Source organism: Hyperoodon ampullatus (genome assembly GCF_949752795.1).
Source record: "Hyperoodon ampullatus genome assembly, chromosome: 12".
NCBI lineage: Eukaryota > Metazoa > Chordata > Mammalia > Artiodactyla > Ziphiidae > Hyperoodon > Hyperoodon ampullatus.
The window spans coordinates 62,192,390-62,480,747 of NC_136925.1; the positions used below are offsets into that span (position 1 = coordinate 62,192,390).

The 288,358-nt window shown below is 40.0% G+C and overlaps 2 protein-coding genes across 3 annotated transcripts in view; one reads left to right on the forward strand and one right to left on the reverse strand.

Annotated features, from left to right (window-relative positions):
• Positions 1 to 14,907: 14,907 nt before the first annotated feature.
• PDE7B (phosphodiesterase 7B) lies at positions 14,908 to 229,633 on the forward strand (the record flags this gene model as incomplete). 2 transcript variants are annotated; one of them, XM_079716794.1, is made up of 12 exons in its annotated part: positions 14,908 to 14,989; positions 148,459 to 148,542; positions 188,806 to 188,957; positions 191,181 to 191,244; positions 193,177 to 193,272; positions 195,544 to 195,644; positions 197,065 to 197,196; positions 211,029 to 211,120; positions 216,327 to 216,471; positions 218,656 to 218,752; positions 223,834 to 223,914; positions 229,398 to 229,633. In XM_079716794.1, 12 exons carry the CDS (start codon positions 14,908 to 14,910, stop codon positions 229,631 to 229,633), a joined length of 1,362 nt encoding a protein of 453 aa, XP_079572920.1. The 2 variants fall into 2 exon arrangements, with proteins under 2 accessions (XP_079572920.1, XP_079572919.1); XM_079716793.1 differs by lacking the exon at positions 14,908 to 14,989 and adding an exon at positions 85,734 to 85,971.
• Positions 229,634 to 281,524: 51,891 nt separating this feature from the next.
• The window catches only part of MTFR2 (mitochondrial fission regulator 2), a gene marked incomplete at both ends in the record, with an annotated part of 12,869 nt that continues 6,035 nt past the window's right edge, over positions 281,525 to 288,358 (reverse strand). Inside the window, 3 exons of the mRNA XM_079716795.1 lie at positions 281,525 to 281,711; positions 286,193 to 286,550; positions 288,224 to 288,358. The exon at positions 288,224 to 288,358 is cut by the window's right edge and continues 101 nt beyond it. Coding sequence (XP_079572921.1) covers positions 281,525 to 281,711; positions 286,193 to 286,550; positions 288,224 to 288,358 — 680 coding nt within the window. The remainder of the gene's footprint in view (positions 281,712 to 286,192; positions 286,551 to 288,223) is intronic.

Below are 288,358 nucleotides of genomic sequence, written 5' to 3' on the forward strand. Positions count from 1 at the left end.
CAGTTTCACTCTGAAGGTGACAGTCAAATAAAGGAACGATTTTCTTGAAGTACGGCATGCTTTCGCACTCGTTTCTGAGGAGATTTCTTTTCAAGTGTTAGGGAGGGACTTTCGCTCCAGGCGCCTAGTTCCTCTCGCTCCTGGCATCCAGGGTCTTGACGGCTCACCAGCCCTTTCCATGCCTTCCCAGCCCTCACCATACTCATGAGTTGAAAGGCCCTGGTCTCCATAATATATTCTTGCCAGACTCGGAACTGTAGCCCGTCACAGTCTCATTTCCATCATTTGCCCTTTGTAAGGGTCATATGGAAGGCAGTAAATCTAGAGAAATCTATCTGATTGCAAACACCCTGTGTGAGGTAAGACTGCAGCGTGAGACTGGGTGAGCAGTTCTGTGGAATTCCCTGCCTTCGCTGAGTGCCAGCAGCATTAGGGGTAATGGGGATAATGTCATTAAACACTCAATTATAAGATGGTGCTTCGCTCACGTAGCAGAACGGTCTCGCCACCGAAGGGTACTGCCAAGAGCTGTGAAGAGCAACACTGGTCAGCAAACGTGTATCCGTGTTACAAAAGCTTTCTAAACACTGTTGGGATTTCTCTACTGCCTTGAACAGATGGCTCATGACCTGCAGTGACTTCTTTCAGATCCAGGGTCTACAGAATCCAGGCTGCTGTCCAATCACTAAATGGAGTCCCACAGGGCCGTGCATGATGTAGTCCCTGCCAACTTCCCGAGCCTCCTGTCTCTCCAGTCCCCAGTTCTTCTGATTCTCTGAACCTCATCTGCTTCTAGCCATTCTTAACTTCCTTCAATTCTTCAATCGCCTTTAGGCTTTTGCACCTACAGTTTATGGTACCTGGGAGAGACACCCTTCCAGCTTATCTCATGATCTTCAACACCTCCCCCCGCCCACCGAGGACTTGATTAATAACAAGTTCCTCTCTCCCCTGTCCAATTGGGATACGCTATTCAGAAGCTCTTCCACACCCATCAGGACGTAGCCAGTGTACCCGATCACCTATGAGAAATCTCCACTTCCCCAAACTTATTTGGGTTCTTCCTTCTTCTTGATGCCAAGGATGAGGGTGCATCGGGCAGGGCTAGATAGTCCCTGGGCATTAGTCCAGTAACCAAATGGTCTGTAGGAACCTCCTACAGTCAACAGCTCCACTACACAAAAAATCTGCTTACTCCTCCTTAATTAGGCCTTCAGACACACACAAGAATTATTTGAAAATAATGTAATCAAAATAGAGATAGTTTCTACTGAACTTAATAAGTTCAGCATAAGCAGCTAATTACAGATAGGTCAGCATCTTTACTGAATTGGAAAGCCCCCAGTGAAGTTTTGCTGAATGGATATTCTGAATGAAATATTCAGTAAAAAAAAAATGAGACCTGACTTTAGACCTACAAACACTTCCCTTGCAGGAACTGGAGATAGTTGTCTAGTAAGGATTGGTCCAGTTCCCCATCTGCTCTTTGCCCTCTGATTTCCCATTCATTCATTAAATAAATATTTGTTGGGCACTCCCGTCTAACAGGTACCGCTGGCCTCTGTCCCTTTATGCATGCTTCAGAGGGCCTGAGCCCAGGACAATGGCTCAGTGTCCAAAATAAGGAGGTAACGTGGAACATCACTGAATGGCGGTTGAAAACACTATGGTTTTCATGGCTTCTTTGCTTCTAAATAATTGTATACTCTTAAAACTAATAATTTATTGGGTACTTATTTCTACCAGACACTCTTCTAGGTGTTTATATTAATCCTCGTTTGATCCTCGTGAGGAACCCAGGATGTAGGCAGTAGCGTTATCTCCATCTTACATATGAGGAAATGGAGGCAAAGAATTACTGAGTAACTTGCCCAAGGTGATGCATCTAGTAAATACTGAAGTCTTGATTTGAACTCAAGAGCCCATACTCTGATCATCATAAGACCTTGGAATGGAAAGTCACCTGACCCCACAGGGACTTGTTTGTTTGCTGCATCTATAAGGTGACTTGGTTGGCCACAGTGGTCTCCCAGATCCCTCCCAGATTAACAGTGTTTGTTTATGGTACTGGAGCTGCCCTGTCCAATGTGCAAATCCTCACACAGGCCCTCTTCCTTTTCCTGCATTCTTTCAGATCTGCACCTCACACTAGACTTTGCTTCCTCTCTTTTTCTCAAATACTTTCTCAAAGGCTGCTACTCTTGCCCAACCCAAGCTTACTGCTTCTATCCTGCCCCGTGGACCTCTGTGCTCTAGACCTCTGGTTTTGCAGGTTACCCTCTGAAGGACCAGTGCTCTCCATTATGGGAGGAGCAAACATTTTCCCCTCATAAAATCCCATGTTCTCTCTCTTGTACACAGTACCACCAAATGGCCCTCTCCTACCTCCACCTGTTTTGTGGAAGAAATTCCACAAAACACCGAACACACCAGGCCCCATGATGGGTTTCAGAGTACACAAGGTGCTTTCGCACATATTACATTATTTCAGTAGAAGGGTGAGCATTGTTACTCTCTCTTTTTCTACCAGGAGGTTCAAAAAGATAAGACATGCCTAAGATCACACAGCTAGTGAGGGATAGGGTTGGGATTTGAATCCAGATATTCTAAGTCCTTTCCACTTTATGTACCAATCTGTCCTCTCTCTGTACTGCTTTCTGTTTGCTCTAACACAAAGTGTCTATGGACTTCACCTTTCAAAAGTCCCTATGTAGAGTGAAGTGGTTATGGCTTTAGTTGTTTGCTTTCACAGAAGTGTCTGTCTTTCTCACTGAAAACTAGCTGTAGCTTGTTACCAACACTTGGGGCTCTGAGAGGATGAAAGATGAAATTATACTGCAAAATTCTGACACAATTTTTGCTCTGTTTATCAAGATTTGTGGCATAGTTATTTGTGTCTGATGGAGGAGGATTCTTAGAGTTCATACCAGAAACCCAGAGTGCCTTGGACCAAGATCCCCACTCAGTTCCTATAACTGGGTGCGTTAGAGAGATACCCCAGTTATATTCCACATGCCATCATCCCTCACAGGTACAGGTTCTGCTAAAATTGGGCTTACCCAGAGGCTATTGCCACCGTTTTGCACAATGAAAAATGTGGTTATCAATGTACATTTTGATGTGTGCGGTGGAATTCAAGACTAAAAGTGGTACGAGGAGAAGGTCTGCAGGAACCGAAGGGAGTAAAATAACCTGACACAGTGATGCTGAACCTGTGGGCCATCTAATCCCGGGATCTCCCTTGAGGGGGTCCAACTGCATGTTAGAGATACAGCCTTCCTGGTGCCCTCTACTGTCCAGGGCCGAAATGACAGGAAACACAGTTCTGTATTCTGGATGTTAGTTGAATAACTTTAAAAAAAAAAAAATTTACTCTTGGGCTGAAATCGGGTTTTCCAAGTTTTGGTTCATAATAAGTAGTTTTTAAACATTTAAAAATAGGGGTGTGTAATAAAATGCTGAGAGACTCTCTGGAGATTGCTGCTGCTGGCACTTCTCTAATAGAAAGCATACGCATTGAGCTAACATTTGACTGAAGAAAAAAACAAAGCTGTTAAAAGCTGGTAGGCTCCTTTTCCAATAGCAATAGCATTAATATCTTTCAAGTCACTCCTAACCATAGCTAATTAGAGGTTTATGAGGGATGGCCCTTCCTGATGGGTCACCTCAGGTTAGGCAGCCCACAGATTTGCTATTGGCTGTTGGCAACAATGGCTTTGTGAAGAATTTCTGCTCAGCTCGAGGTGATTATCTTTTTTTTCTTCTGCTGCTGTGTCTCTTATTTTGACTGGCTGAGGTTGGGTTGGACGACGAGGCCCCGATTCAAAGACAGTGCCAGGTCGTTGCTGGAGATCTGCACTGACAGATTGTTGAAAACTTGTTAGTCTGACGTTTTAACAGCCTGCAATGGGGTGGAAATTTGCTCTTTCACTGGAAAAACTTAGAAAGGAAAACATGAGCTTGAGCTGAAATCATCCCCAGGTCCAAATCCGCCGTCCTCTGGCACCAGAGTGCCAAGGGCTGCACAGTCGTTAGAGATCAAGGCCTGGCTATGCCACCCACAGGGTAGAAGGGACTCGGCCACTGTGAAGTCGGAGCCTCTGAAGATGCACCTCTGGGAGCTGGGGATCAACACTAGGTGCTAACGGCTCCATCAGTAGCAGAAGTCGGCCTCTCGTGAGGTTTCAGCTGGGTAGTTAGGGGTTGTTCTTTTGGCCGTAGGCATATGATCCAAGAAAAAGGAATTAAAAAACACCTCAGGGGCTTCCCTGGTGGCGCAGTGGTGCAGAGTCCGCCTGCCGATTCAGGAGACGCGGGTTCGTGCCCCGATCCGGGAAGATCCCACATGCCGCGGAGCGGCTGGGCCCGTGGGCTATGGCTGCTGAGCCTGTGCGTCCGGAGCCTGTGCTCCACAACGGGAGAGGCCACAACAGTGAGAGGCCCGCATACCGCAAAAAAAAAAAAAAAAAAACACCTCAGGCTTTGTACCTTTTTGAGGTAGAAATGGGCAAAAAGATTGCAGCCAATACTGTTGGTGAGTGATATCTGGTACCACAGTATTGTAATTATTTGTCACCTTGCTAAAATAATTCATTGAGCATCTTGGCTCTTCAAAAGCAAACCCAGCCTCACTATCCCAGCCAAGAAATATATATGTATTTATATATATATATATATTTTAGAATCACTGTTATCCTCTACTTTCCTCCCATCTACCAGTGACGGCCACTTTGATTAAGCCCTTCGCCCTGACCCATCACAGTTTTGCTCCCATCCTGGGAGGCTACTGAAGGATTCTAACAGGGTTTCTGGGCTCTGCACAGCCAGCTGTCTCTGCCAGGAGGAGCCCTCTCTTTTGCCAGCCAACTTCTTCCTGTTGTCATCTCTTTTTAGAAGCCTTCTGGTAGCCCCAGGCAGTGTTGGGTGCCCACCATCGAGGGTGCCCATAGCCTTTCATGTTCTGACTTCAGACCAGGCTGTACACTTCCTGAGGACAGGATCTAGCCTAAATCTCATTTGATTTTTTTTTTTTTTTTTTTTTGGCCATCCTCACAATATAATGCCTACATAGAGTAGGCACTTGATAATGGTGTCTTTTTGAATATTCATTCATTCATTCATTCATTTGATGGATAGTAATGTAGTCCCAAGCTTCCAGGCCCCGTTAGACTTTAAGGAGTGCCGTCCCTTAATAGAACCTATCTTTTTATGATCTGCAGACCTAAGCCATGTTCTCTCCAGGCTGATCTTCCAGGAGTCTGTCTTTAATTAGTACCATTCGGTTCTTTGTTGGGGAAAATGTGAGATGGGAAGTGACCCAGATGTTTTGAGATGTCTTCTCAATGTCAAGTTTCCCCTTCATCACCCCTTTGCAGCTCCACATCACATGGCTGCATCTAATGGCAGCATTTACTGGTGTGTATACATAAATAACCAGAAAAAAATCTCCTCTCATGCTACCCCAGATAATCCCAAATCTCAAGTATATCCCACAGAATTGCAGTAAAAATTTATTTATTCATTTATTTAGTTAGCATTGGGAGTGCCGTTATGCATTAGTCATTGTGCTAGACACGTAAGGGATGATCAAAGACAACAGATGCATCAGCATACAGGCATTTGCCTTATTTACTAAAAACCTCACTAGAGAAATCCTTATATTGAATGGCAAACTTGCAGAATCCAAGTACTTAAAGATGGGGTGAGGGTAGAATGAAGGTAACTTGTGCTGAGCATGTGCCTCTTCCAGGTTGTCTCGGTTGCTCCTGGGGGCAGTTGAGGTAGGCTTCCCTTTCCACCAGTGACCGTGATTAGCACTTCTTCAGATCAGGAAACTCAGTTTTCTTTTTATTTTTTTTCTTAAAAAAGGTCTAATCATATGTCAGAGGCTCTTTTTGCTCTGTTTGGTTGAATGCTCCATCAAGTAGTCATGGAGATGTTGGGTTTTTCCGAAATCTTCAGTAGCATCCAACATTCAGTCACTAGCTCCATGGGTGTCAAGAGGCAATTGTGCCCAGAGCTGTCTAATCCCTGGATCACTGCCATGGTGATGTGACCTTGGACCAACGATTCCAGCGATGCCTTCTGTTTGTCCACTTTCCCAGTTGTGGCCCACCATCAGCTCCCCTCACGAATCAATTCTGCATTTTTGTCTGAGTCATTCCTGGAGGCCCAGCCTATAGCCTGCTCGTCCAATGATTTTATAAACACCTAATTCCCTTTACTAATTTCCTTTCTGCTTAAAAAAAAAAAAAAAAAAAGCTATAAGGGTGGGAAGGAAATAATCAAAGAATCACAGCCTATTAATTATTTGCTGATAACATTTAACATTACCTGCTTGTGGAAAACAGTTATTGCTTCAGCTGATACTGGAGAAAACCTCCAAGCCAAAAAGATTTCTGTCTTGGGTTTTATTTGTTTGCTAATGTTTCCTCCCATCTAAAAATATCAAGATACCTGACCTGAAAAGACTAGTTGCTGCTGGAACAACATGGGCATACCTCAGAGATATCAGGGGTTCAGTTCCAGACCACTGCAATAAAGTGAATATCGCCATAGAGCGAGTCATGAATATTTTGGTTTCCCAGTGCATATAAAAGTTAGGTTTACACTATACTATCATTTATTAAGTGTGCAACAGCATTATGTCTTTAAAAACAATGTACATACTTTAATTTTTAAATACTTTATTGTAAAAAATGCTAACCATCATCTGAGCCTTCAGTGAGTTGTAATCTTTTTGCTAGTGGAGGGTTTGAAATATTGTGAGAATTACCAAAATGTGACACAGAGACACAAAGTGAGCACATGCTGTTGGGAAATGGCATCAATAAATTTGCCTGACACAGGGTTGCCACAAACCTTCAATTTGTAAAACACACAATAAAGTGATGCACAGTAAAATGAGGTATGCCTGTACATTCAAGTGCTAACAAATATTCAGAAAAAAAAGAGTATGAAATCTTAATGTGAAGCAAAAAAAAAAAAAAAACTGATTTAAGAAAGTTAGGAGTGCTGCCAATTGAACAATGTGTAAACTTTTCACTGTCTTTAATTTTTTTCTTTAGAGTATAATCTGGTACTATTATTAATATTTGACTATTATTTTCACTTCAGATATAACTTTCCCTTAAGAAAACAGGTTTGCCAAGTACTTAAATGTGATTTTTTTGAATTACACTTAATTTTTCACAACTAATTTTATGATGAACGTAATGGAAAATATACAGTCTACTTAAGAGAAATATACTTTATTGTACATTTTGCTGGAACACATAATTAAACTAATGAAAATTAAGTATTTTTGATATAAATTTTTAATGTACTAGAATAGATGCAGTATTTTATAACATCCATCTTGTTCTTCCTGACTAAAAGGTAAATTTTAGATTTACTATAGAAAATTCTTAGTAAATAAAATTAGCAACTAACTTGTAAGATATTCTGACTTAAAATTAGAAGTATTTCTTCATTTTTAATCTTAAATAATAATATGGGTATTAAAATTATAATGAATGAATTCAATTTATTAATTCATATTTTTGTATAATTATCTCATCTACAGTAATTTAAATTGGTACATTCTTGCTTATAATTAAAAACTAAACTTGCAATGATACTATGATGAGATAATATTACCCTACTTTACATATGAGAGAGCAAGTTTAGCAAAACTAAGTAAATTGCCCATGACGGTATAGTAAGTACGTGCATGAAGCAACAGGATTTGAACTTGGGTCAGTCTAATCCAAAGCCTATGTTCTAATAGGTGGCAACTCGTGCAAACAGCAGTGACTAATGAGTGAGAGAAAGGGGTGTAAATAGACCTGGTGTACTTGGCCAAGGCAATATCGAAGCCTGCAGTAGCCAGTATTTGGGAATCTGGTCAAGCGTTAAGTAAGCTTTCAGCTTTCATTCTCTCACTCATTGTGGGGGAGGCGGGGGCGGGGTGTATTCTATAGTGAGTAGTACTCTCTGTGCCTCAATTTTCTACTCTCTTAAAAGGGTATGATCAGAGAACAAGATGGTAGATGCATAGCTTAGCCCATAGAACAATGCTTAGCCCACAGTATGGGCTAAAGAAATTTTAGCTAGTTCACAAATATTTATTAAGGATCTGGTATATATAAGGCACAAGGGTTATAATAATGAGACATGTTAAAAATGCTAACAATGAAAGTGGTTTGATTCTTCATGGTCTATGAGGAAAATAGGCATATGAACGCCCGAGTTCATATGTAGCATAGCCTTTGTGCTGTGGGAGGAGAGCGTGTGCCAGGAGACTCTCTGTTGCTAGCAGGGCTCCAGCCCCTTGGATGGGAATTTCAGTAACCATGTCGTTATTTAGGGGCGTTGCTAGCTGGGAATGATGGAAACAAGCAAGGCAAGGTGGTCTCATTATTTTAGGTACAGAAGACAAACCAAAGATGGAGATTCTTTGGAGGGATGGGATTCTGAGAATCAGGCAGAAGCCTGGTAATCAGAACCGGATCAAAGTCAGGGTCATCCAGCAGCAAGGTGCTGGGCTGGGGAGTCCCAGCATGCATGACCAGGAAGAGCAGCAAGCGAGGAGGGCTGCAGCCCTGAGAACCCAAGAAGGCATGGGACCTTCCCCCACGGCAGATCCTGTGGTTTTCTGAGACTTGAAGCCTGTGGCTTAGCCCAATTAATCTCCTAAACTGGGTCATCACCCTGGGTTGCACAGCAAGCAGGAACCTGGCAGCAAAGGCCCTGTAAACACTGGTATCAATGAGAAAAAGCACTGGAAAAAATCTGGTTTCTTTTAAGTCCTGAGAACTGAGAACAATCAGATTCCCTTCTGGGCATTGCTTTAAAATCTGGTACCATCATCAGGTAACTTCACAAAGCAGGGCAATTACAGAATTAGTTAGAGGTGCCTCAGCCATTCTCCAGATAGCCAGGGAGATGAAGACAAGGAAAAGGACTGTCTTGTGATCATTGGAAGGGCCAATGCACCCACTGTTGCTGCTTGGTCATTAGCTTGTGTGGTCACTGAACCCAGGTAGGCCATGGCTTTTAAGGAATGCAAGTTTCACGGGAATTTCACAAACTTCTCCTGGATTTGTTAGCGTCCAGGAAAGGGAGCAAGACCCCCATGGAACACCCACACCCACACCCCCTGCATCTAGAGGGGGTATATGTAAGGCTGCCCTTGGACTTGGTTAGCTGTGGGAAGTTAGCCATCATCCACTGCAAGCCCCTGCAATTAAAGAAGGAAAGCTCTTCCATCGTAGCACATGCGTGGGCTTTCATCCTTAACAAAGGGCAAGCAATCACTCCAGAGTTATTTCCCTGTAGGACCCAGAATATGGACTGATAGAGCTTCCTAGCACTTTGTTTCACCAAGAGGCTGCAAACACTTTAGAAACATCTGATCTTTCAATTAAAAATAATTATTAACTCAGGTCATAAAAAAAATACCACTTTAAAAAGCTGGTAATACAGGAAATGGATCTTAGCAATTCGAAAGGGTTTAAACTCTGCCAAAACACAAACAAAACAGCAACAGTCAGATCAGACTCCACAGATCATTAATCCTCACATTTGCTCTCTGATCTGACTTTGTGGCATATATTAGCATCCCCATGTTATTTACAGAGAAATGAAGTCTGAAGAGATTAAATAGCATGATAAATATCACATGATATTTAGTTCAGCAGAGTAGCCAGGGGAAAAGTTCATGATATGTACTTTCTGCTTAGCATTCAATGCACTTTTGCAACCTTCGGGTGCACCCAGCCTTCCTCCTCCACAGTCCATTCTCTTGACCTGCCAAAGGGGGTCTAACAAGCCAGCAGCTTCCTTCCTTTTCATGGTCCTGAACCAACTGTCCATCTCTGTGCACAGTGTAGGTCATCCCAGAAAATGCGTTGATTTGAATGTAGCTGGGTCATCCTTTCTCCTCTCAACCTGTGCCCCTGTGTATCAGGAGGTTGCATCATTAGGTGTGAAGAATATGAATTCTTTCATCTGGGAATCGTTTTCCCCAGAAATTACTTTGTCTTATAATATTTTAAGTGTAGGTACAATGAAGATTGACGGGAGTGGAATTAACCAAGTTGTGAACAGTGAAAGAGGAAAATGGACCAAAATAGATGCCCTCAGTCTTTCTAAGGACAAGGAAATAAATGGTAAAAACAAGTCCAGCCTGGTACAAAATGACATCCATAAGCCCATGGGAGATGGGTGTAGAGAGGCAGAATATGAAAGGCCATTTTTATATTCACAGTGTTGCAAATGAGGACAATTCTTTCCTATTATGAAATCTTTCAAGCATAGAAAACAGAGAATAATTTAAGGAACAAATCATTATAGAAAAAGTTGATAACCCCTGTATGCCCTCCAACATTTCATTACTCTGTATATCTTCCCCCTACCCTGAATTTGATGTTCCTTATTCATTGCCTGTTTTTATGCTTTTTCTGTAAATTAAGGTATCCATTAAAAACATGTGCTATTTGTAGATATTTTCAACTTCATTAAAAAATGGAGACAGTTTTTTTTGCCTAGCATGATACTTTTACATGATATAAACATTATATATGTTTGGGTTTTTTAATTAATTTATTTTATTTTTGGCTGCGTTGGGTCTTCGTTGCTGTGCGCGGGCTTCTCCTTGCAGTGGCTTTTCTTGTTGCGGAGCACAGGCTCTAGGCACATGGGCTTTAGTAGTTGTGGTACATGGACACAGTAGTTGTGGCTCCCGGGCTCTAGAGCACAGGCTCTGTAGTTGTGGTGCGTGGGCTTAGTTGCTTCGTGGCATGTGGGGTCTTCCCAGACCAGGGATCGAACCCGTGTTCCCTGCATTGGCAGGCGGCTTCTTAAACACTGCGCCACCGGGGAAGTCCCTAAACATTATATATGTTTTATATGATTTGAAAATTATATACTTTACATTATTTGAACATTATATATTTTATAAGATTTAAATATTATACAATTTGAATATTATATATTTATATGTGTATATTATACATATAAGATGTTTTTACACTATATGTAGCCCAAATTCATTTTCACTTTTATTTTTATTTTTTTAACGTTTTTATTGGAGTATAATTGCTTTACAATGGTGTGTTAGTTTCTGTTTTATAACGAAGTGAATCAGTTATAAATATACATATATCCCTATATCTCTTCCCTCTTGCATCTCCCTCCCTATCCCACCCTTCTAGCTGGTCACAAAGCACCGAGCTGATCTCCCTGTGCTATGCAACTGCTTCCCACTAGCTATCTATTTTACATTTGGTAGTGTATATATGTCCATATATACACTACCACTCTCTTACTTTATCCCAGCTTACCCTCCCCCCTCCCCGTGTCCTCAAGTCCATTTTCTAGTAGGTCTGTGTCTTTATTCCTGCCTTGCCCCTAGGTTCTTCATGACATTTTTTTTTTTTAGATTCCATATATATGTGTTAGCACATGGCATTTGTTTTTCTCTTTCTGACTTACTTCACTCTGTATGACAGACTCTAGGTCCATCCACCTCACTACCAATAACTCAATTTCATTCCTTTTTATGGCTGAGTAATATTCCGTTGTATATATGTGCCACATCTTCTTTATCCATTCATCTATTGATGGACACTTAGTTTGCTTCCATGTCCATCCATGTCCTCCTCCTGTCCAGCTCTATTGTAAATAGAGCTGCAATGAACATTGTGGTACATGACTCTTTTTGAATTATGGTTTTCTCAGGGTATATGCCCAGTAGTGGGATTGATGGGTCATATGGTAGTTCTATTTTTAGTTTTTTAAGGAACCTCCATACTTTTCTCCATAGTGGCTGTATCAATTTACATTCCCACCAACAGTGCAAGAAGGTTCCCTTTTCTCCACACCCTCTCCAGCATTTATTGTTTGTAGATTTTTTTTCATGATGGCCATTCTGACCAGTATGAAATGATATTGCATTGTAGTTTTGATTTGCATTTCTCTAATGATTAATGATGTTGAACATTCTTTCATGTGTTTGTTGGCAGTCTGTATATCTTCTGTGGAGAAATGTCTATTTAGGTCTTCTGCCCATTTTTGGATTGGGTTGTTTGGTTTTTTGTTATTGAGCTGCATGAGCTGCTTGTAAATTTTTGAGATTAATCTTTTGTCAGTTGCTTCATTTGCAAATATTTTCTCCCATTCTGAGGGTTGTCTTTTCATCTTGTTTATGGTTTCCTTTGCTGTGCAAAAGCTTTTAGGTTTCATTAGGTCCCATTTGTTTATTTTTATTTCCATTTCCCTAGGAAGTGGGTCAAAAAGGATCTTGCTGTGATTTGTCATAGAGTGTTCTGCCTATGTTTTCCTCTAAGAGTTTTATAGTGTTTGACCTTACATTTAGGTCTTTAATGCATTTTGAGTTTATTTTTGTGTATGGTGTTAAGGAGTGTTCTAATTCCATTCTTCTACATGTACCTGTCCAGTTTTCCCAGCACCACTTATTGAAGGGGCTGTCTTTTCTCCACTGTATATTCTTGCCTCCTTTATCAAAGATAAGGTGACCATATGTGCATGGGTTTATCTCTGTGCTTTCTATCCTGTTCCATTGATCTATCTTTCTGTGTTTGTGCCAGTACCATACTGTCTTGATTACTGTAGCTTTGTAGTATAGTCTGAAGTCTTGGAGTCTGATTCCTCTAGCTCCATTTTTTTCCCTCAAGATTGCTTTGGCTATGCGGGGTCTTTTGTGTTTCCATACAAATTGTGAAATATTTTGTTCTAGTTCTGTGAAAAATGCCACTAGTAGTTTGGTAGGGATTGCATTGAATCTGTAGATTGCTTTGGGTAGTATAGTCATTTCACAATGTTGAGCCTTCCAATCCAAGAACATGGTGTATCTCTCCATCTGTTTGTATCATCTTTAATTTCTTTCAGCAGTGTCTTATAGTTTTCTGCATACAGATCTTTTGTCTCCTTAGGTAGGTTTATTCCTAGGTATTTTATTCTTTTTGTTGCAATGGTAAATGGGAGTGTCTCCTTAATTTCTCTTTCAGAGTTTTCATCATTAGTGTATAGGAATGCAAGAGATTTCTGTGCATTAATTTTGTATCCTGCTACTTTACCAAATTCATTGATTAAGTCTAGTAGTTTTCTGGTAGCATCTTTAGGATTCTCTATGTATAGTATCATGTCATCTGCAAACAGTGACAGCTTTACTTCTTCTTTTCTGATTTGGATTCCTTTTATTTCTTTTTCTTCTCTGATTGCTGTGGCTAAAACTTCCAAAACTATGTTGAATAATAGCAGTGAGAGTGGGCAACCTTGTCTTGTTCCTGATCTTAGTGGAAATTGTTTCAGTTTTTCACCATTGAGGATGACATTGGCTGTGAGTTTGTCATATATGGCCTTTATTATGTTGAGGTAAGTTCCCTCTATGCCTACTTTCTGCAGGGTTTTTATCATAAATGGGTCTTGAATTTTGTCGAAAGCTTTCTCTGCATCTATTGAGATGATCATATGGTTTTTCTCCTTCAGTTTGTTAATATGGGGTATCACATTGATTGATTTGTGTATATTGAAGAATCCTTGCATTCCTGGGATAAACCCCACTTGATCATGGTGTATGATCCTTTTAATGTGCTGTTGGATTCTGTTTGCTAGTATTTTGTTGAGGATTTTTGCATCTATGTTCATCAGTGATATTGGTCTGTAGTTTCCTTTTTTTCTGACGTCTTTGTCTGGTTTTGGTATCAGCATGATGGTGGCCTCATAGAATGAGTTTGGGAGTGTTCCTCCCATTTTCACTTTTAACTGCCATGTAGCACTCCAATGTATAAATAACTTTTATCTGTTTTTTAGCTGAACGTTAAAGTTTCTCTAGTTATCAGTCTAGAGGATGACTTGCTATGTCATAGTGTATGCACATTTCAACTTAGTAAGAATGAAATCTAGTAAGTAATAAGTAGAAATCTAGTACGATATTGCCAGTTTTTCTCCAAAGTGGTTCCATCATTTTATACTGCAACCCACAGTGTGTGAGAAGATCCATTTCTTTACATTTTTGATAAACTTGTTTTTGCCAGATTTCTAAGTTTTGCCAAATCAGTGGGCTCAAAATAGGCTTCATTTTATCTTTTATTTGCTGGTTCCTGATTATTAGTATGGTTGAATATATCCTCTCTGTTAGTGACCATTCAGATTTCCTCTTCCATGAATTGCTTATGTCCTTTATCCACTTTTCCATTGGATTATTTGTTATTTTCTTATTGATTTGGAGGATTTATTTATACATTCAGGTACTAACCATTTGTCAATCATATACATAAATGTGGTCTATTCTTAAATAACTGATTGTATCTCTGGAGTTTGCCCTGTACAGAAATGTTAACAAGCAAGTTAAAACTGAGATGTAGATAAGAAAGTTGATATTTCCATGAGTCGATGCTTCTGGAAAAGGATTATGAATGCTACTTTTTCATCATTTCCTTATTTGTGCAGAGAGTTCAGAGTTCCCAGGTTCAGAGAGTTAAGTGTAGGCCACCTAGGTTTGTACTTGAAAATGTCTGCTTGATTGCAGAGTAAGTAGCTTAGGATAATTTCAGTACTGAATAAGAGCCAATTCTGAGAGTGATTAACCTCAGATTACTAGATCTAATAGACTGTGTATCTTCTATCGAAATAGAAACTGTTGGACACTGGGTGCGTCTCTGGCCATGACCTCTCATAGGAGCACACAGAGTCAGCTTGAGGCCAGGGCATGAGGCATGCAGCAACAGTCTGTCCCCAATTTACCTCTCAGATATTTTACTACAAGGAAAGTCGCTGCTCATGACATAAGTCCCTAGACTCAGGCAATTAAAGAAAACATGAAGAGCAGAATAATGTCATGGTGATGTCAGGTTGCATGGACATGTTGCCTTGGGAACCCTGATAGGAAATCTTAAAATAATGATGGCTTTCTTTCTATTTCAGAGGTGTGGCGAAATCTTGTTTGAAAACCCTGATCAGAATGTCAAATGTGTTTGCATGCTAGGTAAGAAGTCTTCTCATTTAAAATCTATTAAGTATGCTGATGTCATGTGAGCTTACTGTTGTTCTGTTGCCTTACTGATTGTCTCTTGTTCCATATTGCAGAGGCTAATAGGCTATTTTATAGGTTTATAGACAGCTATAACACATTTATATGTGGAACACTTGATGATAAAGAAAGGGTTTGATTTTAATAACTGTCAGTAAGTCAGGAACCATGCTTCTGAGTCTTTCAAATTTTTTCTTGGATCATCAACATCACATAGTATTGGGTGCTTTGTATTCAGGCAACTGTGATGAAAAAGTAAGAAGAATCACATTGTAATTCCTAAACTAGAGATCATATGCTAGGCAAGTAAACTGTTAAGTATTTACACCACAGCACAAAGCCCTTACTTACAATGCCTGGGAGGAATATACATGTGAACTAAACTGAAGTCAGCACAACAGTTACCCACACTGCACTTGTAATAAAAATTGCAGCATTATAATGAATAATCATTTGTTCTTGTGGGATGATATATCATCAGTGCCTTTCACAAACTTTTTAATATATAATATTCCATTAAAAGATGAAGTTGTTATTATTTTCCTCATTTTGTAGAGTAGAAAACTAGTACAGAGAATATAAGTGATGCACTTAACCTCAAAATGAGAAATGAGCCAAATCATGATATGAAAGTTTCTAATCTGTAAAAATTTAGGTCTAGTGTTTAGATCTTATTTGAGCCACTAAACTATGTCCAATGAACTTTTAATTAAGTAATTATAGTAATAGAACAAAACAGTAGCATGAATAAATAAAAATAATCCTTAAATTTGACTTTCACCAAAATTTCACCCTAATCCATTCCAACTTTTGAACCATACTTATAGCAAAGAAAAAAATTATTCATTTTAGCTCCTTCCATTTTCTCTGGCTGCCTCATATGTTGGCAGCCTAGGTTATTGGTAAGATGGCTCAAAAGCAGACAGCAAGATAGAGGCAGGGGAACGTCTTGGTAATTTATAATTCAAGATAATCAAGATAATGGAGGCCAACCTAAGACATTCAGAGCTTTGAAGTGTCAAGTTCTTGGTTCACCCCCTCCGGCATTCCCTGTCTACCCACTCACACACCAGGTTTGGGGCCCCTGCCTTGGCCCCAGCTGTGCTTCAGCACAATTGAGATGGAATAGGGAAGAGGGTCACTAGCCAGGCACACCATTTGCAGTTGTCTTCTGTCCCCCCGGTGTCTCCCCAGATCTTTCTGAAAAAATACCGTTTTTATGCTTTGAGTTGTTTACCTCATGACATCCACGAACAAGTCATCCTCATTAAACTCATACTTCTGGCTCATTATATTCAATGAGACATAAGTGTAAAATTCACCTGAAGTTACTCTGAAGTACTGAATTCAAAGCAATTTTAAGTGAGAGCAAACTATTGTCATATGTGGGCCTTACAGGCAATCATTTCTATGTTCAGGGGAATAGCTCGTGTTGGATATGAAGGTAAGTAAAGATGTACTGCAGAGCTGGCTACACTGAGTATTTACTATGTATTCCTTAAAATTCTGTCAGAGGGGTACAATGTAGACGATGTTAAAAGTACCAAAGTGTAATAAGTGCTGCTTTGTTTTTTCCTTCACCCTTAAGGAGTTCAGCACTGGTCACTCCCATCCCCCTCCTTTTTCTCAATTTAGCCATAAGATTTCTCTCAAATTAAGATAGACCTCAAAGTTTACAGAACTATATCGAAGGGTACACACCTGTATAGTAAGATGTGTACCTTAAGTAGGTGTAATGAATTGATAACCAAGGGAAGAAGGAAGTGGAAGAGAAATTATCTCTCATTCCACAATGAACGTATGAGGTGTGGCCAGTTCCTAAAAGGATTTTATTTTTCAAAGTATAATGAAACTGCTAGGTACAAAGAGCCAAGAGTATTTAAAGAAACTGCCTAAAATGATCGATGTTAATTCACTTAGTTCATTTGCTACCTTCTGTCTGGGAAATTCTAAATCCTGGGAAAAGAAACTTTATAAAAAGAGTTTCCGGGCTTCCCTGGCGGCGCAGTGGTTGAGAGTCCGCCTGCCGATGCAGGGGACACGGGTTCGTGCCCCGGTCTGGGAGGGTCCCACATGCCGCGGAGCGGCTGGCCCCATGAGCCATGGCCGCTGAGCCTGCGCGTCCGGAGCCTGTGCTCCGCAAAGGGAGAGGCCACAACAGGGAGAGGCCCGCGAACCGCAAAAAAAAAAAGAGTTCCCGATCAGACTTGGTGCCCTTCTTTCCCTTGTAATTTGACAATTTGACATTTTCAGTGGCCCTGCTTTTGTTTCGTGTGTGATTCCGTTCGTGCTGATTGGCGTCATATCATTAGAATGTAAGGTCGTACTGTTTTATCTGCCATGGCTTAGAAAGGGGTGTTCCTATTGTCAGGTTTGGGGTTGAAATTTTTTATAAATCATTTCAAGAGATCGTCAGTTTTCAAAGAAATAGAATACCATAAGATCAATATTTTATTAACATCTAACATGAGCACAGAGAGACTTGCTTTGTAGTCCAACCTCTGAAAAATTAACTGTGTACTTTGAGAAGTTACTTCATCTTTCAAACTTCAACTTATAGTTTTTCTGCAAAGCGGTAATAAAAGTGTCTGTCCCTTCCAGCCCAGGGGTTGTCCTGGTAATACAGAATGTGATGTTCTGTGAGGAGACGTTGCCTGCTATGATGCCCTAGATATGGTTTATGCATCAATAAAGTAATAAATAAGTAATAAACAACTGAAAATAAGCAGATTGATGATAAACAATAATAAACAAATAGTAAATTATTTATGACATTAACAGTGTTTAGAAAAGCAACTGAAAAGACAGAACTATGCAAATGCGAGAGCAATTTTAAAAAATATTAAATATGTTCTTCAAAATTTTGTCATACCTCAAAGGCATCACCTAATATTCATTCAAAGGATATTCATTGAGCATCTACTATATGCAAGGTACTATGCTAGGCACTGGGAATGCAAAGACCAGTGGAGCACAGGCCCTGCGCTCAGAGGGTTTACATTCCAGGCAGAGATTCAAGCCCCAAACCCCAAAATCTGCAATGCTAGCTTGAGAGTGACAAATGATAGAAAAGAAATCACGTGTGTTGGAACTTCAGAAGATGAAAAGAGTGCGTACAATTGGGATATGGAGACATGTGGATTGATATGCAAAGACCAAGAAAGAGGCAGCATTCTAGGTAGATACATGACCATTTTTAAAAGCCCAAATACAGGAAAACTGAGGAGTGGAGAAGGAAGTAAGTGTTTCAGGCCACAAGGAGTATAAAAGGATAAATTGGAAAGGAATTTGAGGCCTTATTATAGACAGTTTGACTGTTACCACTGGCTATAAAAAGGACATAAGTACCAAACGAAAGAGCGTTCTGGTCTCTTTTATTTAGTCAGTTAGAGAGCATTTTTTAATTTAGATAGACAGTATTATAGAATATTCTATAAACTAGTTTCTGCGGGGCAGTATTGAGTACAGCTGTTCACCAAATACTTGTGAAATTAAATAATTTTAACCCAATGTATATTTGAAACTGATGGCCTGAATTCTAGGCTTGATTATTTTAGTGAATATTACTTTTTTCTTTTCTCTTTGATATCAGATATCATAGTATTTTATTTAAGAAGTACAATATTGTCATCTTTTATACTGGAAAGAAATTGATATTTTTTCACTTTTTAATCTAATAAAATTGGGAGTTTTTTTATTTTAAAATTTTGCTCTTATCACTGGCATCTGCCTCTGATTTTTGTATGTGGACAATTTTGAGGTCTATACATTTTTTCTTAGAAATTAATACACAGTCTGTTTTAAGGCAAAATAATATCTGTTATCAAAGTAGGTCACTACTTTGGTGGCATAGTGGAAAGAACAGGGCATTTAAATATCTGGACCAGCTAAAAACTGTGTGGTAATAGGAAAGTCACTTAAGAGTTATAGATCTCAGTTTATTCCTCCCTAAAATGGAATAAGAAGTAATAATAACAATATTATTATCTACCTTATTAGGTTTGTTGAGGATCAGATAACGCAACAAATATTAAAGTATTCAGTAAACTGTTAGAAGTCCTAGAAATATAAATAATATTTTATTGATACTAATAATGAAAATGTTCTAAGTTCTTGCATTTAATTTAATACCAGTAGTATTTTTATGCAAACTGACAGCTTTGATATACTTTCAATATTAAACTGTTTCAGTTTGCTTCAAGTGAATAGATATTTTCAAGTACATGTTTGCAGTCTAGAAATAAGCATATTATCATCATAGGTTATTAAAGAAAGATTATTGTAAGGACTATTTTCTGTGCACTTAACTTTATAAAAGTGAATGTCTATGTTCAAAGACAAAAGCTTTCAAGTTGCTTAACTTTGATTTACTGAGATTAAAATGCCTTGGGAATTTGAACTAATTTTTAAAAATTTTTATTGGAGTATAGTTGCTTTACGATGTTGTGTTAGTTTCTGCTGTACAGCAAAGTGAATCAGCTATATGTATACATATATCCCCTCCTTTTCGGATTTCCTTCCCATTTAGATCACCACAGAGCACTGAGTAGAGTTCCCTGTGCTGTACAGCAGGTTCTCATTAGTTATCTATTTTATACACATTAGTGTATATATGTCAATCCCAATCTCCCAATTCATCCCACCGCCCCCTTCCCCCCTTGATGTCCATACGTTTGCTCCCTATGTCCGTGTCTTTATTTCTGCTTTGCAGATAGGTTCATCTGTATCATTTTTCTAGATTCCAGATATATGCGTTAATATACAATATTTGTTTTCCTTTTTCTGACTGCTTCATTCTGTATGACAGTCTCTAGTCCACCCACATCTCTTCAAATGGCACAATTTCATTCCTTCTTATAGCTGAGTAATACTCCATTGTATATATGTACCACATCTTCTTTGTCCATTCCTCTGTTGATGGACATTTAGTTTGCTTCCATGTCCTGGCTATTGTAAATAGTGCTGCAATGAACATTGGGGTGCATGTATCTTTTGGAATTATGGTTTTCTCCAGGTATATGCCCAGGAATGGGATTGCTAGGTCACATGGTAGTTCTATTTTTAGTTTTTTAAGGAACCTCCATCTGTTCTCCATAGTGGCTGTATCAATTTACATTCCCACTAATTAATTTTGTCTTACACTTACGAAGCACTTCATTCTTATCATGTGAGTACATCATTTCACTCCTATATGCATGTCCAAGGATGATATTTTCTAACTCTAAAAGAGAACAAATTGAAACTTGGACATTCCCAAGGGAGGGCAGAGACGGCGTTATCCTCATCTCTCACCCAGGTCCCGGCCTTGTTTTACTTTTCAATGCACTCATCACCAAATGATGTATTTTATATTTGTTTGTTCATCGCTCTCTCCCAGTCTCACTGCACCACACACCCATATATACAGAATGTAAATGTAAATATCATGAAAACAAGGAATTAGTGTATTTACTGCTAAGAGTCCAGCATCTGGAAGAGGGTCCAGCCACCTAGCCCCTCACTGGAGCTTAATATTTGCTGAAGAGATACATGGTGATGCATTTGTCAGAACAGCACAATTGTCTGTAAAGCATGGCCCAGATGTGCCAAAGACTGATAGGTCTAGCATTTAAAACCCTCTGCTAACTCAGCCAAGGAATGGGTCAGCTCCTAATTGAACTAAGTGGGAGTTTCCCAAGCATACTACTCTGGGTTACAGGATGAGAAATACATAGTTCTCTACAAATAGACAATTAGAACGTATCCTAAAAATATAGGTGATTATCCATTATTTCTTGAGCACTACTCTATGCCTACCCCTCTACTAGTGTTACTCTGAAAGTTGATGTAATAGTGAGCTAGGTAGAATCCCTGTCACCACCCTTTATTCTGCAGCTGGAACACTGGGTTAAGAAAACAGGAGGAGGATTATTATTTCGTCTTCTCTATATTTACAAGAACATACAAAGTATTATTTCACCCTGAGGTTTATTGTTTAAAAGGCTTTTACATTCTCTTGCTACCTTTCAAAAATTTTTATTTGGAAATCAATACTGTCTTGCATAAGGAAAATAAGTTTGCTAGTTTCACAGTTGTTTTCCGAGGAACGTGGCAGCATTTCCACAGCAACCAAACACCACACTTTTGTTTGCAGCTGAAAACCAGAACTCAGATAAGAGCTAGCTGCAGAACAACAACACAAGCAAAGGTCAAACTATCAGAACTGAAGTTATCAGACCCCAAAACTATAAATGTGCCAGTCTTGTAGTAGCTTCATTTTCGGTCTGAAGGAAGAGAAAATGAGACCTATCATCCTTCGCACAAAGCTACACTTCAAAAATATTATTCAATCAACCAACATTTATAGGTACATACTGTGTGCCAGGGTAGCGATGCGAAGACATTGAAGCTCTGGTTCCTACCCTCAAGAAGCTCCCAATCCAGTGGGGCATGGACAACGACACAGGCAATGACAATATAGCATGAGAAACCATAATAAGGATGGGCCAGGGTGTTATGGGAGGGAGAAAGGTGTCAGGACAGGTCTGTGCAAGTGGTGATAAGGAGCTGAGTGTCAAAGAGAAGCAGCTCACAGCCCTGTGAGGCTGGAAGAGGGCAGCCTGCTGTGAAAGGCATTGGCAGTTCTAGGTAACAGGAGCAGCAGGTACAGGATGCTTAATGTGACCAGTTAGAGAAACTGGAAGTCATTATACCTGGAGAACAGAATAAGAGGAAAGAAATGATAAGATAATCAGTGTGGAGAGGAAGGTGGGGCAGATTATAAGGGGTCTTATAACAGGGTAAAGACCATTTAGGGGATGTTTAAGCAGGGGAGCTACAATGTGAAATACAGGTTTTAGAGGGCTCACCTGGTCAGAATAGAGAATGCACTGGAGGAGGACAAGACTGAAGAAAGAAACCAGCTTAAGGAACTGCAGCAATAATTAGGAAAGAAATGATGAGTCTGTGCCTGAACTAAGACCATGTCAGGGAGGACAGAAGGTATGAGATTCAGCGGACTTTGAGAGAGGATGATAGGACTTTACAATGGAGTGAATGTAGGGAATACAGCTAAGTAGATAGAGAACAGATAGAGATGTGTTTCCCCCCACATACTCCCAGTGGAGAGTATTCAAGAATCAGATTTGCAATTGGGGGAAATGATGAGTTAAATTTGGGCACAATACACTGAGATGCCCAAGGACTTCTCAGGTGCAGAAGGGAGTCTGGAGCTCAGGAGAGTGATCTGCTGGTAGGCAGTGGTGACTACATATCAACGATGATGACACCCTGGGGAAGGCGAGGAGTGAGATGGAGATGCACCTTAGAACACCTGGAAGCATCACTAGAGAGTTGGGCAGGTTCAAGAGGAGTCTGAAGAAGCCTAAATAGGTAGGAGATTAAGATTAAGAGAAACAGAAGGAAAAACAGAATGCTATCATCTTGGTCAAGAGGAAAGACTTTCAAAGGAAGGTCATGCTAAAAATGTGAAATATCATAGAGGTCAAATGAGATCAAGCCTAAAAGGTGTTCTTGGACTGAGCAACCTGAAGGTAATATAATATCAACAAGAGCATAACTAGTGGAAGGGCAAAGGGTCAGGAGGGTGGCATGGAGCTAAATAAAGAGAACCGAGGAGGGGTGCTACTCTCTCAAGAAATTTGTCTCAGAAAGGAAGGTGGGTAATCTGACAGTGCCTGGAAGGAGTTCTCAAGATGGGAAAGGTTTGAGGATATTTTGATGCAGAGAGGAAAGAGCAAGTAGAGGAAGTGGTTGGATATTTCTGAAGAGAAAGAGAGTAATTGTGAGCCTTAAACCCCCCTCACACTGTGACCGGGAGAAGGTGGTGATGGTGGACAAGGAAGTGTAAGGATAGAGACACATCTCTCAGGGTGACACATGTCTGAGGGCAGAAACTGAGACTAATCCATCTAACTGTTTCCCTTCTTTCTAAGAAGAAAGCATGATATTCTGAGGAGAGTAAGGAGAGTAGCGGAGGCAAGCAGAAAGTGGTAGGTGAAGGTCTGAAATTAATGAAGGAAATGAGAAAGAACCGACTCAAGAGGGGTAAATGGGTAATTATTTGAAGCAGTTCTAAGGTTAGAATTTATGAACTAATGTCCACTCACTAAAAATAAAATGTAAAACACAAGCTATGTGTTCCAACACGCATTTCAGAAAGTAATTGCTCCCTGTTCACGGACACCCTACCCTTTTCTCCTTTAGATGCCTGCTTCTCCTGCAATGGTCAGGGGGCTGCCTTCCTTGACCCTAATTCACAAGCCCCTCTCTCTCATACTGCAAATATTGAATTATTTCTCCACTCCTCCATCTAGCCTGCATATTTCAAGGGAGCAGGTGTCCATTTTGTTTAAATATCTTTGTGTCCCTAGCACCCAGAATTGGCCTAAAACTCCAAAGAAGCACCCAAAAAGTTCAGAAGGAAGATAGAAGAAAAGTGTAAGGTTATGTATTCTCCTCTTAAGTCCTCCTCTGACCTCATGGTGCGTCAAGAACTCTCTTTTCTGACTTGTCTTTCGTAAAGGGGAGGCCTCCACCTGTACTTCCCAGTTGTCAAGGAGACCAAAGGTGCTAAGCCATTTGAGCTCTGACAGTACCAGTGTCTCCTGAGCTGGGCCCACCCCTGGCCAATCACATCCAAGCTCCCTCTTCCTCCTCAGCTGCTCCTTCTCCGGTTCACTTTCCCCTCTCACAAATTTCATTCAAAGGCTTTTTGCTCTCAGGATGAGTCCCCCTAGGAATGCTTGTATACATCAAACTGCATTTTTTATAATGTTCCAGAGACAATGTTACCTCTGTTTTGACCCAGAAAGAATGTTGGGCTTTTTGCTGGAAGGAATACAGATTATAATTGTATTTCACTGTAATATTTAAATCTTTTTAACAGACAAATTATTCATGATAGCTAGCTATTCAGCATGGCTTAAGAGGTCCCAACTTGTCAATCTCAAACCACCTGCCTTGCCAGCTGTAGTATATAATATTTCCTAATGTATATAGATTATAAACATTCACAAATATAGAAATTTTCAAAGAATGAGACAATGTAATATATATTATAAAAGATATACCAAAAGATAATTTTAGATGAAATAAATGTTTGCTCCCATTATATCAATTGCTGTCTTTGAGCTATAAGATTTTTTTATATCTAAATGTCAAAAGATATTTTATTAACTTGCCAGGATATCAGTTCCAACGAGACAGCTAACTGGTGGTAAAGAAAGCTCAGTTTCCATAAGCCCAAAGCTTTTACACTGACAGATTAATGCAAGTTTTCAACTTTTGTGAAGCTAGCTTGGATACTATCAAAATTAATTACTGATTTTTTACTGCAAAAATCTTAAAGGCAAATGTAAAGGTATGTTATATATAACAATAAGAAAATGCAAAGAATTTGCTTTTGCCTACGTTTGGGTAGTCAACCACATATGCATTTACTACATTTGTTGTATAGTCAACATTTAAAATGTTTTATGGCATGTAACCTAATGAGGTAGTTAACATTATGAAATCTTGTATATTGTCATTTTACCTTTAACTAAATTCTGGACTCTGAGGGTTCTAATTCTATTTGGCACAGCAGAAAACTTCATTCCGAAAGAGACCCTCACATTCATAAGTATAAGAAAATAATGCCAGAAATGTTAATAGGATATAGAATTCCATAAGGTTGGAGAACATGAGTATCTTCATTGTTCAGTGATCATCATAAACTACAAATCTGAGAGTTTCTGCAATATGTATAGTAAGTTTATAAAAATATTTCCCATACCAAGCTTCTTTCTAAAATCATATTGCACAGATTCAGGAAGTACTTGAATTGTGTTCTACTAGACTACAAAATGCGGGGGAGATTATAAAGGTAAAACCCACAAAATTGTATAAGTCATTTGTCAAGAATTAGGATTGGAGCTGGCAAGAAGTAAGAGTGCTTATTAAGCAAGGATTGGGGTTGGAAATGACTGCATAGTTACAAGGGTAGACCTTGAGACTATGAGGTTGCAGCTGGCATCTGCTAGCAGATATTGTTTTGAGAACAGCTGGTGATGTCCTTGAGTCTGATGCAGTTCAAAATATTCAAGTTCTCAGTAATACAGGAACATGTCTGAAACCACATCCACCATGGCCACCTACTTCCATTTTGGGTGCCTGAACCACAGTTACTCCATTTTGATTTTTAAATGCATTCTTTTCTTTAATGGTTCAAACAGATGCACAATGCATGTTTAATAGGCCACAAACAGGCTGTTTTGGTTAGCCAAAAGTTCAAGTTAAATCATGTATAAGCCAGAATGACTTCCCCATACCTCAATATGTGAAAATTTCTTCCATCAATACAAACTTCCAGTTATGAGATGAATAAGTTACAGTGTTCTAATGTACAGCATAGTGAGTATAGTTAATAAGACTACTGTGTACTTGAAATTTCCTAAGACAGCAAATCTTGTATTCTTACCACAAAAGAAAAATGGTAACTATGTGAAGTGATGAATGTGCTAATTAACTTCACTGTAGTAATCATTTCGCTATATATGTATATGTTAAACCATCAGGTCATAAATCTTTAACAGATTACATTGTGCAACCTAAATATATACATTCTTTAAATTGTACCTCAGTAGAGCTGGAAAAAAATTTTAAAACCATAAAATTATATTGCAATGTCAAGAGAACGCATTTCAATATTTTGTCTTCTTTTAGAAAATCAAATACTTGGGAAAATGTAGTTGAACATTTTGGAAGTAGATATTGAATTCAAAAATACATTTTCTCAGGAAAAGTACAACACCTTATTCCTGAATTACTACTTTCTTTATAAAACAGGTTTGTTAATAATTGATTCTACCAAGCAGTCAGTGGGAAAAGGTACTGTCCTCTGCCTGCTGTTTCACTTTTTGTGTCAAGGAGTCTTCTTTCATGGATCATGCGTACAACATGGTCGATAATGAAATGCCAAGATGATTCTGGGAAGCAGTATATGAATGACTATGGTCACATTGTGGGTAATTTAGCAAAGACATTTGGAACTTGGTCATCACAGAGGCTAAAGCAAATCTCTCAATATTTGAAGGAGCTTAGTTTTTTCAGATGTTGCTTTCATAGGCGATTAAGATTGAAAGCAGCTTTGAGTGTCAAGTAGGAGAAGGAGCCAGTCATTTCTCAAAACCTAATCCGCCTGCCTAGACTCCAGAAGTTCAGGGTCAGGGCTCAGACTTGTAACCACACAGAGTTGTGTAAATTTTAGGCCATTACAATAAATAAAGAATTTTTTCCCTGTAGCAATTGTACTGTTGGAAATGGAGAAGTGTCTGATTTTTTTTAAAAAAAGAAAGTTTGACTATGCGTGTCAATTTTCTTTACTTTCTTTTAGGGAAAACTTCTTGGAAGATGCATTAGCATCTTTAAAAGAGCAAGTTTTCAATTAATGTATTTAACATTGGTATATATGAACTAATATGTGTACATGTGTCCAAGCTTATATTTATCAATAGCCTGATATCCCTCAACAATTGAAATTGTAGTTTGCATATTTATTGACACTTCTAACTCCCCTGCTATTAGTTTGTTTAGCTACTGATATATTTAGATAGAAAATTTTTTCTTATTTTATTGCAATATAGCTTAAATTATGATAAATATCCAATTTTTAGGTGTACACCTCATTAATTCTTGCAGAGTTAACACATGCATGTAAAACCACACAGATCAGTTTAGACAGCTTCACACATACCTCCTCCCAGACATCACCTCCCAAAGATCCATACTAATTCACTGGCTTCTATCACTATTCCCTAACTTTGAAATTTTTATACATGGAATCAAAAAGTATATATATTTTTCTGTCTACCTTCTTTAACTCAACATTGTCTATGAGATTCATCCATGCTGTTGCACACAGTTATAGTTCATTCTTTCTCTGTTTTTTTTTTTTTGTTACAGAATAGAGATCAGCAAATAATGACCTATGGGCTAAAATTGGCCTGTTGCTTGTTTCTGTAAATAACGTTTTATTAGAATATAACCATTGCCATTCATTTATATATTGTCTAAGGCTGTTTTTGCACTGCATTGGTAGAGTTGAGTAGCTGTGTTAGAGAGCATATGATTTCCATAGTCTAACATATTACAGAAAATGATTTCTGACCACAGCTGTAGACTGTTCCAGTTTATGTGTGTGTATGTGCATGTGACTATTTATTAATGCTAGTGGTAATGAACATTTGGCTCTCCCTAGTTTTGGACTGTTACAAATAATATTGCTGTGAACATTCTTGTACAAGTCTTTTTGTGCACAAAATTACACATCGTCTCTTGAGTACTTACCTAGAATTGCAACTGTTGGGTCATAGGGCATGTCCATATTCAACTTAGACTGATTCTGCCAAACAGTTTTCCAAAGTGGCTGTACCCACTTACCCTCCCACCAGCTGTGTATGAAAGTCCCATAAACAATTTAACACTCGATAATTATCATTGAGCAAAAGTTAGAATGCATAAATCATTGTTCAACTCAATACAAACAATATTTCATGTAATAGCCTTTAATGAAGATCATGATTAGCATTTATGTAAACAAATCATCACGTTGATAATAGTAGTAATAAAACAGGTATATTTAATTTTTTGATTATCAATGAACATTAATGAGATGATGGAGTTTGTTGCTTAAATCAAACAAGCAGTTATTCTTTGTTGACCACTTGGAATTAAATATCCCACAAATGATCCTTCCCCACCCACAGCAAAACCCCAGTTCATAAATAAAAACTCTTTTTTGTTGAGATAAATAATTTCCTTTTTTTTCTTTTACTAAAAAATACACAACTATCATTTTTACAGATCTAAAGTTATAAAATAGAAGTTATACTAGAAAATTATAATTAAGGCATCTAATTCTGAAAATTCATGAGGCTAGTCCCTCACTATGAAATCACATAGCCATAGTGATTCTAAGTTTAACCCTCATATGTTGTTTTTGTGGGTTTTATTCACACTTGCTTTAGGAATGAAGCAACAAATCGTTTTCATTTTGCTCTTTTTATGAGTTTCTCTCAGTATTGGGTATGTCCAGGTGGAAATAGGAAGATCACCATTGGTCAATATCAGAATTGAGTCACATGAGAGAATTATAATTTCCCAATACTCAAGAGAGAATTATAATTTCCCAATACTCAAGAAGTGTTTTTGGCTACCTGGATGTTGAGATAATGGATGATTTTTATTCCCTTCTTTTTGTCTCTGTATATTTTTCAAGTGTTCAACAAAAATTAAGCATTCATTTTGTAATAAGAGAGATTTTAGGCAGTTTTTCTGATTTCTAAGGATACAAAGATAGTTTTTTATTGTTGTTTGCTTTACTAAAACCTACACCTGACAAGTGCCAAACTTATTCTGGTGGTGAACTAGACATAGATGAAGAGGTGTTTGTAACATGAACTGTACCTTGGGGTAACCACTGCTCCGTTTGCTGCATCTTGGAGATGAGTTGGGCTTTTACTGAATTCTCTCTCACAGAGTCACCTTCTCCCAAACAAATGGACTTTCTGAGATCAGCCATTCCCTTTGCAAAATGCATGTCATCCCAGCAATCCTGTGCCTTGTGTCACAGATTAAAGTGCCATCCAACCTACTGTATAGCACAGGGAACTCTGCTCAATACTCTGTAATGGCGTATATGGGAAAAGAATCTAAAAAAGAGTGGATATAGGTATATGTATAACTGAATCACTTTGCTGTACACCTGAAACTAACACAACATTGTAAATCAAGTATACTCCAATAAAAATTTTTTTAAATAATAAAAAAAAATAAAGTGCCATCCCTTGAAACACAGCCCATGAAATAGCACAGAAGTCACAAAACAATATGAAAGTCAAATAACTGAGGTTTGTGGTTCTGTGGCAAATGGAAGCCTTCCAGAACAAACACACTAAAGAGCCCATTGCATCAGGGATGGGAGAGAGCTCATTGCACAGATGCTATAGAACAATGAAGAACAAAACATTGTGGAACTTCCTTAGGTTCTCAGGATTATAAGATGTAACATACACACAGATACACATGCATGCAGGAACACATGCACACACGCACACACGTAGTCTGCCTTCACCCCAGAGATCCCCTTGAGGTGGTACCAAGAAGTGTTTCAGTTATTTCAAGAGAGTGCAGCGTTCATTAGGCTAAAAACGAACAAAGGCAATTGCCCATTTCCAAGTTCAAGATCTCTATTTTGTTCCTTTCTTCTCAGCTGGGACCCAAAAACCACAAGGTTTTTGTCTAAGGGAATAAAGGTATGTAGGTAGTTATTTTGCACCACCAGTTAGTTTACTTGCAGTATTTGGAGAAATGTTTAATGGCTCTGAGTGTCCTAAAGTCTGTCTCAAATAAAGGAAGATTCTGCTGATGTAAAGCTATTTAAAGAACTACATATATACTGTGGTTTTCCAAATGTGAAAGGTTGCATACGTGCATGTATAATTTTTAGTGGTAGGAAAAAAGTTAACTTTACTTGGTTCATCATATTTTTCTGCATTTCACAGCTTTCCTACCATCAGCATGTATTACTTTTATTTATTTGTATTTTTTGGAAGTGTGTGTGTGTGTGTGTGTGTGTGTGTGTGTATGTCAAGTGTGTATTACTCTTATAATAGAAAAACATAAACATAAAAGAAGGACCTTAGGGCAGTGAAGATACTCTGTATAATGGTGGATACATGTCATTATAAATTTGTCCAAAGTCAGAATGTGCCACACTAAGAATGAATCTCATGTAAACTTGGAACTTTGGGTGATGATGGTGTGTCAGTGTTGGTTCATTGATTGTAACAAATGTACCCCTCTATGAGGGATATTGATTGTGGCGGAAGTTACGTACATCTGGGGCGGGGGTGTGGAGGGGGGCTTCTGGTAACTTTAAAAACATTAAAGAGGGCTTCCCTGGTGGCGCAGTGGTTGAGAGTCCGCCTGCCAATGCAGGGGACACGGGTTCGTGCCCCGGTCTGGGAAGATCCCACATGCCGCGGAGCAGCTAGGCCCGTGAGCCATGGCCGCTGACCGTGCGCGTCTGGAGCCTGTGCTCCGCAACGGGAGAGGCCACAACAGTGAGAGGCCCGCATACCACAAAAAAAAAAAAAAAAAAAAAAAAAAAAAAAAAAAACATTAAAGAGGGGTAAAAATACATGGGGGGAGGCTGAAAGCAGTGTGTAGTGGTGCATCGGCGAGCTCCGCAGAGGCTCTCAGAGACTGTCCAGGGACAGGACCTTGGTGTCAAGCTTTTCTGAGAACTAAGAGACAGGCGAGCGTTTGCTCAGGCTCTATCATTTACTGTCTTCTCACAGGCAACTTAAAATGTGTTGTGACCCCTTTAGCAATCCATCTGTTTTTCAAATAAAAAGGGTTTTCTGCGTTCATTTTTAAAGTAAACCATCCACTGGAAGGAAATTCAGTGACTTCCCTAAAAATACACAGCTTCTAAATAGCACCCATAACCATTGTCATGACAAAGGGCAGAGTTAAACAGTAGCACTCTACTAAGATTTCTAATCTACATTTATAAGTTAATGATTAGGGAATAAAAAATTGTGTGACATTTTGCTTATAATATGAACCTGGTCAATCCAGAGTTTATAAAACATAATATTGTATAACTATATGATCTGATCATGCTGATTTGTCCAACAAAAATAGGTATTGAGTACCTAGCAAGTGTGTACACTCTGCTGTGCACTAGAAAAACAGCAGTCAGTAAAACAGACAAAACTCCTTACCTAACAGAACTTAGATTCTAGGGGGATATGAGGGTGAGAGATGGGCTGTAAATAATATAAATCTTATATTTAATTTTAAAGATGACAGTGGAAGAAATTCTACTAAGGAAGAAATAAGGCAGGGTGCCTATGAAGGGTAGGGTAAAGATGGTAAGGGGTGGAAGCGGTGGTGCAGATTTTAACTAGAGCTGCCAAAGCTTTCCCCGAGGTGAGCATAGCCAGGCTCTGCAGAAGAGTGTCCTGAAGCAGCAGGCAGCCTGGACAACCCAAGGAGCAGAGGGAGAGGCGTGTGCAGAGGCCCAGGGATGAGGAAGAGGAGCTGAGAGGCCCTGGGAGCCAGGTCCTTGTGAGTCACTGTGAGGCCTCTGGATTTATTCAGCCGGAGAGGAGGAACCATCAGAAATTTTTGAGCACTGGTGTCAGATGAGCTGACTTCCGTTTTAAAATACTGGATATATTATGTTCGTTTTAAAAAATAACAAAGTAAGGAAAGGGTGCTTGCATTATGGTTTTGGAGAAGTATATTCCCATTGTCCTAAAATGGGTACTTGAAAGGACGTATTTAGGAAAATAACGGTGAACAGATTTAACACCGTATATTACATACATGCTCCAAATATGTGAAATGGTTAATGTTCATCTAACTTAGAAAATTCAACTAGAGGAAGTATCACTTTAAAGTGATTAGGATTTAGAAAAGAAAGGTGATGGGCAATCTCATCTCTAGAAAATTTTCCCTCCTTAAGGGAGTTCTTTCTTTATTTAACTTGTCTTTAGAGTGGCTTTTTTTTTTTTTTTTTTTTAATGGAAGGACCTATCTCTGTTTCGTTTCCCTCTTAGACTCTTTACTTTCCTAAATAGTAGCTTGGAATCATAGTTAATGGTCTACTCAGGAAACCAGTTTCATTAAAAACCAAAGGAAAGGGAAAACTCTCCTTTTTCTATTATCTTTAAAAGTAAGTGTTTTCATAATTCAAAAAGAGTCATGTACCACAATGTTCATTGCAGCTCTATTTACAATAGCCAGGACATGGAAGCAACCTAAGTGTCCATCGACAGATGAATGGATAAAGAAGATGTGGTACATATATACGATGGAATATTACTCAGCCATAAAAAGAAACGAAATTGAATTATTTGTAGTGAAGTGGATGGACCTAGAGTCTGTCACACAGAGTGAAGTAAGTCAGAGAGAGAAAAACAAATACCGTTCGCTAACACATATATATGGAATCTGAAAAAAAAAAAGGTTCTGAAGAACCTAGGGGCAGGACAGGAATAAAGACTCAGACATAGAGAATGGACTTGAGGACACGGGGAGGGGGAAGGGTAAGCTGGGACTAAGTGAGAGAGTGGCATGGACATATATACACTACCAAACGTAAGGTAGATAGCTAGTGGGAAGCAGCCGCATAGCACAGGGAGATAAGCTCGGTGCTTTGTGACCACCTAGAGGGGTGGGATAGGTAGGGTGGGAGGGAGACGCAAGAGGGAGGAGATATGGGGGTATATGTATACATATAGCTGATTCACTTTGTTGTACAGCAGAAACTAACACACCATTGTAAAGCAATTATACTCCAGTCAAGATGTTAAAAAAATAAATTAAAAAAATAAAAGCTAAAAAAAATAAAATAAGTATCTACAAATACTAACAGAGTTAAGCAAGGCCCGAGAGTCTTATGGCAAAGAGTGGAGACACCGGGTTCTTGGAAGGCGGCACACCCACAAGCCCCACCGTGCCCTTTACCTAGACTGGAATGTGAATGGCGCCCCCTGGAGTTGCAACGTGGGCCCTGAGAAGGAGGATGAAGTACGTCGTTACGGACTTGGCTTCTCTGAAGCCCACTTTGTCTGAGAGCCATGGACAGATGCCAATGTGTTCTTTGACTTATTCAGTTAGAAAATGAGAATACCATCATTCTTCCGCTCCCATTCACTTGAATTTTACCTCAAAAGAAAGATGTGTGAGAATTTCTTAAGACAAAACAGTATAACGTAACTCAGAGAAAGAGTCCCAAAACACAATATACAGTTGTCCGTTCAGTTTAGCCAACAATAATTGAGCATCTACTGTAATCCTAGAACTAATGCTTCGTAGCAGAGATAGGAAGAAAGAGTGATGTCCCCCTTCCCCAACCTTCTTATTTTCTAGCATTATACCACCCGCCCCTTCAGCTCTAAAGCTAAAGGCTGTAGTAGCAGAGAATGGGGCATGATTGGTCCCTTCCCTGCAGTGGCATTTTTCTTAAAAATGTGTGGATATTCATGGACACACATCAGCCCAGGACCTGGCCATCCCCTCTGAGTTGTTTCATGCTAATCCTGGTGAAGCACTCATGGGCCCAGAAAACTCTAATGGATGTGTTAAATTGAGAATCCAGAGACCTGATTTCATGTCCTGCCTCTTCCCCTAAGAACTATGTCACAATGTCTCTCTGTCTCAAATGCCTTGTCCTTCAAATGTTCCGAACAACCCCCTAACCAACTCCTACTTTGACTACATTGCTTATGAGTTTGAAGATAAAGTGGTACGAGTAAAGCACATGGGAAAAAACGATTGTCTAGACCCAGGTAAGGTAGTTGAGTGAACTAGCTTTCACTGTAGTTTACCTTCAGTGAAGGAGAACTAACTGAACAGACTTGCCATCACCAATATTTCACCTTTCAAAAAGCTGAGACAATGATCTGAAGGAGACAGTCTTGAAACCTGTGATCTGGGATCAGAAGTGACAACATTTCTGCCATCGGGCACTGCCACTAGCAGACTTGGCCAGCAAATATCCCTGGAATAAATTTCCTAATTAACTTTTTAGGGTCTATGTCCATATTTGTCCTTTTTAAAAATCACTGATGCTTAATTTGTATTAAATTGAATGGTTTGGCTTATCTCTGTTTTCAAAAATATACATTGATGCTATAGGAAAGCTTTTGGCAGAATGAACACTGGGATAAAGAGGCAACAGCAAGACATCACGTGAGAAAAGACATAAGTGAGAACAAAAGAGAGCCAAGGCCACTTGGGCTGGACCTGAAGGCCTCTGAGACTGCAAATCCCCAAGCCAAGGTAGTTGAGAAAAGAGAAAGTCAGTGACTTCTGAAGAAATATTCTGTTCAGAAGACTTGGCAAGAATACTGTGGCTTTTGAAGAAAGGCCTGCTTTTGACCACACCGAAGCAGATTTAAATTCATATTGAAACAAATGACTCAAGAATCTCAATTTAAAATGGCCTCTTCCTACGCATCATATACATGTATTAAAATATATATTTTTCTAGGGATAGCTTTAAAAAGAATCTTCTCTGTAAGGAAGAAGTAATCAGAACTCACTGGTACTTAATTGTATTTGGGAATCTTCCTTGGCTCATTAATGAGCAAAGGGGTCTCACAGATCAAAAGATAAGGTCACTCGTTTGTAAGCAAAGCTTGAAACGTTGCTACCATCTGTGCTGAGTTTACTGTCAAGATCTTATAGTAAGATGGGAGTTTTAAAATTTTCTTAGATTTCAAAAACTTCAAGTTCAGAAGTTCTAGCCAGTAACTACCGTACAATAAAATCATTATTAAGCCTATATTATTTCATGTTGTTTTGGAAAGTTTAGTAGAAGCTGCCTGTTTTATCATTCCCAGCCATTCTTAATGTACTGTATAATGGAAAATAACCCCATGGCTCTTCCAGTGAGGAAGGAGGGGAGATGGGATGAGAAGAGAAGAAAAATAACCCAAGTGGGATAATTATGAAGAGTGATAAATTGGTAAAATGCCATGCTATAGTCAACAGTAGGCTGAGTGTTTACTAAAGAAAATAATTAATTGAATCAGCACCAAAACAACGACCTATCTCGTACCAAAAGTCCAGATATTTATTGTTTCACCAAATGTTTATTGAGTACCAACCATTCTTCTCTGCCTAGGAGAAAATAGCCATGAGTAAAGTAAGCCAGATCTCTGATCTCGTGAAGTTTACATTTGATTGATGGAACTAAATAAAAATTAGGTAAACACATACTTACTCAATTTCACTGCATAGTGATAGACACTATGCAGGAAGAACAAAGCAGGATAAGGAGGAGACAGAGTGACATGGAGGAGGTAGCCTTGGAGATAGGAGAGATGGAGATAGGGTCGTCTCTAAGAATGCATTCCAGGCAGAGAGAGGGAGCCAGGAAGGGATGGGAACAGCGAGGCTGGAGTCTGGAATGGGAAGAACAGGAGTAAGAGTGGTGGGAAGGAGTTGAGTTGGAAGACACACATGGGAGATCCTACAGGCTTCTCTAGGCCAGTGCTTCTCAAACTTTAAAATGTACACCTATCGGGCTTCCCTGGTGGCGCAGTGGTTGGGAGTCCGCCTGCGATGCAGGGGACATGGGTTCGTGCCCCGGTCCGGGAAGATCCCACATGCCGTGGAGCGGCTGGGCCTGTGAGCCATGGCCGCTGAGCCTGCGCGTCCGGAGCCTGTGCTCTGCGACGGGAGAGGCCACAGCAGTGAGAGGCCCACGTACCGAAAAAAAAAAAAAAAGTACACCTATCGCCTGGGAGTTTTACTAAAACGCTGGTTTTGTGTCTGTAAGTCTTCAACGGGGCCCAAGATTCCATGTATCTGACAAGCCCCCAAGTTATACTGATAGTGCTGATCTCAGGAACACATTTTAAGTAGCAGGTCTTTCATCCATGACAAAAAGTTCAGATCTTATTCTAAATGCAGTGTTTTGAACAGGGAGTGGCATGACATAACCTGTGTTTTAAAGAGGTCACACTTGCTTCTGTGCAGAAAATAGATTATATGTGACCGCTGGGAACAAATGATGACGTTAGTTGAAGCAGATTAGTAGTTTGGGCTAGGAAAGCTGTAGTGGGGTAGTGAGAAGTTTGGAATCAGGCAGTATTTTGAAGGTTGAGCTGATAAAACTTAACTGGTGAATGGGATGTAGGAAACAGAAGAAAAGAGAGAATTGTGAAGCGTTGGCCGAAGCAACTGGATAAATGGTGATGCCATTGACTGAGATGGGAGCAGGAGGTTGAAGGGTCGAGAGAGACATGCGTTGAGGAGGCAGGTGTTCAGGACTGAATTGTGTCCCCCACCCCAAATTCATATGTTGAAGTCCTAACCCCAGTGCCTCAGAATGTGACTGTATTTGGAAACAGGGTTTTTAAAGGGATAATTAAGGTAAAATGAGATTATTAGGGTAGGCCCTAATCCAGTATCACTGGTGTCCTTATACAAGAAAGAAATTTGGGGCTTCCCTGGTGGCTCAGTGGTTGAGAGTCCGCCTGCCGATGCAGGGGACGCGGGTTCGTGCCCCGGTCCGGGAAGATCCCACATGCCACGGAGCAGCTGGGCCCGTGAGCCATGGCCGCTGAGCCTGCGCATCCGGAGCCTGTGCTCTGCGACGGGAGAGGCCACAACAGTGAGAGGCCCGTGTACCGCAAAAAAAAAAAAAAAAATGAAATTTGGACGCACAGATATGGCTCTGTAGGGGTAATGCCATATGAATATGATGATGGCCATCCACAAATCAAGGAGAGAGGCCTAAAACAGACCCTTCCCTATAGCCCACAAAGGAATCAACCCTTTGATTTTGGACTTTAGCCTCCAGAACTGTAAGACAGTAAATGTCTGTTGGTTAAGCCACCCAGTTTGTGTTATGTTGTCATAGCAGCAAACTAAAACAGTAGAGGAGGCACTGTTTGAGGCAGACCCTATCTGGGCAGGAGTCGACTTTAATGACTGGGGAAAGAGCATTCCAGGAAGAGAGAACAGTATGTGAACATGTGTGAAAGCCCTGACATGGGAATGGGCAGTGTCCAGAGGTAAATTTTATTTTATTTATTTATTTTTTTAACATCTTTATTGGAGTATAATTGCTTTACAATGGTGTGTTAGTTTCTGCTGTATAACAAAGTGAATCCGTTATACATATACATATATCTCCATATCCCCTCCCTCTGCGTCTCCCTCCCTCCCACCCTCCCTATCCCACCCCTCTAGATGGTCACAAAGCACCGAGCTGATCTCCCTGTGGTATGCGGCTGCTTCCCACTAGCTATCTGTTTTACATTTGGTAGTGTAGATATGTCCATACCACTCTCTCACTTTGTCACAGCTTACCCTTCCCCCTCCCCACATCCTCAAGTCCATTCTCTAGTAGGTCTGCGTCTTTATTCACGTCTTGCTTCTAGGTTCTTCATGACCTTTTTTTTTTGTTTTTTCGATGCCATATATATGTGTTAGCATATGGTATTTGTTTTCCTCTTTCTGACTTACTTCACTCTGTATGACAGGAAAATTTTATTTTAAACCCCAGAAAGTAGTGACATGATTGAGTCTCAGGGTTAGAGTAAAAAGATCCTTGGATCAGAATTCAAAAGACATAGTACGTTCTAACTCTGCCACTTATTTTTTGCACGATGCTGAGGGAGTCCCTTCGACTCTCTGAGCCTTAGTTTCCTCATCAGAAATGGAAACCAGAGTACCCATGGCACGTACCCCACCAGGCTTCTGAGAGGTCCAAAGCAAATAAAAATACAAGTGAAAGTAGTTCACAAACTACAAAGCCTTATGTAAGTGTGAGTTTTGGTGATTGTTTGGTTGTTGCCGCTGCTGTGGTTATTGTTTCCACTCTAATGGAGACTGTGCTCTAATGCCTTAGTGAATGGACAATACGCACACCCCAGACATGCAACTCAAGAGCCGCGTGCCTTGATGTTATGAGGATACTCCAGAGCCTCTCTTGGTGATCATCAAGTCATCCATCTTGTTTTTTAGAAGCTAAAAAATCAAGTTCATGTGATTTTAATTATAACCATATTTTTATTTAAAGTGGGGAGCAACAGAAGATTGTGGTAGCATAAATCACTAGTCATCTAATCTCATTTAGGTTATATGAAAACAAGATGGAAATCTTTGAAGTTAGTGTGTTTATTTGCTAAATCACTCCCCCTCAAAAAAAATACAAAACAAAAACAATAGCAAAAAATCACATTGTGTGTCTTAGAACTGTTTGGATGGGAAGTATTTTTTTTGTAGGAACTCTTATTTAAAAAATAATAAGTTCAATGTCAGTTCTATAAATCAGTACTCTGTTGGTTGAAAGTGAACCATTTTAGCTACCACTGTTGCATCAAATTATGCAGCTCATTGAAATAAGCCATGAGGTTTTCCTGAGCTTTGGTGATGGACTAAATAGAAAGGAAACCCAAGGCAGATAGATGACAGCTATGATGTTCTTGGCACAGTTAAGGTGGGAAGGGGGGAGGGTATGGGGAGAGGAAGGCACAGAAATTGCAATTAAAACAATTGTCCACTCCACCCAAGGTCTTGGGGCTTATTTTAATCCCTTTAATATTGTCTTTCATTTTCTGTAATAAATTATGTTTTGTTAGAAGATGACCGTTAGAATTGTGACAGTTTAGTCACCTCATGGAGAACAATTACCAGACTGAGGCACCACCAGCTACTTCTGCTGCCTGGCTCTTTGAGCCCCACTTATAGGAGCAGGAAGACGATTCAGTCTCCATGTCCGAGGGGTCCTCAGCCCCCGTGCAGAGACTTGGAAATTCCAAACTGGAGAGTGACACTAATCAATGACCAAGACTAAATCACCCCTAACATCTTAACAATATAGTGTTCAAGACAGGTTCTTTTCAGATACTTAGAGCAAGGCTAATCTATAAACTAACTAACAATAGCTAACAATTACTGGACTCTTCTAGTTGCCAGACTGTGCAATGTGCTTTCCACGCATTATTTCATCAATCCTCAAAATAAACCTGGAATATTTTAAATGCTATCAATTTCCTCTCATTCAAATTGAACGAAATGCATATATATATTTTATCTCATCCTCTTTATCTTCCAAATACTAGATTTTCTTATTTTCATTCTATGGATGTTCATTTTGTCCCCTAAGACACTGACCCTGAGATACCAGGCAATTACCGCTGAAAATTTTAGTGATTTATATTCAAAGATGTTGCTGGGTAAGGTGAAAGAAACGAAAATAGACTATTTCTCCCCAGTGGCTCAGATTGAACAAACTGGGAAATAGTCAGCATTGTATATGCACCGGTCTGGCTCTCTTTTATAGGCTGGGTGATTGGGAAACATCTGTCACTTCTTAGTAGGACGCTTGATAAAATAACAAGGCACTTAAATCCCAGAAAGTGTATTCTCAATATGTCAGGAATATGTGACAGACATTTCTTGTACGTGAACAAAATCCAGATTTATAGCGCTTTAACTACAGCTATATAATCACTGTTATCATTCAAGTCTAGAGTCTTCCTCGTGTAACCTTTTCTCGTCCAAAGATTCAAAATCACATCAATTCAGTAAGCACGTGTCAAGTTCTTACTGTTTCCAAATATGGTGCTGCTGATTCTATGCGTGGATTTGCAAACCTCCAAACGTCCCTCTTCAGGGATGCTCCTGGAGATCACGCATTCACATGCCTCCAGGCCAGGGGCGTGATGTGTAAGAGTGAAACTGAGTGACTTCAATACAAGGCACAGTGGCAGTGCTGAGGCCACCTGGAGAGTAAGCTGTCCCGCCTGCAGCACGCAGCTCAGCTCCTGCACACGATGCCAGGAGGGAATGCCAACTTCACGTAGCCAAGTCTACGAGTTTTCCAAGAAAATCTGGAAATTCAGGTATCTGTGCAAATACCCTGCTTTGTAAATGTTGGCAGGTCATGTCATTTTCCTTTCTTTTAAATACAATGCAGCCAAGTTCACGAGGCCACCATTTTGCAACTTCTGCTTTAGGGATTCTCAGGGGGGAAGAGAGATGTTCCAAAATGTTTCTACCCCACTCCCCTCAAGGACTTTTCCTCTCTGCTCTCTCACACCCAGAGGGACATCACAAGAAGCACCTCCCTTCCACTGGGAAGGGTATGAGCTTTGGAGAAAGTGAAAAGTAGGTCCTCTAAAGACCCAAATCCAGCCCCTTCCCTCCTGCCTTTGGATAGAGCCATATGTAATTTAACACCATCACAGACAAGAATGAGTGCAGGTTTGAATTTCTCCAAGGAGGGAGAGCCTTACAGTGTTCACATGCCCTTAACAGATCACTGTGGGGCCTCTGACAGAGACAAGAAAGTCAGGAGAATGAAGACAAGATCTCTATTTTCAATGTATCGGGCTCAAGGGAAAACCAAGCCTTCCAAATTAAGTTTAAGAAATTTAGGGTAGATTTTAAATGAGATACAGGTCTCAAAATTACAGATTTGGGAGCTGTGAGAGTAGAGAAAACAATTAAATCAAGAGAACCGATATAATTCCCATAACAAATATGGCACCATCGCCAGGACGGGGATAGTAAAGAAATGGACCTGAACTAGACTCACTCACAGTGGTGAGATATTACAGTAACCTACAGAGGATGTCTCCAACCAGGCAAAGGAGTGAATGGCAACAGAAAGCAGGGTTTGGTAACGTTGGGAAACCCTATATGAAGATTTTTTACTGAAAAGCAAGGCTCAGAGAAGTCAGAAATGGTAGTGTTCTAGTATCCAAACCACGGCAGACATCAGAGAAATCTATTTATAGGGGGCCCTAAAAACAACCCATTTATTAAATCACAGATAATCAAATTACAGATCTTTCTCAACTTACAATGAGGTTATGTCCCAATGAACCCATCCTAAGTAGGACATATTCTAAATCAAAGTGCATTTAATCTACTGAACATTATAGCTTTAGCTCAGCCTACCGGAAACGTGCTCAGAACACTTACATTAGCCTACAGTTGGGCAAAAATTATTTAACACAAAGCCTGTTTTATAATAAAGTGTTAAATATCTCATGTAATTTATTGAACACTGTACTGAAAGTGAAAACAGAATGGCTGTCTGGGTACAGAATTGTTATAAGTGTATCAGTGGTTTCCCCTCCTGATCGCGTGGCTGACTGGGAGCTGCCACTCGCTGCCACTGCCCAGCATCGTAAGAGAGGATCTTCAAGCATATTGCTAGCCCAAGACAAGGTCAAACTTCAATATTTGAAGTATGGTTTCTACTAAATGCATAATGCTTTTACACCACTGTAAAGTCGAAAAATCGTTAGCCAAACCATCACCAGTCAGGGACCGTGAGTATTTTAAAATGAGTTCGCCATACTCATAGAAGGCAGGGAACTATGTAATCCCTTAGGACGATTTTTATCAAGAAGGATTGAACTTAAAATTAATTCTTTCTGAACTTTTACTCTTTATTCCTTAGCTAGTGTTCTCCACAGTTCAACTTTTGCTTTCCTGGACCATCTGGGGGAGAAGAGGGAAAAGGGGGAGCTTTGAGGGTCCTCTGGTCATCACCATAGTCTCTCAGCTCTCATAATGGTCCTTAGGGGCCAATTTCACTATTTCTCTGATGACTGCTTCTGGGAGCTCTGTTCCACACCTCTCACAGGGGAGACCCTACAGTGATAAGACACCTGTTAGCAGGGCAGAGAGGAAGCATGTGCAACAGAGCTCCAGGAAGATGCAGGATTCTTTTTTTCTTTTGTTTTTTTTTTTGGTCTCTGGAATTCATTTGTTATACTTTTCCCTGGATCATTTTAGATCTCTAGACTTCATTTGTTATACCTTTCTCTGGATCTCTGAAAAGGCATCTAGACAGCATAAACAGTGAAATGGGAAGGTTTCTTCAGTCATCTTTTAAACAGCAGCAAATGTCAGGAAATGTTTCAGAGGTCGTGTGTGATTTCTTTACCTAGAGTTCAGTTCTTGGGCTATTTTCCCTAATTTGTTTTTTTGTTTGGGGTTTTTTGTTTGTTTGTTTGTTTGTTTGCTTTGGCAGTCAAAGTCCTCATGATTCTCAAATAGTCTGTGATATCCAAGGAATACAGTAATGATTTTGGTGATATCAGCATTAACATTCCCTTGGTTTAGGCTTCTTGCTGGTTCACCCAGGCTATATTAGGTCCTGAAATCATGTACTCTCTACCCATTCATTATCTAGAAGTCCTTACATATAAGCACTACATAATGGGCATTGGTGACTTTACCTAGCATTAGACCTCTATGGGCATGTTCAGATACGGAGGAAGAGAAATCTATCCTCTGAAATCTGTGTATTCTAATAGAGCTTAAGGTCAGCTTGTCACAACTATCAGTATTATGGTTAACATGGGGGAGAAAAGGAGCTGAGATCAGCTAGGGCACAAGGACAGGCCCCTGCAAGAAGCCAACAGTCTACATCATGTGGTCCAAAGAGACAGAGTCACCCTGCTTCTGGTTAATCCAATGGCAATAGCCAACCTGTTGGAGCAGATGAATAGTCTGGAGTATGGGAGAGGGACTTCTGGGAGGTTCATAGTATCAGTGATGACTATGGGATCATAGGTCTGGGGATCCAGCCCTGGTCATGTGAAGATGGGTGGACGCATCACCCAGCTCCAAAGAGATAGGCTTGAAGGAATTTGATGAGGGGCCAGAATCCTTTTGCCCTCTGCTGGGATTCAGATTTGGTTACATATAGCTCCACCAAGAAAACTTGAATAGACTCAAATATCCAAAGACCCAAGCAGAAAACTAGTCAAACAGGCTTGCTTCTCTTGACATTAAAGGATGCCACCTCTCACTCACCCAGACCCTAAAGGTTATGCTCACCAAAGAGAAAGTAGCAACAGAGTAGCTTCCAGACCCTAGTCAAAGGTGAAATGGGTCTTCTAACGTGATTGACAGAGTTCTCATTGGGCCATACTGGGGACAGAGACCAATTTATTATCACTAAGAGCTGCTGAGGCCAAGAACAGGAGCAGTGGATAGGATGAGGTAAGACAGGAGAGAAACGGAGAGGAAAGTGGTGGGTAGTTTAAAAAACACTGGCCAACTCAGATGACCATCTCTCAAGCACTCCCAATTTGAAGTGGGATTGCTTGAGATTAGCATAAAAATGCACTTCAAAAGATTGAGAACAATACCTCAATTCATTAGTTCAGAAGGTCTGTGGAGCATTCACACATAATGAGTATATTATCGCTTGTGCCTACCTGGGCTAAATCAGACAAACCTGTAGTTATATTTTGGCCGCTACCTGCCTCCCCTTTCTAGACCCAACTCAGACTCATGCCAGCTTTATTTATTAGGACTCTTGGCCCCAAGTATCAAACATAATGCCAAGCTGGCTTAAGCACAAAGTAAGGAGGGGTTATTATAAGGACCCAGGGGGGCTTTGCGGAACTCACGGTTAGTAAATCTTTTGGCCAGACTTGGAAGGAACTGGAAATAGGAATTAGAGAGCCTGTGTCTGCTTCTCTGAACCTCTGCTTCGTTTTTTTTTTTCTCTTTCTGCAGACCAGCTTTCTCTGACTCTGAGGTCCACATGTTAGCTTCTCCCTCTCTCCCTGTCTCTTACTTGCTTTTGTCTTAATATATAAATACAGAGTGAGAACTTGATTGGCCCAGCTTGGATCCGGTGTACATCTCTTGCCCAATCAGGACCCATTAGGGGGTGGTTCACGTATGACACCATAACTCAGAGGAATCCAGTCTTAGAGACCCGTGCTTCTCAAACTTCAACGTGCATACAGATCACATGGTCATCTTGTTTAAATGTAAATTCTGATTAAGTCTGGAATAAGGCCAGAGATTCTGCATTTTTAACAAGCCCCCAGGTAATACTGCTGCTGCTGGTCTGTGATTCCCATATAGCAGTTATGGAATATGGGCTGGAGCGTTTCCCAATACAGTGACTCCATTTTTTTTCCCTGCAAAGTGTAGCACATAACTTCATGGCCTTCTTCTGGCCCCTGGGTGCTCATCTCCCCTTGTCGTGGAGTGGAGTTTATCCAGGGGTGCCTGTCCTCTCGAGAACACCCTTATGTTCTCTAAATATTAGTTTCTCACCATCCTCTAACAACTCACCTCATCAGAACTCCTAATCCCTAAGTGTTGGTTCTCACCTAGTTTTCATGGAGAAAAGAGATGTGATGAACCAATCCACATCATTAATGGTATTTTAATCAGCAAACATTGATTAAATCAAAATATTTAAGAAATATTTGGATATTTGCTTTTTTCTTTAAGGGAATATGCTATATCCCCAAAGGAATGAATATCTAATGGAGCCATTTCAGTCACTGTGGCAAGTAGATAAAAACAAATCTTAAGACAAGATAGGCACAGTGCTACCCATTGTCTCAAAATATTACAGGTAAAAGTGCACAAATTTCAGTTGGAGTCTACAGAAGCCATGGGTTCTGGCTGGCTCAGCAATACCTATGGGGTTCTGAACCAGCATCAGAACCGCGGATGGTAGCCAAAGAGACCTGGCTATGTCCCAGCTGAAATTATCCAGGTAATTTATGCAGAATCTATCTCCTACATTCAGAACTACATTTTGATGTGCATAATAGCAGCTGAGCATTTTCATGAGGAAAACTACCCACATTATATAAACACTCAGCCAGCAGAAGGATAAGGAGGGGCAAGGCTGTGCACCTGAATTCTTAGTCAGTGCAGGGTTTAATATGTGTCTTAACTAACTACTGAGTTTGTCTTAAAGCCTGTTAAAAAAATGTGTAAGCCAATTTAAATACTTTGGTCATAGCATTAAACTTTTCTAAATAAGAACTGCTTTCTTTTTCCTGTCTCATATCTGAGCATTTTAATGAAAATACTTCCCAACTATCCTATAGGCATTTCTCTTAAGCCTTCCCAAATTCTCTGCAAACTCTGTAAGATTTCATTGATTCCTAAAGATAAAAATGTATTGATCTTCAGTATAAACACCTGGAATCCATTGCAAAATGCTCCAGGCATTTGTTGCCTCTTGCACCCAGGGGCCTGAAAATCTTGGAAGATATCAGTTGCTGCCATCAAGACTGAGTGTTTACTCAAGTTTCTTCATTTCCCATACGTGTGTGCTTGCATGCCAAGCCAAGAGCATTTACTCCCATCGTTAGTAACCTCTTGCAAAATAGACTTCCTTAATATACTACAAATTCTGAAGGAACAGGAACGAAGCAGATAAGCTTGGCGTGTTTTTCTTCAGAAGCAGATGCTCCTGCAGTGTGTTTTTAGCAATTCTTTTATCCACCTATTAGACCAGCTGGAATGGGGGAAAGTGACATGCTTTGAATAAGAATAAAACAATTGCAGGAAGATTTTTCATCAGCCAGCGTTGTTGATAAAACAGTCTGCTTGAGGTAAGGAGTGACGCATATTGGAGTCCCTGCCTAAGACATCAAGGTTATTCATCAGAAGACCTGGAAGCAGATTGTAATCTCCCAATATTTTTAAAAAGGTTCATGTCATGCAGATGCTAGCACACATTCAGAAATGATAGCTCCTGGTTACTGCTAACTTAGGACCTAACTTAGACATTTTCAGTTTGAACAGTTAATTCTCCTGATTACAGAAATTGGTTGACAAATCCTTATATTAATTTGTCAATTAAAGGGGCCCATGGGATGAATGACCAGTGGTGTCTCACATGGCATGTTGTGGCTTTTGTACAGACCCAATCCAGAGCCATTCCAGGCCAAAAAAAGAGTATTGAATTTTCATATAGAAAGTAAGATGTAGACTGGGGTTTAATGTAAGAAAAATGAGAAGAGCAAAGATGATTCCTTATTGCAGTTGTTACAAACCTGGGCTCTGGAATCAAACATGAGCTTCAATTCTGATAACAAAGTTCTTTGCTTGTAACATGCTGGGTTCGTCACCTGCAATTATGGAAACAGTCACTGTGAGGGTACGCTGAGATCACGTGGGGGAAGTACAGAGTGGACACTTGGGGAGAGCTCAGAGCACTAAGGCTGGTGCTACACAGCTCTGATCCCACCTGCCTAGCTCCACCCAACCTTCACCAATCCTAAGGAAAACAGAACAGAAACTAACAAATAAAAATTCAAAGGTTACATGGAAGGGAAGATGGCAGGAGCTTTGGAGAAATTTCTAGAACCACTGTCATCCCCTTAGAAGCCATGGAATGAAATTATAGTCTTCCATAAGCAAACTGGACACCACCACCCGTTTCACCTGCCCTTTTGCTACCAGGCTAACCCTGCTTAAGCACCAAACTTTACACTTTGATCATTTGCATTCCTCTCTCTCTGACTGTTCTTGAAAGGAAAGAGTGTCGTGTTACTGTATTTGCCACGAATTCAGAGGGGAAACCCCACTGGGAAATGAACAAAACCCTCCAAATAGTTTGGTTTCCCCTATTCAGCCACAACTGTCCTATGGTGCCATCTGCCCTCCTGGCTGAGCTGAACCAAGCTGTTGGGGTCCCCAAAGACCCCCAGGCTGCAGCTTTCTGCAGTTGGGTAGGAGAGAAAACTAGAAGTCTTCAGACAGTCCCAAAAATGTCACTACTCTGGGGGATCCAAAGTATTCTACCATTTTTCTAGACTGGTGGAGAAATGAAAATGGATGGGGAAGCGGGGGCTGGGAAGGAGCAGAAAGATTAGTCCAAGGATTCTCTTTCACATCTCGAAAGGGAACGATTTCTTCGGACATAGACTCCACTTTGGCAAAGTTGCTGCATCAAAATAAAAAGTAAAGTTGCTCTGGACAATTTTAGTTCATCTAACCACATTTCTTGCATCCATACAAAAGATAAGACAGATAAACACAGTTTGGAGTGCCCAAAAGTATTTCTATCCCCTGGATGGATTTGGAATGTAGGAAAAATAGAACCAGTGATCTTTTAGCTAGCTCAAGTCAAGCCTGGCTTAATTCTAAGCATTTCGTATTCAGAGCAACTGAAAACTTCCTCAAAGCACTGGCAAGTTTATGGCTCAGAGAAGCACCCTTGTTGATAGTCCTGATCAGGGCAGCAGCACACAGGGGCCACTGAGCCCTGGAGAACATCTTTTCCATCTCCGGATCCTGTAGAGCAGGGTGTTCGCAAGACTTGTTGCTCAGGCACCCAGCTGATGCCCTCAACTCCCCTCCGCTCCCACTGCTAATAAAACTCCTGGGATCCAGTTACAATGCAGTTACTTCTCTAGCAGAGATTTCAGCCTTGCACGTTATAGAAGGTACCCATACTGCTCACCAGAGACCCTGGAATCAAAGCTCTGTTCAGTGTCTGCTTCCTCGTAGTCACTGAAGCTTTCGAATGACTGAATCTGCAGAGAACACAAACCTAGCTTGTTTTGAATACATGTGGGGAAGACCGGCTGATGGCTGTGTGAGCTGCCTTGACTTGTTTACCAAAATATCTCTAAAATGAGAGTAATTTCAGTAACTGAGGTGATGACATTTTCCTTTTCGCCATCTCCTCTGAGTGCATTGTGTGAAAATGTCCAAACAAACCAAAATGTTCTTCCTGAACACTGCAAAATGGTGGACTTTGGATCCATTTATTAAAAATAGTTTATTTAAGGGAAAACATTTAGAAAAGTGTAATGGCAACCAAGTTAAGCAAGCATTTTACAAACTGGATACTAAAGAAACTTGATCAAGCTTTGCTTACAGAACAGGACCAGGCTAGTGTTTAGGAAGTTAAAATACGGTTATGTTTTCAGTGTCGGCATCCTCACTTGATGGTTCCAAGCAAGGTGACACAGGTACTCTATTCATATTTGATGCTGAATATGCCCTGGACAGCTCCATCTGCCAGGTCTAAAGAACACAGGAGAAACGAGAACAAAACAATCACAATTCTTTACCTGCTTATTTTTCCCAAATCTCCTTTATGTGGTGAACCTGTACTCATGTCAATTTCTTGAAGAAGCTTCTTTCAGAAAGGGGTGTTATGAAGGAAACAAATTCTGAATGTTGATGTTCCAATAAGATGTTTTATATTATTCGTCAAAGTCCTAATCATTAGGATAGCCTGTTTTTTCCTCCCAAAGTTCCAGTCTATCCCAGACCAAGAATCTGATGAGGTTGGCCACAGTTTGGGGGAGAAGAGAATAAAATATCCCCATTCTATGATCTGCCTCATCTTAGGGACGGTCTTGTTACATGTGGAGCAGAAGGGGTGAGAAGAGGAAACAAGATTGTTGTTGGTACATTTACCTCTGGAAACTTCTAGGAGGGAGCTATGATAATCCTGTGAACTTGCTGCTCTACCTTATTAAAGGAGGGTGTGTAGACCTAATATCTGTGAAGTAATATCTCTGTCCAGAATAGGTTATCTTTACTAGTAGCTGAAACTATCCCCGCAGCAACAAAAGTGATCCTTAACCTTGTAACAGATCTCTAATGGCTGACACATGTAGAGGAACACTCATGAACAGAGTTTAGCCGTTTTTAAATGACTCAGGATCATAGTCTCAGCTCAGGTGAAAGTTGGTCAGAATTGCAAGGAGTGCCTCTGAGTTAATGGCAAGGATAAGGTGTGATGCCAATTCACAGGAATTGGGGGCACAATCCCTCTGGAGTCTGTACTGAGTGTGAGTCCCAGGCCTCCGACTTGTGAGATGAATGGTGTGGCTCCCAGCTTAGATAATTGGGGATTTCCCTGTACAGTTAATATTAGACTCCAACACTACATACACGTGCATTGTATCTGTGACTGCAGTGTGTAGAGGCAACCAGACCTGAGCCTTCCTTCCTTGGACGCCCCGCGGACAGTGGTAGTTGAGTTAACTTGCATATGACAGATCCCACTTGTTACTGGAGGTGTTTATCTGCTCCCAAGGTAGACTGTGTTCATGATCACAGTGATGAGAACTAGTAACCTGGTTGCAAAAACTACTCCCACTTCTTTCTTCCAAAGGAGAAAGAATAAGACACTTTAACTGAACAAGGTACATTTCTCCACAAAGGGTGACTCATCTTTCTACTTTGATTCACTAATAAATACATAAGAAGGTGAACATTTGCCAAGCAGGAAACAAACAATAAAGACATATGTGTGTGTGCATATGTGTGTATGTGTGTATATATACACACACACACATATATGCACACATACACATTTATTATGTAAGTGATAAAAGGGAAGGAAACACTATATCAAAGCTGTCTATTTTCAGAACAGTCATAGAACTTCAAAGTGAAAATTACAAATCATAAGCAAGATTTTCAAGGTATTTGTGTATTTTTAAAATTCAAATAATCTGTTGAGTAAATCGCAGTAATTTCACCAAACAGTCAAAATTATATTTTCCCTCTCTTTTTAACTGTCTTAGTCTGTCTGGGCTGCCATAACATGGACTGGGTAGCTTAAACCACAGAAATGTATTTTCCTACAGTTCTGGAGGCTAGAAGTCTGGGATTGTGGTGCCAGCATGGTCAGGTCCTGGTGAGAGCCTGTCTGCAGAAGGACCCCCTCTTGCTGTGGCAGAGAAGGGGAAAGAGCAAGCTCTGTGGGGTCTCTTCTTATAAGGGCAGTAATCCCATTATGAGGGGCTTATCTTCATACCTCATCTAATCCAATTACCTCCCCAACCCCCCATCTCCACATCCCATCACACTGGGGGTTAGGGCTTCAACATATGAATTTGGGGGTCAGGGGGCCCAATCAATCAGTCCATAACACATGCTTATCACATTTGCGAATTACACAAAGTCTTAAAGAAGTACTATTCCCTGTAATATTATGCCCGATCTAAGCACTCTAGATCACGTGGATTAAGAAAAGGAGAACTGCATCTAGAGAAAAGAGATTAACCAGCCAAAGTACTAGAAATCATATCATAAGCGGTATTGATGTTGAAGGAACCAGAGCTCTTTGAAGCTAAGAAGGAAAATCTGAGAGGACACAGCCCACAAGTATTTGTTGAAAATACTTGAAGACTTGCATATTGAAGAAGGCCTTGACTTCTTTATAGTTTCAGAGTGGACTCAGTGGAAATTAGAAGGAGGTAGATTTTGGAAAAGTATAAGACAGAACTTTCTAATAAAGAGAACTGCCCCCAAATTATATAGTAAGGTCTTCAGCGCTGAACTCATTCAGACTGACAGTGTTCTTTCAGAGACACTCTAGCGGCAGAGTTTGAATCAGGCAGAACTTGGGACCAGATCTCTCCACAGTCCATTCTGACCCTAAGATGCTATGTTTTAAGAGCTCAGCCTCTAATGATAGTCTTTAAATGATCCAAATATGAGTAGGAGAAAGAATATAAGGGCCAAATATACAATATTATTTTGTGTTAAATGAAGGGTAAGAGAGGGGATCCAAAATGCGTTCTTCCTTTCAGGGATGCGCTTAGGATAAAGCATTCAAAGGAAATATAAGTTTCAGACCAAGTGGGTGAAAAGAATTATAAACCAAAGAATTGGTTGATAATCAGGAAAAATCTCATCTCAAGTGAATCATGAGATAAGAGTTTTATTGTTGTTGTTTTGTTTATTTTGTTTTAAGGGCATACGTTTTGTTTATTTCATGAACTGTGTATTTTCTATGGAAAGGACAGACGGATGGAGGTTCATGACCCAAAAAATAGTAACTAAGCCTGTTGAAAGAAAAATTAATCTCAATCTAAACTAAGATTGGTCTGTCTTATCAGTTATCTGCCAGTACTAAGGAAATGTATCCCTTATGTAATCTTGCCTACTTTTAAATAATCAAAGTTCGAGAATAAAGCACTCGGTATCTCTTTTTTTATATTGGAAATATATGAGTTCACTTTCTTCTAACAAAGATACAAATTAATTTACTCTCTCTTCTGAAAAATTCAGTTCTGTTTAAACCAACTGAAAATCCAACCAACCTAATGGATATCGATTAGACCTTGATAAAATGTGTGTGGTTCCAATGACTGACTAAACTTACTAGAATTTGAAATAATGAAGACAGGACAGTATCTGTTTTATCCATCACTGTATTCCTTCTTGTGTTTTGTGGTGCCCGCTACCAGGAGCTCCTCAATAAAATTTATCGAATTAATGAAAAATTATTTTCAGAGAGCTAATGATTCAACTGATGAGATACTTAAAAACATATCAATCAAATTCACACTAGAAAGTTGCTTCAATTACAGTGGTCCATGTTGGTTTTTCAAGAACTACCCACTTAGTGCATCATCCAGGGCCTTTTGTTTCTTTCTGTTTTCTTCCTCCTGTTTGCTGTTGCGTTATTGCATGAGCAGCAGATGTTTAATAAGATGTGAAATTCAAATTAGATTTGAATATTGGTTATGCCTCTTCTAAAATGTTCAGTTAGATTTAGGGGGAAATTTACTAACAGATTCCATTAACAGAAGAAAGTTTGCTTCATTGAAATGCTTGTGGGTCAGAAACAAAGGTTATAAAAAGCAAAAGCATGGATAATACAGATTATATAGGGAGTGCATTGTTGCAGATTATGGTTACAGTATGAAAAAGAAATTGAAACCAAAAAATATGCATTTGAATACCTTGAAGTGAGAGAATAGAACACACATTCTCATTATATGAAGGTAGAGAACTCAGTAAGAAAAAACATTGGCCTGGGAATAGGAACCCTAGGTTTTTATCAAAGTATTGGGTGTCATTTAGCATCCTGGACCCCAGGTAGCTCATCCATAAAATGGGAGACAAGACAAAGTCACAGAAGGTCAGTCTAAAGTGATGGTGCTTAAAGTGTTTTCCTTCAGCATCACTGGAGATTTTGTTAAAAATGCAAATTCTTTGGCCCAACATGGGATCCATTAAATCTGAAACTCTGGAATTGGGGCAGGATAATCTGTTTCGACATCACTCCTTGTGATTCTGATGCACACTCACTTTTGAGAACGATGAGCTTTGTGTTCCCTTGGAAACCCATGGTGAGGGCTTTACAGGTACTATAATGATAGATTAAAACAGCTCATGGTTAAGGTGGTATTTTCTGTGGATGCTTTTTAGTCATGCATAACAAATCATTTTCTAAGTGTGATGACAAACAAGAGAATACTAGCTGAAGGCAGAAAGAGAGGGGTTCCAATGATGGGAGTGATCAGGGAGCTATAAGAAAAAGAGGCTGTGAACTTTCAAGACTTTACAGCCATGCCTTGAATTACCTTCAGCAAGTGTATTCATTTGAAGACCTTCATGAAAATGGATTCTTCCCCGCCCTGTAGCTACAAAATCAAACTGTTTTGTTTCATGTGATTCTTGAGGATTTTTAGTTTGTTTTTATTTTTATTGTTGTTGAATCCACAAAAGAACTTCCTTGCTGAAGAATATGTCAATCAAAATTGTCACTGTAATCCATAGTTTATCCATCTTCGTCATTACTGTGATAAATCAAAGCAAAGATTGAAGGTGGCTGCCTCTCCATTCCTTCCCACTTATGTTAGTCTAGAAATTTTCACCGAAGCAGTCTCTTAAAAAAATTCCACTTCATAAGTAGTCCGTTTTAGGTGACAACTCCAGTTCATTTTAGATTTCAAATATGTATCATTTATTTGTGCTTCAGTTTATTTTTAGTTTATAATCTCTTTAAATGCAAGTTAAGCCTGCATTGTACAATGCCTAACACATAGTCATGGGCAATAAATATTCAGTAGCATTTGTGATAATATAATATTTTAGGTTTTCTCTGTTCTAGCTTTGAAATATCAGAATAAACAGATTGGCTTTTTTTTTTACTTAATTGTTCCCTGTAGCTAGATTTCATGAATGGTTTACCATCGGGATAAGTGATAACAAATGTAGGAAAATATGATGCAAAATATGAGCTACATATCTGTTCATGTTTCATCTACAGATATTAAAATATTATTTTCCAGTGTTTGGTCCATAGAAAGAACACACAAGACACTTCAAAATAACTCTGTTACACAAGTGGGAATATTACCTTCAATGAAATATGAAACTTTAGAGTTTATAAAGTGCTTTCAGGGACACAATTTCATGTGATGCTCCGAACAGCCCTGTGAAGTAGGCATGGGGTTATTACCTCTTATGTACTTGACTGGAAAAAAAGAGTCTAGGAAGATTCAGTGGTTTGCCCAACATCACACAATGAGTTATGAAACCAATTATTGGCCCAGATGCTTGTGTCACCCGTGCTCAGTTACCTCATCCATTGTCACCGTGAGCTGAGCTCCTCCCAGCCCCACTCCCCCAAGTCTGGTCAACCTCCACAGTGTTGGGCCAGGTCACATTTCAGTAGGTGGCATAAAAGGAAAGGAGAGAGCTCTCTGATAGGTCAAGTCTTGGTTGGAGGGAGATGGAGGCTATCCTGTATCTGACTCTAAAAGTAGACCTGGAAAGTCTAGTCTTCGTCAACATCTCAGCCCACCACAGTAACACTGAAAGTATCACCTATGTCCTCTTTCAGAGGAGTATATCTTCTTGGTCCTAAATTCAGTGATTTTTCAATCCTGACTAACCCTTAGAATCACCTGGGAAGTTTTTTTTAATTCAGATGCTCTAGCCTTGCCCCCTGTGCATCTAAGATGGGGCACAAACATTGATATTTTTTAAAGCTCCCCAGGTGACGAATGTACAGCCAGGATTGAGATCCAGTGATACAGCTGAAATGGAAGCGAGGCTGTTATAAACTGGCACAGAAGCCGCCTTTTTTCCTCCTCAAACTAGGTAAAAAGAGCGTGTCTGTTGACAGTCCCAACCATTTCTATGTGGAGGCCTTGTATAATTTCCAAACAAGCCAGAAAGTTGTGTCTACCAGGGAATTCCTGTGGGCTATTATTAAAGGGCTTATGGTTAACTGATGGGCTGAATTAATGGTGAGCATTAAGGCAGATTGGACCTCAAAATTTGGGCAGATTAACAAAGTGACCAATGTGGAGGTACAGATTTCAAGTTTAACTTTGAGTTTCCTATCTCTCACAAGACAAGCACTGGTGGTAATAAAAAGGATGCTTTCTTTCCTTTACCAGTCAAATGTGCATGGACCAGCCCTTATAAAAACTTGGGTCTACCCAGATAGATATAGGAGGAGAGCTATAATTAACTTGAGTAAGCAAAGTAATAAACAGCAGCCTGAAAAACAACTTCTAGAAATCTAAGAGGGACCTAGGGTCTGTCCTTAAACTACCCCTTCCTTTATTAATCCCCTGCACAAGGAAACCCCTAGAAATTTTATCAATAGCTCTTTCCTCTCCCTATGTTGGACCTGATTACGTGTACATATGTGTGAGAGAGTCCCATTAAGGAAACACCTAAGAACAAATAAGTTTACTAAAGTGGATGAGTAGTAAGAAATAATTCATTTCATATAAAAATGAGGAGATGAATGTATCATGCAAAGTTACAGTACTAGAGGAAAAAATTAGATGGTACTCCTTAATAGGGTTGAATATACAAATTGCATCTGAAGTTTCTATTTCACCGAAGATATATTTAACCGCACCCTACCTGGAGTAAGGAGGTATCTAATTACTAATTAACCTTTTGCAGCTAAGCACTTATATGAATGGATTCATAATCAGAAAACCATTGACTCATTCAAAATCAACTGAAATGTCTCCACGATTTATAGAAGACGAACCCACAATACACCAAAAAGAAGCAACTGGAGTAGACTTTCTAAAGTCAAGAACTTGCCTTTATTACATTAGAAGGGGAAAGAAGCTCATGTTTTTAATTTTATTCAACACGTGCTTCTTGAGGATCCATCATGATTTTGGCATTGCTGAGAGTAAAAAATAACATAGGACCTCCTCATAATAACTACAAAACACATGTTGAATAAGCAGAGAATGCTACACAATATAATAGACATATTATATAAGACAGCAGATATTAAAGTTCTCATTTAAATCTATGCCATTACTGAAAAGAAATGTGGAATAGAAACAGTGAGTACAGTCAGCAGTTGGAAGGACAGAAAACAAAGCTGGTCAAGAGCCTTAGGGCTCCGTTTCACTCTTCCCTCATTCTAGCAAACCTTTATAAAACAGCGCTCTCATTGGTATTAAGTATTGGCTGCCCATTACCATCAAATCAAGTCGAGCTTCCTCACCCCGGAATCAAAGATTATTCAGAATTAGACCCATTCATTGTGATTTGTCGTGTGTTCCCCCCGCCCCCCAACTCCACAGTTTATAGTCAATGAGACCAAGCCCCTTCACAGCCCCCTCTGCCCTGGCCTTTACCACGCGGCTCCTTCAGGCCTCAGGGTCCTCTGGCCCCCGCCTCCACCTTCCAAATGTTAACCCCCCAGCCACACACATGCTTAGACCTACTCAGTTCCTACTTGTCCATCAGAATCCAGCCCCAGACCTGAAACTTGCTCTGACAGGTCCAAGAAAAGGAAGCAGTGTGTGTCCCTAGAAATGTGCCTGAATCCCAGAATCTTGAAAACATTAAAGATTCTAAAAAAGCTATTTTTTAAAAGGTCCTCTTCTGAAAGAGATAAAAATACTATTTTTTTAAATACTATTTTTTGTTGGAACCATAGCCAGTAAGAATCCTTCTTGTGAGCTAGTTCAGGGGTGACAGTGGGCAAGGAAAGCCATGTGTACAAATGGAAATTTGGTCTTTTCTGAGGAGAACAGAAAAGTATTCCCTGCTGTTAGAAAAAGATAGCCATGGCGAACTTCTTAAAGCTGACTAACGTACCCACTGTCTCTGCCATGTACAGAACAAGGTACCTTCTGTCCTGAGTGGCTGACTGGCCTGAAACAGATAATCTTACCAGCCCAGCGACACCAGTTCAAAGCCTTGGCCATTATCTATTACATATAAAGGCTTTTTACTATAACATAATTTTAATGAGTTATAAATAAATATTCTAGTTAACATATTTGTCAGTGGAATAATTGGGTATACATGAAAATAAAAATTAGTGGAAAAGGAATTAAAATAAACTTAAAAACCTGTTATATAGGAATTATTTTTTAATTTAATTGTTAATTAACATTTAATTTCTCAGTTTTCTTTAAACAAAGGGACACACACACACAGAAAGAGAGAGATTGATTTAAAAAATTGTTCCTCCAAGTTAATTAAATCTCATTTAAAGTTCACCCTTAACTGAGAAAAGCATTTCTACTTGTTGCTGATATATGTTTAGATGTAAGAACCTTTCCCAGAAGACATAGATTCCTTAGTGTCAAATATGCAGACATAAATAAATATGATGAGAATAATAGCGTAGAACTTTCTAATTTCAAAATCATGACTTTACATTTTGACACGATTATTGGCTCATTTATAAACAAACCTGTCTTTCAAACTGATTTTTCTAGAGTTCTAGCTTTACTTATTCAAATAAATCAAGCAATGATACTCGCTCTTATTTAGGTCATAAATATTTTTGAGCAAAAAATTAACCTCACTCAGAAACCCGTTGATTTACCAAATGATCCAGCCACCAACTACTTCATATGATATATTTAGATTTCCTTTAAATTATATATCTATATAGACTCCCAAAAGCTAATAGAGAAAGTAATAAATTAGTATTCTACCATTACAAGGACAGGAAAATGACAGAGATAAAAGTGCAGATTTTTATCAATATAGGACAAGGAGGAGTGTTTTGTGACTTTGTTCACTGTTGATTTAACCCATTTAAACAATCTAGCTTTGTTGCAGAGAAGAGATGTGTCCTATCCTCTCTTTTAACTCATTTTCTGTCCCATTGTGGAATGCTAAACAGCAGAAATATACCCATTTGACCCCAAATGTAGTCTTTTATCTTGACCTGGTTGTTTTGATCCAATACAGAGAAGAAAAATCCAGCTAGTTACCCTAATTCTTTTCCAGTGTGCACCACACTTGTATGAGTAAATCTGAAGGGCCCAGAGCAGGGTACAGGGAATATATTGTTTGGTGTTCTCCCTCCTTAAGAAATAACAGTCCCCACTTAGAGCACAGGGGTGCTGTGAGGGTTAGTCACAATAAATTCCAATTACAGTTCTTTAGAAATATAATACTGTGGCCAAATATTAAGGCTGATAAGAAACACTCAGGCACATCACTCAGGCCCATCTTCCCGGTCCAGAAGGAAGCTGGGAATCATTGTTCGCTTCAAGCCTGTGCCTGTATTTCTGAGCTAGACTGTTACTGTTGCTGTTGTTTACTGACTGTGTAATAATTTGAAGAAGCAGAGGAAGTAGTTCATTTGGGAAAGATAACATACGCATTTGTTCTTTTTCTGTAATTCCACAACTAAGAATTTATCCTAAGAAAATAATCTAAAATACATAAAAGCTTTTTGTACAGAGATGTTTCAGCAGTGTTATTTATAAGAACCAAAAATTTAATGACAATCTACATGACTAGGAATAGGGAAGAGATGAATTTAATTATCATAGAAGCATATGTTGAAACATCATGCAGCCATTAAACACTACATTTGTGAAAAGTTTTAATGACAAAGAGAACTGTTTTCTTACAATGTTAAGTGAAAAAGAACACAAAATGGTATCCATGATATCATGCCAACTATTATATATGCATAATATAAAATATATGTTATGCATGTATCAAGATAAGACTAGAAAGAAAACAGGAAATATTAACAGTAGTTGGTGGGCGGGGGATTATACATGATTCTTCCCGTCTTAATATTGTCCTTTTTATTTCCCACTTATTACACAAAGCATTTCTCACATTTTACAAAATGAACAAATACACACACACAGGCACGCAACCACTAGAAATGAAGTCAGAAAACTTATTTTCCAAGTTATCCTACCATTGTAAATTGCATGATGTTAGGAAAATCTCTAATCAATGCTCTATTCATACGCTATGGTAATTTTATCTCATAAGACTATGCTAGAATTAGCTGATATAATGTATTTTGAAATCATTTTAATTTAAAAATCCCATATGATTATATAACAGTATTTCTTGGAGGTAGAGGAAGAGGGCCTTGCATAGTTTTTGCAGGTCAGCCTGTATAGTGACGACAGTTTGGCCACCATTCCTTCTGCCACCGGTTGGAATTCTGACCGCGATGAAGGAAACTGTGAAGACTGTGGTGAGCCTGGTTCCTGTAGACTAAGTAAAACACTAATGCAAATTAGTTATCTTAATAAATGAAATGTTTCCATTTATTTATATAATGTGATATATATTTTGCATTATTTTCCAACCTTTCCTTAAAATTGACAGCCATAGCTTTAAAACTCCAAAAAGTGATACTAGAACATTACAATTCTCATTCCTTTTCTATCACTGATTCAAACCATGGAAAGAAGGAAAGAAGGAAGTGAGGAAGGGAGGGAGGGAGGAAGGAAGAAGGGAAGGAAGGAGAGAAAAAGAAAGAAAGAAATAGAAGGAACTCAGAAATATGGGTCCCAAATCTACTACAAGGGAGGTTGGGAAATATAATGTTCCTATAGGCTAAGGAAGAGGAAACAGAATGAACTTTTCTTTGCCGCAGACTCCTAGGTGAAGAGGCAAGTAACAACTCTTCGGAACTAGAAAAATCAAAGGATTTTGGCAACTAAGTTGCCTGGGGTTCAGTCTAGTTTGGGAAGGGAATAGATAGTGTATATCCTGAGAGATATTTCTGGAAACTTTCACAAACCACCAGGTGACATAAAAAGAAATCACAGAGTTCATAAACAAATCTGTGTTTACCTTTTGAGGTCAACACTTCAACAGTCTATACCAGGATTTAGGAATGCCTAACCCACAGGGGCAAGGGTAGGCATTGGACCTAATTCCATTCCTAGACCCTGCCCTTCTTTCAATTCACATTCTAGCTTTTTTCTTATCTCCTAAAAGAAATATTTTAGGCTTAGCCAATAATTTGACAACGTTAATAAGATTTGAAGTCAGCTTCTGGTTTGTAAGCTGAATCAAAGAGAGCAAGAAGTTGTAAATGGAAAGTAAGGTCAGAAACACAGCAATGAGAAATGGATTCCATAACTGGGAGCATAGGAGGTCAGGGTCAGAAGGTTAGGGGGAAACCATCACAGTCCAAGTTCTAGGGCTAGAACAAGGTCAGGCCAGAGAAACAAGTCTGAGAGGCCAGCCCCTGAAGGCCTGGTGAGGTTGCACGTGCGCTCCCAGATTTCCTGCAAGGGAGGTTCATTCACCCAGAATTCTAGTCCATGTCATGTGCTGAATGGACCACTTTCCAGTTGAATTTACATTTTACTCACATCTCAGGCCTAATCACAAACTGGGGTTTGTTTGCTTTACTTTTGCACATGGTTGATGGGGAAAGAAATTCATCCTAATAGTGATTTGTCACTTCTAACAGTAAAAAAAAAAAAAAAAAAAAATATATATATATATATATATATATATATATATATATATATATATATATATATATATATATAGTTTTTACTTTCCTTTTTCTTCTTTATAGCAGAAATATGTGTACAATTTGCCCTGAATTCCCAAGCCACTCTGTTACAGAGTTGGCTATACTCAGTGACTCCAATATTTAGTCATCTCCCTTCTCGAGTGAATCTTAAACATGGAGCATCTTTCCTCTCAGAGTAAGACTAACTTTAGGTCACGAAAGGCTCAGTTATCACTATTTATTTGAAATATTACAGGATCTGAATCATATAGAAAAAGTAATAGAAAATATAATTATCATTTCATAATAGATCCTTTATTATTAACAGTTGCTGTGCAGCCTGACCTTGGAATCACTCTTTTGCCTGCCTGCAGTATCCCTGTGTCCAAATGTGGATCTTGGCCTTTTGAATAATATTCTCCTTTTTTACCTGAACTTGTCTATCTTGGCTAACCAGAGGCTTACTGTGGACGGATCAGAATTGGGAAGCATTAGGGTGTGTGTATATTTCTGAGTGCCTGAACTAACATGGGACAAGCCATATGGATAGTGGCTAACTTGGTGAAATAGCCTCAGTTAGGTCTTCATCTCTGATGTTATCCAGGGTTGTTGGGCTTGGATTCATAGGCTGTGTAGGCATCTGTTGTTAGATTCTTGTTTTTAAAAAAAAGGAAAAGAAGAATAAGAGGAAGAAGTTTAAGAGTGTAGCTTTTATTGGATTGGGGGAATTGAAGTTTTTAGGAAATGATAATGGTTTAGCATATGGTTTATGTGTCTCCCTTGGATAAGACTTTAGCGTCTTTGTTCTATGTGTGCCTGTCTCATGAGATGGCAAATCCAGTTCCAAGCCAATAACATATTTGTGACAATTGAAGAAAAGAAAAATAAACTAAGAAAAGCACTCAAGCAACCCCTTCACTTCCCTGATTTACCAGGCTCTCCCTCAACTCAGTACCTTCCACTGGGGGCCCACTCCCTTCCCAGCCCACGGCCCATAGTCACCTTCTCACCTTCTCTTTGCTCAGGAGGAGCCACTGTGAACAAAATGAGGCCTTCAGGGCTCACTTTTTCCTACCACTCTCTTTGCACTCTCTGGTCTGGTTTCGACCCCACACACCGTGAACTGTGGCTCCTACGCATTATCAGCAACGTCTAGAGAATGGGAAAAATCAAGACTCCTTCAGGGACAGACATGCAGACTTAACCTAGAGAGATGGAACCAGACTGGCTTAAGTAACTGCTTACTTTGACCTAACTTACTCATTTTATGAATATGTCTGTTCACAAATGGTTTCAGAGTTGTGATATGGAAAAGTTAAGGAGTGAGGAATATGTGTTTAATGTCTGTTCCCTTTTCTTGTTGCGATATGGAAAAGTTAAGGAGTGAGGAATATGTGTTTAATGTCTTTTCCCTTTTCTGGTGGGTGCTTACGGAGCCACCTTTCAACCATACTGTGGTTTTTCAGCAATTCCATCATTTTAGCTAGGAACTGAAGAAGGGAAGTGTGAAAGTCTATATGCAGAAAGAGCTAGTTAAACATATAAGAAAAAGAAGGCTATAATTCCTTTGGTTAAAGAGAATACTCTGACCAAAAAACTCTAATGTGGAAGTAGTTTTCTCCATTTTAATTAGTAGCCAGCTAACATCTGTATTCCGGCATGAACTTTTTTCTAACATTATCTTCACTATGGAGAGTGAAATTAGCCCCATTCTACAGTTAGAAAAATGGAGACACAGAGCATTCAAGGATTTCATCCACTATAACAAAAGAGCCAGACAAAAGCTAATGACTTACAGATGTAGGATATTTTTCAAAGAAGAAGCACAAATCATGTTATCTTTGATGTAACATGTGTAGAACTAACAAAATGCCTGCCTTTGAGACTTACAATAGTCAGAGGGGGGAAAAATCTTTTTCATCTTTTTTATTTTAAAATTCCTCTGTGTATGTAGTCACTTCTCTAAGACAAAGCCAAGGTGTTTTTTATGAATAACAAATTTAACTAAATAAATTATGCAACAAGTTAAATTAAAATTTCCTTGTAATACATCTTAAAAGTTTCATTCACTCTCTTCTCTTTTGGGAGAAAAACACAGGCATGATGACAATGACCAAGACTAAAGTTTCTCTTTCTTCCCAAATCCAGTAGAGAGAAAGAGTTGTTGCACTGGAGAAGTCACAGCAGTTCTTATCTAGTGAGTCAGACTTACTGTGTGCCAGGTACAGAGGTCTCTGCCTTCAAGTGGTTTTCAGATCAGAGGTTGTAGGTAAGATAAGCGTGCTCTTAGGGGTGAACATGGACAGCCATCCATGTTGGGGAGCATATGGGAGGCCATCAAACTTGGTCTAAGGATCAGGATACCATTTGTGGAAGTGGTGAGGACCAAACTAATACCTAAAATATGTGTAGGAATGAGCCTGGTGAAGGAGTGTGGGTAATGTTCCAGAAAGGTGGAACAGGATGTGAGAAGACCTGGAGATGAGAGAGCTGGCAGCATATGAGTTAGAATCCAAAGAAATCCAGGGTGCCAGACATGATGGGGAGCAGGAATAACTTACCTGTTAGAGTCTCCCTTTTGCACTTTTTGAATACATTAAATTTATGAACACTCAGTAGTGTGCTAGTTAAATAGATAAGACTAATTTTAACTGCTGACACACCATACAAACTTGTGAATAAAAAGAAAAACTAGATATGGATCTGGACAAAGACTTTGGATATTTTCCTTAAATGATAGGTTTTCTCTGAGCTTCCTATTATAAACTGGGTTCAAACTCAAGTCCTATAGGACTGGCATTTATGTCTTTAATGTCAAATCCCAAAAAATTCAAAGGAATTTTTAAAAATAAAATTTATTTATTTATTTGTTTGTTTGTTTGTTTATTTATGGCTTCATTGGGTGTTTGTTGCTGTGCCTGGGCTTTCTCTAGTTGCAGCGAGCAGGGGCTACTCTTTGTTATGGTACACGGGCTTCTCACTGCGGTGGCTTCTCTTGTTGCGGAACACGGGCTCTAGGGGTGCAGGCTTCAGTAGTTGTGGCACGTGGGCTCAGTAGCTGTGGCTCACAGGCTCTAGAGGGCAGGCTCAGTGGTTGTGGCGCACGGGCTTAGTTGCTCTGCGACATGTGTGATCTTCCCGGACCACGGCTCAAACCCGTGTCCCCTGCGCCACCAGGGAAGCCCAGGATTTTTTCTTAAAAGCTCTGACATTTGCTTTCTATCTTGTCCAGTTAAATTTTATAAAAATATTTGAGATTATTTTCTTGATTTTGGACAAACTACATATTCGTTTTAGGAAACTTGGAATATAGAGGAAACCTATATAGAAGAAAATAAAATTACCCACACCACCACCAATGCTGATAACCATTGTCAGTATTAATTTGCATAGAATATTCATTATATTATTTTCTGAGGTTTTCTATAGAAATATTTCATAATAAGTTTTTTAGCAATTTGGATGTATTCCTTCTTTTGTGTACACATATACATGTAATATATATTCCATTTATTTTTAAACCAATTTTAATTACGTAATTTACAAATACATTCTTATTTTGCAGTTTTTTGTAGAACTATATCTAGTGTGTAACTTTCAGCCCAGTTGAAAATAATTCGTAAGCTAGAAAGCTGTTGTATTTCAAAGAGCCTCGGGCTCATGCCGGCCTCTATTCATTAGTTTTAAGACACCACTGTGAAATGACGTAGGTGGCAAGTATTATTATCACTGTGTTGCAGATGAGGTATCCAAAGCAGACAGCAATTGCATAACCAAGGCAAGGCTAGAAATATACTGGGGTTATTGTGAAAGTAGGTAGAATATAAATTATAGGTGAAATTAAAAGTTGGTGATTTATATTTCTATTCAAAAGCGTCATCTCTTTGAAATGATAATGCATAAATCATACCGGCCCTCTGTTACTTTTCCATGAATTAAGAACCAAATCTGACCTTGGGGAGTCCATATGGGTATCAATGGAAAGTTAAGCCAGTTGCATATGAAGAGTTGCTGCCAGACTCTTGCCTGAAAGCTTAAATGGTGTGTTAGAGCTACAGGGAATGCTAAAAGATTACGTTGAATATGTATGATTAAGTTAAAATACACATAGGTGTGCCCATGTGCAAACATACAGCTACACACACAGAATTTTAAGACCAAAAGTAGCACCAGGGCCCAATTCCACGATATTTTTATTAGTAATCTTTACTTGGGCACAATTTCACTTGAAGCTAGTGGGATTCTTTTTCCTGAGTCAAGCCTGTAGAATCAAGTCTGTTGGGAGTCAGCAAACCACAACAGACGTCATCAGATCTCTGGTGCTTCAGGGTATACATACTGATCACTGCAGGGGTTGGGGAAGTTTTTTTTTTTTTTTTTTTTTGCTTGCGCAGGCTTGCACAGTTGTCAGAGGATATAACCCTTGCCTTTCTTTGAAGTGTGAGCTATCAAAAACTAAATAAACCAGATGGAGCTGTTTTCTGACTCAAGGTGACAGAGCAGACCAATGCCTGAATGCTATTTCTTTTTAAAGCTGGAAATAGAATTATAAATTTACTACATCGAATTTGCATCTTCCTTTGAAAAGGTGGAGCCCCCAAAAGAAATTTTTCTCAAGTGCCTTTTCTCCTGAGAATAAGTATTAAAATTGAAAATAAGAGAAAGGTAGGATGATTGACCACATGGTACATGAAATTAGCAGGAGAATGAGGGGGAAATCATCAACCATGACAGTGACAAACACTGAGTCGGTGGCGTTCAGATAACCCCTATTCTCCTTGTGACCAGATAAATATACATTCTTGATTCCCGGATTCTTTCCATATTTGGTGCAATACTTGAAAAAAATTTTGACCAGGTTTTTGGCATTTTCATCGTTTCTGGGAATACTTCTAAGTGACCTAGGGGAAATTTTCTAAACCAGAGAACAGTTCTGGCAGCAAAAGCAAGCCTCAGTATGTATTATGATTGAAACAAAGTAATTTAGCCTTTTACTCATGCAAGGATCTATGAGAACATCTATGTTAAGCAGAATAAAATGAATTTGATCTCTCTATTTTTAATATGTGGACAGATGCTTTACATTTTATTATTTTAACTCCATAAGATAAAATGTGATTGATGATTTGCCAGTAAACAAGAAGAAATTAACTAGATTATTAATGTCAGTGTTGTAATTTACTCTTACAGAATTAAGTTCTCAATTATACTGTATGTGTTCTGTTTATATGGCTGCTTTCTCTGTTATCATGTAAAAGAAAATATAAAACAACCTCTCTAGGCCTTTATTTTTCTCATCTGTACAATGGAGATAATAGGTCCCATTTCAAAGGGCTGCAGAGATGATTAGATGATACAATATAAGTAAAATTTCTAACCTGGTGACTGTACACAGTAGATTCTTTCGGATGCATTCTTTACTACCTTCTTGTTATTTTCTATGGCATTTGAAAAAAGTGTGTGAGGATTTCAGTGGATTAATTGGGTAAAGTCCAACTGGTAAGGGCACAAAGCCAGTTATGTCTAAAGGAGCTACCATTTATGCGTGCTAACTGCATACCTGGCACATAATAAATGCTCTATAAATGTTAGCTATTATCATACCACACCTCGTTTTATCCTCACAATAACTCAGAAGAGTGTTTATTTTCATTCTCATTTTCCAGTCGATGAAACTAAGGCTTGGGAGGTAAAGTAACTTGCCCAGTGTCACACAGCAGGATTATAACAGAGCCAGAATTTCAACTGAGATCCTTTCCAGAGCTCCTGGCCTTGCCCTGCACACACCACACCTACTGAAGTATATGAAGTATTGGTCAGGCAGGCCTTGGGTTAATTCAATCATCTGGAACAGAACAGGGAAATCAGAAGTAAACCAAAATAAAATAAAAGACAAGGTAGCTGGCATTCTCACCTGTGCATTCTAAGAGAAAGTCCCAGTAGCTGTCTCTAAGCCTACTTATTCACAAGCATAATGCGCTTCAAGTATACTTAACCAGCTTGGTTATCTGGTCTCACAGCCTCTAGAAGACTTTATTTTTTAATTGAGGTATAACTGATATATGACATTCCACTCAGGTGTACAACATAATGATTCAATATTTGTATACAGTGAAAATTATCACCACAATGTTTAGTTAACATTTGTCACCATAAAATGTTAACGGTTGTTTTTCTTATAATGAGAGCAACATTTAAATTTGCAATACAATATTATTGACTATAGTAACCGTAGTGTACATTACATCCCTATGACATATTTATTTTATAATGAGAAGTTTCTATCTCTAAATCTCCTTCACCTCTAAAAGATTTGAAGCAATAGAATTGAAGGTAGGGACAGGTTTCTACAGCCAATTGCCTTGAAAACAAGAAAAATGACTTGCAAAATCCTGCCAAATGCTGACCCCAAATTTTTAAAAACCATAGTAGCCTGGATCCATTTAGCCTAGGAGTCCTTGAGATAATTGTCATAATAAAATCATTTAAACTGTTAAATTGTTAGAAGAGAAATGTGTTACACAGTTCATATAAAAAACAAATTCCATCCAAATATTATTCTTTTTAGGTCAGGGACTTAAATAAGAAGTATCAGCAGGAAAAAAAAAATCACTTAAATACACTTCCTCTGCTGGTAGTATTAGCTAACTAAAGGACTTTGACAAAATTAATTTTTTCATTTTTAATCCTGAAAATTTGACCACATAAACTAATTTCTGGCTTGCTGGACTTTATTCCACTGTGTATAATTTTTTGAATTGGTTGATGAAAGTTGTACCAAAGGCAATTCTTACATCAGGCAGTATTCAAACATTCACTGACTAGCACGGGAAATGGGTTCTTGCACCATTTAAGAAGGAATTGGCAACTTTTATCATAAAGTATGGTCAGGAAGAAAATGAGCACATTGTCTGGAAACAAGGAAACTCCTAAGAATTTTTACCTTGAGCATTTTTTACTGAACAGGTTCTTTCAACATACTTTGACAACATTAGCTGACAGCTCTGAGAAGTTAGGGACTATGATGTCTGTGGATAAGGTAACCAGGGAAAATTTCAATTAATTAAAATTTTGTTAATTATTAAATTATTAAATAGTAACAGGATTTTTTAAAGCATAGTTGTCTTCTGACTTTTATCCGTAGCTTTTCATGCGTTTGGGAACAAATCATTTGATCCCCAGAAAAATCCCAATTTCAGTATGATTGGCAGACATAATATATTCAGCCCCAGAATGCAGATTACTGAATCCAGCATAAATAAGCAAGACACACCTTCCCCGACCCAACCAGAGTCCTTGGGAAACTCATAAATGAGGACCGGACAAAACTTCACCTGAGAGATGGACTGATTTTCCTTTCACCTGTCTCTTTGTTTAGAGCGTTACTCCAACATGTTCCCTATTTAGTCTCAGACTCCTATTATATATCCCAATTTCCTGGTAGCTCCAGGCTGATTAGATCAATTGGTGATCACTCTGGGACTACATTCTTCCCCTGAAGACTTTTGGTCCTTATCCTAGGTGGTCTTAGACAGACATGGAAAAATCATACAGTGGACTTAGCACCTGAGCATTATGGCCAACCTGACTAAATGTGATCAGCCCCTCAGCATCATGAACAATCCTGATCCCAACCCAGTCAAGAAAAAGGAGGCCAACACTTAGCATGTATCTGGACCATCATGACATTTAAAGTCAAATGAAAACCTTTGAACCCTTTAAGCAACGAAGAGAACACGGCGCCCCCTCATCTAAGTAATTCAAAACAAAACAATAAAGAAATCTTCATCTCCTTAAAGAAGTCCAGCAGGACTTCCCTGGTGGCGCAGTGGTTGAGAGTCTGCCTGCTGATGCAGGGGACACGGGTTCGTGCCCCGGTCCGGGAAGATCTGACATGCCGCGGAGCGGCTGGGCCCGTGAGCCATGGCCGCTGAGCCTGCGCGTCTGGAGCCTGTGCTCCGCAACGGGAGAGGCCACAGCAGTGAGAGGCCCGCGTACCGCAAAAAAAAAAAAAAAAAAAAAAAAAAAAAGAAGTCCAGCAAAGTTCTGCTGTTTCTTAAGATATTTATTTCCATACTTTAAAAAAATATATATCAAAAACCAAATCTTTATTATAAGAAAATTTTGGTGACCCTGCTTCATTAATCCCCTAAATATGGATTTAGCCTATGTATTAACTGATCTTTGTGGCCAAGCACCTCTCACCTTCGGTGATGTATGCCTGGTTCCCCCCCTTCCCCGCAGAGGCCCAGCATTGTCTCATGGCCACCCATCCAGCTTACTCTCTGTTTGTATAAAAATGCAGTCTCCGCTTGTATCCACTTCATGGAGTCAGTATGCGTACTACTAAGTGGATTTTTTTTTAAATACAATCCTGGAAATAAATACTACAGAAATGCCAAGTATTGTTCTTAAAATTGACCGGCCTCTGAGGTTAGTAAATGACTCTCTGGGAATAAATGGTTCAACCCTGTAAGATGAATAAAGTAAAGGACATTCCAGGACTCTGTAACCAACGTTCTTCTGGTAAATTACAGGGTGCCTTGAGAGAATTGCATTGTTTTATATGATTAAGAAATTAATTCCCAGAAAACAAATTTTTAAATTTCACAAAGAGTGAAAATAAGTGACAAAGAAGTCAAGCATCTAGTATAGCTTAGCATCTAGTATAGCTGTCAGGGCTGACATTGACACTTTTATCACCCAGCCACAAGAGGCTCAAAATGGGCACCTTCAAATATGCCTTTTCTCATTTTCCCCCAATGTACTCCATGGTTTGAAATATTTTGTCTATGAAACTGTTTTAATTTGGCAATAATTATTTTGTTTTTCCTTTTCCTTCTTTATTAACTACAATCAGACCTTATTTTCAAGAAGATGTTAACAATTTTATTTCACTGAGCTGATATAACTAAAGTTAAAACTAAAAATTTGAAATTTTTGGCAATCTGCATAAGGCAATTTATTTTATTAATTTATTAATATATCAAGGCTAAATATTTTATTTCTACTAGACATATGTATAATAGGCTTATAAATGTATACATATCTATATATTAAGCCATTTACTATATTGAAATATGTATGATAATACAAGATAGCTTTTAAATATATCAGAAAAATAACTTACAGATTATGATTTCCTATCTTACCATCTCTCTGAGGCAAGAAACTGCTTTCAACTCAATCTTCTCTTTTCACAGAGGAAAATAAGTCCTAGAGTGATTACTGCCTTCTCCAAAATCAAACAGCCATTAAAAATGGAATTTTCCTTTGTCCATAAAACTTCTGCAACCAATCCCATCTACTTTCTATGGTCTCTAAATAAGCTCTTATTTTAAAAGCAAGGGACTCACAAGAAAAGTGTTCCTATCAAATGACTGTCTTTCAGATCACCTCTTGTCTCTGCTGTCCCTGGCCATTCCAGGAATATTATCTGTCCCATAGTATAGCTTGCTTTGTATCTCTTCCTTTCTCCATTTTACCATTGCATTATACCAATCATACACACTTTGTTCTGACCCTCCCTCTGGGGTTATGGGTTTTCTGATCTCTTTATCTTCAGCACTTACTGTACTTAGTTCCATAAGTGTTGACTTGGGATGGAAGCAGTTGGACTGAACTGGACAAAGTGTTTTGTTTTCTTTTCTTTAAATCCCTTCATATGCCAGTAATTCCCAAATTAATATGTAAGGACTGACTTTTCCCCTATTCTTTATACTGGGACTATCTACTTGACATTGCCTAGGGTATCCGAAAGGCATCCCAAACTCCCAATATCCAGCTAAATGCTTGATTAGCACCACATCTAAATATGATTCTTCCCATTCCAGCAACTAACCAGGATACTAGAACTCAGCCGCCCTCTGTCCCTCACATGCCATTCCGTGGGTACATTCTATAGACCTACCTCCAAAATATTTCCTAAAAGCATTTTTCCTTCAGCCTCACCCTAGACAAGCCCTTGTTCTTTCTTTCCTGAATTGTATTAGCCTGCTAGCTAATTTCTGCTTCTACTCTTGATCCTATAAAATCCCTTCCCAGCAGAGCTACCAGCGTGATCTTACACAAACTACATTTGATCATGCCACTCTTCTGGAAAGCTTCTAACGGTTTACCATCCCACTTGAAATGACATCCAAGATCATCTCTAGTCTACACAGCCCAACGTTGTCCGCTCAGAACCTCATCTCACACCACCTTCTCCCTCACTCACTGCATCCCTGTCACCCACTCTTCTTCGTTTCTCAGTCGCCACCAGCTCGTTCTTGCTTTAGGGTCTTTCCCTCGGTCGTTCCTTCTGCCTAAAATCTTCTTCCCCAGATCCCTGCCTGGATGGCTTTTCCTTGTCATTAATTTGCAGCCTGAACATCACTTAGTTCAAGAGGCCTCTACTGACCATACAATGAAAATACCCCCTTAGCATCTATTTATTAATTAATTAATTAATTAATTAATTAATTTTGTTTACGATGGCTCTTATAACGAGACCAGTATAGTCTTGTTAATGTATTTGTGTGTGTGTTTATGTGTTTACTTTCTGACTTTCCTCACTGGAATGTAAAGTCTGACTTGTTTAAAGCTTTGCTTCCTGCCTAGACTAGTGCTGGCTCATAAGGTGCTTCATAAATAGTTGTTGCTCAGCGCTGTTCAGTTTAGCTTCCTGCCTTGGCTGTTGACAAGTGCAAGATGAGTGAAGTCCTGTGCCTCAGAGTCTACCTGAAAACGATTTGTCATCTAGGGTCAAAAGATCTCATCTCTTTTCCATCCTCGAGCACCTACTCAATGTTTCTGTGAAGACTGATTGTTGATGTGTAGTAACCTTTTGTCCCCAGAGGTTGCATCCTTTGGGCCCTGACGTTGATTTTCCTCATCTTGGCACCTGAAGAGCCAGAGTGATCCTTTTTGTCCCATTGCCCTGACCATGTGCAGTGATACCCGCAGTGCAGGAGGTGGAAGCCACCGCTCTTCGGGTATCAGAAGGGCTGACCTCCCTGCCCGGCACCAGCAGCTTGGTGGGGGCTGAGTGCAGAGCCTGTGTGTGCCACAGCACACAAAATCCTGACCTTTTCCCAGAGTTGGCCTGAGGTCTTGGGTGGGTAGTGACTGAGCTCCTTCTGAGATCAGATTTACTTGTCCCACTAGAGAGTGCTGGCAGAGAGGGTGGGAGAAACTACAAAACACTATTTCTGTTAGGTCTCAGAGGTTATAGGTGGAAACCAGAAAGAGAAAGAAAGGGACAGAGAGAAACAGGGTGGTCTCAGAAAAAAAAAAAAAATCAGCTCACTCATCCATTTTACCCCACTGCCAGGAAACCCTGAAACCTTCTTTCTTTCCAACTATTTGCTAATACAGTCCTACACTGTCTGAGTTACCATCAGGCCACTGTGACACTCCTGCTTTTTTCCCAAATTATGGAGCTGTTTTTAGTTGCCCATGAGGCCCCTTGGGGGTACATGGTCATTCATTCACTGAACAGGTATCTACTACACCTGATGAACAGTCTGCTCTGATCGATGGTATGGTAGTAACGTCACTCTTGGTCCAGGCTCATCTCTCAGTGCAGAAGACCCCAGAACAGCAGGATATTGCCAGGTCTGACAAGCTCAAAGATATTCTTCAACCCCTAAAGTGGGTTGAACAGAACCCTAAAGAAAAGTTGATGCTTAGAACTATTCCCTCTGAATCTTTGATGTAGGACTGAGGCCCCCAAATCTCCTGAGTTGTCCCGTGGTCCCACACCACACTAGTCTCACCAACAACCCTTCTCCAGTCTTCTACGGAGGGGCTGAGGAAAGGACAGTTCAGAGTGGTTCTATAATTACAGCTCCCCAAAGCTCCTTGAACAGAGCACCTTTCCTTCACCATCCTGATCCCCTGGTGGTGGAGAAGAAAGCCATTCTCTTAGTTTGTTTTAACGCAGTCAGTTTCTACAATCTCTTCTAGAGCAAAAGTCAATTCACACACTCATAAGAAACCTCTGAGTTCTCTCATTATGGGAACCATCCTATGGCAATAAAAAAAAAAAAAAAAAAAAAAAAGAAGTCTTTTTGAAGTTGCTTTACCTTTTTTAGACCACAGGGATATTGTTTAGAAAATTGGTACTTTAATGCCCTAAATGATGTTCTTAAGGCCTGAAGATGTAAAGGAATTTCCCAGAGTGCTTTAATTACCAGCCAGGAGCATGCTTCTTGCAAAGTCCTAAGAGACTGATTTACAGATGATGGTGCCTTACCAAGAAAGATTGGATACTTCAGTAACTACATCCTTTGATGGAAAGTGAGGAGATAATGACTTTAAAAAAAAATTCTTCTCTAGGAATAATTACATTGTAATGGGTTTCTAGAGAGTTAAAGAGAAACTAGTTCAGTACTCAATGTCTATGGCTGTCTATTTAGACCACACTAGAAAAAAATAATTTTAACCCATGTTTTATAGAACTGGATCTGGAGAACCTTCCAGATGATCAGAAACTCATGTTAGAAGTTAGAACATGAGGAAAAGAGATGGAAACAGACCACTATTGAACGGAAGGGCCCAGCAACCGATGTCCTCCAGGGTCCTGGAGTAACCTTTATGATCATTGGTAGTGAAAAGCCATACTTTTTTTTCTTTACTCTGTAGTTTCTTTTTTTTATATTTGTCTTCTTTTCCCCCATCTCCTTGACCGTTCCATACCAAACACACACACCACTTTTTTCCCCTTAGTTTTACTCTTTTTTAAAAAACTTTTATTGAGGTATAGTTTATTTACAGTGGTGTGTTAATTTCAAATGTACAGCAAAGTGGTTCATTTATACATATATATTCTTTTTCAGATTCTTTTCCATTATAGGTTATTACAAGATATTTAATATCGTTCCCTGTGCTATACTGTTGGTCCTTGTTGTTTATGTATTTTATATATAGTCGTGTGTATCTGCTAATCCCCAACCCCTAATTTATCCCCCCCTCCACTTTTACCTTTTCTATCTTTTACCCTCTGTATATCACTTTCTGGTTCTACCAATAACACCCAGAGCTAAAGGGGCTATTGGTGCCAGCTCCATGCAGAAGAGAGCAGATAATTTGGAGGAGATGATCGTAGCTGGCTTTTACTGAATGCCTACTTTGCGCCTGGCCTTGCTCTACATACTTTTCACAAATGCTCTCATTTACTCCTCTCAATTGTCCTAAGAGCTCAGTCTAATTTTTCCAACACCCTGGTTCTACTGAAAGATAAAGGCTATTTTGGTTTTTGTTTTGTTTCCGAAAACTCTATTTCCAAAGATTGTAAACGAAAAGTTCCCAAGACATGCCAACTTGAAGAAAATCAGTGTAAGAGGCACATTTGACCAATAGGGTAGAGATAAGAAACAACTGGGTAGGGCCTGTAAGAAATCTCAAGTAGATTTCTATAACCAATCTTTTATTTGCACATTTGTGCTTTTGGAGGGAAAACGTGACTTTACCAACCATCTTAGTGGGGAAAAGTTCTGACCCTTCAATAATTTCAGGAAAACCAGTATATGGTTTAGGTCAAAAAGAGTACTTGATTTTGCAACAGCAAGTATCCCTTCTGAGGTTTCCCAGAAATGCAGTGGCTATGCCCCACAGAATTTTCTTCTTATTTTTACCACAGAAACAATAGTGCTATTTCAGCATTCATTGTAATCTTGACCACTTGAGAGGTGCTCTAAGGAAGCTATCAAAGAAGCGAGTACCTGTACCCAATGTAATATCACAAAAATGAAATACAGAATTTACATGCAAGATGAACACAGAGACAAATGTTAAATAAAACAAGGCATCAGTTATAATTGATAGAGGGACCAATGTGTAGAAGGACAAATGGAATAGTTAGACTTAATTGGGTCTTGTCAGGCAGAGATTTAGAATATTTACTGTTATTTCAAATAAGTGAATTAATTTATTAATAAATTATTACTGGGGACAGGACTAGGTGAATACCAAAAGAAGCTGAGCATTCTGAACATCAGAATGATTTGCCCCAGGGTTTGAACTTCCCTTTCCTTAGGGACATTTCTGAAGAGTTCTGTCACTTTGCAACAACTTATAAAGAAGGTCCTATATAAAGATGTTGTGAAATTTATAGGTTTATATTTCCCTAGTAGAAGGACTGTGAATATAAATGACTAGGTAACCAAATTTACCATGTGGAAGTAAAGCCAAAGAAAGGAGCTGAGGCAGAAAACAGAAGATGCCTGGCCCACTGGAAACGTAGCTGTCCTCAACTTCATCTCTGATCTATTACCCCAGGACAGAAATCAGCTGGGGACCGGATTTGGATTTCCCCACATGTATCATCCATACAAAAAGTGACCCAAGTCATTTCCTTAACACTTGGAAACACTTTAAGGCTCTTTTTTTCCCCATTTCTAGCCAAGCTGTTTAGAAAGCACAGATGCAGCTGGCACTGTGATATTGTAAGCAGCCTTCCTAAATGACTCCAAAAGGAAAATATCCCTCCAACGTCTTGAGTAAATCTAGTCGTCCCCATTCGCCAATTTCACATCATTGTTCTCTGGTTCTTCAAATCCAAAATTTAGGTCAGAGACAGTAGAGTTGCTGCTGGAATTATGTTTAAATCACACAGAAACTACTCTGATACTCTTCCATCACTACCCCGAACAGTTCCAGTGCAAGGCATTGGCAATCACAAGTGATGGTATGGGTAAATCAAGTCACTTTTCATAAGGGATAAGGTAATTTTAGGAGTGTAGAATCTGGTTTGAGGAAACCATCCCATTACTGAAGGGAGACCATACGTTCATCTAATTTTTTAAAAAATGTCTATGTGCACCACGTTCTTTCTCTCCAATCATCCTGAGAGAGGAAGACCTTCTTCAGCACTTCCTGAATGAAGGTTGTGGCAGAAATCTAAAGTCCGACCTGGTGGCTACAGTCATAACCACAGTGAATATGACTTGAGGAACACAAGACATAATCCTGTCATGCAGAACAGTTACAGAAATAGGTGCTGGGGTGTCATAATTTTTCTTTCTTTCCTTCTGACTTGCCTCACGTAAATGTTTATGATACAGCCAGATATGGTTGCAGTCTATGAATCCAACAGAGTTCCTACTGCTTTATACAACACCCAACCACACAGATAGCATAGCATAGTGTCAAGAGAGCATGCTCTAGAATCAGCCTGCCCTGGCTCAACTCATGCTTCTAAAGCTTGATAGGATTTGAATCTTGAGCAAATTACTTTCGCAGGGGATCACCATTATACCTACCTCATCCTGGTTCTTGTAAGGATAAGATAAGGCATTTCATATAAAATGCTTAGTACCGTATTGGGTACATAAGCACTCAAAGGAAATGCTTAAGCTCAGGTCTGTGAGAATCCAGGGCTTCTGCTGTCATTATTGGTAAAATTAGAAAGTGATCTTCTGTGGATTGAATGTTTGTGTCCTCCCAGAAATCCTATCTTGAAACCCTAATCCAAATGTGGTGAGTAACTGGGTCATGAGAGTGGAGCCCTCATAAATGAGATTATAAGAAGAGACCCGAGAGAGATGATCTCTCTCCACCACATGAGGATATAGCAAGAAGGCAGCCTTGGGATAAGGGGCCTCACCTGCCCCCGACCATGCTGACACCCTGATTTCAGACTTTCAGACTCCAGAACTGTGAGAAATAAATTTCTGTTGTTTAAGCCACCCAGTCTGTCGTCAGCCTGAGCTAAGGCATGATCTAATTGAAATGGTTAATTTATCTCTAAAGTCCCTTAAAACCCTGGCATTACATGATTTGTCATTCTTGGCTATCTAGGAACAAGAACTTTTCCTAAGCTGCCAATTCACTAGGAATACGGTGTCACCTCACCTGAGAAAAGTGGTGAGAAGATTCTTGAAGTTTTAAAAGTCATTACAGCTAAACTTTAAAGAAATCCTATCAGCACGTAACAAATAACAAAAATATAATCAACTATCCATGTTATCCTGCAGATATACAAACTCTATATAATATAGTTCATGATTTTTTGTTTGTTTTAAATGGAGTTCTAGACATTGTCTTAATTGTCAAGATAATGAGAAAAAATTTAATGAAAAAAGTTGGTTTTCATCGTTATTAATAACAAACACTAATTGAGACCTGTTCTGTGCACAATTATATGTTAACACTACAATTCACTGTGCTTTATGGTTAGTTATATATATGTTTGTTTCTCCACTAAATTTGTAAATAATTTTAAAGACAGGGACTATGGTTTGGTATATAAAGCACTTAGCATGGGACACTCAGTAAATTATTAACCACTCAGTAAATGCAGAATGAATGAATGAATGAATGAATGAATGAAGGATACATCACCAGGATTTTATGTTACAAAGTATGAAACAATGCAGTCTAAATTGAAAGACAAGCCAGAGCATCAAAGGCAAATAGTGATACAAGTAAAGTTATCTTACAGATAAATAAAATGGATGAGGTGCTGCTTTATTTAAATAAAAGAGGCAATTTGAAGTGGGGCACAAAGACTTCATGAAGAAAGTGGGACTTTTTTCAGATTAGATGAATGGGAAACTCTTTCCCAATAAAGAGAAGAATAAGGTGAGCAATAACATATTAGTTTTCTATTGCTGCTGTAGCAAATTACCGCAAACTCAGTGGCTTAAAACAAGCACAAATGTTTTATCTTATAGTTTGGGAGATTAGGAGTCTAAAATGGGTCCATTAGGCCAAAATCAAAGTGTCTGCAGGTCTGCATTCCTTTCTGATGGCTCTAAAGAGAATCCAGCTTTTGCCTTTTTTTTCTTTGAAAGGCTGCCCTCATTCCTTGGCTTGGGGGTTCTGTTCTGTCTTCAAAGCCAGCACTGGCTAGTTGAGTCTTTCTCACATCCCATCACTCTGATACTGACTCTCCTGCCCCCAGAATCCACATTTTAAAACCCTTGTGATTACACTGGGCCCATTCAGATAATCCAGAAGAGTCTCCCTATTTTAACATCAGCTGATTAGCAACCTTAATTCCATCTGCTACCTTAATTCCTCTTTGCCATGTAAACTAACATATTCACAGGTTCTAGGGATTAGGATGTGGACATCTTTGGGAGGCCATTATTCTGCCTACCACACAAAATGTCATAGTGCATCTAGCATGTATGGGCAACAATGTGATTTCCATAGGAATTTTGAGTGTTAAATGTAAATTTGAGTGAGTTTACAGGACTAGGTCAGTGGCAACTTATTTTTGAAAACATTGAATGCCCAGCAAAGGGATTTGTACTATTTCTTTAAGTAATAATTCTCTTTGTGTCGAATTAGTACTAATATCTGCCATCACTTTTTACTTGTTACACATTAGAAAATGACATGATTATAAGGTATGTCTGATTCACAATACCAAAACTTTTAAAGATAAATAAGACTTCACTGAACTTTTTTTAATGGTTTATGAGAGACTTGAAAAACACATTTTAGAAGTAGTTCAATCAATTTACTCCTCAAACTTTGAAAGCAAAGAAGTAATAACAACATTAAAAAGGTATTTATTAAAAACCTAGTTATAGGTGGTTCTGGAGTTGACCCCGTATACTCTAATCCAGACACACAAACCTAAGAGCCACAAGGTATGTGAACACATGCAAGTCAAAGGTAGTATTTTTACCTTGCACTAAACAGGCAACAGAACATGAATGTCAAAAACAAAGTTGTATAAGGGGACAAAGAATGCAAGAAGTCTCATGATCAGACTGCAGAATGGATTTAAGGAAAAGGTCATGGAAGACAGAGGGTAGGAGGGCCCAGAGGTCCAGATGAGAAAATAGAGTGAGACCCCTGGTAACGATATCTTAGAGACAGAAAGATTTGCAATCATCTTAGATATTTTATGGAATAGAAGGAGCAAATCTTAGAATTTAAATGTGGGATGGAAAAGAAAGTTACCACAATGAAACTCATAGAGCATCTTTAGACCGTTAAGATCTCATATGCGCATCAATGTTGTCGATGACTCCAGTGTGCTAGGCTTTCTTTCGTTGATGATACTGCTGTTATTCTTCTAGCAACACTACATATCAAAAAAGGGGGGTGGGTTCAGTTGGATCCCCTGTACCATACTACACAGAGAGTGTGTCATATATTGTCTATACATTATACATTAAAATGCTTCACCTTTACTTTTCACCCTTGATTCTCCTGCCATCACAGAGGAAAACAGGTTCTAAAATTACCTTAAAAATAACCAGGATATATATTCGTTTTTAATCCATTATCTTCCAGCTTTCCCTTTCTTTTTTTTAGCTACTCCTGTAGATGACAGGAAAATAGGTGTTCATCACTGTAGCAAAGCACTTAGCCTTAGAAAGAACCAGGGAAAACAACGGAAAAAAAATACAGCAAACTGTGTTTCCAATTACCAGCAGATGCTTCCATTTATTCTAAGCGTTCTTATTCAGTTAACTGTACAAATTTTTAATCATATAAATCTGGTAGTGTTCTAGCCTTGTGCTCTTGATTTACTCTTGTCTTCCAGTTGATTTCACATGCCTTTTGCTTCTGGCATCACTTTCCCACGAATACTATGCCTGGAGCTGCATGAATTCCAGGTGATACATGGTAAAGAGTGCAGCTCCTTGCAGAGTTTATTTATCTTTTGTGTTTTGTTTTGTATTTCGCTGAGGCTGTGAAATTACAGTACATCTCTCTGAGTCAGCAGCACCGTGGGCCACTTGCTGGTTATAGTGCCATGAATGCCTACTTTCTTTTCTTCCATCTTTGCTTTGTGGAATCATCTGGTCACCATTCTTTCATGCATGGAATATTACAGTGGGAAAGATTACCAGGCTTCATCCAAAGATGGCTTTACATAGACCTTAATAAATCAAATGAAGGAGTAGGTGTTGGTGAGAATATCCCTGATGATGAAGATCAAAGACCCAGAGCCTTGCCTGTATTTCAATCATTCTGAAAATAGCAATAGTAGCCCAACAAAATGCTGGAAAGACAGAGGGTTGGCAAAATTGGCCTAAGTAAATTTTGTTTGACATTTGGTGAGGAAAGACTTTCAAAAATAGCCATTTGGTTTTGAAGTTGACTCCATTGTATATATATTCTTCATCACAGCGGCCAATACTGGATATTCAACCTTATCTTTAAAGTTAATTTCTAAGGGAAAGAAATTAATGAAACAAAATTCAAAAGCCAAGCAGTAGTTCAATATCATGAATGTCCCTGGACATAGCTCTTGCTCTTATATTGCAGTTCTGGTTGCTTATTTCCAGTTGAGAGTACTTATCCTGAGCCACTATTGATTGTTTTCAGAAGTCTTAACACAACTGTGACCACCTAGAGGGGTGGGATAGGGAAGGTGAGAGGGAGACGCAAGAGGGAGGAGATATGGGTATATATGTATAGCTGATTCACTTTGTTATAAAGCAGAAACTAACACACCATTGTAAAGCAATTATACTCCAATAAAGATTTTTTTTAAAAAAAGTCTTAACACATGTTCCTGTAAAGGTAGGCACTTTTGCTGCATTTTCTTTCATAAGTAACTAACATGGAAGAGGCAGAAAATACCTGCCAACATAGTAATCCTCTAGCCTTGCTACTCAGAGTGTGGACCGCAGACTAGCAGCCTTGTCATCCCCAGAGAACTTCATGGAAATGCAGGGTCTCAGGTCCCCACCCAGACCTGCCCAAACAGAATCTGCATTTTAATAGGATCTCCGGGTGATATGTTTGCACACTAACATCTGAAAAGCATTGCTCAAAACAGCATCTGAGAGACACCTTTTGGCATAGATGCTTTATGTAATTCATAATCACCAGGAGGTAATAAGTGAAAGAAAGAGGGAAAAATAAATAATAATTTGAAGAGGCAGTAGGATTACACTTCATACACATATAGTTGAAACTTCCTTCTTCCAAATTGACTTTGAACTCCGTAAACATAAACATAAATGAATGCCAAGGGGGGAAAACTGGTACTGTTAGAAGGTTTTATTCCTTACCATTTTCTCACTTTCCTTTTATGTTGTTTATACTAATAATATTTTTCTATCTTATTAGTTTATTTTGATTATATTAAGAGGGAAAAATCCTCACTCGGGCATTTCCCAGCAGGTCTTTGAAGATGTCTGGACAATCTCCCCTCCTGCCTCCTTGAGGTCTTCTCAGCCTGGGCTAATTCTTGAGAGCTTCCAGAATCCCTGTATCTCACTTGCAAAAAAATTGGTGTAGACAATCTTATTTACAAAGCAGAAATAGAGACACAGACATAGAGAACAAAGGGGGAAGAGGGGGGGATGAATTGGGAGACTGGGATTGACATACATACACTACTGATACTATTGTACAAAATACATAACTAATGAGAACCTACTGTACAGCTCAGGGAACTCTACTCAGTGCTCTGTGGTGACCTAAATGGGAAGGAACTCCAAAAAAGAGGGGATATATGTATACATGGAGCTGATTCACTTTGCTGTACAGCAGAAACTTAACACAATATTGTAAAACAACTGTACTCCAATAAAAATTTAAAAAAAATTTTTTTAAACAGTCAGACATATGTCAGACTGTTTTTAAGCCACTTTTGAAACACTGTATTTGGTTTTACATACTATACTACCTTGAAAAACACTTGTCAATTAAACGGAGATGAGCTAGGAGCTGTCAAAATTATTAAAATGTTTGAGGAATATAGACCCCAAGCAAAAAGTTGGAGGCCCACACAACTTGTTTAGAGAAATGAGCCCGGGGGAGGCCTAAGACACATGTTCACCACCACGGCACACGACACAAAGCTGTACAGCTCATGAACGTCAAACATACCCATTAGTCACTGTGGTCTGAAATTGAAATTCCCAATCAAGGGAATCGATACAGAACACTAAATAACCCATGATAAAGCAGGGTTGCAGGCTTACACTCTAGACCTCCAAAATGCAGTTACAGTGAATATTTATCCTACTGAGACCCTTCTTTTAACACATACTTTGTCCTTTATCTCTTTACTCTCATTCACGCGTCAATCACTTTGCCCACCTTTCCTCACCTTTGTACCATTAAATCCCTCACTATCTCTCCCTTGGGGCCACTCTCCAATACCCCTGTCTCTGATTTCCTCTACTCCAGCATCCTCATAGGGAACACGAATTTCCAAAGCGGGACCTAACTCAAGGATGGGGGGTTTGACTTGTCAGTTTTCTTATAGATCCCAGCAAAGTAGAGCCAAAATTTGAGTTTAGGTAAATTGTCAATTATGATTTCTTAGCTTAAAAACAATCACTCAAAAATTTTACAGCACACTAGTGCTTACAAATCACTCACATTTTAATCTTATTTTACTCTTAGAAGATCCCCGTGTGATAGATGAGGTGGTTATTGCTATCATACCCATTTATAAATAAATCTCTAAGTTTGAGGCAAAGCTCAGTGGTGAACTGAGACTGAAGTACAGTTTTTATAACCCTAAGATAAGTAGTCTTGAAGGACTTCTTGGAGATTTCATCATTGTAGCTATTTTTTAAGAAGGTGACATGCCCTCAAATATGAAATTATGAAAAATGTACTCTACCACCACTTACAATCTTTGACAATCAGAAATATTTCTGAAATCCCAGGGAGGTTTCAGCCAGAGGATGCCATCATCACACAGCAAAGCATCAGGTGTTTAGTCCTGGAAAGAACAGCAGGGAGGAGGAGCCAGATGGAGAAAATCAACTCTTCCAGCCATTTTTTTCTTTTCTTTTTTTTTTCTTTTTGTGGTACGCAGGCCTTTCACTGTTGTGGCCTCTCCTGTTGCGGAGCACAGGCTCCGGACGCGCAGGCTCAGCGGCCATGGCTCACGGGCCCAGCCGCTCCGCGGCATGCGGGATCTTCCTGGACCGGGGCACAAACCCGTGTCCCCTGCATCAGCAGGCGGACTCTCAACCACTGCGCCACCAGGGAAGCCCCTTCCAGCCATTTTGTTCTCAACCCCTGTGTTATTGGACTCATTTGTTGTGGGTTAACTGTCAGAGACAGTAAACTTAGCATTAGTTAGATATCTGAGAGCCAGGATAGAGATCTGATGCCCGCTCAAACCCTGATTTCTCTCTTTAAATGTCCAAAGAAAAGTAATAGAAGACCTAACCCACAGTGAAAATCAGAATCGAGGTGAGGGAGGCCAGACAGGTCCCAGTGCCTGAGAAAGGACCCAAGGGCTGGTACAAGAGGTTCTCTCCTCTGCTGTTTCTCTAGCTGTTAATACATATTTGCAGAGTGAATAAGAGAGTAATTGGTTGTAGTTTAGAAACCTGTTGTGAAATCAAACTATGAATCTGTCAGCTCAGCCCCCTTCTACTTCCCCCCACCTCGCCTTTCCTCATCTTGCCCCACCACTCTCCTCCCTTTCCACGTGACAAGGGAAATATGTGCTGCCTTCTATGGTCGGTCTGTAGACCAAGTCCTTTTCCCTGCTTGCTGGCATGATTCCTTGAGATTAGTTAAGGCCACAGTTATTACATTTCTATTTCTCCTGAAGGACACTGTAAATTGTTTGAGCTTCTTCTACTTAGACTACATTAAACAAAGTTGAAAGACCGGTTTTTCCTCCCTTGTGCATTTTGAATTTCATTTGAATTGCATTTGTGAAACCCCGGGTGGTCATGTGTGTGTGTGGGTGTGTGGGTGTGTTTACACATCCGTATTTGAACTGATGGAGAGAAAAGGGCAGGACAAAATAAACTCCCACAATAGTTTGAAATTTTTCTTTAAATATAGAAGCAGGATGGGGGTTAATAAGTATTTAAAATACTTGCAAAATATCTGAGTGAGAATACTTTCATTAATTAAAATGACGTTTTGTGAAAATCTATTGCTAGACTCAAAATAATCTAAAATTGAAATGAATGTGTATTTCTAAGTTTCCATTTTAAAAAAATGTACATTCTCTAAAATGATTAGAAATATTTAATATTGTTAATATTTTCTTTTTAAAATCATATATAATAAGGGCTTATCTGCCTAGCCATAAGTCCACAAGATTTTTACATAGCCCCCAGAACACTAGAAATTCTTCAAGATAATCCAGGTTCTAAAAACATTATGTCTTCAAATCTTTTTTCTTGGTCATATACTTCAGCATTGTGGTTATCAATTCTTTCCTTTATAGCTGCAAACACACAGCAAAGTATTTTTGATAGAAGTGGTTTTGACTTTGTTAGTTCTCATTACATTTCCTTCACACAAGAAGAGAACTACGCTATTTCCCTCTTACCAGGATGTTAGGTTGACTCACAATGCCTGAAAAAAATGCAATTATTTTGAAAGTCCATTTTAAATTTCCTATTTGTAGCACATTAATTACAAATATTAAGACTTATAAGAATCTTACAAGTCACAGAGTCACATAGACCTCTTTGCTCCATGAGTCCTCAGGGCACAGAACTTCCCCATCAGCCCCTTCTCCTCATCCCTAGTATAATAATAGGTGAATAATGTTCACTGAGTAAGGGAAAAATCATAGGTTTACAGACATGCTCTTCTAAAGTAACTGTCTTTAAGACAAAAGAGATGCCAGCCTACAGAATGGAACAAAGGCACCTTTCAGAGAATTTGTGAGGGATAGTAATATTAGTCCAACAAGTGCTAGCATCTCATCAGTTTATCCCACTCTCTTGAACCTGCAGTTGAGCCAAAATTCTCCTGAGCCAAGCTTTCTCGCAAGATTTCCTGTACTTCCTGTTTCTATGTGAGCCAGAAATACCATGAGAATGACCTTCCTTGTGGTATTTCTGCACTTCTACCCTGGAGTGAAGATAATCCCATGTTGGGGAGAATTTTTGGTTTTAATTGTGCAATATTTTTAATTTTCAAATATTCAAATGAAGGAGATTCCTCTTTGAGAATGAAAATTTAAGATGGTATTTGCTTGGCCCTAATTCATTTCCACTAGGAAGTATTCATGTTCAATGATTCAACATTTTGCAACTCTCTAAGATATTTTTACGAGGAAACATGTAAAACATATTCTATATGTAAAACATATAGAAAATACAGTGGAAACTCATATCCTTGGATGTTTTTAAAAAGCCATTCTTGAAGAAATATGTGCAATGAAGAGTTATATTCTTAATACATTAGCATATGTGACATATTATACCATATATTTGTTTTCTTTGTTCTTAACCCCTTTGTTCTGAGGGTCAGGATATCCTGATGCAAAGTACTATTGCAAAATAACTGAACAAAAATAAAAATAGTCAAACACTTAGGAAACTCTTCGGTTGTTATGTCAAGGAAGTTTGTGACTGAGGAGTGAGTATAAGACATTATTCAGGAAATATGCTAATAGAGTACAACAGCCTACATGTGCTTATTAAATAAAATTGTCTCAATTCTAGAGAGCCTGAATGCCCCCAGTCTGATGGAAGGGTAAGATAAGAACTGGGAGGGCTGTCAAAAGTGGTGGAACTGTCAGACTGAGGCTTAAATCCCTTCATCCCTTATCAAAGAGGGAAGTTTAAAAAGGCACATCTTTCTCATAAGTGGATCATCGATTATTCCCCAGTTGGGTCGTATGAATATCTGGCTGTTAATAGGAAGAGCTGTTTGATTAATATTTTAATCATGAAACTCACAAGGAGCAGTGTCTTCAATGTCTTTTATTGTTGTTTTTTATCCTTAAAGGATGTTGACCCTTCTTCGCCTATTAGGAAAGACAGTAGGTTTGCCAGTGTACTTTTCCATCCAGAAAAAAGAAAAGCCACTTAATTCGGTGTGGAAAACTAAACTCCTTAGCCATGGGTTTAGAGGAATAATAATAACAACAACAACCAAATTACAGTAGCCTTTGCTAGTTTCAACTTTTAAAGTATGAGGTAAGGGCGATGAAAATCATACACACCCTACAGTGGTCTTTCTCCTCTCCTCCAAGTCCCCTCTGCTGTCCCCTAAAGAAACATCAGATGATTGTGTGATAAAACAGCCCCAAAAGGAATGTAGAGCAGAAGCAACAGATTGTACATCAGCAAAATAAAATGCCAAGGGCTTCCCTGGTGGCGCAGTGGTTGAGAGTCCGCCTGCCGGTGCAGGGGACACGGGTTCGTGGGAGGATCCCACATGCCGCGGAGTGGCTGGGCCCGTGAGCCGTGGCCGCTGAGCCTGAGTGTCCGGAGCCTGTGCTCCGCAACGGGAGAGGCCACAACAGTGAGAGGCCCGTGTACCGCAAAAAAATAAAAAATAAAAAAATAAAATGCCAAGCAAAATAATGCACTTTGCAATACGGAGACATGAAAAGGAGAGAAAGATGGGATTGTTACAATGGCCTCCCCAAGAAAATAGGAGCTATTCACGTGAATGCACAAGTTCAAATTGTTCCTACAAACCCAATTTGCTGGCAAAAGGACCAAATATAATACCATCCCACTTTTGTTTGTGCCCAGGGCTTTTCACACTAGCTCCAGGGGCCATCCCCTTCTGTTGCACGGGTTCTGACTTCTAGGGTAAGTGCCTCCCGCTCTGAGCCTCAGGATCCAAGGCACATGGCCCGTGATCGTCCTCAACTGAACCACTGTCAGGTGGGGGGAGCAGTTTGTGGCCCAAATACTATGTCCACAGCGCTCTGTCTCTGGAAAGTGAACCTTCAACACTTTTCTTTTCACTGTCATTTATGCCCCCAACACATCTAGTTTAAAATTATTATTAAAGGAAATTACTATTCCTTTGAAATGAGGTTTTTGTTTGTTTGTTTTGTTTTTTTGCGGTATGCGGGCTTCTCACTGTTGTGGCCTCTCCCGTTGTGGAGCACAGGCTCCGGATGCACAGGCTCAGCGGTCATGGCTCAGGGCCCTAGCTGCTCCGGGGCATGTGGGATCTTCCCGGACCAGGGCACGAACCCGTGTCCCCTGCATCGGCAGGCAGACTCTCAACCACTGCGCCACCAGGGAAGCCCTGAAATGAGTTTTTAACCATCCCCAGCTATTTGTCCAGACTTTGCAACCGCACCGCACGTCTGCATGAGGATCTTGATGCTTCCCCAATTCACTTCTTTCACAGTTAGCTTTGGAACGTGATTCAATGTTATTTCCCTTCCAGCTGAAGGGCCGCTGAGGTTACAAAGGGATTTGACTAATAGGCCAAAACCCAGTTAAGTTTGCTGAAAAGCAAGTGACAGCGAAGGGGGAGGGGTGTGGAGGAGGGGAGTGCGTGAACCGTGGTGCCCAGGACCAACCCAAGAGCCTTCGGAAGAGCCCCAGTCCAGCGCACACTGTGGTGAGAGGGCAAGGTGGCCCCCAGCCAGACCTTCCGGAGAGAAGCAGCTGCGATGCTCAGCTTCCCCTGTTTTCTCCTTGATGCTTGCAGGGCTGGAGCCGGGGAAGCGTCTAGGTTTCCTGCACCACAGGGGTGACTCCTTACCTGACACCTTCAGGTAACTGGTCTCTGGAGGACCCCCTGGAAGGCTGGCAAAGGGGCGCCGCCCCACATCTTTGCCTGAAGTCCTTAAGGGCTAAACAAGCCACTTGACAAACTCTGACAAGCACCAGAAGAGACTCGAGAACGAATAAATCAGAAGAGAGAAAAAGCGAAGGCTAAAGCCTCCATGGCCTTTTTCCCCCCTGCTGTCGTTCCAGCTGTAGCCTGGGATTAATTAAGTGCTGCAAAGTCAGTGCCTGAGAGAGAAGGGGGGAAAAATGCTTTCTCTCTCTAAGGCAGGAGGACAGGAACCGTTCTCACCAGTGAGAAACGTTGGGAAGTGAGTCGCTCTCATCGTCAGTGTTTGTGGAAGGACTGGAGGGACAGGGCTTTGCCAGGCTGGAGGAGGCTTGCCTTTCCGAAGCTGGAGAGGATTTTCCGGGGGTTCGCCTTCCCCTGCCTGGGAAGAATTTCCCCTCTGGTAGCAGCCGCAGCAGCAGCGCGACCTCCTCTTCTGGAGACCAGGGCAGAATGCCTGTGCTCGAGCGCTATTTCCACTCGGCAGAGCTGGGCAGAAGGTGGACGGCCCCAGAAGGTGTGCTGCCCTCCTCCCTGGGCAGCCGGCCGGGGTGCCAGCAGGGGCCGCTGCCCTGGGACTTGCCAGAGATGATCAGGATGGTAAAGCTGGTTTGGAAATCCAAAAGTGAGCTGCAGGCGACCAAACAGAGAGGCATTCTGGAGAATGAAGATGCTCTCCACAGCTTTCCAGGTAAATCAGCTGGGAGGTGTGAAAGGTACCGGGGCCAAGTCTCTTGACTTTCAGTCCCTTCCTTGGAGAGCCCACGACATAAGAATGGGAAAAGGAAGGAAGACAAACTGTGCAGCATAGGGCCCGAGGGCTGTGGTTAATAAATGTTTGCTCTGTTACAGAAACGCATCTTAAAATTAAGAGCGATGTGGGAGTAGGAGCATGAACAGACAGACAATCAAGAAACCTGGGATCTGGGCTTAGCTTGTCACTTGTTTGCCCTGTGGCTTAAACAAGTGAAATTTCCTAAGTTTCAGTCTCCATAGGGAGGGGATGAAATTGCGTGCTCTGTAAATTGGGTGTCTATCCTGCCTCTGCAGTTTCTTATTGACAAGACAGTTACCTCTGAGAGAATATTCTTCTTGGGTTGCTTTCCTGTAATGCTTTATAGAAAGTAAAATATATTTTCTCATTTTAAACTGTGGAACTATAGCACGTATAAATGTTCCCAGGACTGAGTTTGGTCTGGTTTCTTTTTCTGTCATGAGAAAGTTGATAAACTTCCTTGCCTCAGTTTTCCCTTTTGACAAATGGCAATAATACAAATGTCTCCATTGATATCGGGAAAAATCAACTCACAAATGTGGAAATGATGGTTCATAGGAGCTTTGTTATGTTATAAGAATGTGCTGTGTTTGGGACAGTTGAGGAGAACTTTGCTGTGTTTTTATCAGGGGCTACCACACCACAAACATACCTAGGATCCCTGTGGAGGATCCCAAGGGACTCCGATAACTCCTTACACTAAGAATACAGGATGCACTCTTCCTTAGGGGAATATGTTGGTAGATATTTGGAAAGTGATGGTTTGCTTTAGAAGAACGAATGTGAGCATGTGTTTATGCATTGGAAGTTTTGGCTGGCCCTGTGCATGGAATCCTGACATGCCATTGTTGGTGAGAGATGGGGGTATAGATGGAAAAGGAATACCAAAAAGTACCTCTCTTTTTCTCTCGTGGAAAAAGACTAGGAAATCAAAACTCAGCTAATTTTGATTTTAATCATTTATGCAGAAACCTTTTTTAAGTTGCCTAATAATCTAAAATGAACATTATTAAAAAATAATGCTCCCGGGCTTCCCTGGTGGCACAGTGGTTGAGAGTCCGCCTGCCGATGCAGGGGACACGGGTTCGTGCCCCGGTCCGGGAGGATCCCGCGTGCCGCGGAGCGGCTGGGCCCGTGGGCCATGGCCGCTGAGCCTGTGCGTCCGGAGCCTGTGCTCCGCAACGGGAGAGGCCACGGCAGTGAAAGGCCCGCGTACCGCACAAAAAAAAAAAAAAAAATAAAAAAATAAATAAAAAAAAATAATGCTCTGGACGAGAAAAAAAAAGATTGGAAAGGAATTAAAAAAACAACAGTATTGGTCTTTAGTAAACAATGAATACTTAGGAAAGAGAAGGAAACCAATGAGACGGACGTTTATGTGGCATTTGGGAGATGGATGCCCAGGGAAATGGGTCCTGGTCAGAAAAAATGAGGTAATGCTAAAGCCATCCCATATTTCATGTGAGTACAAGAAAAATGGAAAAACCCACCTGGGCAGAAAACTTAACTATGACACTTCAACTTTTACCGCTCTTGGTTTGTTTCAGTATATTAAATGATTAAAATGCATATTTCAAATTACACTTTTGGTAAAACTACTTAATTTAACAGATGTTAGCATGTCTGTAGAGATAGGTGTGTATTATTCTTTATTTTGGTAAAACTACTTAATTTAACAGATGTTAGCATGTCTGTAGAGATAGGTGTGTATTATTCTTTATATTATATACTAGCAGGTGTCTAATTCCTGAAAAAGCAATACTACAGAGAGAAAACAAAGCCCCTGTAACTTTTTGTCACTTAAAAGCTACATTTTTCTGGATGTTATGAAGTTGAGCTGAGTCTTAATATGCCCCTGGACCCCTGCCTCACCCTTTGTGGAATATATCTCAGCAACCATGCTGCTTCCCAGGGAGACTGCCCCTGCTTTGTTGGTCCCTTCATCCTGCCTGCCAGGAGGCAAGCTCTATTTCAACACCTCCCCAAAAGCTATCTGTTTACCTTCTCTTCTTCCTTCCCTGCCTCCCGAGCCTCAAGGAGATGAGGGCCTCACACTTTCTGCCATGGACATAAAGCCATTATCATCCATATACACAGCATGGGGCCATATGTTGAAACCCCAAAGGCAAGTTGCTTCACTTTCCAAATTGTCTTATTGTTTCTCTCATCTTGTTGCTGAGGCTGCATTTCCTCCTCACATCAAGTGTTCTGTGCCATTCTCACCATAACAGTGTGATGGTGAGGGTAGAATATTTCCAGAAGCCTGGAATCTTCCCACTTTTAGAAGGAGATGGTTTAAACTGTCTTCATTTTGAGTACAGGGGTTTAAGTAGAAAGTTCCTCAAAAAACACCAAGACACATGGTGGTCTCTCTCTCTTTCCCTCCCTCCCTCCCTCTGCCCTCCCTCCCTCTCTTTCTCAAATCTGACCCTTGCCTCAGAATCCTCAAACAATTTATGCTTTGATGACATGGAACAGTTTACTGTTCCTCAACATGCATCAAGTGGTGCCCTACCTCTGAGCCTTGCCTTATGCTTGGAATGTCTTTTTTCGGCTTAGGCCATTGAAAATTTTTATTCAAATACAAAGTCCAGCTCGGGCATCCCTTTCTTTGTAATGACTTTTCTGATCTCCATCCCCACCCCCACATCTTCTCCCACAGTCACTTATTCCCTCTCCTTTACTCTCTTTGCCTGTAGGAACTTAACTTAACTTAACTTAGAGCACTTAGAGCACACAATTTTTTGCCATGCTAGTAACTAAAAACAGGAAAATTAAATACTATAACATTCTATGTATATCTCAACTGCCTGTGATAACAGATAAATGAGTTTACATTTCTAAAAACCATGAACTTGCAGAACTTCTGAAGAGAACCAACAGTCCAGAGAACTTTAGAGACGGATGTCACCGTTCTTAATAAGTTGAATTGAACTTTAAAAGTTCCAGCTTCTTTTTTTCCTTAGTGAAGGCCATCATTATTTGTACTCATACTCCTTAGTCAAGACTGGAACTTTGTTTCTCATAAGGGAAATAGAAAAGTGTTCTGAGATTTTGCTTAGGTAATAAAGGGAGAGAGCAAAAGGATTTATGGAAAAATAAATGCATACATATGTATTCATGAGAGCTGTTTAAGATGAAATATACTGAAGTGTGAGTGATGGAAGACAGAGAGGAACAGAGCCCCCTGAAGAGAGCAAGGAAGAGCTACGGAGGAGGAAGTCATACATGGGAACATGTTTGCTGGAGACTAAGGCGACTTTTAAAGCAATAGTTTGGAGGAGGGAATGGGGGATGATAGGAGGAAGAGAGGCTCTTCGAAGTCACACCTCCGGGTGCATGCTTCTAAGCGTGCCCCCAGGAGCTGTACATGGGCAGAGGCACTGTTTGCCCTGGAGAGGGACTCTGGAACGTATCGGCGTGCCCAAAGTTGGAGTGTCAGCTCAGTTCATTACCTCTTACCCAAGTATTTAATTGTATTAATACTCACATCATTTTCCCTCTATGAAGCAAACAAAGGATGGTCTAATTGTCTAGTTAACACAAACGAGGCGAATAAAGAACTAGAGACTAAACAACTTGTCCAGACCTTGACATTGTGTCAGAACCAGACCATCTCAATCATCCAAGTCTAATCCACAGAACTGACATGATCGGGGCACAAGCTGGGTAATTTCAATTTAAACCAAGACATTGTTTTACTGATTATATGTAGCTGGACAAACATGGAGGCTGTGGATGCAATATAAGCCTTGGCCAAAGCAGAAAAATAATATTACCATGCAAAATAAGTCAAAGAATTGTGCCTCCTTTACATTTTTAAACTCAATCTGTGGGCTTTAGTTTTAGGTCCAAGTTTCCAGTGCTGAGAAGATTCCCAGGGGGAGATTATCCATCTATTACCAATAGAAAATAAGCTTCAAAGCATGGTGGTCAGAGCGTGCCCAGAAGTGGGGAGTGAGGAGAGGGAAGAAGGATGGGGAATAAATAAACGGTTTCTTAAATGCTCTGAGTGCAAATATTATTCTAATTGTGATTCTAGTCAGCAACCTAAGACTAGACATCCCCTAGCAGGACTTGGTCTTAGTTGAATAAATAATTTGACTTCAGAATTCAACCAAATACCTGCAAACTCTGCAGCTGTGGAACTTACCATTCATTTTGGTATCTCTGGTCTAAATTTTGCATGATATTTTACTTATTTATTAAGCTTGTTTACATTTCAATAGCCTTTGGTTACAGAAATATATAAAACACACACCTCCCTCAAAAAAAAAAAGCATTCATTTTCCCCATAGCCATTGTAACTTGTCCCGTCTTCAAGAAGAATAAAAATATCAGAAATTTGCTTTATACTGAGCCCTAAAAATCAAACAGCTTCAGAAGGGAAAATCTCTGAAACAATTTACTGATTCCAGAACGATACAATTCAAATTGACAAAGAGGCTATTTTTAAATATCTCAAGTATCAAGCATGATATAAATTAAATATGTTGAAGACTGAACACTTTTATTATTGTAAATCAAGGAGCATTTATTAGATGTGTAGTGTATACCACAGACTGTGGTAGGCACCAAAGATTCAGGGAGCAATCAAACTTAATAAGAAGAGAACAATTATGAATTTATGAATCAGAATTCTCTCTAGAACTTCAGTGTGAAAACAAGCATTTGTTAGTTTCAACTTCTATGTCAACTCAAAGTACTGGCTATAAAAATTGGCCAGTAAAATTCAAAAACACTAGTAAAAAATTCAAGCGCACCTTCAAATACTCCTCAGTATTAATGATTTCATTCAAAGCAGGACAAATTGCTTTGATCAAAGAATCAATTAGTCTTAACAGTAGATAACTTGACATTAATTCAAAGCATTTTTCTATGTTCTTGTAGACATTAGCCTCCACTCATCCTGTAACTATACTGGATAATAACCATTGACAAGTCAATCCATCCTTTAAATGTGAATGCAAATTTGAGTGAAAACTGGGACACGTCATCGCTCCTTGAGCTAAACCTGTGCTTCACCAGGCCTCCTAGTTTTCATAAATGGCATCACTCCTGCAGAAACCCAGGTTCAAAACCGCCCCCTCATACTTCCCAGTTCATGTGGATTACATAAACCTTCACTTGTTCATTTAAAAGAAAACAAAAACAACCGCTCCCACCAGTTCTCCAATTCCATAGAATAGGTTAAGAATGTCATTGCAGGGTTGAGATTTTTAAAATTTTAAGTCCTGCCTCTCTCTTATGGACTGTGTGAACTGTGCAAATTACTTCACCTCTCTGTGCCTCTGTTTCCCCTTCTTTTAAAAAACAGGGGAATAACAGCAGCACCTTTGTAAAAGGTGAGGATTAAGTGAGATAGTACAAAAAAGTGCCTACAAAAGAGCCTACATCCTACCACATTCTCAGCAAGTGCTCACTATCATAATTACTGATATTGCTGCTATTTCCTCAGCAACTTACTCACGTTCATTGCTTTCTTTCTATTCAGTTACATGGCCCTTAGCCAAACCTCATGTTGTTTGGTCTATTATCTTCCAATAGCCTCCAACTCCAGTACTCTCTCTACCCCTCTTCTTTCTCCTCCATCATTTAGATCAATAACATCAAAAGAAAAATCAGAATAGATCTCCCCCCTCTTCAGAATCCTTCAATGATTTTTCCATTGTCTGTAGAGAAAGTCCAAATTCTACTATCCTGCATTCAAAGCACTCCACACTCTGAAACTAGCTCACTTTTCCCATCTGATTTGTCACTTATATTCCACCCGGATAGGACAAGCATCCCACAGCTTCCTACGTGCTTTCTGCTCATTGTTGCCAATGCCTAAAATTACTTCCCTCCATGTCCCCAACTTCTGCCATCTTTTAAGACCTCACTCACACGCCATTCCCCGCACAAAGCCTTTCTGAGATTACCGAGGAAGGGTGTGCCGTGTGCCTTTCTCTTCTGAAGTCTTACAGAACTTTCTTTGTATTTATTTCACAGGCAAACCACTTTATTTTATTATAATTAATGTACATTTTCTTCCTCCCCTCCTAGACTTTCAGCTTTTTGAGAATCTGGAGAACATTCTATTTTCTTTGTGTTCTCCCTATCATCTTTCACATGTCAGCCACTCAATACACTTTGATAAGTGAAAGAAAGAAAATTATCAGAAGGAACAAAATAGCTTATGAGTTGCCATTAAATGCATGAATGAACATTCTTTTCTAGGCACAGATTACTTAAGAAATATGAATTCTATTTCTTGCTTTTAATGGAGTCATTTTTAAACTTATATTCTGGCAGAAGATCAGTATTAGTCATTACGGCTTTTAAAGTAAAAGAAAAGAATACACAAGAGTGGATGTCAGAACCATTTAAAAGGTATAAAGTATGTGCAAAACTAATATGAGACAGTTCTCTCTTCATATAGAAGAGTTGTCATTTACTGATAATTACCAAATTTTAGAGTAATGCATGTAAATTATGCCTGCTTTTATATACTTTTTAAATAATTACTCTGTTCATAAATCTTGGAACATTTTACATCAACTAAAGTTTCAAAAGTTTCTTCTTTTACAGATAACAGTCTGTATATTCCTCAATGTAATTTCAAAAATAGAATGCGGAAGGTGTGTGTTTACCCGGTTCTACAAATGAGCTTCTGAGGGGATGGAGCTGAATAGAGGATGTTATTCCCATGTCCTCTGCTCTTTGCCTGGAAACAGCTTCTCTTTTCTTTTTTCTTTTTTTTTTTTTTAACAAGGCTGGTTTCACTGGGCAGCAAAGCATTGACTTTTGCATCTAATTTCTAAAAGGAAAACATTAGAAGCTTTATTGTTAAAAGACCAAAAGCAACTCAAAATGTGTGCCCTCTCCTATTATCTGATATTTTCTCTCTTTAATTATCAGTATACTTCATAATACATAGTAGTGCATATCACCATATCAAAAATATGATAGGGAGCAAAGTTCAAAGTACTTGTGATTTAATACAATGCCCTAGCCTAGATGTACACACAGTGTAGACCTTATTCTTTGTTTTTCTATTTATCTCTCTCTGCCTTTCCATGGATTTCTATTTAGAATTGACTTCCATCTCTAAAATGTTAAGAGATCACCCCAAGAGTTTGGATTTGTATCTGTGCACTTGTCTCAAATTTCCTCAAAATACAAAATTATCAGAGACCCTTCCTTCAGAGTACTTCTCCTCACCTAAAATATCCACATGGCATGATATTTTATAGATTATAAAACAAGCCCCTGTCCTGAACATTTTGTTATTCTTGGGCTCTCACACAGTGCTAAGGGAACACTGCAGTCTGTATCATTAGTAACAAGATAAAACCTAAAAGTCAACCTTGTATGCAATTGGAAGGCATACTTGACAAAGGCAAGGCAGGGTTTAGCTGTGTATGGCCTTAAAAGGAGTCCAAGGGGCCAGGGCTACTCCAGAAAAACAAAACCCCCAGAAAGAAAAGGACAAAATTTCAAGAGAGATTGAGAAGGATGCGGTTGCATGTACCTGGTAGTAGAAATGGAAAGATGAAGAATCCAGAAAATTGTAAAGTAAAATCACGGTGAGAGAGATAATGGGAATGAATATAAAACTTTAGTCAAGGTATTTAAAAAGAAAATTAAATAATCAAGGGTAAGAAGACATATAATGTAATCGTTAGAACTTTTCCCATTAAATCTTCAGATTGTTCCTTGACCTCTGGAATTAAAGCCATAGCACAAGATTCTCTTTCTTGCTTCCTTCTCCATCTCTTTTTTGGGTGGCACACAACTATCTCACAGAAGTCTACAGACTTGATGAGCACTTAGGAAAACCCAAAGACATACTCATTTAGAGGATCAGTGACAAAAAATTTATTCAAAAAAGTAAATAGAATTTGCTGAAGAAAATGATTGAGAAAGAAAAGAGAAGGGGACAGGTGGAGCCAAGCATAGAGCACCAAGGAGAAGGAAGTGAGGTGAGGACACTGCGAAGAAATTGGATCCAGTGTAAGAAGAGTAATCAAAAACACATACAGAGGGCTTCCCTGGTGGCACAGTGGTTGAGAGTCCGCCTGCCAATGCAGCGGACACGGGTTCGTGCCCTGGTCCGGGAGAATCCCATATGCCGCGGAGCGGCTGGGCCCGTGAGCCATGGCCGCTGGGCCTGCACATCCGGAGCCTGTGCTCCACAATGGGAGAGGCCACAACAGTGAGAGGCCTGTGTACCGCAAAAAAAAAACAAAACAAACAAACAAAAAAAACACACATACAAAAATGAAGAGTAAAGTCACTGTTAAAAACATCTGTCACAGGGTTCTCAAATTTCCACACTCAAATGTACAATACATGTAGCCTGTTTCTTTTCTTCAACTAATCAAATCTTCCTTGAACCCACCCTAATGAGGGGTAAGAAAATTTGAACTTGCTAGTTAACGAGGTGGTGATCAGTCTCTTCTGGATTAAATGACTTCTTCTGGATAAATACTTTCCTTCCCCTTGCTCCTCTCCAAGGTACTATCTGGTGAATGTGTCTTGGGCTCCCGCACACCCATCTGAATGTTTCGACCACACACAACATAAAGGGCCAGTCTGAGATGGGGAAGCATGTCCATCTGACCACTGGGCTCTGCCTTTGATTCTCTTCCCCACAGTTTTTCAGGGTGTCCAGAGTAGATGGCCTTACTCTGTGCCATATCCTCTTTTCCAGAAAGAAGCTTCAATGTGGAAGGGACAAGAAACCATATCCACAGCCTACCTCTCAGTGTTAACAAGACCTGATAAATGAGTGTAGAGAGTCTCTTTATCTTTCCACGAAGACCAGTTATTAAGATCATTGTTCTGCTACAAACTCACACACACACACACACACACACACACAAATGAAAACAAACAAAAACGAAAACCCTTACTCTGAAGATGAAATTATGAATATTGACGCACTCTTTCTCTTTTCCTTCTTGCTCTAGCATTCCTAATCATCCCTAATGGTTGCCTCTGGTGGGACGGATGGGGAAGATACACACAAAAGAGGGCAAAAGAAAAATCACATGGATATATTTCCAAAAACATGACCTCCGTTATACACTGGTTGTGCTACCATGTGCTGAGCCCTGTACTTGAGTACCGCACGCTCAATGTTATTTATTTTAGTTACATTCCCATGCATGTGCCAAACTCAATCATTCTCCACTTTCTACTCCCTCTTTCTCGTTTTCCAAAAATATGCATGTGCATTTCAGTAACCATCTCAGGACTCTGACACTGAAAAGTTCAGCTGAAGGATCATAATGCACAAAGCAGGATGTGTACAAGTCACACCTTTATGATCAGGTTCCACATTGAAAGCTGAGGTTTTCTATCTAATGCAAATTAGGATTGTCATCATAATCATACAGTGCATTGTACTCTGGTCAGGTCTGGTACATTATCATTGCTTAAATGTGCTAATTGGAAATTTCTGAGAGTTCTTCTCCTTTCTCTGCCCCTTGGCCCCTAGGGAGAAGAGGGGGTGGGAGGCATGTACTGGTAGAAGGAACAGTAGCCTTACATATGATGACAGGGATCATTTTTTTTTTCTAGCGTCGTCATAGGAGCCATTATTGCCTCCTTCGTGGTAGCTGGTACACAGAAACTGCTGTCTCCTTCCCTATCCTCTCTGTAACTCACCTGAGGTTTAGGTACACCTATCTTTTTTGCCCTTGTTTTCTCTCTTGAATATTAGTTGAGTTCTGCACTATTTTTCTTGGATCAATCTCTAATTCTACAGTAGAACAAAAGAAAATATTTCCTTGTCAATTAAATTGGTATATAAAATCAAGAATTGTGAATTCACTGGACTTTATAAACTCTAAAGCAGATGATTTCTGCCCTCTTTCATCCTAAATGCCCTATTCTTTGATCTGGTGATAAATCCACCTAGAATGTGAATAGACAAAATTGGACTAAAACAAATTTTGCTTTGAAAATATTTTTGAAAATGTCTCCAACACTCCAAAAATAATTAGGAACATTCTAGGTCACAGAGTAGAAAATGATGTTTTGATGTTACATACAAGTATTTAGCTTATTCTACTGTACAATAAGTATCAGTTGAGTGGGAATTTATTCCCCATTTAGAAATAGAAGAAATTGAGACCTATATTTACTGGTTGTTTATTCAAGATACTTAGAAAAGGAAGTAAATAATTCAAATTTCTAGGTTTATTCAATTATTCAGTTGAATAATTATCTTTTGAGTGTCTACTCAGTGTGTAGCATTGTTAATGTACCAGGGAGGAAAGCAGAAGGAAGAGAGATTACGACCTGTTAGAAAACACAGATCTATAAGCAACTTACTGATACCGAGGCAGAATGGCATATGTTTTAAGATACAGTAGAAATAATACTCTCTGGGAACACTGAAGAAAGATCAAGACTGCTTATTCAACTAAGATTTTTAGTGATTATCATGTGCCAGACACTGTCTTGGTTCCTTAAAAAAATAAAAATTAATGAACAAGAAAGTTGAGGTAAATGGACTAATGAATGGATGGACAGACAGACAGTCACAGATAGATAGACAGGGCAAGCTAGGTAGGTGACATATGTTACACTGGAGGTAGCTACACAAAGTCTGTGCCAACACACAAGGGAGCGATTAATTCTGTCTGTATTATGGATGGTAAAGAAGTTTTCAGAGAGGAGGTTATTTTGAGGTACCAGTCAAAGTAAGTTATATTTCTCCAAATGAAGAAGAAATGGAGGACATTTCAGGAAAAAGAAATAGTAGGACCAAATGCAAGAAATTCTGGGCAATACCAAGTCGTGAGGTATGAAGTATATCAGGAAGACGGCTAGGGGTGAGACTAGAAAGGCAAACTGGGGGACACGTTACCAAGGGCCTCATCTGCCTTTCTAAGGAGTATTTCCTCCAGGCAATGAGAAGGCTTCAAATAATGTAAGTGGGAAGTGATACATTTTAGTTTCGAAAGGTCGCTCTAGCAACAATGGTTGGTGGAGAGCTGGACTTGGGGTGAGGATACCAATGGATTTTTAACCATCAGTTTGGTGTTCATTGACCGTATTAGGTAGATATTGAGAATTTTGAGACGATGAATATTTTTTCTTTAACTTACAAACCAACTTTCCCAAGTGCTATAACATTTTACAGGAAATAATACATAAATCATCAAGCCAACACCCTGTACCACCTGATACCAGCCTGTCCTGAAGGATTTACATCCTTAATGTTCTTTCATCCAGACCTCCCATTCAAAGTCATGCTCATCTTTTCCCCAAATTCAAAACCTGACACAATTTATCCTCACAATCTCAGAACAGCCTATCCCTCCTAATTTGTCAAGTCACGTTTCTCCCTGAATTCAGGTTGCCATGTTTTTTTTAAGCAAACTATTCTTTCCAGGCTAAATGCCACAGAATGGACGAGAAAACCTATAAGAAAAACACAATTCTTATGTAGCTTATAATGTATTGAGTTAGGTAAAACTACTTCCTCAGATATAAACCAAGTGTAACAGATAGGCCATGAGGACTGGATGTTAACTCATCCCTCTCTAGAGTGACCTACAAAGGCTTTGTGTGGACTGGTCATTACAACTATGTCTTTAAAATGGTTAAGATCTCAACAAGATGTAACAAGGTGACTTTCTTGGTGAATTAACATGAATGTAGGTACAGAAGCAGAAAATCACAAGAAATGATGGAGAAATGGAGATTAGTCAAGTTAACTTGGTCTAATGTTTGGCCTAAAGAATACAGAAAAATAGAAAGACATGACATTAATAGGACCAGGTTGCCCCTGAACAAGAAATGTTCATTTTTGTAGAACCATTGAAAAATGTTAAGTGGAAAGTAGAGAATTCTTTGCATTGTATAATAGGAAGTGCCTTTAAGATCTTCTAGTTAAACCACTGCATTTTCTTAAGTAAGAAAATGAAATGTACTTGGAGGTTACACAACATGCTTGGAGACAATTTGAGGTTCCTTGATGTACAGCCGTGCTGTTGACTCAGTCATGCTTTCTGCCGTGGTCCAAACTTTAAGTCTCCCACCTCCAAAAATGCCTCTCTACGTGATAATCTCTCTAATTCTAATTTTCTGCCCTTTTCACTGCCGAGCGCCAACATATCTGTGATTGCGTTCTATAGTGTGTGGTGTTCATCTGACATGAACAAGAGTTCCTTCTATACGTACCCGTAAACGCATATGTACGTGTGTATGTATACACATCTTTTTCTTGTTTTTATACTTTGACTGTGAATTGCGGTGGAGTGCATATCCCAAGCCCTCTCTTTGTGAATTTCCCCATCTAGAGGGCCTGCAATACACTGAAAGGGGAGTTGTTCACCAGGAAAGAATACTAGAGGTGAGAATTTAAACAGGAGCGTGAGGTTAAAGGAAGTTTCGTATGAGATAAATAGAGATGGTAGCTGCTGGTTGCTAAAACCATTGTAAATGAGATGCTTCTGTGATCCTGTTCCGTGGTTCTTCTTTCCGCCTGTCGCTTGGATATAGAATTGCAGGGGGGTGGGCCAGACAGAGCCAGTACGTGTGGCTGTTGGAAGCTTGGGTCTGCAGTGCATTTGCCCATAAACCATTGAGGATTAACCTCTCAGTCCATCAGGCTGTCTTTGCAAACACGGTGCCGAGCTCAGAAAGCAAGTTGAAGATTTAGCAACGTTTAGGCAAGATTTGATGAAGCTCATCCCCAACCGCCCTTTTTTTTCTTTCCTGCTTCTCTAAGGTGTTTGTGTTTCCAGAGGAAAAGTGTAGGCTTTCGAGGCTATTTTTCCTCCTTTTTCCTCTGAAACTGTCTGCCTTCTCTCAGCAGCCTTCTTGGCTGCCTGCATTTTACCAGGCACAGCCTGCCTGCTCCTTGTCACCCAAATAAGGTAATAGTTAGAAACACAATTGAAGTGGCTTCTTTTTAATGAATAATAGACCTTGTTCCATTAAAAATAAGACCCTACTCTGAACCATTACAGAAACTTTTTTTGATGTTTAAGAAGAAATGTCAGTGACTATGGGGGAGTGGTGGCGGATAGAGCTTTCTGATGTTGGTCTTCATTATTTTTACTTCGTGCTCCCTGTACCTCTGGCTCTCCCTGAGACAGAAACGGTGAGATGCCATAAAATAACCCTCTCTCGAAGTATATTTGGCCTGACAGGAAACAGGAAATACCAGAAAAGATCACAAGAAAAGCTGTAATCATAAGATTTCTAGCCTAATTCTTTTGACGTCAGCAGTTTAGATAAGTCAGATAAGCAATCACAAGCATCCGCGAGCTCTAGAGTGCCAATCCAAATACCCCAAGTGCATCTTCAACCCTTTTGAACTCTTGCATTGTTGTTTTGCCCCTGCCCTCTTCTCTTTCCCCCCAAGAAGCATATCCTGAAATTGTGAATTATGGATTAATGTCAACATTAAGTATTCAAAGATATTACACAGAGCCTCTAAATTGGTCCTATAGTCAATTCAGCTTGCTTAGTGCATTGTAAATCTTGGCTGAAGCTGACTGTTAATAAGACGTAGAAAACTAACTCTGGTTTGTCTCAAAATGAGTTTGCTTCCCAAAGTTTAACGTTTCCAATCTTGACAACTAAGCCTTGGCTATGAAATGTCTCTGATAATATGCTAAAAGATACATTACCATACCCAAAATATGCCAAAGTATTCAGTATCCAGTCATCATTACTATCACCTTTCCTTGGGCACCACCACCTCCATTCCACAGCAGTAAAATATTTATGGGTTGGTTAGATATAAATGACATGGGGAATAAATTCCCCTATGAAAAGTTTTCATAAGTTCAGAACCAAAACTATGGAACTCAACCATTAGATCATAAGCAGAGGTACATGTATGGGCTGTTCAGAGGATGAGGTAAGAGATTAAATCAAGATTTAAGTCAATATTGCATTACATGTAAATTTAAAATAAAAAAGGTTGAGAATAAGAACTTATTTGTATAACATCTATTTCTAAAAAGATTTGTAAGCTTCTAAGAAGGTTATTATAAAACATAAGTACCCAAAGACATAAAACCATCCTGTCCTGATAAAAAACAAAAACCATACAGTGAAGTAGGAGGGAAGGAGAACAAACATGCAAAGTAATTGAGCAAAACTGAGATTTGAACTTACTAGCAGGCAAGATAAAATGGGAAACAGGATGGTTACAGCATTCATTGTAGCTGGGAAAAAAGAAGTTTTTCCTGGCTTTGGGTATGTGGAGCAAGTTTTGACAAGAGCTCTCTATATAATAATGGAGGATGTCCTTCCAAGGAGTTTGATATGCAGCTGTGAAGAGGTGCCTCACCACGAGGGAGTTTTACAGACTTTCTCAGTGAAAGATGGTTCCATAGGGACCATTCGTTAGGAGCCAAAAGTGAGGTGGCCTCGTTGTGGCTTAGGGGTGGTCTGATATAATAAGGGGTCAGACATAAAAAAGGGTCAAGAGGGCTTCCCTGGTGGCGCAGTGGTTGAGAGTCCGCCTGCCGATGCAGGGGACACGGGTTCATGCCCCGGTCCAGGAGGATCCCACATGCCGCGGAGCGGCTGGGCCCGTGCACCATGGCCACTGAGCCTGCGCGTCCGGAGCCTGTGCTCCGCAACGGGAGAGGCCACAACAGTGAGAGGCCCACGTACCGCAAAAAAAAAAAAAAAAAAGGGTCAAGAACGTGTGTAAAACTGTGAGGAGAGAGAATGAAAGCATGTACCTTCAGCGAAGGGTTCAGCTCTTGTGAATGTATAAAGTTAGGTCATAGCCCCTGGAATGTCAAACAGTTCTACCAGTCTCCTAATGGTCATACCTGCCATTATAATCATTTAAATGGAAAGAGAAAAATTAAGAAGCAAATTCCTCCTCTTAGATGGTAGAAGTGTTTTTATATTTGTCTTTGGTTGTGCTGGACATTTGGCTCTAATTAAATACACATCGATAAGGGGTCCTAATTAACTCATAGGTGAGTCTTGAGTCTTTACCAGGTTTTTTACTTGATACGCTTTACTTTGAGTACCACAACTAAGCCCTTTATTTCATCAGTGTTTCTACAGTGTATGAACCCACGTAGGCACTCAAAACATACATGTTGTATTAAAAGTTCAGAATAAATAATATCTGAATGCATATTTCATTTTATTTGAACCCACTTCCCCCACTTCGCCTAACATTCTGCTCAGTCAAAATCCTTTTAATACTTCCCAAGGATTCAGACAACTGGAAAGAATGTATGTGTCTAGATTAAAAGATAAATACTATATTCAAGGAAACACAGTTAAGTATTGAAAACAAGTGGATTGGGCTTCCCTGGTGGCACAGTGGTTGAGAGTCCGCCTGCCGATGCGGGGGACACGGGTTCGTGCCCTGGTCCGGGAGGATCCCGCATGCCGCGGAGCGGCTGGGCCCGTGAGTCATGGCCGCTGAGCCTGCGCGTCCGGAGCCTGTGCTCCGCAATGGGAGAGGCCACAACAGTGAGAGGCCCGCGTACCGCAAAAAAAAAAAAAAAAAGTGGATTTATTCCTACTCAGTGCAAAAGTGATGAGCAGCTGGGTATTAAGTGTATTGAGAGGTGCAGTCCAGACATCTTTTCTGAGACCACTTCCAAATAAACTTACCGAGGAGGGTTACCAGTGTGTGTTGGGGCGGATTAATGTCAGAAAGAAAACAGGCTTTTGCTTTGTCCAAGTATACTATACCAGACGATGATCTTGCAAAATAAGTAAGGAAAAGAATAGAAGACTAAAAGATGAGAGGAAGCATAACTGAGCAGGGTAACACCTGCTTTCTGAAAAGAATAATGGGGTTTAGAAAGGAAGAAAGAGGCCTGAGCTAGATAATGCCAAAGGTGGCACAGAGCATAGAGGAGGTGGAGTCTGGATGCGCTAGAAAGACTTGTTACATACTATATCATCTAACTTCTTAGAGCTGAGCTGCTCTTCCTCACAGCTCGCCAAGGTCAAGGTGAGCCCTTTATTATCAACAGTTGCTATACATTTGTGTTATCAGTCTTTGCCAAACTAACCAAGTTAAATAACCTTGCACTTTAATTGAAAACCAAACTTAAACTAAGGACCGACCAACATGCATGCAGACCATGTGTGCGGTATACTCACTACTGTAAGATTACTTTGAATCAGGATAATTCTGGACCCACCTATGAGGGTGCTGAGTTCTTTCGGTAGTCATTGTTGATATTTGCTATTGCCCCCGTGAAGCTGAAATTTAAAGACTATAAAGAGCTGCACTTCTCAGAGAGGCTTCAATTCTCAACTCCTTGGGGAATAGACTCCATTTTTATAGGGTTTGTGCTTCTGGTTTATGTTCTTTTCTTTTAATCTTATGAAAAATTAATAACTGCCTACTACCCTACACTCCCCTTTCGCCCTCTCATTGGGGATACTTCTCTTCATTATCATGGTTAAAAGATGGGCTCTGGAGTCAGACTGCTTTGTATCTTTACTAAACTCTTTGGACCTCAGTTTTCTCATCTGTAAAATGGAAATAACAATAGAAACTGATTTAGGTGCAGGATTAAGTCAGATGATCTCTGTAAAGAAACTAGCATACTCCTAGTACATAGTAAGTACTCTGTAAGTGTTAATGATTATTATCCCAACTATTCTTATTTCTAATAATTACCCAGAAGTATTAAGGTAGCTTTTTAGTTTATCATTGAAAAAGCAGGGAGCACTTAATTAACATTCCCTCATCTAAGGTGCATTACTCTGAGTCATAAATGAAGTGGGAAGAAAAGTCATAGAACAGAATTTTGGCTTAATTATACTTGCAATTCCAGTGATACAATCTTGAAAGTACTCTTTACTTATCATTCTTAACCAAACTTTCATCCATTATACATCGGCATATACAATGAAAACTAATACTTCTAATCATGCAATTACCAAAATGTTGTGATTGATTTGGGGTGAAGAAATGGAATTTAAGTTTTGGTTGGGTCAAAGTACATGCAAAAGTAATTTCTAAAAGCACACTGAATTTGCCAGTATTCATTTGTCAACTAAATCCTTAGCTAAAATAAGGTAAAGTGTGAGAGGCTTGTGTTCTTATTTTTGAGTAGTCAATTATTTATGGCATGAATGGCCACTTAACATCAAAAACCTATTTAATCACAAAGGGTTTTTTACTTGACTCTAGTCTCTAGATTACCATTTTGTTGGGACAACATCTACTTAAGACTTATTAATGCAAAAAGCCAGTTCATAACAGGTTGCCATTAGAATGCCAGCCACAGCTTTTTAGGAATCAAGACTGATCACTTTTGACAAGCAGCAGACCTATCCAAATTACCACAGGGAGAGGAACTTCTCAGAGACCAGGGGTTTTGTAAGGAGATCAACATAATAGCTCATTTCCTAATGAAACTGGCAGGAGTTGCTGTCTTCTAGTTATGTCGAAGAAAAACCGTTAGATATCCTCATGAGATTTCAGAGCTTGGATGATCTTCAACTGGAGACAAAGGACACCCTGCAATCATATGACATCTGCTCTCCCCGAAATGTCCAAAGACACCTGAAAATATTCAGAACTACCAGCATGTTTGTTGAACAAAGACTGTGCCTCCATCCCACCTCCAAGATCTATTTCCTGGGAACTCAGCAGCAGGGTAGAAATAACAATCAAAGGGAATTAAGAAAAAGAATATCCCGTTAATTGCTTTTAGAGGAATAGGACTAGTAAAAATTATCCCAGTTGTTCAGAATGAACAAGAATGAACAACTCATATCATAGCCCTAGTATATGATATTCCAACATTTTGAGCAATATTAGCTTCAGGAAGCTTATATACCTCACCTCTTATCAGCTCAAGTCTTGGTTGCTATTCTCTCATGCTGTAAAACGTGGATTTGGGAAAGAGGAAAGGGAGGGGCGGGGGGAAGAGGAATTTTCGTAGGTGGTATTTAGCAGAATGCAGAGGAAAACATACTATACCAAGTTTATTTACTTTAAATGTCTACTGAACCAAAATGAATTCCATTGAGGACACTGATTTGAAAGAAAAAAGTGATTTACATAAAAAATAGTTTAATAGAACGTAAGGCTTTTAGGTTCTGCTATGAAAGTATCAGAAATAGGATTGGGAAGTCAGCAACCTAAATACACATAATCTACTTTTCAGATGCATGAATTATGAATGAGCCACCCTGAGCACTTGTTCAGCCTGAGCGGTGTTGACACGTCAAGTTGACCTGTGCTTTGGACCAGAGGTGGTCTAATAGTAACTTTACAGGGTAGGAATTAGAAGTGACTCATTGTTGAGGCAGAGAGAAGGTAGAAGAATGTATGCAGACTCCATCCCTGGCTCTGATCGCTCTGTAGTTCCTCAATGCAATTATGCAGAATTAATCAAATCCCTGGATGTGGAATCAAAAGGCACCTTCCTACTTGCTATGCAGATGTAAACGTTCCTCTCTCTGCACCACAGCCAGCCAAAGTGTGAACCGTGGAGATGGGAACTTTGGTCGAATCGTGCCAGGAGGGCACAGTCACTTGAACCGAGCCCCGTTTGATTTAAGCTCAGAATGACAACTTTGGCAAGGGCTGGGGTAGGGGTGAGGGGTTGTTTTGCCGCATTTGATCAAGAAAAACCAAGGCACTAGGCATAAATTTCTCCGTTTTAATTATGCAAACTCCAAGAACATAGTGGCTGTTTGAATACTATCCTAAAGTCCACTTGATTAATCTCCCCAAATCATGCTTTTCAGTTTTCATAACTATTTCACATTCAAGATTTTAGCTCTCACCTCCTCACAGTTGAAATAAATGAACTGCTTCCATAGATAAAAGGCTAAAATCTTATTTTTCAATTAAGAAAATAGTGATGATGCTATTAGGAACATTGAACATCACTTTACTGAAAGTATTTGCTATAAATTGATCATCCCCCATCTACCAAAACTTAGACCTTTACCAAACTTGGAGAGGGATACAAAGAAATACAGATTATAACCCCCTCCTCTTGGGAATTTACAGTGCAGTTTGGAATCAAGAAATTGAGCATGAAACATTAAGTAGCAATTCAAACCCTTGTATTCTGATGTAGATATTAGTTTGAAAAATTAGAATGCATCAGAATCAAAATGAATCATTTTGTGCATGGTGCTGTGCATGGTGGCTGTGCATGGTGGCTGCCATGTAATAGATGCTCCATAATGATTTCTTGAATTCATGAATGTAAATGAATGAGACAAATGACTGCCACCCTCTGTTTTATTTTACTCTTAAATAAATTCAGTTCTTAGCTAGTAGCATAACAAACAGCTTTGCTTCCGAATGAATCAATGTTAGTGTTAATAACATTGTTTACAGGGGAGTCTCATCAAGAGAATAAGAAATTCTACACCAGTTCGAGGATAGTTGTTTTAGGTTAGAGAGGCCTGAGAACTAGTCTAAAATCAGGAATTCTTAGGCAATGAACTTAACCTTTAATGACTCTTCTTCCTCTCTCCCTCCCCCATCTAAGGAACAAGGGGCTTACCTGCCAAATCTGAAAGTCAGAGAGGTTGTGAAAACCAGGACAACAGTACCTCTCAATGTTTTCAGCTACTTAGCAATACCCCACAGAGGTCACATGAGATGTAGTCAAACTCGACCACCCATAGGGTAGAAGCCATCAAACTCGTTCATGAAGCATTAAGCATTAAATGAGCATCTAATCCATGTTGGGCCTTGCACCAGGCCCCAGGGGGTACAAAAAGGACTAAGACTGGGATACTGCAGGCCAGCGATTGAGAATGCAGCTCAACACACCCGGCTTTGAATCCTGGTCAGTTGCTTACTACATATGTGATTCTTGGCAAACCATCTGACCTCTTAGTCCTCAGTTTTCTAGTGTGTAAGTTAGCACAGTTCCTGGTACATTGCCAGACCTCAAACATGGGTTATTAGCATTACTGAACCAGCCCTTAAGGAGCTCATGGTCTAGTGAAAAGACAGAAATGGAAATAATAAAATACTATGTGATGCTTGTTGTGATAGAAGGCAAGGGTCTGTGAGAAAACAGAGGAGTGAAAGCTTAATGGCCTTAGAGGGTGCAGTGTGGTGACAAACTAAACTGTGTTCTAATGTTCTACATCCTTTCACCACCCTCATGAGGTAAATGCTATTATCCTGTTTTGTGGATAGGGAAATGAAGGCACCAAGAGGTTAGGATAGTTGTCTTAAAGCCACACAGCTAGTGAGGCAGAATTTGAACTCACATTTGGGGTCTCTAGAGCCCACACTTAACCAGGATGGCACACAGCCTCTTTCCGTGGAGGGTTTTCAGAGGATCAGAGAGCTGCCAAGTAAACAAAATAGAAGAAGACCATTTTTGGCCTGAGAACAGCAGCTCTGGGTCCCTGAAAGGATCCCTTCCCTCCCACCACCCCATCCTCTCCACCTCCAGTGCCCAGCTAGGCTCTAGCCCAACCTCAAAGTCCAAACCCCTCTTGAGAGTGGATCTGCAGTCATCTCCAAGGCCCCAGATTGAACTGAAGGCTGAGATAGTCCTAGAAGGTATGGGGAGGAGAAACAAGGGGAGCAGGAACCGACCACACTGATCTGAGTTTGGAGTAGATTTCCTGTGGCCATTCCAGAGTCTCAAGATCAGCCTGAGCCCTCAAAATTGAGACAGATTGAGAGACAATAAGAAACAGTGAAAAAGAACCTTTAATCGAATATTTGTTATAACCTTGGGCAGGTTTTCAGTAAAATGAGACAAATATTAATTACCCTGCCTACATAAACAAGGCTCTATAAGGGACAATATATGTGAAAATGAATTTCAAGTAAATACAGGGAAAAAATAATGCAAGGAATTACAAAATTGTAGCCAGTGGCTTGGAAGAGTAAGCAGAGTTTGCCTGAGTTAACAGCATCTGATTAACTTAGGCACATAGAGAATCTGGCTCAGTAGCTGATAAAGCTCACAGATAGCACTTGAAAACCACAACTGGATATTTTGAGATTAAAAAGTAAACCAGAAATATCTTACAAAATCAAAGCAACTCTATACAACCATTAATATCTTTCCCACCCACACCCTCCAGCCCATGTCTCCCACCACGCTGGGAAGTCAGGACCTCTTTATTTCATACATAGATCGCTACCCTAGTCCTCTGAGTTCCCTGCTTTCAGTATGTCCTAAAGACAAATCCATCCTAAACACAGGTTACCCCATCCAAGGCAGAGCTCTGCTTATACCGTTCCGCTGCAGAGTCTTCCAGCGGCTTCCCATTCACCTGACATCTGAGACAGACCATGAGCCGGCCCCTCTCCTTACTCCACTCTTCTGCCTCACCTCCCCTTTGCACCAGCAAAACAGAATACTTTTATTCCACATACTCACTGTTATTTCCTCCCTCTGAACCTTTACTCAAAGTTCTCTCCTGTGGACATTCATGCCTCATCCCCAAACCTCTAATTTCCAAATGCCCTTATTGTTCAATGATCAGCCCAATCACCACCTTCATGTCGCCTTCCCTCCTATGTCAGTAATAAACACCTCCACACCTGTGACCCATCACATTGTCTTTTTTACCTTCTAGCTTGTGCTATAGTTATTACTGTATATTTTATATTTCCCTGGCTACGTAATAAACTTCCCTCCAACACCCATTTGCCCCAGGCAAGGCAGGTACCCATGAACGTTTATGTAATTAATTAATAAGGTTGAACGAAGAACACAATCTTTTTTTTTAATACAACGTATGGAATAGCATCTGGTTTAGGATTCTATTACCATGTGATAAAACTATCAAAATATTCACAACTTCTTAACTGTACATCTTTTTACCCGGGATTTGTTTTAGTGTACAACAGAAGACGATTAGTAGCTAAAATTTTTCTGAAAGTGCAGCTATATTAACATTGCAGCTATAAAGGAAAAGCACAAACAGGTCGAACAAATGCTTTAAAAGAAGAAAAACCAAATTACCTCTAATGATTTTCTGTCTGTGCATGAGAGGAGCCCCAAATCACCCAACAGTAGGCAAAAAAGAAAAAAAATTCTCATAAATGCAAAAGCTACCCACTTGCTTCTCCGTTGGTGGCAAGTTCATTGGATACGAGGCTGGGGACAAGGGGCTCAAGAGGAGGAATTGACAACAGGCCACTTCTTCCCTCAAACGTGGGGCCTGAGTGGATACCATTCTTCTCTTGAAGCTCTGAGGGTCTCAGATTGAGTCCTATTTGGTTCCCTGGCCTGGTCTGACCCCTTCTCAGCTGTCTCGTATAGTTGTCTCCACCTTCATGTTTGGAACCTTGACCAAGAACTTGACAATGAGGTGAGACAATCAGCTCCATTTACTTCCCCTTCTTCTAAAGGGGAGTCCATCTCACATCCCATAAAGCATTGCTTTCCTTGTCTTTAGTTTAATTGTCACTCTTTCCAGAAGATCTTCCCTGATGCCCCTGATAGGTTAGGTCCCTAAGACATGTTCCTGTTGCGCCATCCATTCTCCTTTATGAAGCCAGTAATTATATGTTTAATTTCTACTTTTCCCCAAAACACCGTAAGCCCCTTAGGGACAAAAACAGTATTTGTCACTGCTTTGTACCTGGCACATGGTAGAGTCTCAGTAAATATTGGTTGTGAATAATGAATAAACAATGCAAGTAACAGAGTCCAAAGGTTTGTAGGTTTATGAGGGTGGCCTGTGTATGTGTGTGTGTGACATTTACACTTATACTTTATAGACAACCCATAGCCCAAGTACCACAGAGCACAATTTCACATGTGCCTAAAAGCCATGGAGGAGACAGCTACTTAGACTCAGCTGGGGATGGGAGAATTTAGCAGCAGCTCCCTGGGAATGCTGCTGAAACCTGGGCTTGCAGGGTTTTCTCAGTTTACCTTGAAGATGTCACGTAATTATGTTAAAAACCATTTCTCCTACAAATAAGCTTATCAAATGAAACAGTTGCTTCACAAAACTACCTTTGAGGTGAAGTCCCAGGAGTAACATGTCATGAGAAAAACTGAAATTGACATCCTTGTTCCCTCATATGAGAAGTCATGCGAATGCTTATGAGTGTCAGCCTAATTTACAAAGAGACCTTGGACTTGATTTGACTATTTTGTAAGTCCACTGCTTCTATTGTAATTAATGATAGTCTAATGATCTTCAACAAGCATCTAATTTGATCCCAGGTGCTGGAAGCATTGTTCCCTTACCTCCAGTTTAGGAAGCATTGAAGGACTCTGTTCAGAATCTTCCCACCACTTCCAAACACCCTGAGGCCAAAGGTGTTGCCTTCCTTTGGGTTGGGTACACCCAACCCAGCCCAAGAAGCAGACAAGGAATCCACGGTGCATGGCTGTATATGCAATAATATTATTAAATTACACAATTCAGTATATCTGATCAGGTGGAAAGGTGGTTCTGTGATGTGTTCATCTAAATATTTTGTTCTAGATTAAAAAAATGTTTGAGTAGGATTTTCATAAATCTCAGGAAATCCATTTTCTAGAGTAACAGCTGTCATTGAACAGTTAAGCACTAAGCTATGCTCTTTCTTTTTATCAGTTCTTAGTAATAATACAAAAATAGTATTTCCCCCTGTGATTTTCAGAGTTCTAACCGGTGGTTTACGATCAGGTCATCAATTTCACACACCACTGCCACAGGGCTTCCTCAAAGCTTCTTACATTCCAATGGTTTCCATAAAAGTTTTTCTTTCTTTCTTTTTTTTTAAGTGTTATCCAGGCATGTCCACATGTGGCTCTTTTCTTATTTTCAGTCAGTCTGAGGTAGTCGCAGTCCAGAAGGAAGTACCAGGGAGGCAGTGCAGTCATCCGCATCCTCCTTACACAGCAGCACTGAGTGCTGTGCCCAAGTTTTTGTCCTTGAAGCAGGGAAATCTGCCCTCCTACCCCAGGATGACTCAGTGAGCCCTGAGAACAAAGGTGCACCCTGGATGTCTCGTTTGCCATTTGGGTTTGGTTTGGTACTTCTAGAAGGCAGCTGTATGGTCAGAGAATGTGGGACGATTCTGAACTAAACCCTGAACAGAAATGAAACCTTGTTGATGCTCATATACAAAGCCATCATTTTCTTATTAGAGCATCCTTAAATTATGAGAAATGCAAAGCCCTTAGAGAATCTGATGCTTTGGACAAATTAATGGAACAGTCATGGCCTAAGCAACAGAAAAAGTTGTTAATCAGCCCTCACTATGTAGATGCAAATCAATTATGAAAAAAAGACATCTAAAATAAAAGGGAGTTTTAAAAAAAATTATCAGGTGTGCAGTATATTCTGTTACATACAGTACCATGGTAAATATTCTTTAAAAAGAAAAATAAAGTTGTACAACATCACATAGCAACGAAAGCAGAAGAGATGGGGAGATAGAGCACAAACCTAAAGAGAGAAATAGGAGTTCTGGCTGCATCTTTGTCAATGACTCCCAGAGTATTCCTCTGGACACCCACTTCTTATCTCTGTAGGAATATTCCTTCACACATTAGAAATAATGTTTTTCTCCCTCATTCTCAGAAACGTTTCAGATAAAAAGATAAGGTATGCATATAAAATGTTTCAGCCCAAGACATCTTTATAGTAACAGTTTACCCACTTTTCTCCAGACTAAATAATCCCAATTCTGAGTGAGACAGCATGAAATTTCTGTTTCTCAACTCTAACCATCTGCATTTGTTGTTTCCTACTGTCCGCTTTCACCCCCATCTCACTGGGCTCCACACTCTATGAAGAGCTGTACACCCATAACTGAGCATAAATATTTTTTAACATAAATATTTTTAATCAAAATGAGTGAATGAGAAGTGAACAGTATTTAAATTATAAAACTGAAGATAAATTAGGAGCTTAGGATTAACATATACACACTACTGTTATTTACAATAGATAGCCAACAAGGACCTACTGTATAGCACAGGGAACTATACTCAATATTTTGTAATAACTTATATGGGAAAAGAATCTGAGAAAGAATATATATATATTCAGTATAACTGAATCACTGTGCTGTGCATCTGAAACTAACATGATATTGTAAATCAACTATACTTCAATAAAAAATTTTTTAATTTAAAAAATAAATTTTAAAACCGAAAAACTATATAGGACATTTTCATTAAGACCTGAATAGCAATGTGTAAGGACTTCTGTGCACCAAACATTAGAATGAAGGTGTTTTACTACTTTTTTTTTTTTTTTTTTTGGTTTGGTTTGGTTTTCCATTTCAACTATTGTAGATGTGCCTTTGACCAGTATTTCATGTTGATATAGATGTGGCTTCACATCTAAGCAAGGAAGGTGTTTTTCAAGTTGCTGGAAGTGAGCCGCCCAGTATTTCCCACACATCGGACCCTGTTTTTTCAACATCTTGTGGATCACTAATTGGAGTTTGCATAATTTACCGCCAAATTGCAGTCATTCCTTTGAAATGAGTGCTGCACACACTTCCCTTTCAGAGTCAATGAAAAGAGAAGGTCAGGAAGAGGAAAAGCAGAAAACAATGATCTTCTAATTAATGTAGAAGGAACTGAATTTCTGGTTCTTGATTTTCTTCAGGAGAAGAAGAAATAGAAATTCAATCTGAAAGGAAAGTTCGTGATTTATGTTTTCATCCTAAAAACAGTTCAATGGTTAGCTGCCCCACATCGCATTAATCCTCATAGCAAAGGAAAAACAATCTTGAAATAACTTGAAAATGTGCTCTTTATGAAACTTTAAAGGCAGAGGAGCTGGAAGCAGTAAGCAAGCAGGGACATATCAGAGAGAAAATGCCCTCTGCGCACTGTGAATCAATCTTTAAACCATTTGAAAGACTGCGTGTGACTGCACACGTGTGTGTAAATACGGACATGTGAGGTCATGTTAGATCACACTCAAGGAGGAATTTGAAAATAATCGGCAGTGAACGTGTCCTCAAACAGAAAGTCATGATTTTTCCCTTCAACTTAAATCCTTGAAATAAACCAGTTTAAAGCTGTCCCCAAAAATGCATGACTGGTATCTTGTAAAGCATTTGACTATATAAATGTGCAGAGTTTTGAGGGCATTCAAGAGTGCAGTTAGTAATATACTGTCTATCTTAAATGTTTTAAATTGATATCTAGCCAATTAAATCAAACTGGGTCTTATGAATGAATTGCTTCCAACATTTTTGAAAACTTTTTTCTATAATATACAATTATGAAATATGAAAAATAATCTTAAAATTTAGTTTATTTCTCTGTTTTTATTACTGTGTTAAAATCACAGTATCTCCATCAGGAAATAACTCAGAGATGAATTGCCTTGGTAAAAATATCACAAAAATGAATGTTAAAAAAAAAAAATTCAGGGCTTCCCTGGTGACGCAGTGGTTGAGGGTCCACCTGTCAATGCAGGGGACACGGGTTCATGCCCCGGTCCGGGAGGATCCCACATGCCGCAGAGCGGCTGGGCCTGTGAGCCATGGCCGCTGAGCCTGCGCATCTGGAGCCTGTGCTCCGCAACGGGAGAGGCCACAGCATTGAGAGGCCTGCGTACCACAAAAATAAATAAATAGATAGATAGATAGATAGATAGATAGATAGATAGATAGATAAATAAATTCAGAATTGTAAATATAAGGTTTAAAGTTAAAGAGGTGGTATATCCTTTATCTATCTCTAATCTGATTCACCATTAAGGAAAAGTGTTATTCAAACAGCAAATCTAAGCTAAATTGAGCAAAAAAGTTACCAGAATTTAAAGAATATTAAATTGATAAATATCAAAAATTAGAAATTCCCCACTACCACCACTGGTCAACTCTTCCTGAACATACATATTATGCTACAGACAATTTAAAATATAGTGCACTGTGTTTTAAAGAATCAAAGCCTAAAAAAGCAGAAGCAAGATTTAAAACCAATTTGAAGAAACAGCTACTTATACTCAAAAACAGGTGGTAACATAACATACTGATGTGACACCAAGAAAAGTTTAATTAGAAGTGGATTGAATCTTCAAATTCCAATTGAACAGGAGAAAGAAATCCATCACATTTGAATTCCTTTGGATGAGATTCAGTAGGTTAAGGCAAATTATGTATAATTTCACAATGGTGTCCAGGTAGAATATTTATTAAGCTCTATGAATACCCACACAGTTTGCTTTCAGACCTACATTTTTCACATTTTATATGGGTATATTAATATGTGGTTCTCAAATATTAATACTGGCATAATCGATCTCATGAATGACAATATTGTTCAAAGGAAAAAAATATTAAGTGTACTCTAATCTCCTTTATTTAAAAAGGTCAGTAATTGATCCAGCTGGAAGAGCATTTTAGACATTCATTTATGCCAGATTTTTGTATACTTTAGAACACAAAAGAAAAAAAAACCTCTCTGATCATTTAGAATGGCACTCTGACTTTTTTTAAATTTGTAGCATATTGACTTTTTTGTTATCAGCAAACTAAAATACTGTAATATTACTTGAACACTTACGACTCAAATCAAAACATCTAAAGTCAGTAGAAAGCAAGTTATTTGGGCTTAGTAGGAACCAAACCCAAACTCCTACCCAAAATGAACAATTGAAATTCCTGTTGAGGTTTGAAAAAGTCTCCACAACCCCCTCAAGTGTCCTACTTTTCATGCAGCTCAGCACTTCCCAACCGAGCCAGAATGAGGAGCCCTGAGATCCCTGTGGTCGACTGTTTCCCAAGTATTCCAAACCCACGCCTGGACCAAGAAGCTCCAGGAATCTCATCAGAAACCTTGACCCCAGGAGGTTTCTAGTTAGATTTCCAAACCAGAGAGGTTTGGAAAAGACTGCCTTGAACCTTCGACCCACTCATGGCTTACCCATCTGTATTTCAGATTCAGGCACTCACCTAAGAGTACTAACTCCTTTCACTATACCTGCATAGTTAATGTGCCATTTGCACTGTAAGAAACTTGGCTGAGGAAGTCAACATGGTTCAGTTTACCAACCAATAAATATATTGAAAATAACCAATGAAAACAAAATTACAGAGGCTGTTTTGTAGCTGAGCTGCCATGGTCTCTGCAGCCAACCTTCACCTTCACCTCAGTATTTCTCGAAGTTTACAATCACTAAAGCATCAGAAAGCTTGGACAAGAGGAAAAGTAAGATGGGGTGGGGAGGGGGAAGCCACACATATACATATAAAATAAAGCTGAATTCCAAAGTATTAGGTATTTTATTTTCAAAGTACTAGAGAGGAAAAGAGAGAAAGTTCATTCCACTTTAATTACAGAAACACCAAGAAATGACACTTCTCTGGGCCTCAGTTTTCTCATCAGGAAAATGGTGTTCAGAATACATCATCTTCATATTTTAAGATTAAATGAGATGAGTTTATGACAGTGCCTTATAAGGTGCACAGCACAGTAAGAACTAAATAGGTATCAACTTCTTTCCTTAGTTTCCATTGATATTTTTCATTAATTTCCAGTCACTCAACAAATATTTTTTGAACAACGATTATGCAGCAAGCACTATAATTGGTTCTGAATATACATTGGCGAACACAACAAATATGGTTCCTGCCCTCGTGGAAGCCACAATCTAATGAGGAAAACAGAAAATAAGTAAGGAAGGGGGAGGGTGGGCAAGAGACAGGGAGAGAGACAGACAGATCGAAATTGTCATCAGTGCTATGAAGGGATTGAACAAGGTTCACAGATAGGAAATAGCAGGGGAGGAGGGGACCTGATTAGATAGCTCAAAGCATTAGCTGATGCTTGAATTTTGTTGCTTTATTTTTCCACTGATCTTAAGAAAGAAAAAAATGTCTTCCAAAAACGTATCCGTTTTAGCATAAGTTTCACAGTGCCACGTTACCCTTTGGAAAGACTGTGACCGACTGGTAGGACAAAGTATTTCAGACAGAAGCTAGACCACTGAAGACTTTTCTGGGCATGGATAGTCCGGCTAGCTTTCATTTTGTCATTACATTTCCTCTTCTGAGAAAGGTCACAGGAGAGGTTTTGACAGGGTGATGCTATTGACATTTGGAATCCTGACTTTCTTGATCCTTTTCAGTTGAGCTGTAGGGCAGCATGTGCAGTGGAAACTGGCCCGGTTGCTATGGTGGATAATGTCTTGACAACAGACATGGGTCAGGTGTCCATTTTGGATTTTCGGGCTTGTCAGCAGCTCTTGATAAAGCTGGTCATGTGGTTTTTATTGGCTCACCTGTACATTCTGATAGGAACAGCTAAGAGCCACTCCACTCACCCTCCTCTTTTTGGAGAAGTCCCAGGGAGTAGTGTTGCTTGTGGCTGGTCTGCTCTGAGAACAATGTTGGTTCTTACGTCACTTTGGCCTACTCTTCTGGTTAAAGTGCGTTAACGGAATATTTGAGGTGGCAGTGTCAATAGGGGCAGCTGCCCTTAAATCTGCGTTCCATTTCACAATCCAGGTCACTGTTGCCCTGTTCCTATCCCACAATATCACACAACTAGGGCCACAACCGAGGATCTCCATCTGAATGATGTTGAGGAGGGTGTACGTAACTCAAAGCGTGTTGCTGAGTGCCTCTCTATACCAGGCATTGTGGTAGGTCTTGGGACAACATATATTAAAGACATCCCCCCTTTTGTGTAAAGAATGTGATTGGGTTAAATAAAGGTGAAAATTTTCTTTCCTGAGTCCCAAGATAAGGGCATCTGTATTAGCTTGCTAGGGCTGCCCTAACAAAGTACCACAGACCAGGTAGCTTAAACCATAGGAATTTATTTTCTCACAGTTCTGGAGGCTAGAAGTCCAAAGTATCTGCAGGGTTGGTTTCTCCTGAGGCCTCTCTCCTTGGCTGGTAGATGGTCATTCTCTCCACATGATCATCCCTCTGTGCCTGTCTGTGTCCAAATTTTCTCTTCTTATAAGGACACCATCATATTGGACTAGGATCCACCCTAAGGTTCTTACTTTAACTTAATTACCGTTTTAAAGACCGTATCTCCAAATACAGTCACATTCTGTGGTACTGGGAATTAGGATTTTAATATATGAAATTGAAGAGGGGGGGCACAATTCAGCCCATATCGGCATCTTTATAGCCACATATAGTATAAATCTAGAAATAAATCACCAAAGTGTATCAGAGTATAAGTGGCCATGGGTGATGATCATTTAAATCTTTCTAGCTAAGAATCTCAACCTATTTTCTAAAAACTTGTTATAAAAGTAAAATGCAAACAGAAAAAAATGAAATTTCACCAGAAATTCTATATGTGAATCAAATGAAAACTTTTACTCCCCACATGCTACCCAATAGACCTAGTTCCTTGGTAGAGGATCCATTCCCACCCCATTCCAATGGCAAAAAGAAATTTGGGAAAACTAGGTTTCTTTCCTCTACATGAGATCATTCAGTTGTTAACTGTAATGAGGGAAAAGTTCTGAAACAACTTCACAAATCAAAGACTTTGATCGACATTTTTGTTAATGAATTAAATGTTTTCAAGCCATGGTCTCCCTCAGTCTAATGTCTCTGATTCTCCTCTCCTGAGTGCTTCTCTTTAGCCACAGCAAAAGCATATTTTAGACTCTTTTAAACTTGAATTGTTCAAAACATTAAAGCACTGGAGGAATCAGAAAATTATCTTGGTGTTCTCTGACAGCTGCAATATCATGTAAATTATTACTAATGTGCCAGGATTACAGGCACATTAGTAATAATTTACATGATACTGCAGCTGTGCCAGGATTACAAAGCATTGGGCAAAGTGAAAGACCCACCCGCTTGAGATTCTCACAAAAAGGAAAGTGTGTTGAACTGTATTGCTTAGAGCTGTTGATGACTTCTCCTTTTTGTACATAATAAATGAGATATTTTAGAGCTGGCACAAAGCTGTGACACACTCATGACCACGATGCTTCTCACTGTCCCACATTATTAAGACTATAATAATGCATATGATTTAACTCAAATTGGAATGATTAAAGAACAGAAAGCGTGGGGGAGAAGGATTTATAAGAGTGCTAATTCCTGGGCTTCCCTGGTGGCGCAGTGGTTGAGAGTCCGCCTGCCGATGCAGGGGACAGGGGTTCGTGCCCTGGTCCGGGAAGATCCCACATGCCGCGGAGCGGCTGGGCCCGTGAGCCATGGCCACTGAGCCTGCGCATCCGGAGCCTGTGCTCCGCAACGGGAGAGGCCACAACAGTGAGAGGCCCGTGTACCACAAAAAAAAAAAAAAAAAAAAAAGAATGCCTTTCCAACATTTAGCCAAGACCACTCATCCTTCACAACACCTTTGACTTAAGGAAAACAGACAGGAGTGCCCACCTGACAACTCTTAGGATCAGACATTAACGCCTCCTGCACCCGCCCCGGAAAGATCCTATCTAGTCCACACCTAACTGATTCCCTGAAAATCCTCAATGTTAAAGTAGACGTGGGTATCTGAGCATCCCAGCTCCAGATGAGTGACGATACTGCAAGGGTATCCCAGAATTCCAATGATGGTGAAAAACTTTAAATTCCCTGAAAAAAAAAAAAAAAGCTAGTATCTGAAGGAGACAAAAGGAAAAAGAATCTCTTTGGTTTTTTGATTAGCAAGAGGGACACACAACTTTGTGTGTGAAAACCTACCCCAACTCCTAAATAGCCTTCTTTTGGTCAGTTTAAATCATATCATAAGAGGTAGCTGAATTTATGTTTAAAAAGTACATATACATTTTAGACTAAATAATGTTGAAAGATGTACACTATACATTCTTATAAAACAGCCTTAAAATTTTTTTTAATTATACATGTTTATTGCAGCTATTTTTTAAAAAACAGAAAAATACGAAGTAAAAAATAGCCCAAATGCTATCACCCAGGAAAACCTATTTTGTTAATACCTTTCCAGACATCTCTATATGAACACACATGCAATTTTATACAAATGGGACCATGCCCTTCATAGTGTTGTCTAACTGGGAGACTTCTATACTCTTAACAGGTAGATAAACTTCCATCAGGCGTGGTAGTACCCTGGCTTTTTTCTCCTTTTTATTTTTTAAAATTTTTTTTCTGGGGTGAGGGTACTTCCCTCAGTCTCCTGCACATTTTATTTTTTTACGTTTTTTACAGTAGGTCCTTGTTGGTTATCTATTTTAAATATAGCGGTGTGTACATGTCAATCCCAAACTCCCAATCTATCCCTCCCCCACACCCTTCCCCGCTGGTAACCGTAAGTTCATTCTCTAAGTCTGTGAGTCTCTTTCTGTTTTGTAAATAAGTTCATTTGTAGCATTTTTTTAGTTTCTGCATATCAACAATATCATATGATATTTGTCTTTCTCTGTCTGCTTATTTCACTCAATATGATAATCTCCAGGTCCATCCATGTTGCTGCAAATGGCATTATTTCATTCTTTTTAATGGCTGAGTAATACTCCATTGTATATATGTACCATATCTTGTCCATCGACAGATGAATGGATAAAGAAGACGTGTTCTCCTTTTTAAAAACCCTCCTTTTGCATGCTCAGTGTATCTGTGTTATACATTAATACCATATCTTGAAACTGCGTTGTCCAATACAGTAGTCACTAGCCATGTGTGACTACTTAAATTTAAATTAATGAAAATTCAATAAAGTTTAGAATTCAGTTTCTGAGTTACACTAAGCACACTTCGAGGGCTCAGTAGCCACATATGGCTACACTATTGGACAAGACTGAATAGTTTCGTCATTGCAGAACATTCTATTGGAGAGTACTGTGTTGGAACCAGATGTTTTTCAGACACAGACCACTTAAGGGCTGAGATTTTATTGAAACACCTGAATTTTCCAAGAGCTCTGACTTTTGACTCTTGCCAACATGATGCAGGGTTAAATCCCACTGTAGAAGCCAGAAGTCACAACTCAGCAACCAGCCATTTGGATAAAGAAAGGCAAAGAGGAAGCCTTTCCCACCATTTCCAGTGATTTCTCAAAGATCCTGACTTCCAGTTGTTCTCGTGACCAGAATAACGCTCTTCATAACACTCTGCTCCATTGACTGAGATATCATGGCTCTTGTTCACTCAGAATGAGTATGAGAGTTTGAGGGTAGGTGCTGTCTGGTAGATTGGGTCCCATCCTACTTCAGCGTGGGAAAATCACTCCAAATTTCAGAATATAAATAAAACAAGGACAGTTAATGAACAGCAGGGTCTGGGAACTGGATCCAAACCAACCATCCACCTGAAGTTCCTCTAGATCTTACGCTATAACGATGAGGAAAAGAATAGAAGGGAAAAAAAACATGTGTTCAGTATCATGTTCTCAGGCTGAGCAAATAACCCCTACCCCTTCTTGGTCCCTGTGTCTCTAGGGAACATAATACACAGGCTTGTTCCAATAATTTGAGAAGATAAACTTTCAAATTTTCAAAATTTATGTTCAGCTTGAATAAGCACCTAAAGTTACATGCTCTCCAGTCTCACGCAAGCTCCCTTCTTAAATCTCTGGAGACTAAAAGTTTGGCAGTGAGAACAAACATTCTCACAGAAGGTTTCTTATCCTTCCTCCTTCCACTTAAATTTTAACTTCCTCCAAATGGCCTTTGGGATTTCATTTCAACACGTCTTCCCCCAGTCCTAATAGGAGTATGGAAATATGAGGAGAAAATAGTAGCATGAAAAGCGATTTTCAATTCTATAGGTTCCCCAAATGGCCCAGTTTGAGGTCTGTAGGAAGACTTGGAGTCATTTCTCATTTGATATGAACTGTCTTATCTCTGCTTAGGAGCCATTTGTGTTCAGTGATACCCATGTGACATGGAGGTCTTTCTCATCTCTGTATCCTAAGGAGAAGTCTTTGGAAGGGCTCTTGTCTTTACTTATTAATTTGTTCATTCCTTTGCTTAATAAACATTTATTGAGCAGTTGCTATGCACCAGGGAGAGAGCCAAGTGTCATTTTTACAAACATTAATAAGAAATGGCTCCTATCCTTAAGATGCTCTAAGGAAAAAGAGAAGTAAGCTGTGATGGATGCTAAGAGGGAATACCGTACAGAGGAGAGGCACCAGAAATGGGGGAGGGGAGGGGGTCTGAGAAAGCTTCCTCCAGGAGGGGGTGCTTGAACTGAGTCTTAAAGGACAGCTAAGAATTAGCCAAACAGTGAAGGTGGGAAGGACTATCCCAGCACAGTGAAGAAGGAGAATGGCACAATGTGTGCAGAAGGGCACAGAACGTGGTGAGGTTGGTACAGTAAACCAATAAGGCTGGAGGTCAGACAGGATCAGATGATGAGAGACCCTGTATTTCATTCTGAAAGTGATATAAAGCCATTGAAGGCTTTTAAGCATGGCAATGACAAGGGAGACTCATAATTTCAGAGAGATTTATGTGATGTGTTTGTAGGGGTTGGACTAAGAGGGGACACACATGAGAAGAGAGAGAGAGAGAGACACCATACTGATTGTGACTACAGTGCCTCAAACGAGAAATGAATGCTTAAATTAAGGGAGTATTGAAGGTCTAGAAAGTGCCCAGTGATATGATTTCAATGTTAGGAGGTAAAATTTTCAGGATCTGATAACCAGTTGGACAAATGGAAGGGAACTAGAATAGTTTCAAGGATAACTGAGTGATTATAAAATAAACTAGTCTTTTAAGAGTTGCTTTGAGGGAGGGGTGGCTATTATCAGAACATCTACACTGGCATCTGAAATATGAAATATATGAAACGTTCTTAAGGCAAGAAACAGAAGAAGAGCACATTTTGGATGTCCTATGCACATCACGACTGATTCTCATTATCCTTGAAAGCCTTGCCTCTCAGATTAGTGTTCTGTTTTCTAGACTTCAATGACTCTCAAAGCAAAGAAATCTAAGACATCATTTGCTATGTGCAATATTTTTAATTTTGGCATCAACCTATATAAGACCCTTTCAGTTATTTCGTCAACAATGTTTACTGAAATTTATTCTGTGCTAAGAATTGTAAGTACAAGAGAAAATAGACCCTTTATTCAAATCGTTCATCTCATTTTTATTTGTGTAGTTATTTGATTGTTTGCTAATATCTAGTTATTATCATCATACATTGGCACCGTGGTTCTCAAACTATAGCATGAATAAGAATCAGGTGGAGAGCTTGTTAAACTAATTTCCTAGGCCTTAATCCCAGAGATTATGATTCAGGAGGTCAGTCTGTGTAGGGTCCACAAATGTGCATTCCTAGCAACTTTATAGTTGCTACCAATATTGCTGGTCCAAGGACCACACTCTGAGCTTTGAGTGAGAGTAACTCTGATCCGTGAAGCAATGTAAGGTTTTCTTCCTGTGGTCCTAAACTATCCATAACATGGAATTGACGTCAATGGGAATTACATAGGCCACAAAGTTGTCACACTGAGGCCTTAAGTGTTTATGGCCATCCCCTCACCACCCAGCTCTCGCCTCCTGTTCATCAGCTGTATTCCCCCTTGGGCTTTGCTGTTGCTATTGGTCTGTAAGTTGCTGCAGTTATGGCTCTTGATGAGATCAAACAGTCCCAGCTGGAGAGACTTGAGAAATGGGAGCAAACGTTCCTCTGTCTGAACTTCTATCCTACCTGAGTTTAAAAGTCAAAGATCGGGCTTCCCTGGTGGCACAGTGGTTGAGAGTCCACCTGACGATGCAGGGGACGCGGGTTCGTGACCCGGTCCGGGAAGATCCCACATGCTGCGGAGCGGCTGGGCCCGTGAGCCATGGTCGCTGAGCCTGCGCTCCGCAACGGGAGAGGCCGCAACAGTGAGAGGCCTGCGTACTGCAAAAAAAAAAAAAAAAAAAAAAAAAAAAAAGTCAAAGATCAGTAAACCTGGGGAAAGTGGCAAGGTTTGCCAAATATTACCAGACACTGGAAGGGCTGCAGTGATCAGCTCAGGTCCAGTCATGCAGTTGTCTTGGACCACAAAAAAGATAAATGGGTAAGAACCTGTCTCACAGTATCATTGTGAATGTAATGGCTTGCCAAATGCCTCACTATGAATTTGTTTTCTTGTGAGTGGTTTCGAATTGTGGATCGCTTCTAGGTAGAGTTAATCTCCTTCTGTTTACTCATGATATTCAGAAGTTTTTCTGGTCTTTGCCCTTCAGGTATATATCTTTCAGTCTCACATACAGGAAAATCAAGCAAGAAATTATTGAGTAATTTGGGTATCAAGTGAAGAGAGAGCAATGGGAGTAGAAAGAAGGAACAAATTTAAAGAATATTATAAAGAAAATGGTAAAAGGCTTGGCTTCTTTGACAGGGGGGCTATATGGGATGAGACAAGGTAGTTGAAGTGAACTCTCAGGTTTCCAGCTCTTTTGACCAGGAGAAGGATGGCATCAGTTACATAAATATAAAGATCGAGGAAGGATTGGTGTAGGTACAATGCTGAGTTCTGTCTTGGACATCCTGGTGATAGTGGGGCAATGAAGTGGAAGTGTTTGGAAATCGTTGGAAATCTAGGACTAGAGTTTGGATAAGAACAGTGACTTGGAGGATCCTGCTGGGACACCCCTACTTAGAAGTGAAAAACTGAAGCCCTGTCAATGGGGAGTTTACTGAGAGAGGGTCTGTGAAGAAACAGTGAGAGGATTGAGGACTGAACCCTAAACAGTCCTTCCAGAAGGTTCCAAATAAGTTCTTCTTGGATTTGATACCTTTGTGTATTTTCGGTTCATGTTTTGGTTAAAAATGTAAATAGTGTTTCTGGAACACAGGATAGGGTAGCCTATGGATAGATACCCCATACATCTGAGGGCGTGCACATGCCCACTTGCATATGTGCCCACCTGTCTAGAGAACAGGGCTTCACTTGCATGGTATAGAGGCTGACTTGGGGACATTTTCAGTCCTCTCAGAAAATCATAATAAAATTGTCTGAAATGGCATGCTAACGACTATTAAAATGTCTATAACTTTTCTCTTTTTTTCCATATCATTCATGCCATGTGATATTGATGCGGGGATACTTTTCAGCCACATTTGAAAAGCCTCCCCTGAAGTTGCAAACCCATGGTTTGGAAGAGAGTGTTTAAATAACTCAAAATATACAGTGTAAACAAGCCGGCCTTTTAGTATGAAGTGTACTAAATTAAAGAAACCAGATGCTTTGGTTGGCTTGGAACAGCTGGATTATGATTGGCTCTCCTTCACTAACCATTTTCTTTGGAGCCTCGTCATGTCCTTCTCCTCCTCCTCCTTTCTCCCTTCTTGCCCTCTTCCTCTGTCTTTCTCTCCCTTCCTCAGATCCCCTGCTCTATCTGGTTTTTGTTTTCAGACAGCCATAAACTCATCAGACGCAGGAGACAAATCTCCCAAATATCAAACGGTTTCTGAAAATAGAGTTTGTGAACTTAAATTGTTTGCCTGTGCTCATAAAAACTTGCTTACTGGAAACCTGGTGTGAGAATCTGAATCACACCTTCAATCATAGTTCTTAATGTGAAGGACTTTTCTATGTACAATCTTGTTTGACTTAAAAATCAAACATTAAAATATTCCTCTTTCAATAGTACTAACTGGGACATTTTATAGAGTCTCTAGGAAGTCACTTCGATCCATACATTTTCAAGTTATTTATTCATATAAAGTCATGAAGCCTCAGAACCTTCTGAGAAAGAGAGTCAAACCCAAATATCCCAGTTCATTAAAAGTTAGATGAGGGCTTCCCTGCTGGCGCGGTGGTTAAGAGTCCGCCTGCCGATGCAGGGGACACGGGTTCGTGCCCCGGTCCGGGAGGATCCCACGTGCCACGGAGCAGTTGGGCCTGTGAGCCGTGGCCGCTGAGCCTGCACGTCCGGAGCCTGTGCTCCGCAACGGGAGAGGCCACAACAGTGAGAGGCCCGCGTACCGCAAAAAAAAAAAAAAAAAAATTTAGATGAACCTCAATGAAGTTGAGTGGTTTTCCTGACACAGAAGCTTTTACTGGCCAAATCTATGCTATCTCAAATCAATTGATGCCATGGGAAATTACTTAATATGGATTGAAATCCATTTACATATGAAATATCAAAAGAACTGTGCCAAAAAAGTACTTTCAGCTTGAACTCTGGAGGTAAGATCTCCAAGAAGGGAAGGAAAGAACAAGGAAGAGAAATTTCACAGCCTGAAAGATCAACATTATTGCCTCAATGATTAATTACCTTATAGTTGGGGGCAATTCCATGTTTCTGATATTTAAGATAAACAGCAGTAGTCTCTGTCAGAATGGATATTTATGGCTTAGCTAATAAAGGTGGTTGTGAAACATTTTGTAAGTATAAAGTGTTGTATAAGTATTAGGTGTAAAAAGCAGTTGCCAGACACTGCCTCATAACTGTGAAATCTATCGTATTTCAATAGAACCTGGATTAGGGAATCTTTTTGTAGGCCAGGGCATCTAAAATGTACAAGTATTTATGTTCTCCCTTTAGGGAGAATTTTTTGTTATGCTTTAGTAAATCAAAGCCTAGGAATAATACTGGTTCCAGATAATCTGGGGACAAGGAGACACTAATTTCATTTCATTTCAAGGAGTGGAAAAAACACTCCACAAGTTCTCCATGCCCTCTTTTTCTCTCCAAAACACCCATCACCACCTCCCTTTCTCTCCACCCTTCTTTACCTTCTGGGTCTCAGCTCCAGGCCGGCTGATGGCTGGTCACTATGGCTTAGTTCTGGCACTTGCAGGAAAGCCAGGTGGAATGGGCAGCGCATATCCTGGAGATGATCGTTCCAGCATTTTTCCCACCCCAGTTAAGCCTGACAATAAATCTTTTCAAAAGTGCACTATTGTATTGAGACACGTTTCATAGGGTCTTAAAGTGGTAACTGATGCACCAAAGATATAGGACCTTTTTGTTGGTGAAGTCAGACTGTTTTATGTCACAGTCTGACTTCGCTTCCCAACTCTGAAACAGGAAAAGAAAAATCCTACCACTCTTTCCTGCCGCATCATTCACTTCTCAGAAGCAGGAGGAAAAAAAAAAAAGAATTTTTCTTTTCACAGAAACTACACATAGAGAATAAGTCAGGAAATTCTTTTTTGTGTCTTGACTTTGCATTCTTAGGCCCAAAGTGCTGTCCTGGTACTAGTCTGTATTGAAATTTATGGGGATTTGTGAAAAGCAAAGACAAAAACTTCTAAGCTGGTAGCCCAGTTGGTCTTGTTTTTGTAATGCACGGGGAGGCTGGGTGTTCAGAGAAACAGCTCCCGCCTGGCTGACTTTGGGCTGCTGGACTCAATTAACATCCCCAGGCAGATCTGGAAATCTCGACTTTCATCAGGAGGATGCTGGTTATCCAGGGGATGCAGGGCTAAAGGCAAAGAATTGAGTTAAAGTGGTGGAAAGAAAAGTCAATATTGAAAAGTAAAATGAATTTATGAAGCTCTCACCCTTTTCCCAGAACAGCTCCCCACGTAATACTGGAAAGTGAATGTTAGGTGTTGTGTTTACTGCGTGTCTTTGCCCACTTTAATCCCTGTTTTCACTGTACTCTACCTCACTGGGCAGAGATGACAGAGTCTGACTGAGCTGCAGAGACCACACTGTGGACTCAGCAGTATTTTAGAATTCATGTCACCTGCAGGTGATTATTAAAACTCTGAGCTTTGTAAGATTTTTGGAGTATTATCCACAAAATGTTTGCCCCAAATACCTTTATGGTGTTGCTTTATCGGCCAAGTTTTACAATCCCCTGCTAGGCTGTGGTTGCTTTCTTTCTTACGTAGGTATTTTTTTCTTTTTTCTTTTTTTTTTTTTTTTTTGCGGTATGCGGGCCTCTCACTGTTGTGGCCTCTCCCGTTGCGGAGCACAGGCTCCGGACGCGCAGGCTCAGCGGCCATGGCTCACGGGCCCAGCCGCTCCGCGGCATGTGGGATCTTCCCGGACCGGGGCACGAACCCGTGTCCCCTGCATCGGCAGGCGGACTCTCAACCACTGCGCCACCAGGGAGGCCCAGGTATTTTTTAATAATTGTCCAACAGACAGTTCTTTTGCAGCACTTCCTAATAGGCCCCATCAAGATGTGTTTGTGTCAGAAGAGACCTTTGCCAATTATTGTATTTTCTCTGTTGGACTGTATATCTGGGTAACTGGAGTTATAACTCCTGCACTTGGAGAATATTCTAGCACTCTGCACCACTCTGCATAGTCTGGACCTGTCTTGCATCTCCTCCTATGCTAGTATTCCTTTCCCTGCCTACATGCAACTTACACTTTCAGTATTCTAGTTCATTTCTTAATGACTTTTAAATATTCCCATACACTTCTGCTTTTCTCCTTCACTCTTCTTTTATTCCACTTTGGCCTCGAATTGAACCTTTTCCAAAAGGCACGTATCACAATATTAGTAAATATAGAAATCCAATTTCTCTTTTCCTGACCACAATAATTTACAGAAAGCTTGACACTGACCTGACTCTGAGCGTGCCTTTCACCCTAGGGTTATTTTTCATTGCACCCCCTTTGACTGAGGGTTGAAGGTGCATGTATTTTACTCAGAAGAAAAAGCGTAAAATGGGAAGTACTGTTATTAGAGACACTTAGCAACAGCTTGAGAACGTCAGCAGCTAAAGCTGTGTGCAACCAGTGCCAAGGTGGATGCAGCAGCTGCTTTAGGAGAATATTGAGAAGCCAGCTGTTATTCCCATTGGCAAGGGAATGTGCCAATCACCATCCAAGCTGCAGGAAGGCTGGGCCAAGTTCTGAGGGAAAGAGCGCCTTCCCATGCCAACTAGAAAGGGGCCCTATCGTTTCTATGTGTCAAAATTATAGCAGTTACTTATGTCCTTTCCTTTCTTTAATCACCCATTCTTCCTTCACAGATTGGAATGAGAAAGAGAGGATACTGAAGAGGGAGACATCTTTCTCTTTCATTTTACATTGTTATAACAAGTAATTTTACGGTTTAAATATTGATTATAGCCTGGCTGGCATCTTTGGTTGATGAAGGGTGCAGATATAAGCAAACACAGTGAACTTCAAAGGGTGACTAATGCACCAGCCCATATGGGTCAATACATTTTCTCAAGCTCACTAGCTGGGAACCAGAAATTTTGGCTAACAAAAAGCAGTACTTCGAAATTTTCCTAAGAAACTTCTTTTTTACCTCCAAGCAGAGAGGAAAAAGGACATTTTCCTTTAAGTTTGTTTACCACAAAGTAGGAAGAGCAAGAGATATTTTCCCCACATTTTATTCAGGCTTGGAATTTAAGTCAATTCTGTAAAAATGAAACCTAGTTAACTTTCACTTTGGCTGTATGTAAGCAGTTCTTTGAGATCCGAAGCATTAACTTAGACAAACAATTAGAAAGTAATAACTCCATGTCCCTCCTTTTCAATATGTCTAAGGCATGCAAAGCTTCCTAATTAAATAGCATAGTCTTCTCCAAAAGAGTGGTAAAAAAGAATGCTCATACATACATATGTCCCTTTGAGAAATATATATGTATGCATATTCCCAGTTTGAGGGCAATTTGTTCTCATAGGCCTGTTTAGATTGTAATGCAGTGTAGATGTGCAGCAAGTGGAGTTATGTTCTACAACTGAAATTGGTAAATCTTTTGCTCTTAGAACTATCTCAGAAAATCAAATAAATAAGTAAGTAAAACGATTATACTTTCCATGGTTTCAACAAGTCAATCCCGGTGAGAGGAAGTCTTTTCTCTAAATCACATAAGGAAGAGCGGACCATTCCTGTGGAGTAATCCATCCTATTGCCAGCATACCAGTATCCACACAACTTGAAGTTCAATGTTATTCTGATTTCTTTTACCAGGATAGCTTCAAACCAAGCAAGTAGGCTGCTAAAGAACATTCCTGAAAATTGGACAGAATAGAGATAGGAGCAGACGGAGATAGGTGTAGTGAAAGCTTAGGACAGGAGATGAAGACCTGGGTTTTTAGCATGTTGTCACACGTACTATACATGTACTATAGGTGTTATGAAGTCTCATCGTGCTGGAGGGAGAAGAGACTGCTTCCTAATGCGGGAGTGAAGCAGGATGACCTTCTCTAGAGAGAGATTGCAGAGAACTTCTCTTTGTATTAGGAGAGGAAACAAGAGAAGCTGGTTCAAAATTTCACAAACACTGAAGGTGTGCCGTCTCTGCTGGGTGTCCCTCACTCAGGGAGACCATAAGCTACGTGAGGCGAAAAGGCAGGGACACACTAAAAGTTTTCAAAGCACAATAATGCGAGACAACATGACTACAAATGTCATAAGATAAAATGGGATTAAAAGCCAAGTGAACAAAAGACCACATATTATATGATTCCATTTATATGAAATGTCTGGAACAGGGAAATCTGTGGAGACAGAAGTTTATGAGTGGCTGCTCGAGGCCAAGGAGGGCGGGGATGGAGCACTACGGGGGTGATAACTGAAGGGTACGGGGTTTCTTTTTTTTTTCCTTTTTCTTTTTTTTTTTTTTGGCAGTACGCAGGCCTCTCACTGTTGTGGCCTCTCCCGTTGCGGAGCACAGGCTCCGGACGCGCAGGCTCAGCGACCATGGCTCACGGGCCCAGCCGCTCCGGGGCATGTGGGATCTTCCTGGACCGGGACACGAACCCGTGTCCCCTGCATCGGCAGGCGGACTCTCAACCACTGTGCCACCAGGGAAGCCCCGGGGTTCCTTTTTGAGATGATGAAAATGTTCTAAAGTTGACTGTCTTGATGGTTGCACATATCTGTGAATGTACTAAAACTATTGAATTGTATACTTTAAATGGGTGAATTGTGTGGTATGTAAATCGTATCTTAAGAAAGCCATTATTTAAAAATCTAAGGTAATTTAAAAACTGGAGAAAGAAAAGCCAAGTAAATGAAAGGAGCCATAAGAACTCCAGGGATGGAGTCTTCCCTGTCAGGACCCTGACCCCACAGCCTGCCCTCTTTTCCCACCTACCCATAGGGAACAAAACACAGGAAGCTGTGAAATACTCTTGCTCGCTTAGAAACAGTGAAATACTCTTCAGAGAACCCACTTAAGTGTAAGGCTCGATGGGGTCCCAATTCAGTCCTAGGAGAATTGTGAGCCTGTGAATTATCGTCCAGCATCTTTTCCAGACAAAAGCGCTTTAGCTGACAACAACACAAACTCTTGGATGAAAAGAGTAGACATTCAAGCTCTCTGAGGCCCTCTCATAAATAACAAAAAAGATTGGCACCAGGTAGGTCTTACCAGAGACTGCAGCATTTACAAAGTTCTTCTATTTGAATTTATTTCAAGCAGTCAATAAATAAATGGTTCCGTGCTATTAAAAATGGAGAAAAGAGAAGACTACAAACATGTGCTTCTACCTCCTGCAATTTGGTCCATTTCCCCGGCTCCCTTCTCAGAGAAAGATGCAGTTGTTCACTTGATGACCCTGGTACCCAGCATATTTTCTTTGGGGCCATCTTTTGAATATTATTTTTGTATAAAGCCAAGTAAATGAATGGGGAAGTTGAAAAACAAAATCAGAATGTTATATTGACACCGTTGTAGATTTTCCGAATGCCGAAAAACAAGAAATGAATGGAAATGAGTTTGCCAAAGTGAACATTTTATGCATCTTTATATAGGGCATATTCCCAAGTGGAAAAAAATGCATTTGAATAAAATAAAATAACAAAATATTTATTGAACATTTTTAATTTATGACATATATTCGTCACATTTAGGCAGAACTCTCACCCTCGGGGACTTAACATTCTAAACATTTCCTTCTTTGTGTGTGTCTTTTTCTCTCTTCCTTATTTTCTAGGTCTAGTGCTCAGAAGGCACTTTTAGCTATTTGGAGTTACGAATATTCTGCCCAGTCACAGGCATATAATCCCCCTGGAACCGTCCGTCTTTCTGAACTGTCTGTCTTAGTGATACACACAGTGATTGCTGATTGTGTAGGCCCTCTGAGACAACTGCAAGACACCAAATGAGGTTTTTAAACTAACCCAAAGAGGGCTCTATCATCGTTAACCTTGAAAACCCAGAAATGACTGTTCATTTTGTACCCTCAGGAATAATATCCTTCCATTGACAGGGTAGCATGGGGCCATTCACTTAGCTCTGAGAAAGCCCGAACATGTGTGGAGCATTAAGGTTTAGAGAAAGAAGTGACACTGAAAATTCTAGAAAAGATCCAAAAGTAAATCCTCAATAAAGCTGGTGATAAGTCGTTGCTAAAGTTCTTTGTTTAGGAATTTGGAGAATTTGTGCTTCTCGTTGGAGGGATTATAGAGATATGAGATGGCTTCACAGATGCTGTATAATAAAGTTAGGCTTTGGATCGTTACCTGTATTTTTCTTCAGAACTGGAATTGTAACTTCCTTATACTATATAATATGAAATATACCTGTACCTTATTGCACTCTTAATCTTGTCAGTAAGCATTTTCCATGGCAGTACTCTGTATTATTTTTGTTGTAGTTTTTCTTTGAGTGTGAGTACAGATTATTGTTGACAAAGTCCTTCCTCAGCTCTGATTGCCCAATCCAAGAAAAAATGTGCCAGTTACCGTTCTAAATCTGAACCAGGCCACCTGTGGAGCAACCTAGTTTTTGCTCAGTGACTGAGCTCCTCGTTGGAAGGCCGAGAGTCTTTATCTCCCATTTCTCTACTACCCACCCCCTGCAAATTCTCTTTCACTAAGCAAACCACTCCTCCATCTATTTCTCCAATTGCTGTTCTGGCCCTTCTTTTTCCTGGTCTGTGAATTCATACCCCAAATTTTCACGACCTTTTTCCTTCAAAATGTTCTTTAAGTTGATTGTTCCACAAAACCTCTCCTAGCTCACCAGAGCAGTGATAATCCACTTCCCCAACTAAGGTGCCCAAATCCCACGAGACACAACTCAGAAATGCCCAAAGATGATGCTTAGTATAAATATTTGCTTCCTGTACTATTTGCTTTTGCCTCATGTCTCATCTCTATCTTGCTGGGTGATTGTGCTTTGGGATGTGTCCTTTCACATATGTGCTCAGTTACAAAATGGGATACTCATCAGTAGTTCCTACCCTTGTCTTCCCATTGGAGTCACTGGGGAAGCTTTGTAAAAATACCTATGCCCAGACGCACCCCAGACCAATTAAATCAGAAGATGTGATTGAAAACAACTGATCTTTGATGGTTGTGAAACAGAGTAGAATGTTAGTCTGATTTCTTTTTCGCTCCCATCCTGGGATGCAGAGGGAAAATTCTGACCAGTTTGAAAGTATAATGGAAAAAAATTTTTTAAGTATCCTGCTGAATTATATGACTAGAAAGTTAAAGGTAAGCAAGAGCTTATCTTTTTCCAGGTCACTGCCATGTCAGTTCAGAGAAATAAAACATTTGCTTTAAATGACAGTCCACTCCTTCTACTCCAATTTTCCATGAGCTTCACCCCACCCTGCCCAACCCCTGCTGATGAATAGTAACGTTTTCTGAAGAGTGACCCTATGATTCTGTGAAGTCTGTTGACCTCAAAAGTATATATTCTAATAAATCAAACATATGATAAGCTATTCTGAGGGCTGTATCCAGGTAGCTTCATCTTAATTGTATAGATCAGTGTTCCCCAACCAGTGTGCTGTGAATGGGTTTCCAGTGTGCTGAGATGTTGATCACCCTCAGTCCCTGGGGTAGCCAGGCAAGCCTGGGGCAGCCAAGATCCCAGTTCTAAAGGCTTTCAACTTGAGCAGCCAGATACATTTAACCCAGTGGGAATCAAATGTTATTTTCTATGTACTATATGAAGTGAAAAAGCAGGGAAGTCCTGGAGAAATACAGATGGTAGAATCTTGAGTGTCTAAAGTGAGAAGCAACACAGAGCACCAGGTTTTACTCAGTGTAGAAGAAATTATATACTGTGCCCAAATCCATCCATCAGTTACAATTATACTAAGAGTAAAGCCATAAGCAGCAGCATATCAGATATGAAAAACTAAGCAATTAATACTAAAAGACTTGTCCCCCAATATCACTTGAGGGGAACATTATATTATATTGCTCACAAATTCCTAATATAATAATACATGAGTACAATAGATTTATAATTGGTAGTCAATGAACATTGATTGAAAACAAATATTACTGTTTATTTATTTATCATCTCCAAAAGAATGATTTCATATTTTGAATCCGTTTTTCAGTTCCAGTTCTCAAATTCAAACAGATTAAAATCACATAATTGGGTTTGGACATGAAGAACTGTTTCTCTGGGTTTAATTATCACAAGAGGAAAATGATGTAGTGAAAGGAATTTGAGACATTGTTAGACTTTAATTTCATAAAGGGAAATGTATATTGCCATCAAAATAGATTCTGAAAGGCTGTAAGACTTGATAGGACAGAAAAATCTAAAATACAAACTTCTTAGAATGTGTATTTATTCATTTAATTCAGGCATAATTTTCCCAGTGATAGCTAAGATGTATTCTCGGACTTCTGGGTTTAGAGGAAAGAAACATCGAGATCACAAGGTATCTCTGTAAGCAAGAATAGAGAGGTTTACCTGAAGAAGTCAATGAAGGTGTATAAAAAGTTCTCTGATGAGTTCAAATATTTTTTAAACTATTAATAACATGCACAAAAGACAGAGGAAGATTCATGTAACCAAAGGCAAACACAAATGCCTGATGCAAACCAATGAGAAAGGATTTTTTAAAGGATTTCTTAAAATGCTCTTTAAAGAACAAGGATGGAAAAGAACCAGCCTATGGCCCAGGAAAGCAGCAAAATGTTAAGAGCAGCAGCAGACTGAGAAAGAGCAATAAAAGTTCACCATCCCTTTTTTTTTTCTTTCTTTTTGTCCAAAAGAATGAATTCAAAGTAGAAAAGGTATAGCTTTGTTTTAAACAGGGTCAGTGTAGAGGGTTGGAATGGAAGCCCAAGAAAGTAAAAAAACAAACAATAGACAAAAACAAGGGCCATTTTGCAAAAATTCAAGATTCTGGGTCTAGTGAATTATAATCCCAACTATTCGCAGATATATTTGCTAAGCTTCTGTCAATAATCCTGGTGGAATTATGGAGAGTGGGAAAGTGTCAGAAAACTAGAAAAAAGGCAAAAGTTGTCTGAATATTATTTGGTTAAAAAAAATCAAATGATCTCTGTTTATAAAGTACCTCCACTTCAGCTTAGTCGCCAAGGGTAATTATGATGGCTGTGTAAACAAGCAAGGGGTGGGCAAATTAATGTATGTTCCAATTAACCCTATTGTAAATAAAGTCCAGGCACAGAAGGGCAGGTTTCAGGGACCGTTTCTATAGGAGCCAATGTTTCTTGAGTTTTATATTTTATCTGCTTCTTAAATAGTTCTTATTCCAAGTCAATATGCTGCAAGGTCTTTCTTCCAAGTATGTATTCTGCTAGGACAAGTTTAATTAATTTTAAAGATAATAAGATATTCTAAAATACACCTCTCCCTAAAATAGATGTATTTGTATCCTACGTACTTATAAATTTGATGGGAACTTGTATGAATGAAGTAGCCACATGATCATGTGACTTGACCAATTTTCTGCCTTCTCCATGATGCCAGAAGAATGTTTATTGGGCCTTAGCCCCCTTTCCTAGAGAGGGCCCTGCATACACAGGCTTTAATAGAGTGCCTACCCTGCTAAGTGATAAGACAACCTCTGGGGGGTGGGGAGCGGCACACAGTAACAGGCCTTGGTGGCTGACTGGACTTGTCATAACTAGGACACAAGACAGTACCTGGGTTATAGGAAAAGATACCACATTTGTTTGGGAATCTACTAAATGTATAAACTCCCCAACAGTTTATTCCCAATGAGGCAGGAGATAGATGGGCCCCTGGCTGAGCAGCAGGAGCTTGTCCCCTGTGGACAGATATTCCAAAATAGCAGGAGGGAGAGAAGAGCTGAGCCCTGCCCAGATAAAAGATAGAGACCACATATTTCTCATTCTCGAGCTCGAGGAGACCTTCCCGACTATACACGCGCGGAAAGGCTCGTTGGAGGTCAAAAAGGGAGTGATGTCAACCTACCCAAAGCCCTCTTCGCTAAAATCCATCTTGGCTAAGAGATGCGCACACCAACATGGGAGGACCCTGAGATAAACCAAATACGGACTCAGAACCAGGCAAAGAAAGATGACTGGCCAAAGGAAACCAGTAGAAATGCCCCATATAAGTGATTCAGACTACTACAAGTGACTCCTTCTCTGAGTCCGCCCCTGTGTCTGTCCACACATACCCTTTTTTTCCTCCTCATAAACACTTGACTTGATTCACTTCTTTCCGTCTCTTTGTGGAAATTTATTTCTACAAAGCTGATGGGCCAGGGCCTTGTCACTGGCCACTGGCCATCATAGTCTAGTGGCTAAGATTCAGCGCTCTCACTGCTACGGCCTGACTTCAATGTCTGGCCTCTGGCCGGGAACCGAAATCCTGCTTCAAGCCACTGCAGGCCGAGGCCACCCGAGATCAGCAACAGAGCTGCCAGAGCCATGCTTTAAAAACATTAGTCAGATCATGTCACTCTCTCTGCAAAACCTCCTTGTGTCTCCGTTTCTCTCTGAGTCTCTAAGCTATTGATATTTCCGACTCGCCTCCTTGCCCACCCCTCCCCGCTTGTCATCTCTCTGCCCTTATCTCCTCCCCACACTCCCTCTGCTCCAGCATGCTGGCCTCCTTGCTAATTCTAGAACATATCAGGCTTGTGCTTGCTCTTCCCTGAAATGCTCCTCCCAGATGGCCCCACGGCTCCTCTCACATTTCATTCAGGTCTTTGCTCCAAGGCACCTCCGAGCAGCCCTCCCACACCCTCCTCTATTTAAACCTCAGTCCCACCTCCCACCCAGCCCACCCAGAACTCCCTCACCCCTTCCCTGCTTTATTCACCCCAGAGCACTTACATCAGGTCCTATCAGCAATTTATTTGTTAATTTTGTCTATTGTCTGTCTTGCCTCCACTGGAACCTGAGCAGGCATGTTCTGTCTGTTCTGTTCACTGCCATAGTCTCAGAGTCTAAAACAGGGCCTGGCACATAGTAGGCACTCAAAACATATTTGAGGAATAAGTGAATAAATAGCCAGTTGGGGGCCTCCCTGGTGGCGCAGTGGTTGAGAGTCCGCCTGCCGATGCAGGGGATACGGGTTCGTGCCCCGGTCTGGGGGGATCCCATATGCCGCGGAGCGGCTGGGCCCGTGAGCCATGGCTGCTGAGCCTGCGCGTCCGGAGCCTGTGCTCCGCAACGGGAGAGGCCACGGCGGTGAGAGGCCCGCGTACCACAAAAAAAAAAAAAAAAAAAAAAAATAGCCAGTTGGTCTGTACCCCCAAAAAGCAATTAGAACCAGATGTGTAGACTTAGTCATACAGGACAAGAATGCAGAGTGATGGTACCAGAGAAGGGCACTAGGGGACCTCTAAGCTCCTTCCAGTGCCGAGATTTTGACCTAAGTATTACACACACATGCACGCACACACGCACACACACACACACAGGCTCCATGTAGAACAGTATATACCCAATTATTTTCCTCAAAATGGTCATCTTAGAAGATACTTGAAAAACATGTTTTGTGGACAAAGATGTTTGGGAAATTCTGTATGATCTCACCTTCACAGTGAAGCTCAATAATTGGAAAGATCCAAAAAATCTCACACGTATTAGTCAGGGTTCTTCAGAGAAACAAAACCCTGACTAATACAGATTGGGGTAACAAGAGTGGTTCGAGAGGAACAGAATCTTGAGGATGGGTTTTCTAAATTGGTCTGGGCTGTCTGGGATTGGCTGTCTAATATGATTAGATTTAAAGATGCTAATTACTCTATTCCCATTAGTAAAGGGAACACTGATGAGTTCACAGTGTGATGTGGCAATAGAGATATGCAAAATGTCAACAATAGATTCTCCTAACTAAACATGTATAAGAGGCAAGCTTCTGGGTACCCATGTATATAATCCCTTCAAATTTTTTTGTCAAACTAACAAGAATAATGAGATTGGCTGGGTATTCCTAACGTTGCTGGACAAAGTGGAAAAAGAAAAGAATGACTTCAGGGATTCAAATTTCCAGCTCAAGTGCTGTATAAATGACCCTGAAAGCTTCTATGTCTGCCTTGAAAGAGACTCATTTCCTGTAGCTGCAAAGCTGAGATTCCTGAAAGCCAAGCCCAGAATCTCATCCGGCTAATGGCTGAATTACAAAACAAATTGAATTCCCAACGTTGGAGGGTGTTTACTATTAAAGTGAGGGCCTTGAGTGGGAAGGAATGGGACTCTGAAAATGGAGACATATGAGAAGGCCCTGATGAAGCTGGGGACATTGAACCCCCAAATTCCGACGAGTCTTCTTTGACAGTAGAAGCAGCCTCTCTACCTAACAAGATACCATAGACTGAGTGTCTTAAATATCAGAAATTTGTTTTCTCACAGTTCTAGAGGTTAGTCCAAGATCAAGGCATCAACATGTCTGGTTTCTTCTGAAGCCTCTGTCCTTGGCTTTCAGATGGCCACCTTCTCGCTATGTCCCCACATGGCCTTTTCTCTGGGCTCACACAAAACTGGTGTCTCCTTGCATGTCTAATGTCCTCTTTTTATAAAAACACAAGTCAGATTGGATTAGGACCCATCATAATGGCCTCATTTTAACTTAATCACCTCTTTAAAGGCCCGATCACAAAATATAGTCACATTCTGAGGTACTAAGGGGGTTACAGGTTCAATATATGAATGGAGGGCACAATTCAGCCCATAATATTGCAACGTTTTAAAGTTTAATTTCATTAAACCTCTACATTTCACAAGCACATTTGACTACAGCACCCTTAATTCACTTTTTTTTAAGATGTTGGGGGTAGGAGTTTATTAATTAATTTATTTATTTTTGCTGTGTTGGATCTTCATTTCTGTGCGAGGACTTTCTCTAGTTGTGGCAAGCGGGGGCCACTCTTCATCGCGGTGCGCGGGCCCCTCACTATCGTGGCCTCTCTTGTTGCGGAGCACAGTCTCCCGATGCACAGGCTCAGTAGTTGTGGCTCACGGGCCTAGTTGCTCTGCGGCATGTGGGATCCTCCCAGACCAGGGCTCGAACCTATGTCCCCTGCATTAGCAGGCAGATTCTCAACCGCTGTGCCACCAGGGAAGCCCCAATTCACATTTAATTATATATCAAACAGTAATATTACTCTGTTTGAATCTATTTTAACAATGACCTAGATTTATAGAGCAATATCAATAATATTATTTATACAATACATAAAATATAATTCAATATAGAATTTATATAATGTGTAGTATACTATGTACGTTTAACTTCTATATAGCAATATCAATAAGAATATTCTTAATAATAAACTTTATTACAAGACGATTGACAAAACACTTTTATCCACGTGATTTCATTCCTACCTTCTATGAGGTCTACAGAGCAGATATTATTATCGCTATTTAACAAAACAGAAGATTGAATGAAACCCAGAATGGTTAATAGTTACCAAGTTCATAGAGGTAGTAAATAGCTTCTCATGTTATTGGTTTCTTCTTTGTGATAGTTTTTCAATACTACATAATACCCACCCTCCCTTAACAATATACCATGGCTCTCACTTCAGATCAAGACATATTTGAACAGACATATTTTACCATATTAGTTGAAAACACAGGCTGTGGAGCCAGGCATCCAAATCTGCCTTCACACTCATTGACTATGTCATCTTGGAAAAGTAATTTAACACCTCTGTCTCCCAGGTACGACATAGACAACAGTACTTATTTAAGGGGGCTATTGAGAGGATGAAATGAGTTAATTCATGAAAAGTACTTCAGACATTACCTAGCACATACTGTATGCTCAATAAATGTTAGCGATTACTATAGAAATATAAGTGACAGGTTTTAACAGCAAAATAACATCCTATAACATGGATGTAACATAATAGATTCAACCATTTCCCAACTGAGTCCAGTTTTTGCCATCTGTTTCCCTTCTGAAAAACAAAAAATGAACAACACTTGGAGCTTAAAAGAACCTCCAGTGCCATGTTGGCACGGATGCCTGGAATGAAGAACTCCCAAACACCTCCTAACCCTGAGCAGGCTCCAGCAGTGAGTGTGGTGGCCTGATGGTCCTTCTGAGGTCAGCAGACTTCATGTGGAAGTCTCCTAAGAACAGGCTATCTCGTGGGACTTTGAGTATTTCCTGCCTGTGATCAGCAACATCTTTTCTTGCAGTATTTTGGCAGGTCTGTCCTTGTTCCCGGCCAGAATCAGGAAGTTCAGAAGCACATGAAAACAAACAATACATTGAAATGCTTTTCTCAAATTATTCAAAGTTCAAGAAAACAAGAAATTATTCAACAATATTAGGACTTGGTATTTTATCTTATTAATTATATTTCTTCTCGTTAATGTGCCCATCCTTTTCTTCCCAACAAATACTCTCCTTGGCACTGATTTCCAAGAGACTTTTTTATTTTCTTGAAGTATATTTAGGTATAGGAAGTGATTAGACGGGGTATCACTATATTTTGCAAAAATTTGCAGGCATTTTCGTGACCAGGGCTGTTTTATCCTCTGTGCAATTTTCAAATTATATTTTATTATTAATATCAATCTTATGGATTACCAGTGTTCTTAAGATCAGCATGATTTTTTCCTAAAAATCTCTTCCCTTCATTTCAGTCATCATAGCTGGATCAACTGCAAGCCAACACTGTAAAATCTCAAAATTTTACTTATCTTTTAAGATTATCTAAATATTGGCTCCTTAATAAAACCTTCCCAATTTCCCAACTCCATGTGATGCCCAAAGGACTCTGCTTCTATTTCACACTACTGTCACTCAGCTAAACCCAATTTTTCAATCCTCATTTCACTTACACTTTCAGCAAGATCTATCTGAAAGCCATTCCCTCTCTTGAATTACTCTCTTCCATGACAAAATGAGCTTCTGGATTTCTTCCTACCTTTATGGCTGCCTCTTCCCCTTTATAGACTCCTCCTCCAGCAAGATATTAAATGTTAGACTTGCTTAACCCTGGATGCCAGGCCCTATTCACTTATCACTTCATTTCCTAGGCAAATTTATACATGCCTGTAGTTTTATTTGATTTATAAATTTATATATTCATCTCAGACATTCCCTATGGGTCCAGACCCATATGTCCAACTGCCTACTTGACATTTTTGCTTTGAAATAACAATAACACTTAAACTCAATGTAGCCAAAGTTGATCACATGAACTTCTCCCATATCCTTTTTAAATTCCCCTTTTCTGTGGTTAGCATAATCAATCAGCCAGTTACAAAAAGCCAGGAATCTAGGAATTATCCTTGATATTTCCCTCTCCCTCAGACGTCCCAGGCAATTCCACATGTCATTTCTACCTACTAAATATGTCTACAATCTATTCACTTCTCTGCTAGGACCACTACCATACTCCAAGCCACCACTTTTTCTCACCTGAACTACTATCAATACAATGATCCCCTAACTAGTCCTTCTCGCCCCTTTCAATCCTTCTCTATTGTGCACCCAAAGTTGTTTTTTTCAACATGCGAATCCAGTTATATCATCTCCCCCTTAACATCATCACATGGCTTCCTAATTCTTTTGGAATAAGGTCCAACTCCTCAGCCTGTCCCGCAAAGCCCTGACACCTCTCTCCAGCCTCATTGTGCATCATGCCCTACCTCAACCGCTTTGTTCTTTCCCATGATACACACTAGGTCTTGTTACAGGAGCTCAGACCCACCATCCACCTGCAATAAAACCCTTGGACATGCACGCCTGTCTGCCTGGATTGCCGCACTCGGGGGTAATCATGTAATGTATGATCCAATCAGAATACTTCCAAGTGTGAAAGGGGCACTATTACTAATTACACCAGGAGAGACAGTAGGCCTTAATCAAGACTTTCCAGGGCAAATCGGGACATATGTTCACCTTAAATTAACTCCTGTTCATTCCCGAGAGCTCAGATCAAATGTCACCTTCTCGGGGAGGCTCACAATAACCTCCCTAGCAAAGTGAAGTTTGTTATAACTTTCTTAACATCAATAGACCTCTCTTTTGTTCCAGTACCCAAAGTTGCAACTTTACATTTATGCATATAATTCCTCTATGCTGTCCCCTCCAAGAGAATGTAAACTCCAGGAGGCAAAGACTGTTCCCAAGGTTCTTCACCATTGTGTTGCCTGCCAAAAATATCATGTCTCATAAATATCATTTATATTAAATATCATTTATCAAATGAAGGACATGAAATGACTTCTCTTTGAGAATTTCCTTTTTCTGTGATGGGTACAACCAACCATCCAGGTATGCAAGACAAAAATCTACAAATTATCTCTGATGCCTCCCTTTCCCTCAGCCCCAGGATCCGGTCCCTCCCTGTGTCCGTTTTCTTTGTAGCCTCTTCTCTCTCCTCCTCCTCTTCATTCTGCGCTTCCTCCTCCCCCACCTCTTCTGCTGTATGTATATTTTTTTTCCAGAAAGCTAACGTACTCATTAAATCCAAAGGACGTCTCTTCCTGGTGACAAGTGGTTTCAGAAAGAGTGTTCTAATTTAAATTATGTGCCTGTACCCACAGAAATTTGCTTACTGAAGACCTGGTATGAGAGTCTAAATCACACCTTCAATCATTGTTCTAAAATGTGAAGTCCTTTTAAATGTAAAATTATATTAAATTATTTAATTGAACATTAAATGATTCTCTTTCAGTTCTACTAACTGAAACAGTTTTGTAGATTACTAGGAAGTTATTTTAGACCCAGACATGTCCAAGTTATTTATCCATATAAAATCATAAAACCTCACAGCACTTCTGAGACAAGGATCCAAACCCAAATATCCCAGTTATCACTAAAAGTTAGATTCCTTCTGGCTTTATACCATATTTACTCATTTCTATGAATCTCTTCTAGATGATTAATGATCTTAGTGCCAACATGACATCTTCTGTTCATTTGTGTTTCCCTTTCCCCACCTACTTTCCAACACTTTGTGTAATGTTTTGCATGACAGTTTATCAAAATGAACTGAATTAGTCTAGGGTCTCTTCAGAGCCTGCTCTAGAATTGGCCCCTTTGCTGACACACTTACCCAAAAGTTCTACTTCCCTACAAGATACCTAGCTCTCCAGTGGAGTCTAGACTCCCTGTAGTCTAACCTGCATCCTCTGAGACTCATGGCTTCTAGTGTCATGATCTGTGGCACCTCTGTGGTCCTGGGCTTATGGTACTGACATGAAGCATCAAGATTTCCTCAGGACATAGCTTTGGTACTGACTTTCATTAACCCTGACCTGCCCAGCAGAGAGAGGAAAAACACAGCCTGGGAAGGTCAAGAAAGCCATGAAAAATGTCATGGGTGATCTGACTGGTCACTGTTGTAAAGAATGGAGACATTGGCTCTGCACAGCAGTGGCTTAGAGAGCAATGGCTCCCGAGGCCACCTGGCTTCTGATCCCAATTCAGTGACTTACAAACTCTGTGTTCCTCAGCACAACATGGAGGTTGCACATACCTACCTCAGGCAGATGGTTATGAGGACTAAACCAGCTCATACATGTACAGTCCTTAAAACAGTGCCTGACTTTGAAATTCTCCTAAATAATACCTACTATGGTGGGGGAGGGCACAGGAATCTCAGAATAGCAACAAAATCATAATAATAGCTACTGTTTCTTTGTAGTTTTTTTTTTTTTTGAGTGCCTATGATGTGCCAGGCATTGTGTGTGTGTATTATACATTTATTAAAAAATAGCAAACTTTGCTTTGGTGAGATTCTGGAGGTAAAAAGCATTATCCCAGAAATAAGTGAATAATGTGCAAGCTTACACTGGTGTTTTCATTACTTAAGGCAGATCCAGATCACGTATTCCCTAAAATGACTCCTCAGATTATTCCCCTTATTCTCAATCTTTGCAAGAAGACATGTGCTTGGTGTCCTTTTAAGTTCTTTTACAGCTTCTTGGAATTCTCTTTAGGCATTCCTGCTGCTTCTTGTTCAATATCTTTTTTTATTAGTCTTCTGTGTTCCTAGTGATTGTAACTTTTTTTCTCATTTCCCCCTGTAAAACCATCAAGCTAAAGAATGTCTAGTCTGAGTTAAAACATACCATACCCGCTTTAGAAAATAAAAGCACTGCTATTTATATATTCACTTTTGCAGCATGTGAGTCCCAAAATGTGCATTTGTCACAAAGTATTTAATAATTCTAAAGTTGCAAGGTCATACAGTATAGGCAACAGAATATTAACTCTAACTTGGTGACATTTCCCCTTCTCTGATTTTGACAGAAAGTTCAAGGTTTTTTCAAAGAGAAGAAAAAAAGAACTTTTTTCATATGCAAGGAAAACTTTATATTGTTCCTTTTGCCAAAAGCATGGTTTCTGGACAAATAACTCCTGGTTCCTCTCTTTCCAACACACAAAGCTCTCTCAGCGACAGCCCAGAAAGACACAATTAGTGCAACAGACCACTGGAGAGGTTCTTAGTAATGAGACAGGCCCAGCCCCACTCGAGAAAGTAAAGCAGAAGATTGAACCTCTGGGTGGGAAACTGGGGTCTAATCAGCCATCTTGGATCTCATGTGAGCTCACGGTCCTCAGATAGTCCTCTCTGCCTGACTCATCTGAACTGGCTGCCCGTCCTCTCCCATAAATCTGTGGAGTGATTAAATTGCACAAACTTTCTCCTTTTTATTTGGCTAGATAAACATCTTAGGAGAAATAATTCACTTTGCTAATTGAGGGTAGTCATCTGAACTATTCACAGCCGCCGGCTCTGAGGCAGTGCAGCCTGTTGAAAGTTCCAGTGTGAGATTTGGGGATCTGGCTTCTCTCTGCCTTCATTTTGCAAGTTTGTGGCAGTGACATGAATTAGAAACGTCTAAGGAAGCTCAGAGGAATACCTTTCACGGGAGCGTCTTCTCTCCTGCCCAAATGGGTGGCTCAATAGCATCTTCCTGACTCTACGACCCTCTTCCTCGTTCATGGTGGTGCCCTGTGAACGTCTACCCCGTGGTCCCTGCAGCTGTTCTCGTGATTTTCTTCCTTCGTCTCAGAGGCGATCAGAGCACAGTAGCTACTGCTCTGTCCCTTTCCTGCTTCTTTTCCCCACCCTGAAATGACCTTGACACCATGACTGGGGCCAAAGTCTGGTTCTCGTCATGTGGCCCGTGTTTCAGCCACTGTAAGTTGTCATCGCTGTCAGCGTCTCCACCCTCTCTGCCAGTTACATAAGAGGCCACATAACGTCTGCTCCCTCCCAAGCTTTTATTAAGCAGAGACGGCCTGAGAGGCCAAGTGGGCAAGAGGTCCGTCCTGGAACCTCGTCCCCGGGGAGGGTGAGCGGCTGTCTCAGCTCTCTGCCTGTGTTGGCAGCTTTAAGTACCCGAGGACGACATGTTATGTTTTCGGCCTGAAGGGGCAAAAGAGAAGCAGCCCTTTCAAAATAAGAATTCCCCCGCTGTTTGTTTCCTTTTGGCACACAATAAGAACAGAGCGAGGACACGATCCTGAGCTGTCAACGCTTCCTCCCTGCTTCCACTGCACCTTCCGTTTGCCAGAAAAAAAATTTGCTTCAGTTAAACAAGGGTCTAATGAATAGTCAAAGTAATTGTTTAGCTTGGATATAAGGCCTTAGGTAAACAGATGATTGCCTGAGACCACGGGCCAGTAAAAGCAGTGCAGTAGGACGCCGCTCGTTCTGTGCTTCGGACCAGTGGTCTCTGCTCCTCCAGGGACCATGGTTACTGAATTATTTCTCTCTTCCCACGAGCATATTGAAGCAATTGAATCTCAGAAGGGGCTCACGAAAGCAGGGAGAAGGAGCAAGAACTTTCTATATGAGAAATACATGCGGAAAACATTCGTTTCACCCCATTCAAGCTTTGATTCAATAGAACACTGAAGATACGGAATCTGTGGTTTGTTTGTATTTAACTTTTCATGTTGAAGAATTTCTAAAATGCATTGTTAGCCCACTTGTCCTGCCTCCTGCCTCATTAGTATTTTTAACATGATTTCCTCCTTCTTCAAAGCAATTAGCTGTCACACCTAAAGGCCATCGTTAGGTTTATGAGTATCTGCTTCCGAGACTATAATAATAGTCACAGAAAGAATAAACACGGCAATGGAACATTTAGGGTTTTGTAGTTTGTTGTTGTTGCTGTTGATTTGTTTTATTTGTTTGTTTAGGTATCTGATCTATCAACATGCTTCGCTGTTACTTGTCTCTTTTTCTCAAAAGTGGGCTGGCATCATAAAAAAAATTATCTTAATTAAGAGCTTCGGTAAATTAGTTGCCAGGTCGTTTGCGTTCTGCTGAATAATATTTTTAATAATTGCTTTCCATTTCTTACTTGAAAATAATAGATGCCTTGTTGATCCAGAGCAGAATTTGGTTGTCTTATTCATGCAGCCCATTTCCACTGAACTGCTATTTGAATAAACAGCATCTATCTGATTGAATCTCAAATTCATCAAGGGGGTAGATTCCCCTGGTATTTAGTTTCCTGGAATCATGATGAATATATATTTGGTTTATGGGCAACTAGCAATCAGAGCATACATTATGCAATAAAAAGTTAATGCTTAACTATTTATGCAGTTTTTTTATCCTGATGCTATAGGAGAATGGTTGGTTAAGAACATGGGGTTTGGAGCCAGTTCTGAGTTTGAGCATGAGCTCCCCACTCACTAGCTCTGAGCACAGACAAAATATCAAATTTCCATTAGCTTCAGTTTCCTCATCTGTGAATGGTATAATAATAATAATAATAATAATAATACCTCCTTCATTGGGTTGTTGGATAGATGATATGAGATAATGCATGTAAAATGCTCAGCACAGTATAAGTATTCAATAATGTTAATCATCATGTTGTTTTTCAGGCACCTGATAATTTCCTCACAACAATCCCATGGGGAGGTGGGGTGGGGAATGCTATATAATACAAATTTAAATATTAGAAAACTGGACCTCGAAGTAGTTATTGATTTGCCCAAGGTCACCAAGGTGGCAAAATGCTGATCCTCTCAGTAACAAGAGTTTCCTGACTCTCAGCGTATCACCACCCCACCCCACCCCTTTACCCGTTCCGCCACCTGGTGCTGTCTCCTCACAATTTCTCTAAATCTGAAGTCTAAATCTAAAGTCATGATGACGGGTCACCTCTACCTTAGACCCTCAGATGGACAAATGGAAATAAACTCTGGAAGAGGCTTTAAAACCCACATTGATATTAGACAGAAATTTTCTGGGAAAATAGTACCTTCAGATCTACAAAGTCAGGATGACCTCTTTGGTAACACTGAGAAGCAAATACCAGTGAGGAAGTGAGTTCCAATTAGTGAGCTTGAAACCCATAGGAGAAGCCCAAAGGGATGGCACAACAGGTGAACAAATCCACAAGCCGAGCCACCTTTAGACCAAATGAAGACAGTCTCATCTCCACATAGGTTTTCTTTTATTATTATTTATTTATTTATCTGGTTGAGCCAGGTCTTAGTTGCAGCAGCCTGGCTCTTTAGTTGTGGCATGCAAACTCTTAGTTGTGGCATGCATGTGGGATCTATTTTCCTGACCAGGGATCGAACCCGGGCCCCCTGCATAGGGAGTGCAGAGTCTTAACTGCTGCACCACCCGGGAAGTCCCAGTCTGCCTAGGTTTTCAAGTGTATGTCTATCTTACTGTCACTCATAAAATATAAATTCATTTAAAGGCAGTGCTGCGTTTGTTGTATCATTTTTAACATGCTGTATTTTCTTGATAAATACTAAAAGCACAGCCTCTATCATGTGGAGGTCTATGACTTTTTTTAACTTTAAAAACCAGGTGCGCACACTTCATAGACAAAAAAATCAATGGTATTGAGAGGAGAGATCTTTGCCTATGAAGTTTAACAACCTAGATTTAAGGACTGGCCCTGCTAATTATAAGCTTAAAGCACCATAAACTCAGGCAGTCAATTAAAGTCAGTAGACAAATGGATAAAGAAGATATGGTATATATACACAAGGGAATATTACTCAGTCATAAAAAAGAATGAATTTCTGCCACTGCAGCAACGTGGATGGGCCTAGAGAATACTATGCTTAGTGAAATTAGTCAGACAGAAAAAGACAAAAACTGTATGATATTACTTATATGTGGAATCTAAGAGTTAATACAAATGAATGTATATAGCAAAACAGAAAGAGACAGATACAGAAAACAAATCAGTGGTTACCAGAGGGGAGAAAGAAGAGGGGAGGGGGAAGATAGGGTTATCAGATTAAGAGATGCAAACTACTATGTATAAAATAGATAAGAAACAAGGATATACTGTATAGCACTAGGAATTGCTGTCATTATCTTGTAATAACATTTAAAAGAATATAACCTGTAAAAACACTGAATCACTATGCTATACACCTGAAACTAATATAATATTGTAAGTCAACAATACTTCAATAAAAAATGATAAAAGTTTAAACATAAATAAAGTCAATCTACTGAGTGCCTTTAAGGGGTCTGAGTCCTGAGCTGGGGCCATTAGGGTGAGTAGCAATCGTTCACCCTCTTTTCTGAGCCTCTATTTTCTCACCTATAAAGTAAGGGTAATAATAGTGACTCTCCTCACAAGGCTATTGTGAAGATCCAATGAGAAAAACAAGAAAATAAATATACCGTGATGTTTGTGAAAGTGCTTTGTAAACTCTTTAGAGAGTTATAAACATAAGGTGTTGAAGACAACTCGAGGAGAGGGAAACTCTTCAGCTTTTTCTGGTGGCTTTCCTATAACTATTGACCATCCAGCCCCACGAATTTATCAAATACTAGTATTCTCTTCTTTAATGTCAGATTATATTCATTTTTTATATTCATATTTTTAAATGTACTTTTCCATCTCTTCTCTCCTCCTCCCACTTTACTGTGTTCCATAAATTGTAATGTTCTTTAATATCAATACGGCACTACAATATCAAATTACACAAAACATTAAATAAAGCATCAATATAAAATTCAAAGCAAAGAATAGCCCAAGGGCTCACAGCTTACAGTTTACAAGCCCATGTGTACACAGGCCCATCTGTGAGGGATATTTTAAACACTGTCAGTTGCATGGGTTATAGCTGATGGAGATCTCATCCAGGCTCTGGTTAACTCCCGGAGTTAATGAGAGAAGACTGTTCCTGCTCTGTACTCGTAGGCTGAGGCCCTAGTGCCACCTCTTGTCTGGGAAAGAGTGGTTTATGGAAGTGGAGGCATTACTCTTGGAACTGAAACCTTCCCCAATTCAAGTCTTCTGGAAATATATTAGGTCTACTGTATTTTTACCTCTCCTCTGATTCCGTATTATATGTACTAATAGGTGAATTTGGTCATTATATCTATTCTTGTTAATAGAAGACATTCACTTAGAGTTTGCTAAGTACCAGACAACACACAAAGCACTACAGAGGAATGAGAAACACATAATATGCATGATCCCTGCCTTGCAGGATTGTAGAAGGAAGTAAAACCAGCATTTATTTCCAGGCAGCAAGTGTTACTTTAGATTCTCCAACGAATGACACCTTGAAGTGAAGCAACTGAGGCTCAGAGAAATAAATTTTCTAAGATCACACAGCTAGCAAGTGTCTGAGCCAGGTTTATCCAAGGTCTGCCTTGTTCTGAAGTCCACGTGAAACCTTGCCACTCAACTTCACTACTTTCCTTAATCAGGGAAAGTGAACACAGACATTAAAGGAAACCTACAAATGAATAAGGACTAGAAATTCTACAGACTCATAAGTGCAAGGGAGACTGAGGGTCTAAAGTGCCCGGAGCTAGACTGGCCCTGATCTGAGCAGATTCTCAAGCAGGTCAATCAATGAATGATACAACCTGAGAAACAAGTAAGGTGGATGCCAGCCAGAGAAAAACAAAACAAAACAAAACAAAAAACTGTGCTGGAACCAAGAAAAATAGCACTGTGGGCAATTAAAACTTCTAATTAGAATAAAAGCTATAATCCCAGCACACCGTTTTGTCCTCCAGATTAAGATGCTTCATCTTTATGGCAATAGGAAGAATGAAAAGGACTATGGAAAGTTTGTAAATTACCAAAATGTTCACAGACTATCTTCCAGGCAAATACAAAGGAGTGCTGCTTCATTTGTTAGAATATTGCCAAGTTCGGGCTTCCCTGGTGGCGCAGTGGTTGAGAGTCCGCCTGCCGATGCAGGGGACACGGGTTCGTGCCCCGGTCTGGGAGGATCCCACGTGCCGCAGAGCGGCTGGGCCCGTGAGCCATGGCCGCTGAGCCTGTGCTCCGCAACGGGAGGGGCCACAACAGTGAGAGGCCCGCGTACCGCACACACACACACACAAAAAAAAAGCAAGAATATTGCCAAGTTCATTACGCTCAGCATTCATTAAATATCCCTTCCCACATAGCGCTCTCTTAAACAAGGTGAATGGAATCATTTTTCCCCTGATATTTGGTGTAGGTTCCAGTGACATAAGTGGGTAAGAGGATTTACAGAGGAAAAGTGAATACACTTGGCAACGTTTTCAAACATTTGCTTGGATTTTGTTTTCTAGGAGATGTACGACTGAGGGGTCAGACGGGGGTTCCTGCTGAACGCCGCGGCTCCTACCCATTCATTGACTTCCGCCTCCTTAACAGTGAGTAATCAAGTGTACCTGGAAAGGAACAAATGTTTCCTTGAAAAAAAAAATCTCATTTCCCTCTGAACTTCAAAACCCTTGGAGGTCCGCCTTCCTTCCTCCATCTCTCCCTGCCCAGTTGCAAATTAACCCTTGGTCCTTAGATTTCCTTAGTAGTGAAGTCATCCGGGCCCTGCCCTACCTCACAGAGCTTCAATGAGGGTCCAGTGAAATCATGCCAGCTTTAAAAATGTAAATCTTGAAAACAGTGAAGCACGACAGGAGGAAGCTATTCCTTTCATTATCCAGGACATTCTCTCCACCTTCAGCCCGGACTAGGCTAGAGGAGATTCTATTTTATTTTTGAAACCCCACAGGGTAACCTATTGTACAGCTGCCCTTAGTAACTATCCATTATCTAATTTTACTTTCTTTGTCTAATCTAAGTCTCTGAGGTCTGTTCTTGCATCCCTGGTAAAACGCTTCGCCCTGGCGAAGTCCTTTCAGTCTGCACTTGCTGCTGCTTCCTCCATTATAACTACTTCAGAGGTTCATTAATTTCTAACTTTCCTCTTCATATACTATTCCTCCTTTGGAGATTTGCTCAACCTCTGGTTCATAATTCTCTTAATTTCAGGTTCCTTTGGAAACCCAAACCAGTACCAGTCACCCCTCCAGATTTCACGTCTTCTAACTATCACAATCATCCTTCACTTGGGACTTGGGGGTGGGGAATGAAGAAAATGGATAAATTTCACAACTTGCTCCAAGGCTTTCAGTATGTGGTTCTCATAGCACTTCCCATCCATAAATTTCAAAGTGCTGGGTTGCACCCACAAAATATTACTTTCCTTTGGCATAAACAAGTTCAACTCAAGAGGGAATTTGATTTACCTTGACCCCTGAAAATTACTAGGGGAGATTGGAACTTGCTATTTCTGATCCTTAGATCCGCCAAAGGTCAGTGAAAGATGGACGTGTGTATTTCTCCTGGTTTGTCCACCTCCCATATCAGTGTGCAATATCTGTTTTTTCAGCTCTATCAGAGACACAGGGATTCGGAGTAACTCTTTTCATACTAGAGACGACTTCCCCCATCCAGACCCAAAAAAATGCATTTTAGAGGATACAGTCGAGTTCCTAGACTAATGCAATATTGGTTACAGCCTATGGGGAGCTCTGATGGTGTCTCTTACCCCGCCTTACCCTGAATGCGTTGTTCCAGCTATCCATGGAAGTTATCCCTTTGACGGCCCCTAGCCTGTATGGATTTCCAGGTCCCAGGCATATGGTCCCACCAAGCAGTGCGGGGATAAGCAAGGGTCCAATTCACTGTCTCATATAGACCAGGACTCAACGGCATCACATACCGAGGGTCAGAGGCAGAAAATAACCAAAAAGCCTCTTTTCAATAGTAAATGAAATGTTATATCATGGGTCCTAATATACGCCATGAACAAATGAGGAAAATAGGAGACATTTCTCCTTATAATTCCAAGGTTCCAAATGATAAACTTGTTTTGTTTATCTTAGTGTTAATGAGCAACATCAACTACTAATATAGTTATCCTTGCAGGTGGGATTATGGAATATTTAACTGTCTACATCATAGGTTTCTGTAACACTTGGATTTTTTTTAATACTTTGTTTCACTTTTTTTTTTTTTTTTTTTTTTTGTTGCGGTACGCGGGCCTCTCAGTGTTGTGGCCTCTCCCGTTGCGGAACACAGGCTCCAGACGTGCAGGCTCAGCGGCCATGGCTCACGGGCCCAGCCGCTCCGTGGCATGTGGGATCTTCCCGGACCGGGGCACGAACCGGTGTCCCCTGCGTCGGCAGGCGGACTCTCAACCACTGCGCCACCAGGGAAGCCCTGTTTCACTTTTTAAGCTGAAAAAAACTGGAAATTATAAAAAATTTGAAGAGGAAACTCAATGCAGATAATACTTCGCTGTTATATTATTCACAACATAATATTAGACCATCTGTAAGCAGGTGCCATCCTGTCATCCCTCTGCTGTAGATCCTCCAGGAACTTCCCGGTACCTGGACTCAACCCAAGCCTCCTTCCCCTGACTCTCTGCCCTCCATCCTCCTTTCACCTTGCCTGTTGCTCATGACCTCCCACCCGCCGAGTGACAGTGTTGGCCATCCATCCTGCAATTCACGTTCTCCTCTGCTCAGCACTCCACTCTGGATAACTCTTTCACTCGTATTTCTTTATCAGTAGCATATGCTAAGGCAATAATAATTTGCCTTCACTGTACTTTGTTTTCTAAGTGGTCTCAATTTATTTTCCTCGATACAAAAAACCACATCCCAAGATAGACTACAAGATCCGAAAGGATATTCTCTTTAGAGTTATTGATATCTTAGTAACTCCTGTTAACTGACCAATTAAAGTGTCCCCTTGAAAAGATTATATTAAATAATTATAAATGTCAATCATCTTCATTTAACCAAACAAGTCAGATAGAACTGAAGCCCTCTGATATTTTTCCTTATTTGTGATACTACCCATTCCATTGTCTAGAACCAATGACATTACTGTGGTCACTCTCCACAGTTTCCTTAGTCTACAGTTAAAGCAGATTGTCACCAAGTAGCAGCAGATGTGTGCATATCTATGTTATATAGAGTCACATAAGATATAATATATGTGTCACATCTCCTATTGCCTTAATTCTCTTTGATCTCCTTCATGTCCTTGTTGTGGTTTGCCTGAGTTGTTAGTGTGTGCTTTCTGCCTAAAGGGAAACATTTTACATATAACTTTATAAAAAATTTGAAATAAACCCCTGAGAATATTTTGAGACTTCCTCCTAAAGCTTTTAGTTTTACCATCTGATTCCAATTCTACATGATAAGTGTCAAACTAAAGTGATTTTTAAATGTAATTTACCTTAATTTTGAGTCAGTTTTTTCCAAGAATAGGCACAGACCCATTTTCCTCAGGTGCTTGCAGTTCTGCACACTCTCCCAAGGTAGAATCTCATCTAGGACTTTTTTAAAAAAACGTTTGTACGAAAAACAGAACCACCATAGTCTCTCTTCCCCGTGTCTGCATCCCTACAGCATTCCTCCTAAAAGGCTTTGTGAAACCTACATGGCTGCCATTCGCTGTCCAAAGTGTCCCTGGTGGCTTACCCTCTACCACCCACCTCAGCTATGCCTTGAATGGCTGAAACATGCCTAAGCAAAAATGTACACTAAGTAGTAAGACCCATTGTACTTCTCCATGGGCCCCATTAGCCACAGCCCCCAACCTGCCACAACAGGACAGGAGACATCAGAATTCATATCTAAAATAACTTTCCTTCTATCCGAACACAGTCTCTAGATATTCAAACAGAGAACTAGAACAAGGATGGGCAAACAACAGCTAATGCACCAAATCTGTGTCCCTACCCTGCCTGTTTTTGTCAACAAGATTTTATTGGAATACAGCCATGCCTATCCATTTATATATTGTCTACAGCTACTTTCACCCTACAATGGCAGAGTAGTTGCAACAAAGACCATATGGCCCACAAAGCCCCAAATACTTAGTATATGGCCCTTTACAGAAAAAAGTTACCAACCTTTAAGTTAGATTTTTAATCAGGGTAAAAGAGTTTATGACATCAGTATAGGCACATTTAGTCCAGTCTGTTTTCCTTTGTTAATGTCATATTTTTTTCTTTTCAATTCCCAGTGCCATCACGTTACATTAAGAATGGTCTCACATTAAAAAATTTACATGCAGTAGAAGTATAAACAAAAAGGGAAACTCTTGCTGATCCAGATTTTAAACTCCACAAGTATAATTTCTAAATGCACAAATTTTTTTTGCAAGAGGTGCTCTTTTCCCCATATTCTGTGAGGGCATAGTACTACCATGCCCATGTACCTGTCATCTACATGTAAGGTGACAATATATACCTGGTTTGCCGGAGATAGTCCTAATTTACACCTGTTGTCTAGGCATACCTATTAATAATGCCACTTTTCAACTCCCAAAACATCCTTATTTGGACAATAAATTACAAGGCCAATGGATTGTATGTTTTTTCCCCCAAAAAGTACTCTGAGACAACACCCCTCCTATGTCACATGCAATCTGAGAATAAAGATCAGAAAATCCTCCTCATAAGAAATTCATCCAGATCAATAGAAACATGTGAGATAAAATTACTTGTTAATAGCCAGTTTCATGTCCTATTTATATTTCCTACAATTTAGAAAAGAGGCATCTATATGAATTTCTAGAAGCTTCTCTGGATAAGTAGCAGGAAACTGTGACTTCAGCACCATTGTGTGGGACACAGGAACTATAGACTTTTAAAGAAGAGAGTCATCTTTACCTCTAAGCATGGAGGGGCAGAACAGAATGTGAAAAAAGGGTGACAATTATTTTTAATCCACATGAGGTTCTAAAACAGAGAACTGGAGGAGGGCAGGAGGGATGGGAATGTAATGGCTCATCTTATCCCCATGCTGATTTCCTACATACTGACTTCATTTACTGACTTTGTTTGGGGGGAAACAAGAGAGGGGAAAAATGTAGAGGAGTGTTCGGAGAGACGGGTGGCCAGAGATGAACGTTGCAGAAGCAATTACAGTTTCTGCAGAGCAGGTGGCTCCAGTGACCCCTGCTACATTTCTGTCTCCTGGCTTAATATAATCAGGAGCCTGAGTAGATAATGACTAGGTGGAGATGTTCCCGTGGCAACCACTTCAGAGCAACACGATGTGATTTCCACACTGGCTCAGCAAAGGAAGTGACATACAAAGCAAACATGCCCAGTGACTGTGGAGCTTGAGAGAAAGAAGGAGTATCAGCTGGAGGTTTTAGGGCACCAAATATCAGCTGCTACAGAGAGCCTGGAGCTCCAGACCAGCCCCGGGGCTGTGCAGTAGTAGGTTAATTGGCTATTTGGCTTGTCCTGTCAGTTAATTTGCTAACCTTGATGTTTAAAGTTCTATTCCTCCAGATCTGCCTCTCCAGGCAGGGCCATTTTAGCTGCACAAGCATGAGGTAATTTTAGTAGCACTACCAAAATATTTTCCTTTCATCGTTATTTCCAAAATAGAATATTTGCAAACATATATATATTGACCTTTTTATGAAGAATTGACCCAAAGACTCAAATGCTTTTTTTTTTAAATGCTTTTTTAAAAGCTCCCATCTAAACACATTACACCCTGCAGAAATATAAAATACATTCACAAAATGACAGTCAACCAAAAGCCACCCTGCATGTTACAAACCATCTGGTGCTAAGTGATATCCCCATCTTAAAGAGGGAGGGGCGGCAATTTGATTATAAACTCCATTTTCTAAGAGAGAATTCGTAGCAGATGGTAACAGCCTTTCAGTAATCTTCTGAAAGATAACTTTTTTAAAATTGAAGTATAGTTGACTTACAACATCATGTTAGTTTCAGGTGTATAGCACAGCGATTCAGATCTAGATAAAACTATAAATATACATATTATTTTCAGATTCTCTTCCCTTATAGGTTAGCACAAAATTTTGAGTATAGTTCCCTGTGCTACACAGAAGGTTCTGGTTGGTTATTTTATATATAGTCGTGAGTATATGTTAATCCCAACCTCCTAATTTATCTCTCCCCTCACCCCCCCTTGAATGATAACTTTAATGTTACCTATGAGAACCACACAAAATGTAAAGAAGCTAAACTAAAATGTGACAGCTGAGATATTGTTTAGGGTGCAAACTTGCAAGTAATAGATACATAAGTTCTGAAGTTCTAACGCACAGCATGGTGATTTTAGTCAACAGTACTGTATTATATACTTCAAAGTTGCCAAGAGCTCTTAACTGTTCTCACCACAAAAAAGAAATGATAACTAGGTGAAGGAATAAAGGTGTTAACTATCGCTACAGTGGTAATCATATTGTAATACATAAAGGTATCAAATCAACATATTTGTACACCTGAGACTTACACAATGTTCTATGTCGTTATATCTCAAATTGTTTTAAAAAAGAAAAATTTAAAAACAGAAAATAGACACTTCCCTGGCGGTCCAGTGGTTAAGTGCTTCCATTGCAGGGGGCATGGGTTCGCTCCCAGGTCGGGGAACTAAGATCCCACATGCTGCGCAGCGCGGCCAAAAAAATATATATATTAAAAACAGAAAATAAAATAAAAACATCCTTTGAAAAATGTTACTGTGATTTGAAAGAAGTCATGCTCAGAGGATGATATCCCACCAGCCCCAAACCCCAGCCCCCAGCCCTGTGCTCCCCAAACAGAGAAGGGGGGCGCTGGCTGGGATCAGCTCAGACTTCTCCAAGGTTAACGCCCCACAATTTCAAAGTTCAATATTTGCCTTCCTCTGGGAGAAAGGCAAGGCATTGGTTGTGGTTGTGGTCGTGATGCCTTCTGACTCACCTGGAATGTACTCCTTGATGGGCACTCAGGGTTTCTGGCTGCAGGCTCCCCAGCACTTCAGATGCGGAAGTGCCAGAGCAGTAGGATGGTTAGCCACCGAAATGCCACTGCACTGCAGAAGACAGAGTTGATGGTGTCCACACTGTTTTCCTCGTTCCCTGTCACTGTTTATCACTGGCCATCAGTGGACTGCTTCTTAGGATAAGCAGTATGCCAGGCCCCAAAGATACGAAGATACGTGAGACATAACCACTGCCTTCAAGGAATGTACAGAGACATAAGCAAATACATTTTGATATGACTGATACATCTAATAATACATGTGTCTAGAATAAGAGTACACATAATACGAGAAACATATGTGTGAACAAGATTCAGAGGAGAGAGTGATAAACTTGGGGGAAGTTAAAGAAAGGAAGAATTAACTCTATCTTGGGAAATGAGAGAAGGCTTTCTGGAGGAACTAAAACATGAGCAGCTCCGAAGCAACGATGATGTGAAGGAGGGCTGCACACTGAAGCCAATGTCCTTCAGGACCTAAGGAACCAGGAAAGAGTCGTCAACCCTTCTACTCAACTAGATGTAAATGTTTTGGGGTGATGCAGTATTCAAGGAGGAGCCAGAGAAGTCAGGAGAGATCATGCAGTAGCCCTGAGTGTCTGAGGAAAGCCACATTCAAAAAAGAAAGAGTTTTCACCCTCTAAAGCCAGAACTGAAAATAGCCCTTGCCTTCTGTTAACCTGGCTGACATCATTTAGCAAATTTATTTTTTATCTGAGTGATGAAAAACAGAAAATTGAATCCGTGAGCCCAGTATTTCCTCTGGGCTGTTATCCACTCATTCAGCAAACATTTGCTCTATGCCCAGCAGGCCGTGAGGCCAAGGTGCCCTGGGCCACACCAATAACCACTGGGCTGAGACAGCGTTTTACATGATGGCTAGCTCCTGTCTCTGATGACAATGGACTGGAGTCTGCCAGATCCACCAAACACAGATATCCGAATAATTCCTTTCCAGTCAACAAGGACTGGGGGGTGGTGGGATGGCACCTACTACATCCCTGGGCTGAAGATTCCGAGTGCTTAAAAGGAAACTTTGAGATATTCCTCTACCCTCAAAGACCTAACAACCTTATTAGATGGATAAGACAAATACGCATTATATCAAGGATCATACAAGAGCATAAACGAACTAGTTCTTAAGTAAATGACACGGACGGTAAATCAGAGACAAGAGAAGGCAGAGATGACTGAGTTGCCCTGAGCAGGAGAAGAGGACCTTATGGTCTCATGCTGAGACCTAAAAGATAAGGCAGAGCGTTGACTGGTTCAGGAGTTGCCTAGAAGTGAGACTGGGCTGACATATGGGAGATATTAGCACTGAGTAGGAAGAAGGTCCAAGAAGTAGTAAAATACGTTGACTAGAGAAAATGAAAAGGCTTAGAATGCCAAGATAAAGGATTTGAACTTGATTCCTAAAGCCAAGAGGATCGCTAGAGAATTTTAAGAAAAACGTGGATAAAGTAGTGTTTCAGAAAATTAAGTCTCATCCATATGTTAGGGGGAACAGACCCAATGAATCAAAAGGAATATAGTCAGGGGGCAGACTATGATGGCAGTAGAAATAAAGGTATAAATCCAGACATGATGTGGAGAAAAGGAGATAAAATGTGCTGATACTGAAGACTGGGGGTTCCAGGGGTTGGTCTGGTCATCTGAAAAACTGGAGGTGAGGTCAACGGTGAGGAAAGTGGAGGGTGGTGGGGAAAGTATGGTGAGCTCAGTCAGGACAAGTTGTCTGCAGGAGAGTCAAGTGGAAATGTCCAGGAGAAAGCTGGAAATAAGGGACTGCAGTGCAGGGCAGAGAGGCCTGTTTTGGAAGCTCCACTTGGGAGTCACATCCGTCCATGAGCCATATGGCCAGAATAGGTATCACAGAATCAACGACTACTTTGTTCAAATGCTCCTAGAGTATTAGTTTATAATAAGCTTGATTTAGCAAAGCACAAGACGGTTGATGAGAAAGCCCACAAGGAAGGAAGTTTCACCAGCAATTTCTTTTCCTCTGTGAGAAATAATTTAGACATCACAGTTCAGACACCTCTCCCCAACCCTCCCCTCATGGATTCTATTCAGTACAAACGTGGCTGCTTATATCAGAGCCCAGAGGGTTTGCTAACTCACCTGAACACAGCACAGAGAAATGGCAATTTTCTGCTGCAGCATTTCCTTGAATAAAACCCTAACCACCTGGAGTATTTCTGGCATAGTGGTGTCTTTGGATTTCTGGAGACAGTAAAATATAGAGGGAAGCAAGAGTAAGTCAAGTTTTTTTGACTGAAGTTTCCCTCTGAGTCACTGAGCTAGAATGACTTGTTTGTTAAATAAAATTAAATTCAACCTACCCAGAAGCAGTCACAGCCGATATCTTGTGACTTCATTAAATAAACAAAATGAGGGGTTATGTCCTCTGATTGCCACCCTACTCTCAAAGTTTCAGAAGATCTAAAAGACTCACCATGGTCCCCATTGAACTATATATGGAAAAATACAGTGTTTCCATCCTTAAAATCTTTTGTGTGTTTCCAAACTGAGATCTCACGGTTAACACACAAGATCAAGATCTTGTTTTCTTTCTAACTAGGAAAGCAGATTGCCTTGGGGCACCTGGGTGGTTTATTACTGATAAGTAACCTTAGGAGGGAGGGCAGTAGAACACATGCCTGAGGAAAGTGGCAGCAATTACAGAGGAAAATCCCAGGGGAAGGTGGCCAATGTCACTGCACCTAACAACGGTCACCACACCACCTAGGAGGTGCTTAACCCCAGGTCCAGGATGCAGGTGGCTGGCGGTGGAGCCCTCTCAGGCAAGGCTCCCCAAGGCTGCAGTCTCCCCAAGGCCGAGAAGCACAGGAGGGCTGCTGCGAACACTAGAAATAAGAGGCCTTCACACCCCCGCAGGCTGCTTCTCTGCCGGGTCCACCATGGCTGCCCACCTAGATCGCCGTGCCCACTGAACCACAGTCAGCAAAAGAGACTGGCAAAAAGACGATGAACTTGCAAGTCAGACCTGAGTTTCAATCTTACATCTTTTGTGAGCATGGGAAAGATGCTCAAACTACTTAATGTCCACACATATAGAAGGACATTGTAACATCAGACTCACTGGGTCAAGGTGAGAGGTAAATGAGATCAATGTGTCCAGCAGCCCGTCTGGCTCCTAATGGGTCCTCAATAGATGTAGTTTAACTTTGGATGTACCTACTGCCTCTGCTGAGTGTACGCCTACCTGGCCACCTCCTCCTAGGAGACATCTACATTCGTCCCACCGTATCCACAGGGGATTGGTTTCAGGAGCCCTGGGCCACGCGGATACCAAAATCGGCGAATGATCGAATCCCTTACAATCCATCCTCCTCATCCACGATGCGGAACTCACAGATACGAAACCTGCAGATAGGGAGAGCTGTCTGTCTGTCTTCACCGCTCGAGCCCTGGCCCAGCATTATGACCTTTGTGAAGACTCGCTTAACCCTCCCAGCTAACTAATTATTCCTGCTTCTGTGCTCCCACCATATCTCCAAGAAAGTATCCATCACACTGTAACTGCAAACTCTTTGAAGCTGAATCTCCAGATAGTATATTCTCAAAACATCCTGAGGTGATCTGATGCAGCGAACCTGGACCTTCTATGAGTATTTGGAAACCACTGACGTAGGTCAATAATGCCACACACATATCATATCAAGTGATAATAATAATAGCTAAGATGTGTGGAGCCTTTAGGTTCCAGACATTGTATTACGTATTTTGCACAGATTGACTCATTTAATCCCCACAAGATCCCTATGAAGTAGGCACTGCTATTTAAAATGAGGAAACTGCAGAAATTAACACACCACTGTGAAGCAATTATACTCCAATAAAGTTGTAAAAAAAATAAAAAATAAAAATAAAAAAATAAAATGAGGAAACTGAAGCCCAAAGAGGAGAAATAACTCTCCCAGGAAATAACTTGTTAGTCAGAATTCAGACCTCAAAAATACAATGCCAGAGCACAAGTTCTTAACCATCCTGGACTATAACTCTTCTTTATATATGAATTTTAATATTCAAAGTCAATACATGTATGTCATACATTCCTTTTAAGTGCCAAGTACTCATATGAAGTATTTTTCTTACATTATAATCATTATTTTCTTTTTATAGTACATTTAGACAATTCCCTTTTTGGTATGAAATGCTTCAATATCATTGAACAAATGTTTCTATAACTTAACAAGAAATTTGTAATTATACACCTAAATACTAGATTTTGCAACTTTTCAACTCTGTTTTTCAATATTCCTACTGTTCTGGCAGACGGTGCCAAGTGACAAATTGCTCATTTCATCACCTGACCTTGTGTTCTTTGATAAGAAAGAGAAGGGTGTGGTGGTGACAGCTGAGGACGCTTGTCAACTGTCCCCAAGAAGAAGGAAATGGAATCACTATTGTGACAAATTTAAGTCAGATTTGAGGCTGCCACCGGTTGCTTTAATTTTTCTCCAGGGGGAGTTGGTTATTTCCTGTCATGCAAACTACATCGTTGAAAGACAGTTTCTCAAAATGTTTATAATACATGAAGTAAAAAGAAGCAGGATACAAATTGCGTAACTTAAAAGAAGATCTCAGTTATGTTTTTAAAACTACACCAGAATTTTAACAGGGATTATTTCTAGATGATTATTATTTCCCTCTTTCTGTTTTTCTATTTGTTATATCATAAGCATGTATTCCTCTTATATTCAGAAAAAAAAAAGAAATTTTATTGAAAAGAAAAAAACTCAATGTTGACCAGAAATAGAATCTTTACCTTTTTTCCTAAATAAAGTAATATCAGCACACAGAAAATGAAGTTGCAGCCATGGTCCAGAAAACATTATTTACTGGGCTATCTTGGAAAACTGATTGGAAGTTGTGAGGTTGGGTAGTTATCGAAGTCATGTATGGTACTTCACAATGATGGCTTGTCCTTTAAAGATGAAGTTTATTCCAAAGAACATGAATCCAGACTTCTAATTCACATTTAAACAGCACTTTACATTTGACAAAGCTTTTAAATGAAGGCACTCAAGAGATCTTTCAGCCCTGTTTTTCAGTTTTACAAGCAAAAAAACAACCAACAAAAAAACAGAGAGGCTAAGTGACTCACTGCAAGGTAATGAAAGAGTAAAGATCCAGGATTCGGGCCTTTTGACATTGTTTTTCCACACAGTCACACGACCTTCCTTATTTAAACGTTAACTTAAAGATATAAAATAACTTTTACCACTTGTGATGAGAGGAAAAGATAAAACAAGGATTCTCCCTGAAGCTGGTGGGAGCCAGCTGCCTGGGTTTGGATTCTGGCAGCAGCGGCTGCCCAGACCTCTCTCTGCTCCAACTTCCTGGGCCGGAAAAGGATTGAAGAGTACAGACCTCATAGGCTTATTGTGAAAAGTAATGAGTAAAGTAAAGTGCTAGCACAGTAGCCATCCCAGTACAGATCCTCAATAACTGTGGGCTTTTATTATTACGGTTATTCATATTTCTATTTCTCTATGACCATATGTAGAAGTGCTTTGTGGGAAGAGTATACAATACATAACACATTTGACTTCTATTGAAGGCAGTGATTCATTAACCCTTTTCAGTTTTTCGTTCTTTCACTTATTCGTTCTTTCAACAAATATTTATTGAGCTTCCCCCTGCAATGCCAGACACATCTCTTTCCCAAGTACGTTTCTAAATAAAGTGGTAGGAGAAAATGGTAGCTGGAAACATGGGATTGGAAGTATTTTGGTTTTGTTTTTGCAAGACATTTAAGCATGCTGAAATTATGGTGAGAAAGATCTAGCTGAGAAAGGACAATGGAGTATATGAGAGAGACAAGTCATAACTGGGAGTTGTTAGGGAGGGGGGAGTTTCCCCCTCTACCTGTCTTGAGTTCTTGTGGAGAGACAGGTAATAACATGGACACAAGACAGATGAAAAGGAGAAAAAGAAACAAATTTTAATTCATGTGCATGAAGGACTCATAGAAAGGGAACCTAAGAAGTGGCCAAAGCAGGCTACTTTTATACTTTTTTACACAAAATAAATTTGTGAGGAATTGACAGGATGAAGAAACTTAGATTTGAGGTGCCCAGTTAGGGAAGAATCTAAACAGAGTTTGGGCTTGTAAATTAGAAGAGGAAATAAGGTTTGTTTATGCAAGCGTCTCAGCCCCAATTCCCAGTCGTCCGTGATCAGGGTGTCCTTCTACCTCCAGATACAAGGAGTGCACCTTTCACATGAGAGGCTGATTTCCTGCTTTCAGGGGGACAGAGAGGAAAATCAGAGCATCCCTCTTACACTGACCGTTTCTTAAGTAATTTTTTTTTTTTTTTTTTTTTGCTGTACGCGGGCCTCTCACCGCTGTGGCTGCTCCCGTTGCGGAGCACAGGCTCCGGATGCGCAGGCTCAGGGGCCATGGCTCACGGGCCCAGCCGCTCCGCGGCATGTGGGATCTTCCCGGACCGGGGCACGAACCCGCGTCCCCTGCATCGGCAGGCGGACTCTCAACCACTGCGCCACCAGGGAAGCCCCCATCTTAAGTAATTTTAATTCAAAATAATCAATATGCCATTGAGGCATATTTTGGGGTGACCTGCCTGGGGCCCCAACAGAGCAAAATGTCCTGAAAACGTAGTAGGGGGACTGGCCTTAGAAAAGGAGGCAGCTCATCTAATAGAATGGATAGAACGAAGACAAGAATGTCTGCAGAGTAGGTTTTATAGGTTTTGTAGCAAAATGGTAAGGAATGTCCCACCTAGTGACTTTCAATCTCTCCATGAAGTAGGAAGCAAGGTGGAGGGTGGTAGAGACAGGGCACTGGAGGACCCTCTGAGCTCGACGGCCATGCATTTGTGGCCCAGAGAGAGAGTCCTGTGCTCCACCTGGCCACCAGCCCTCAGCGTCTGTTGGACCACAGCGGTGGTGCCACTAAAAGGAAAATTCCAGCAACAGCATGGTGGCCTGGCCCCACCTGGGACAGCTAAGTCTGTGTCATTGCTTTCCCGTTTTCTCACAGTGTGGACCATTATAGATAAGCTCGTCACAATATAGATAAGCTTGGGGCTTCCCTGGTGGCGCAGTGGTAGAGAGTCCGCCTGCCGATGCAGGGGACACGGGTTCGTGCCCCGGTCCGGGAAGATCCCACATGCCGCGGAGTGGCTGGGCCCGTGAGCCATGGCCGCTGAGCCTGCGCGTCCGGAGCCTGTGCTCCGCAACGGGAGAGGCCACAACAGTGAGAGGCCCGCGTACCGCAAAAAAAAAAAAAAAAAAAAAAAAAAAAAAAAAAATATAGATAAGCTTGTCACCGTTCCTGCCCCGGGCTCCCCCACTCTTCCACATCTCCCACAGTGCAAAACTGAAAACAAAGAAAGTGATAACCTCCTGTCGAAGACTCCTCTCTTCTTTCTTGGGCTTACTTGTGCTCTGTGGGTAACATAATCTGTAAGGAATGCCCAGCGATGAAAATAAGTTTTCCTTCTGTCTCCAGTGTCTCTGCCCTGCACACCCACCCCATGACCACCCACAGGAGCCAATTCATCACATGAAGACAGCTGTGGCAGCAGCTAGTTTATGTCTAGGCGGGGGTTGGGAGGCGTTTCCTCCTTGCTCTTCTTCCCCCAGTGGCTATGGATCCTGTGGCAATGTGAAGATTTCTAGCACCTTCTCTCCCAAGAGTCGCCAAGAACTAGTCACGTAGAACAAACTTAACCTTAGCGTAGATTGCAGGCCCTAGTACTCCCCCTTCCCTCTCCCACCTACCATTGTTTGACAATCTTTGCCAAGTGAAAAAGGAAAGTCCCCCATCTCCTCTCTTCTTCTTTTCTCATTCTTTCCTTTTGTGCCTTAGCAGATCCGCTTTGTTTTCTATTTTGGAGACAATTCTTGGTAAAGACCAGGAAACTAAAAATCCACCCAAAAAACCTTCTCCTTGGAAGACCTGGAGTAAATCTCTCTCTCTCTCTTTTTTTTAAGAAGAAAAGGTAAACTAAACAATTCAAATTTATCGAGAATATACTGAGTGCCAGGATATGAGCTACAGGAGATAAAAGATAAAACATTTGGGGAAAGGCTGGTACACAACTCAGACAACACTAGCTAAATTAACACGAGATAAACTGACAGGTGCCAAGGAGGCTCCCATGGAGAGAGCATTGGTCATTCTAGTGAAGGACCTCATGGAGGGGTTGGCATTTGTACTTGGACAACAGTTGGATTTTTATAAGTAGAAATTTTAAAAAGTGCATTCAAAATAAAGACCAGAGGTGGGGAAAAGTTGGGTTCATTCAAAAGCTGAGTGCCTTCAAATCCTAGGGTGAATGTGTAGTGTTGAAGGGAGAGAGCTGCACGGTTGGAGGGAATGTAATCAGAATTGATGTAAAGTTAGGCTGAACTTTTACTAAACCATGGGGATTGTTTAGAACTATACCAGGGGCTGTCTTGAATATCAGTTTGTCGTTTACTCTGTAAAATAAAACGGAGACTCACTGAAGGCTTGTGTGTAAAGAAAAATATGTTTTCTCCTCCCTTGTTCCTTGCACAGCAAGTGGTTGCTTCTTTTTACTATTAAAACTAAGTTACAAAGGAATGGCCAGTGATTCCTGGCTGTACAATGAAAGTGCATTCTCTACCACTTCAACACCTTTAGTCCAATCTCCTACACCTAAGAGCAAGACTCCTTTAATGTCATGCTTTATAAAAACCCCATATACTGCTCTTGATGTCCAATTCTATTTCAAATTGTTAAATAGAAAGTTTAGGATCTCAATCTGATATCAATATAAAATGTATCATTGTAACTCAATTAGCTGATATTTATTGAGAGGGTTCTCTGTGCTAAGCCCTTTTTTTTTTTTTTTTTTTTTTGCCGTACGCGGGCCTCTCACTGTTGTGGCCTCTCCCGTTGCGGAGCACAGGCTCCGGACGCGCAGGCTCAGCAGCCATGGCTCACGGGCCCAGCCGCTCCGCGGCATGTGGGATCTTCCCGGACCGGGGCACAAACCCGTGTCCCCTGCATCGGCAGGCGGACTGTCAACCACTGTGCCACCAAGGAAGCCCCTAAGCACTTTTTATGTATAACCTTATTTATCCCTCTTAACAATGTGGTAGGTTCTGTTCATTATTTTTATCTTCAATTGACACAAGAGGCAGTGGAGGCACCAAGGAGATGCAGAAGTCCACATAGCTGCATGGGACACAGTCAGGTTGCAAAGCCACACAGTAGATTCTAGGGATCATCCCCCATAACCCTTTGCTGGAAGGCTCCCCACCACCCTCCCTGATGACGATGGCATCCTCCTTAGGCCGGTCTCCAGACACACTAAGGCTGCTGGGATCCTCTTTTTCATGATTTATTCACTAAATAGATACGTATTGAGCACCTACTCTGTGTCAGGCAGTGTTCTAAGGGCTTAGCTCCAACAGTGCAAAGGAAACAAACAACAAACTTCCTTCTTTTAAAGGACCTCTTCCTTTAGAGTATTTTCTCTACCACATTTGTCCCTCTTGATTATAGCAACAATTATTTAAGGGGAAATATTAGGTCTGCATAATGTAAACACTATTCTTGATACTACTGCCAAAGCATCTTAATCTTCATGTAAAGAATTAGTTTCAAAGACAAATAAATGATAATACCTCAGAGGGAAATGTCTTAAAAGATAAGTGTTGATCAATATATTGAAAGACAAGCATGTTCTAGTCAGTTGAATATTCTCTTAAGTGGGAATTGCCAAACACCAATAACCTGTTTTGAAAGAATTATAATAGAACCAAAAATTCCTAAAACAAAGCTATTTGAGACTTAACTTTTAGTTTTTCTTCAGTGACTCATGACTTCTCAGAATCTTAGAATTCTTCAGAGTCAATTATTTTTAATAGCAATTATTACCTGGAACTGCAAAACAATCTTTGTGAAGACGTTAGCTTTCTTATGTATAAACTTCCCATTTGCTGAACTTGCACAGGCCAGTGGTACCACCTGAGACTTTGAAAATAATCTAAAGCAGTGGGTTTTTATTTCAGCTGTTTGGAAATGACTAACAGAGTAATACAATGGATGAATTTCATCTAACATTAATAGTTGGATAAGTAAAAAACACCCAGTATATGGAAATTAGTAAGACATGTCACTATAGTCTTATGACAGGAATGTTCTCTTAGAGTATTTTTGAACTACCTATTTAACAGCTCTTACCACCGTAAATCACCCATTGGTATTATTTTTTAAGTGTTTTAAATAGAGAAGATTAAGAGAAGGCACATTATACTCGTTTAAATGATAATTAAGAGGCTCTGATAACCATTTACCAATGATATTAATGGCATGAATATTAAGAAAGGGTGACTCAAGGTGATTTAAGGACAATTTAAATTGCATAAGAGAGATGAAAAATTGAGCTGAAGTATTAAGGAATTCTTAAATTCCGCTTCTTACATTGTGGAGTGGAATTTTAAATCAGGATGAGATATATGTGCAAAGCAGCAACAAAATAATATATATATATATTTAATTGAAGTATAGTTGATTTACAATGTCACATTAATTTCAGGTATACAGCACAGTAATTCAGATATAGATATAGATATAGATATAGATATATTCTTTTTCAGATTCTTTTTCCTTATAGGTTATTACAAATTAGCAATATAGTTCCCTGTGCTATACAGTAGATCCTTGTTGATTACCTCTTTTCTATATAGTAGTGTGTGTATGTTAATTCCAAACTCCTAATTTATCCCTCCCGCACTTTCCCCTTCGGTAACCATAAGTTTGTTTTCTATGTCTGTGGGTCTATTTTTGTTTTGTAAATAAGTTCATTTGTATCTTTTTTTTAGATTCCACATATAAGCAGTATCATATGACATTTGTCTTTCTCTGTCTGGTTTACTTCACTTAATATGATAATCTCTAGGTCCATCCATGTTTCTGCAACTGGCATTATTTCATTCTTTTTATGGCTGAGTAATATTCCATTGTGTGTGTGTGTGTGTGTGTGTGTGTGTGTATATATATATATATATATATATATATATATATATACCACATCTTCTTTATCCATTCATCTGTTGATGGACATTTAGTTTGCTTTTATGTCTTGGCTGTTGTAAATAGTGCTGCAGTGAACATTGGGGTGCATGTATTTTTTCAAATTATAGTTTTCTCTGGATATATGACCAGGAGTGGGATTGCAGGATATGGTAACTCTATTTTTAGTTTTTTAAGGAACCTCCATACTGTTCTCCATAGTGACTGTGCCAACTTACATTCCCACCAACAGTGCAAGAGGGTTCCTTTTTCTCCACACCCTCTCCAGCATTTATTGTTTGTAGACTTTTTGATGATGGCCATTCTGACCATCATCAAAAAGTGATACCTCATTGTAGTTTGGATTTGCATTTCTCTAATAATTAGCGAGGTTGAGCATTTTTTCATGTGCCTATTGGCCATCTGTATGTCTTCTTTGGAGAAATGTCTACTTAGGTCTTTTGCCCATTTTTTGATTGGGTTGTTTGTTTTTTTGGTACTGAACTGTATGAGTTCAACAAAATAGTATATTGTTAAAAGAACATTAAACATTAAACAAAAGAACATTAAAATCACTTTGCTGTATAAAATTAAATGCCAAATGACAGTATCATGTGTGCACATCCCCTGATGCCAAACTTAGTCTTCCTTCTCGGAACTAATGAAAATCAATTTTGCTTTTATTCCCATCTTATGTCAATAAAATGTAAGCTACACAAGGAAAGAAACTTTATCTTGTTCACTGCTGTATCCTAGTGCCCAGAACAATGCTTTGCACGTGGTAGGGGCTTGACAAATATTTCTTGAATGAATAAATATATTATTTAAAGTGTTTATTCAAAAAGACTTGTTACTATGGATGGCATATTCTATTTTTACTAAAGTTAGTTTGTACATAATATGCTGACAACAGTGGCTGAAGGTTTGCCTTGTTACAAGAAGTTTTTCAAATAAGAGTTCAGTAAAGAGTATTTTCATGAAGACTAGCAACATTATGTGGTACAGCTACCATATTACATATATTCCATTCTAAAGTATTCGTATTTGTGACACAGCATTAATACTTGAAATGCAATATATAGGATATATTTTAGCAAAAGGAACATATGTTCTTTCTAAGGAATAAAGAAAATTAAAACATATGACTGGGGCTTCCCTGGTTGCGCAGTGGTTGAGAGTCCGCCTGCCAATGCAGGGGACGCGGGTTCGTGCCCTGGTCCGGGAGGATCCCACATGCCGCGGAGTGGCTGCGCCCGTGAGCCATGGGCCGCTGAGCCTGCACATCCAGAGCCTGTGCTCTGCAATGGGAGAGGCCACAACAGTGAGAGGCCCGCGTACCACAAAAAAATATATATATATGACTGAATCATCCTTTGCCCTTAAGCTGTATTTTCAAGCCTATAGCCTTCGTTAGTATGTATCATTTATAGCACCATTTCCCAAGGTGTGATGTACATACCAGAGGATACACAAGAAGATCTTCTTGTTACAGGAAGATCTTTTCCTTTAATAGTTACATATTTATTTTAATGTACTAGGGAAAATGTAACTAGCACATCAAATCTATTTTTATTGATACCAAATTAATACAAGATACACTTAAGTAAAAATGAACTCACTTGATTTAAAGAAAGGTACTAGGTGCACAGTGGTGTAAGTAGATATGGTAAAGACCATAATAATGGCTGGTGGGTGAATGAAACTGGGGGAGACTCTGACTTTAGTTCTTGCTTGGAGCAAGACACATCCTGCATCCTATGAGGACCGTCTTACAAGACTGAAGTCTGTTGCTTTACCACCTTCACCAGCTAAGTTTTTATATGGTAGAATGGCTTTTAACGTTCTCAGACTCAGTGCTTCCATTTTATAGCACATAATTTATAATGTCCTCCTATACTATCTTGAAACGAAATCTGTAACCTACTTGTTCACATAAGTTCGAAAAAAAAAATCAATCTAAGGTCCTGGCTGTATTAGAAAGCAAAAATACAATACAAGCAACATGTGACTTAAATAATGTTTTCAATATGTAAATCCTTGGGGATTACCACCTTAGAAGGCACAATGATGCAGTCAAATACTGCATCTCCATGCAGAATCGCTGTGAGTGACAGCTACTACTACAGACTGGCGCAAGGGTGTTACGTAGGTAACGCAATCCAATATCATAAGCAGTTTTGCCACTGGTGATTTCCCAAGACGGAGAACAACTTCTGATAAAGTCCTGCCCACCACCCCTCCCTGCCAAAATTACATTCCTCCCTTAATTTGCGTAGTAGTTGCATTCCTGAAAAAGGAATATTAAACTTTGCAGAAGAATACTTTGTGCTTATATGTAAAACAAGGAAACAGGATTAGGTTCCAGGTTCAGATAATTATAAACAGACTTTTTACATACATGAATACCTGAGTGGCCGTTGAAAAGTTGGAACAAGATACAGGACAACTCTTTGATGTGTGGAAGTATCCCACACCCTTCAGCACATCCAGTGTTCCTGGCTCCCTTCCACTGAATTCCGTTCAGGCTCTTTCTGTCGTTGTGGTGACCAAAAATGCTCCCAACATTTCCCAAGTGCCTCCCACGCTGATCTCATAAATCCAGTAGCACTCCTGGGTTTCGTTGTTTAAGCTCTTCACTGCTAGCTAATGGGTAGTCATTAATCCACTTTGAGCTTTCTATTTATCAGTGATAGCATTTGGTTCTAAAGTATCTTAAATATAAAACATTAGCTCTGTGGCTTCTAGAGCAACTATAAAAATATTCTATTTTATTAGTATTACAGGAGTTTTATTGTTTACAGCTTGTTAACTGTAAAGTTTGTTGGCTTACAGTTGGTAAAGAATAAGTACTCTTAACGTAAATTTCAGAGAGTTTGGTTGCTTTTACGAAAAATATTTCAGAGTTGGGGCTACTGAAAGAATCTGAAATTCAATATAGCTAGAAATCTGGTTACTGAAAATCGGATACTTTCTGAATTATCTAAGCCTCCTAGGGCTGCAAATTTTGACAGCATAGCTTTAAAAGCAGATTCTTGGCATAATTTTGAGTGGGTTTTGACCAAGTCATGCTGAGAAATTTGCAACTGCAGCATTCATTGGGATGTACAAGAAAGAGAAAAAAAAATTAATGAAAACTTTCCAGGGTGAGGGACCTTAAACTTAACTGAACTTCTGAACTTTACACCCTGTTGTGATCTTTCTGACACTTTGAAGAATCGTTCTGGAGAGTCTCCAGAGAGCACACTCCTCACTCTTCATTCTTAAACAGTGTGAAATCTGTCAACCCAACCAGGTCATCAAGAGGGCAGACTGTGACTTGTCATACAGAGAGGGATGTTCTCTAGGACACTGAAGAAGCTGGGCACATTTTGCTTTTTACCAAGAGCGAGACCCTGGCTTTTTGAGAAAGGGACTGATTTCCATACATTGGGAAAGCTGGCTTAGCACGTCCACTTGAATCCAACACAAGCTACCAAAGTGACATCTGACATCCATCCCCTTAATTCTTATCAGAAAGCTGATCATTGAAAACAACTAACAGAGCTTTATTTGCAGACAATGGAAAGTTTAAAACACCTCAGCTGAAGCAGAACCTGATTTTTTTAAATTATTAATTCTATTGTGGGAGACAAAGAATATCAGTTACTGAGAGGTGGGAACTCTTGATGCCTCTTCGTCTACTTGTTCTAGGTTTTTGTTGTTTTGGTTTTCTTTAACTGAGTTCTTTAACCTTTCGGTACTCTGTTTCTCTGCTTATAAACTTGGAATAAGGATAGCTATTATTAGTTCAGGGTTTTGTTGTTGTTGTCGGAGAACTGGGAACTCTGGGCAAAATTACCAAATCAATGAAGTTTTTCTTTGACTTTCACACCTTCTTTAACTCATTCCATTGTGCTAAATGCTGGGGATTAAAAGGTCATTAAGGGGGCTTCCCTGGTGGCACAGTGGTTGAGAGTCCGCCTGCCGATTCAGGGGACACGGGTTTGTGCCCCGCTCCGGGAAGATCCCACATGCCGCGGAGCGGCTGGGCCCGTGAGCCATGGCCGCTGAGCCTGCGCGTCCGGAGCCTGTGCTCCGCAATGGAAAAAGGTCGTTAAGGCATAGCTCCTGCCCTCAAGGAACTAACATTTTAGTGGGTGAGAAAACAAGTAAATATGACAATTCTGCCTTGCATGAATAACTGCTTTGCTGAACATAGAGGCGGGGTTGCTATGGGAACCCAGTGCAGAACAGCAGCCACCACTGGGAAGGATGGAGAAGACTTTCCAACATCCTCTATCTCCTCTCTCAGCCTCTCCACCCTAACTTCCAGCTCTCCCCAAAGCAGAGGCTGCCCTTCTGAGATAGAACCCCAAGCTTTAGACTGTTCCTTTTGCCCCTTCCATCAGAATCTGTCTGTTTGATGTTGCCTATCTAATTGTGAACTAAGTCAAGCTAAGGTATTCATTGATTGGTTAAGTGACTCTTTCCAGATGATAGTTGCATGCTGACTAGGGCTGTCCTTACCCATTCCACTAATCTTTATTGAGCATGCACCGTGTGGATTAATTTCAATTCTTTTACCCAGAAGACTGATGAGTGGGAAAACCAAGGCTTGAGCCTGGTAATCTCACTATAGACCAAAGGCTCTTTCCTTGGAATTACACTCTTTTATCGCAGTCTGTTGGCTCTGCCTAGCTAGATAGCCCCACTGGCTGAGACTCCAAGTAGAGCAGTAGGATCGTGCTAACACGGCTCACCTACGTGAAGAAGGGTCAAGCACTGGCACAAGCACCATCATGGCGCCATAGCCTCTCCTGGAGACCCAGACACCCCGAGGGCACTGCTTAGTTATCCAGCAACACTCACTGCCTGCAAGAAGGGCAGTTGGAGGTCCCAAGAGATACAGATATCACCCTTCAAAGCCAGGATTACGGTTTTCGACTATTACTGCCGTGGAGGAACAGGAGTGGGCTCCCCTCTTGACAGGGAACTCTCTGAGGGAAGAGGCCATGTCATCATCATCTCTCACCCCCAACACCACCCAGTGTCTGGACCAAAGTAAACCCTTATTTAATGTTTGGAGAAGGAAAGGGAAAGGAAGGGGAGGGAAGGAAAAGGAGAGATGAGCTTTTGAGACAATCACGGACAGTCCTTCTCTGGGTCTCTCCACAAGTCCTTTAGCTGAACTGATTCTACAGCTGTCATGTCTCTGCCTTCCCTCCCTCTCTGCCTCTTCCTTCAGGCGCATCAATTAAACTCTTCACTCTGAGCAATCCAGTGCTAATGAGCGACGATGAGGAAGGCAAGAGAAACCTCAGCACAGACACTTCATATACGTCTTCGTTCATTTCTTCCACTTTCACTCGCCATTTGCATCTCCACAACTCCTACTTGAGTGGGTTTTTCTACAGCTTTAGCAGGTTGTACGTATATTCACTTTTTTTTTTTTAAATACAGGCTGCTATAAGCTTGTTTTTAGAGATCTATGGACTCTATAGTCCTAAGAATAAGAACATATTTCTTACTGACTACCCCTGCAGTTAGGCTTCACCTCATCTGGAAGAACATGCAAGACCCTGTCCATTACCAAGAGAACATGACCTCATTGGTAGGAAATCCCAAACCCATGTGGGACTCAGAGGGTGCTGCAACACATTCCTTACATTTCTTCTCAGATTGGCTTTCGTTAGTACACAGACCACCTCCGATGGGTGCTTGTATGTCCCTCCTCTTTTGACCTCCCTTCTTCATTCCTTTTCTCCTGCTCTGTCCTCTCACCCTCTCCAACGTGCCACGTCCCCTGCGTACATCCCAGGCACCATCTTGCCTCTATCCCTTGTGGAAAGATAGGCTTCTGACTCCATCCAGGGCAAGAGGCAAAGTGAATCATCATATTCTTGAGAGTAGAGCCCACTAGACAAATAATCTTTCTCTTGCTCATATTTTCCACTTTATGTGATAATTTCTAGGCATTTTTATATTGAAGTATCCCTTACCCACCACAGCTGAAGTAGAAACAAAAGTAATGAAGATGATGAAGAGGCCATCCCACCACCTTCCTCTGAGTAGTTGAGGGCAGAAACACTGTCTTGAAAATTCTGTGTATCCAAGTGCACAGTAGCTTGCACAGAGTAGGTGCTCAATGAATATTTGTGGGTGGAGCTTTCCCAGTGTTTACCACACTGCTTAGATCTAAGCACCAAGAGAGACTCAGAAAAAAACAGCCAATTCATGCCTAAAGGACTTCATTTTCATTCACTGACATCTACCAAAAGATATTAGATATTTATTAAATAACCATTCCTGGTTAGAATATTATTTAACATTATAGAGGTAATTAGAAATATTTAGAAAACACATAAAAGATAGATGTGTCTTCTAGAGGGACGAAGGCAGGAGAAAAGGAGAGAAAGCCCACGGGCCATGGGAAACAAGTGTAAGATTACACTCTCAGACCACGTCTGAATCAGCAGACGCCCTTCAAGTAAAAATCTTAGGAGACTTTCAGGCCCGGCTCAGAAATGGTTAAACACGAGGCCTGTGTGCATCCTGTCACAGTTTTATTTTGAGCAGCCTGTTTGCCCAAGTACCTCCCACTCTTTCCCTTCCCCAGAAACTGCCGCTCTGTTCTATGTACACAACAAAAATGTTTGTCTTTTCCAAAGCTTGAGGTACTAACCAATGTCTGTGAATTTCTTTGTGTAATAACATAATAATCAAATCACATTTAAGTCAGTGTCAGTAATACATGTGTTTTCAATTTTAAAACCCACAAGTGATTTATTATTTACCTCCCAATATTCCATTTGTACATTTAGTGAGAGAAACAGGAAAGTTACATACAAAGAATCACTTCCAAGTTTTGCTATGAAGTTATTTCTCTGGTTGTTTTCTAGTTATTTTACAGGTTGTCTTTCAGTATTAGCCCTACAGTATTTCTCACTCTGACATTCCTGTTCAATGATACCGATTTTAATCTTCAACCTTTAAATCTTTATTGTTTTTAAAACACTCGTATTTATGAATTACATTGAAATGTCTGTCTTTTGCTTTTGTTTTTACTATGTTTTTTAACAAGGAAGGAAACCTGAGATTCCTTGAGTATTGATGCATCACTTTGCCTCAGGGAAGATAGGGTCCCATGCTGGACTGCCACATGTCCCCTATCCTTTGTCCTTTCCTATAAAGAGCAGAATATAAAGAACAGAGCATCTTGAAAGATCAGATGGACCAGGGTTCCAGTCCCTGCTCTGCTACTTATCAGTTGTGCAACTTTGGATAAATTCGTAAACTTCTCCAAATCCATTGCTCCATCTGTAGAATATACCTAGTAATACCAACTTCACAATACCCACTTTTCTGAAAATTCAGTAGGACGACACATGTAAACTGACTAGTAGGTGCTCAATATTTCTTAGTCCCATCACCCCCTTGCCCCAAGCCCTGTTTTTGCTATGGATAGAATAAATGGAATAGGAGGCCAGGGGTGCTTGTTCTAGATTAAGTATATCAGTTATACCTTCGGGGACAGTTCAGGTACCCATGCAAGTGGACACTGGAATACACCTCTAAAACAATTCCTTCTTCTCTCTGATCTAACTCAATGTGAAAACCTATAGCTTTCCATGGCCTGTTAATGGTGTGAGTCTTAGTGGGAGCATTTCCTTAACAGTGTCCTACACCAAGAGCTGCAGATGTGATTACAACTAAGATGCCACTGTAACCCATAGACAGCCATGTGCCATAAGAGACAAATCTCAATGTACAAGTAAAAATCTCAAGCTCTACTAAACTAGAGTGGATATTTGCATTTAAAGAGTTATATTCCACCTTCATATAATACCCACTTGATTCAATCCATTAAATCAGAGGATTCACTCAAGTGAACTATAATTCAAGCAGCTATCGTAACCCATAAAGAGAAAGGAATTCACTTACGATGAACTTCCTTTCCAAAGAATAAAATATAAATGATCCTTTTCTGGAAGCTTTTGGAGATCCATGTTCCTATCCAGGCCTCTACTGATGGATACACTTAGTACTAATCTACCACCATTCTAAAGATATACTTAAAATCATTTCAGAAAACCCAACAAATTCAGAAAAGAAATAGAAGTTCAAGTTCTTCTGCACAGGAGATCACACTGTTATTTGTTGTGTAAGATGAATGAATCTTCTCTGCTCTGGCCAATTCATTCAATTCAACAACTCTGTGGTGGTATCTATCATGAGAAAGATAATGTGCCATAGGAGAAAGGAAAAATAAAAAGTTTATATCTCAACCAATAATCACCTTATTCCATAAAGAATATGTGAGGTATATATATAGATATATATATATGCACAATGGAATATTACTCAGCCATAAAAAAGGATGAAACAATGCCATTTGTAGCAGCATGGATAGACCTAGAGATTGTCATGTTAAGTGAAGTAAGTCAGAAAGAGAAAGACAAATACCATATGATATCACTTATATGTGGACTCTTAAAAAATGATACAAATGAACTTGTTTACAAAACAGAAACAGACTCATAGATATAGAAAGAAAATTTATGGTTACCAATGGGGATGGGGTGAAAGGGGACAGGGAGAGATAAATTAGGAGTTTGGGATTAACATATACACACTACTATATATAAAACAGATAAACAACAAGTACCTACTGTATAGCACGGGGAGCTATATTCAATATCTTGTAATAATCTATAATGGAAAAGATTCTGAAAAAAGAATAGATATATATATGTGTATAACTGAATCACTTTGCTGTACACCTGAAACTAACACAACATTGTAAATCAACTATACTTCAATGTTTTAAATGGTTAAAAAAAAATAATAAATAATCACCTATTCCTTCATTCCCTCATTCAATGAACACCTTTTAAGCCAGCCACCATACTGTACAAGACATGATCCTAGCCTGACAGGGCTTACAGTAGTGTGTGCAGCAACTGCTACATAGCAGGAGAGCTCAGAACGCAGGTTACTCCAATACCAACTGTAAAGCATTAGGGGGACTCACAGAGGATCTGAATGCATCTGACTGGGAAGTGAGAAGGAATTACTTGAGGTGGGCTATTGAAGGGTTGATGGCATTTCAATAGATGGAGATAGTATTTAACTGAGAAGGAGTATGGGAATCATACAGAAGCTTGAGGGACCTGGCAGGGGAAAAAACAGCAAAAACAGAGACCTATCTATCGGCGAGGGGACTGGTGGGAGACAAAAATGGAAAACTAAGTTGGCATCACATTGTGGAGGACCATGAATACCAGAATAAATATTATAAATATAACTAAGTAGACATTGGGGAGCCAGTGAAGAATTTGGAGTGGGGTGGGGGGTGCTGACACGGTAGGAGCTGAGCTTGGGGAATAAATCTGTCAGTGGTAGGTGAGAGAGATTGGAGGGGACAACTGGAGACAATCAGAGGGTTAGTCTACTCTCCTGGGGCGGGGAGTGTAGAACCGGCAGACAGAGTGAAAGGCGTGGAGCAGACGTACATTACAACACACACCTGGAATTTCTGTAGTGAAATATAACAATCCAAACACATATCACCAGATAAAAGACCACACTTATTTTAAATATATGCTGAGAACTAGGGAGTTAATGCAGCAGTTTTTAACCTCTGGAGACTTAGAATCAACTGAAAGTTTGGTCACCTCAATTTGCTCACCACAAACCATTGCCCTCAAACTTTGGGATTTGCTAAACATTTCAAACTCTGAGAAGCAGAGGGTTCAATAAAACCACATTGTGCCTGGCACATATTTCTCCTTTAAAACTGAGGAAATTTGATCTGCTTACTAATTCATTTAAATTTCATTCAAACTGGGATTTTGAAAAACCTCTCTATTGCCCAGAGAAATCTTAAGAGCTTATTTTTAAAGACTTTTTCCCTCCTTACAAAAAGGAAATCATAGTTTTCCAACTATCCCTGAACCCCAGAAGCTAGAGATTCATAATCCAGGGGTTGGAATGGAATTTTTGGTAGGCAAAACAATAGACTAAAACCAGCACATTTTGCCAAAACCCAGTGCATTGGATGGTTGAGGAGGACAAGGATTTTGACCCTCTTGAATACTTTCTGAGCACGTTTTCTAGAAATGAAGCAGCAGGTGTGGGTACAGTGAACTGGGGAAGGAGTTTATTCTATTCTGTGACTCATACCAGCCATATTGGTTTTCTCTTCACTGTCAAGAACATAAAAGAGAAATGGCAATTTTTTTTTTTTATCTTAAAACAACAATTTATTATTGCTCATGAGTCTGTGGGCCAGCTAGGTGATTTGGTCCTGGATGGACATCTGCAGTTGACCCTTCACTTTTGTTCATTAAATAAGTTTTTTTAAGTGAAAATATAATACACACACAGAAAAGTGCACATACCATGAGACTGCAGCCTGATAAATTTCCACAAGCTGATCACATCAGTGCAACGAGCACACAGATAAGCTACAGCACCCAAGACTCCCCTAGTGTCTCCTTTCAGGCATTTATCTTCCAAAGATAGCCACTGTGCTCAATCTGTCACCATAGCTTGGTTTGAGAAATGGCAATTTTAAAAAATAAACATGGGAAATATAGATCAATGGAACAGGATAGAAAGCCCAGAGATAAACCCACACACATATGGTCACCTTATCTTTGATAAAGGAGGCAAGAATATACAGTGGAGAAAAGACAGCCTCTTCAATAAGTGGTGCTGGGAAAACTGGACAGCTACATGTAAAAGTATGAAATTAGAACCCTTCCTAACACCATACACAAAAATAAACTCAAAATGGATTAAAGACCTAAATGTAAGGCCAGACACTATCAAACTCTTAGAGGAAAACATAGGCAGAACACTCTATGACATAAACCACAGCGAGATCCTTTTTGACCCACCTCCTAGAGAAATGGAAATAAAAACAAAAAGAAACAAATGGGACCTAATGAAACTTTAAAGCTTTTGCACAGCAAAGGAAACCATAAACAAGACCAAAAGACAACCCTCAGAATGGGAGAAAATATTTGCAAATGAAGCAACTGACAAAGGATTAATCTCCAAAATTTACAAGCAGCTCATGCAGCTCAATAACAAAAAAACAAACAACCCAAGCCAAAAATGGGCAGAAGACCTAAATAGACATTTCTCCAAAGAAGATATACAGACTGCCAACAAACACATGAAAGAATGCTCAACATCATTAATCATTAGAGAAATGCAAATCAAAACTACAATGAGATGTCATCTCACACCGGTCAGAATGGCCATCATCAAAAAATTTACAAACAATAAATGCTGGAGAGGGTGTGGAGAAAAGGGAACCCTCTTGCACTGTTGGTGGGAAGGTAAATTGGTACAGCCACTATGGAGAACAGTATGGAGGTTCCTTAAAAAAACTAAAAATAGAACTCCCATACAACGCAGCAATCGCACTACTGGGCATATACCCTGAGAAAACCATAATTCAAAAAGAGTCATGTACCACAGTGTTCATTGCAGCTCTATTTACAATAGCCAGGACGTGGAAGCTACCTAAGTGTCCATCGACAGATGAATGGATAAAGAAGATGTGGCACATATATACAATGGAATATTACTCAGCCATAAAAAGAAACAAAATTGAGTTATTTATAGTGAGGTGGATGGACCTAGAGTCTGTCATACAGAGTGAAGTAAGTCAGAAAGAGAAAAACAAATATGGTATGCTAACACATATATATGGAATCTAAGAAAAAAAAAAGGTCATGAAGAACCTAGGGGCAAGATGGGAATAAAGACACAGACCTACTAGAGAATGGACTTGAGGATATGGGGAGGGGGAAGGGGAAGCTGTGACAAAGTGAGAGAGTGGCATGGACATATATACACTACCAAACGTAAAATAGATAGCTAGTGGGAAGCAGCCGCATAGCACAGGGAGATCAGCTAGGTGTTTTGTGACCACCTAGAGGGGTGAGATAGGGAGGGTGGGAGGGAGGGAGACGCAAGAGGGAAGAGATATGGGAACATATGTATATGTATAACTGATTCGTTTTGTTATAAAGCAGAAACTAACACACCATTGTAAAGCAATTATACTCCAATAAAGATGTTAAAAAAATAAATAAATAAAAACAAACGTGGGGATGTATGTATATGTATAGCTGATTCACTTTGTTATAAAGCAGAAACTAACACTCTATTGTAAACCAATTATACCCCAATAAAAATTTTTTTAAATAAAATAAAATAAATAAACATGTTAAAAAGTAGAGCTAGAGAAACAATTCTCCTTTTGCCTTAAAGAAGACTCCTCTTCCTCCACCTCTTCCCACTCCATGGCAGTGTTGACGCAAAGCTCTTCTTCTAGTGACAGCCATCAAGAAGTCGTGAGTATCTGTCATACGTAGAAGAGCTAATGACATGCGGCTTTAGTACATCTCTTTTCAAGACCTGAGTTTAGAGAACTTAAAATAACTTAGCTCCTTTTAACCCAAATTGATTTTCCAACTTCAAGTTAAATTTTAAGGTAATGATGAGCTTTCTTTTGGTTTGGGTTTGTTTTCCTTTTGTTTCTTTCCTTTTGTGTGTGTGTGTGTTTATTATTGTTAATGTTACGTTGTGTGTATTTTTGTTTGTTTTTTGATATCACAACTGATTTTCTTACTTTTCTATTAAAGACCTTAGAAAATGCCCCAGATTAAATTCCCCAGAAGGAATTTAATTTACATTTTATCTCAATCCAATTACTCCAGGATCTCAAAGGTCACTTGTACTGACTTTGTCTTAAATATATGTTGACCCACGTGAGAACAGTCTCCACACTTGATGTTACAGGACAGATAATATCTTTGGTCATTATTAGTTTCTATGCACCATTTTCTGACTGCAGGCAATATGTACAGGAAAAATAAACAAATATGGTCATTTATAAGCACTGATGATTTTTGAAAGATCGGAATAGATATAGTATTTTCTTTTCTTTTTAACATTTAATACCCCCTTCACCCATTTCTCTCACCCCCACCCACCACCTCTGGCAACCACCAATCTGTTCCTTATATTTATGAGCTTGATGTTTTTTTGGATTCCACATATAAGGGAGATTATATGGCTTTGTCTTTCTCTGACTGATTTGTTCCACTTAGCATAACGCCCCCGAGGTCCATCCATATTGTCACAAATGGCAACACCATTTATTGAAGAGAATCTTTTCCCCATTGTATAACTTTGGCTCCTTTGTCATAAATTAATTGACCGTATATGTTAAGGGTTTATTACTAGGTTCTCTATTATGTTCCACTGATCTATTTGTCTGTTTTTATGCCAATACCATACTGTGTAATTACTATAGCTTTGTAAAATAGTTTGAAATCAGCAACTGTGATGCCTCCAGCTTTGTTCTTCTTTCTAAAGGTTGTTTTTGCTATCCAGGATCTTTTGTGGTTTTCAGATTGTTTGTTCTATTTCTGTGAAGGATGTCATTGGAATTTTGATAGGAATTGCATTGAATCTGTAGGATGTTTTAGGTAGTATGTAAATTGTAACACTATTAATTCTTCCAGTTGATGAGCACAGAATATCCTTCCATTTATTTGTCTCCAAATTTTTTTATTAATGTCTTACAATTTTTAGTATACAGATTTTTCACCTCCCTGGTTAAATCTATTGCTCGGCATTTTATTCTTTTTAATGCAACTGTATGTGGGATTGTTTTCTTAATTTCTCATTCTCATAGTTTGTTATTAGCGTACAGAATGGCAACAGATCTCTGTGTATTGATTTTTTATCTGGCAACTTTACTGAATTCAATTATTCTAAGAGTTTTCTGATGGAGTCTTTAGGGCTTTCTATATATATCATGCATGAAAATCATAATATCATTTTAAAGCATCTGGTTCTTTTAGGAAGAAATGGAGACTTTAATGTCTAGAGATACTAATCTGTGAAAGCTGGGATTTGACTGAAGTACATGAAACTGAAGTCTTTAATACATGTTGAAATGAGCACTAGTCTCATTCAGCACCTCGTCAAAAAAACTAGAAGTCCACATTATACATTTTTTTTTTTTTTCGGTACGCGGGCCTCTCACTGTTGTGGCCTCTCCCGTTGTGGAGCACAGGCTCCAGACATGCAGGCTCAGCAGCCATGGCTCACGGGCCCAGCTGCTCCACGGCATGTGGGATCCTCCCGGACCGGGGCACGAACCCGTGTCCCCTGCATCGGCAGGCAGAATCTCAACCACTGCGCCACCAGGGAAGCCCCACATTATACATTTTTGAAATCCACTGATATTGTTTTCTACACATAACCTCTTTACTAGGTTTTTTTCATTTTTTTAAAGTAGTCTACTTAAAAATTATATCTACAGGAAAACTGCATCTTAGCATATGGTTGTTTCAATCTTAAAACGCTCGTGAATGTTTTCAAGAAAATTGCCATCCTGGATAACTCCACTAACCTTCCAACTTTGCAGGAATCCTGAATCCTAAACTAGTAGAATTGGCAATAAAAGAGAAAGAGCTATACTATAAATCTGCTATTTGTGCTTCAGGGCCCCTAAAATCACACTAACTAACTTTTTTCATCTTTTTTTAAAACTACATATTTAAAACTAGAATCTCAACCTGATTTCTCCAAGACTCATCATTCTTGAACTTAAAACTGGAGCACAGACACAGGACAGTTATTTAATTCCATCATGATGTATTTAACACCTATATCTTGCAGTATATTGTGGAAATTCAAAGAAAACTAGCAGGAATCTGGCCTCTGAGAGCTTACAGCCTAATAAGAAAGTCAGATGTGTAAATAAGAGTAAATTTGCAGTCACACGGGGCACAATGTTATAGTGGAGGTCACTCACAGGAAATGGCAGTAGCAGGAGGACCTGGTCCCTGGAACTCCGTTTGGGAGGTTGAGAAAATGATTTCAAAAGCTAAGGTACAGGGACTTCCCTGGTGGCACAGTGGTTGAGAATCTGCCTGCCAATTCAGGGGACACGGGTTTGAGCCCTGGTCAGGGAAGATCCCACATGCCACGGAGCAACTAAACCCGTGTGCCACAACTATTGAGCCTGCGCTCTAGAGCCCACAAGCCACAACTACTGAAGCCCGCGCACCCAGAGCCCAAGCTCTGCAACAAGAGAAGCCACCGCAATTAGAAGCCCGTGCACCGCCCCGCTCACGGCAACTAGAGAAAATCCGCGCACAGCAACGAAGACCCAATGCAGCCAAAAATAAATAAATTTATCAAAAAAAAAAAAAAAAGCTAACGTACAAGTGTAAGTTTTAGAATCACACTTTACAAATTGGCTTATTATTTTAAAATGGCATTCAGTAATGATGTTTCTATAAACTAATTGAGAGAACTGATTCAGATTAAAGCAACAAGTTTTGTATGGAGCTTCCATTATGAGCAAGATTATGCACTCGATACAAAGGATTACAAGGTTTGATAAGATGGTTTCTGACCTAGAGGAGTAATAAGTTATTTATACCAATATCTCTATAGTATAAGACATATTTAAAATCCTATAAGAATATGGAAAGCATGTGAATAGCCACTAACCCAGCAAGGAATTTCATTATAATTATTATGGTATAATAATTATATGTAATTATATAATACTTACACAATATATAAGTATTATTAGTACAATAATTATCAGATTAGGGCATTTATTAATAACATTATTTTAAGTATTCAGTAGAATTAATGCTCTGAAAATATTGATATTAGGTTTGTGGAGTTGGGTCTCCATGTTTGCTTGAAGCAAATTCTGCTCATTTAAACCTAAAAGCGTTTTTTGTTCTCACTATCACCTGAGCTACTTCTGCACCAATTACTAACTATTCAAATTCTGGGAACAGTAGATATAGACATTGCTGGAGAACTATGTATACGGTCGACAGAAACAGCCTCATCATATAAGTGTGCTTATAGCTTTTTTTATCCCAGATACTTATTCTAGGTTTAAGATTTCTCTGAGTACCAAAATTTATCAGCCCCCCGTAAAGAGAATATGCCATAGAGAAGATACTCAAAATGAAAATAATTTTTATTAACATTTTTTGCATTTAAGCCGACCCCAACTTGTGAAATTTAAAACTTACCATATCAGCAGTGCCAATATAAACTTCATAACCCTAAAATTAGTTTCTAAATAGTGCAGAAATGTGTTAATATGCACAGTTTGTGAAATTTGTAAAAGAACAAGTAAACAGAAAATGAATTTCACGATCAGGGTCAATGTGCACGTAGATTAGGCAATGAAACATTCTGGAGCACCATTTTATAACTGTTCCAAATGAGACTTTGGAGACCCATAGCCTATAAAACAACAAAATCCAAACAAAAAACACCATTAAGATAGCTGTGAATGCCTTTAAATAATAATTTTTTAATTATATAAAAGTATTAAATAAACCCAGTATTTTATTATTACGCACATTGTTAAGATTCTTTAAATTTTTGCAAGCTGATTTTAACTGATCTATCTGCAAAATTTAGCTTAGCTAATCATTTAAATTTCTGTCCAGAAATGCCTATCACTTTCTCCTAATAATAAAAGCAAAAATATGCTAGTTATTCACTGAAAGTCCTTTTGGAAACAGATGTCTCAGGTCTTATTCAATAATTGTATAACACATTTCGGCACTTCAAAAAGTAATACCTAGGATTATTATACAGCATGGTGATTTATTCACAGTTTGTTCTTTATATGGATTTTTTCTCCCAACTATACCTTCAGTTTATATCCTACTTTTCCGTTATCTCACAGCACAAAGTGCTCCCTAAATGACAGTTGATAAATAAGTTATCAGTATTGTTTTAAAATAAATTTATTTTTCTTTCATTATGGAATGCTCTTCTTCTTTAGAGAGCTACCTTGAGGATTTTTTTTTTTCATTTAGCTTTATGAACGTCCTCACATAAGAAAATTAAGCCCTATTGTTTTTATAAATGGTCACCCAGCATCACTTCTGAATTATTTTCTTGTGTATTAAAGAATAGCCCAGATAGCAGTACTAAATGGCATAGTCATGACTTGCCTTGGTATTTTAGAAAATATTGGCCACCAGTGAATACTGTAGCCTGGCAGATATCTACCTGCTCATCTCAGACAATAAGTTTGAAATTGCACAAATAACGATACACATCATTACAGCTAATTGGTTCCAAAACATTGAAACTCTCACGATGAATGACATTATGTGCTACATTTTTTTTTTTAATTTTTTTTTTTTTTTTTGCGGTACACGGGCCTCTCACTGTTGTGGCCTCTCCCGTTGCGGAGCACAGGCTCCAGACGCTCAGGCTCAGCGGCCATGGCTCACGGGCCCAGCCACTCCACGGCATGTGGGATCCTCCCAGACCGGGGCACGAACCCGTGTCCCCTGCATCGGCAGGCGGACTCTCAACCACTGCACCACCAGGAAAGCCCCTATATGCTACGTTTTTTTAACCTACACACTACCATAAAAAATTAAGTATGAGAAGTTTTTATAAATAAATCTATCTATACATAGATTTATTTCAATATTAAATATATTTTACATTATCTGAGCTTCTGCTGCAAAGATGCAAGACAGGGCCAAAACTAGGTTGGGACAAGTGAGGCACTTATCTCAGGCTCAAAATTTTAGAAGTATAATAATTCAGTAATTAAAATATTTCATTTTTAACAATATTTTTAAAATAAAAATTAGGACAAAAAATATCAAAAATTGAAATGAAGATTGAAAGAGATCTACATTATCATGTTGGTAGACTATCATCTATTTGACAAGGTGAAAATAATAAGTAGGGAAGGAGAGAATCTTGCTGTTTTCCTCTTTGATTAAGGAAAAAAAATGGCTCTCAACTTGATATCTCCAGCTCACAGCATCATTAGATTAGCAATATTTTAGTCAAAATGATAATTTTAGTGGCTAGAAACCATTATTTCCTATCACCTATACTTACTGTATATGACAAGTGTCATTATCTTAACTATGACTCTGCTTAAAATATTATACCACCTGCAAAGCTGAATGGAAGTTGACAAAGAAATAATCCATAATTTCAATTTGCTATGTTCGTGGCATACTTCCATAATCCAGTCTTAAGTTGCTTGCTTTTCATTCTATTATGTAAACACAGCATGCTCTCAGCCACATAGGAGATTCTCTTTTAGTATTTTAAAATTGGGCGATTTTCATAGACTATAAAGAAAAAGGAATAGATCATTGTATGGATATTTCCTTTTAGGTTTACATAACACAGGAATAATTAATTTCATTTATTTACTGACACACTTGATTTCATTCTATATAGTTCTATATAGAAATATCACCAAGTTTCTTTGCTCCCTTACGTAGCAAAACTCCTTGAGAGCTGAATATACTCCATGTCATTGCCTCAGATTTCTCCCTTCCCATTCCCTCTCTTCTTAGACTCTTTATTACAAAATAACTTCAGATTTATAGAAAATTTGCAAGAACGGAGCAAAGAACATTCATATACCCTTTACCCAGATGCACCAATTATTGTATTTTGCCCAATTTGCCTTGCTGCTACTTTCTTCGTAACCACTTGAGAGTTTGTTGTACACATCATGCCCCTTTATTCCTAAATATTTCAGCATGTATTTTCTAAGAACAAGGGATTCTTTCGTGTAACCACAGTTCAGCTATCAAATTCAAGACATTTATAGATAGGATATTATTATCTCACACACAAGTCCATATCCAAATTTTACAAATTGTCCTAATAATGTCATTTATAGACATTTTTTTCTGATCCAGGATCCAGTTTGGAGCTGTGCATTGCATTTAGCGCACTATATCTGGTATCCATTATTATGAAACAATACCTGAGGTTCTCTTTGTCTTTTATGACATTGACTTTTTTTAAGGGTACAGGCCGATTGTTTACTTATAGAGTATGCTTCAGCTTGGGTTTTTCTAATGTTTTCTCTTTGGGGGGATGGGATGTGCATTTGAGGCAGGAACACTGAATAGGTGATGTTGTGTCCTCAGTGAATTACATCCGGAAGAGTAAGATGTCAGCTTTTCCTATGACCGGTGATGTTAACTTTGAATAGTTAGTGAAGATGGTGCCCCCTCTACATTTGTCCACTAAAAAGCTATCCATTTTTTCTTTTCCGATTAATAAGTTATCTGTGAAGAGATACTTTGATGCTATGTAATTATCCTGTTGCTTTTTAAGCTTTCACTTAACAATTTTATTGTCCATTAATGATCTTGGCCTGAATCAGTTATTACTATAAAGGTTGCAAAATGGTAACTAACTCTTATTATTTCTTCTACCTTATTGGTCAGCACTCGCTGCAGGGAAGAGCTTTCCCTTCTCCTTATTTATTTACTCGCTTGCTTACTCACTAACAAACAGTATGGACTGCTGGAGTCTTCTTTCAGTCAATGGTTTATAATCCACTCTTCTATTATCCATGTTGAGTTTCAGATTTTCCCATATTTGTTCAGAGGCACCCCCTTCACATTGTCTCCTCTGTCATTTTTCTATGAGCACATCATTTTTTGAGCTCTCCCTTATTTTCTGGCATTACAAGAAGTTACAGTTCATCTTGATTCTGCCTGCCCCAGTCCTAGACTTGGCCATTTCATCAAGGTTATCTGGTTCATTTTAGTGATAACTTGTATTTAAATAACAAAATTTGAGTGCTAGATGTGCCTGTAGCTACTGGGTGTTGTTGCTTCTAAACATACAATAAAATGTGCTCTTTTAAGGGCATAGTTCAATGAATTTTGACAGATGTATACACCCATGGTCAATTCTCAGTCTTCATTATACTTGATCTATTAGCAGCATTTGAAACTGAGGATCAAATATTGCCTCCTTGCAATATTGTCTTCACTAGGCCTCCAGGAAATGATACTCTTGGTTTTCGTCCATCCCCGCAGGATAACTTCTTCTCAATCTCCTTTGGTTCTCTCTACTCTTCTCCACACCCTTTTACACTGAAGTACTCCAGAGCTCAGATTCTGATGCTTTTCTCATCTGTAGTTACACTCACTCACTAGGTTAATCTCATCTGACAACTCCCAAATTTGTATCTCAAACCCAGTCTTCTCCCCCAAGCCCTGGATTTTTATATCCACTTATTTCTACTTGACATCTTCACCTGAATCTCCAATTGACATCCAAATGCAACATGTACAAAACTGAAATCCACCCCACACCTGCTCCACCCGTAGCCTTCCCTATCTCAGGTGATGGCAGCTCCATTCCCCCAGTTATTTAGGCCAAAAACTTGAAGGCACTCAAAGTATATTCAGAATTCCTCCACTCCTACTCTCCACTGTTCCGCCCATGATCTAACCAGCTGTCATTTCTCGCCTGGATTATTCCAATAGCTTCATAACAGATCTCACTGCATCAAAGCTTGCTGCTACAATCTCTTCTCAACACAGAAACCACAGTGACCCTTTTTAAATGTTAAGTGTTTCCATATTACTCTTCCTCTCAAAACTTTGTGGTGGTTTCACATTTCACTGACAGTAGAGCCCAAGCCATCACAATAGCTTTCAGGGCATAATTCTCACACACACACCCGCTTTGCTCTATGAACACATCTCTTACTCCTTCCTTTTTGTCTCCTCCCCATCCACACTGAACTGCTGCTCACCCCACATGCCAGCAAACCAAGCACGTTCCCACTCTAGGGTTATTCGAGCTGGTCCCTCTGTAAGGAAGGCATTTCCCCAGATATCTGCTTGGCCAGCTCCTTCATCTCCTTCAACTTTGATCAAATCGTAGCCTCTAATGAGGCCAACCCTGACGACCCTAACACAGAACCCTGGATCCCTCATTCCCTGTGTTTTTTCCTTCACCCTTTGCACATACCAGCTTCTAATACATTTTTATACATTACTTCTTTTTTTTGTTTATTGTTTATTGTCTATCTTTCTATGTTAGAATGCAAGCTTCTTGAGGACAGGGCTCTTTGTTTTGCTCACTGGAGGATCTAGAACTGAGGGATCTCACCAAGCATCTAGAAGAGTGCCTGTTCCTTAGTAGCACTCAAAACTTTTTTTTTTTTTTTTTTTTTTTTTTTGCCATGCCAAGCGGCTTGTAGGATCTTAGTTCCCCGACCAGGGTTTGAACCTGGGCCCCAGCAGTGAAAGTGCTGAGTCCTAACCACTGGACCACCAGGGAATTCCCTCAAAACAATTTTTTTTTTTTTTTTTTTTTTGGCTGTGTTGGGTCTTCCTTGCTGTGCACGGGCTTTCTCTAGTTGCAGCAAGCGGGGGCTACCCTTCGTTGTCGTGCACAGGCTTCTCATTGTGGTGGCTTCTCTTGTTGCGGAGCACAGGCTCTAGGCACACGGGCTTCAGTAGTTGTGGCTCAGGGGCTCTAGAACACAGGCTCAGTAGTTGTGGCACACGGGCTTAGTTGCTCTGTGGCCTGTGGGATCTTCCTGGACCAGAGATCAAACCCGTGTGCCCTGCATTGACAGGCAGATTCTTAACCACTGCACCACCAGGGAAGTCCCCCCTCAAAACATTTTTTTAATGAATGAACCACTTTATACTGTACCTTAACTTGATAAACAAATAGAAATGAGTGAGAATCCATCAGTAGAATTGAGTCTATATATGCCATTTTTAATATTGATGTGAGCCTAAGCACCCAACTTCAGTTTACACCTCTTATCTCCTTATGTTTTTGTTTACATCTCCCCACACATGAAATCTAGAACCATTTTAAAATAAAAAGAATTTTAATCAGGTGGCATTTTCAGAAAGTAGTAGGTGTTGTCTGCCCTGAATTAAGTCCTTGCATGCATAATTAATCCAAGTAACGAACTGAGTTTGGTCATTCCCTGCCCTTGGGGATTGCCACATTGCTAAGGAGACCCTTGCCCATTGATTCCTGGGTTTCTAATATCCACTGTGATTTTGAGTTCTATAAAGGAAAAAGGGACATGGGAGGAGGCATGAGAGAAACCAAAATTTCTCTGTATATGAACTGTACGTTTTCCTACTAGGACTGTTCAGTTGACTCCAGATCTCAAATTGGCAGCAGACGTCACTTATGTGGCTGAGTGATTCATACAATTTCAGCTGAGATAAGACATACCTTGACAGACACTCAAATAATGTGCTTGGGGTATTTCTGGACAATCAACATTCAAGTTTTAAAAGGCACATGTGACAGGAGTATTAAAATATCTGTACTGACAGGATCAGATTTTTATGGCCACCAGTAAAAGAGAATATACTCCATTAGGAAATAAACACCCACTCTGCTTCATGTCATGGCAATCTAGGTCACTCTTGTGCTGAGATTTATAATTCCTTTACCACTGATGTTCCTGGGACATTAGGAAACATCTCCTCATGTCTAAGCTAGTGTATTCTCAACTCTTCTAATTCAGGCGAAGGATTTCATCAGACTAGAGAGAGGAGAGGATCAGAACCTGCTCTAAATTTTGGAACCTCAGCTCCAGTATAGCAGAAAAAAAAGCATAACTGTTCCTTAAATGCATGCAGAAGTATGTGAATTCACTCACTAAGTTTACCAGCATCATTAATAAGAAAATGAAGTTTTTAATTCATGTATTTCATGTCTTCCAAAATTAGTCAGAAATATCTCATTTTAATGAATGTAACATATAAGAAATATCATTTTTTCTAGAAAAATTTCAAATGCAGAGTTAAATGGTCTGTATTAAGAAAGCACTGTGAGAGCATCTCTTAGATTTCTCTCCTTTATATAGTACATTGTATTCTTACATAGTGGAGAAAAATGGGGCTTTTTAAATATATAACTTCTGAATTTGATTACTTTCCACAGATACAACACACTCAGGGGAAATTGGCACCAAGAAAAAGGTGAAAAGACTGTTGAGCTTTCAAAGATACTTCCATGCATCAAGGCTGCTTCGTGGAATTATACCGCAAGCCCCGCTCCACCTGCTGGATGAAGACTACCTTGGACAAGCAAGGGTGAGCTAGTTACCTCTCTGTCGCCTCACACCAGGCCAGTGGCTGAGAGCATGTGCTCCCCCCTACTCCCCATCCCTCCCACCCCCACCCCCCAATAGCACCTGGGTTTGAGTCTTTACTTCTGTCACTGAAGAGCTCCGTGCCTCTGAACAGTTATTCAGCACATCTGGACTTTTTCCTTAAATATGAAGTGAAGTAATAGAAACGCTCACCTCATAGGGGTGGTACAAGGATTAAACAAGGTAAAGCATGTTTGCATGCTTAATATACTCATGACTAGCACATGCTAGCTATTTTCATTTTTATAAATGTGCAAAACACATTTGCACAACACTAAATAAAATGAAGTTTTGGACTGGCCGATTACCAGTGAAGGAATAAATTTTTTGACCCGTTGAATTATCTCACCATAATAACTACCCTGAAATTAACCCAGTAATTACCAACTCTTAATTCCACTTTAGGCTATCAATACAGTGCACTGGGGCTTCCCTGGTGGCGCAGTGGTTGAGAGTCCGCCTGCCGATGCAGGGGACACGGGTTCGTGCCCCGGTCTGGGAGGATCCCACATGCCACGGAGCGGCTGGGCCCGTGGGCCATGGCCACTGGGCCTATGCGTTTGGAGCCTGTGCTCCACAACGGGAGAGGCCACAACAGTAAGAGGCCCGCGTACCGCAAAAAAAAAAAAAAAATACAGTGCACTGTCTTTTTTATAATTTTTAATTTATCCAAAAAAATTTTACTAATTTGACAACTACTTTTGCAATGCATTGATCCAACAGAGGGTAGAAATCTAATGTGTGACAATCTAAAAAAAGTTCAAAGGTTATCTCTAGCCCAAACTCCCAAAGGAATTTAAATTTCAGGAATAAACCACCTCAGTTTAAACAGAAGTCAAAGGTAATATCTTATAGTTCCTATGATAAGGAATATTATGCTGTCTATATGCAATTAAGAAATATATTCTAATGGTATATACTATTAAGAAATAAGCAGCAAGTAATGTTAGAAGAACTAATTCCCCACATTAGGTCTACAAAAAGAAAGCAAATATCAATCCTAACAGCCCAAGGTCTGAGATTGAGTGAATGGTTGGTTGGTGGTTTCATTTGGTGAGAGGAGGAGAGAGAGTAAGGCTGAGCTCCCAGTGCTGGAGCATCCATGACAGAGCCCTGTCTGTGGGGACCTCTCAAGAAAGACAACAGTGAGATGTAGAAAGAACAACAGACCAGAGGTCAGGATGTCAGAGATCAAATTTTGGCTCCGCCTTTAGAATTGTGTGACTTTTGGATAAAAACTCACTCAAACTAGACTTCACCAAAAACCTACTATCCCTTCATTTTTCTGATGCTGTTGTGAAGGCCTTTGCGTGCCATGATGACGCCGTTGGATTTTATCGAAAGACACAGGGAGGCCATTCAAGGGCAGGTAGAGGAGAGTGAGCTGGTCCTTACCAGAAGCAGGGCCTGTGAGAGGAGAGGAAAGCAGTCACAGGAGCTACAGTGAGGATAGAATCAGCAACTGCAACTTTGTGTCTGAGAGTTAACACCATCTAATTCCAAGCAGGCGATATTATTAAAAAGAAAGATAGTACAGTAAGTCTGCATTGGACAGTAGGTCTTTAAAGTACCCAATATTTTCAATTGCCCATGCTTCAGTTTCCTGTCTGTTACAGGGGTTAATTTCACACTTCATCCACATTGAGCAGAGCGGTGTGCTCATCAGTCGTCTAGGTTTCTTTTTTTTAAAGTTTACTGTAAACCTCCTCCCCTAAGTGCATAGTAGTTTGTGATGTAGACTTAACAGAACTACAATTTTAAAAGGTATCTATCGTGTGCTTACTATGTATTCGCACCGCTCTAAGCACTTCTACGTTTTACCTTATTTAATCTTCACAACAACCCTCTGAAGCAATAGCATTATCAGCTACATTTTTCAAATTGGGAAACTGAGGTACAGAGAGTTAAGGAACTTGCCCAAGGTATCACAGCCAGTAAGCGATGCAGCCAACGTAGGATGTGGCAGTCTGATTCCGGAGCCTGTCCCTTTAACACTGTTGTTATTAGGCTGCAGAGTAAGGTTTGTTTTACTACAAACCAGTTGTACATAGATAGTCGTATGCTATTTCCAACTGTTTAATTGTTTAATTCACGATGTCTCAAAGTAAATATTTGAGTCTCCGATATGATTCATGTGAGTGCTGGCTTTTGTTTGTCTTTTCAGCATATGCTCTCCAAAGTGGGAATGTGGGATTTTGACATTTTCTTGTTTGATCGCTTGACAAATGGTAAGTCACCCAAAAGAATTCTCACTAAAATACACACCATTAAAGTGGGATTAATTTCGTGAAAAACAAAATATATTTTTAAACACTGTTAATTCTTTTTTCTCTCTTTTCCCACATTCATAAATCTACAGCCACTCAAGAAGGACCAAGGCAAGGGAAAACTAGTTCAAACGAAGAAGAAGGGTTGAATCTGGACTTCAGATCTTAAGACAGCTTCCTTCTGGTCTTGCTGTTCCCAAAGCAATTTAGAAACCACAGATTAGATTCCTTCCTTGCAGAATACTTTGGCCACATGCGAAAGGAAGGAGTTTGTTGTTAGTCAATGAAAACTAGAAACATAAAAACACATCTGATCAGTCCTGACTCTTACTGGGCCAATGGTTTTGCACTTTTATTAAGTGAGCGAGTCTGCCCCATTGCAGGTATTGTTCAGATATGTTTGGCATCATGAGGAGAAAACAACTCCTGAGCATAGAGTGTAAACACTTAGGCTGCAGCTGAAGGGAAAAGTAGCCATTCTTGTTGTTTCCACTTTAAAAATTTTTGTGCCTATAGAGTCTTCCCTTAAGAAAACAACAAAACCCTATAATATTTTCATCTGCCCATTAAACGAATGCTGATAACAGGGAGCCAATGAAAGACGTCGCATTTAATGCTGACCGTCACATGTCCTACCATCTACAGGCTTGTGTTTTAAGTCATTACAGACGGTTTTCTCACCATTCTGTTTCTTGACAAACAACACACAGTGGAGAGAGATACGGCCTAAGACCATGAAACTGAGCTTTATACTGTGGAAAGCTAACTAGACCATATAGGGCTGTATCTCATAATCTTGCATTTCACTTTGCTCAAATGAATTGAGAGATGGGGACCAGTATATGAAATTAACCATGAACAAAAGTATTTGTTAAAAAGAGAGTATAATCACGACTCTCATAAAGATATGAAGTGATCACATCAATGATTTTATTAAACTCAATTAATTAGAGATCCAGTAAGATGTTACAGCTAGTTCAAAGGAATATTCAAAGAGCCATACATATAAAAGCAGTAAGAAATGCCAAAATGAATTTGTAAATAGGTGAGAAACTGGGAGGGGGAAATCAATTGTATTTCCACCTCACTAATTTCATTTGCATGTATACAGCCAAGAATCATCTGCAATAATATCAGTTATCTACAACTTTGATTGTTGTGAAACAGCTCAAAGATGATGAAAGCTACAGAAACACATAGAATCAGGTACCTTGGAAGAGTGTGCTTGGGCAACACCTAGTTTTCCAATTAAGGCAGCCAGTCATCTTCTTGGTACATTTCAAAGTCTTTCATAAACTTTATAATGCTTTTAATATTTAAAATCCTTATTTTCTAATGAACAATATTTCTTGAATGCTTACAAGTTATTGTAGCTTCAATTTTGCACCTCTGCTGGCTTGAGTTACAAAATATCTCACAGTCAAATTTCATCTTGGGTGATTTTCCAAAAGAAGAATAGGCACTGTGGTGGCTTAGATACCCCTGTAAAGGTAAAAGTCAATTGGAAGCAACTTAAGACACATTTCAAGTGACCATTAAACTATGTCTTAAAAAAAAATAACCATACAACACACACACACACACACACACACACACACACACACGTGTATGTGTCCCTGATACTGCAGTAGGCAGATTCCTTTTAACTCTTAATGTTTTCATTGCCTTTGGTATAGGGAGAAGGTCTGAGTTAATTTTACTTGTACAATAAGAGAAAATATGGGACCAGATCATAGTAATAATATCTTTATACTTGAATAATTTTCAATCTAAAGGGGAAAAGAAATGATCCTATCAGAGAACTTTCATTACAGAAACTTTGGATGCTATTGCTAGTCTTGATATTTTAATGGTGATGAAAATGGATTAAAACAGGTGGCTGTTCCCCTATAGGAAACAGCCTGGTAACACTGCTGTGCCACCTCTTCAACGCCCATGGGCTCATTCACCACTTCAAGTTAGACATGGTGACCTTACACAGGTTTGTAGGTAAGTCCTTTTCTCCTTATTTCTACCCCCTTACCCCTGAACAATGGCAGTCTACAATATTCTTTAACATGAAGTGGCAAGAGCCATAGCCTGGTAGGTGAAGACCTCATATTAGTCTTAAATTATCTCATCTTAATTTTAAAATAAGCTTACTTATTTAAATCACTGGAAAAAATGCTTACCTGATTAGTTATGTTTAAGAGATAAAGGCTATGTAAAGACAACCATCAAGAGCAAATAACTGTCCCGAAGTTACTGATCTGCTCACATATTAACAAAATCCCAGAAAATATTCCTCAAATAATGCCACTCTGGATATGAGTTGTTGAAATATTCAACAGGCTTTTTTTTAATGATAAGAACTACCATGTATGTAGCACCCACTGTAGGCAAGGGGCTTTTGGTACGTTATTTCTAACAGCTTCAACAACCCTGCAAGTTGGCCATTATCACCATTTGGCCCATAAGTAAGGAGAAGTACAAAAAGGTTTTGTAACTTGCTCAAGGTCAACAACATATAATTGGCAGAGCTGCAGTCCAAGCCCAGGTCTGTCTGATTTGAAAGCCTACCATCTTTCCACTCAACTCCACCATCTCTCCTCATCAAAAAGCAGCCCCAGATCTCATTTGACTTCATGCATATTCTTATTTATCTTCCAGTGAATTATCCAGGGCACATTTTTTTTTTCCTTTGCAGTACGCGGGCCTCTCACTGTTGTGGCCTCTCCCGTTGCGGAGCACAGGCTCCGGACGCGCAGGCTCAGCGGCCATGGCCCACGGGCCCAGCCACTCCGCAGCATGTGGGATTTTCCCGGGCCGGGGCACGAAGCCGTGTCCCCTGCATCAGCAGGCGGACTCTCAACCACTGCGCCACCAGGGAAGCCCCAGGGCACATTTTTAGTCACCAAATGACTTTCCTCTGCCTCTTAATGTGTTCCTGGCTTCTTTGACATGGCACATGGCAGTGCTTTGAATTTGGAAGCTGACTTGATGCATCAAGGGTAAAATAATGGTGATGGTGATAACAACAGTAGCAGCAACCACCAGGCTTATATAGTGTTTACATATGCTGGAAAGTCTTCTAAGAACTTGCATATATTACCACATTTAATCCTTACAGCACCTCTTTGAGATCAGAGCTGTTGTTATCCCTATTTTATAGAGAAAGAAATGGAGGAAACTTTCGGTTAAGTAACTTGCCCAATACAGATAAGTAATAGAGCCAGGGTTCATATAATAGTCAAATAAACCTGCTGATTAAAAGGTACATGTGGCACAACAGAAATACTGGAAACAAACCAGAGCATGGTTCATTCCAGAAACACAAATAACCTCAAGCTAATTGTGTTCAGATTGATTGAGCAAAGTAATGGCCATGAATAGAGCCAAATAATTTTGATTTGTCTAAAGAGGGAGAGCAGAGATACTTTGGACATGTGTATGCACCCAGAGTACATGTGAAAAAGGCAAAGATTCAATGAAAGAAATAACACTGGAATCCAGAGCCAAAGTCATAGCTGGGCTGAGAGAACATAGCCAGGAAAATTGAAAGCCAGGACATTCTATACACACTGAATATATTGCATCCTAGACATTGCCTTAGTTATTAGCTGAAGCAGGCAAGTAGCTTCTGTAAATAGCAAACTCAAATTGCCTTTCTTGTGTCTCTATTCGGTTCCAAGATCACTCCGGTCCCTAGATTGGAAGGGCAAGAAAGATGATCATTTAATCTGAATAAGATAGAAATAAATCCAAGGATTCCTCAGTTGGATCTATGAATTTCTGCCTGAAGAATCCCCAGATTTGCTTTGGTCAGTATTTGTTATTTAAGTGATAAAGCAATCTTTGGATGAGAGTAGGTCTCTTTAAAAGGAAGCCTCTTTTATGGCACATCATTCTTAAATGGCAGCAAACTTAAATACTTAAACTATAGTGTGAAATAAAGTTGCCCTTTTCCTACATATTTATTTTTCCAATGAATGAGAGCCTTCATGAATGCCAGAAAGGGGTGATTTATGAAGGTGGTGAGGAATCCCAAGGGCCTCACAAATCCTTTTAGCCTTTCTTCCCTCTTCCCTCCCCCTCCTCTCCACTGAAATCAACCCAGTAGAACTGCCAAGCTGGCAAATCGTGTTCATTTCTAAAGCATTCCCAGGCTGCACATTTTGGAGACACTGTTATTTTTAAGCAAAAAGGACCCTCAGTAAGTCTGAGCTAGTATGTCCTTTGTGTTTTGTTTTTAGCTGATTGAGTTATCTGCTTACCTCCTAGTCATGGTTCAAGAAGATTACCACAGCCAAAACCCATATCACAATGCTGTTCATGCGGCCGATGTCACCCAGGCCATGCACTGCTACCTAAAGGAGCCAAAGGTAAGGCAAGACCTGCTGCCTCCTCGGCCATCTGGAAATGCCATGTAAACTACCTGCCGGGTCCCAAATCACCTGACATATCAGAGCAACTGGGTTATGGGCCAAGTTATAGCATGAATACAAATTGCTTATATTAAGGTTTCAGTATCAGCTCTGAAAACTGTATAATAGTCATGAAAGAGGATGTAAATTTTCAGAGGTTCTGTTTCATAATTTATATATTTTCAAGGCTGCATTAGGACGAAAACCCTCTCTATGACAATCTGCATCCTAGATATCTTCAACCATCACAGAAGTTAGCTGCTTTTGCCTTGAACCTTTGCCGCAAACAGTACCAGAACTGAACTTTTCTAGGAAGTCTCCCACCTCATGGTTTTTGATCAACAAATAAAATTAAAACTCCTCAAGACTCAGCTGCATTTCCTACTGAGGCAACTAGGCATCCTGATTCAGGCCCAAGAGAAATTGTGAACATCAAAAACCTCTTTAAAAATATGCCCAGATGCAATATATTAATCCAAAATTTAAAACATGATAATAATGCTTGTTACTCAAAACCTAGGCATTTCTTAGCCATATAAAACCTAGCTGTTAAAACGTACAGGATGAGTTTTTTTACGGTTTTTGGAAAATGATATCTCAGTCCAAGACTGTTTAGTTCAATCAGTTTTAACATCAACCACTAAATATACAGATGCCAGATAGGCATTCCCAAGACAAAACTGGGTATGCCTCATCCTTATAAAATATCCCAAAGACATTAAAGGTTTTGTTATTTAATCCCTAAGTAATTTGAAAATTGTATAGATTGCACAGTTGAGTATTTAAAGCTAACACTAGATTCCCATTTTCCTGCTTGTTTTCCTAGCTAACCAAAAAAAAATGACAGATTCTCACACATTCCCCCACTTTATTTATTACACATTGAAGAAATATGCAAATTTTGCAATTCAGCCCACTGTGGATTTCATATTCGAAGAAGTGGCAGTGATATATTGGATGGTTGAAATACACAAGTGATTTTTTCCATCGCTTTGGCTTCAGCTTTTTCCTTCACTTACAGCTTTCCTAGGAACAAGGCTGATTTTAGACTCTGCCTTCTTCTCCCCGCCCACTATAGAGCAGTGTTGCCAACAGGTAATACTACTACAACAACAAAACAAGACAGGAGCAGCAGGAAGAGGAGGCCACCTGGATGAGCTACACAGTTTGAGTTGCTTCATTACTTTCCTCACAGCCCTTTCTTTATTCCTGCGATTTCCATGGTTCTGTTACCTTATTGACAGCTTCAGAAGGTTACGGTCTGGATGAAAGGCCTGAACGATACTACGATGATTCATTCAGTGTGATTTAGCCAAAACAAATGCTAACCTATTTTTGGAAACACACCAGTCAATCTCCCCATTCAATCCTTTAACAGCTCGCCAGCTCCCTCACACCTCTGGACATCATGCTTGGACTGCTGGCTGCCGCAGCCCACGATGTTGACCATCCAGGGGTAAACCAGCCATTTTTGATCAAAACAAACCACCACCTTGCCAACCTATATCAGGTAAGGGAGCCAACATTATACAATATGTTTAACTGCTTTAGGCCCAGTGCTGTAGCCTGAATCTCACCCTTGGAGATAGCCTTCATTCAGGGTCAGCCTCAATGATGACCACAGCCAAAGAGCATGGGTTTGAAATAGGTTCAGAGTGTCCCCCAGGGAAGATTAAATTGGCTTACAAGGATATCCAAGGAATTCAATTTGCTCTGAAGCAGGTTTGAAATTGTCCGAAGTCAAACAGGATTCCTGAGTCTACCATCTCATGGTCTGAGACTATCTGTCTCCATAGGAACCATCTAATATATAATGGCCAGTTGAAGCCAGTCCTTGTAGAACTTCTATAAATGATACTCCTAGGTGCAATCCTAATTCAGATTTACGTCTCTAGGGCCATTTCTTTTTTTAATCATGTTTTTATTCTTTTATTGAAGTATAGTTGACTTATAATATTACACTAGTTTCAGGTATACAATATAGTGATTCAAAGATTTTACAGATTATACTTCATTTATAGTTATTATAAAATATTGGCTATATTCTCCAGGGCCATTTCTGAACTTTTTTGGCTTCTGAGTCACAGGTATGTTATCGAAGACAATAGGCGTGCTTTGTTGTTATAAAATTGTTCAACAGCACAAGTAGATTGGCCCAAAGAACTCTTATCTATGATATTACTTCAGATATTATAACCCTATATCATAAATGAATTATTCCCAGAATTTTCAACATGGTTTGGGGGAGACCTTTGGTTGTCATTAACAAAATCATTGCATTCAAGGGAGTCATTGATCTCAATTTTAGTAGATCTTTTGAAAAAATTCAGTACGGGAATAATGTCTAAAGGATTCCCATAAAACAATTGTGTTATACAAACCAGTGCAGCTTGAGGATAAAGTACAACTGAAACATGAAACAGAGCTTTTTTCCATCTAGTTGATTAGCTTTGGGTCCCGGTAGGAATTGGCATTCCAAGGTTTATGGATCCCCTGGTACATAATTCAGCACTCGGCTCTCTTGGTCTGTCAGCCAGCACCTGGAGCTGGGATAGAAATGACCGTAAAGAGGGGACAGGGTGACATAATTTAGAAAAACTTTAGGTGATGAGCTGAAAACTAAACAAAGAAAATGAAAACTAAAACTAAACTTTCTAAACAGTCTCAGAAGCTAAATTTATTGCTTGGGGAAAACATTAAAAATTTGACCAGGGGAGGGCTTCCCTGGTGGCGCAGTGGTTGGGAGTCTGCCTGCCAATGCAGGGGACACGGGTTCGTGCCCCGGTCCGGGAAGATCCCACATGCCGCAGAGCGGCTGGGTCCGTGAGTAACATTTTGAGTAGCAGGGCAGAGAGTGTGACACCAAAGGCAGCATAAACTGGTGTACTTTGGGGATGAAAACCCACAACTCCAGAGTAACTGCAAATGGACTGTTTCTGTGGCCTTGAGCTGAGTATAGTCCTGTCATGAATGGCCCCTGCTCTCTGTTCAATGACTTGGGCATGTTATGATGAAGTGTATATTCTCCCTTTTGTAGACACTGTAGATTAGCTGTACAGAATGTGATCTGGGTCAGAAAAATCTTCATTTCGCATTGTCAGTGAAGAACTGGCATAACTCTTTAGGTTTTCAATTTCAAGAAAAAAAAATCGTGTTACATAAAATATCAACTCAGCAAGATCATTAACAACACATGATACCTTAAAATCTTTGGAAATACAGCCTTTTAGCCTACCAAGGGCCTGTTGGTTGAGACATAAACAAGCTTTCAGGAAACTATATGCAGATTTTCAGACGACGTACCTATACACATTTTTCTAGGGAGAGGATCCATGACCTATATTTTAAAATGAGTTATAGATCCAGAAAATATTAAGAACTGTGATAATGAGTGAAAAAATATATATACACATCATATATATACATATATATTACACAATACGTATATTGTGTAATATATGTGTGTGTGTATATATATATACATATACATACAAAAACTGTACATGCACATGCACACACATTTGGTCAACGAGAATAGCCAAGAATATGTGCCAGGAATTATGGGGCTTTGAGAACACCCTGTGCGTGACTTTGTACAATCCAGACTTACTAGAAATGAGATAAAATGGAAGAGGGTTTCCTCTCCCTCCTTTTGTTGGCTGTGCTCTTTTAGTTCTAATAAATAAGAAGATCATTGCATAAGACCCAGCCTGTGCTTCTGCCCTGAGATAAAGCGAGAGCCAGGGCAGCTGGAGTGAAGGCCAAGTTAAAGGGCTCTCTCCCATTGTCCTCTGTCTGGGCCAGACTCGCTAGCTGAACTGCCAACCCAAGTTCAACATGAAGACCATAAAGGCATTTCCACCTGGCACCAGTCTCATCAGACTGGAGGCAGTCCAGGTGTCCGTGGTGGACTAGAGTGCACCTAACAGGACATGAGAGATGCAGCTGAGGATTTATTTTCTGTCCCTCCACCCTCCAGTCCTCCAACACGTGGGTTCAGCAGTTTTGCAAAGTAACTGTTAAATCAGACATGATATTGCTTATTACAATTGCAAAAGGAATTGCTTTCAGTTCAATTTAAAATCTAGAATATGATACAAATGAACTTATTTACAAAACAGAAACAGACTCACAGACATAGAAAACAAACTTAGGGTTACCAAAGAGGAACCGGGGGAAACGGATAAATTAGGAGTTTGGGATTAGCAGCTACAAACTATTATGTATAAAACAGATAAACAACAAGGACCTACTGTATAGCACAGGGAACTATATTCAATATCTTGTAATAAACCATATAAAAAAGTTAATTCCTTTTGATAGAGTCCAACTACATATTAAGTAGTGACAGAACAACCTAATGAATAAAATAATTAATAATTAGTTGTTCCATGAAACACTGTATTTATTACATTCTCTATTTGTCTTGCAGAAGTTTATAATCATTTTTCTTGGTCACTTATCACAAGCACTTAGAAGAGGCCAGCATTTTTAACCACTTTTTATTCTTTTTTTTTGCGGTACGCGTGCCTCTCACTGCTGTGACCTCTCCCGTTGCGGAGCACAGGCTCCAGACGCGCAGGCTCAGCGGCCGTGGCTCACGGGCCCAGCCGCTCCGCGGCATGTGGGATCCTCCCGGACCGGGGCACGAACCCATGTCCCCTGCATCGGCAGGCGGACTCTCAACCACTGCGCCACCAGGGAAGCCCCCACTTTTTATTCTTAATGACTCTGCACCATAAATATGAAGTTAGAGCCAGGAGACATGTTCCTTCCATATGGTCCTATGACCTCTACTCAAACAAGCAATTGCAAAGATTATATGTAACCTCATGATTTCTGCCTCATGAAAGGTGTTTTTGGCAAGTGGAGTGAAAATTGTAAAAAGGAGGTTCAAATTTGATTTTCTGTTTCATAAAGTTTCCACTGTTCATAGTGAGGTAGCTGGCATGTGGCACATCCATGGCCCTGATCTGAACACAGGCCTGCCCCGTGGACGGCAATCAATGTTCGGGCTCCTTGTGAGAGCAGTGTCTTCGGCAGATGCAGATCAAACAAGAGAAAGACATCTTCCAACAGGCAGTAAACATGGCAGTGGTATAGTTTCTTCAAGGGCCAAGGTCTTGTTTAGGACTCAGGGAGCTTCTGTTCCTCTGAGACCTCCTGGGCTGGGGCCCTTGCAGCGTTACCAAGGAGATCACTGGGCTTGTTAGGGAAGAACTCAGTGACTTCATTATCTTCTGGAGTCTTGCTTCCCGGTTTCGTGAGCAATTAAAAATGAAAACACAGACTATGTTCCTGTTGTTGTTTTTCTTCCTGCCTCCGCTGGTTTAAAAGGTATAATTAACTCTGAGTCTTGTTGTACACCAGACTCAGTTTATCAACATCATTCTAAGTATTTTAATCAAAGAAAGTGTCCAATAAATAGGAGAAAAAAACAACAACAGTTTAAAGCTGCTTTGTGTGATAGCAAATCTGCTCTGCCAGATTCTCTTTGACAAAGAGACTCTCGGTTTAATTTGAAAACCTGTGTTGGTGGTTTATTAAATGCCAGATGTGTTGTTATTCTAGAACAAATAGATTGTTTTGTTCTTAGGGTGGATAATACTTGATTATTCAGATAAAAGGGGAAATAACGGTTTTGCAGTAGCGGTTTGGAGAGTTTTATTTTGTTCAAAATAAATTCTGGTAGGTTTTGTTGCCACAAAGGTGGATGCTTACTCTCTCAACTTTACAGTGAAGATTATTCTTCTTAATAAAACTACAGGTATGAAGAGTTTGTGACACTAGAACACATTCTCATTGGAATGATGTGAGATTGCTGAGCTGCTGCTTCTGAAAGTAGAGGGATGTTGTACCTACTGTGGGATTCCAAAACAGTGCTGGGATTTAAATGGATATTAAAGCAATATCATCTCATCCTATGTTCAGACCTCCATGAGCATTTCAGATGAGCATCTTCTTTTTTTCAATCTGCCTTTTGCTGATATTGGTCTTTGAGCTGCTGTGAAAGCCAGTGAGTCTGTAGGAGCAGAACCACCTCCCTCTTCAGAAAGACAGATAATTTGGCCATTGCCTATGAAATACCAGTACCTCCCAGCCTGCTCGTGCCAGATCCTCCCCTAGAGCAGGGCACCAACATCTTTCATCCTGTCATCTACACTCAGCCTTGCCTGGCTCCAACCCTTCCGCCACTGTGCAGCCAGAATGAGTTTCCTGAAGCTCAACTGTGACACTTAGATGCCTGCTTAAAATCCCATTGCCCTCAGGGTTAAGTCCAAATGTCTTAACCCAGTTTACAAGCCTCATTATGATCTGACCCTCACTACACTTTCCAGTTCCACTTCCCACCATTACTCTCCCAGGCTCTATGCATCATCCAGTCTGAACCACTTTCAGAATCCCAGAGCCGACATATGTGCCAAGTGCTGGCAGTACAGAAGATAAACAAAACAAATAGAAATCCCTGCTTTCTACTAGGGGAATCAGAAAATAAGTAAAATATATAGTATGTTTGAAAGTGATCATTTCTAATGATTAAAAAATAAATAAAACAGGGAGGGAAGATATAAAGTGTCCCTCTTGCTCCAGGTCTTCACACACATGCTCTTCTTCCTTCTGCCTCTTTTAATGAAATGTAAACATGGCAGTGCTATAGTTTCTGTATTGCCTGCATTCTCGGACTCCTCTCTAACTTACTCATCCTTTTGATCCCAACTTGGACAGATCTTCCTCCTAAAAGCCTTCTTTTTCTTTAAAAATCTATCTTCCAGGGCTTCCCTGGTGGCGCAGAGGTTGAGAGTCCGCCTGCTGATGCAGGGGACGCCGGTTCGTGCCCCGGTCCGGGAAGATCCCACATGCCGCGGAGCGGCTGGGCCCGTGAGCCATGGCCGCTGAGCCTGTGCGTCTGGAGCCTGTGCTCCGCAACAGGAGAGGCCACAACAGTGAGAGGCCCGCGTACCGCAAAAAAAAAAAAAAAAAAAATCCATCTTCCATGCCCCTGCTATATGATTTCACAGCCTTCTCTTACTTCCCCTATCACGGTGTTTATCTCTCTAAACTGCCATTTCCTGATTAGACGTCCATATCCCCCATAGCCTGCAAGCTTCTAGGCACCTACCTCGTCCGCTGCTGTATCCTCAGCATCTGACACAGTCCTCACGTTTAGTGAATATTCGTTGGGTGGTGGGACGTTTGCTGGATGAGTAAATGGATGGATAGATGGATGGAGAGACGGATGGATGCACAGTTTGGACCCATGCAGCAAGAAAGACAGAACCTGAGTAACACTGAAAAATGAGAAATATTGGCCACAGTGAGCACACACAGGGACCCAGAGGGGAAATCTGAGAGACAGCAGCACACAGACAAGAAAGCATATCCCCGTACTGTCCACTTAGTAGGTACTTGTGCTGATCATTGCATTATTACTTCCCTGCATCAAGAGTACACCATGAAGACTGAGAAGCATCATGGAAAATTCTTTTTTATAATCTTCTTATTTGTTTATCTTGCAATTGACAAATGCTATCTGATATATGTTATTTCTGGAGTCGTTTGCCTAATCCTGGTCATCTGTGAGCGAATAGTGAGAGAGCCCATTGCTATAAGAATTTTAAAATCTCTTTGACTTTTACCTGAGTCTAAGGATTTCACAGCAGAAGATTCCAAGTCTGGCTTTTATCAGCTATTGACCAAAAAATTAACAGGACTCTGTTACTTATACAGTTACTTAAACTTTTGCAGTTACGGCACTTTGGGGTTTTGGAGGTTAATGACTTAGTATCCATTCAACAAATATTTAGTTATTTAAATGGCACTGTGCCACATACTGGTGCACAAAGATGAGTAAGATATGCTCCTTGTTCTCAATGGCAATCATGTATGGCAGCAGCTTCAAACCAGGCATTTGTGCCCATGGGGATACGTGAAGACTTTCCCAGGAGTACACAGGCATGAATAGCACTAACAGAATTCATTTTCAGCTCCTTAAACTGACCTACCTGGAACGTGCTTTCAGGACAGTCAAGCCAGTTCTACTTTCTACTCCTCTTTCACAGTTACCCTGTTCCCACCGTACAAAAGAAAGACATATCTCTTATCCATTCTGCATATTGCATCTTGCTCCAATTGCACTAATATTGTATTTATATACTAAATATTGTATTTATTATACTAATATTATTGCAGTGTGAAAAAATACCAAAGGAACAACTAAAAATATTCAAGAAAATCTCCTATAACTGAGGTACTATAATGCTCCCAGCCATCTCATGAATAAATGCATTGTCGAAACATTTTTATTCTTTTTGGGCTTCCCTGGTGGCGCAGTGGTTGAGAGTCCGCCTGCCGATGCAGGGGACACGGGTTCGTGCCCCGGTCCGGGAAGATCCCACATGCCGTGGAGCGGCTAGGCCTGTGAGCCATGGCCGCTGAGCCTGCGCGTCCGGAGCCTGTGCTCTGCAACAGGAGAGGCCACAACAGTGAGAGGCCTGCGTACCACAAAAAAAAAAAAAAAATTTTTTTATTCTATTTATTTATTTATTTATTTCTGGCTACTGTTCGTTGCGGTGTGCATTACAGTGGCTTCTCTTGTTGTGGAGCACGGGTTCTAGGCACGCGGGCTTCAGTAGTTGTGGCGTGCGGGCTCTAGAGCTCAGGCTCAGGAGTTGTGGCGCACGGGCTTAGTTGCTCTGTGGCATGTGGGATCTTCCCAGACCAGGGCTTGAACCCGTGTCTTCTGCATTGGCAGGCAGATTCTTAACCACTGCGCCGCCAGGGAAGTCCCAAAACATTTTTATTCTTAAGCATAATGTTTTCCAAATTTGCAGTATACGTGTATTTTCATCAATTAGTTACCAACCAATAGCAATTGCATTGTAAACCCAAGCTGGAAAAATATTTACTACTTAGAGCCTGATGTTAAGTAAATTTGTTAAATTAAAGATTCAATTTATATATCAATACTTATTTTTGTTTCAGAGAGATATGATAGGGTGATGATGAAAGAATTTCACACATCAAAATATATTACATTAAAATAAAATTCTATCGGGAAATAGAATGGAAATGTAAGTTCTAGAGGGAAAAAAATCAATTTAACATTTTTGACTTAAAAGATAAATTATTCATGTGTTTTCTTAAACATGTGATTAATAGGTATTAAATGCCATTGGTATTTTGACTCCCTTAGATACATTTAATGCATAAGAGTTATATAATGATTTTATATTAAAACACCAATATTCACAAAAATGCAAGACATTATTACATCTTTTGTTACCATAGAAATTTGTGATTTTAGATATCAATTTTTAAAAGTATAGGGAGACCATAATTTTTCAAGACTATTTTAAGAGTAAATGAACAAAAACATGTGAAAATTACTTATATGTAGGAGCAAGGCCAGTGAACAAAGTTGTTATAAGGTGTTTTGGACAGTAGGATAGAAGCTTGGGTTGGGAATGGGGAGCTAGAAGAGGGAGCTGTCAGTTCTGTTTGGAGAACCAGGAAAGTCTTTCCTAGCAGATGGCAATGTTTGATCTCAGAAATAAGAAGTGTGTGTTTGTGTGTGCGTGCCCTTGTGCAGATGTGCGTGAGCCCACGCGTGCATTTCAGACTTTACTAAGGTGATTTCACCTCACTCTTTTTTAGAGTTATAAAATTCTTTATTAAGATTCTTATGCCAAAACCAAGCATTATTCTAGATTAAGACATTGAAAAGGTCTTTTTATCAACTCTTTTGGGAGGATATGGAAGATAATAGAGCAACTTTAAATAATGTGGTGTGTTAGTGACTTAAGCAAGGGTAGAAGTTTGTTTCTATCCTTTATAAAAGAAGTTTGGATATTGGCAGTCCAGGGCAGGCGTGGTGGCTTCACGAAGTTAAGAATGAGTGACCCAAGATCCTTTCAGTTCTTCAATCTGCTATCACTGGGGTATATGACACTTGTCCTCATTGTCCAGCTAGCTGCTGGAGCTCTAGCCATTCCTGCTGCATTCCAGACAGTGAGAAGGAAGGAAGGGATAAAGCAAAAGAAGCCTCTCCCAGATGAAACAGTTCCCTTTAAACAACTTTCCTTAAAATCCCACACAACATTTCTGCTTACATTTAATAGGTCAGAATTTAGCCTGATGATTCCACTTAGCTGTAAAGGAGATTGGGAAATGTTATCTTTATTCTGGACAATGCTGAGACTCCTCCAAACACTGAGCCATCCTAGCAGATCCAGAAATCTACCATCTCACCACCTCCACTTTCCTCGTCCAAGCCTTTATCAGCTTCGGCCTGGATAACTGCCCTCTCCCCCCACCTTCTACACCTATTTCTACCCTTATCCCCTACCAAAGTCTATTTTCAACATAGCAACCAAAGTGATCTTATTTACGGTTAAGTCATATAATTTCATTCCTTCCAGACTTCTGCAGTGGGTCCTTACTTCTCTCAGAGTAAATATCAGAATCCTTACAATGGCCGGAAGACCACACATGAGCTGGTATCGAATTACCTCTCTAACTCCTTGTACCGATACTTCTCTTCCCTTGCTGCACATGGACCTCACAGCTGTTTGCTCCCCCTTGGGGGCCTTTACTTCAGCTGTTTTCCCTGGAACAGTCTTCCCTCATCAGTATGGTGAGCTCCCTCCTACCTTCAAGTCTTCGCTCTAATCTCACCTCTTACCCTGACTACTTTACCTTCCCCGTCCCACGCCTCCAGACTCTCAAATTCCCATTATTCTGCTCTGCTTTTCCTTCTTTCCATGCATTTGCTATCTTCTGGATGCTATACTTTTTTTTCCCAAAGTATTTCTTGTGCTTATTGTTTATTATCTATCTCTCTCTCTCTATCCCTGCTACCTCTAGTTCTCTGTCTCTTTTGTTCAGATATATTCCAAGCACATATTACAGGGCCTGGAACATAGTAAGTGTTCAGTATGTTTGCCGAATGAAATCAAGTAATTTGTTCAGTTATATACTTAGCAAATTAATAGAAAGCACCTTCTCTGTGCAAGGCACACAGTTGAGTGGATACAAAAGGAACGAGGCAGGATTCCTGCTCACATACAGTTTATAATCTAGTAAGAAGAACAGGAAGTACATACACAACTGTCACACACATCAACGGGACCGAGACAAACTGGCCTCAGGACTTGAGGAATGCCGAGAAAAAGAGCTATAGGACTCAGAGGAGGGCAAGTTCACCTCTAACTGGACTCATTCCAGGTGGCTTTGTGGATGGAGTGTTTGAATGGGACTTTGGAAGACAGGGTTTAGTTTGATAAGGAAACATAGAGGAGTTTGAGGAACATAAACTACCTTGAAAGTCATGAAAGTGGCAAAAGGAAAGGACATTTTCATGTATTAATAATTTAATAATGTCAATAATAAGTTATAGTTTTATTAATATGGTGTCATTTATTTGCACTATAAGACCTTTGTAGGAAAGGAAAGGTAAAGGTATTCAATTATCTCAAACATATAGGAACAGAATGATAGTTGGGACAATTTTTAGGGAGCACTGAATGCCGAGCTAAGGAGTTAAGCTTAATTTATCTGATAGGACACCAAGGTAGAGTTTGGAGCAGGGCATGGGAGAAGGCAGATGGCACAATCATACTGAAGTTAGGTGAGCTCCTGGAGGGCCGCAATTTTGTCTTATTCACCTTTAGACCCCCAGTGCCTGCCATGGCACCTGGCATATTAGGAGGTGTTCAAAAAAATATTAGTTTATATTTCAACCAATGATTAGGGAGATGGTAAAAAATTCTGTCAAGTAAACAAGTCACATTCTGGAAGTTGGAGAGAGGATGAATAGAAGGAAGGATAACTAAGGATAATAAAGCACTAAAATATGGTCACCTCAGTGAAAGGAAGGGATGGGTATAAGAGACGCCATGATGGAAGAACCAACAGAACTCAGAGAGTGTTCAGTTGCGAGGGTCGAGAGTGGCTGAAGGATGAATTCTCCCCCAAGACAATCTAAATCTCCTCAACTCACGACACACTCAAACTACAAGATTTTTTGAAGTGACACCAAATTTGGAGGTATGTGCAAAGATTCCAGTGTGGATTTAGAAACTAACATCTAATTAAAACAATCAACCATTGACTTTTAAAGCAGCAACTATAGATGATTTGGGGGAAAATTAAGTATAACTGTAGGCATTCATCAGTTTATAAATGTCAGGCTTCTGAATGCTTGGATGTGGGTGAACAGAGGTAATTCTTGGGAGACAGCAAGTGGAGGTGTGCAAAGCTTAGGTCTTGATGCCTGGCAGACCTGGGTTGAAGGCCTTTCTCTGTTACTGACTAGCTATGTGGCCTCTCAGAGAAACCTGGAGTTTTATTTGCTGTGAGTTAATGATTAAAACAGTAGACAGTTATGTGAGAATTCAATGAGATCATGTAAAGGGCCTGGCACACAGTGGGTGCTTCAGAAATGTTAATTCCCCCTCCCTAAACTGCCTTTCTTTTCTTCTTCTGCATCCAGTGGAGTACCCCTACCTCCAACACAATTCTGGCCAAAACATACTTTTATGTATAATGACGGCTCCATGAAAGGTTGTGTTTGTAATATGTATGCTGTTTTCTTTTATTCTGTGCCAGCTTCCAGGCCCCCTCCGCTTCCTCCCATTTTCCTGGTGCTCATCTCCAAATATGGTTTCACCAGCAAATTTCCCAAGTATCCGTTTATTCTGTCTTCAGGAAGATTATTAATGAAGATGTTAAGTCAGGCTGGCATAAATAACAATGCTTAAGGCAATTCTCCAGACGCTTTTGTTCCACTCAACAGGGATATGGCGTCATTTATCATTAGGTCTTGTTACAGTTTTCCGGCCCCTTGAAAAACTCACGTGAGGGCACTCATGTCACATCTACTTGAATTAGTCTTGCAAGTGAATGCTCATGAGTAACTGAATTAAATGTCACAGCAGGGATAGAACATCTGTGACATCACACTAACCTATCACTCTCTGCTCTCATAAATCTTTACAATCAAAACAAATTAGTCTAGTATGTTATTTCTCATAAACATTGTCTTCTGCTGTGTGTAGCTCATGCCCAAAAGGAGATAATAGACTGGTTGATAAAAGTAACAAAATCTCATCACAGGTTCAAACCTGGTCAAGTGGTGCGTAAGGAATAATGACTCTTTGGCAAAGAGAAATGAATGGCAGTAGAACAGCCTGTACAGAGAGTCGGAATAAGACTCCAGCTCGTGAAACTCATTCTACAAAGTCCTGGGGAGAAATCATGACCTGGTTTTAGAACCAAGAATAGTTGCAGTTTTCTTGAACTTGTTTTTTCCTAATAGACCCTAGATTGTGTCACTCCTGGGGGATTCTCTTTTCCCATTTGCTGAAAAAGTTGAGCATTACACGGATGGCACAGATATAGTGGCAAGAGGAGTGGGGTTGCATAATGATGGAGTAGTTTTCAGTCTCTGTCCTGGCTCCATCAGTCTCCATAGTATTTTCCTTGCTTCTTTCCCCTCACTTTTTTTTAATTGTGGCAAAATACACATAATATAAAATTTACCATCTTAACCCTTTTTCAGTGTACAATTCAGTGGTACTAAGTACATTTGCACTGTTGTGCAGTCATCACCCCAGTCAAGCTCGAGAATTCATCTTGCAAAGCTGAAACTCTGTACCCACAAAACAATGTTGTGTTGGCCCAAATATTCATTCGGGTTTGTCCATAAGATGGTGCGGAAAAACTCAAACGAACTTTTTGGCCAATCCAATAACTCCCTATTCCCTCAGCTCCCCTGGCAACTACCATTGTTTCCGTCTCCATGAATCTGAATCTGACTATTTTAGGTACCTCATATAAGCAGAATCACACAACCGCCCCCTACTTTTTTCAACTTAAATATAGTTGATATACAATATTGTATGTTACAGGTGTACACTATAGTGATTCACAGTTTTTAAAGGTTATACTCCAGTATAGCCAATTACAAAATACTGGCTATATTCCCTGTGCTGTACAATATATCTTGTAGCTTAGTTTAGACATAGTAGTTTGTACCTCTTAATCCCTTTCCCTTACATTTCCCCTCCCCCCTTCCCTCTCCCCATTGGTAACCACTAGTTTATTCTCTGTGAGTCTGTTTCTTTTTCGTTTTATTCACCAGTTTGTTGTATTTTTTTTTTAGATTCCACATATAAGTGATATCTCTGTCCTTGTCTTTCTCTGTCTGACTTATTTCACTTAGCATAATGCCCTCCAAGTCCATCCATGTTGCTGCAAATGGCACAATTTCATTATTTTCTGTGGCTGAGTAGTATTCCATTGTGTGTGTGTGTGTGTGTGTGTGTGTGTGTGTGTGTGTGTGTATATACACACCACATATATATGTATGTATATACACCACATCTTCTTTGTCCATTCATCTGTTGATGGAAACTTAGGTTGCTTCCATGCCTTGACAATTTAGCCTCCCTTTTAATAAATGCTATCTTCCTGTATTTTTTGTAAGTTTATAACACCTCTTGAAACAAAATGGAGAATGAATAAATAAATAAGAAAATAAAGGGAAAAGATTTCTTGGGGACTAGAAGAGTTCTATTCTCTGTAAATGAAGTCAGTGGTAAGGCCATAATGTTTGCTAATATAGAACAAAACACAATAGGTTGTAAGAAATATTCATTATTTAAATGGTTAGCTAATGTTCAGACAGACAGCATACTTAAGGTCAAAGGAGAGATTGGATGTAGTAGAGGTTTCCACAAAGGAAGCAATATCAAGATAGTTGAACAAGGAAGCAACTGTAGGTTCAAATCCAGACCTAATGGGCTAAGTGCCGATATACTGATCACGAAGATTATGGACAGTGGTTCTCAGACTTGAGTGTCCACAATAATAAATCACCACAAAGCCACCAAAACAAGACTGCATTGACTGGGGCACATATCACACCAGAGGTTGGGAGGCCTGCCTCTGTTCTGTTGAGTACTGTGATTTTGGATTATATTATGCACATAGCCCTACGGTATCCATTACTACCTACTTTTGCTGCCTCACTTTCTTTCTTCTACACTGTTACCTGAATGCGCTTTCAAAACCAGACAGAGACAGGACTGCGGCTGCTAGAAATAGACCCGCATTCAGCCCTCTGGTGGAAGGTCAGCGGGGCCTTGACCCACACACACACTATTATTATAGCCTTGAGAATAGGCCTGCGGTTGTTTTATTTTGTATTTCTGCTCTGCCTCTATGTCATCAGGTACCAACTGGCCAGAGGGAAAATACTGGCCTCCACGGAGCTGTGTTCAGTGAGAGAGATCGGTATCTGGCTTCTCCCCCATTTATAGTTTTAATTTTCTTTCTTTCTAGAATATGTCTGTGCTGGAGAATCACCACTGGCGATCTACGATCGGCATGCTTCGAGAATCGAGACTTCTGGCTCACTTGCCAAAGGAAATGACGTAAGTGGCGTAGAGATGAAACATACCGATGTCCACACATTAGAGATAAGCCACTTTCTCTTGGGCTTGAGACCGCCAGGGTTAATGGCAGGGAGCCAGCCCACTGTGCTTCCGGCCCGTGCTGCCTTGGTTGCCTATCAGAGGAGATGTGGTGTCAGTTACAGCAACCCAGAAACCAGAATCCCTCTGTGAACTCTGAAAGGGCCTGGAGAGTGTAGGACCTAACGTCAGGAAAAGAGATAATAAACAGCTCTCAGCTTTCACACTCTTCAGCATCAACGCTGTGCTTTGCCAAATTCCTGTCTTTTATGTTAGCAAAATTGTCCTCCTGTGTAGATCCAAATAATAAATATTTATCAAGAAGGAACACAGGAGTTCCCAAGCTAGATTGAAGCCTAGTTCAATAAAGCGTGTTTTGTTATTGCCAGTCTTAGCAAAAGGAGAAGTCAGGAATTCTTTTCTAAAATGTCTTTTGTTAAGTAACTGAATAGGCCCCAGCAATTTTTTTCACCAGGAATTTACCTATGTCTCTTGCATTTTAAACAGAAAGGGAAATACTAGTTTCCTGGTCCACTGTTCGTTAGCCCGGGTATTTAGGTCGAGTCCTACTAAATCCAAGACCATGGCCTCATTTCCACCTGGCCTCAGTTTAGCTGCTGTACCATATTGGCCTTAATTTAGCTGCTGCACTGTCTTCCAAGGTCACCGCTAATTCCTATCTGTTTAATTCAAATGCACAGAACCCAGGGTAGCTAGGATGGAAAAAGTAAATAGACCCCTATACCATCTTTCTGAAGGGCACACAACTTAAGGTCAAGGACCACTTGGTGTCTCTCGGTAAAGCAGGCAGGATGCTCTGGCTCACAGGTTTACCCCTGGCACGCTGATTCTATCTCATGCTGTTCCCTAGCACCCAGAGGAAAGTGGAATTTGTGGAAGGAACTTCAATTCTGATAACATTTTACCCCCAAAACCAAATAAAACCAATCCTCACACATGGAACAAAAACTCGTGCCTTTTACTAAAACAATACATTGCAAAGATCAAAAGAATTAAGTGCAAAAAGAACTAAAAACTAGAGCAAAAAATCAAGAAGGAGGAGGAAGGAAGAGGTGAATGGTAAGGAAGCCAAAGAAAGAGAGAAGAAGGGAAGGGAGGAGAAGGAGACAGGAAGGAATAAAACAACAGGAAACAGGGAGGAGGAACCTGGGACCAGATTTGTCCCTGTAAGGCCCGCCTTAATCCTGCTCGTTGCTCAATTAATATTCATTTCCTAAGATACTTCTACTCATCCCTATGGATTCCAAATAAAAATACTATATTTTTATATGTTTTTGTGGAACATAGTGTTATAAATTGCTTTTGCTAGAAGAAAAACTGTTATGCAATAATATACGTGAAAGGACTTTATAATGAAATTTACAGTCATCCTTCTCATAGTGAGTATCCTATCCTCATGTAAATGCCTTCAAATCATTTTTCTGATTCTGAAAGGTTAACCATACACACTAAGGAAAAAAATCAGAAAAGTATTAGTTTGCACCATATGAAGTTGCTTGTTTTTGAGAGCCCAGAACAGTAGAATAATGGCAGTTTCATATGATTCAACCTAATATGAAGAAGAAAAATGAGCTTACTGGTAATCCGGCAGTCCAGGAATAGTAAATGTTAACCTGGCTGGTTTGTTTCCTTTTAGTCTTTTTTTCAGTACAGCTATATTTTAAAGAAATGGGGAAGTTATTTCATACAGTGTATGCCCTGCTATTTTTCACTTACTGTAAAGGTCTTTTTCCATATCATTAAACCTGCTACTAAAATAAAGTATTGCATTTCATTGCATCAAATTGTAATTGACTATTGCCTATTGTTGGGAATTTAGATGATTTCCAAATTTATGTCATTACAAATAATGCTTAACAAGCATCCTTAAACCTATATTTTTATCCCAAACTACGATATTCTATTTTCTCAGAAACTGTTTGTGGTTAGGAGTTATTGATCAGAAAGAAAGATGTGAATTTTTAAGGTTCTTGTTGTATACTATCAAATTGCTTTTCCAAAAAGCGGTATCTACCTGTATTCCCATTGGTAGATTATGAGAAAATCTACCAATGCACCATCACCAAAATTAAGTTTTATCTCTATTACCTTTTAAAAATATTTGCAGATTTGACAGAGAGAGAGAGAGAGAGAAAGAAAGAAAGAAAGAGAAGGAGAGAGAGAGAGAGATTCATTGATAACAAATGAGACTAAAAATTTTTCATGTATTTACTGGCCACTTATTTCTTTAGGGAACAAAATTTTGCGTTTGATATTTTCTTATTTTCTTATGAGTGTCGTTATTCATTTGTAAGAAGTTTTTGTATTTTAACTACAGTAACCATTTGTTATATGTTGTATTATTTGAAGCTTTTAGTTTGTCTTTTAACCTGGTTCATGAAACATTTCACCTAACTAAAATAGTTATGTTTCCTGGTTATAAATTTAATAAATATTCATATTTTTAAAGAATTCATACAATATTGAAAATTATGTTTTAAGTGAAAATCATTCATAATTCCCCTATATGTCTTTCCAAATTCTTCTCTATGACCATAGAGATCATGTCTTACATACTTTGTATCCTGCTTTTTCACATAACAATAAAACATGGTATTTTTCCATGTCAATAAATATAGCTATACATCATCATTATGAAATAATTGCATAGTATGCCTGTAACATGGTTCATTTAACCAATCTCCTATTTATGAATTCTTATATTTTTCTCCCTAGAATGTTTCATTATTTTAAACAATAGGATAAACATTCTCATAACATATATCTTTACTAACTGTATCTTTACTAACATGTTCATAGTAAATTTGTAGATGAACTGTTGGTCAAATTATTTATATTTATTGCTTTTAACACTAATTCCTAAATTACCCTTCAGGAACACTGCACCAATTTACACTCTGGCTAACAGAGAATAAGAAGGAAGATTTCCCCATATCGTCAACAGCATTAAGTATCACAATCATTAATTAATTCATCATATTATTTAGCAGTTACTTTTAATCCATGCCAATAAAAGTGTGGGAAATAGTATCACATAGCTGTTTTAATATTTTTTGTTATACTAAGAATATTTAATATCTTTTCATATTTTGGGAACATTTTAAATTTCTTTTGTGAATTGCCTATTTTCTGAGATTATTTCTAATGTCCAGAAGTAGATTAAAGATGTGTATGTGGCTTAAAAACAAAAATGTTAATGATGAAACTATAAAGTTTTTAGAATATAATGTAGGGGAATATTTTCATCAGAGGTAGGAAGGATTTCTTAAATAGGAGAAAAATATTAACATAAATAAAAATATTTATAGGTTAAGCTATATTAAAAATTAAGACTTCCTTTCATCAAAAGATATCATAAAGAAAACAGAAAGACCAGCCACAGAGTGAGAGAAGATATTTGCAACACATAAGTGACAAAAGACCATTATTGAAAATATATTAAAAACTCTTAGAAGCAATAAGCAAAACAGAAACCACCCTATAGAATAGTAGGTAACGACTAGAATAGAAACTCCACCAAAAAAATAGAAATGGCCAATAAACACATGAAAATATGTCCAACCTCATTAGTTATCAAGGAAATTCATATTAAGATTATAATGAGTTGCGTGACATTGGCAAATGGGCAAAAAAAATGTAAAGTGTAAGACCATAAAGCAATGAGAACCTCATCTATTACTGTTTGGGGTGTAAATTTATACAACTGTTTTGGAAATAATCAGCAATATCTAAGAAATTGAAGATGAGCATCTCTGTGATCCAATAATTTTATTCCTGGATATAGTCCCTAGAGACACTTTGCACATGTGTAACTGGAGGTACATGAGGGTGTTTATTGTGTCATTTTTTCCATAGTAGTCAAAAGCTAGAAACTACTCAAGTTACCATCAAAAGTAGAACAGATAGATACATTGAAGTATAGTCCTACAATAGGATACAATATAATCAAGAAAATGGATGAACGACAGCTCACACGTCAACTTAGGTGACTTTCAAAAATATGTTAGGCTAAAGAAGCAAGTCACAAACTGATACTTATCACATAACATAACGTGCAAAAGCAGTTAAAGTTAAACCATATTATTTAAACATGCATACACAGGTGGTAAAACTGTTATAAATAGCAAGGAAATTATTAAAACAAAGGTCAAGAGAGTGGTTACTTCAGGCGTTGAGGGGAGGTGGGGTTGGGTGACAGACACAGTGAGGACCTTCTGGGGTACTGGCAGGCAACGATCTTGACCTGGATGGTGACTGTAAGATGTTTATTTGATATTTATTCATTAAATTGTATATGTGTACTCTATGCTCTCTACTTAAGTATACTTCACTTTTAAAGGTGAATTTTAAAAATAGGTATGGATATTCCTCCCATTGATTACTTTCCATATGTGAGGAAAAGCTCTGATTTGTTTTATTTTTCCAAAATATCCCATTTTCCATATACCATCTGTTGACCAATATATTGCTTGACCACTGCTTTTTTTTTTTTTTTGCATCTCTGTATTTCTTTACCTTTTTTTTTTTTTACATCTTTATTGGAGTATAATTGCTTTACAATGGTGTGTTATTGACCACTGCTTTTTAATGGTGCCTTAATCAACTGTGATTCTTTCTTAAGTTCCAGTATCTCTTTCCAACCTATCAGTTTTGTTCCCTTGATGGGTCTTTCCATTCCACAGAATCAGTCGCTATTATTGTCTTCATTACTGTTACTATTATCATGCCCATTTCTCTCCCCATGCAAATCTTAAAGTTTGAGTTGGTTTGAACTCCATAAAAAGCACAATTCAAATGCCTGTGATTCTGTGAGTCTTTCTGTGTCCTCCTTAAAGCATACATTTCTCGTTGGCTTTCAATTCTTCCCACCCATAGGAACCATGGGAATGTATAAACTGCCACAACTCTGTTCACCCATGGTTTCAATCTCTCTGTAGCCAGTCCTTGACATACATCCCATCCAAGGACAGAAATGATGGTGGGTGAAAGAATCACTCTCGGGCTGCAAGGACTGGGATTCTGTGTAATAAACAGAATCAGAGGCAGAAATGAGAGCACAAGCCACCTGATGATGACAGAATCAACCACCCTCCTCAAAGGAATTTGCTTTGTGTGTGTGTTTTCTCTTTCATTCTTGTGGATGCAGACAGGATATTGAACAGCAGCTGGGCTCCTTGATCTTGGCAACAGACATCAACAGACAGAATGAATTTTTGACCAGATTGAAAGCTCACCTCCACAATAAAGACTTAAGACTGGAGGATGTACACGACAGGCACTTTATGCTTCAGGTAAACAACAACAACAAAAAGAAGTCATTATCCTCACTGGGTATAACACTTAAGGACACGATCCATCATTTTAATGCATCTGAGAAGAAATATCTCCCATGGTATAAGCTAGAGCGGTGACCTACTTTATTAAAAACTTTGAGACACATGAAATTTTTAAGTGGTTTCCAAGCACGTAAAATCTGGGTTTCACGGCAGTAAGTTGATAATATCTCATTTTTCCTTGTTTGGTAACTGCTTCACCACAACGTAGCCCTGCTGTGTAGTTGCATGCAATAAGAATCTACCACTGGGGCTTCCCTGGTGGCGCAGTGGTTGAGAGTCCGCCTGCCGATGCAGGGGACACAGGTTCGTGCCCCGGTCCGGGAGGATCCCACATGCCGCAGAGCGGCTGGGTCCGTGAGCCATGGCCGCTGGGCCTGCGCGTCCGGAGCCTGTGCTCCGCAGCGGGAGAGGCCACAGCAGTGAGAGGCCCGTGTACCGCAAAAAAAAAAAAAAAAAAAGAATCTACCACATTTTGTGCCTTGTTATAAAGTTGATCACTGTCATACCTGTGCAATGTAGAAAACTGTTTCTTTAATACAAAAGTATATTATGTTAACTATAGTACTAACAAAAATTGAAAAACGAGTATCCTTTCTTTACCTAAAGCCTATTTAATTAAACGCTGCTTTACTTCCTTTTACTACCTTAACTCATATTTTCATCTGAGGCTCAGACGTGTTTACCTAGTCTTACCATTTTTAGGCACCAATAAATAAATGATTTTAAGTTTAATTGAATGAATTGAATCATATCAAGCCCAGCCCTTTCTGCTTCCTTCCATGGCAAAAAGCCATTTGTGAAGTAAGAAAGAACAAGATGAGAAGTGGACCTTGGAAGCAGAAGTCTGACCTGGTATCCAAACCAGAGCCTTTTGCTTGATCTTCCATTTCCTCTCATTTTCCTTCTTTCCTTTTGGCACAAAAGACTGAATGGGTGAATCCTGGATGCATCTAGATAGGCCAGCTTTAACCACGGACGTGGACCTGCACGTGGGAGACTGAACCATACCGTTTTTTTCCCTTCCATGCCTTCAGGCTGCCTTCGGAAGCTGTCCAACTGCTCCATCCTTTTAAGGAAACACCCTCCTCCCAGCTGTAAAACTGTATCTCCCTCCTTCTTTCTTCCTGAACTAGTCTTCTCGTCCCTGAGTGCCGCAGACGCCTGATTTTAGAGACTCAAGCCTAGTTGTGAGTAGCTGAAAGATTTGGCCTGGACACTTGCATTTCAAAAGGAAAGCTTGCTAACACACACGACTCCCTCAAGGGTGGAACCTGGAGAGGACTTCTGCCCCTGACCTACTCCAACATGTACTGGTGTCCCCATTCACCAGGAAATAAAGAACCAGCCAGGTTTGCAACTTAACATGATTCAGGCTCTCCCAGACCCCAGCACTGCTAGCAGTTCTATGATCCCAAAGAACTTGGTCCAAACCAACAGACCTTGCTGATGGACGGGCATGCCACCAGAAACCCATCTGGGCAGTGGGCTCTTGGCAGTTGGTAGTTAAGGGGGAGAACTTACTTCTCTGGAAATCCAAGGAAACCCTCCTAGGGTCAGCATCTCTGACAAAAGCTGGTATCCCAGATGCAGAAGAGTGTGAGCAAAGCCAAGAAGGCCCAGATTTATCTCTGCAAACCAAATACTCCTAGGCTTGATATGACTTAGCTCCCTGGCTGGCAGTCTGAGCTTGTTCACACTCACAGACATGGGCATATAAATGCAAACACAAATAATTTAATGTATGGACTCGGTCAATGTGGCCACTGTGACAGTGAGGTCCCAATGATCTCACTTGAGCCTGGCTGGGGCTCCCTGCCCACAAGGAGTGGAGCTGCAGAAGGAGCCAGGCCACGGCTTTCCTTGGCCTGCCTGCCCCAAGTCTCCTCCAGGTAGCTCCGTGCCCTTGGACGATGGCTCTTCTCTCCTTCTCACTGCTACAAAGTGGGAGTTCTGAATGAAGGTTTTGTGCGGTGATGAATAAGTGCTGTTTCCTGAAGAGGCACGTCAGGGAAGCCTCTATAAATACAGGCCTGGTACCATGAGGCCGACTGGCAGGTCTGATGGCCCCTTGGGCTTGGGGTGCATTTGCTGCTCAAAGATCATCCTCTGACCGTCTCTCCCTGCCCTGTCATTTCTCAGATTGCCTTGAAGTGTGCTGACATTTGCAATCCTTGTAGAATCTGGGAGATGAGCAAGCAATGGAGTGAAAGGGTCTGTGAAGAATTCTACAGGCAAGGTTAGTAGTGATCCAACAGCTGACTTTTCATTGCCCCTTCTCCTTTCAGGCATTTATCCTAATAAAACAGGAAATGGATCATCTATCATGACATTTGTTCTTTCATCAACCCTTTTTATCCCAGCCTTTCTCTTTAACCCTCTTGCGAACCATCCAGCCCTTTTCTGGAAATAATTTGAAAATATTAATAAATAACACTGATTTACCATGGAAACAGGTAATAATGAGGTACAGTAAAAATGAGCAAAAGGGGGATATATATATATATATAATTTGTTAATGGTTTTTCTCTGTGGATATAAGAATGTGCAGGACGGTTTGATTTTTACTCTGACCTTCATTTTATGAGCTGAACACAGCCTAAAGGCTAAATGCCATTTGGGATCAATGTTTTCCACTCTGACAGAAGGACTTAGACTTTTTTTATATTCCTTTCCCTCACTTTCTTAAATAAAGTGAATAATGAAATAGAGCACAGCTGGCCAGTGTTCATCCTCTCAAATATATACAGTGAAAAGGCAAGTGGCCCCAAGTTAGGGTATAAATTTTAAGAGATTAACCTCATTCAGAAGTAAAGCAATGAATTAACAGCAGGATCTGGATGTTGGGTGGGACCTTGGCCTTGAACCACAGCTTGTTTCTTCAGGCCCGGTTTCAGTGCTCAGGATGTTTTTTCAGGCACAACAGTGCCCTGATGTTAGTGACAGGATCAGGTCTGAGAGGCTGAGAACAAATAAAGCCTGAAGTGTCCCACATACCAGTGCTGTGGGGAGGTCAAGTAGCAACAGTGAGCCTTTTGGAGAAGCCTCCGTAGAAAGATGTGTCAGTGACACTGAGACGGTCCCAAAGACAGAAGACAAAGCAGAACGGATAGCGTTCACGTGGGACCAGAAGGATCTGCTCCCCATCTCTCTCCTTTGAGTAAAAGCACTCATGGAGCTCCCTCTCTATGTACTTTCACTTCAAATGAGTGTGAGTGGTTAGAAAACAAAAGGACAGTTCTAGTTGCCCATGATATAAAATCTCCACTGAGAGAAAAACAAAAGGAAATACGAACTTTGAGCAAGGAGGTTTCAGGTTAGATAAGATAAATACTTTCTTTACTATAAGATACAGACAATATGGAAATAGCATAGCGAGAAAAGGGCTGGGATCTTCAAGCAATGATTGATTGACCAAGCAATGATTCTACTATGTCCCTCTTGGTTTTGACTCAGTCATGCGTTCTTGTTGGCACTGATTGGAGTTTAACCCTTTCATTTGCTTATCTTGAACCCTATTTGGATTTTGAGCAGCTTGGGGCCTGGACCATGTCCCCTGGGCAGATGGTAAGGCCACAGAGCTGGTGAGTAGAAGTTGTTAACTAAGTAGAGTCAGTGGGATCTACCAATAAAGGTAATCTGTAAGATGTCTTGGCAAAAACTTGTCCTCATAATAATATGCATGTGCAGCATCATAAGATAGAACAACCTAGAATATTTGTAACTCTGATCACTAAAGGTGAGCTTTCAAACACTTTGCTCTAGCATGTTTCCTAGCAGAGAAAGGAGAATTCAGAGGGTATGTCGGGTCCTTTTTATTTAATAGCCTTATGGTCTAGCAGAAGTTCAGCTTATTTAAGAGAAGACCAGACTCCCTGGTTATCCAAACTTCTTGTCCTCCATACTGAATTATTTTTTTAGAAATTCTATAAAGCACCATTTGTATCATTTTGGTTTGGTTCTTTCAGTTTAGGATTTGGGCTTCCACAGACTGCTAACAGTCCCAGCCAAAGTATCTTTAATGATTTGTGATGCTGAGCAAAGGAAAAAGCCTAAAATCAAGGTCAGGGACAGAAGGGGAGAGGAAGATGATATCCCATGAATTAGGAAGACAGTGTTAAATTCTCAGAACAGACATTAGGATTCAAACATCATTCACCCTCGTCCCGTCAGTGCCTTAAAAAAGTAGAATTTCTGTCCTATTGTAACTGCAGATTGGTATTTCTCAATGAACCAAGATTCCCAGAAGTTTTCATTGAACATCTGCTTCCAGCCTTGTCTAATCCTCAGCAAAGCTGTGATTTTCCTATGTGCAAAGACCCACTGGGGGGTTCATGAAGGAGGCAAAGAATTATAGTTAATGTTTCATAAGCTCAAAATACTAACCACTAGAGTTCCTGGAGGAGAGAAACTCCAATTTTCATCTTTGTATTCTCTACATTGATTAACAAAGTGTCTGAAATATGCAGTGCTTTGTAAATATATGTTGAAATAAGTGAATGACTAAATGATCCAATTGGAAGACCTCTTATGGTAGAGGTCACAGGAGAAGACCTAGTGCTGAGGATGGCAGAATCTGAGCTGGGTATTCAAGGATGTGTAGTGACTGCACTTTCCAATAGGATAAACATGAGGCACATGTAGCTAGTTAAATTAATTAGATTAACTAAAATGGAAAATTTAGTTCCTCAGTTTTCTTGATCTGATTTCAAGGGGCTACTATAGTGGGCAGTGCAGAGAACATTTCCATCATTGCAGACAGTCCCAGTGGTCTAGATAGAGAGGAGTAGAAATGGACAGAAGCACTGCGGACCATCCCCCTGCCTCACAGACCAGCTTGGTCCCATAGAAGGTGAGAATATGAGGATCTGTTGAGGCCGCTGTACACCAGGCTAAAAGTAGAGAACATGGCAATGGGAGTCATCTTAGAAAGTACAGTTAGGGCAACGTGTATAATTGAAGCAGAAGAAATACTAAAGAAACTAGCTAAGAAGCAAAAAATTGGAATGAGTTATTAAGAAACCAGATAAAGAAAATGTGGTGTATGTATACAATGGAATACTACTCAGCCATAAAAAAGAATGAAATTTTGCCATTTGCAACAACATGGATAGACCTGGAGGGTGTTATTCTTAGTGAAATAAGTTAGACAGAGAGAGACAAATACTGTATGTTTTCACTTATCTGTAGAATCTAAAAAATAAAACAAATGAATGTCTATAACAAAACAGAAACAGACTCTCAGATACAGAGAACAAACTAGAGGCTACCAGCAGGGAGAGGGAAGGGGGAGGGGCAAGATAGGGATAGGGGATTAAGAGGTACAAACGTCTAGGTATAAAATAAATAAGGTACAAGGATGTGGGACTTCCCTGGTGGTCCAGTGGTTAAGACTCCGTGCTTCCACTGCAGGGGGCGCAGGTTTGATCCCTGGTCAGGGAACTAAGATCCCACATGCCGTGTGGCCAAAAAAAACAAAAAAATAAAGATAAATATTAATTTTTTTTAAAAAGGTACAAGTATGTAATGTACAGCACAGGGAATATAGCCAATATTTTATAATAACTTTAAATTGAGTATAATCTATAAAAATATTGGATCACTATGTTGTACACCTAAAATGAATATAATATTGTAAATCAACCATTCTTCAATTAAAAAAAAAAGAAAGGGGCTTCCCTGGTGGCGCAGTGGTTGAGAGTCCACCTGCCGATGCAGGGGACATGGGTTCGTGCCCCGGTCTGGGAGGATCCCACATGCCGCGGAGTGGCTGGGCCCGTGAGCCATGGCCGCTGGGCCTGCGCGTCCGGAGCCTGTGCTCCGCAATGTGGGAGGCCACAACAGTGAGAGGCCCGCGTACCGCGAAAAAAAAAAAAAAAATAGAAAGAAAGAAAGAAACCAGACTAGAGTCAGGCAGAGTGAAAGCAGGGAAAATAGATGTTTCAACAGAGGAGTAAACAGGATTTGCTTCCTCAATACAGAGGGTAGAGGGAAGGGAAAAATCAAAGACAACTCCTCCAAAGTGTCAGACTTAACTGAAAAATCACTATTAACAGAACTATGGAGGTGAGGAGTAAAACCAACTTTAGGAGAATTCATTTTAATATTAAGTGGTGTCATGCCCTGCCCTCAGAAGGCTATTATCATCTGACTTCCCTGAACTCCTCAGTTAAGCCAAAGTGATTTCCTCACATCGGTTTTGAGAATCACAAGGGCCCAAGAGACCATGGGAGCCATGGCTAAAGTCTTAGAGAAAATGACAGAAATGTGGCATCTCAAAAGATCCTAGCTTAATGGTTAAGTGCAGACTCTCTGAAGCCAGACTTTCTGGGTTGGAATCCAGGCTCCCCTCTTCACTGGCAGAAGGACCTTAGGTCAACATATTTCCCTACGCTTCATCTCAATTTCTGCATCTGTAAAATGGGGGTTATAGTGAGGCTGTTATGAGGATTAAATCAATTAAATAGGTAAAATGCTTAGAACGTGGCTGACACACTGTAAGCATGATATAAATGTTATGTGTTTCTCTCCTCTAGTTTAGAGGAGTGCACTCACAACTGTGAACTCAGCTAGTGTTTCTGAGACCCAGCTTCTGTACTGATTAACCAGATTGTTTTTCCCAATGAAATAATTATGCACAATTTTTCACCTTCAGGAAGAATTGATAAAATACTTTGATAAAGCTTTGCATGATGTATTTCTCTTTTGGTCTAGCTGATGGAGACATTAAAAAGAAAGATCATCCTGAGCTTTATACTTTCTTTAACCTTCATTTACACTAAGTAAAACTCTAAGGAGTAAGAATGAAAGATACCAGACCCTTATTTTGGATTAATTTTGTAGCTACAGAGATGCTCTTCAAATGAGATCTTTCTACTTCCTCTTCCCGATTTCCTGCCTACTACTTATTCCCGGTTGTTCACGTGAAACCAGATGAGGGTCAGGCAGAGTGAAAGGAGGGAAAAAGCATAAAACCTGTTTTCTTAATCTGCAACTTAAAACCAGAACTTCCATCTCATATTAGGAAATTGGCCATTCGTTTTCTTGTTTTTATAGATTTTTGTTCAAAAGTTTATTCTAATCCCAGAGCATACCTATTTACAATTAGCCTATTGTAAATGATCGTCGATACTCTGATATTTTAAATTTTCGCAGAAGCTACCAAAGCAGGGCAGAGCCAGTTGTTGCTAAAGGGTTCCTAGTGATAAGGCAGGGCACAGTAATTCCCAGATAACTTCTTCCAACTAGATCATTGAAACTACCAACACTCATTCTTATAGGTTCTTGATTACCAATGTGTTTCTTCTTTTTTCTTCTTAGGTGACCTTGAACAGAAATTTGAACTGGAAATCAGTCCTCTTTGCAATCAACAGAAAGATTCAATCCCTAGTATACAAATTGGTGAGTCGAATTCAATTTTAATTTTAAATCAATAGTTTCAGCACCTCTGCTAAGAGTCACTAAGAAGATCTACACACAGCTTTCTCAAGATCCAAACTAGAGGTTTAATCAATGGCCCTTTGAATGGCGGAGTCCAAATGAACACTCTAGTCATGACTAATTACCAACTGAGATGAAAAATAGGGTAAAGGCTTTGTTATAGACCCTTAATAACTAACCTGTATTAACTTTGTAGTTCAGAATTGAATCAAAACCAAACGAGTAGAGGAAAGTAACAAGAATCAACTATTGGCTGCTGAAGATCGGATTAGCTCACACTCTCTTTAGGACATGAGGGGTGGGAAATCTGCAGTTCAGGATCCTTCCAATTTGGTCATTACTCTTCATCCTTAATGCTCAATACTAGGGGCTTGATCCCCAGGCCCCACGGGCCATGTGATATGGGATCCCATGCTTCTCTAGTCTTCACTTCAAAATGAATTTTCAGTCTCATTCTCTTAGGACCACACTTTCAAGTGTCAATTGCACTAAAATGTTAAACGGTAATGTTAATGCCTCTAAAATAATTGTTTGTTTCTATCACTCCTTGAAACACTCTACCAATTCCATCTACGCTTAAAGCAAGTCTTTCTTTTCCTTGCAGTTCCCTCCAGTTAAAACCAAACTCAGTTGAAGGACACTTAGGTTGCTTCCACGTCCTGGCTATTGTAAATAGAGCTGCAATGAACATTGTGGTACATGACTCTTTTTGAATTATGGTTTTCTCAGGGTATATGCCCAGTAGTGGGAATGCTGGGTCATATGGTAGTTCTATTTTTAGTTTTTGAAGGAACCTCCATACTGTTCTCCATAGTGGCTGTATCAATTTACATTCCCACCAACAGTGCAAGAGGGTTCCCTTTTCTCCACACCCTCTCCAGCATTTATTGTTTCTAGATTTTTGATGATGGCCATTCTGACCAGTGTGAGGTAATACCGCATTGTAGTTTTGATTTGCATTTCTCTAATGATTAGTGATGTTGAGCATCCTTTCATGTGTTTGTTGGCAATCTGTATATCTTCTTTGGAGAAATGTCTGTTTAGGTCTTATGCCCATTTTTGGATTGGGTTTTTTGTTTTTTTGATATTGAGCTGCATGAGCTGCTTGTATATTTTGGAGATCAATCCTTTGTCAGTTGCTTCATTTACAAATATTTTCTCCCATTCTGAGGGTTGTCTTTTCGTCTTGTTTGTAGTTTCCTTTGCTGTGCAAAAGCTTTTAAGTTTCATTAGGTCCCATTTGTTTCTTTTTGTTTTTATTTCCATTTCTCTAGGAGGTGGGTCAAAAAGATCTTGCTGTGATGTATGTCATAGAGTGTTCTGCCTATGTTTTCCTCTAAGAGTTTGATAGTGTCTGGCCTTACATTTAGGTCTTTAATCCATTTTGAGTTTATTTTTGTGTATGGTGTTAGGGAGTGTTCTATTTTCATTCTTTTACATGTAGCTATCCAGTTTTCCCAGCACCACTTATTGAAGAGGCTGTCTTTTCTCCGTTGTATATTCTTGCCTCCTTTATTAAAGATAAGGTGACCATATGTGTGTGGGTTTATCTCTGGGCTTTCTGTCCTGTTCCATTGATCTATATTTCTGTTTTTGTGCCAGTACCATACTGTCTTGATTACTGTATCTTTGTAGTACAGTCTGAAGTCCAGGAGCCTGATTCCTCCAGCTCTGTTTTTCTTTCTCAAGATTGCTTTGGCTATTCGGGGTCTTTTGTGTTTCCATACAACTTGTAAAATTTTTTGTTATAGTTCTGTGAAAAATGCCATTGATAGTTTGACAGGGATTCCATTGAATCTGTAGATTGCTTTGGGTAATATAAAAAAATAAATAAATGAAATAGATAACTAATAAGAACCTGCTGTATAAAAAATAAATAAATAAATAAAAATTAAAAAATAAAAATAAAAACATGTTGCCACATAAGTGAAATATAGCAATTAAAGGCTGCATGTTAATTTCAAGATTTGTTAGAGCAGAGATAATAAACTTAAAAAGAAAAAAAAAACTCAGAACTTTAACTCTTTTACTTATAAACTATGGCCCTGACATGTACCATTTCATGTTTTTCACCAGTTCCCACAGACCTCAGACAGCTTAACACATTCACAGTGTTGCAAACCTCTGCAAGCTCAAGGCTTAATGCCTGGAGATTGGGAGTGAAAGGGTCCCCTGAAAACATCAGTTGAAAATTGAGAAAACCAGAGCCAGTTAAAATGATATGCTTCCAATTACTGAGGGTCATGTTGAACCCACAGTCCCACAAAAGAGTCACAAAGTCAACCTAAGGAAATAGGAACAAAATTTATCTAGTTTAAAAAATTTGAAGGGAATATACAAATGTTAAAATAGATGTGTTGGAACTCTGAGATTACTGGTGATCCTTTTTTTTTCCAAATTGCCCTTAATATCGTTACGTTCTTTTTACGATTAAACCGATTCATCCACCTGAGAAAGGGAGAGGGGTGTTGTTATAAAAAATAAAACCCTGCAAGAATCCAGAGCAGATGAAGCTACAGAATTGCAGGGGAGGGGGAAGGGCATCAGCATCAACAGAAATGCAGCCTCAGCCTCTTTGGATCCAATGCCCTATCAAGTTGGAAATTCTGCAGATGCAATTCAAAAGGAATAGACCCCCAACCAAAATCCTAATCCTGGCCTTGTTAAATTCTGGCCAGAAAGAAATTTGCCAGGCACCTGTTAAAGACATTTTGAGCCCCCAGAGGAAAGCATTCACATTATTAAGCACACAACCTAGATTTGCAAGACAGACTTGATTTCAGAGATTCTATTCTCTTGTTGTCATGAGAACACACTTATTTTGTCAGATCATATGTCCTGATTTTCAGCTCAGGAAAATGTGGTTACCATAGATACCTGTTTTTAGAATGGGATGGGGATTGAGTGAAAAGGAAAATCCCATGGATGCTACACCAGCACACCAATAAAGAGAAAGAGGTGATTATAAAACAACCCTTAGTAGATAAATCTTTCTGTCTCTGTTCCACATCTCCCAGCTCTGTAGGTTCAAGGCTGGGAGGTGTGGTGTGCATAGGTAGATCAGGCTAAACTGGAAAAACCCAAATAGATCAACAGAATCTAATGGGAACTGTGGGCTCCAGGCTCCCAGACAAGGATTTTTCCAGTGGGTGCTAACTAATGCAGCTAGTTCCTCCGTTCTGATTCCCCTGGGACTGAAAATGTCCCCTCTCTTTTTCCTTTCCCAATCCACAGTGAGAATTTCCTGAGTGCCATCTCAGGCTTAGACCTGATTTTCTGTTTAAGTAATTTATATTTACCCAAGTGAGACAGGGATTTAATATCCACCCCCCCCACACCCATATTCCTCCCCTCTCCCCATCAAACTCTACATTTTAAAAAGAAGGCATTAAATCAAATGAATCTCTAATTGGTGCAGCCTATAGAAAGATGAGGAGAAAGAGGCTTTCCTTCAATCCCTGTGTACTCTGAAGCCATCATTTCTCCCCTGCCCCACTCCCACCACTCCAGGAAGACAATATCCCAGCAAAGTCAGGCTCTACATCGCTTGAATAGAAGAGGGAGGTTTGCACAAATACACAAGGAACCTATGGGGCAGCCTCCCAAATCTGATTGTGCAGAAGCCTTTCTTCATGTGAAAAACTGCCTCATGGTGTTTCTTCAGACTTTACAATCACTCTTCTATCTCCTATAAGAGGTCTTTATATCTGACGAGTAGAAATACAGAGGTGTAATTCCAGAGTAATTTCAGGAAGAAAATGAGTTGATTTTTAAGTACTGGATTCTTAAATGTGGGATTTGTAACTTTTTTTATACTTAAGGTAAACCTCATAAATATTCACAACTTAAACTTTAGAATAGTATAATATTGCACACTATCTTTTTAGATACCTAATATCTAATCTCTCTTAAGATGAAAGATATCGGGCTTCCCTGGTGGCGCAGTGGTTGAGAATCTGCCTGCCAATGCAGGGGACACGGGTTCAAGCCGCCCTGGTTTGGGAAGATCCCACATGCCGCAGAGCAACTAGGCCCGTGAGCCATGATTACCGAGCCTGCGCATCTGGAGCCTGTGCTCCGCAACAAGAGAGGCCGCAATAGTGAGAGGCCCACGCACAGCGATGAAGAGTGGCCCCCACTTGCCGCAACTAGAGAAAGCCCTCGCACAGAAACGAAGACCCAGTGCAGCCAAAAATAAATAAATAAATAAATTAAATTAAAAACAAAAAAAAAGATGAAAGATATCAAAATTAGATACGGAGATTGTGAAGGAGGTGAAGAAAATTCAAGAATAGCAAGCAAGAACATTCCAAAATGAAATCCTTGCTTGCTGACTCCCTGCATAACCTTATCAAGATGTAGACAGTAAGTCACTGGCTTAACCTTCCTCCTCAGGTTCAGGTAATCTAAAATAATCTTATACTATTTAAATCATATTTCACATCTGATGAGATGATGCAGGCATGTACAATAACATTTTGCTTTGCTGCATTCTTTTTTCATCTCTATAGCATCCTCAAGGGCCTTATAATTCACATGCCTGTAAACATACAGGGTTCGTTGTTGGAAGATTTTGTTAGCTGAAAAACACTTGCCTTTTCTCCCCATACCTACATTTCAGGGAAATACAATGAAACCTAAATATATCCAAATTTGTGATGAGTCCAGTTATTCCAGCCTAGACTGGAAGTTATCCTTGCTTTAATAAATCATATTTAATATGGAAAGCACATTGTGAAACATGGTTAGAAAGCAACAAGGCTAAAATAATTAAGAGGACAGACATGCAAACAAAGAAGTCTCATATCAATCCATCTTATCTAGTCATTCAAGCAGAACTTTTATGCAGGTAAAAATCTGTATTGAAGACGAATGAACTTTTATTACCTACACCTAGTTGTTTAACATAATTGAAAGTAAGACAAAACTGTGAAATGATAATCCTGAAAAAATATCCTATGGAGTAGATGTATGAATTCTTCAGATGGTCTAAATCAACAAGGTGCCCCTTCCTGGTATCATTTGCTCTTTCCTCCCCTCCCCCACCCACCCTCCTTAGTTCTAGCACAAACTTTTTTTAACTTTTTTCTTTATATGTCTTCCCCCTTCTTCAAATAATAATAGCCAATATTTATTGTTTATTATGTGCCAGGAGCTTTCTAAGCATCTTCACATGTGTTCAGTCATTTCATTGTCATAACAACCCTATGGGTTTGGTACCCTTCTTAAAGCCTTTTTACAACTGCAGAAACTGAGGCACTGAGAGGTTAGATGCCAAGCCCAAGGTGACATATCTTATGCTTCGACACTGAGGGCAGGGACCGCATCTTGGTGGCCTTCTTACCCACGGGCCCAGCACATCGTGGGCCTTGTCATGTTTGTTAGGGAGGAAGAAGTAGGTCTTACTGCCCTGCTGGTGATGAGCTTGGCCTTGCCTGTTCCAGGTTTCATGACCTACATCGTGGAGCCCCTCTTCCGTGAATGGGCCCGTTTCACGGGACACAGCACCCTGTCTGAGAGCATGCTATGCCACCTGGCACACAACAAAGCCCAGTGGAAGAGGCTATTGCCCAACCAGCGCAGAAGCAGCAGCGGTGGCGGTGGCAGCGGCGGCCCGGACCACGCCGGCCCAGGGACCGAGGCTGAGGGGCAGACCGTGACCGAAGGCGACGCCCCGTAGTTCCAGCCAGGCCTGCCCCCTGCTCTGCACACTGAGAGTGCCAGCCTCCTCGCGCAGAGGCCTCTGGGAGGGCAGCTGCTCTGAGGGGCTCTTGCCGGTAAACCCAGCCCCTCTCTGGGTGTCGTCCTGGGGCTCTTTGGAACGCCACCCTTCTCCCACTCACCTGCCTCCCTCCTTTTTCCAAGTGTACAGAAGCCATCCGTCACCTCAGCATTAGCTGCCGAAATAAGCAGCTCCATTCCGCCATGAGGGAGCTGATTCCAGGGGCCGGCTTGGCCCTCGAGGTGAAGACTGGGGAGTAAGAAAGAGGTGCTCCTGCTGTGGGCCCCTCGGGTCCTGGGTCACACTGAGACAGGCGGCACTTCCTAAGTCCAGAGCATTTTTAGCGTTGGCCCTCGGACTGCTGATCTGCATGACAAAAACACCAGCATATTTGGAACTCCAAGGATATTGGTTTCAGGTGCAAGAGCACAAGTGAGAGCGTGAGAGAAAGTACCTTCTATTTTAATAATAATTATTATTATAAAAATAATAATAAATCTTTTTAACTTTTCTATTTTATGCACTAGACAATGGATCTAAAACTATGGGCAAACATTACTCAATGTACCCAAACTCGAACAGGGGGTTCACTGTTTTCTTACAGACTTTATGCCACTTTGGGTCAGAGATTTGGCATCTTCTCAATTAAGAAACCACGTTTCCTATCCGATCCAAGGGGAAGGTGCTGTACAGTTCATTCGTTTGCACCATTTGCCAATCTGTCTTTTATCGATAACTCAGATTCAGTGACATGTTTATATTCACACCTGTACATTCTCTGTAAATATCAAGCGCTACTGATTCCCATGCCAAAATACATGAGTATTATGGGATTGCTACCTGTATAAACAATGGCACTGTGAACAGAATACTGTTAGTTTTAATACAAGAGAATGCATTTGTAAATATGGTATAGAGTTTATTAATATACTATTGTTTGCAGATAAAAGCCTTAACTTTAAACATCTTTCATCTTCTGAAAGCTGCCCAACTTAAGTCCTCACAGATGTCCTTCTGAACTGCCTTCCCATATCCATCTTTCTGCTTTCCAGCTAAGGTCACAAAGCAAAACTGAATAAAGTCTTTGAGGAAATATTTTGGAAACTTCACATGCATTCCGCTTGAGACCATAGTGTGTAATCTATGGCACCAAGCATTGTTTCCTCAGATGAACAAGACCCTTCAGCAAGCCTGAAGTCACTTTCAACACAGCGATGTTGCACTCTGTTTTAACAAGCCAGCTGATAAGCTTGTGTTTATACGACTCTTGTCATGGACATGGCAGTGTGTCAGCCTCGCGGGACACAGAGCAGGTCTCACAAACCTTCCGTGACCCCGTCATCTATCCATCAGGGACTTCCCTGCTCCCCTAGCACACTGTCGTCTGTTCTGGCTACAGTACCAAAGCATCTTTGGTTTATGGTTGGCGTGCATTTCTTTGGTGTCAATAGTAACTGGATTTTCCTTTTTCCTTCATTTCATGTGAACAACTACGTGACTGTTTAGCAGACGTTAACATAATTTAAAGAAAGAAAATATCTCAGCTGTCTGATAGAATTTACCTTCCTGGGCAGGTTTTTGTTGCCATTTTTTCTGCATATACTTGGCCGGAAAATCAATTTATTACAGGCTTCTTCTCTAGTCAGCTAAACTCTGTGCATTGAACCTTTTCTTTAGAAGTTCTAGCATAACTAATGTTAGATGAAAATTGGCAGTGCCCCCTTTCGTTTTACCTTAAACAATTGGCAGTGGGAGGATGATATTAAGATCGTTTCTGCCGCTATCAAGGTGTTTCGCAAAAGCTGATGGAATGTCAGCTAACTCTCATTTCCTAAGTGCAACTCTTTTTTTTTTTTTCTTTCCTCCTAACGTACAAATGAAATGTTAGAAACTTGACTGGATTGTATTAAGTTCCTGCAGAAAGACCGAGGCTTGCAGAATAAAGGTTTAGAGGAAATTTGGAAAGCTGGTTGAACTTTCATTAAAGCAGAAGAGATTGTCAGATGGTACTAAAGAAAGTGTGAAAACTTCATGAAATGGGTGGATGATAAGTTGAAATTACTGATATGGGTAAGAAAGGAAGTTGTGAAAACTTAACACTAACTTTGGGTTTTTTTCCTGTAATAACTATGAACTGACACATGATTTTTTATTGCTTTAATACTCTGAAGCTCTCAGCTTGGTGAAGCCCCAAAAGAGAATGTATTGAATGTATTTCTGCTTCCAAACCTCTCTTATTGTGGTTTGGTTTGGGCTTTTGAGTAGTCTATTTTTAAAGTACATGAGGTCAAATCAAGGAAAGCAGTTACTGGGGAAGATACAGTAGAGATAAGAAAGAAGATGCTATTTTAGCTAATGGAGCCTCTACTTTGAGTTTAGGAAATGGACTTTGTTTAAACTATATTTATATAATAATTTAAATAAATAAGATTGGACGTGGTTTTAGTAGTTCCCAATTTATAGGACAAAAGTGTATTAGGTCTTGAAGAAGAGCTCACAGAGAAAACTACCAAATATCTAACAGTTAAGCCTATGAAGCAGCTACTAGTACAATAAAAATTTGAAGTAAAATGAGATGTGATGCATAAACTAGATACATTTGTCTCCTTCTTTCAACCATCTGGAGATTTCTTGAGTTTCTCATTCTTTGACCAAAAAAAAAAAAAATAAAGAAAAAGAATATGAAAACTCTTTTTTTTCCTGCCTACTGGTGGCTCTCTAGCAATATTTCAATAGAAGGTGTCCAGTGTCCAATTACTAGTTAAGACACAGCTGTTGAATCATCTGTGGGCTTTATCTTCACATTCTTTTTCTCTTAGTCCCTGGACCATCACGAGCTGACTTCCTGAGTTTAATTCCTTCAATGCTTGAGAAGAAAGGAATCAAAAAGCTATTTTTAGTAAGTGAAAGCTAAAGTTAAAATCAAATTAAGAGAGAGAGAATAGATATCACTGCCAGGCCTGATAGGCAAAGCCTTTTTCTTTTTACAGCACCTGTGAACAGTCAGAACCTTGTTCCTGGAACGCTGACCTCCCCATAACTCCCTGCTAGCCTGAGTGAAAATCCTGCTCTGTTTCTACCTGCCTAAGGCTTCCCGCAATGGGATGTGGAGCGTGTCCTGCAAAGCTGTCACCAGGTAGTGCTTCCTACAAGCCACAGACTTGTTTTGTAACCTTTTCTCATGTTGAATCAGATCTGCTCACCTATTTGAACATTGGTTATGAGCTTGTATCTCACTGTATTTCTTATGCTTTGTTCTTTTACGCAAACCCTTACAATTGTGTTGTTTTGTGTACACACGTGAGGTTTGGAAAAAAAAAAAAAAACACACACCTTGTGAGTTTTTGCTCAAAATGTGGCCAAAATATCCACTGGCATGTCTAGATAAACAATTAAAATAAAGATAATTCTTAAAAATATTGCAATATGAAAATATTCTGATTCTCACCAGGTAACATGTTACCAGCCAACCAGTCAGATTCAAGGTCAAGGTCAAGAGCACAGATGCAGCCATGTACTGGACTCATTCCACCAGGGGCTGCAGAAACAGCCATGTCCATGAAGCCATCATTTGCCAGTTAGTACCAAGATAGGGAAAAAGGGCCACCATTCAGCTCTGCATTTCCCCTGAGTCCTGATATTTTTCTGATCCACATTTGTCAAATTCATATATGAATGAGAATGAGGTACAATGTTTTAGGTTGTGGAAACATAGTGGACTTACTTGTGAAAACTATGGTCTTGCATTTCAGGATTGGAAGCCAGCAAGAACAATAGAACAGTTCAGGCAGGACAACTGAGTGTCTAAATCTATCTGGAAATGGAGGGAAAAAAAAAAAACCCACCACCCATGGTTCCCAGGAACAGTCTTGTATCTTTACATAGTCTCCTCATGTTCATTTTGTTAAGATTTGTATTCAGAATCTCACTGATTCCCTAATGCTTCTCCATGTCTGAATGCAAAGTCACTTTTTTCATTTGTCCACACTCCATATCATCCAATCAAAATCAAAAGTGGGACCCCAGGGCTTCCCTGGTGGCGCAGTGGTTGAGAGTCCGCCTGCCGATGTGGGGGACACGGGTTCGTGCCCTGGTCTGGGAGGATCCCACATGCCGCGGAGCGGCTGGGCCCGTGAGCCATGGCCGCTGAGCCTGCGCGTCCGGAGCCTGTGCTCTGCAACGGGAGAGGCCACAGCAGTGAGAGGCCTGCGTACCGCCAAAAAAAAAAAAAAAAGTGGGACCCCAGTGGTTTCCCAAGTAAAGGTCAGACATGACTTTCAAATGTACCCAGGAACCTAGCAGACACATCGTCAAATAGGCCAAGCCTATGTAAGCAATTGAATTTAAATCAACGAATTTTTTTAAAGGAAAATCTATTATTGCAATAAATATAGTATATGCTGCTTCATACCAAAGAGGCAAAATAGAGCTATTTATTCATATTTATATTTAAAGTATATTTTTAAAGAAAAGTTCAATTGGCAAATTTTTACTATACAATCAAATATTAATATTAAAAATGACAGAAAATGTTTTAAGTGTGAAAGTCTACGTGGTGCCAATAAGAACAATATTTTGTAGTGTGCTTTAATCTGTTTTGTGTGTATGTATGTGTGTGTGTGTGTGAATTTCCATAATACAGAAAAACACTGGCATTCGTTCTTCTCTTTGGTAATGTATGTTCATTTGTGTAAAACTGTAAATTTCAACAAACAATATATGCTGCTCTCAGTCTCTCACAAAATATCTTTCTATTTACATGTAGAAACGTAAGCAAGTAAGTGTATTTGTACAAGCTGTTTTGCTATGTCACACAGTCAAAAATTTGGAAAACAGAATTCACTAAGAAGAAATTTCCGTTTGACAATTGTTAACTCCTGTAGAATCTTATGCGACCATGGTCTTTCAAGTCAAGGGTCTATATTCCTTTCAGCTTACTGCAACATTGCTTGATTTAAACTTTGTCATGATTGCAATATTGGTCACTGCCATAAAGTAGGAAATTCAAGGGAAAAAAGAATCTATTGTGTAAAAGGCGTTGACCTAGGATTGTAACACACACATGAACTATACAGGGATAAGTAAAAGCAAATGCCATCTGGGCAGTCAGAGTGATTCCATAACTGTGTAGCCTTACCCCAATGAAAACAGGATTGGAAAAATTAGGACTATCACAACCAAAGTTAGTAACCTTGTGAGATCAGCAAGCCACAATTGCCTTTTCCGCACTGGAAATTGGAATAATGTAAATCAACAAATACTGATTGAGGATCTACTATGTGCCAGAGGTTGGGCTAGATACTTGGGATATAAAATGACCCAATCCCTCCAGAGCATTCAGAGTTGTGTCAGAGATTGGCATTACCAGTGAACTCTTCTTAGAGATTTCATGAGGACATCTGTGAGGGCTTACCTCCAGGAGAATAACGTAATATAGTGCAGATAAGATGTGGGGACAAAAGTGGTCCCATTCTTGGTTCTGTCACTAACATATTCTGTGACTTCAGGCAAGTTACTGAACCTCTACAAAATTATTTCTAGACAATAATGGTTTTGTTATGGTTTTGGTGTTGTTTCTGGTTTTGTTACGCAATTAAAAGAGATTGCATACAAAAAGCACCTAGCACTCTGTCTGGTACATGGTAGGCTTTTCAGAGACACAAGTTCCCTCCTCTTAAATTATAAGACGCTTTACAAATAGCCATTCACACGTGGTAAGAATGTGGAGAATATATGGAGAATAATGTAGTAAAGAGATGCTAGTGATCTTACACTGGGAAGACAAACTCATTTTTATATATATTTTTTAAAACAGGTTGATTAGTTTATGTACTCATTTATTGGCAAGACTGGGTAAGAAGATTACCCAGTGAAAACTCTTGCCTCAACTACAGCCTACTTTTCTGTTTAGTCCTCTATGTTCTAGAATAGAAGATAGTGTATCTTTAGTTACCAGTTTTCTCAGAAATTTCTGTGAAGGAAACAGCTCCTAAGAACAAAATAAGAGTCATTTATCTCCCTTGCATCTATGTCACCAAAGCCCCAAATCCAGCTGGTGATAGCTCTGGTCCTCTGCGTCAGTCCCCAGAAAGTTTGCTGGGCTTTCACAGGCTCTGCAGGATCAGGCATGGGCTGGTGCTTCCAGGATACACTTGGTTCACTCATTCACACATCTCCAAATGTGTTCTCAGCTAAAGCTTACTGCCTGCCCTAGAGCAGGACGGAAAGCAGAGGCATTTCCTAACAACGTGTCGGAGGAGGGAGAAGACTCCGTCCTGCCTACGTGGGAATGTAATAGACAAACATTTGAATAATGACTAAATGAGGAGCTTTTAGCTGTGAAACAGTCCATGATTTTTTTTTAAGTAAACCAGAGAGATTATTAGACAAATTTTAAGTTTTAGCTGATATGGTTTGCAGATGCATGATTGCCTCGCTTAGTCATCTAAGCAACAGTGTATTTTTGATTCAATTGCCTGAAATACTTTAAATTCTAGTATTGCAAGTGCTGATTTAATCTCCAATAATTTTTTCCTTTTAAGGAAGTCGTACGGTAGAGTTTCAAAAGTGAAGGCTTTGGAGTCAGACAGACCAGAATTCAAATCCCTCATTATCACATGCTGTTTCACCCCAGGCAGTCAGTTTAACTTCTCTGTGCCTCCATTTCCAGATGTATAAATCGAGAGGAACATCTACCTCCCAGGGCAGTGTGAGGTCAAAATTAGAGGACATAGATAAACATATAGCATAGTTTCTAGCAGAAAGAGGGTACTCAGCAAATATAAATTCTTACGTCATTTAAAGAACAAAAATCTACAAAGCGGGAGTTGGGATATGACTTTTGCTTTCTCTAGGTTGTACTTTTTTGTGCAAAAGAAACCACAAGACCCATTAATAGACATTGAGCATGACTATATTTACAGGTGACCAGTTTGACTATAAAACAATCCTTATAATATGGACAAAATATTGTAAAAAATGATTATAGAGGAAGACAGTGTCCCTAGGGTACGAAGGATACACTAATAAGAACAGGGACAAATAAGGAACTGTCTTCTCTGACTGTAAAGTAAGTACTCCTCAGCCCAACCAGAGAGAACCAGTCTGTCAACCTTTCCTTGAGGTAATGATAATACAACCCGGTTATTTAGTTAACAAACAAAACTTGATACACTGTCAAGTTTTTCATGAATTCCATTTATATCCTATAAATTCTATCCATAGAAATTTCCAGTGGCCCTTCCTCTTGTAATATTAGATTCTGGCCACTGACAGCAGAGGTGGAGAATCCAGGGGAGTCTCTGTAAATAGATGATCCTAAAACAGATTCTCTTCTCCCAAACTATGCTTGATAATGCATATGCTAAAAGATGTTAAGTATTCCTTGAAAAAAAAAGGCTTCATAGCCAAAGATATTTGAGAAACAATGGATTAAACACCCAGGCTCTTCTCCTGCATGCTTCTCTGAACCTCCCATATGCTAATGCACAGCTCCAAGAAGACAATATAAATGATCCTGTTTGGATCTAATTTTGGTTTCATATCATGAAGGATTCCTTGACCACAACCCACAATGATCTCCCTGTTTATCATTTGCTTTAGTTTTGTCAGTGATTATTAGTTATTTATTATTGATGTGTGTGTGTATTTTCTGCCCAACTTGAGACCTAATATAACATTGTGGTTAACTTGCTTGAGTTTGTGGCTTGAATTTACCACTTACTAGGTGTCTGACCTTGGGCAAGTTTCCAAACTTTTTGTGCCTCAGTTTATCAGTAAAATGATGATAAAAAATAATACCAATTTCATAGCGTTTCTGAAGATTGAAAGATTTCATGCATGTAAAGCACTTGGAACAGTGCCTGGCACACAGAAAGCACTCAATTAAGTATTAGCAAAACCCAACATCCCCTTCGCCCCCTGATCTACAAGTTCCTTGATAACAGGAATAACTATCCTTTTTAATATATTCTCCACAGTGTAGTACAGAAAGTACAAAACAAATGTTTCTTAAATGAAAAAACATATTTTTGACTGATAAATTGAAAATCATATCAGAACAATATGTTAACATTTAAATCCAAACAAACAAGTTCCTATTGGAACAATAAATGTCCCGATAATTTGAATGCAGATGTTGTTTTTTGATTTTGCTGATTTCTATCTGGTAGACTTGCTTTGTTTCTAGGAAAATGATTTAGGAAGACAAAAGGTTTTCTCCTCCCAGTTTACGAGCCTACTCTTCTGAGTGGTGAGGGCAAAGATAATTCCCCTGAAAAAACTTGATGCCCAAAGATTTCTAGTTTTTTCCCATCCAAATAGAAAAAAACCTACAGAAGGACCACTAAATTGCTTTCTTTGCAGAGCTAATAAAAGTCCCCTGTTGTACTACACAATCCAAGAAAAGACAGAGATAAATCCCAACCCTCATCTTTACAAAGGAACATGAGAGCAGCAGATGAATCTCCTATTTTATCTTTGTTTCAAGCACTTGCAATCACACATAACTGACTCTTGCTTTTTTTTTTCCCAGGAAGCAACTACAAGTGCATTTTTTAAGTTGTCAGCAAAGTATGCCTAAGGGATCAAAATGAAGGGTCAGTTCTTGGGGTTATTTATCCCTTTCCACTTCCCGCTGTTATATTTTTGTTTGGACCTTTCTAACCAGAGAGTCAGACTTGACATATCAATGGACTTTCATCCACACTTGATGAAAAATAACTTATAAATGAAAACAAAATACCAATGGTATCACATACTAGCATAAGTGAAAAATATATTCTAGAATTACAGACGAATTTTCAAGTGTTAACCTGACTGACTTGGGGAAGAACAAAAAGTTCTGACAGATCTTTCAATTCTCAGGTTATGTAACATGATGTGAAATAGTTCTTAGATGCTTCTACTGACTTTCGTTACTAAAAATGTATCAATCATCCCACTAAAAGTTTACCAAAAAATACCTTTTTGCAACTGAAGCTTTCTTGATCTTAAACTCTAATGGGAAGGCTGAAATTTTTTTTTTCACTCTGATCAACTTTCACTTTAACAGCAGGTTTCCAGTTCTTAGCACGATTGAGGGAACACTTAACTCTACCAACCACCTACATAAGAGGCAGGCAGGCAGCCGAAGGCCATTGCCCTGATGGTGATGGTTCAGTCTCTACACAGTGAATCCCGGAGACCCCGGTACCAGCCTCTGAGCAAGATGAGATGAGAAGAGCCTCCAATGGGGCAAGCAGCCCACAGAGCAAGGGCTGTGTGTGGGCCTCAGTCTGCGGAGAGTTTGGGTCTGTGCGAGTGTCATGGAAAATTGCCTTCGGATTAAGGGGGGAGGGGAGGACACCTGACTTGAATATGTTAATAAAGTTTTACTGGGGCCAGAAAACAAAGCACGGAGCAAGCAATGACTGGACAGAGTCCTTGTTTCTTCCTTGTCATATTTAGAGCTGTTTTAGGGACAAATTTTTTACACGTGGTTGGCAAAGGCTCTGACCAGATGTCAGGTATATCATTCAACTTTGTCCATATAAAACAAGTCACTTGTAAAAAGTGATCTTTGAGGCTTAATTTCGCTTCAGAAACAATAATAATAGAGCCTATTTTGCAGCTTTGGAGTGAGAATTAGAGCTAATGTACTCGGAGTGCTTTGCACACTATTTTGTACACTATTGCCACTTAGTAGCTTTTATCAGCTAAAAACACTGGTGGAGCTATGTTCCGTTTGCTGCAAGAGGTTATTCAATTCTTCTAACTCAAATGAGGCTGTCGATGGAGACAGGAGCCAAGGAGGAGAAATGGCAAGGTGAGTGAGCTTGTATTGATTTGTCTTATGTGAAGGAAAATAAGCCTTTAAGGAAGAATAACCAAGCAGAAAAAAAATTACTAATCCCCTGCTGTATCAGTGTCCTAGGGCTGCTGTAGCAAATTACCACAAGCCGGGGAGCTTAATACAACAGAAATTTATTCTCTCACAGATCTGGAGGCCGAAGCCTGAAACCAAGGTGTTGTCAGAGCCTGCGCCCTCTAAAGACTCCAGAAAAAAATCCTTTCTTGCCTCTTCTAGCTTCTGGTGGTTTCCAGGTGTTCCTTGGGAAACCAGTCATGGGATCAGTATCCACCCTAATCTAGTCTGACCTCATCTTAACCAATTACATCTACAAGACCTTATTTCCAAGGAAGGTCACATTCTGAGGTTCTAGGTGGCCATGAATGTTGTGGGGAAGGGGGCTGCTGCTCAGCCTTGACACTCCTCACCCATCCACCCTGTGCTTTACCTCCCATGGCATCATCCCCAACACACACACACACACACACACACACAGCACCTACACGTCTTCCAGATTTCCCCTGAGTGAAGCTACTGGGACAGATTGCTTCAGGTTTGAGATATGGTTGTTTTTGCATATTTGGGGGGAAAGTCTGGAGAAGTCTTACAGGAAGGAGGATCGAAAGCACATCTTTGTTTCTTTCTCCTATATTCTTCCCTTACTAATTCAGATCTGTCTTAGAAAAAAAAAAAAGTCTTGAAAATCCCTCTAGCATCTGCCATCTGGAGATGACGATGTGAGTCTTGTTCCACATTTCAGCTTCTTCACTCTCATCATCATTAATGTTCCAGATACTCCAATCTACTTATTCATTTATTCTTTTGGAAGCAAAGCAATTAGATGTAAGGACAGATCCAGGAGCGCTGGCCACAGGAGTGGGTAGCTTCAGGACATGGAGGAGAAAGTTAATGCAGATAAGAAAAAAAAGGACCTGGTGGCAGACAAGTTATCGACTTGGTAATAAAATCGTGACACACAGGATGATGGCAGGACTTGGGGTGAGAAGCCTGGGACCTCTCCAGTAACTGTAATAGAGACTATGGAACGTCAGTGATGGCACAGACAACGGGGTGGTACTGCTACATGTCAAGAACCCCAGGAAGAAGAGTTTTAGAGTTTTTGAATCCTTAATGAGGGTAGAGAACTAATGCTCGAGAAGTGGCAGTAAGATGTAAGGGGGCACTGATCCTATTTCCCAACACTGACATGAAGGACAGTTGGCAATGAATGGCCTCCATTTGAGAGGCATCTTGAAAGCAGAGTCTTGGGGGTGGGACAGTTTTTCTGTTGAATCATAAAGGATAAAGGAATGTCAGGTGCAGAGACAGAGTGCATAATCGTGTGTTTATCCTATTCTGGGAGCTCCAGAGAACGTAATATAAGGGTCAGGAAGGAGGACTCTGGTAAAAGAAGGTTAGATCAGAATAACATGGGGTTTGAGGCAATAGAAGAAGATAATCAATGGAGGAAGCATTATTCTTAGGTGGTAAACCAGGTGGAGGAGGGTGGGTTAAGCCGGACATTCAACTGCCCAGAGAACTGGCCCGAACATTCCCTCTGTGGCTGGAAGGAGACCCTCAGGGATTTACAGAGCCCTCCTAGATCCACTTCCAAGCCTTAGGGAAAAGGGGAGCCCGGAGCTCTTGGACGAGGTGACTTATGGTCTGGACTGACTGTGATGGTCCCAGGGAGGTTCTGGGCATCAGCAATTTACATGCAGTTACCCAGAGAGTGGTTAGGGGCTCCAAACCCAGAGAGCCTGGGCTAGGAAGGGGTGGTGGGAGCAGGCTCTTTAAGAAACAGCAATGACGTGGAGATCTTGGCATACAACCAGCTCTGCTTCTTCTCTGGGGACTCCAAGCCCAGCAATACTACTGTTATAGATTCTGTGTATAGTCTGGAGGCAGAGATAGGGTCTGTAGCTAACACTTTTCAAGTCTCCTTTGTACTGTGTCCCCAGAGGTCAGCTGTGAGCCCAGGCAGCTTGCTGTAATAGAAAAGGTCATCAAACCTGCCAGCTTTCCGGATGAAATGGAAAGGTATAATACATCTGAAAAATGGAAAGAAATTTACCCCTGACCAACCAAGTGGGCCACTCTTTAATGATGGAGAACATCATGTAGCAGCAAAGACTAAAAGAGGATACTAATAAGTAAATGATTTTTGATAAATACTTACATTGGAAATGCATGTAATCCCTTTGTAAAGTGTAAATCAAGCAACATCCATATTTTAATCTAAGTTCAGGGTCCTGTGCCCGGCCACATTCAGTTCAGGGAGAAAAAGAGCCCCAGAAAATAGCTGGGAAAAAAATGGCTCCACTCAAGCCCTCTTACGTTTAATCAAAGTTGGCTCTCAAAAAGCAATGGAGAACATGAAGAGAAAGAGATTGCTTAGACAGCAACCCTGTGTACAGTGATTCCTTATTAACATTTAATTTAAGAAAGAGGCCATTCTTGAAATTTGAGAACTTGCTAGAAAATTAAATATCTCTTTTTCCCTGGAAGTGATCTTGCTGCCCAGAAGCCTTCAAGCCTTCCTGGAATTTTTATTTAGAATCCCAGAGAGTTCAGTCAAGATTTTCAAACGACCGACAGGAGGGGTGGGATAGGGAGGGTGGGAGGGAGGGAGACGCAAGAGGGAAGGGATATGGGAACAGATGTATATGTATAACTGATTCACTTTGTTATAAAGCAGAAACTAATAAAAAAAAGATTTTCAAATGCAACCACATCTTCTGCTAACATTATATGCAGAGGCCCTCTTCCTCCTAGAATCACAGGGTCTATAATCCAATATTCTCTAGAAATGAAAAGGTTATATGGTAATTCTACTACCAACAACAAGCACCAATTTCAACTACGGTGTAATTTCCAAATCAAGACCCAAGTCGGTAATCATTACACTGAAATACAATGTATTGAAGTTATACTAGGACGTTGGACTAGTCCAAAAATGCGTTGGTAGAAAAATAAGAGGATGGCTTTAGATGGCTACTACCTTTTCTCACTCACCCAAAGAATGCAACATTTGAGATGTAACTTCCCTTCCCCCATCCCCCCATGATTAATGATTAATGAGCAGCTGTGTACCACTCCAGTGATTTCTAGTGGTGATCAGTGGAGACACAGCATAGAGGAGGGGTTACAGGCAGATTGCCTGAACTGGAATTCTGGCTCAGCCACTTACTAGCTGTTTACCCCTTGAAGGGTTTCTTAATCCCTCTGTGTCCCTGTTACTATAGTCAATGGGGTAATAATAGTACCGCATATGGGGTTGTTACGAGGATCAAAGGAGTGTGGATCACATACCAGCAGCTTAATAAGTTTTTTCATTGTTAAATGGTCATATGAACAGGAAACATGAAAATATGCTCTCCTGACCTTCTCACCTTGCTCAGAGCTTAAGGAGGAAGGGTTACTGTATGCAATATTTTCAGTATATAATTCAGTTTTTGCTTCCATGGTAGATGTTGCAAGATTACTGTCTTAACTTTGGGGTCGATGCTTCCAGATACCTGTCTTCCCTGAAACTGTCTGATTCATCTCTTCAAACCCAGAATAGATCAAAATGTCTAGCAGATAATAGGTCCTCCAAGAATGATTGTTCAGCTAAATGGAACCTCAGACAAAATAGTCGTAGAAGACTTAAGGCTATCAAAAGGAGAAAGAGAGAGTGAAAAAAAAAAAAAAAAAAAAAAAAAAGGAAATATCCAGGAGCAGCCAACCAAGGAGTGGGCAGAGCAACCTGTAAGCCAACACCTGGGAGCAGAACTGTAACTCCAGCTCCTGTTTCAAGTATCTCCTACCCGATCATGTTCCCTTCATCATCGTTTGCCCATGCTGTTAAAGCATAATCACTAAGCTGCTTAGAACAGAGCCGTAAAAATTACTAGGAATAAATGAGGCAAACTTCCAACGTCTTGGTGAGATGGGAGCAAAAGCACATTTGGAAGAGTCCCAAACAAGACACAGACAGCAACTGCCAAGGAGAATGGAGCCCTCTCTGTCGTAATGAGGACTCTATGCTTCCAGTGGCAGAGGTACTCTTCACAAAGCTCCAAGCAGAATTCCTTCATCTCTTCTCCAGTTCTCACCTCATGCTCTTTTCTGATTTTTCCTCTATTTCCTAAAAATTTTTGTTGTGGTCATATTTCAGATTTTTTTTTAATTGAAGTATAGTCGATTTAAATGTTGTGTTAGTTTCAGGCGTATCCTAAGATGTTTAAAGGCCTTTTTTTTTTTCATCTTAAGAACTCTAATATCTCAATATTGCAAGTATTCGTTTTCCAGTCATGTAGGAACATGTAAAGGAAAAATAACCATCAGAGGCTTGCACAATTTATGGAAAGGAGAATGAGAAAGAACAACTTCCTAAACCAGATTCAATGGGATTCAAGGGCCAGGTCGTCCACAGTCTTGGCTCAAATAAAATATGTTCACTTAGGGAATCATAAGAGCTTATCAAAACATAACCAGATATAATTTAGGCATAGAAACAGTAGAAAATTTACCTTTCCCTCACCCAGGAACCTGAGATCATTTTCTCTTCTTCTGTACATTCTACAATAGTTGGCACAGAATAACCAAGATTGCAAAAAGACTAGAATCTTGTTATTTAAAAAGCTCTGCAAAAGATCCTATAGCTCTGTCTGCACTTCTCATGAACTCTTATCTTCTATCTTAAAAGTACCCATGTCCAATAAAAATTTAAAAAATAAAATAAAAATACCTACATCTCAACCAAAAGGAAACCAACCTTATTTTTAAGTGGGCAAAGAACTTTAATAGAACCTTCTCTAAACATGTACAAATGGCAAGCAAGAACATGAAAAAAGTGATCAACATCACTCATCATTACAGAAATGCAAATAAAAACCACAGCAAGATACCACTTGCCACGCATTCAGATAACTAATATGAAAAAAAAATGACAAGTGTTGATGAGGGTGTGAAGAAATTGGAACCTGATGCATTGTTGGTGGGAACATAACATGGTGGAGCCACTTTGGAAAATATTGTGGCAGCTCCTCAAGAATTAAATATAGAATTACCATATAATTCATCAAGTCCATTTCTGAGTGTATATCAAAAGGATTAAAAACAGGGACTTGAAATAATATTTGTAAACCCATGATTGTAGCAGCAATATTCACAATAACCAACAGATCAAAGCAACCCTCGTTTCCATTGGAGGATGAATGGATAAATGAAATGTCGTATAAACATACAATGGAATATTATTCAGCTTTAAAAATAAAGAAAAATTTTTCCAAGTCCTACTGTATAACACAGAGAGCTATATTCAATATCTTGTGATAAACCATAATGGAAGAGAATATGAAAAAGAATATATATATCATAACTGAGTCAATTTGCTATACAGCAGAAATTAAACACAACACTGTAAATCAATCATACTTCAATAAATTTTTTAAAAAAGAAAAAAGTGCCCCTGAAACTTCTCATCTTTCCAAATTCAGAGGGCGTTTCTATGCTTACCTGACATGCTCCCTGCATTGTCATTTGGGGCCCACTCTTTCTTCCTTTGAACACTCTTGTTCACATCATATTGTTCTCCCTACATTTTCTAGCCATTCCTTTCTGGGGCAGCCATCCCCGTTCGTCTGGGACCATCCCAGTTTTAGCACTGAAAGTGCCTCATCCCGAAAAACCCCTTACTCCAGAGCAAAGTGGGGCAGTTGGTCACCCTAGTCTTAAGTCTCCTTTGAAGTCTGTGTGTCTTCCACTCACTACTAAAATGTCAGTGTCCCAAGGGTACCATCCTTGGCCCTCTGACCCTTTCACCCTATAAGTCTCGTTGGTGACCTCATTCAACTCAAGACTTTAAAAACTGTTGATATATTTGGATGATGGTTACCAATCTACATCTTCTCCAAACCCAAACTGCCAATATAGCCTAATGTATCAAAACAGAACACATCTTCTCCACAAAAAAAGCTTCTTATTTTCTATCTTGGTGAATGACCAAGGTGTCCATCCACCTAGTCAGCCAAACCAAAACAAATCTGGAAGTCTTTTATAATTCCTCCTTCTCTCTCACCCTACTGATTCTACCTTTTAGATATTCATCCCTCGCCCCTCTCCATTTCGAACATACAGCTTTTGTTCAGGCTTCATAATTCCCCATCTGAAACATATCACAGTCATTCTGCCAATCCATTAGTCTTTCTAGAATGCTAAGCTAATTAACCTTTCTGCAGTCATTTAATGGTCCCCCCTGTGGCTTTTCATGGAAAAATTCAACTCTTTGGAACACTAAGGTCCTCATACGCTGAACCCTTGCCAATCTCTACAGCCTTCTCGCAATCACTATCCCATCCACCCTCCCTCTTGCCTCCCCAGCTCCCCCTAGTCTTGAGTCCAGTCAACGCTTGCTGATTTCTGAAGCTCCTGTGTTATTTCCCATCTATGAGCCCTCCCACCTGCAGTTTTCTCCAATGGGAATGCTCATTCTCCAACTCACCCTTTCTGGACCAATTCAAACAATTCTGTTTGGTTTGGCGGCCCTCCATTGGACAACTATAGCACCCTTTACCATAGCACTTACTACTCAGTATTCTCACCATTGGTTATGTGTATGTTTCATTGACTGGACATTGAGCAATTTGAGAATATAATCTGTGTACTATTTGCTGTTAGAAACCCAACACCTAAAACAACAGTGCTCAATAAAAGTTTGTCAAAATGAAGAAATGAATGAATGAGCAAATGATTTAATACCTGGAAACCAGATTGGCTGGCTGTAAGTGGCTTCATGAGTTTTATTCCTTTAATTTGATGCTTCCATATTTTTCCACATTTCAGAAGTCAAAAAAGATTCTGGAGTTGTAAGAATGAAAGCAAGTTTCCCACTGACGAGAAAAGATATGTCTGTGAACTTAGTTAAAAGCATCTATGGAAGACACGGAGACCACCTTCCTGCCCACAGATACATCAGAAATACATCTACACATGAAACAACTCCTACAAAACACCTACTGAACGCTGGCAGAAGACCTCAGACCTCCCAAAAGGCAAGAAACTCCCCACGTACCTGGGTGGGGCAAAAGAAAAAAGAATAAACAGAGACAAAAGGATAGGGACGGGACCCGCACCAGTGGGAGGGAGCCGTGAAGGAGGAAAGGTTTCCACACACTAGAAGCCCCTTCGCGGGCGGAGACTGCGGGTGGCGGAGGGGGGGAGCTTCGGAGCCGCGGAGGAGAGCGCAGCAACAGGGGTGCGGAGGGCAAAGCGGAGAGATTCCCGCACAGAGGATCTGTGCCGACCAGCACTCACCAGCCCCAGAGGCTTGTCTGCTCGGCCGCCGGGGTGGGCGGGGCTGGGAGCTGAGGCTCGGGTATCGGGTTTCAGTCTGAACACAGGGAGAGGACTGGGGCTGGCGGCGGGAAGAGAGCCTGAAGGGGTTAGTGCACCACGGCTAGACGAGAGGGAGTCCAGAAAAAGTCTGGAGCTGCCGAAGAGGCAAGAGACTTTTTCTTCCCTCTTTGTTACCTGGTGCGCGAGGAGAGGGGATTAAGAGCACTGCTTAAGGGAGCTCCAGAGACGGGCGCAAGCCGCGGCTGAAAGCGCGGACCCCAGAGACGGGCGTGCGACGATGGGGCTGCTGCTGCCGCCGCCAAGAGGCCTGTGTGCAAGCGCAGGTCACTCTCCATGCCCCCTTCCGGGGAGCCTGTGCAGCCCGCCACTGCCGGGATCCTGGGATCCAGGGACGGCTTCCCCGGGAGAGCGCACAGCGCGCCTCGGGCTGGTGCAACGTCACGCCGGCCTCTGCCGCCGCAGGTTCGCCCCGCACTCCGTGCCCCTCCTTCGCCCCCGGCCTGAGTGAGCCAGAGTCACCGAAGCGGCTGCTCCTTTAACCCTGTCCTGTCTGAGCGAAGAACAGACGCCCTCCGGCAACCTACACTCAGAGGCGGGGCCAAATCCAAAGCTGAACCCCAGGAGCTGTGCGAACAAAGAAGAGAAAGGGAAATCTCTCTGTGCAGCCTCAGAAGCAGCGGATTAAAGCTCCACAACCAACTTGATGTACCCTGCATCTGTGGAATACATGAATAGACAACGAATCATACCAAATTGAGGAGCCGTGTGGATGAATGTTCCTTGGTGCTACAGCCAGGAGTCAGTGCTGTGCCTCTGAGGTGGGAGAGCCAACTTCAGGACACTGGTCCACAAGACACCTCCCAGCTCCACATAATATCAAATGGCGAAAATCTTCCAGAGATCTCCATCTCAACACCAGCACCCAGCTTCACTCAATGAACAGCAAGCTACAGTGCTGGACACCCTATGCCAAACAACTAGCAAGACAGGAACACAACGCCACCCATTAGCAGAGAGGCTGCCTAATATCATAAAAAGTCCACAGACACCCCAAAACACACCACCAGACGTGGACCTGCCCACCAGAAAGACAAGATCCAGCCTCATCCACCAGAACACAGGCACTAGTCCCCACCACCAGGAAGCCTACACAACCCACTGAACCAACCTTAGCCACTGGGGACAGACACCAAAAACAACGGGAACTACGAACCTGCAGCCTGCAAAAAGGAGACCCCAAACACAGTAACATAAGCAAAATGATAAGACAGAAAAACACAGAGCAGGTGAAGGAGCAAGATAAGAACCCACCAGACCTAACAAATGAACAGGAAATAGGCAGTCTACCTGAAAAAGAATTCAGAATAATGATAGTAAAGATGATCCAAAATCTTGGAAATAGAATAGACAAAATGCAAGAAACAGTTAACAAGGAGCTACAAGAACTAAAGATGAAACAAGCAACGATGAACAACACAATAAATGAAATTAAAAATACTCTAGATGGGATCAATAGCAGAATAACTGAGGCAGAAGAACAGATAAGTGACGTGGAAGATAAAATAGTGGAAATAACTACTGCAGAGCAGAAGAAAGAAAAAAGAATGAAAAGAACTGAGGACAGTCTCAGAGACCTCTGGGACAACATTAAACACACCAACATTCGAATTATAGGGGTTCCAGAAGAAGAAGAGAAAAAGAAAGGGACTGAGAAAATATTTGAAGAAATTATAGTTGAAAACTTCCCTAATATGGGAAAGGAAATAGTTAGTCAAGTCCAGGAGGCACAGAGAGTCCCATACAGAATAAATCCAAGGAGAAATACGCCAAGACACATATTAGTCAAACTGTCAAAAATTAAATACAAAGAAAACATATTAAAAGCAGCAAGGGAAAAACAACAAATAACACACAAGGGAATCCCCATAAGGTTAAAACCTGAGCTTTCAGCAGAAACTCTGCAAGCCAGAAGGGACTGGCAGGACATACTTAAAGTGATGAAGGAGAAAAACGTGCAATCAAGATTACTCTACCCAGCAAAGATCTCATTCAGATTTGATGGACAAATTAAAACCTTTACAGACAAGCAAAAGCTGAGAGAGTTCAGCACCACCAAACCAGCTTTACAACAAATGCTAAAGGAGCTTCTCTAGGCAAGAAACACAACAGGAGGAAAAGCCCTACAATAACGAACCCAAAACAATTAAGAAAATGGGAATAGGAACATACATATCGATAATTACCTTAAATGTAAAGGGATTAAATGCTCCCACCAAAAGACACAGATTGGCTGAATGGATACAAAAACAAGACCCATATATATGCTGTCTACAAGAGACCCACTTCAGACCTAGAGACACATACAGACTGAAAGTAAGGGGATGGAAAAAGATATTCCATGCAAATGGAAACCAAAAGAAAGCTGGAGTAGCAATTCTCATATCAGACAAAATAGACTTTAAAATAAAGACTACTAGAAGAGACAAAGAAGGACACTACATAATGAACAAGGGATCCATCCAAGAAGAAGATATAACAATTGTAAATATTTATGGACCCAACATAGGAGCGCCTCAATACATAAGGCAAATACTAAGAGCCATAAAAGGGGAAATCTACAGTAACACATTCATAGTAGGGGACTTTAACACCCCACTTTCACCAATGGACAGATCATCCAAAATGAAAACAAATAAGGAAACACAAGCTTTAAATGATACATTAAACAAGATGGACTTAATTGATATTTATAGGACATTCCATCCAAAAACAACAGAATACACATTTTTCTCAAGTGCTCATGGAACATTCTCCAGGATAGATCATATCTTGGGTCACAAATCAAGCCTTGGTAAATTTAAGAAAACTGAAATTGTATCAAGTATCTTTTCCCACCACAACGCTATGAGACTATATATCAATTACAGGAAAAGATCTGTAAAAAATACAAACACATGGAGGCTAAACAATACAGTACTTAATAACGAAGTGATCACTGAAGAAATCACAGAGGAAATAAAAAAATACCTAGAAACAAATGATAATGGAGACACGACGACCCAAAACCTATGGGATGCAGCAAAAGCAGTTCTAAGAGGGAAGTTTATAGCAATACAATCCCACCTTAAGAAACAGGAAACATCTCGAATAAACAACCTAACCTTGCACCTAAAGCAATTAGAGAAAGAAGAACAAAAACACCCCAAGTTAGCAGAAGGAAGGAAATCATAAAAATCAGATCAGAAATAAATGAAAAAGAAATGAAGGAAACGATAGCAAAGATCAATAAAACTAAAAGCTGGTTCTTTGAGAAGATAAACAAAATTGATAAACCATTAGCCAGACTCATCAAGAAAAAAAGGGAGAGGACTCAAATCAATAGAATTAGAAATGAAAAAGGAGAAGTAACAACTGACACTGCAGAAATACAAAAGATCATGAGAGATTACTGCAAGCAACACTATGCCAATAAAATGGACAACCTGGAAAAAATGGACAAATTCTTAGAAATGCACAACCTGCCAAGACTGAATCAGGAAGAAATAGAAAATATGAACAGACCAATCACAAGCACTGAAATTGAAACTGTGATAAAAAACCTTCCAACAAACAAAAGCCCAGGACCAGATGGCTTCACAGGCAAATTCTATCAAGCATTTAGAGAAGAGCTAACACCTATCCTTCTCAAACTCTTCCAAAATATAGCAGAGGGAGGAACACTCCCAAACTCATTCTACGAGGCCACCATCACCTTGATACCAAAACCAGACAAGGATGTCACAAAGAAAGAAAACTACAGGCCAATATCACTGATGAACATAGATGCAAAAATCCTCAACAAAATACTAGCAAACAGAATCCAACAGCACATTAAAAGGATCATACACCATGATCAAGTGGGGTTTATTCCAGGAATGCAAGGATTCTTCAATATACGCAAATCAATCAACGTGATACACCATATTAACAAATTGAAGGAGAAAAACCATATGATCATCTCAATAGATGCAGAGAAAGCTTTCGACAAAATTCAACACCCATTTATGATAAAAACCCTGCAGAAAGTAGGCATAGAGGGAACTTTCCTCAACATAATAAAGGCCATATATGACAAACCCACAGCCAGCATCGTCCTCAATGGTGAAAAACTGAAACCATTTCCACTAAGATCAGGAACAAGACAAGGTTGCCCACTCTCACCACTCTTCTTCAACATAGTTTTGGAAGTTTTAGCCACAGCAGAGAGGAAAAGGAATAAAAGGAATACAAATCGGAAAAGAAGTAAAGCTGTCACTGTTTGCAGATTACATGATACTATACACAGAGAATCCTAAAGATGCTACCAGAAAACTACTAGAGCTAATCAATGAATTTGGTAAAGTTGCAGGATACAAAATTAATCCACAGAAATCTCTGGCATACCTATACACTAATGATGAAAAATCTGAAAGTGAAATCAAGAAAACACTCCCATTTACCACTGCAACAAAAAGAATAAAATATCTAGGAATAAACCTACCTAAGGAGACAAAAGACCTGTATGAAGAAAATTATAAGACACTGATGAAAGAAATTAGAGATGATACAAATAGATGGAGAGATATACCATGTTCTTGGATTGGAAGAATCAACATTGTGAAAATGACTCTACTACCCAAAGCAATCTACAGATTCAATGCAATCCCTATCAAAGTACCACTGGCATTTTTCACAGAACTAGAACAAAAAATTTCACAATTTATATGGAGACACAAAAGACCCCGAATAGCCAAAGCTATCTTGAGAACGAAAAACGGAGCTGGAGGAATCAGGCTCCCTGACTTCAGACTACACTACAAAGCTACAGTAATCAAGACAGTATGGTACTGGCACAAAAACAGAAAGATAGATCAATGGAACAGGATAGAAAGCCCAGAGATAAACCCACGCACATATGGTCACCTTATCTTTGATAAAGGAGGCAGGAATGTACAGTGGAGAAAGGATAGCCTCCTCAATAAGTGGTGCTGGGAAAACTGGACAGGGACATGTAAAGGTATGAGATTAGATCACTCCCTAACACCATACACAAAAATAAGCTCAAAATGGATTAAAGACCTAAATGTAAGGCCAGACACTATAAAACTCTTAGAGGAAAACATAGGCAGAACACTCTATGACATAAATCACAGCAAGATCCTTTTTGACCCACCTCCTAGAGAAATGGAAATAAAGACAAAAATAAACACATGGGACCTAATGAAACTTAAAAGCTTTTGCACAGCAAAGGAAACCATAAACAAGAACAAAAGATAACCCTCGGAATGGGAGAAAATATTTGCAAATGAAGCAACTGACAAAGGATTAATCTCCAAAATGTATAAGCAGCTCATGAAGCTTAATAACAAAAAAACAAACAACCCAATCCAAAAATGGGCAGAAGACCTAAATAGACATTTCTCCACAGAAGATATACAGACTGCCAACAAACACATGAAAGAATGCTCAACATCTTTACTCATTAGAGAAATGCAAATCAAAACTACAATGAGATATCATCTCACACCAGTCAGAATGGCCATCATCAAAAAATTTAGAAACAATAAATGCTGGAGAGGGTGTGGAGAAAAGGGAACACTCTTGCACTGCTGGTGGGAATGTGAATTGGTACAGCCACTATGGAGAACAGTATGGAGGTTCCTTAAAAAACTACAAATAGAACTACCATATGACCCAGCAATCCCACTACTGGGCATATACCCTGAGAAAACCATAATTCAAAAAGAGTCATGTACGAAAATGTTCACTGCAGCCCTATTTACAATAGCCCGGAGATGGAAACAACCTAAGTGTCCATCATCAGATGAATGGATAAAGAAGATGTGGCACATATATACAATGGAATATTACTCAGCCATAAAAAGAAACAAAATTGAGCTATTTGTAATGAGGTGGATAGACCTAGAGTCTGTCATACAGAGTGAAGTAAGTCAGAAAGAGAAAGACAAATACCTTATGCTAACACATACATATGGAATTTAAGAAGAAAAAAAAATGTCATGAAGAACCTAGGGGTAAGACAGGGATAAAGACAAAGACCTACTAGAGAATGGACTTGAGGATATGGGGAGGGGGAAGGGTAAGCTGTGACAAAGCGAAAGAGAGGCATGGACATATATACACTACCAAAAGTAAGGTACATAGCTAGTGGAAAGCAGCCGCATAAGCTCGGTGCTTTGTGACCGCCTGGAGGGGTGGGATAGGGAGGGTGGGAGGGAGACGCAAGAGGGAGGGGATATGGGAACATGTGTATATGTATAACTGATTCACTTTGTTATAAAGCAGAAACTAACACACCATTGTTAAGCAATTATACTCCAATAAAGATGTAAAAAAAAAGCATCTATGAATTTATAAATGGGTTGTGAGAAGGATTTTTACAAGAACTTGTTCAGTAAATAGTAAAACAACAAAGCAATCATTGTACAACTGTAGGGCCAGCCAAAAAGCCACAACAGGCCGAGCTTGAATGTGTAACTATGGTCAAAGGACAAAGGTCCTGCTGGAGTGCTCAGGACGTGGGGGAAATGGTGTTGACTAAGTGATTAGCCCCAAGATAAAGCAAGAAAGATAAAGCAGAGAGAGAGAAATCAAGATATTTTTGTTTCCTTAGTAACGTAAGAACTGACAGGGGGAATTTGGAATGCTTCATCTTCTAGGAGCCCTCATTGGCTGGGAGCTCTCAGCAGTTGGTGGAAGGAAGGTGGCCATGGGATGAGGTAGCGCCAAGCTACAAATCTGAGAATTCAAAACAGAGAGCAGCGGGCCAGAGGATGGGACAGCAGAGAAGAGGAAATCTAAATTCTCTGTGAAGGAAATCTGTATTTACGGACCACATTTTGTAAAAGAGATAATGCATTATCATATAATCAAGAAAATTAGACCCAATTAGTAATAATAATAAGACTATAGAAACTAAAGAAGTTTCCAGGTAGTAGTAAAGGGGGACTTTGATAATCTACCAAGACAAATGTAGAGCTGAGCTTTCCAAATAGAACAAATGACTGCTTCACGGTCACTTCTGGAACTAACAGACAACTAGTCACTGGGGCAAGACTAGTTCCCAGGGTATCTGGCAAATGGGAAAGGCCTGAGAGGTAAAAAGGCAAATCCACAGAGAGAGGCGAGACTAGAAAGCTTAGTCAGGTGCCCTAAGTTTAATCACGCAGAAATTTTATTCCAAAGTGCAACATGAGCAAGTTTGTATTTCTTGTTTGCTTTCACGTACATTATTTCAGCAGAATCTCAAAAGGGCCCTGTCATGTAAATAGAGTAGGACTTATTATCCCCATTTTGTAACCAAGTAAACTGGGACCTGACATTAATAAGTTACTTGCCCAAGGTCCCACCGAGAGTAAAATGTGGAGGTGGGACTAGACGTCTGGTTTTGAGTTCAGTTCCCTTTCTCCTATAACGGGGGCCCTCTCTGATTTAAGCCCTGCCCTAGAAAAATAGAAAATAAGAGCTGGTGAGGGGATGGGAGGCAGGCCTGGCAGGGACCCCCATATGAGAATGTAGGGTCAGTAAGGCGCAGTGTGATGAATGGAGAGCCCTGGAGGAAGAGCAGCAACCTCGGTCACAGGTGTCTGTTGGGGTGACAGAAAGTGGCAGGGTGACCAATACCTCTGCTTTGTCCAAGTCTGTCTCCATTTTAAAATGGAAAGGCCCACATCCTGGGAACCCCCTAAGTCTCAGGCAAACCCAAGGATTAGTATCCCTCAATAGAGCAGAAGCTCTGGCATCAGAAACAAGGCCTGGGGTTCGGACTGGGTTCTGTCACTTAGCTTGCATGGCCACCTTTTCTGTTTAGTAGAGCCTTTTGAAATTGCGTTTTTTTTTGGAGGGGGTCAAAAAGGGTCACAGATAATTATTATGGTTCTACCTCATACTTCATAGCACAGTTTGGAGGACAAATAAGATTGCATCCATGAGAGTACTCGGTAGACAGTAGAGAGTTTACAAATAGAAGCATCATCATTATTATTATTATAAATGACCCTTTATTGTCAATAGCAAAGTGGACACAGGGCTGGAGTGAACAAAGGCCTCGCTCAATGTGGAACCCTGATTTTGTAATATTTTGACAACTTCCAAGAAAATGACGACTCCTTTAAATTTTCTCATGTAAAATCCTGCCCAGGATTAACAGTTATTCTGACATCTACCAGAGAATCGAACAGCAAACCAACAAAACCAAAGGGCTTTGACATCTGGTTTGCTCTTAAAACAAGAACACATGCAATTCTAAAATTGCATTTTAGGTACGTATCACAATGAAAATAAATAAACACATTCACAAAAAGACTAGTGAAACCAGAAGCAAGCCACAGAAATGACCCTACTGAGATCACTGGGAAATATTTTGGGGACATAGAAAGAAATGAGACCATATTAACTTTGCGCCCACCCAGAAATGCTTGTGTAATTAATTGGGTGGGAAATGTAATGACACAGCTTCAGTCCCATACACATCTCATAGACAGGCAGAAACAAAGGAGACAGAGCCCCATTCCTTAAAAGAAGGAGTAAAAAACGAAGGCTCTACAGAAAGGGCACAGTCTGTCTTCAGGGCCAGACATGAATGAGCTCAGACGGCGAGAGCGATTTAGAGCTATCAAAACAGGCCCCTTTGGCCAAAGGCAGCTCTGTGAACCTTCTCTGACTGCGTGGAACACTCACTGGCAATCTGTAACAAGTACATAGCCTCTAGGAAACCTGAGTGCTTCAAACACCCGCATTGATTTTGCAAAAATGACATAAACAAAAACTACCAACAGAAGCCCCAGGCCCCGAGTGGGTACTGCCAGCCACACCATAATGAGAAGGCAGCTCACACACCCACCATCTCCACTGGAGAAGAGGACTGACCACACTCCCACGCCTTGTTTCTGCTATTTGAATTATATTTACATGTACTGACGTACGTGTAAATATAATTTGCAAATATTGCCTTTGTTCCCTTTGCAACACTGAAAACTGTCATCGCCTTTACGAAAAGCAATTTTTCAACCTCTGATGGAGCACAAGCTGTTTTATACACACGCAGCATTCAGCTAACTTTGGCAGTTGGTACTACTGCCAAAACCCTTTCGGAACATGGAAAAATGAGGACAAGAGCCAGGCCAATTAGTCACTTAGTGGGGACACCTGCTCCTCCTTGCCCACCGCTTGTCTGCCTGTGGCAGTACACTGGCAAGGTCCCTGCAACTGGATCTTGGCTAGGGACAGTCCAGAGAACGAGGCCGACAACTGCAATCACCCCACGCCCCAACCTCACGTGCGCACTCACGCGCGCACACACTCATGCACACTGCTGGAACTATGCACAGTGCTGGGGTCTCACTAAGAGGCAGAGAAGAACTCCACCCTGGAGAGAGGACACAGCATAAGCCCAAGAGAGTCTCAAATTTTGACAGCTAACCCAGTGGCAAGTGATACAGGGAATCAGAGGGAGAACTCGTCACAAATGTCAACCCTAACTGAAATCCAGTGACCTGAGATGCTACTCAAATCAAAAGGACCTAAAATGTGAAAGCATCTCAGGCCTCACTGAGGTTCTCAGAGAGCCTGCCCAGAATTCCAGGAATAGGATGACGATCATGATGATAATGGTTAACATTTATTAAGCACTTTTCAGTGTATTGTTTTAAGAGCTTTGTATGAATTAACTCACAACAGCCCTGTGAAGTGAGTCCTCTGGTTTCTTCTAGTGTGAGAAAACTGAGGACCAAAGGGTTAAATCACTGTCTGGGGCACTGAGACCAGGCCACCTGGCTCCAGAGCCTGACAGGGTTGGACGGCCCTTCAGACTCTCCCTGAAGAGTGCCCCTGCTTGAAGTCTCCGAAGTAGGCAAGTCTTTACATCACCAGCCAGTTCTGGTCATGAACTTCCTCAGTGTGAACTGGGGTACCGTTACATACGCCTTTTTGTCAGCAACTGCACTTCCAAGAATTTAATCCACAAATATGCATGTAGACATTTTTTGGTACAAGGTTGTAGTTTGCACAGGAAATAACCCAAATTTCCATCAGGAGCTAACTAGTTAAATACGGGATTAGCCACCCAGGGCTCTGGTCTCTAAGGCTGACTTCTCTGCTCTGCCCCTCCGCACCCTGCAGACGCGTGGCTTAGAGAATGGATAGCGTCTGGTGGAAGTAAACCATGCCCTATTTTCTAAGTGGAAGCAGCCTCAGGGCAGGATCCTTGCACAAAACACACATTACATGCAGCAGCCCTATAGCCTCATAGCAGTAAAATAGAAAGACGCACACATACATCCACGAATAGAGTGTGCCTAGACTGCCTCTGGAAGGACCTGATGACCACAGTTGCCTCTGAAGAGGGGACCTGGAGAGCTGGGGGCTGGGGAATGTGTTTTGACTTGTAAATCTTTTGATCATGTTTACATTTTTACATATATGTATGAACCAAGCATACCTTAAAAAACTAAAATTTAAAATTTAAAATTTTTAAATAAATAACCCAATGAAAATAAAATATTCATTACTGATCAATCGGAAAAAGAAAAAAGAAAAAACAATCTAAGTGTCTAACAATTGGGGGAATGGATGAGTACATAAGAGGATACGCCTTCAGTGGAATACTGTACAGTCACTAAAAGTTGGGGAGGTAGAAGCCGGGTAGAGAAGGGGGAAAATGTTTAGATGGTAATGCTAATGAAAGAGCAAAATACTGTATGTGCAGTGTGATTGCAATCGCAGTAACATGAACACAAATTGTCTTCTCTTAGCAGCTGGCATGAGCATTTCTTCTGAAGGTGGGATTGGGGACCTACCTTGGCTGGGAAGTGGTTCAATAAGCCCTTTGGGGCAGAAGCTGAACTTATAGAGCTTCTCCTCCAAATTCCCAGGGAAAATGTCAGTAATTTCTACTTTACTCCCAATGACTAAATTGAATGGATTATTTTCACAAAGACGGCATAGAAAGACAAGAAGCAACCAAGCCTAGGTTTTCCCACAATGTACAAAAAAGGAAAGAGAGCCGAAATGAATTACGGTAAATTGTTAAGTAGTCATATTAGCAAGGGATTCCTCAAATTTGCTTTATTTCCTGATTTGGGATAATATGATTTTATTACCTCTATACTTCTAAAAAAAAATCAGTGTTTAGCTCTCTGAATAAAGAAGCAACTCTGTTCCAGCTGCAGAAGGCAGTTGGAGGTACCGCAGAAGAGATTCATAGGAAGGCTTAGTAATGAACCCTCCATCTTTCTCAGATCCTCAGGGGTTTTGGTTCTTTCTGCCCTCGTGTTTGGAAGAAAGTCTGAGCTGCGGGGGTAGAAGGAAAGGTTGGGGAGTGGGGGAGGGAAACAGCACCTTAGACGCAGAAACAACTGATATTTTTCTCTACGTTTTTGAAAACATCTAACCCCAGGAAGGCATCTCAGATGGATAACCAATGCTCATAGAGAAAATAAGGTTCAGTCCAGGGGAAACAAGAGGATTTCCCGGTTATATCTGTACAATAGCATATATAACTAGATAGCCTTGAGGCTGATGTCCCTAACAAGCTCCCCCTTGGCAACCACAAGTCTGTTCTCTATATCTGTGAGTCTGTTTCTGTTTCGTAGATAAGTTCGTGTCAATATTTTAGATTCCACATATAAATGATATCATATAGTATTTAAGACTTAGCTAATATTATTTGATACATTTGAGTCACTGCAATGACTAGCTCCCCAGTCTCCCAATGTACAGCCTGTGGTCTTTCAATTCATCACAACTGCCCCCGTCACATCAGGACAGAGGAAAAGGAGACGAACCACTGTAACAGAATGCACAGGAACCCATTTTAATATGCTTTCCTAAAACTCTAGTTCTGAAATTACGTGGAAAAAGGCTAAAGCTGGAATTCTTATAAAATAAAGTTTGCACTAAAAACTATGAAACTGGGAATTCCCTGGTGGTCCAGTGATTAGGACTCCACGCTTCCAATGGAGGGGGCCCGGGTTCTATCCCTGGTCGGGGAACGAAAATCCCGCAAGCTGCGAGCCAAAACAAATTCAAAAATAAAAACTATGAAACTAATACTTAACACAGCACGTAGTAGGTGAAGTGTACAAAGACTGGTAGAATTCAAGAAAATAGTTTTTTTCACGTTCAATTGATTATCACCAGTGTCAACAATTTATGAGTTTAGGGATTCCTGACCACAGGCAGATTTCATTAAAGGAAAAGAAATCAACATCTGTGATGTTTTACCTTCCATCTACTTTCTTAACGACTAAATTTGGTCAGAATATTCAGTTCGAGTAGAAAATAACAGATAGGTATGAAAGTCCCATGTATATCTTTAAAAATATAGGAAAACAGATGTACTGAAGTATTCTTCAGTAGCTTTTATCAAAACTAACCTGTTTTTGACCCAAGTAGACAAGAATATTTTATCTTCATCCAAAATTTTACTCTATCATCTGTTAAAACTAACATTTTAAATCTTGGACTAAACACCTATCCAAGCAATACCAATCACAAAATACATGGATGATTTTAAAGTCCTATGACTGATGCACTGACACTTCTATCAGAAATTCTATATTTAAAATATTTTAAATGAGTATTTTGCTTCCAAAAGTCATCCCGGATAATGTGCCCAATGTAGCCATTGCTCAAAAATATTTTTGGAACCAGCCTTCAGGAAATGCCTTCAGAGCCAGATTACAACAGTCCTTGCAAGAAAATCACTTGAATTACTTGCAATTCGTAGGTCACTTGTGACCAGTCATGGCATCATCCAGCTTGATCATCCACTCATTCATCAGATTTGGCACTTGTCTATTTCCAGAAATCAAATTCATCCTCAGAGGAGAAAAAGATACTCTTGCTGAAGTAGTTTTCCAAAGACTCTGAGGCAATTCTTGGGCAGGCTCTTCTGTTACACATCCTGGGACACAGACCTAGCAGAAAGTGGGAGGGAATCTAGGCGGGGCAGACCTGCTCACCAGGGTCTACACATGGTCAGGGGTGTTAACCAGGGGCCCAAGGCTGGTGGTCCTGTGAGGGCCGAAGGCCTCACCATCCTGTGGGTGGTTCAGGCCGTCAGTGGTTCCAGCCTGACCTACTGGCCAACAAAGCCTGGCCTGAGCAAGCTCTTTCCCTCCAAACACGTGCCACAAAGACTGAGGGCAACAGCCCTGGCCTCAGCAGCCCTGGTTTAAACTCCAGCTCTGAAATCTTCTGGCTTCTTGAATTTGAGCAATTAACTTGCATTATTTTTTATACTTTTGGATAAAGTCTGTCACTAAATAACAGATGCAGTTTTAACTAAATACATTTATGTCCAGTCATTTTCTATCACATTTGTCAACAAAAGACGCAGTCTAACAGTTACATGCACAGGCTCTGAGGTCAGACAAACCTGGGTCAAGCCCAGCTCTTCCAGTTGGTAGCAGTTCTCTGAGCTCCATTCTTGTCTGTAAAATGAGGATAAAAATATCTCTCTTGAAGAGTTGTGATTAAATGAGATAGTTTATCTCCTAAGCATCGTTCTTAACACATCGAAGTGCTCACTAATTGCTGCTATGATTGCACTTGGATGTAGAAGGAAATGAGATGAGTAAGACGTAGTTTCTACCTTCAAGTTGTTCAAAAGCACCCAGTGGAGTTGGGGCAAGCCAGACCCAGAAGCAATTAGAGAGAAGAGCCCGGTTGGTGGTAAGTGGTAACATCTGCTGGAGGGTTTAGGAGAGAGGGAGAGTCAGAAAAGGTTTCCAAGAGGACTTCCCTGGTGGTCCCGTGGTTGACTCCACACTTCCACTGCAGGGGGCACGGATTCGATCCCTGGTCAGGGAACTAAGATCCCACATGCATGGCCAAAAAAAAAAAAAGGCTTCTGAGAAAAATGCTGTCTAAACTGGGTTTTAAAGGAGTAGGAATCCCCACGTTGCAAAAACAGCAAATGCCATAGCAGAGTTATGCTAGCATGGCGCTTTGGGGACCAATATTACTTGTTGCCTTTGGAGGTTAGATGAGGTAGTAGTTGGTATCTGTTGAAAGGGGCTGGTTTATCATGCAAGAACTCAGACCCTGCAACCCAGAGTTTGAACCCTAGCTTAGCGGCTTACTAGTAAAATGAAAGTGGGTAAAGTACTTAACCTCTTTGCTCTTCCGTTTCCTCATCTGTAAAAAGGGAATATGACTTAACAAGTTAATACTTGTAAAGTGTCTAGTGCAGAGACCAGCACAAATCACATTTTCAATGAATTTAACTACCATGATTGATTGTCATCATCACTGACCATAGGCAGCAGAACCATGGAGGGCAGAAGACTTGGTCTGGTTTCCAGGGATAGAAGGGTTGGCTACAGCAGACACAATACAGGCTCCCTGGCTACCAGCTGTTTAGGGCAAGGCTGAAAACCTGACCGTGAGGGGGGAACTCAAGGGTCCTTAGTTGGGGGGACTAGGCAGAGACCTAGTCAAAGCCTGAAACCACATGGGACAGAGTGCCGTCCCATTCAGGGGACCCTCCAGTACCACACCATTCTTCCATGCCCCAGCAGGTGGATCTGAAATCACTGATACCCCTCTCCGGATTAGCTTTTGACAAGGCTTATCTCAACTGCAGGAAGATGCCGGGCTAACACAAAAGTGGGGGAGGAATGAAGGGAGGGTGATCTTCTAAACAATTATAATGTCTTTGCAACACATATTTGCAAGTGTAAGTTATGGTATACCTAATAAAAATTCCACCACTTTAATGTACTAATTATTACTGGAATAAAAGCAAAAACTATAATCCTATTATTCATAATAAGCCTTGTGCTTTTCTCTAGAAGTGAAATAATAGCTGTACTCATACTGAAGAACTTAGGAGAATCTCACTGCAATCTTTAAGTTTAGCAATTATGCAATACTATCTCCTGCTTTTATCTTTGAATTATAGAATATTTATTTTTTGTTGGGAAAAGAGCTGAATTACAAAAACATACATGCACCCCAATGTTCATCTCAGCACTATTTACAATAGCCAAGACATGGAAGTAACCTAAATGTCCATCAACAGATGAATGGATAAAGAAGATGTGGTAAATATATACACTGGAATATTACTCAGCCATAAAAAAGAATGAAATAATGCCATTTGCAGCAACATGGATGGAACTAGAGATTATCATGCTAAGTGAAGTAAGTCAAAGACATATATGATATCACTTATATGTGGAATCTTTAAAAAATGACAAAAATGAATTTATGTACAAAACAGAAATAGAAAACAAACTTGTGGTTACCAAAGGAGAAAGAAGAGGGGGGAGGGATAAATTGGGTATTTGGGATTAACAGATACACACTACTGCATATAAACAATATGAACCTGCTGTATAACACAGAGAACTATATTCAATATCTTATAATGACATACAATGGAAAAGAATCCGAAAAAGAATCTGATTCTGTTGTGTACAACTGAATCACCTTGCTGCACACCTGAAATTTTTTAGATGAACTATACTACGATTTTTTTAAAAGTTGAATTAGCTTGATAACATGTGTAATCTCAGATTGATAAAGGCCATGGTCATTTGCAATTCATTATTATGCTTTAAAATAAGCTGTTTTTGCACGTTATACTAAATCCAACCCCATTTTGTCTATAACTTCTAAAAATTTGACATTCAAATGTTATAACTAGTTAGTAGCTTTAACATCAGCCTAGGTGCTCTCTAATGCTATACTTCCCTCTTGTGGCAAATATAGAAAACTGCAGTATATAGGTTTTTTCCCTCTTTCAGTTTATTTTGCCAGGTTTTATCCTGCCTTAAATACTTTCAAGAAAAAGGCAAACTCTAAACACCCAAGTAAACAAATTTACAAGATGGGCAGTGTTTCCCAGGAGTTAAAAATATGTGTTTGAAAATATATGCATGCGTGTGTGTGTGTGTGTGTGTGTGTGTGTGTGTGTGTGTGTGTTTGAAAACCCATCTGCCTGTATTCAAATCCCACCTCGGCCACGTACCAGCTGTGGAAATCTGGGGGAGTTCCTTCGGCTCCCCACGTCTAAGTCCTCATCTGTGAATTGAGAATAGCAATAGTACCTTGTCTTGTTATGAGGATTAAATGAGTCAATATATGTTAAGCACTAAGAGAACAAGAGCTGACACATCAGTGCCATTCAAATGACAGCTATTTGCTATCACCTGAAAGATAAATTACAGCCCACTCCTAAGTAACAGAAGTTTTCAGAGACGCACAATTTCCCCGCACTGTCCAGCCCAAGACCACATCTCCTTGGTAAATATTTGGCACAGAGTACAGAAACTGAAATGGCAACCATTTCTTTTCCTTTTTTTTAAATATCTTTATTGGAGTATAATTGCACTACAATGTGGTGTTAGTTTCTGCTGTATAACAAAGTGAATCAGGTATATATCCCCTCCCTCTTGTGTCTCCCTCTCACCCTCCCTGTCCCACCCTTCTAGTTGGTCACAAAGCACCAAGCTGATCTCCCTGTGCTATGGAGGTGCTTTCCACTAGCTATCTATTTTATCTACATTTGGTAGAGTACATATGTCTAAGTTACTCTTTCACTTCGTCCCAGCCTACCCTCCCCCCGCCCCATGTCCTCAAGTCCATTCTCTACATCTGCATCTTTATTCCTGTCCTGCCCCTAAGTTCATCAGAACCTTTTCTTTCTTTTTTTTTTTTTTTTAGATTCCACATATATGTGTTAGCATACGGTATTTGTTTTTCTTTTTCTGACTTACTTCATTCTGTATCACAGACTCTAGGTTCATCCACCTCACTATAAATAACTCAATTTCGTTTCCTTTTATGGCTGACTAACATTCCATTCTATATATGTGCCACATCTTCTTTATCCATTCATCTGTCGATGGACACTTCAGTTGCTTCCATCTCCTGGCTATTGTAAATAGAGCTGCAGTGAACACTGTGGTACATGACTCTTTTTGAATTATGGTTTTCTCAGGGTATATGCCTAGTAGTGGGATTGCTGGGTCATAGGATAGTTCTATTTAAAGTTCTTTAAGGAAGCTCCACACTGTTCTCCACAGTGGCTGTATCAATTTACATTCCCACCAACAGTGCAAGAGGGTTCCCTTTTCTCCACACCCTCTCCAGCATTTATTGTTTGTAGATTTTTTGATGATGGCCACTCTTACTGGTGTGAGGAGATACCTCATTGTAGTTTTGATTTGCATTTCTCTAATGATTAGTGATGTTGAGCATTCTTTCATGTGTTTGTTGGCAATCTGTATATTTTCTTTGGAGAAATATCTATTTAGGTTTTCTGCCCATTTTTGGATTGGGTTGTTTGTTTTTTTGATATTGAGCTGCATGAGCTGTTTATATATTATGGAGATTAATCCTTTGTCAGTTGCTTCATTTGCAAATATTTTCTCCCATTCTGAGGGTTACCTTTTCATCCTATTTATGTTTTCCTTTGCTGTGCAAAAGCTTTTAAGTTTCATTAGGTCCCATTTGTTTCTTTTTGTTTTTATTTCCATTTCTCTAGGAGGTGGGTCAAAAAGGATCTTGCTGTGATTTATGTCATAGAGTGTTCTGCCTATGTTTTCCTCTAAGAGTTTTATAGTGTCTGGGCTTACATTTAGGTCTTTAATCCATTTTGAGTTTATTTTTGTGTATGGTGTTAGGGAGTGTTCTAATTTCATTCTTTTATATGTAGCTGTCCAGTTTTCCCAGCACCACTTACTGAAGAGGCTCTCTTTTCTCCATTGTATATTCTTGCCTCCTTTATCAAAAATAAGGTGACCATATGTGTGTGGGTTTAGCTCTGGGCTTTCTATCCTGTTCCATTGATCTATATTTCTGTTTTTGTGCCAGTACCATACTGTCTTAATTACTGTAGCTTTGTAGTATAGACTGAAGTCCAAGAGCCTGATTCCTCCAGCTCCACTTTCTTCCTCAAGACTACTTTGCCAATCCAGGGTCTTTTGTGTTTCCATACAAATTGTGAAGCTTTTTCTTCTAGTTCTGTGAAAAATGCCATTGGTAGTTTGATAGAGACTGCATTGAATCTGTAGATTGCTTTGGGTAGTATAGTCATCTTCACAATGTTGATTCTTCCAGTCCAAGAACATGGTATATCTCTCCATCTGTTTGCATCATCTTTAATTTCTTTCATCAGTGTTCATCAGTGTCTAGTTTTCTGCATACAGGTCTTTTGTCTCCTTAGGTAGGTTTATTCCTAGGTGTTTTATTCTTTTTGTTGCAATGGTAAATGGGAGTGTTTCCTTAATTTGGCTTTCAGATTTCCCATCATTAATGTATAGGAAAGCAAGAGATTTCTGTGCATCTTTTTGTATCCTGCTACTTTACCAAATTCGTTGACTAGCTCTAGTAGTTTTCTAGTAGCAACTTTCTGATTCTCTATGTATAGCATCATGTCATCTGCAAACAGTGACAGCTTTACTTCTTCTTTTCCAATTTCGATTACTTTTATTTCTTTTTCTTCTCTGATTGTTGTGGCTAAAACTGCCAAAACTATGTTGAATAACAGTGGTCAGACTGGGCAACCTTGTCTTGTTCCTGATCTTAGAGGAAATGGTTTCAGTTTTTCACCACTGAGAACAATGTTGGCTGTGGGTTTGTCATATATGGCCTTTATTATGTTGAGGTAAGTTCCCTCTGTGCCTAATTCTGGAGAGTTTTTATCATAAATCGGTGTTGAATTTTGTCGAAAGCTTTTTCTGCATCTATTGAGATAATCAGATCGTTTTTATTCTTCCGTTTGTTAATATGGTTTATCACATTGATCGATTTGCATATATTGAAGAATCCTTGCATTCCTGGGATAAACTCCACTTGATCATGGTGTATGATCCTTTTAATGTGCTGTTGGATTCTGTTTGCTAGTATTTTGTTGAGGATTTTTGCATCTATGTTCATCAGTGATATTGGCCTGTAGTTTTCTTTCTTTGTGACACCTTTGGTTTTGGTATCAGGATGATGGTGGCCTCATAGAATGAGTCTGGGAGTTTTCCTCCCTCTGCTATATTTTGGAAGAGTTTGAGAAGGATAGGTGTTAGCTCTTCTATAAATGTTTGATAGAATTCGCCTGTGAAGCCACCTGGTCCTGGGCTTTTTTTTCTTGGAACATTTTAAATCACAGTCTCTATTTCAGTGTTTATGATTGCTCTGTTTATACTTTCTATTTCTTCCTGGTTTAGTGTAAGAAGGTTGTCCTTTTCTAAGAATTTGTCCATTGCTTCCAGGTTGTTCATTATATAGCTGCTTGTAATAATCTCTCACGATCCTTTGTATTTCTGCAGTGTCATTTGTTACTTCTCATTTCTTCATTTCTAGTTCTATTGATTTGAGTCTTCTCCCTTTTTTCTTGATGAATCTGGCTAATGGTTTATCAATTTTGTTTATCTTCTCAAAGAACCAGCTTTTAGGGTTTTTTTTCTTTTTTCTTTAAATAAATTTATTTATTTTATTTATTTTTGGCTGCGTTGGGTCTTCGTTGTTGGACGTAGGCTTTCTCTAATTGAGGCGAGTCGGGGCTACTCTTCGTGCAGTGCATGGGCTTCTCATTGCGGTGGCTTCTCTTGTTGTGGAGCACGGGCTCTAGGCAGGTGGGCTTCAGTAGTTGTGGCACGTGGGCTTCAGTAGTTGTGGCTCACAGGCTCTAGAGTGCAGGCTCAGTAGTTGTGGTGCATGGGCTTAGTTGCTCTGTGGCATGTGGGATCTTCCCAGACCAGGGCTCGAACCTGTGTCCCCTGCACTTGCAGGCAGATTTTTAACCACTATGCCACCAGGGAAGTCCCCAGCTTTTAGTTTTATTGATCTTTGTTATTGTTTCCTTCATTTCTTTTTCATTTATTTCTGATCTGATCTTTATGAGTTCTTTCCTTCTGCTAATTTTGGGGTTCTTTTTTTCCTTCTTTCTCTAATTGCTTTAAGTGTAAGGGTAGGTTGTTTATGTGAGATGTTTCTTGTTTCTTGAGGTAAGATTGTATTGCTATAAACTTACCTCTTAGAACTGCTTTTGCTGCATCCCATAGGTTTTGGATCGTCGTGTTTTCATTGCCATTTGTTTCTAGGTAGTTCTTGATTTCCTCTTTGATTTCTTCAGTGATCTCTTGGTTATTTAGTAGCGTATTGTTTAGCCTCCATGTGTTTGTATTTTTTACAGATTTTTTCTTGTAACTGATACCTAGTTCATAGCATTATGGTCGGAAAACATACTTGATACAATTTCAATTTTCTTTAATTTACTAAGGCTTGATTTGTGACCCAAGATATGATCTATCCTGGAGAATGTTCCATGAGCGCTTGAGAAGAAAGTGTATTCTGTTGTTTTTGGATGGAATATCCTATAAATATCAATTAAGTACATCTTGTTTAATGTATCATTTAAACCTTGTGTTTCCTTATTTATTTTCATTTTGGATGGTGTGTCCATTGGTGAAAGTGGAGTGTTAAAGTCCCCTATGATAATTGTGTTACTGTCAATTTCCCCTTTTATGGCTGTTAGCATTTGCCTTATGTACTGAGAAGCTCCTATGTTGGGTGCATAAATATTTACAATTGTTATGTCTTCTTCTTGGATTGATCCCTTGCTCATTATGTAGTGTCCTTCTTTGTCTCTTGTAATAGTTTTTATTTTAAAGTCTATTTTGTCTGACATGAGAATTGCTATTCCAGCTTTCCTTTGATTTCCATTTGCATGGGATCTTTCTCCATGCCCTCACTTTCAGTCTGTATGTGTCCCTAGGTCTGAAGTGGGTCTCTTGAAGACAGCATATATATGGGTCTTGTTTTTGTATCCATTCAGCCAGTCTGTGTCTTTTGGTGGGAGCATTTAATCTATTTACATTTAACGTAATTATCAATATGTATGTTCCTATTACCATTTTCTTAATTGTTTTGGATTTTTTATTGTAGGTCTTTTCCTATTCTTTGGTTTCCTGCCTAGAGAAGTTCCTTTAGCATTTGTTGTAAAGCTGGTTTGGTGGTGCTGAATTCTCTTAGCTCTTGCTTGTATGTAAAGGTTTTAATTTCTCCATCAAATCTGAATGAGATCCTTGCTGGGTAGAGTAATCTTGTTTGTAGGTTTTTCCCTTTCATCACTTTAAATATGTTCTGCTACTGCCTTCTGGCTTGCAGAGTTTCTGCTGAAAGATCAGCTGTTAACCTTATGGGGATTCCTTTGTGTGTTATTTTTCCCTTGCTGCTTTTAATATTTTTTCTTTGTATTTAATTTTTGATAGCTTAATTAATACGTGTCTTCGCATGTTTCTCCTTGGATTTATCCTGTATGGGACTCTCTGCCCTTCTTGGACTTGACTATTTCCTTTCCCATATTAGGTAGGTTTTCAACTCTAATCTCTTCAAATATTTTCTCAGTCCCTTTCTTTTTCTCTTCTTCTTCCGGGACCCCTATAATTCGAATATTGTTGCATTTAATGTTGTCCCAGAGGTCTCTGAGACTGTCCTTAATTTTTTTCATTTTTTTCTTTATTCTGCTCTACGGTAGTTATTTCCACAATTTTATCTTCCAGGTCACTTATCCGTTCTTCCGCCTCAGTTACTCTGCTATTGATTCCTTCTAGAGAATTTTTAATTTCATTTATTCTGTTGGTCATCACTGTTTGTTTGCTCTTTAGTTCTTCTAGGTCCTTGTTAAACGTTTCTTGTATTTTCTCCATTCTGTTTCCAAGATTTTGGATCATCTTTATTATTACTCTGAATTCTTTTTCAGGTAGACTGCCTATTTCCTCTTCATTTGTCTGGTCTGGTGGGGTTTTGCCTTGCTCCTTAATCTTCTGTGTGTTCCTCTGTCTTCTCATTTTGCTTAACTTACTGTGTTTGGGGTCTCCTTTTCGCAGGCTGCAGGTTCGTAGTTCCCGTTGTTTTTGGTGTCTGCCTCCAGTGGCTAAGGTTGGTTCAGCGGGTTGTGTAGGCTTCCTGGTGGAGGGGACTAGTGCCTGTGTTCTGGTGGATCAGGCTGGATCTTGTCTTTCTGGCGGGCAGGACTGCCTCTACTGGTGTGTTTTGGGGTGTCTGTGACCTTATTATGATTTTAGGCAGACTCTCTGCTAATGGGTGGGGTTGTGTTCCTGTCTTGCTAGTTGTTTGGTATAGGGTGTCCAGGACTGTAGCTTGCTGGTCATTGAGCGGAGCTGGGTCTTAGCATTGAGATGGAGATCTCTGGCAGAGCTTTCACTGTTTGATATTATGTGGCCATTTGATATTACGTGGAGCCGGGAGGTCTCTGGTGGACCAATGTCCTGAACTCGGCTCTCCCACCCAAAGACAGGCCTGACAACCGGCCGAAGCACCAAAACCCTATCAGCGACACACAATATGTTCTTTTAAGAGCACGCTTAAGAAACATCCTGATTGTGTGCGTGCAGTACAACTTTACTTTCAAACAGAGAGTTGCCGTTGATGGGATTTTTGCCTTCCCCAGATGGTTGAAAGTTACAATTTTTGTTTTTGGAAACCCCACCACCTCCTTATTTCCATTATTATTTTTGCAAGAAAAAGTATAAAGACAGTTGGAGTGGAGGTGAGATTTGTGATCAGGAAAGCCCTGGATGCCCTCCTTCTCCATCTCCTGCCTCTCTCTCTGATTAGTTCTTTTCCAGCAGTAGATTGAAGCAGGAGATGATTCTCCATTTCAATTGAGCTATGATTATGTCTCTTTTTACCCAAGCAGGTAAGTCATAGAATGTTAATATCACACAGTGGACCCCAGGGCACACACTGCTAGGCCTCTTCATTTTACAGTTGAGGAGCTTGGGGTCCAAAGAAATAATAACTCAGTCCTCCCAGCACATTTCCAGCACTTCTTCCACTGGTTCCCAATGCCACACAATGAGATAACAGTTTAATGCTTCTGAGTCCTTGAAAACATTAGTAATTTCCATGAAGAGAAAAGGACAAAGCTGTGAAAGACCAAACACAGGTTACCCACAGAGAAACCCTGGGGTGGGGGGGTTTGAAGGGGGATATTTGAAGACAGAAAGGCATTCTCTCCCCTCTCGTTCCACATTTTTTAACTGCAAACATTTTCAAGAACATAAGTGTAAGAACTAGCCTGGGCTGAGAGGGGGAAGATGGCGGAAGAGTAAGACGTGGAGATCACCTTCCTCCCCACAGATACATCAGAAATACATCTACACGTGGAACAAATCCTACAGAACACCAACTGAACGCTGGCAGAAGACCTCAGACCTCCCAAAAGGCAAGAAACTCCCCCACGTACCTGGGTAGGGCAAAAGAAAAAAGAATAAACAGAGACAAAAGAATAGGGATGGGACCTGCACAAGTGGGAGGCAGCTGTGAAGGAGGAAAGGTTTCCACACACTAGGAAGCCCCTTCATGGGCGGAGACCGCGGGTGGCAGAGGGGGGAAGCTTTGGAGCCGCGGAGGAGAGCGCAGCCACAGGGGTGCGGAGGGCAAAGCAGAGAGATTCCCGCACAGAGGATTGGTGCCGACCGGCACTCACCAGCCAGAGAGGCTTGTGTGCTCACCCGCCGGGGCGGGCGGGGCTGTGAGCTGAGGCTCGGGCTTCAGTCGGATCACAGGGAGAGGACTGAGATTGGCGGCATGAACACAGCCTACTGGGGGTTAGTGCACCGCAGCTAGCCAGGAGGGAGTCCAGGGAAAATATCTGAAGAGATTATAGTTGAAAACTTCCCTAACATGGGAAAGGAAATAGTTAATAAAGTCCAGGAAGCACACAGACTCCCATACAGGATAAACCAAGGAGAAACATGCCAAGACACATATTAATCAAACTGTCAAAAATTAAATAAAAAGAAAACATACTAAAAGCAGCAAGGGGAAAACAACAAATAACACACAAGGGAATCCCCATAAGGTTAACAGCTGATCTTTCAGCAGAAACTCTGCAAGCCAGAAGGGACTGGCAGGACATATTTAAAGTGATGAAGGAGAAAAACCTACAACCAAGATTACTCTACCCAGCAAGGATCTCATTCAGATTTGATGGACAAATTAAAACCTTTACAGACAAGCAAAAGCTGAGAGAGTTCAGCACCACCAAACCAGCTTTACAACAAATGCTAAAGGAGCTTCTCTAGGCAAGAAGCACAAGAGAAGGAAAAGCCCTACAATAACAAACCCAAAACAATTAAGCAAATGGGAATAGGAACATACATATCGATAATTACCTTAAATGTAAATGGATTAAACGCTCCCACCAAAACACACAGACTGGTTGAATGTATACAAAAACAAGACCCATATATATGCTGTCTACAAGAGACCCACTTCAGACCTAGAGACACATACAGACTAAAAGTGAGGGGCTGGAAAAAGATATTCCATGCAAATGGAAACCAAAAGAACGCTGGAGTAGCAATTCTCATATCAGACAAAATAGACTTTAAAATAAAGACTATTAATAGAGACAAAAAAGGACACTATGTAATGATCAAGGGATCGATCCAAGAAGAAGATATAACAATTGTAAATATTTATGCACCCAACATAGGAGTACCTCAATACATAAGGCAAATACTAAGAGCCATAAAAGGGGAAATCGACAGCAACACATTCATAGTAGGGGACTTTAACACCCCACTTTCACCAATGGACAGATCATCCAAAATGAAAATAAATAAGGAAACACAAGCTTTAAATGATACATTAAACAAGATGGACTTAATTGATATATATAGGACATTTCATCCAAAAACAACAAAATACATATTTTTCTCAAGTGCTCATGGAACATTCTCCAGGATAGATCATATCTTGGGTCACAAATCAAGCCTTGGTAAACTTAAGAAAATTGAAAATGTATCAAGTATCTTTTCCGACCACAATGCTATGAGACTAGATATCAATTACAGGAAAAGATCTGTAAAATGTACAAACACATGGAGGCTAAACAATACAGTACTTAATAACGAAGTGATCACTGAAGAAATCAAAGGGGAATTCAAAAAATACTTAGAAACAAATGACAATGGAGACATGACAACCCAAAACCAATGGGATGCAGCAAAAGCAGTTCTAAGAGGGAAGTTTATAGCAATACAATCCTACCTTAAGAAACAGGAAACATCTCCAAAAAACAACCTAAACTAGTACCTAAAGCAGTTAGAGAAAGAAGAACAAAGAAACCCCAAAGTTAGCAGAAGGAAAGAAATCATAAAGATCAGATCAGAAATAAATGAAAAAGAAATCAAGGAAATGATAGCAAAGATCAGTAAAATTATAATCTGGTTCTTTGAGAAGATAAACAAAATTGATAAACCATTAGCCAGACTCATCAAGAAAAAAAGGAAAAAGACGCAAATCAATAGAATTAGAAATGAAAAAGGAGAAGTAACAACTGATACTGCAGAAATACAAAAGATCATGAGAGTTTACCACAACCAACTCTATGCCAATAAAATGGACAAACTGGAAGAAATGGACAAAATCTTAGAAATGCACAACCTGCCAAGACTGAATCAGGAAGAAATAGAAAATATGAACAGACCAATCACAAGCACTGAAATTGAAACTGTGATTAAAAATCTTCCAACAAATGAAAGCCCTGGACCAGATGGCTTCACAGGTGAATTCTATCAAACATTTAGAGAAGAGCTAACACCTAACCTTCTCAAACTCTTCCAAAATATAGCAGAGGGAGGAACACTCCCAAACTCATTCTACCAGGCCACCATCACCCTGATACCAAAACCAGACAAGGATGTCACAAAGAAAGAAAACTACAGGCCAATATTACTGATGAACATAGATGCAAAAATCCTCAACAAAATACTAGCAAACAGAATCCAACAGCACATTAAAAGGATCATACACCATGATCAAGTGGGGTTTATTCCAGGAATGCAAGGATTCTTCAATATACGCAAATCAGTCAATGTGATACACCATATTAAGAAATTGAAGGAGAAAAACCATATGGTCATCTCAATAGATGCAGAGAAAGCTTTCGACAAGATTCAACACCCATTTATGATAAAAACCCTGCAGAAAGTAGGCATAGAGGGAACTTTCCTCAACATAACAAAGGCCATATATGACAAACCCACAGCCAACATCATCCTCAATGGTGCAAAACTGAAACCATTTCCACTAAGATCAGGAACAAGACAAGGTTGCCCACTCTCACCACTCTTCTTCAACATAGTTTTGGAAGTTTTAGCCACAGCAATCAGAGAAGAAAAGGAAATAAAAGGAATCCAAATCAGAAAAGAAGAAGTAAAGCGGACACTGTTTGCAGATGACATGATACTATACATAGAGAATCCTAAAGATGCTACCAGAAAACTACTAGAGCTAATCAATGAATTTGGTAAAGTAGCAGGATACAAAATTAATGCACAGAAATCTCTGGCATTCCTATACACTAATGATGAAAAATCTGAAGGTGAAATCAAGAAAACACTCCCATTTGCCATTGCAACAAGAAGAATAAAATATCTAGGAATAAACCTACCTAAGGAGACAAAAGACCTGTATGCAGAAAATTATAAGACACTGACGAAAGAAATTAGAGATGATACAAATAGATGGAGAGATATACCATGTTCTTGGATTCGAAGAATCAACATTGTGAAGATGACTCTACTGCCCAAAGCACTCTACAGATTCAATGCAATCCCTATCAAACTACCACTGGCATTTTTCACAGAACTAGAACAGAAAATTTCACAATATGTATGGAAACACAAAAGACCCCCAATAGCCAAAGCAATCTTGAGAACGAAAAACGGAGCTGGAGGAATCAGGCTCCCAGACTTCAGACTATACTACAAAGATACAGTAATCAAGACAGTGTGGTACTGGCACAAAAACAGAAACATAGATCAATGGAACAGGATAGAAAAACCAGAGATAAACCCACGGATATATGGTCACCTTATCTTTGATAAAGGAGGCAGGAATGTACAGTGGAGAATTGAGAGCCTCTTCAGTAAGTGGTGCTGGGAAAACTGGACAGGGACATGTAAAAGTATGAGATTAGAACACTCCCTAACACCATACACAAAAATAAGCTCAAAATGGATTAAAGACCTAAATGTAAGGCCAGAAACTATCAAACTCTTAGAGGAAAACATAGGCAGAACACTCTATGACATAAATCACAGCAAGATCCTTTTTGACCCACCTTCTAGAGAAATGGAAATAAAGACAAAAATAAACACATGGGACCTAATGAAACTTTAAAGCTTTTGCACAGCAAAGGAAACCATAAACAAGACCAAAAGACAACCCTCAGAATGGGAGAAAATATTTGCAAATGAAGCAACTGACAAAGGATCAATCTCCAAAATTTACAAGCAGCTCATTCAGCTCAATAACAAAAAAACAAACAACCCAAGCCAAAAATGGGCAGAAGACCTAAATAGACATTTCTCCAAAGAAGATATACAGATTGCCAACAAACACATGAAAGAACGCTCAACATCATTAATCATTAGAGAAATGCAAATCAAAACTACAATGAGATATCATCTCACACCGGTTGGAATGGCCATCATCAAAAAATCTAGAAACAATAAATGCTGGAGAGGGTGTGGAGAAAAGGGAACACTCTTGCACTGCTGGTGGGAATGTGAATTGGTACAGCCGCTATGGAGAACAGTATGGAGGTTCCTTAAAAAACTACAAATAGAACTACCATATGACCCAGCAATCCCACTACTAGGCATATACCTTGAGAAAACCATAATTCAAAAAGAGACATGTACCAAAATGTTCATTGCAGCTCTATTCACAATAGCCCGGAGATGGAAACAACCTAAGTGTCCATCATCAGATGAATGGATAAAGAAGATGTGGCACATATATACAATGGAATATTACTCAGTCATAAAAAGAAACAAAGTTGAGTTATTTGTAGAGAGGTGGGTGGACCTAGAGTCTGTCATACAGAGTGAAGTAAGTCAGAAAGAGAAAGACAAATACCATATGCTAACACATATATATGGAATCTAAGAAAAAAAAAATGTCATGAAGAACCCAGGGGTAAGACAGGAATAAAGACACAGACCTACTTGAGAATGGACTTGAGGATATGGGGAGGGGGAAGGGTAGGCTGTGACAAAGTGAGAGAGTGGCATGGACATATATACACTACCAAACGTAAAATAGATAGCTAGTGGGAAGTAGCCACATAGCACAGGGAGATCAGCTCGGTGCTTTGTGACCACCTAGAGGGGTGGGATAGGAGGGAGGGTGGGAGGGAGATGCAAGAGGGAAGAGATATGGGAATATATGTATATGTTTAACTGATTCACTTTGTTATACAGCAGAAACTAACACACCATTGTAAAGCAATTATACTCCAATAAAGATTAAAAAAAAAAAAAGAACTAGCCTGGTAGAAGGATGACAGGGTAATGGGTTCTGGTAATTCTGGACAGTCAATACTACTGAAGGCTAATGGCAGTGGAAGGCAGGCTGGGCCCTGCAACATTTTTGGAACCCATGTCTTCTGTGGATGGCTAATCTTCTAATGGACTGTGATGCACCAGTATGATAAACCTCTTGTGGAAATGCCCCTGGCCGAAGGATGCCTTGCTCAAGTCATGCCCCACTCCTCCATGTTTGGTCAATGTGAAGACATAAAGACCCAGCACCCTCAGAGCAATGGTACAGTACTATAAGGGCTACCCTAGCTTCAGAGAGCCCTCCAGGGTGTGCTGAGGCCCTTGCCGAGGCTGCATTACAGCCCAGCTTCTCCCTCACCCAATCCTGATTCCTTCCCTTGCAGGGGTGTGATCCTGAGAACACACCCGGATAGACTTCCTCACATTAATCGCCATCTCACAGTCTGCTTCCCAGAGGACCCAGCCTGCAATAGCCCTTTTCTGACATAAAAATTTCACACCTCATTCCCACTGACCCATTTTTCATTTTGTTTTATTGGTTTTCAATTTGTAAGAAATGCAATTGCATATGTAACCTCTCTAGTCTAAGGAGAGTCTGTGCTTAATATCCGGCAAAACACATTTAAAAGTCTTTTTTCCCCATCGCTCCCATCTAAATCATCCTCCAAGTAATTCTCTCCCAATCCAATTTTTATGTAAATTTCATAATTAAAGCACAACTGCATTCTCATTGTAAAAGCAAAGTCTTTTGATACTCCATCCCCATAACAGTTCCATGCCAATAGTTTCAATTTAGGGGTGCCCTCCAGATGCTGCTACATCCTCCTAGGAAGTCCCATCTCCCCTCCCTGCCTTGACAATCACTGCTATCATCTGCACATCTCAACCAGTCAAGATTTTGAACAGCTTTAACTTCCTGCGGTCTGTATTACAAAACCAGTATTTTTTCCAATACAAAATAGTGTTAGAATGTTTTGTCAAATGCCCTGATTCTTTTCTAGGGATTAACTAGCAGCCAATCAAGAAAGAGAATGCAACTTAGTTTAAGGCGTCCGAGGAAAAGGGAGGAGAGAGGAGGGACTCTTCTAGGGCAAGTGGGAGGATTAATGCTTTAGAGTCAGGAAAAGAAGTTGGCGTTTATATACCTTGCAAGAACAGAAAGTGTCAGCACTCAATATATGTTCAGACAAGTTTAAAATAGAATAAAATGTTATAAATAACACTTAGGTATTAGATAATTTACAGATAGATTCATGATGAAAGCCTGTTACAAAGGAACAGAGGAACTCTACAGTCAACATTAAGTCACCCGGAGCCCAAGTGCAGGCTATTCAGAAGGCCTCCCGAAGGGGAATTTCAGGGCATGGTCTCATGTCCCCCAGGACATCGGAAGTGAGACTTCTAAATAGAGGTGAATCCAAAGTCAACTCAATCTTGATGCATCGTGGTGCTGACATGTGCTTTGGGCAAGCAGGAAATTCATTCTGAAGTAGAACAGAAAAGCCCCCCCAAAAAACTAACTTGAGGTTTCTTAAGAAATGGACTTCACTCAGCAGAAAATGGTATCTTCCAAAGGTTTCTGCTGGCTGTTGGGGAGGGGTTGTTCCTTAAACATTTCTAAATAAGGAAACTATAAAACTGAAAATGCAAGACTACCCTGGGGGATAAAAAGCAGTTATTTCAGAGAAAGAGGAGTCTAATTACAAAGACAAGAGAGAAGAAACAGCAGGGTGGGAGCAATGTCTAGGAGAGGCAGGAACAGCAAGAACAAACTACTGACACAGGATAAGAAGTATCAGAAAACTACACAGAAGGAGTAACAGGCAGGTATGGAAGTCACACTGCTGTACTTGCTGTACCATCATGAATGCTTCTGGCTGCAAGTAACAGAAAACCCACAAAGCATATTTTTTTATTTCTCTTTCTCATGTAACAAGAAGTGTGGAGATGGCTCTTGCTGGTGTTAGTTCAGCAGCTCAGTGATGTCAGGGTTCACATCTCTGTGATTCAAGCCCGTTCCTCGTGGCTGTAAGATGGATGCTGCACAGCCACCCCTAACTGGAAGGTGCCAGGAGAAAGGGGTCGGAAATAGGGGTTACCAGGCAGCCAACTCTCTACCACAGTAACATGAAACCTGTGAGCAAACTGGGCTCTTCCGAAAGGGGAGAGCCTGTAAAATGGATGGGTGCTGAGTTCCTCCAAATGGAACCTAAGCTCCATTTCTAGGGAAACATGTAAATTCCCACACCACATTAGTATTGGCAGAAGGACAAAATACCTGTTCCAAACTTGTGTGTGTTTCATTGCATTGACCAAGAAACTAACTACAGAACCCTCTTGCCAAAAAAAGTTCAGACGTTCTAAATGTAGTGAGGAGAGAACGTGAATTGGAACTGCTATAAAACACAAACAAGTTCAAAAAAGCATATTTATTTACAAAGGAACAGAGGAAATAAAGTGGTAAGGGTACATATTTACTAGCAAGTGTAGGTAAAACCTATCAAGAAGATTCTTTAAATACTTCTACAATCTAGCATTTAACGGTCAAAATCAGCTTCTAAGAATAATTCTTTTATCACCTCAGGAAGATTTTTTAGAAGTTTCAATCTATGATTCAAAGTATGACTATCTTAACGAACAAATATAATTTTATATTCTTTGAAAATCTCCAAGTTGCTGGAGGCCAAGTGAACCAGATCACTACCAATTTTTAAACGATTCAAAGGCTCTTAAGTTAGAAAGTCATAACTGCTTTAAGAAATTGTAAAAATCCAAACATACGGGCTTCCCTGGTGGCGCAGTGGTTGAGAGTCCGCCTGCCGATGCAGGGGACACGGGTTCGTGCCCCGGTCCGGGAGGATCCCACATGCCGTGGAGCGGCTGGGCCCGTGAGCCATGGCCACTGAGCCTGCGCGTCCGGAGCTTGTGCTCCGCGATGGGAGAGGCCACAGCAGTGAGAGGCCCGCGTACCGCAAAAAAAAAAAAAAAAAAAAAAAAAAAAAAAATCCAAACATACTATCATCTGTTGAGTAGTACAATACAGACTTAGTTTACATTTTCTTAATCCATTAAATGGCATCTGTTACCTTATAATGAGACCTTACTGTTCTCTAATGAGAAACATTAAATCATTTACTATTTAGCTCTTAGGAGAATCACTCAAAGTATACATTCAGCTTTTAATAACATTAACATACATGGAAAAAAAAAGATCCATTTACCTAACTACCATCAGTAGCCAGTTAACTGCTGGATCTTCTAAAACCAGAGACAGGTATTCTTAAGAGTCAAGATCCTTCAGACCTTTGCACTAATATACCCCAGTGTATAGACTACATTTAACTTCATTAAAAGGAGATGAGATCCTTTCACATGTAGGGATAAGTATGCTGGCATACTTCTGCAATCCTGCCTTGTAGGTGCAGACACAAGCCCTGTAGCTCGTGGCTTGGGCTACACCTGCTGTGTTTGTCAGTTCCTCCTTTAGTTCAATGTCCTTCTGACTGTGAAATATGGTGTCCAAACTGAAGTGAAGCAAATATTTAACACAGAAACTATTCTGATGTAAAAAAAAGAATGGCAACAAAAACACCAAATAACCCTTTGAGGCTTAACTCATTCAACAGTAAGTAGTCGTTTAAGAGCTGGTTACATGTCAGGCACTGTGCTCAGTCAGGGCTGAGAACATGAAAGTGAGCAAGACAGTCACAGCTGCAGACTGAGCTCTCCGTAGACTACAATTTGAGTCTCTATGTGCCCAGCGCTAAGCAAGGTGCTATAAAATTTACAAAAAGAGATGGTTCTTTCTCTAAGATGCTTGTAGTTGGCTGGAAAGAAAATGCGAAAAGAACAGTGAACAGTGTAAGACAAACCACTAATACCTCCTTGATCCACTATCACTGGGAAACTGTGTGTTCCACCTAAGTGAATTTCTGAGATAGCTGAAGGTTTTCAAATATCCTAGAATTTTTTTTTTTTTTTTTTTTTTGCGGTACGCGGGCCTCTCACTGCTGTGACCTCTCCCGTTGCGGAGCACAGGCTCCGGATGCGCAGGCTCAGCAACCATGGCTCACGGGCCCAGCCGCTCCACAGCATGTGGGATCTTCCCGGCCGGGGGCACGAACCCGTGTCCCCTACATCGGCAGGCGGACTCTCAACCACTGCGCCACTAGGGAAGCCCTATCTTAGAATTTTTTTTTTCCGGTATGCGGGCCTCTCACTGTTGTGGCCTCTCCCGTTGCAGAGCACAGGCTCCGGATGCACAGGCTCAGCGGCCATGGCTCATGGGCCCAGCCGCTCCGCGGCACGTGGGATCCTCCCAGACTGTGGCACGAACCCACGTCCCCTGCATCGGCAGGCGGACTCTCAACCACTGCGCCACCAGGGAAGACCCCCTATCCTAGAATTTTAATAAACCAAGTTCTATTCACTGCTCTGCCACTTAGATGTCAGACTACAGGCAGGTCACTTAACCACTTTCAGGCTCATTTTCCTCACGTGTAAAAGAGGTAATATTGGCAACCCCAGGACCATCAACGGACCATTGGACTGACAAGATGTGGTATACACACACACACACACACACACACACACACACACAAAAACACACACACACACACGGGAATATTACTCAGCCATAAAAAATAATGAGATATTGCCATTTGCAGCAACATGGGTGGACCTATAGCATATTATGCCTAGCAAAATAAGCCAGACAGAGAAAGACAAATACTGTATGATGTCACTTATATGTGGAATCTAAAAACAAAACAAAACAAAAAGAATGTATATGCAAGACAGAAACAGACTCACAGATACAGAAAACAAACTTGTGGTTACCAAAGGAGAGAGGGAAGTGGGGAGGGAAAAATTAGGGGTATGGGATTAACAAACTATTATATATAAAATAGATAAGCAACAAGGATATACTGTATAGCAGAGGGCATTATAGCCACTATCTTGTAATAACCTATAATAGAGTATAAACTGCAAAAATACTGAATCACTATGGTGTACACCTAAAACTAATACAATACTGTAAATCAGCTATACTTCGATAGAAAAAAATATTGCTGCATAGGTCAAATGAGATGAGTAAAAAAAAAAGTACTTTGCCAGTTACAAATTTCTATGCAAATGTTGAACACTTAAGACGCATTTGTAATTTTAATTGAAACAGTTCTAAAGTAAACTAGATACTTTTTTGCCTTCTTAGAGTTGAGAATATAATCTTCTGAGTCAACATGATAAGCATCAGCTAATGTACAGGCACAACAGTAACGTAGAAACCACACACACGCTGAAACGAGTAGAATGATTTTCCCCTGCTCTGTTGTGCTCTTTGAGTTGCCATCTGCTTTTTAGTTTTTCCATCTCCTCTGCTGTCTGACTGATGTCCGCCACTCTAATGCCACCCACTGGGCTTTATATACTGCCCATCTTTCACTCTCCTCTCACTCCTAAGGCTTATTCTTATTTACTACCTCAACTAGTTTATGAGATGGAAAACCACCCCCCAAATTTGGATTGTATCTAAACCAAAGAAAAGACTCTTCAAGAAAGAAGCAATCTTAAGGGTCAAGGGTTGAAATATATTATGAGTTGTTTTAAGTATCCAATGAGCATGGTCACTGAAGTAATTATGACCTCATCTGCTCTGTTAAAAGCACAGTTAATGTCCTATTTATCTAAATAATCCAATCTTCATATTTGTACTTTTTTTTTTTTTGCGGTACGCGGGCCTCTCACTGTTGTGGCCTCTCCCGTTGCAGAGCACAGGCTCTGGACGTGCAGGCTCAGCGGCCATGGCTCACGGGCCTAGCCGCTCCGTGGCATGTGGGATCTTCCTGGACCGGGGCACGAACCCGTGTCCCCTGCATCAGCAGGCGGTCTCTCAACCACTGCACCACCAGGGAAGCCCCAATCTTTATATTTGACCGGAAAAAATATTGGGAATATTCACATTTAAATTTGGTTAGGTTGAATCTATCACACCATTTTTCTCTGGTCCTCTCAATGTTTCAGACACCCAGTTCATACTGCAGACAGCAATGTCAAGTTAGCACGTGCCCAGGATAAACCATTATAAACTTATGCACAAGTATTTTTCAAATCAAGTGTTTTACCTCAAAAAAACTTCATAGTATGCTAAAAGCTAAAAATGAACGTGAAAGTCAACACAAACAATAGGAACATTAGCAGCACACAGCATCAACAATTTTAAGCCCATTCTGCATAATTAATTACTTCAAGGAACTTGAAGGTAAAGATACATCATGAACAATACGCACTAGAAAAATTGAAGATTTAACCTTATAATCTCACCTTTGAAGTTTCCGGACTAGAAAATGGAGAACACTCCCAAGAATTATTTTCTTTCTCAAAGGAATCTTCTTCTTGGAATGCAAATTTCTGCTTAAGTGCATGGGATATTAAAGACACTGGATCCCAAGGTGAGTCTTGTCTTTTCCTTTTATGAATGGGTCTGCCTCCAGGGGACCTTTAAAAAAAATGGAATATATTAAAACTTTGTGTAATTTAAGTTCCTTGTTGACAAACACAGCAGAAATATAAGCATAATATATTACAATCTTCAAGAGATCGGAATGTTTTGCCTTGTAATAAAAACAAATCTGGAGGGCACAATGGATTAGTAATCAGAAAGCTGGGAACCCATGTGAGGCTCTACCACAATCCATTATAACCTGGGATTTATCAAATATCATCTTTATTTTTTATTTTCTAATTTTCCAGTGGGTAGAAAAATTTAAAGAAATATTTAAGAACTTTTAAAAGGACTATGGAGTTCAAGAAAAGAAAAACATCAGGCTAACTGTTCATTCATTCATTCAATCTTAATGCCCCCTATTTTACCAGGCTCTGTGTTACGCTTCAGGGGTAGAGCAGTATCCTACTTCCATAGAACACTCTGGTGGCAGGAGTGTTACACCAAAACAAGTAAGCAAGAACATTTTGGACAGCAACTATCCAGTGCTGTGGATAAGATAAAAGAGGGAAATGTGACAGTAGCTAGGATGAAAGCACTTTCGATGAGATGATGAGGAAAAGCCTCTTAAAGGAGGTGACATCCTCTTTAAGGAAATGACAAGCAGTCAATTTTAGTGTAAACATCCAGTGGATGCATCAGCAAGGAGGTTGGCACCTGTGAGAAAAGAAAAAAGAAAAACAGGTACAGCTGGAGTGCAGAAAGTAAGATGGGAAGTAGGACGTGAGGTCAGAGAGATAAGGGCTGAATCCTAGAGAGACTTCCAAGCCACAGCAAGGTGTCAAGATTTCATTCTAAGCGCAATGGAAAACCACCAAAGGGTTTTAAGCAGGGGAATGGCATGATCTGACTTCAATTTTTAAAGGTCACTCTGGTTACTATATGAAGAACAGATAAGGAGGCAAGAATGAAGAGAGACCAGGTTGGAGGCGACTGCAAAAGTCCAAGCTATATAAGATAGTGGCAGGACTTCCCTGGTGGTCCAGTGGTTAAGACTTCACCTACCAATGCAGGGGGTGTGGCTTCAATCCCTGGTCGGGGAGCTAAAATCCCACATGCCTCCTGGCCAAAACACCAAAATATAAAACAGAAGCAATATTGTAACAAATTCAATAAAGACTTAAAAAAAAAGGTCCACATCAAAAAAAAAAAAAAAAAAAACATAGTGGCTTAGATTGAAAGGTGGCAGTGAGGACCACTGAGGGTACATAAATTTGAGCTGTATGCTGATGGAAAGGATGTGGGATAGAAAGGAAATGAAAAAACAGGATGATTTCCAGATGTCTGGACCGAGGGTAATATTGTTGCCATTTGCTGAGAAGCAAAAGACTTGGGGAAAGAATAAGTTTTCAAGGCAGAGGATGGAACAGGTAGGAAGGAAGAGTTCTGTTTTGGACATGTGAAGCGTGAGGTACCTGTGAGGCATCTGTGAGGCAGGCAAATGAAGATGTGAAGTAGGCATGGGGCTCAGAGGAGAGGTCAGGGCTAGAAAAATAAATGTGGGCATCATTAGCATTTAGCTGGTATCTAAAGCCTAGGACTAGATGAGATCACGCAAGGAAACAATGTGGGTGGAGAGAAGAAGGGGGCTGAGGGCTGAGCCTTGAACATGCCAACATTCAGAGACCAGGCCCAGAAGAAAGAATAAGCAAAGAAATAAGAGGTGGACAATGAGGTAAGAGGAAAACCAAGCATGATTTCCTCAAGGCCAAGTGAAAAAAGTGTTCCGAGGAGGAGGGAACTGAGGACTGCATCAAACGCTGCTGAGAGGTCAAGTAAGAAGAGCAATGAGAATTGACCACTGGATTTAGCAACATGGAGTCACTGGAGACCTTGAAAGAACAGTTTTCAGTGGAGTGATGGGAACAGACACCATATTACAGTGACTAGAAGGCAGTGAGAAATGGAAACCAACTATAAACAACATCAAGAATTTATACCAGAAAGGGAACAGAGAAACTATAATCGCTGAGGGTACACATGTTTTGAAGATGGGAAATGCTCAAGTGTGAAGAGAAGAATAAAGATGGAAAATTTGATGACACAGAAGACAGGAGAATTTTAAGTGAAATGCTTAGAGAGAAGGGGAACCAGCGACCGAGGGGAGAGCATGGACATGATCAAGGATGCTTCATTTGCAATAACAAGATGGAAGGCAGAGAACATGGGTAGTAAATTTGTAAATGTAAAGATGTGGGAAGTCTCATCGGATTTAGCAGTAATGTATGAAACAAGATCAGTTGTTAGAAAAATGAGAGAATAGAGGTGTGGAGGGTGGAGTCTACTGGCACTTCAGTCATTTCTCCAGTGATGGTAACAGCCAGAGTCACCATTTTACACTGACTGTGCCCAACGATACCAGTAAGAGATCTAGTTGGGACTAAACGTGTACCTACAACTGTAAGATTTTTCTCTGTACTAGCTGCCTCATACAAGGATCAATCATAACCTCATTAATAATGAAATGACTTATCTGTCCTAACACTATTACACAGAAAATACATTTATTTTCTCAGCAAAACTTCATTGAGGAATTTCCAGGTGAACATGGCAGATCTCTGTGAAAGCCTACTAAAATAACAGCAAAGAAATGAAAAAGATGTACATCCACAAAGACAAAGAGATTACGAGAGACGAGAGTAGATAAGAATTGCAACAAAATGTTGTAAGCTGGAAAGCTGATGACAGTGAAGAGAGTGAGAGGTAAGCTGCCTTCCTAAAAACAGACGGATTGAGGAAAAGTCCACATAGGGAATGACACGCCCCTCCCTTGCCCTTTCCCCACTCAACTCTCAAACTACCTAGCTTGCACCACCCGTGTAATCCCCAACTCTCCTGACCAAGAAGGAGACTGAAGAACTTTCTAGAAAAACTCTCTAGTCCCAAAGAAAAGACATACAGCTACTGAAATATGGGATCTGGCTAACAAAATGGCAAGGTCCTCTCCTCAGTCACTAAATTGTGAAGTCCACCAGCTAGCAATCCCACCTCACACAAAGAAAGTTCAATCAGCTTTTCCGTGCCTCACTTTTAAATATAAATGCATAGCTGCGAATCACAGATACTTAAATAAGGCTCCAAAACTATAAATGGAGACCAAAATCAATAAGAGGAAAAGGAACTCAGGAAAAATGAACATAATTCAAGAGCAAAAGAAAACTTAGAATAAAACTGTAGTTAATATTTTCAGTAGCATAAGACACACAAAAGCAAGAAGACATAAAAAAGGAGCACTCAAAGAAAAAGAAATGGGTCTTGCAAATTAAAAATATGATGACGGGGGCAATTCCCTGGCAGTCCAGTGGTTAGAACTCCACACTTTCACTGCTGAGGGCTTGGTTCAATCCCTGGTCAGGGAACTAGAATGCCACAAGCTGCACAGCCCCCCACACCCCACCCCACACCCCCCAAAAATAAGTGATGACAGGAAAAGAAGAGTTAGAAAGCATTTTCTCAAAAAGTACAATAAAAAAAAGCAAAGAGAAGAAAACAGTAAAGATATGAAGATAAGACAAATAATTCTGGCATTCAAACTTCTACTAGACTTTCCAAAAAAAGAGAGCAGAAGGAAAGAATAGGAGAAAATTATCAGAGAAATGTTATAAGAAATTTCCCAAAATAAAGGACATAAAACTCTAAACTGACTGAGTTCAATCAATAAGTGAACTCAGCATAAGGAACTTAAAAAGAAGTAAATGCTCAGCATAAGAAAGTTAAAAAGAACTCTCCAGGGCACATCACCATGAAATTTAAGAACACCTGGACCAAAGAGAAGATCTTAAATGCTTCAAGAATGAAGAAACAGGGGCTTCCCTGGTGGCACAGTGGTTGAGAGTCCGCCTGCCAATGCAGGGGACACGGGTTCATGCCCCGGTCTGGGAAGATCCCACATGCCACAGAGCGGCTGGGCCCGTGAGCCATGGCCGCTGAGCCTGCGCGTCCGGAGCCTGTGCTCCGCAACGGGAGAGGCCACAACAGTGAGAGGCCCACGTACCGCAAAAAATAAATAAATAAATAAATAAAATAAAATTAGTCAACAAACAAAATGTAATCATAGTATATGAAATGGCTTACCTGTGAATGTTTACTGTTATAGTAAGGATATAAATTCTGAACACGGATTTAAGGAAAGACTGTGACTTAACCATATCGGGAAGATGTAATAAGAAGTGTGTGTGCATGTGTGTTAGGGGGTAGAATGTCTAAGAGAACGTATTCCAGATTTTTAACAATTGCAAGTAAATATAACTAAAATATCAAGAAATAGCAAAAGTAGTACGCTGTTTCAAAAATATGGAGATAGGACACTAGAACAAAGAGTCACAAAAAACTGAAAATGATTCTCTCTCGAGGGGTATTTGGGATAAAGAGGAATCAAAGAGAAGACTTATATATGTTTACTTTGATAAATATAATAATTTCTTTAAACACCATTGATAAAATTTGGGTTCATTTCTCAAATTATGACAACATACCTTTCAATAGCACGTAGCTTAACCTTATTCACATCCTTCAGAACATCCAACATGTTTGGAACATCTTTATTTTTCTGGTTTTTTGAATGATGACTAAAATTGGTTTTCCTAGTATCTGCGTGCTGTTTTTTCTCTTCAGTTGCTGAATTATTTGATGCACAAATATTATTAGATGCTGTTTGCACGAGAGGAGAACATGGAGGCTGTAGAGAAGAAACCTGAGGAGGCGGTGGTGGAGGAGGAGGAGAGGGAAACACTGAACTTGAAAATGAATCTGGTTCGACACTCAGTTGAGTAGTCCCTGATGATGGCATGTGTCCCAAACCACTAGGCCTGTTGTTCTTCAAGTCCAAGGAGCCTAAAGAAAATGTGGTCTGTTGAAAAACCATGCAAAATTTTCTCCAATATAATACGTAACACTAATTAGCATCAAAACAGGAACAATTCTGTAATGCTACTAAAATAATGATACTGTGGCCAGGAAGGTGAAGCAATCCCACCTGCTTAGTAATTTCTGAAAGAGTCAAGCAAACAGTAAATTCATTTTTAATCCAATTAGGATTCTCTGTGTAGGGGAAGGGGGAGAATACATTTTAAAGAGAAAATTAAAAGTGCTTTTTTCACATGCAATCTGAATTTCATCCTCTATTTGCAAAAGCTAAAACACGATCAACAACTTGTGGCTAGGAACATGCAAACTGATATATTCACTCTAATGATGACATTGTAGAAACACCCAGGCATATATTTTCTAGGCAGGAGCCTAAGACGGGTACCAAATACTTAACTTTTTCACAGCATATTTGCTCCTAATATCATGTGTAACAAGACTGCTTTTAAAAAAGTGTATATATCATATCTCATTTATTACATAGTAGTATATATAATATGTAATATAAATTATAAATATACAATACTATATAAATATTGTTACACACAAATTATATATGTGTTTATATGGATGCTTTTATATACATACAGATATTGTGTGTGTATGTATATTATTTAAAGCAAGCCACATGTCTAAAAATTTTAAAAAGAATCATCTGGAAAACAGTATTCACCTAGATTTGATGGAAGTATAGCAGCAATAACTTCAAACTACAAATGTATATATATATGAAGCCTCAAATCCATACTCTTGTCTCAAATTAATGCATCCCTCCGTTTAAATTTCCAACACTTTTCTACAGAGTTAGAAAAGCCTACAGTCAGCCCTCTGTATCCTCAGGCTCTACATCTGCAGATTCAACCAACCACAGATCAAAAATATGAAAAAAGGCTTCCCTGGTGGCGCAGTGGTTGAGAGTCCGCCTGCTGATGCAGGGGACGTGGGTTCGTGCCCCGGTCCGGGAGGATCCCACATGCAGCGGAGCGGCTGGGCCCGTGAGCCATGGCTGCTGAGCCTGCGCGTCCGGAGCCTGTGCTCCGCAACGGGAGAGGCCACAACAGTGAGAGGCCCGCGTACCGCAAAAAAAAAATATGAAAAAAAAAATTCCAGAAAAGTTCCAGAAAGCAAAACTTGATCATCCATGCACTGACAACCATTTACATAGCATTTCCATTGTATTTATAACTATTTGCATTTTATTAGGTATTATAAGTAATCTAGAGATGATTTAAAGTATATGGGAGGATGCAGGATGTGTATAGGTTATATGTAAATATGCCATTTTATATAAGGGACTTAAGCATCCTAAGATTTTGGTGTCCACAGGGGTCCTAGAACCAACATCCCACGGATGCCAAGGGACAACTGTACTTAGAAAACAGGCTCTTAAATACAAAACTACAATCTTCGGCAGCATAGCTAGCTCTTCTTTAAACCAAAGCCATCCCTGTCACTACAAATGCATCTTAATTTATTCTCAATAAACATCAGAGGTAATACATATATACACCCAACATCGTTTCATATTTAATGTCATTCATAAGATACATTAGCAGTAAACATTCTTTTCTTACTCAGGACCACACTGACTTAAATACTAAATGACTATCATCCAACTGAAATAAAACTCCGTTACTTACCAGAGTTTGTACTGTTTCTCAGTTCTTGCCTTCCCACAATTGCAGCAATCTGAGAGCGAAGAAAAGCTAGCTCATCTTCAAGGGCAGCTATTTTTTTAATTGCAGCTTCACTTTCGGGCCAATCACTTTTTGTTG